This window comes from Varanus komodoensis, unplaced genomic scaffold (genome assembly GCF_004798865.1).
Source record: "Varanus komodoensis strain SLA01 unplaced genomic scaffold, ASM479886v1 scaffold70, whole genome shotgun sequence".
Lineage (NCBI taxonomy): Eukaryota > Metazoa > Chordata > Lepidosauria > Squamata > Varanidae > Varanus > Varanus komodoensis.
In genome coordinates this window covers 2736502-3024859 of record NW_025336348.1, presented here as the reverse complement: position 1 = coordinate 3024859, position 288358 = coordinate 2736502, and the positions used below count along the sequence as shown (strand labels likewise).

At 42.6% G+C, this 288358-nt stretch overlaps 1 protein-coding gene across 19 annotated transcripts; it reads left to right on the top strand.

The window, feature by feature from the left end:
- The first annotated feature begins 62049 nt into the window (after window positions 1–62049).
- Window positions 62050–272135, top strand: PLEKHA5 (pleckstrin homology domain containing A5). Of its 19 annotated transcripts, none has more exons than XM_044452171.1 (29): window positions 62050–62164; window positions 62426–62502; window positions 68675–68732; window positions 178401–178484; window positions 180119–180239; window positions 188922–189026; window positions 193887–193959; window positions 208869–208969; window positions 210466–210581; window positions 216892–217359; window positions 231162–231433; window positions 231521–231630; window positions 233965–234051; window positions 237041–237160; window positions 237964–238017; window positions 248993–249055; window positions 250085–250165; window positions 250301–250450; window positions 252046–252147; window positions 255925–256039; window positions 256233–256276; window positions 258020–258208; window positions 259100–259220; window positions 263862–263977; window positions 265445–265654; window positions 266208–266366; window positions 266952–267067; window positions 268860–269008; window positions 271261–272135. In XM_044452171.1, exons 1-29 carry the CDS (start codon window positions 62073–62075, stop codon window positions 271293–271295), a joined length of 3588 nt encoding a protein of 1195 aa, XP_044308106.1. In that variant the 5' UTR covers window positions 62050–62072; the 3' UTR covers window positions 271296–272135. The 19 variants fall into 19 exon arrangements, 17 of the variants coding, with proteins under 17 accessions (XP_044308106.1, XP_044308121.1, XP_044308104.1 ...); XM_044452186.1 differs by adding an exon at window positions 242261–242341 and having other exon boundaries at window positions 231162–231630; XM_044452169.1 differs by having other exon boundaries at window positions 231162–231630; window positions 233968–234051.
- The last annotated feature ends 16223 nt before the right edge of the window (window positions 272136–288358 follow it).

The following is a 288358-nucleotide window of genomic DNA, read 5'->3' as shown; positions in this document are numbered from 1 at the left end:
TCAATTATAGGTGTTTTGGCTAGGTACAGTAGAGTACTAGAACTGAAGGTAATGTTCCCTGAAGGTTTGCTGGAGAAGATAGACTTGAGGAGCAACTTGGATGAAATGCAGAGCAGAGTCATTTCAGAGAGCAAGAGACTTACTATTATTATTTTCTATATATAACCCACTTCTTCCCTCTAGCAAGGAATCTAAGGCAGCTTACAAGGCTCTCCTCTCAATTTTATCCTTGCAACCACCACCCTGTGAGGTAGTCTGGGCTGGGCTGAGAGTCTGTGACCAGCCCAAGTCACCCAGAAAGCTTCAAGGTTGAGCGGGAACTGGAACCTGGATCTCCCATGTCCCAGTCAGATACTGTAACCCAGGGGTCTTCAAACGACAGCCCACGGGCCTGATCCAGCCCGCCATGCTCATTTACCTGGCCCGCCTCAGAGCTTTTGGACTCACTCAGAGAAAATGATCTCCGAGCAAGTCCGAAAGCTCTGAGCTGGTGCAGATGTTCTTTGAAATTGAGCAGAGAGCCAGCGCACGGGGCTAATAGTAAAAGTTCAACTGCGTGAGTGCCGGCTCTTCCCCCCTCCACCCTATTGCATGCATATACAGAGCGGAAATACAGAGAGGGAGACAGAAGAGAAGAGAGCGGAAGAGAGACAGAGACAAAGACACTAAAAAAGGATTGAAAGTAAGAAAAATATAACTTTTTAAATCTATTTTTAATTATGTGAGCCGTGGCCTTGGAAAGAAGCCCTTACCTCCCTCCTCGCTCCCCCTCTCTGGGGGAACCGCTCCGCACTTGCCTCTCCAGCTTCCCACTCCCACTCCCGGAGCCGGGCGAGCGCCTGTGAGGGGACCTTCCTTCGGCTTGGAAGCGGGGCGGTGGCAAGGAAGGAGGAAGGCCTCGACCGAGGCAAGCGCATCCTCATGGCTCCCTCTTGTGTCATGCTCCCCCTTTTGGTGGGCGGCACGGCGTCATCTTGGGCCTCTGCTGCAGCCCAAGCGAGCAGAGCAAACATTTTTAATTTATTTTAATTTTAATTAATTTTAATTTATTTTACTTATAATTTTTCAAACTATAGTCAACAATCCGATGGACAGTGAACTGGCCCCCTGTTTAAAAAGTTTGAGGACCACTACACCACACAAGCTCCTTTGGACTTCTGAGTGTGGAGGCACTAGCTTTAAGAGTGAAACCAGTTAGGATAAGTACTACCAATTGAACCCAGTCCACATGGTAAGTTCTTTCTGCAAGTCCAATTCTCTGTGCAAGAATCACAGCAAAATTTAGCAATAAAACAAAACAGCCATATGATTCACCCACAGAGTACTTGCTCAATGTAACTGGAATTTCCATATGTGAAACAGAATTCACAGAGGCAGAATTACTGTAAGTTACATCAGATCAATAAATTTAGTTACTTCTTCAAGGCCATCAATTTGTGAACATAAAATTCTTAAATGTTCTTTCATTATCTGTATTTATTACCTTTAAGTAACCATTTTAACCCCAGTATTTAGAACAGGGCTATCTATTCAGAAGCTCAAGGTACAATTAATGTTATTTCTCCAAGAGTTCATTATTTTCTTTGGGATATGAATAAAGCAAAGGAATCAATATTTTAAATGAATGGTGATCCTGAACAGAGAAAGAGTTTAATTGAGAAGTGGTACCATCCAACAGCAAGTTTGCTACCTCGTCTGTGAACATTAAGCCTGAATTCGAGTTGGAAAGTGCTTGTTCGCCAAACAGAGGCAAACAAAGCCCGTATTTAAGGGCAATGAGATAACGAAAGAGGAATTATGGATGGCTCTGCTCACGCCTATTGATCTCCAAAGCAAGAAGAGAGCTCTGTTCACACAGATGCTCCGCAGGAGTTCCCACCCCTGGCTGTACCTGAGGAAGGATGACACACATTTAAGACCTTAATTTATCACCTCACGCTACTGCAAGATTTTAATCACAGTGCAGAGAGAGGGACCCAGTGAGCTGACTTCCGAGGAAATGACTGCAGTTTTATGGAGCAAGAGGTTTCCCAAGGCCAAGTCCTATCTTTCCCTGGGGAAATAAAAGCAAGGAAACATGTACAGTGTTTGTGCTGCTGTGTGATTCAGGACAGCCTGAATCATGGGGAACACAAGTACAACCTCAGTATTCTTCCTGGATGCATAACAGCCTGCACCAACGTGCTGTTCTTTGGATCAAGCACTTGTACTCTGCACTTGAGCAAAATAAATTATCCTAGACCAGCTTATCATCATCCATAAAAAGACCATTCCTTGCTCCCACGCCAGCTTACCATCTAAAAAGACATGACCCAAAAGGAAAAAGGATTGAGGGTAAGGAGGGGGAAGAGCAAATTCAGAAATGTGTTCTTAGTTATGCAGCTCCTGCAACAAGCTGGTGGACTGGCTTTGCTTCCCTCAGGGACACAGAAAGCAGGCCGATCTCGTGAGTGTGGTCAACATGGGCAGGCAGTGACACTTCGAGGCTCCAGGCAGGATTCTGTCTCCAATTCCTACCTGGAAATGCAAGGAGTCGGCCTGGAACCTTGGCCCTTTCTATGGCTCTCTTCTGCTGGTTGGCTTGGTGGAATAGCCGGTCAGGAGAGAGGAAAAACCCGAAGAAGTTGGCTCCTCAGAAGGCCTGAAGGAGTGGTCCTGCTTCCCCTTTCTCCTCAATGTCAGCATCAAGCCAAACGTTTGCTAGTGCTGTCCAGTACACATGAGGAGCTTCCATTCAGACCAGGAAAGGAGGATTTGCGTGTCCCAAACCGTGGAGAAACTGCTGGACGGGGACTCAGGAAATCCAGGCTCTGGTTCTCCCACACTGTGAAGCCCACTGGTGCCAGCTGGGATGCAAGTGGCAGCCATCCTCAACCAAAATGTCTGAGCCAGGAGCGATGGAGGTGAGAGAAGAACCAAAGCTTGCTCGAGCGAGGGCAAACACTTGGTGAGACAAACAGGGCTGGAGGCAAAGGCAAGAACATGCAAGGGTCAGATATCAACCAGGCAGGGCAGGACCAGAGGCAAAGCAGATTCAGCAACAGGTGAGAATCAAGACTCGAACGAAGGCATCACAGACGTGGATGCCAATCCCAAGTCCTCAACCAAAAGGAACTGCCATAAAGATGGAGTTGTTGAAACAAACCTGAGCAGGCCTGGGAAACATTTTATAAAGCTTACTGTCATTCTCAGCTAGTCTGCGTGATCAGACCAGCCCTAATCCTGCAAGCACCTACAGCTCCGATGCTAATCCTGCAAGTACTTCGACATGTAAGAAAAGCCGTGCTGTACCAGATCAAAGGCCCATCCAGTCTCGCACTTCATACATGCGGTGGCAAACCAGCTGCCCACAAGACCCCTCAAGCAAGGTGGGTGCAAGACCTCCTCCTGCCCCATTTCCTCAGCAACATGTGCGAGCAGGCAAGCCACCGCTGGTGAAGGAGGGCGCACAGAGCAGGCAAGGCTAGTAGCCCTGATAGCCGCCTCCTCCCTCATGGATCTGCCCAATCCCTTTTTAAAGCCATCCCGACTGGCAGCCGTTGCCCCTCCCCAGGGTAGCAAATTTAATCGGTTAACTGTACTTGCAAGGTACACTTGGCTCGCTTTTCTGTTGGGCCACTAGGAGGAGTTGCACGACCTTGCAAAGGCTGGCAGTGAGTGACTTTGGACTAGTCATGGACTTCGTGCAAGCCTACCGAACAGGGTTGTTGTGATACAAAAAGGCGAGGAGGATCCTATAAGCCATCTTGTGATCTTCGCAAGCAGAATATTAATGTATCAATAATAAGAATTATATACTAGAGTACAAGCCAAGGCTGTCTCTTTACTAGCTGATAAATCTCAGCTGAAAGTCAGTGTTGATTTCCTTCGGTGGGTACAGCGTGAGCAAGAACTTCTCTCACAGAACAGCAGTCAGAGGGCTTGTCCACCCAGCCCAGGGCTACCTACTCAGACTGGCAGCAGCTCTACAGGGTCTCAGGCACAGACGAGTCACCCTCATCACATCCAGCCTATGGCCCTTTAACCAGAGAGGCCTGAGACTACAGCTGCAATCCAGGTAGCCCTCTGAGGTCTGGGCTGGCCCCTCAGACTGCAGGCGGGGACTCTCCTCTGCCAAAACGAAGGGAAGGAATCCCTGTGCACAGAGACCTGGACTGTCAGGCATAAGGATTGTCGCCTAACACGCTGGCTTTCCCTCTGCACAGAACTGGGGTGAGTAGGAGAGGAATTCAAAGCTGCTACTCCCTGCAGGTGAAAGATGCCATTTGATCTCCCCTTTGAAACAGGCACAGGGACCCTTCCTTTGCTTGGTAGTCCTTTCCTCTAAACAGCAGTTTGCCCCAGAGGACGAAAGATAGAGATGCCACCATGGTATCTCTCTCCGTGCGATCCTTGCAGCAGGTGGGGGTGCTTTAGATAAGGAAAATGGCTGGCAGGAAAGAGCGAATCCTCCTCATCTGCCTCCCTTGCCCCTCCCCAGTGCTTTCAGGCTTTAAAAAAAATCCTTGCAGGTACTGAAATCCTGGATCCCTGTGGTCAGTGGCAGCAGGACTAGGGGCTCAGAGAGGAATAGAAGAATTTGCAAGATGCAAAGGCAAATGTGAAAGCATGCTGTGGTCCGGCATCAAGTGGAGTAAAACCAAGGGCCCAGGTGCAAAACACATGGAAGTCAAACACTGGCAAAGCAGAAAAGGGTCAGCAAGGGCAAGGAAGAGGTACCTGGCCAGGGCAGGGCAGGCCAAAAGCAAGACTAGAGCTAGAACCAAAACCCAGGTACAACCAGCCCTAAAAGCCGGCATTTCTGAATCAAGAGGAGCCCTTTGGGGGCTTCCAGCTGCGTCATTTGATTGCATAGGCCCCACCCCTGCAAGTATTTACAGGTGTGTTTCTGAGCCTGCCGGCACTTACAGGGTGAAGGGTGCTATTAGTTGGCAGGTGGAGCTACGTCCAGGGTTCAAATCTTGATACTCCTCCATTTTGTCTAGGCTGGCTTTTTGCTCTAGGCCCATCTGGCCAGGAATCTCTGCTCAGTCTGAGAAAGCCAGTGTGGTTTAGTGACTAAGAGCAGGATCCTAGGACTCAGATCCTGGTCCCCACTCAGCCATGGAGCCACCTGGGTGACTTCGGGCCAGTCACAGCCTCTCAGCCCCACCTACCTCACCGCGTTGTTGTGGCGAAGATAAGATTGAGAGGAGGAGGAAGAGAATTATGTACAGTGGCATGAGTTTCTTGAAATAAAAAATGCTGGGATTTAAATATAAGAAAGAAAGAAAATACCACTTGAAGTCTGCTTTATTTATTGCCAGATGCTTACTAAAGAGTGCTGAATGATTTGAATTTCAACAGAGTCCTGTGAGCTTCTCAGGCTTTTAGTCCCGCTCAAGTAAGATGGCAGGTGTGTGTGTGTTTTCTTTACTAAATACAATTTGTTTACTAAACTAAATTTCTGACTGTGTTTCTGAGCATCCTGCTAATATTTACCTTTATGGAGAAAGAAGATGGAAACGCCACCATTTGTAATCTTGATGAGCATGTTTTAATTTCCAATCTAGACACAATGATTAACACTTCCAATGAAGTTTCTCGTATAAATCATATCCTAATAAACTGACTGAGGGATAGCTTAGAAAGGCAAATTGCAAAGTACAAAATAATTACAAGCCTAAGTCGTTAACAAAATTCAATGAAGCACAATATGATGATATTCTCAACAACATTTGTCACACAAATTGCATCCTAAAGAATGCTGTATGGAAGCACTAAATGATTTAGTTTTGTAATAGCTGGGCTCCCATTAATCAATTTAATGCCCCTCCAGGCAGTCAAATGTTCATTCAGTTGCAGCCCGAAACTGGTCATGTTATTCTGCGTAGGAGCCAAACAGTATGGGAAAGGAATCGTGTGGTTGGGAGAAAAAGATGCTTTTAGGAAGTAATCAGTAGCATAAGTACAAGGGCTATTCAAGTGCTGTTGTTATATGCCATCAAGTCATCTCTAGATTCTGAATGAAAGCCCTCTAGATTGTCCTGACAATTTAGTTGTCCTAAATTCAAGACTGTGGCTTCCTTTCTGGAGTCAATCCAACTCTTGTTTGGTCTTCCTTTTCTTCTTCTTCCTTCAGCTTTCCCTAGCACGATTGTCTTCTCCACAGAGTCTTGCTTTCTCATGCTGTGTCCAAAGTATGTGTCAGAAAATCCCAGAATTTCAATTCGTGAGGGGGAAATAAAACTTGGGTTCATGGGAAAGATCAAGCATCCAGACCATCTGTGGCTTTATTGTTTGGCTCAGGTTCCCGCGGTAGACTCACGATAATGCATTACCGTGCAGGCAAAGGTAAACTCGCTGCAAAGTTTCAGTACAACTACAGGGTATTTTATACCCTCCTGGTCATGTACACAGGTACAGAGCAATTGATGACAGAATGCAGACATTACAATAAGATTCTGAGGTCATCACATACAGAACAGATAAAGGAAGATCAGCCAATCATACAGTGACAATGAGATTACAATAGTTCTAATTGCAGTGTATTGACTCTTTAGTTGAGTAACTTCAACCCATCTCCAGGTCTGCTTAGACATGTAAATTCAAGCTGCTGAGAAACTATTCATGAACTCATAAGCTCATCTAGACTCAGACCCTAAGTAATGCATTTGAAAGGCCAGGGCACATGAAGCCCTCTGGGCTAGCAAAAGATACTTCCTGGTAAACTGTGAATTCCAACAACGATTATATAATCATTGTGAAGGTATATAATTTATATTTGGACTAAATGGCCTGTCTTACAGTTAAAGGTGAGAGAAAGGAGCGGGGGAGGAATGCCATTTTAAACAGTAACTTAGCTTGGTTTGAGAAGGAGTACAGGATTGTTTCCACAATGCAAAGCACACAGAAGCAATGTTTTTCTGACAGGATTTATCCAAATTTTCCCAACATATGACAGCCTGGGTTTTGCCATGTTCACTTCTAGGGAGCCACTAGTTTGGCTTTACACGAGTAAAGATTCACAAAGATCCATTCACAATGGTATTCACAAAGATCCATTTCCTTCTGCTGAAGTGACCATTACTGCTGAAGACAGAGGAGGCATCGTAGCCTGGTCCCACAGCTCTGAGTGCTCCACCTTGGGTGACCCTTCCAGGAAGGGGAATCCGCCTGGCCTCCCGGTGGCGTGGCTGTCAGCCTCTCTGTCACCCCGAAAGCCCTCACCATGCTCAGGTGTGCATCCAAGAGGAGGGTGCAGGTGTTAAGTAGCAGCACATGGTGACGGAGATTGAGTTGTTCATTGTTGGCCCACCAAAGGCAGCGGAAGAGGTGGCGCAGCACCCGTTACACCAGAACAGTGTCTCTACCCACCACTCTTTGCTCATCAGTCCCTCCTACCTAAAGGGCTTTTAGCAGGGCTGTGAGTGACTTGTTTTATGTGCTGTTGTATTGGCAGGAAGTAATATTTATAAGTGCCCTTAAAGAGCAGAATAAAAGAGAGAGAAATGTGGGTCCTGCTTTGAAAATGTGTGCTTGAGCTGCACATCGATCGTCACTCCTCCACGCGCTGTTTTGCATTAACACCGATGCAGACATAAAGAATTGTAATTATCAAAAGACATGGATAACATTGCTCTGCAATGTGAAAAAATACTGTTTCTAAGGCAACTGTAACTGACTTTCAACAATCGTATCTATATTTAAATTAAATAAGATGATATGTGATCAGATGGCATAAGTGCAAATATTTAGGTATCAGAGGGATATATATATATATATGAAAGAATAAGTGGATGCCATTTCATTCTCCTGTCCACAAAGTAGGACACAGAGTTTGGTTTCTCTAGGGAAGGGAGAGCTCAAGAATTTTTACTGGGGTTTGTGAAAATCTGTTTGAGGGCACATTTTAGACTGTAGAGGAACAGCTGGGAACTGAGAGTCTGCAGAAGCACTGTCAGCCTCCAGATAAAATCAGGATAAATTTTAAATGGGGTTTGCAGCTCCTTTGTTCTGTATTCAGGAACTTCTGTCAGCCCAAGGACCAAACTCTGCTTTGGGCTAATACGGTGCTCTGGAAATGCCTGTTAAGTGTCTTTGCTTAAAGTTGACCACAGAAATGACCAGGTTGCAGCTCGTAGATTCCAGCAAGCCTGATTAGAAGAGAGTCACAGAGTCAAACACCAACATCCAGGCTCTGACAATATGTATCAGAGAATGGACAGGCAGAAAAAGCAAGTGCGATTTTAATTGCATTAGAGAAAAAGACATTTGACTGAACTACTGTTTGCGATCCTGTAATCTGGTTGACAGTTAAAATAGCTTTCTGAGAATCTCAGAACAAAACAGAATAAAATCCAATCCCACCAGGAGAGCAATAATTAGTGACATCGAAACATGTACTTTAAATAACCCTTCTAATTTGCTCTTTAGTTAGAATTCAGAAGCAGAGTTTCCGTGTGCTCCAGAAACACCTGGAGTCCTGCTTCCTGCTGAACCCCCATCCCTCTGGGGACATCCGAAACTCCTCCATTCCATAGGAGCCTCCCAGCTGAATAGCGTTTTTGACCACAACATAATAACACCTATAAATAATTTTAAATTCTCAAAGCACATTATAGGGCGTACCTTGCTGCAATCCCCACAAGGTGGGATGGGAGGGAGGATTGCTGAGACTGAGAGACTTCCATTTGCCTGGAATGCATATTCAGTTCCTGGAGAAGGTGGAATTTTCACCGTGGTGTCCTTAATGCATAGATATCTGTTTATTATTTATTTATTTATTAAAACATTTTTATGCCGCCCCATTCGCCGAAGCCTCGGGGCGGCTTACAACATAGATAAAACAAGTTAAAATCCATATAAAATAATCTTGATTAAAACTCACATTATAAAATAAGCCGCCCTGGCCAGATAAAATTCAATTGTATTTAGCATTTAAAATGTTGCTTAAATAAAAAGGTCTTAGCCTGGCGCCGAAAAACAAATAACGACGGCGCCAGGCGGACCTCTCTGGGGAGCGCATTCCATAACTTAGGCGCCACCGCTGAGAAAGCCCTTCTCCGAGTAACCACCCTCCTAATTTCTCTCACGGAGGGCTCCCGGAGAAGGGCCTCTCCCGCCGATCTCAGGGGGCGACTGGGCAAATATGGATGTAAGCGCTCCTTCAGGTAACCAGGACCCAAGCCGTTTAGGGCTTTATAGGTCATTAACAACACCTTGAATTGGGCCCGGACTTCAATGGGGAGCCAGTGAAGCTGACGGAGAACTGGCGTCATGTGAACATAACGTCCAGTCCCCGTCAGCAGCCTGGCAGCTCTATTCTGAACCAATTGAAGTATCCGGACCGTCTTCAAGGGTAGCCCCACGTAGAGCGCGTTACAGAAGTCAAGACGGGAAGTCACCAGCGCATGAGTCACTGTTGCAAGGCAGTCGTACTCCAGGTAGGGGCGCAGCTGATGAATCAGCCGAAGCTGGAGGAAAGCGCTCCTCGCCGCTGTTGTCACCTGAGCTTCAAGTGAAAGCTCCGGGTCGAGGAGCACTCCCAAGCTGCGGACCTTGTCCCTAGGAGGGAGTGCAACCCCATTCAGGACAAGGTTCAGGTCACCTTCTCCGAAGCCCGAACCGCCAACCAACAGGACCTCCGTCTTGTCTGGATTGAGCTTCAGTTTATTGGCCCTCATCCAGCCCATTACCTCGGCCAGGCACCGGTTCAGTACAGCCACTGCCTCACCTGGATTGGTGGAAAACGAGAGGTAGAGCTGGGTATCATCAGCATACTGATGGGTCCGCAGCCCACACCTCCTGATGACCTCTCCCAGCGGTTTCATGTAGATATTGAACAGTAAAGGGGACAAAATGGAACCCTGCGGTACCCCATGGCAAAGCTGCCATGGCGCAGAGCCATAGTCCCCCAACACCACCTTCTGGAATCGGTCGTTGAGATAGGAGCGGAACCACCGCAAAGCGGTGCCTCCGACCCCCAATCCCGCCAGCCTATCCAGAAGGATACCATGGTCGATGGTATCGAAAGCCGCTGAGAGGTCCAGGAGAACCAACAGGGACGCACTCCCCCTGTCCTTCTCCCTGCACAGGTCATCGTACAGGGCGACCAAGGCAGATTCAGTACCGTACCCGGGTCTGAAGCCGGACTGAGATGGGTCCAGATAATCAGTTTCATCCAAGAGTGCTTGGAGTTGTCCCGCCACCACTCGCTCTAACACCTTGCCCAGAAACGGGATGTTGGCCACTGGTCTATAGTTAGCGGCCATCCCTGGATCCAGTGACGCCTTCTTCAGGACCGGTCGGACTACCGCCTCCTTTAAAGGGGCAGGCACCCGACCCTCCCTCAGAGAAGCGTTAACCACTTCCAAGATCCAGGTTCCAATCCCGTGCTTGGAATCCTTTATTAACCAAGACGGGCAAGGGTCCAGAAGGCAAGTGGTAGGACGTACTCGTCCAAGCACCTTGTCCACATCATCGGGCCGCAATAACTGAAATTCATCCAATAATTTAGCTATAATTATAGCTCATTATAGCTGTTAGCTATAATGAGACATCAACAGATGCCATTCGGCTCCTATTGGAAGGCCAGAGATGCGAACATAGCCTGAAGGTGATGAGGAAAGAAAACATCCACCACAGTTGTGTAAATTCAATAAGTTACAGCTTCTTTTTTGACTTGGGAAGGGTAAAGGTTGATCTGCGCAAGTGGGAGAATGACGCATAGAACAGGGGAAACTTTCTCAGGGGAAAAGACACTAAATAAGTGCATAGTGTACTCCTCTGGGGCTGTATCACTTCAAAAAGCAAATAAGGAAGCAGCCCCTGAGAATATTTCCACACGTCAAAAAAAATCCCTCCCATGGAGTGCTAGCCCTTGGGTGGGAGATGTGTTTAAGCCGGGGTTTTGGTCTTAGTACTATTACACGCGTTTTCTATGGCCAAGGGATTTGTTTACATTGGGGGTCCTGGGAGGTGCAATCCCTCCCATAAGGACTGCTTTCCCTAAATCTGTAGAATGATCTTCACTAGGATTAAGCGTGCTCTCAAGCGGAAGTCCTTTCTGCTCAGGACCATCCAGCAGAAACTGCCGAAGGCTGAGAATGATCACCAAATGTCTGTTTCCTTGTTGACCTCCCACACAGCTATCCTGTAGCAGCAACGGGCTGGCAAGCTCACATTCCCACCCCTGTTCCAGCGCACGTCCCTCCAAGGGCATCTTGCTCTGACTCCATACCCAGCAACTCTCCCTGGGATGCCAAGAAACCGTGGCTGAACCACCAGCCATAGTTTGGTCTCCTTTGTTCTGTTCTGTTAACAAGATCAAATAGGAGAATGTGAGGACTGCAAATAAACCCCAGTTTCTCATGCTGTATTTCTCTAGATGAAAACCCTCCAGGTGCATTTGTAGACAGAAGCCGGCACGTCATTAGGGACCAGCGCAAGAGCTGCACCCTGCTGCTTTCTCTGGTCGACTGTAAGCAAAGGCACTTAACAGGCATTTCTAGAGCAAGAAGCACGCAGCGGCCTTGACACTCTCGCTTCATTAATAGTTGAAAAAAGACTAAAGAGATTATATCTTGCCTGAGCATGTGCAGAGGTAAACACAAAAAATGGCTCACACAAGTGTGGCTAATATAAATGAGCCTGGAGAATGCAGATGGAGAATTGAGCTTCCAGGCAGAATAATGATACTTCACATTTACTTCCAATGATTGCTCAGGTGATTGACTTGCATTATCTCAGGAAACCTCGTAACAATTTTGTAAGATAGATCAGTATTTGTTTGTTTGTTGAAATATTTAATCCCTGCCTCTGGATCAAAGATTCCCAAGGCAACCTCTGTGTCTCTCCTTTGTACCCCAGCACTGCAAAATGGGGAAGAAGAAGAAGAAATTACAGCTAGGCAATGCATGCCTAGTGCTTCCAATGCAGGGAATTACTACACAATTAATTGATTAAATAGATAAATCATGCCTCCATTATATATTGCTCAGGGCAATTTACAATAGATGCACTAAAATTTGTATAAACCTAGGAAACAAAATTTGAGCAAGCAAAAAACAAAGCAATAATATGTAATGGCATTTGAACTGATGAGCGATAAAATATCGCAGAACAATCATATATGATGGAATGAAGCATATGCCCTTCTCAAGCAAAATATGAAAGATACCACTTAGGGTGCTGATAATGGAAAGTCCCCGTACTGGGGGTACAACAGCAGTCCTGGACACAGCCCTTGGGTTTCTCGTCCTTTTCCAATCATGGCATGGGCTAGGGGAGGAATGCACTGTGTGCTGAGCCCAAGTGAGGGGATTCTCTTTCCCTGCTCTCAGAAGGCAGCAGAAATGCCAGGCAGACACTGGAGTCTTGCCGGTATCTGATGAAGGCAACGGCGCACACTTAAGACCTCAATTTATCACCTCATGCAACACTGATATTTTAATCTCGGGATGAAGGGTGGATGCAGTGAACTGAGCTCTGAGGAAATAACTAAAGCTTATTTATTATTCTAGAGTCCGAGGCTTAGTGCTCCTCAAGGAAGAAGAAAAATGCAACATGGGGGACAAAGGGCCCCATTTCAAGGCAGGGGTGTGCTCTGTGAGCTGTGTGAAGGCGCATTCATGCACACCCCGCCATGCACACCTTTTAAAGGGGAACGGCGTGTGTGAAAGTGCTACCTGCCTGACCTGGATCTGTTAATTTCTTCTTGATTAGGAATCCTGGGTAGCAGTTACCACAGTTTGGTTTCCTTATAAAGAAAAGATTATTGGATATTGTTGTTTTGCAAATATAAAAGCATATCATTTGTGGCAACAGACAGTATCTGACAAGGAACAAATCTACCAACACGTCATAAATCCCTTGGGAGGTCCCCGTAGGCGTTCTCAGTGCTTTGAGTTTTCTTTCTCTTCTCATACAGAAAGTGGTCACGCCAGCCTCCAAAAATACCTTAGGACCTGTAGTCGTCCAAAGACATGCAGTCATCCAAAATGAGCAAGGTAAATTTGAGATGGACAACAAAATCAGAGAAATAGCCTGATGAGGAACTGTTGGAATAATGGTGATTTCAGTGGCACTGATGGGATGAGCGTATGTTCCATGTGGCAAGAAAGCTGTGAACTTTCTAGATTGAGAGTCGGTGTTGTGTGGTGGTAAAAGTGTCGGATTGGAGACTTGGGAGATCTGGGTTCTAGTCCTCGCCCAGTCGTGAAGCTCAATGGGTGCCTTTGGGCCAGTCACTCACTCTCAGCCTGACCCTCTTCAGGGTTGTTGTGAGAACAAAATGGAGTAGAGGAGGACTAGATACGCTTCCCTGGGTTCCTTACAAGAGAAAAAAGGGTGGGAGATACATGTCATACAATAATAATAATAATAATAATAATAATAATAATAATAATAATAATAATAATAATAGATAGTTATAAATGCAATGTAGGAACATTAACTATGATAGATAGATAGATAGATAGATACTGTTTAAAGCCCGTTTCCTAGAACAGTAGATTGCAGAATCAATCAGAGGAAGCCATCACGCACTTGATCCTAAGTGACGCCCAGGGCTAGTGTGAGTATTGTCCAGCCAACTGGAAACAGTGAAAACGGTGCTATTAAATTTCCATGCCAGGTGAAAAGAGCGAGGGGAGTCCGACATGTTCACTTATGGCTTCCAGAGATGAAGCTTCTTTGAATGAGGGAATGACTAAACATGACATTGAAAGAGAAAGCCAAGAAGGAAAGATCTCTCTGTAAAGTTTGAAGGCCAGGCAACAAACAGGAGGGTAGGAAAACTCCACCAAGTTGCAGCCATGGAGTCATGCCCACTCCTATTGGCACCCAAGCCTCCTTTCCTCCCACTACTGGGTACTACGTCTGGATGGCCAAAAACATTTGTTTGAATAAAATACCTAGTGTGAGAGGCAGTGGCAGAATTCTCTGCTGTTGCATTCCATACTGCGCATTGTATGCGCATAGCTAAGCTGGAAGGCCAACATGCATTGAGGGCACAGAGCATGTGATGATGTCCTTGGGAGATTTCAGAGAATCTGAACGAATGATTCCAGCAGAAAATGGAGGGACTGGTTAGATATCTGCACCCGTTTTTTCAGAAAGCAAGACTGAGGAAATAGGGCGTATTAGTGATTATCAGAAAGGAGGTTCTAGCCCTTACTGACAAATTGAAAACAAACAACTTACTGGATCTCCATCTAATAATCCTTTAAGTGTGAAACTGCTGATCTTCCAACAATAGCAAGTCTCCAAGATCAGCCTCTTTGTACCGGAGCACTGGAAAATGACCCATATAATACTAAGTGATTGTATGACATGATATCCCTCTATAAGTACCTCAAAGGCTGTCACAAGGATGAAGGTCAAGATCTCTTCTTGCTGATGACAGAGTGTAGGACACGGAACAATCAATTCAAGTTGCGACAACCCAGATTCAGGCTGGGCATCTGGAAAAGCTTCCTCACTGTCAGAGCAATAGGGAAGTGGGATCAGCTGCCCGGAGAGGTGGTGGGCTCTCCCACAATAGAAAAATTCAAAAAGAAACTGGACAGTCACCTGAGTGAGATAGTGTAAATTGGTGTCCTGCAACAGCAGGGAGTTGGACTCAATGGCCTTCATGGTCCCTTCCAACTCTACTATTCTATGATTCTAAGTATCCCGAGGGGATGAGGAAAATTACAGGCTGGTTAGGTTAACATCTGTTCTGGAGAGACAGGTGGAAAGCATTATGGAAGTGAAATTATCTGGCATGCAGATGGCAAGCTAAAAAGGCACCCACATGGCTTCTGTAAGGATAAATATTTTTTAAACTCCTAATTTTTCATACATGAAGTCTTGTGCTGGCAGTGAGTGAACAGGAAAGGGGTCTTTGAGTCTTGGTGGATAATTTGACCCAGCATGTGGCTGCTTCAAAAAAGGCAAATTCTGTGCTGGATGAGTGGATGAATTTCAGTTATAAACCAGTAAATACAATGCAAAAATAATAAAACAGATCATTACAAGAAATACATAAAAGGATGGCACCAATAAAAGCAAGTAGTTGAAATATTTAGGTATGCAATCCGTAATTGTAGCAGAAGCATCTAAACTTTGAATTACTTTATTGCTGTTTATTGATACCTGCTAATATCGATTAATGTAGATTTATAGCAGCTGCACAAAAGCTTTCCACTTTTATAATTGGGGATCATTGGGAGAAGAAAGGAAAATAAAACTGCTAGTATCACAACAGCTTTTTACAAATCTGGTGTGACCACACAGAAATACTGTGTATAATTTTGATATGTGCACCTCAGAGAAGTTATGGTAGCACTAGAAAAAGTACAGAAAAAGGCAATGAAAAATTTCAAGGATTTGGTGCAACTCTCTTATGGAGAAAGAGAGAGTTTGGGTTCGGGGCTTTTTAGAGCATAAAATTATGCATCGTGTGGAGAAAAATAGGGAGGTTTTCCTTCCTTTTCCATGATACAAGAACCTGGCATCCTCCCATGAAGCTGAAAGGTGGAAAATTCAGGAGAAACTAATGGAAATATTGCATCACATAGTGCTTCTGTCATGAGCCCATTTCTCCCCGCACCCAACCCTCCCTTTTCTTCCCAGCAGGCCAGAAGGAAAACCCATAAAATCCAGTCCTTTATTGGAGCTTCACGTTTTTGTTTTTTTGTTTTTTTGCTATGGCGCAGGGTATTTCTATGGGAGCGGTTAATAAGTTGCACAAATCAAGTAATGATCTCTCAGATCTGTGAGAGTCGCTCCTGCCCATGTGAAGAGCTGACTCCAAAGTGGAACGGCCCCTTCCTCCCTTCCATTCCCCAGAGTCTAGACTCCCACGTCAGGGTGGTTCGTGCAGAATGTGGGCCGAAAGGCAGGGATGGCCAACATTACATTATTTGCCTGCCCATTTGGGTCGGGACCACCTCACTGGTTCTAGGAATTCTCCACTGTCCATTCTACAGTTTTCCCTACATGCCCAGGATGTTCTGGTTCTCAGTCACTGCCAGACTAAACTTGCTTGCTAACTCGGAGCCACCTGCCAACTCCTTCACCCCTGCTATATAAACTCTAACCCTGCTTATCTCACTTTCTGAATCTGGACTGTCTGTCTGCAAATGCTGCACTGGATGCAAAGACGGGGCCCCTTCTCCACAGCTTCGTTAATATAAAGCTTTGTTAATTTAAAGCCCCCCCCCCCTTTAAATGGACAGCTTAGAAGATTAGACAAATACATTGGCTACTGATGCTGAAGGTTCCTTGCTCTTTCCAGTATCAGAGGGGATGGCTCTGAGTACCACTTGCTGGGGAACCTGACCTGAGGTTCCAATACATTCATGTCCTGCCTGGGGGCTTCCCATTGGTAGTCAGCTGGCCAATGAACGCACAGACTGTTGAATTATTTGGGCTTGGATCTAATCCAGCCTCACCCATTTATGGTCCTGTGTCCTCGCCTGGCTCCATTGTGTGGTCTCCAGGCTCCCAGCTTTGATGGATGCATGCAGGTACCCGTTCCATTTTCCTTTACTTCTGCACTTGAGAGGCTATGAATAACAGATTCAAAAGAACGTCCTCATTACGTATATGAAACGTTGTTTTCTGGAGCATTCATTGTACATGGAGAGTGTTATGCAAGTGCCATGCCTGCACTGTCTGACGACAAAGGAGGCATTTGAAAGCACTTGGTTTGTGCTGCTACTGTTGTAGAACTTCTTGTTATTTTGGTTGGAGCATGTTGCACTGTCTCCCGATGTGCAGCCAGCCAAGTCAAAATGCAAATGCCTTTTTCAGTTTACACAAATCCAGATGCCTTGGGAGCTAACGGATCTGTGCCAGCCTTCAGTAACCATGAAATCTACTTAACTCAGTGCTGTCTTTTGCTCCGGAAGGGTTAAGGGAGAGGCTAGGCAGTGAAGCACATTAAAACACAAAAATAAGAAAAGGACTGGGACCCAATCCTGACTGGAGAGAAACACAGTGTTCAAGCAGCCCGAAGATGGGATGACAGAACAATCCTCCCCTGTGGTGATGTGTGAATCTTTTCCAGTGTCGCCTTGACAGTTCTAGCTGTCGGGATCCTTCAGGGCTAGCACTCAGATCTCTCAGCCCAGCATGGTAAGCCTTCACCTTGTGGCTTCTGGACACGTTTGGACTGCCACACCAAGACTTCCCAATCAATGGCCCTGTCGGATGGGAATTCGGGAAGCTGCAGTGCAAATGCCTCTGAAGGCCACCAGGTTGGGGAAGGCTGCCCTGCTTGACAAGGGACAGTCCTCTGTTTTAGTGGCAGGACAAGTTCAACCCTGCAGATGTTGAATTTCAACCTCCAGCAGACTCAGGAACCCCACCCAATGAGTCAGAGAAGATGTCCAACAAATTCCAGAGGGCTGAGTTCCATTTGAAGGGCTGTTAGAGCTGCAATTGCAGGGGACCCGTGGCCTTCATGTCCCCTTCCAACCCTACAGTTCTGTGATTCTCTGACAGTCCTTTATTTGGTGGTGTCTCTGTTTGATGAACTGTCTGGTTCAAGTCTGGCTTGAAGATTTAAAAAAAAAATCACAAATGTCATGATCTAAGCCCCCAGGAGAAGTCAGAAGTAGTGATTCAGAGGAAGCATTAGATTCCAAGGAGGAATTAGAACCCATTCCTGGTCCTTCACAAGTGGCCCTTCCATCTCAGATCCTGCACTGGTCTTTTCAAATCCTGATGCGCCATTCAAGGGAGTAGAGCTCCCAAAGCGATTCTCCTGACCTGGCTATAAAATTCTGCCAGTTGTTCTAGGCCAGCACTGGAGCAACCTATCTTAGGGCAGCTGTAGGAATGTTCTCCATAGTCCTAGACTTGAGTCCCAGATCTTGGGCCACTGAACATTCTATACAACTACACCCTTTCAGACAGTCAGTTCTGACAGCCTCACTGTCACAAGCACAACCTAGAGTGTATACTACGTGTGGGCTGCTGAACTGTGGGCTCTTGCTAAGGACAAACCCTGCACTTGGAGTGTTAACCCAGGAAGAGAACCTATAGTTTTTTGTTGAGATGTGAACTCTGGTTAACTTCATAGTTAACAGCCCATCCTTAAGCCATAATGCAGGGTTCGCATATAACTATAAGCAACAATTCAACCACAACCCACATTGGTTCCATGGCAAACCATCCTCAAGCTCTACTTCACATTGCAATTATGTACGTGTCAGGTAATACAGATATCTTAAAACTCATCCTTACAATATGTCCAGCAGTGGACAAATAGGCATAAAGAAGAGTCCTTTTCTAGGACATCCATCATCCAACAGCGCTACAGAGGTTCATAAAAGTGTTTGTTTGTTTGTTTGTTTGTTTTATTTAAACATTTTTGTATCCCGCCCTTTACAGTGTCTCAGGGCAGTGATACTGTAAGATGTGTGAGGAATTAGGATTCAAGATACACTACACTGTTTTGAAAAATGAATGGTGCAGTATTCCCAGCTGAACAACCCTGAGGACAACCCTCGGCATCCCTGTCTCTCGTGGGAATCACAGGAGGTCACAGACAGGCTGTCCTTATTGCATGCCTTTGGAAACAGCCACAACCAGCTTTGTGTAGTGCTAACTGCTTTGGCTGCTAACCTGCTCCTCCTCGTGTCTCAGCAGAAGACGATGAATGGAGACATTGTGGAGCAGAACTGCGGAGACAGCAGTGCTTGTCGGCGTTGATGCCCTGCAGTCCTCACAATAGCACTGACTGTCCGATCGGTTGGAGCTCTGAAAGGTTTCTCTGTTAGATCTGGAGGGCAGCAGCGACGGGGCCGGTTGTGAACGGGGTTTTCCTGTGTAATCTCTCCTGATTTGCAGCAGTAAGCTGGAAACGGAGCAACGGCAAGTGGAGGGAAGAGCTGTAAAAGCAGAGGGCTTCAGGGTTTGCTTTTACATCGAGGACAGCAAGCATTTTTAATGTTGAGGGCTGCATTCTCTCAGTGGAAATCCGACAGGGCCTGCTCAAGTGTTCTGTGCCAGGCCAAAGTGGGTGGGTGGAGCCAGCCTTTCTCTCTCTCTCTCTGATGGCAGGTTAAATAAATTTTGCTGCCTAAAACAGAGCAGTAAATCCTTCCCCACCCACCCCCACCCCCAGTAAAAGAACATAATGCACAAGGCCAGCCAAGTTATTTTGGCACTTGAGGAAGAAAATCTCACAAGTGCCTCTCTCCATCCCTGGCAGCAAAAATAGGGCATATATAAATTAAATTGCTGTGCCGCGGGGTAGGGAGAGCCGCCTTCTCTTGTTTTGATCCTGCCTTTTTCCCATCTGTCTCCCACAACCCCCGAGAGACACACAAGCTGGGTTCAGACAACAGGACAAGCCATGGTGGTTTTTTACCATTGTTAGACTGTTGTGTCGTCTGTACCCAGTTGTGGTATTTCAGAATGGTGTGTTTGGGCTTTAGAAAGCACAATAAGAAGCAACGCTTGTTTTATGGTTTCTCTGAATGTATGGTGCAGTACACAACTACCATAGAGTCTCTTGGAGAGACTGGCAACTGCAGGAGACAATCCAGCCATCCAGCCTCTATGTGCAGGCCAATGAGGGAAAAACAGGCAACACAGGCAGGTAGCAATGCACCTCGGCATTGAATTTCAGGTGTAGTCGCTGATGGGAGGACTGAGTAGAGAGGATGGGAACCATGATAACCTCGAAACCACGTGATCATCTGCCAGGTAGATTGTAGTTAAAAGAAAGTGACCTTATGGTAGCCATGCAGCATGTGAACCTTCTCTTTCTTCCTCTCCACCCAGCAGGTTGTTCGGGAACATGGAGATAACGCTCAGCAGAAGCCTAAACTAAGTGCTTGCTAAAGGCTTCTGAAATCAGTCCAAGGATCACATGAAACTGTGCCTAGAACTTGCCTACCCTTGTTTTATGGGCTGTAGAAACTACACTGAGGGTTTTTACCAAATGCGACTTGAATAAACAAAGGAGAAATTGCATCTATTACCTTTCTTGGCCCCAGGATACCTGCACAAGTGATTTGTGTAAATAGGGAATAAATGCAACACTGTGATAAAACTGAAGGATTCCAGTTCACAGTTGACTGGAGAGCAAATAACATTATCCAGTCCTGGAAATTTCTCATAAGCGTTATCCCATGTCTAAGCAGAGCCGTGCAAACTGGCTCAAGGCCCTGATTTATTGCAGCAACTGAGCTGCTCAGAAACACAAGCTACTGGTGGGAGAGGCTGCCACAGCTTTTGCTCACAGACACCTCCTTTTCTTCTTAGCAATCAGCTAGTCTTGCTGAGGCGAATGGAGAATGGGCACAAAAGGGTATTTTATATACTGATGAAGGAAGCGTGTGTGTGCATCCCTGTAATTATCTGAGGGCCAGTGCAGAAGACCACTTCTTATTTGCCAGCAGCAGTGCAACATGGCTGACTGAACGGATTTTGGCACATCAGGCTGGTTGGGTGTTTGGGTTTCCAGTTTGCTTTGGCAGTTTGGGAATAATTTCTTCCTGGAGAGACCCATCATTCCTGTTTCCTGCCTCTTGAGACTGAACTAGCCTTTCCTAACCTGGTGCCCTGCAGAACTTTTGGGCCACACTGCCCCATCATCCCTGTCCATGCTGGCTGAGACTTCTGGTTGTTGTCCCAAATATTGGGAGGGTCCCAGGCTGGGGAAAGCTGGGCTAAGCTATCCTCTTTTCCCATTATGGGTTTCCTTGCTGACTGTCCAGAAGACATGATCTAGAAAACAGAGACTTCACCCTGTGCCTGCAGAGGTCGGCTACGGATTGGTGATGACGACAGTCCCAGAATTCTGTCCTTTTGGATGTTCAGATCAGCTCTTAGCCACAGATCATGAAGAAAGAAAGTGCAAAAGCAGTTCCAAATAAAGCAACCTAAGCTATACGCTAGAGTGTTTTGTCCTCAAAAGGCCTTTGAAAAAGCCAAGTTTTTGCAGTCTGCAGCAAGGCAGGCACTGGTTGATGGGTGGCTTCCCTGCAGGAATCGGACATTATGCAAGCAAGTTCTGGTGACCAGGAAGGCTCGATCGCCACCCTCTGAAGTGTGGAGCCTGGAGGAAGGCACAGAAGAGCATCTCCTGTTGAGCTAAGCATGTGGGTATAGGGACATACGAAGGCAGCGATCCTGAAGGTGGCCATCCCATGTTTGGGCTCCACGTAGATCCCTGAGACCTCTTTTCAGCAAGAGGCTGCCCCTTCCTTCACACGTTCCCTCTATTTCTGGCATTCTGGCTCTGGGCTTATTGCTTATGTAACCAAAACTGCTCCATCCATGCACAAGAGGGAGATATTGACAGGCTTGGAAGACATCCCAGAGTTTGTAAAAGTACAAATATATTTTTAGACACACTCAAAAATCAGAACTCAAGGAGAGGGAAACTCAGAATTAGCTCAATGAGAGCCAAATGTCTTCCATGACGACAGGATGCTGATTGACAGTTGAGGATGAAGGAAAGGTAGCGGAGGGGAGCAATGGACAGCAGAAGTCCATGCGGCAACATCCGGGTCTGACCTGCTTCCTCGGCACTCCTTAAGGTCATGTCACAGGAGGCATTTTTTCTTCCCTAAGGCAATTGTCACATGGGAAAAGCACATTCCTGCATTCTGTGAGGTCAACACAAGGGTTAATTTGTTGCAAAGGTAGAACTTTAAAAGCTAATGCATGGCACTCGTGCAAGGCAGGGGGTCTCTGACTGCGCTTTCAGAGCATCAGGGGGTGCTGGCATGTGATGCGTCTTTCACAAGGTACTTCCAGCCCTGGCAGAACCTTTGACATGGTTGCCTAAAGTGTGTGTGTGTGTGTGTGTGTGTGTGAAGGAGGCTGGAAAGCTCCAGTGTTGTTTTCCACTCATCAAGAAGTTGGGCTGGGCTTAGAGGAACAGCTGAAAGAAAAATGAGTTTTTATGCCAAATTGTTTGAGGTTTATCCATCCCTAATAAACCCTCACTTCGGCATTTTGTTCATGCAAAGGTATGATGTCTCCTTTGCAAGTGGGATTGTGAAAACTGTCTCTTGGAAGCCACTTTATTTATGAGTTTCTCTCTCTCCCCATGCTCAGTTCTACTAGTGCTGTTTTGTGGGTTTGCCCCAGTCTTTATGTCCCTCCCACACACACAAAGTTTGTGCACTTCTGCAAACCTCTGGGTTCCACGGGCTTGCTCTGACAACCTGCCTCTTGTGTGCCAATGATCCTGCCTTAACTCCGTAAGGATCCACCCATGGAGAATTAGGTTTGCGTTTAGCATATATAATAATGTTTATTTACCTTAATGGGGGTTTCTAAGCATTAGCAAGCGTGCCAGATACGCTATTTAAATACTAACTATTATTAGCATCCTAGTAACCAGCAATCACATTTGATGTAACTCCACTGCACTTTCCTCACATTAAGCATGATAGACAGATGTTCCTATTAACATTCAGGTTCATGTGCCAGAGAACTGTAACCGACCTTGCCAAAGTATGAGCAACTGTTATGTTCAGTGTTATCCCTTTATCTCAGGCCATTTTGGAAACATTTCTCTCTTCTCCCACACACAACAGCCACTAAAACTTTCTAGTTAGGGTCCAGATTATGCCTTCCATCTTAACTGAAATTGCACTGCTTGCATTGCTATGCATTAAATTACAGGAGAACAAGCCCAGATATTCTGAGCACACACTCAATAAGGAACTACAGCCAGTCTTGTTTCTCTAAGGCCAATTGTTGGCTGTTCTCATTCACACGTCACTCATTATGACAAATCTTCAGAACTCTGATGCTCACAGCTAAAATAGACGTCAAGTGTGACGTGATACTTGGGCTCTACGTGCAGAACTTGGATGACTCAGTGTAACGATTAAGGGTGTAATCCAGTGGGCTTGCTTGTAGGCCTCTGATCATGAAGGATTACAGGTCTCCTGTGCAGGCTGCCTCCACACTCTGTTCATGCTGCAGAGCAGAGAGGGTCATCCAGCTGTGGCATCTCGGAGGGGAGAGAAGGAGGCAGGAGTGTGCCAGGAGATGTCAAATCCTGGAAGCACTGGGCTCCTCCCATGCCCACCCCATCAGAATGCTCCCAAGCCCCTTCTTTTTGCACTGGCTATGGGGAGGCAAGGGAGGGGAATCCAAGCATGGATCCTCAGAGCTGAGGTCAGAGCTCTTTTCCAGCTTTCAGTCTGGGAATCGGGAAAACCCCATGGCCTTCCAGACATTTGCTAGGCTAGGGGATTGTTCTGCAAATGTATTAAAGCCTTTTTATAAGGCTTAGTTTACATATGGAGCAAGGTGAGATGATAAAAGGCTACGGTGGTAGGACAGACTGCACCATTCTGTGGTCCCAAAGATCATACGCAGAATGCAGTGAGAAAAAGCTGGACTGGACCATTTCAGACTGCAGGTAGAATACTTGTCTTTCTAAAAGTATTTATTTGTTCTTAAAGTTACATCCTGTTTTTAATTATGCAAAACTCTTGCATCAGGCTCCTCCTGCTTCCCTCAGGCTTATCCCCCACAACAACAACTTCATGAGGTAGATTGAGCTAAGAGTCTGTGACTGGCCCAATGTCAGCCAGTCGGCTCCATGTCTAAGCAAGTACTAGAACCCAGAAGGCCCGAGTCCCAGTCCCACACTGCTGCCCACATCTTAAAATCTCCTGTCCGGATGTGCTATTTTGCTTTGTGTAGAGGGCTGTTTAGATGGCTACCATTCAAGAGTAGGACTTCTACCTAAAGGTTACAGTGGTGCAGCCCAGAATTCTGCAACCTAATTCTGCATCATGCAGCTCTTCAGAATAGAATCCTGAGCAGGCAGCCCCTTTTGGCAGCTGTGAGTTCCAGACAATGCTATTTCATTTCTGCTCTGATGTCTCATGGTCATTTTGTGGACATGGGAACATCACCTCCCTGTTGTTCATAAATATTTGCTCATTAACTGGCATTGAATGCTATCAACAGATTTTGAGTTATATGGACTGTACAGGAAGGGCATCACTGCCACTGATAACTGCAGTAGCTGCAGCCCCTGCCAAACTTAGAAGCTATTTTTTCTGTTGGGTAATATGGAGAGATTGACTTCCTTTGAGGCCAGCCTCAAAGTGTAATTTATTGAACCTCAGTGCCAGTGGAAACCACAAAACAAAGCCATATTTCTCTAGACATTCTGCTTGAAAAGAGTTGGTGTTCTGATGCTGTTTTCTAGATTGTTCCATTTTCAAATGTGCAACTTGAGTTGATACCAAACAAGTCTAGAGACGTTTCAAGCAGGAAATAATCAGAGGACTTGTCATGGACGGAAGAATCGGAAGTGACAGCACGTTCCAGGATGAGGCCCTCACTTGGTGTGCCATGGAGAAGAAATGGGGAGCCCAAAGAGGGAGCGGATGATGGATTGATTGATTTATAAAATTTGTATGCTGTCCAATTACTTGTGTCTCTGAACAGCTTACAGCATAAATAAATTGACAACCCACTCTGGCTGCAAGTTAATAAAAATACAACCATAAAATTCAATATTAAAACATATTAAAATATTGATTAAATAGAAAGGTCTTAACCTGGCACCGAAAAACATATAAGGACGGCGCCAGGTGGACCTCCCTGGGGAGCGCATTCCATAGTCGCGCTGGATTGGTTCAGGTGTGGACATGGGAGGGAGCGGAAGTAGGATTCCCTAGGACCACTCAACCACACGGAGTGGATCAGGGAGCACCAGGACCCGGCAACTGCCAAGAACTAGTTCAACTAGTTCAAGAGCTGCAACTAGTCCAGAATATCAGCAAAGCTGCCAAGGGGGCCTTTCTGAGCAGTTGCTAGAAGAGTTGCTAGTAAGCGACTTGCAGTGCTGTAGCACCCGCCCTCCTGGGACGCACTGGACAAGCTTCCACAGTTCTGTCACTTTCTTGAGTCCCGTCTCCTCCTACAAGCTTTGCCCAAACCCTGAGCCAGACAGTGGTGTCACTGCATTGCACGTAAGCACCGGTTCACAACTTATTATTATGCCAGTTTAGTCTGATGCTTCATTGCCATTTTGATGGCATGACATCACATATTCACGGCTTTAAAATGTTGCAGAAAGCAATATAAACTCAGATTAGCTAATTTAAAAAGTAGGAACTCCAGTGCAATACTTGTACAAGCAGAAAATCTGCAAGATGGCCAAGTTTCAATACACACTCCTCAGGACATTTTGCGTAAGAATTCCCAAAAATTGAAGTATTAATAAGAACCACTCCCATATTACTGTGCAGATGTGTAAGTCTGACAGATGCTGACTTGCAAAAGGTTGGTCCAAGTTTCTTAACCAAGATGTTAAAAAATAAACGAAACAAAACAAAACAAAACAAAAAAGAAGGTCCTATGTAGGATTGATTGTCCAAAAACAAAAGACATCTGGAGCCAAGCTCTTCAACCTATTGCACCATGCTTATGTAATTCAAAAAGTTAGCAGGTCACTATAAGACCATCTTAGAGATAATCTCTCTACTAGCTTATCCCAGTTAGACATTTGGGACATAATCCAGTAGACAATGTACTAAAAGAGGTGTCTCTCAGGTAGATTTGTGGATCTCCTCCCCTGCAATTAAATGGCCAATGTTAGAAGCCTCTTCCATGCAGCTCTGCATCCCCCGTGCTGAGCATGTCCACTTAACCAGGCTTGCGGGAATGGAGCCGCCCACCTTGCTCTGGAGTTCACTTCCCAAAGCCAGCTAGAGACAAACGACAGAGTCTGTGGTGTTTAAAGGGGATGTACAAGGGATGAAAGCGCACAAGCAGAGAGAAAGACGGAATGGAGCAGGCTGGAACATTTCAAAAGAAACTGAATTAATGTGAAGTGAAAGAATGAAACAAGCAAGCAAATGAAAAAGCATATATTTACAAGAGACTTTTCAGGAGGATTGAAAAATGTCAGATTAAATGCAAATATTATGTAAAATGCAATGACACACCACTATAAATTGAGATGGTTGTCTTATTTGTCAGAAGAACAAAAGCAGCAATAGGATATTTGTTTTTCTTGCCACTGCAAATCTTACTTGACAAATTTATTGATTCTTATTAATCAGCTGAGTTAATTAACAGTGGCGCCCCTGAGCACGTCAACACAGAATTAAGTCCCGTTGAGTTCAGTGACCCTCGCACCCAGATAAATGTGTTAAGAATTGTAGTCTTAGGTTTGCAGTCTTGGAAGCCCATTTAATTGAACAGAAGATGATAAATTGGTTCATGATTAACTGACTCCTTACAGCCTAGTTTTGCCTTGCTTTTTTCTCCCCTGTGCAATTAACGATATTATCTGGCTTATTTACTGGAGAGCTGGTGTTGCCTCCTAGTCCAAATCTCTGCCTCAGCCATGAAGTTCCAAAATGTCCTAATGCGATAAGCCAGAACTGGTTTGCCGTGGCTGAATGGCAAGCTGGTGCTGCTCCCTTCCAGCCTCCTCTGATCACGCCTTCCTCTGATGAGCAAGCAAAATGTAGCAGAAACGGGAAGCTTCACCTGTAGTCTGAAGACAGCTCCTGGTCTGTTATTCTCAAACAAGCCAGGTTCATAAGCCATTCTTTTAAGGACCCATTTTCAGGCCTTTACAAACTTTCCCACTTTCCAAATGTACTTAGAAACAGAGAAACAGAGCGAGTCAGAAGGGGTCTCCCAGGCCATGTAGTCTGACCCTCAGCTCCAGCTGGCTCTGCTCATGACATGCCCACCAGTTGCGTGTCCAGCCTATCCTTGAACACCCTCACCGTTGGGGCCTCAACCACCTCCCATGAAAGCCCATTCCATACCCTCGGGGTCCTAACTGTCAGGAAGTGCTTCCTGGCATCTACCCTAAATCATTATTTTTTTTGTTTTTATGTTTCATATTTTCAAGCAGATAATGCCAGTGGGCATTTTGCAGCAAGCCTTCCAAAGATGACTTGACTGGCACGGTCCCCAACCGTAAACTGCTACCATGGTGAAGCTGTTCACCCTTTCGCAGGAGCAAACTCAGGTGCTGAGTCGTGATTGCCGTGGAATCAAAAGGCACTATTGAGAAATGCGAGATTAAGCATCAAGTTACAGAAGGAAGGGGGAAATTGAGTGGTAAACAAGCAAACCAAAGCAAACCACTCCAAAAGAGCGTGAGCTTGCTGCATCCCATCGGGGTGAGGATGGGAAAGGTTGACTAGATTAGTGAAAAAAGGATAAAAAAGGTGAAAAAAGGAAAGGTGAAAGGAAAAAAGGCTGGCTACATTAGTGATACTCCATATGACCACCTTTTCTTGTAGTTCCAGCTTTATGATCTAGTTACGAATCTAGAGCGAGGAAAACAGGATGGCACGCTTTGCATCTGTGTGCTGTGCTGCTGTGTGTGTGTGTGTGTGTGTGTGTGGGTGACGTAATTTTTATTTATTCTCTTTTGCTTAAAAGCCCCTTTGGGGTCCATACATGTTCCTACGAAGAATCAGAGGGGTTTGCTCACTCCGATCTTCCTCCACCATATCTAGAAACAAAGATTTACGCCCTACTTCATGTCCAGAACGTCATACAGGGCTGCAGAGAAAACACCTGTCGTGTTCCCTGAGAATGTGGCCATGTGGCTTGTAGGGCTGAAGTACTCTTCCGAATATTTGTGTATTTTTAAGAATGGAAGTGGTTCCCCTAAGCTGCTGTCAAGGGTCTCTTTGATATTTTCAGGAGCAGAGGGTGTTTGGGAGTTTCTCAGAAGTATGCCAACCTCTTTTGGCTCAAACTTAGACTTAGGAAGCTCACTTTCCACTAACCTTTGAAAATTTGTACCTTCTGTGAGGACATTTGCAATTTATTTAATGTTATGTATGCATATACCTCTCAGGATTCAATCCTCATCTAGGTTTTGGACAGCAGGCAAATTAGGTGAATTTCAGTGGTCTAATAAAAACCAAAGTAGAACTCAATTGTTTTGGACTATAGTTCCCATCATCCCTGACCAGGATGGGGACTGGTGGTTGGGAATGATGATGATTCTAGACCACCTGTAGCCAAAGCTCTCTAAGCAGTTCCCAACATTTGAGTCACCCATCCAGATTTCAACCAGGTCCAACCCTGCTTAGCTTCCAAAATTGGGAAGGATCAGGCACTTCAGGCTATTAGGAAGCTGGAGTGAGAGATGGGAGCTGTCGTTCAGCGTCTCTGGAAGACACCTAGTTAGGTGAGGCCAGTCTACAACGAAGCAAACCCCAGACCAGGGAAACTTTAGGCTTACAGGACTTACTTTGTTTTCTGTACAAAACTTCAAGATACACCAGTTGGAGCCTCGTGGTGCGAGACTGTGGCTCTGAGCGCAAGTGGAGCCCACAGCAACGGAACACATTCTCAAGTCTTTTCACACAAAAATCCACACCTGGTTTTCCTCTACACATTCTTTTTCAGCCACTTGATCTGAAGCCCAGGGAGGTTTAGTTGTTTGTATTGTTGGACAGTTGGAAGTCAAAAACCCTTGCAGATCTACTGTGAATCGGCCGAAGATTACCAGTAAATCGCACTCTACCCTTTGCTCATCTGTCTGTAACAGAACCCTGTGGCAGCACATGCAAGGAGAACCCTGAACAAGACTTTCAGTGCAACTTGCCTGCCATGAAATAATTTTGCATTTAGGGACACTTCATCAGCTTTCAGGGAAGGTCAGGTTTGCCAGAATAATTTTCAAACACAGATGTGGGCCAAACTGGACGTGCATGTTTTTAAAAATGCTAAGGGCAGGCACTCAGGGGTGGAGACAGAGTATTCTGGGGATTGTAGCAGGTTTAACCTTTTCTTCCCTTGCTGCAGTTCTACATTCCTCTGAAGCCACTGTTTGCCCTGAAAGGCAAGCTTCTCTTAGCACATGCAACACCACATCAAATTCAGCCTTGCCCTCAGGAGCGTCCCAGGCATATGGCAGCCACAGGGTAATTCAGAAAGTCCTTGTGCAGTGCCCAGGAATTTCTGGTGTCCAGTTTTAACGACGTGCACTGTGCACAAAAGCACCATTTAAGTCCTTCAGCAAGCGTTCGTTTTACTCTGCGCTGAGGTTCTTTAAGGATGCAAGCTGCAGTGGAACACTGGCTTTGGTGCCAAGGCTTCTACCGGCTTCCAAGAAAACGCAGCACGCATGCGATTGTTTGGAAACAGCGCCTCTGTGCACAGCTGCCAATTCTGCTACGTGGGGCTGTCCAGTCTGCTGACTGTTATTGTCTGACAATCTCTCCTCACTCTTCCTTACAAGGAACCAACTCTGGAGGAGGCGTGGGCAGACATGTAGCAAATTTCCACAGTCCTTATCCAAACTGTGTCTCTATCTGCCAATTTGTCTGGGGTGAAGGTTGTCCTTTGAGTGTCACTTGCCGTGCAACTCCTAACAGATTTTAAAGATTATTGCATTTTGCAAAATTGAATTTTAACAGGCTCTTTGATGCTGCTGTCATTCTAAGAGGAAAGAGAGGCAGGAGGTGATGGGCATCTCCCTCCTAGCCTGCGGTTGTGCGTGTTTATTCAGAACTGTTGGTGACATCAGTGGGGCTTCCTCCAGCTAAGCCAACCTTGAAGCTTAAGCAAAGAACAGAAGGGATTGAACCTCCTTTATTGTTTTTTAATTACATGGAATAAATGTGGTCTGCAGTTGGATTGTATAAGAGGATTGCAAATACAAAGGAAGTTGGAAGGCTCCTTTTAATAATTTCATTTTTGGCAGATGCACCCCGTTCCAGAGTTATAAGTAAAATTGTATCCACCAAATTTTGCCTCTGGCATGATTATTCAAGGTACAGGAACCCCGTTCTCTTTTGTATCCACCATATCACATTATCTCAGTGCCACATGCCTGGAGAGACTGCCTTTCCTTCATTGGACCATCCCGATTCCAATGAGCTAACAGCATGGTCTTGGTGATGTAGCAAAGAAACACCAAGAGGTATCCTTCATGCTTTCAGTTGTGAAATTTTGTTCTCCCTTCGGACTGGTCCAAGCCCAGCATTAAATATTTTTCTGGCAAAATAGCAAAACTTTTCTCTCTGGACTACCATTTGCAGCTAGGATTAAGAATGTATGTGGAAACTTTAGTTCACTTTTGATGTAGCTTTCCTCTATGGGGATACCTACATTACAGAATGTATGTCAGTTTTATGCCACTTTAAGAATCTGTTCTCCCAAACATATTCCAGGAACTGAAGTGAGAGGTAGAAAATGTTCTGTTAGAGCTCCCTAGCTCTCTCACTTTAGGGACTCCCCAGTGTTTTCCGAGAATGCTGGATTTAAACCAATTTAAGTCTGCCAGGTAGAGATGTCTTTGGGGTTCTCTCCCTCTAGCACTTTTCTCTATATTTTTCCTTTCAGTTGCCACTTCTGGTGTTTATGGTAGATCCTTTCCTTGAGCCCGGCCAGGACTTCTGTATGCCAGGGGACTAAGCACAGAAAGCCCAGCTCAGAATCCACACTAGGCTGGCAAGTCAGCTTGTGTCGACGTGCAAAGAAGGGACAATAAAATAAAATCTGTGCCTTCTAAGCTGTTTATGAATCCAGATCCACTTTTCTAAGCGATCCAGGCCCATCCTTTACCTGGGAATGAATGGGAACTGTTCTGGGACCATGAAGCACTGGTGTTGTATAGCCATTCACACCAGCACAAATGCTCCTGTAAATAGAATTGCACATGGAAACATATTTTTCATAATATCATATATTACATGATAACATAGTATAATGTGTTTTATCGTTTACATTTCAGCACTACATAACCATATTTCTGAACTTCTCCTTTCTTCTCTTCTGCTGCCGGGTGCCTTAAAAGCAACATTTGGCAGGGGTTTTATGTATGCTGTTGTTTCTAAACCACGCACTAGCCAAAGATTTCCGAATTGTTACAACAGCTCACAATCAAATGCAGACAACAATAAAAGCATCATAAAGCTTTGCAATAAGATTTATGCTGTGTTAGAGTTCTGTGCCCTTTGCCAAGGCGGTTAAGCATCCAGAACCTTTTGATTGAGGCTGGTGCTGTTGGAAGTTTCATGCAAGCCGCACATGCATTTTGCCTGCATGGCTCCAGTCGCAGCTGCCAGGGTCAGAGCTGGGCCCATATCCATGGACAATGACCTCGCTCGCTCCGACTCCCCAGAGAGAGTTAGTCAAATATATTGATCTGCATTTATTTGCCTCCAGAGTGCTGACTAGTGCCATCTTAACTTCCTCCTCCTTACTCAGCTCCAGCCTGACCATGCGCTAAGCTTCACCTGCACAAGAACTGCACAAGGAGGCAGGCAGGGCCCTGGGAGGTCGTGGTCTGGAGGTCCTACGGTGCTCCTGCTCGGGTTCCCAGGGCCAGTCCCAGGACCCAGGCAGGACTGATTGATTGATTGCGCTTATATGTGGCACCCCTTAGGCAAAAAGCTCTCTGGGCAGCTTACATCATACGACAACAATGCGCCAGATTAAAACAATATTCTTCATTTATGTTAGAAACATAGAAACAGAGCGAGTCAGAACGGGTCTCCGGGCCATCTAGTCTGACCTCTGGCACCAGCCGGCTCCGCTCACGACATGCCCACCATGTGGACGTCCAGCCTATCCTTGAACACCCTCGCTGCTGGGGCCTGAACGACCTCCCGTGGAAGCCCATTCCACACCCTCGGGGTCCTGAGTGTCAGGAAGTGCTTCCTGGCATCCAAACGGAACCTTGGCTCCCTGAGCTTTGCTCCATTGGAGCGCGTTCTGCCTTCCTCTGCAGGGGAGAACAGGTCTCTCCCCACCTCCGTGTGACACCCCCTCACATACCTGTTCATACTATATGAATAGTATTTGTATAATAGGCCCCTTGATTTCTATAAGAAGCCTGCTCAGGGCATCCATCAGGGCTGCACTTGCTTTGTGGCCCTTGCTGAGAGAGTTGCAGAAAAGAGAAAAGCAGCCGCAATGCAACAGTGCAGTGGAGAGACCATGCTGGACGTGGGGGGGGGGGGAGAAAGGGAGCTGGGGGACAGAACCCGCTGACACTGCCTGATAGAAGGGGTGAGCCTGGGCAGCCAGGCAGGGTTGGGAGTGGCCCAATGAAATGAGAAGAGACAGAGGAAGAAAAGAGAGAGGAAGAGGAGAGACGGGAGGCAGTAGGAAGATGCAGGGGTGTGCTAAGTGGGGAGAGCAGATGAGAGCAATGGGGGCTCAGGGAAGGTGGGGGCAACTCCATAGTCACGGGGAGAACACCATGAGGAGATGCTTGTGTGTATGCTGGGTGGTGAATGAGAAAGTGTTCATTTTTGGGAAATAGAGGGAACTGAGTGATGGGTGGATAGATTTTGTATATTGGAAATGTGGGGTGAGAGAGTTTTTAGGGGAATAATCCTGAATAAGAGAGGAACTATGCTTTCAGAGGAGTGGGTTTGGCTTTTGCATCTTATCTCATCCACAATTTATTCAGGACCTTGCACAAGCGATTTGTTTGACCTCTCTGCGAAAAGGGTTCTGCTGGAGCAGAAAACTAAAAGTTGAAAGGAATAGGTTTGTGTTTGGTGGCTCAGACCTCACCACTGCCTTATATGCCAGTCCTTTGGACTCTCCAGTTTGCCTTTCCATGAGCTGGGTGACTTGTAACTCATTTATGAATTATTACACACACAGAGCAAGCATTTTGTTTTGGTATCCGAAAACACATGCTCAAAATTCCAAACATGCGGAAAAGAGCTGGAGGTGCCTGCAGGACCCAGAGGGCTACATTAAAAGGTTGGTGATCCCAGCATTAAACAACCTACTCGCCTCTTCTCCTGGCCTAAGAGAAACCTGCATTAAAAGCCCTGTGTGGGAGCTGTATGGAATCCTGCTAATTAAAGAGGTCGGTGGCCAACACCTTTCTTGATCCTGAATTTTCCACTTAGCACTCAACTGATGGCACAACAGGGACTATTGTTATGCTTCAAGGGAAGCCTCCTCATCTCCACAAATCAAGGATGAAGTCAGCCTAAATCCCATCTTTCAGAGATGCTTTGCAGTAGAAAAGAGTGCGCAAGGAAGCCAACCTTGAAGATTTCTGGGAGCTCACTGATGTGCAGCTTCCTTGGGAATTTGTCTTGTCTCATGTATATATCAATAAAGCATGCTAAAGTGAATGTTTTCGTGGTCTGAAGGAGGAGGAGGTAAGCTCACCCCAGAGTAACCACATTCAATGGCCTTTGCATTCTTTATCCAGGCTTTAGGAGCGGAAGAAACCTTGAGCCCCCTCAACTGGGGAATCTTCTCCCATCTGCTGGGAAATTGACAAGGCAGGTCTTCAGCTGCAACCTGGTCCCCCAAGTGCAATTTATTCCTGCCAATAAATAAGGAGAATGAGGAGAAAGGCGATGACACCGTATTTGCATTACCCCAGTTCCTGGCTTGCAATAAGATTGTGGTCGTCATGGCAATAATCTGACTCATTTTATCTCGGGCTGAAATTGGTCAGGGAGAATTTCCTGACCATTGGCAGCATATTTACTTAATGACTACGTATGGAGAGTGGTCTCTCTCTCTCTCCCCCTTGTCAGAATGGGGCCTGCAGCACTTTGTTTGTTTGTTCTAAACTGCTGAAAGCATAAGAGAAATGAAGAGAAGAGATCAAGGAACACCTTAGAAATGCAAATTGTTCATTCATCGTTCAAGACAGATTTAGCAGCAACTCAATTTAGCAGCAGTGCTGATTAAGGAAGGGATTTTCAACACTGCTTCTCCTGTGAATGGATGCTGACAGTTTTCTGCAATTTCCCCATTCGGAATGTCCAGTTTGGGTCTTTTTGTTAATGTTTCCATTTCAGTTGAATTCCTTTCTTCTTTTTTAATGTACAGATCATCTTTTAAGCAGATAGCACAGCTTAAAAAGGAACTGTCCCCCATCTCTGCCACGGAATTCCCCCTCCAGGCATCAGTTTCCTGCCAAGTGTGCCATCACTGTTCTGCTCTTGAGCGAGCCATCAGTGTGAGCATCACTGAAGTGTGTATATGTTGGTGAATGTTTGCACCTGCTTGCACACCTGGCCCTTGACTCCTGAGTTAGCATCACACGTGCCCCCCCGGGGCCAAAAACATTGTGCGCTGTGTTGAGCCGATAAGCCACTGAAGAGCATTGCACCCAGAGGATGGTGGATCTTCACTAGCACAGAATGGGGGTCTTTGCAGTGACGACCCTATCAAGGCATGCAGAAAAAGGCACCAGGTCATACTGAAAAGTCTGCAAGCAGAGGCTGCCCCGTGGATACAGGTTACTGCAAAGGAAAACTCTAGAGCAGCTCCCTATAAGGCACAGTGAAACCTGCTGGCTGCTTGGGTTCCCTGGGAGAGCCAGGAAGAGTCTCTTATCAAGCGGCAATGCTACCTTCTTCCCAGCTGCCTTGGTGGAGCCCGAGAACGGAACAAAGAGGCATAGAACACCATCCCATGCATTGAAAGTCCCACAAGGGTCATCCTCTTGTAGGGATTTTAACCTGCATCTGGCTGCCAGCGTGCTCAGTTCAGGATCCCTGGAGTCTTACACACATAAATTGGAGTGACGTAAACCTAGATGCGTTTGTCTGAAGTATTTTTGTCCCGCTCTGCCACCAAAGTAGGTTCCTCAGCGGCTCATCTACAACCGATAAAACCAGACATTCCTTGCCCTCGTGCTTAAAATCTAAAAGGAAGCCCAAAGGGAACAAACACAGAAGGAAGAGGAGATTGAGGAGGAGGAGACATAAAGCAGAGGTGGGCACCAGTTCTTCAAGAGAGGGGGAGCCCCCATGGCTTGCTCAGACTGGCTTGGAAGCAAACCGAACTATAAACTGTAAAGGCATTTCCCACCAATGACCCTTCGAGCATGGTCCCTGGGAATGTTTGGAGGACCAAGGAAAGACTGTGCAAGAAGTTTGGGCGACTGGCACAACAGGAAGCAAAAACACCTGGAATTTTTTTACAGCTTGCATTTTAACCTGAACTGGAAAGCAATGTGAGAAGTCCTGATTCCCACCTCTGGCTTTCTGTGAGGCAAACCTTACAGGTTTCAGGAACTAGAACAAGGCCCCAGACTGGGCAGGTTTCTCCAATAGCACCCCTCAATGTTGGTCCTCCTTGGAGCAGGCCCATTGAAATGGTTGTGGTGCACCTTGCACACCTTTTGTATGCCTCATGCACACAGAGCATTTTAAGAAATGCCGAATTAAGTCTCCACTCACCCTGGATTGGTCAGTTAAATGCACCAATTCCTAGGCATTTCTTTTGTTTCAAGAGGATAGCGAAGTAAATTACAATGAACAGACTGTTAATAGTCTGTTTAATTAAAAACAAGCTTTCTTTTTTATCCAAAACCACCTTTTCAGTCATCAGAAAACTTTACAAGAATAACCAGCAGTCCCAGCCATTTTTAACATCAAGATTTAGATGGGTTTGTGGCATTTTGACCCTTGGCACAAGCCAGAGGCTCCCCCACCCCAGTTCACGCTGTAGACGAGGCAACTTCTTCAAGGGCTGCTGTTTCCAGTATCCTAATGATATGAACTGTACTTCCTCCAGGGCGCAGCTATGGCTGAATGAATATTCGTGGTGCTGACACTCCGCGCAGCGTGATGAACACAAACAAGAGTTCCTCAAGAACTGCATGAGGCCAATTAGATTAAACTGTGGTGCACGCAGACCTGTGGCTTGCACTTCAGTCGATGTATCCTCACCACTTGTGGTTTGCTTCCAGACACACACACACAGCGTGCAACGTGATAAGTAGATGGTGCCTGCGGTTCTCAAAGCAAGGATCCTGGAGTAGTCTCCTGCTGACAGTCCCTGTGCAAAGGTTTGGAAGTGGCTGGGTACGGCCCAGCTGTTCAGTGTACCAAGATGTAGATTCGTAGTGCAGTGAAGAACCACTGTCTCTATATTTGCCTTTTGGGGGTGCCTTATTGAAATCGTGCTAGCGTGCATTGCTGGAACTGTTATTCCTCAGGATTCATCCTTCTGTGGTGATCTCTGGACATGATGGGTATAATCTGAAGGGGATGCTGTAAGTCTCTGGACCCAGAGGACTTGGGACATCCCAGGTAGGGCGTGGAGGGGCACAGAGGTGACTGGTACTTCCCACACCTTGCAAGAGAACTGGAAAGCTGATTTCCATCATCCAACTGTAGCTCTTTGGCTGGGGAGGGAAGGAGGCTGGAAGGCTGCCAGAATCCCTTGCTTCCTCCCCTCCTTGCTCCTGGTACACCCTCTTTACCCCTTCTCCAAAGTTGCTCTTCGAATCTCGGAGAAGCAGCCAGCATGACTCTTTCTATGCCAGCTGTCAGTGAGGAAGGCAGGTGAGAGCTCTTTTCAAACCTTGGATCAGGGCCACAGGATTGCTTTGGTTGGTAGCAGAGCCCCTCATTCATGGATTTGTAACATGGTGGTGGAAGATTGCTTTGCAAATACCCTGGAATGAAAGAGAATAAGTACATCCTAGATAAAATCAAGCCAGAGCTTTCCCTAGAAGCAAAAAAGACAAAACTGGGGCTGTCATACGTTGGACGCATCATGAAAAGGCAAGACTCCTGTAGAAGACAATCATGTTACAGGAAGTCTGAGGTAGAAGACAGAAGGGAAGACCAAATATAAGATAGACTGAATCCATAAAGGAAACCACAGCCCTGAACTTGGGAGCGCTGAACAGAACTGTTATAAGCAGCTGAGGAAGGCTGCCTTAAAGGTAATTTCCAGCCTTAATATTTAGGAGACCACTTCTGTATCCATTTTCACATTGTGCCATGTAGTTGGAAACATGCAACCAAAGCTAGAGCTGTTTTCTGTCTGTCCCGTGCACTCCACTGTGGGACTCAGCAAAATGCAAGCAGACTAGAACGTCCCTTTGGCAACTGCTTAGTACAGGTTCAAATGCCCCAAATGCAGACTAGAACTCTTTAATTGTGTTACGGTCGTGTCACTGAGTAGAAAAAAAGTCTGCAGTCATATTCTGGGAAAACATTCTGTATGAAAAAACTCAAATGTTTTCCCCAGCGTGTTCCTTTTATCCTTATATGTCTTGAACCTAATATGACTGTATTAAGCTTGTTGCATGATAAATTCACCTTGGAACAACTGCGAACATAACCCCTTTGCTGGTCATATAAATGCGCATAGCCACAGCATTTAAAATTTTTGCTTTTCTCTTTGAAATGCTAATTGAGTATATGCAAATTCCAATTCAGTGAAACTCACTGTCCTTATTTCTTAAAAATGTACCTGGAAATGTTCAGATACAATTAAGGGCAGACATTTTCTGCCCTTATTTAAAAGATCAAAGAAACTTGTCCTTAAAATCTGTGCCACAGGATGTAAATTAAATATTGATGTTGGGGGGAAAAGTACGGTAAATTAGATTGTAACCTAGGATGGCTTTCCTAATTCTGAAGCAGTATCTGAATGCACTATGGGAAATTATCAGATTGTGGCTCTTCTGATGTTGAACTGCAATTCCCACCATTCCTTGCCCCTGGTGATACTGACTAAGGATGATGTCACTTGTACTCCAATGGCAGCATGAGGCCCACAAGTCACCCAGCCCTGGAAATAATAAACTATTATGAATGTTTCAGGTTTACGTAGACACATGTAGAAGTGGCTGACATGGGGAAAATTTGAGATTTAGAGAGTGCCGAGGTCACTCTCACAAAATGGCTGCTATGGAGGCAGTATGGCTGATCACAAAACACGCATTTCCCAGAAGGCAGCTAGAAAAGCTAAAATTAAATTAATGGCTGCAAGAACCTAATATAAGGCAGAGATGGGGCGTGCGCTTCAAAGCACAACACCATTTCTTTACATCCAAATATAGATGGCGCTGAAGGGCAGCAAGCCAGTTCCACGGGGTTTTTTTTTTAAGTTTAAACTTTTCTAAGGTTTCCTTAAAGTTTAATTGAAAGAGAAGGTGTGGGGAGAGAGAGAGAGGAAGAAATAATAATAATAATAAAAAAATCAGGAGAGGCAGAGAATTGTCTGCAGACATACTGGTGTCCATGGCCCTCAGCTTGTGGTTACCGTTAATACTGATTACCGTTAATACTCCACTGCCAATGGCTCATTTCTTAACATGCCTAAATGTGTCTGAGCCAAAGTGGGAGGCAGGTGAACGGCAGGCTGCAATGGTGAAAGAGGGTGGCAGCTCCAGGGCTCTTCCAGGGACTGGGTGTCCCGTGAGCTCCCAGCCATGACAGGTCTTGCTGGGTCACTACATCCTGATATGGACAGCCAGCTGCTTCTGCAGGAGGGTCAGCTTGTGGCCACCTCAGTCCACGGTGGCAGCACGAATTGGAAGGACTTGACCAAAGGCCGTGGACTAGCCAGAGCAGTCAGGAACCAGGAGAGCCTCAGAATGTTCTCCACCCCCTACTGCCCCACTGCAAGAGTTACAGCAGGGTCTTTTCTACCATGGTGCCAACATCTGGAACACCTTCTCAAAGGAGGAGGCCTACCTGCTTCCATCTTCCTTTGCTTTCAGGTGGCAATGGAAACTGTTCTGTTTCAATGAGACTTGTTTGTTTGTTTGTTTATTTAGGGGACTTCTATGCCGCCCCATTCGCCGAAGCCTCGGGCTGGCTCACATCCCAAGGGACTTGGGCCCTTTTTACTGAAGCCTATTAACTGCCATGGTGCATTGCCTTGTTTTAAATTTATTGAAGTTTTGAAAATGTTCTCAGCCATGCCAATGTATTTTTTTAGGCAGAAATGTGTGCAAAAACTGGAACCCTTGGCAGTAAATAAATTTAAATGGCTCATAAAGTTTTGCATTGCCCAGTCCTAAATTAAAGGACTTGGGAGATGGGGGCAGAATCTTATTTAAAATGCAGAGTAATACAACTGGCATAAAGCCAGATCGTGTGTTGTGTTTCACTAGAGCTGGAACTCCTCAGATCAGGTTTAGGAATCCTGACAGCTGTGCAGGGACACAGCTGTTCCCCTTATAGCAGGATCTCATGTGTCAGTGGTAGTGTTAATTGGAAGCAAAGTCTCCCATGGTGGGGGGGGGGGGGAGACAGTGTGTCCTACTTTGCAGGGGACAGTCCTCTACTTGAAGGGAGGAGCAGTCTATGTTTGGTTTAAAGAAAAAGACATACGGGGAGCAAAGTCCTTCCGGTGGTCATCATTAATTAGCACTGGGCTTGCGAACTGGGCAGGCATGTGGGCACCATATACCCCACCATGCCTTAGGGGGTTTTTTTTTGGCAGGGGGGATCTGTATAAGAAATGGCACACACCACAGATGTGTTCCTAGGTGTGAAACCTCCACAAATTGTGCAGCATCGACACAGTGGCTAGGAAGTTTTTGTGAGTGGCAACCAGCCGAAGGCTTTTCTCCATACTGAAGCCTCGTGGGACATGACTGGAGCCCTTGGTAAGGCATGCCCCAAAGCAGATGGATCTGCCACCTACACGCCCTCCCTTCTCCCCCAGAGCATCAGGATTTTAGCAAAATGAAACCTAAGGAAGCCATTTGGAAAGAGAAGAACATTTGTATCTCCATCTGTAAGCTGGTAACAAAAATTTGTTCTGATTTCAGTTTTGGTAATGGGATCTGAGCAGTGGTGACTGCCAAAGAGAGCCTGGGGTTGTGGTGGACAGTGGTGTGAAAATGTTGGCTTCATGCGTATTTGCTGTGCAAAAGGTAAATTCCACGTTGAACTTCATTAGGGTTTAAATCTCCCAGGGCCCTGTGAGACACTGCCGCTAAGGAAGGATTTTGCCAAGCTTGACAAGTTCAGAAAAGGGTTGATGGCTGTGCGCCATCTCTAGTGTGAGAGGTAAAATTTGTCCAGGTGCACCAGGTGCTGGAGAACAGGGAGGGGGTGGAGGTGCTGCTGCACGCAGTTCCTGTGTATGTGTCTCGTGGCAACTGGTTGGCCCCTCTGTGAGTGGACTAGATGGTCTCTAGGCCTGACCAGGAATGTTCTGAAAATGTTGTTGTTAGTGAGCCTGCCTGGACAGAGCATTCTCCAACAGGGTACCACCACTAAAAAGGCCTCTCTTGAAGCCAGTTGCTGAGGAACATGGGTGATGGCAAGGGTGCTGTTGCACTGAAGTCCTCCTTATGGTTTTCCTGGGCCAGCTGTTTGGCCCACGTGTGAATGGAAAACTGGGTGAGATGGACCCTGGGTCTGATCCAGACTGGCTGTTCCTCTGTTCTTATGGGGAATGTCAGGGAGGAGGAGGAGGAGTCCAGCTCTGTAATGCTTGCCAGGTTTACCTTGCCTTGAGGTAGCAGGAGCTTCTGTTTGTGTGGTGGGTCACCTTTAAAACAGTTCTGAGGAGAGGAATAAAATGATGGAAGGGTCATGATAGCCGCCCGCACCATTACCTGAATACGCATGTATAGTTTTTGCTGCTTATTTAATGTGACAATAAGGTCAGAAAGTGTCAGATACATTTAACATGTGATACACAGCTCCACCAATCTGCCTGCATGTACCTCAGATGGCTTAATTGGAGAATATAACCAGAGAATGCAAGGAGAATTCTAAGCCCAATGTGATAATGACCTTGGTGGTTATGTAACTTTACTGCCCCCCGCACCTCTTCTGCAATATGAAGCATTGCCGTTCAGGGAGAGTTTTAGCACAAGTGCCACGACTGGCCAGATTTGGCTTGATCTCCAAGGCTGCTCCTTGAACGCCCAGTTTCCACCCAATCAAATACACACAAATTCAAGCTAAGCGGTCCGATGGATTGTACTTCCATTCATAACAGGTTCATCCAAAACTCAGAGGAGAGATTCTGGCTTGTATTTGTAGGGTTGCTGACTGCACAATTCCTTTTGGCTTGAGCAGGAATGGCATCAGGGATAAGCATGAAACTATCTCCCCGGCAAGATGTGCCGGGGATCCATTTTGTCATCCTTCGGCTCTGGCTTCAGATGTCCCACTAGGCCAAGATGTTTAAAGACATTCAAGGACCTTCAAGGGCTTGAGTGACTTATGCATCCCGGGTGTTTTATTACAGGTCTACTTTCTATTATAAGTTATTTTAACTCTTTAAAAACTGTTTTTACATGTGTATGTTTTGGAAATCGTTTATGGTATTTTATTGTGTTGTTTTAGGAACTGTTTTAAACTGCCCAAAGGACTCCAGTGACAGGGCAGTATAGAAATGAGATAAATACATGCAAATAAGGATAGGTATGTTGAACACCTGCTTAAGGTGCACACCCCAGCCAGGAGCCGCCGTTGCTCCAGCATGTTCAGCTGCCTCGCACTCTGGGCCTGACAAGCTGGGGTGAGAAGAGGAAGCAGGACTTCCTGCTGACAGGCTCTCTACCTACCTGGCGAACTAGCCTCTGGCAGCCATGATGAAGAGGAGGAGGAGGAGTAGCGGGAGCAGCTGGTGACCACACTGGTGAGTAGGCAAGACCACCTCAAACACCTGGCCTGGGAGCAGGGAATGGCTTCTTTGCTAGCTTTGATTCAGCCTCAATCCTTGCAGTCACGAAAGAGTCTTTTCTCCACTTCTTGCCTGCAGCTGAATTGCAGGCAGATAGCAGTGCTGTGGAGATGTATCAATAGCCCCGAGGCTAGAAATGGGAATGAACCATGGTGGGATGCGTTTGCTATAGGAACCATTTCTTCTTGGGTAGAGGCCATGGCCGACCAATGCTACAAAAGCCTATTTCCTCCCCCCGGCCCCGGCCTTTCTCTTTTACTCTACCTTTCATCACAGGTGTTCTTTCCTGGGTTCACCACTGAGAGAATTTAATTGACTGGATATTCCAAAACTGGAAAAAAAAGTTTTTCTTAAAATGCGGTAGCAAGACATCTCTGTTGGCCTTTTTGTTAAGAGAAAGCTTGCTGGGAGCCCATCCCTCCCATTGCTCCAGCAGAAGTAAACATGCAGAAGTGTTCCAGGGTTTTCTGCCAAGAAGCAGAAAGGCGCTGGGATAACAGACAGGTACCGTGTCCCGTGTTGCACGCCTGTAAAATGCTATTTCATTTTATTCATATCTAACGCTTTAGTCGTGGAGTGTGTATCCCACAATGTCAGCGTGCAGCTTCAAGTCCCTCCAAACCGGGAATTACATCCTCGCATCTTTTCCCTGAATTTTGAGACAACTGAATTGCCAGGGAGTACAAATGCAGGCAAACCTTCTCAGTGAACATGCTAATTTGGTTCATAGAATCATAGAACAGAAGAGTTGGAAGGGACCATGAAGGCTGTCAGTCCACCCCCCCCCCCCCGCTGTTGCAGGACACCACGTTACACCATCCCGCTCGGGTGGCTGTCCAGTTTCTTTTTGAATGTCTCCAGTGTGGGAGAGCCCAGCACCTCTCCAGGCAGCTGGTTCCCTGTTATATTGCTCTGACAGTGAGGAAGCTTTTCCTAATGTCCAGCCTGAACCTGGGTTGTTGCAACCTGAACTGATTATTCCATGTCCTACACTCTGGTATCAGCAAGAAGAGATTTTGACCTTCTTCTTTGTAACAGCCTTTGAGCTACTTATAGAGTTGTTTGTGTTCACAGCGTATTTATACTACCTGACAGTTATATCCCACCTTTTCTTCCTCTCACAAGAAACCAAGGTGGTTTCAGTTGTCCTCCTCCACTCCGTTTTATGTGAGAGAACTTAAACATGCCACCACTGACCTGCCGCCTAGACTACTGCAACCTGCCAAGAATTGTACCGCGTGATTCTCCAGGCTCCATGATGTCCAGGGCAATAGTCTCCAATGATCTTGCCGAAAGTTCTGTGCATGTTAATGTCTTCAGGTCTTCAGCACGTCCGTCCCCAGGGCTGCCACAGAGTATGAATGAGGATCATAACTGTATCAAAGCTTCCATAAGGTTATTGGGTTGTCCCTGAGGTGGGAGATGGACACTCCTGTGTCTTCCTAGGCATCTTCAACATGATCTCACCCCAACTGCATTCAGACCTTTGCATAACAAGATGGTATGGCAGGGAGATCTAGGTAGACACTGTTGGAAATAAAATGGGAGAGCAGAACTGGACTTAGACTCACTTCCCAGCTTGGGACAGGTATGGCTGACCAATGTCCCATGTGGCAAGCGTCTCTTCAGGAGCAGCCAATGACCCATTGGGTTGAAGTCAGTCTAGATCTTCCCTGGGAAGCTGCAGTGACATGCCATGCCACCTGGGGGCAGTGGTCAGCAGTACCAATACTCAAACTATATAGCACTTACCAGGACTATATAACTAAATCCCCAAGAACCAACTCTGGATACCTGTCCAATTATAACCAAATTCTGTAGCCTTCTAAAACAACCTCCCCTGACCTCCTGGAATTCTAGCACTCTTACGTCAACCATTGTGAATCTCATACAAGAAAGTAGGAACCCAAGTTGTAATTTGTCTGCATCTTCATGTAGCCAACATGCGTGAAGAACTCACAGGCTATCTGTGGCCCTTGGCCCACTTCCCTGTGGCCAGCCCATCCCTGAGGAAGATAGTCCTGCCTATCTTTCCCCACTGCCAGCTGATCGGCTCTCAGTCAAACCTTGGGGAAAACACACCTTTAACTATGATCTTCCCCTCAAAACCTGATGCATCCGAGTTCACTGACAGACATGTTGGTTGCACAGAGATTGCTGGAGGGCAGGGAAGTAAACTTTCATTCAGCTTGCAGATTCCCAGCGACAAGGAGGAGTGGGTGAGAAGGCTCTCTGTGGATCTTAATACTGCTAAAATGCCTGCCCCAAGCAGCTTTTAGTGGTGTACACACAGCTATCTTGGCTTCATGAGGAGCCAAGCAGGGAGGGCGAAGGGGTGGCGGCAGCAGAAGGAAGCCAAAGCCTCACCCGCTGGCTGGCTCCTACCACACTCACACTTGGGGGGCAGAAACATTGCATTCCCTGCACCCAAATGTGGGCTATCAAACATAAGAATCCCCATACATGCAGAACGCCGCACGCAGACTTGCAAGGAAGCTATTATCAGCCCACATCATCTTCGTGCTTGTAGGATAAGCATGCCTGTATTTGAGATCCTAGGAAATTTGTGCCTGACATTGGCTTCCAGGTAGGAATTTTGTCCACATGCACACAAAATGGTCTGCATTCACACCCTTCCAGGTGCAACCATGAAGCGGTCAATTCAGGCTTGGCAATAAATAAGCCACAATGGGTTTGTCTTTCTGCAAAGGAAATTTGTCAGCGCATTCAGTTATTTTTCTGGAAGTATTGATCTGGCCATATTTTCAGGGTTTTTGTCTTTTTCTATTAGTACACAGAAGAGAATCAAGGCACACCTTCTGTGGTGCTGTTTGGAGTCCCAGTATCTGAAGGCGGATTCCTAATTTACAGCACCAAAATCCATGGTGTTGGCTAATTACGGGCAGATGGCTCTATATTGCTGATATATTAATTTTAGTGTTGAGCCTCCTTATATAGCCTCAAGTGCCTGACCCTGCCTAATCTTAGAAGTTAAGCAGGGTCCATCCTGGTTAGTATTTGGATGGGTTACTCAAGTCCTTCATTGAGCAGGGAAGCTGGACCTGACGGCCTCCTTCCAACTGTAGAATTACATGAACAAGCAGCTATAAAGACCTGCTATAGGAAACAACCACAAGGTCTTTCCCCAGGTGTGTCCACATGCTCGGGAACAGCTTCCAGACTTTCCTTAACCAAAATTCCAAGGTTTACCTTAAAAAGAAACCTATAGCATGAGGAAATGGCCCTGACAGCTGGCAGAGCCAGTTGAAAATGTCTTACTTACTATGGCTGTGCAGGAACTTCCAATAAAAACTGCACACCACTTTGTTAGCACAATGAACAAATCAATTCTTATTGAGTTTACCAAAATGCAGTTAATGCAACAATTAAGGATGCACTGTCCTAGGTTGTCTTTACTTAGATATATTAAATGGCCTCAAACAATTTGTCACTCCCTTGGAGTTTCTTTCATTACAGGCTGCTTTCAGGTCAAGCCTTCTCTGTTTGTTTACATCAGGTAGAGTTTGTTGAACCTGTATTTTGCAGATATTTCTGCATCTTTCTGTTTGAGGCAAAGCAAAGCAGGCTTTTCTGGAAAGACCTGTGCTTTGAAGAGTGTCATGCTCGGCCTTGTTGGCTCTTTCCTCTCCCACACAGATCGTCTGCAAAGGAAAATATTCCTAAGATAATCTTATCATAGTACACTCACCTGAACATGTTCCAGGGCGTAAGCTATGCCAAACGCGAGCAGTGGGAATTCCACAACTGAACGTAAAGGTGAAGAATGATCATGTCTGTATATTTTTATTTATTTAAAGTTCTTATATGCCATCCCAGTACTAAAAGTCTCTGGACAGCTTACAGAAAACAAAAAACTGCCTTGTTACCAGGTAGGGCTTGCTCCAGCATCAGGATTCAAATCGTTTGTTTGTTTGTTTACTGCATTCTGTGTCAACAAATAGCCAAAGCTTTCCAGGCAAGTCATAACAGTGAAAATCATAACATTCAAAATTATAAAACACAATGCAAACTTTCTAAAACTTTAAAACTGCAATATAAAGCCAAGCTTTTAAAAGCCAGTGGAAATGTCCAGTTTTTAAACTGCAGTTACATATTTTAAACAACACAAACAGAAGGACTGCCATCAATAGGAGAATCGTGTCAATGCAAGGCTTCAAGCAGGTGGGCAGGGCATCCCACAGCTGGGTCTTCCCCCAGAACGGCCTCCTCCATCTTACTTCATTTGTCAGAAGCTCCTGGAAAAGCATGAACTTCGGCTCTTTGTAGTTATAAATGGGAAGCAATGGTCCCTGAACAGTGCAGAGGTCTGTGGGATTTCTTTGCGTGGGACAGACGGTCTTCTCTCTGCCTGGTCCATGTTGGCCACCCCGTTGATCTCTTGGAGCTTGGCTGAATATCTGCTTTGGCAAAGGTAACTCCTGTTGCTAGATGAAACCGTGCACATCGTATGGATGTCTGCCCTTGCTGGCTGGGGATGATGGGAGTTGTAGCCTGCAACTTTTGGAGGATGCCAGGCTAAGAGGCGAGTCCCATCTTGCGGTTACTTGCACCAAGGCAGCAATATGGGTATAACTTGTGCTGCTTGTTCTGATAATGCGACATGGATCTTGCCCAGCGATTGCAAATAGCTTGTCTCTTGCTTTGTATTTATTTTCTTTTTCGCTGGCAAGCATTCAACAGAGAGGGAGTCCAGACATCAGAAGCTGAATTTCGACATATAAACAAGATCCATATTAGAGATAACACAGCAGAGTCGGGAAGATGAGATTCCATAGTGCAGGCTTTCCCTTCACTGCATAATTAGGAGCTCTCATAAATATTACTACTACTTTTTCTGTGGGCAAACACAGGCACACCCAGCATATATCGCAAGAACAGAGCTTTAAATATATAGTTTAACCAGTAATGCAATCCTACACAAGCCCATTCAGAAGTCAGTCCCCAGACTTACTCCCGGGAAAGAGTACAAAACATTACAGCCTTAAAATAACAGTTCCCTTTTTTAATTTAAGCACTTTTATATTACAACATCTTGGATGGTTGTTATTTTTGGAAAATTTTGACATTCCTCTTATTAGCAAGAGCAAAAATTGAATGTTGTTTTTTTTAGCTTGAATTGTTGTACCACTTTGCAGACATCAGTCATGACCCAAGCATATTTTTTATTATTTGAAAAAAAATGTTTATAATCTCAGCTGTGACTAACAAAATCATGTTTTTAAAAAACCTTATAAATCTATGTGGACTGTTGCTGCTGCATTTTCCCTAACCAGATCGGCAATTATCCTGCCTAATCAAGGAAAATATCCCATGGATCCCTAAAGATGGGAAAGCTAAAAGAATTCTCAGGTGAGTTAGTCCTTTATCCCTCTGTGACTTTCCTTGTAGTAAAGGATGGCTTAGGATGGTGATGGCAAACCTCCCAGAGACCGAGTGCCCAAACTGCAACCCAAAACCCACTTATTTATCGCAAAGTGCCAACACTGCAATAAAACCTGAATACTGAGGTTTTAGTTTAGAAAAAACAAATCATGCATTAACATCTTTTGTCTTAAAAGAAAAACACAGTAACAGAGCTTTCAATGGTACAAACAGCTTTTTATTGAAAGGTAAAAGTTTGCTTTTGGCCTGCTCTGAAAGAGGCATCTGAGTGCATTTCCTACCTTGTGGGGGCTTCTGCTAAAATCACAGCCAGTCCAGGCGAATATATATATATCTTTGGCAGCGCACTGACCAGCCATGCGAAAGCTCGGACTAGCCATGGCTAATGAGTCCGGCTCGTGACATCATCGCCTGGCACTGTTACTCCTTTCCAAGCATGCGCATGGCCCCTCTGTGCGCTGTTGTCCGATGCTCGGCTGCTGGGGCGATGCTGGGGCCACTTGGCTCGCGTGCCGACAGAGAGGGCTCTGCGTGCCTGCTGCGGCACGTGTGCCACAGGCGCGCCCCCACTGGCGTAGGAGAAGTATGGCGAATGCAGCTTTTCCTTTCCTTACCCTTTAGATGCAGGTGTTCTCCCAGGTGTTCAACTAATGCCCCTTTCAATGTATCAGGCATTGTTGGCCCTTCAGATGCACAAAATCAGCTGAAAAAGAATCTCAAACTGCCTACGGATACAATTCTAGGTATGTTGGAAAAGAAAGAAAAGTCCTACAACTTCCCCTGCCAGACTACACTGAGCACAGCTTCTCAATCGCAGGAGGAATTGATTTCCCTAAATTCTGCACTAGTTATTTATTTATTTAAAATATTTCTATGCCACCCCATTCGCTGAAGCCTCGGGGCGGCTCACAACATAAAATTAAAATATACAACATTCAAATATACAACAAATTAACAATATAAAATCAGTCGCTCTGGCATATAAAATAAGTCGCCCTGGCAACTTATTAGTTAGGCCCCTTCTTGAGTGGTGTGTCCATTTCTGGGCATCACACTTCAAGTAGGATGTAGGCAAGGTTGAGGAGAGTGACAAGAATGATGCAGGGACTGGAAACAAAGCCCTGTGAGGAGAGATGGAGAGAACTGGGCATGTTTAGCCTGGAGAAGAGAAGACGGGGGTAGATAGGATCGCCCTCTACAAGTCCTTGGGAGGCTGTCACAGAGAGGAGGGCCAAGATCTCTTCTTGATCATCCCAGAGTGCAGGACATGGAATAATGGGCTCCAGTGACAGGCAGCCAGGTTCCAGCTGGACATCAGGAAGAACGTCTCGATCGTTCGAGCAGCATGGCCATGAAAGCAATTATTATGATTATTATTACATTTTTATACTGCCTATAGCCAAAGCTCTCTAGGCAGTTGACAGCAATAGTCATAGAATCATACACTCAAGTCACCCATCCCACTTCTGCCCAGGCCTGACCCTGCTTAGCTTCCAAGATTAGGCAGGATGTTGTGGGCTCTCGCACATGAGGCGCATTCAAGGGGCAGTTGGACAGGGATCCTGCACTGAGCAAGGGTTGGACTTGACAACCCTTCCAACTCTGCCCTTCTATGATTCTCTGAACTCACAGAAGGTCTGATTCAGCAGGACAATTTTAAGGTTGCTCCTCATGCCTCTTCATCCTGAAAATGGAATGGAATTGGAGGGTCCTGGACACCCTCCAGCCGCTCCACTAAAAGCATGCCAGGGCACGTGGGAGAGCAATGCCTTGGGCTCCTCACATTCTTCACAAACTGATGACTAGAGCATTTCCACACAGAAATTCAGCACTATCTTGCAAGACACTGAAGAGCGGTGGGGGTAGGAAGACACGGGGGCTGCTCTTTTCAGCCGCAGCCCTTAATCATATTCCGTTCTGCCCTAAGCGAGATTCCCCATGTTTGTTTTTCATTATGATTATCAATCTATATACACACAGACACAACCATATTTTTGTCAAGCATTTCAGAGTTAAAAATTCAAAGGGAAAACATGACCTTCAGAACAACAACGATAACAAGCGGCTAACTTTGCTAGAAACTAATAAAGAGACCGTTATACATCAAAGTATAGCTGTCCAATGTTGTTCTCGAAGGCTATAAAGAGATCACAGCCTTCCAGAACATGACATAGGACCAGCCGAATGCTGTATGGCTGGATTCATGTTAGCATGCAAGATGAACGGGAACTGAAGCTCGACAAAATGATCACAATCGTGTTATTTATGAAGGAACCAGTACAAACCAGGCACTAGAGAGCATGTTTTCCAAACTGGCAGAGGAAAAATTCTGCATGCATTCCTGGGGTTTGGCGCCTCTCCCATTTTCTCAGTGTAATTTCCACCTGTGCTGCTTAGCAGAGACTTGATTTTGAGGAAGTTTTTGCACAGGTGGAACTTTCTGCTATCCATCAAAAGGCACTGTATACCCAGCATAGCTATTCTGTCCCTCCCTCCTCAATGGATCCTCCCTGGTTAGAAGAAAGAGGGATGCAGGTGTGGGAAAGTACAGGAGGATTTCAGTGGAAGATGTCAACACCTGGACAACTCCCTCTCCCATCCAGTGGCATTGCTGTAAATCCGGACACACAAGCCTCCAAGAAGAGTCCAAAACCACAGGGTTCTGTCAGTGATGTTATATCAACAAACCAGTTTTCATCTCCATCAGAAGCAAGCTCTTTGTAAAGCGAATGAGTTCTCATCGCCCATTCAAGTGACTCCCAAAATACAGCCAGGGACAGTCTATTATTCTTGAGGAAAGATCACCCTTCCTGCATTTAGCTCGTGCGAAAACTGCATCTCAGGGAAGAGCGAGCAGGGAATTCTGAAGGAGGTGGTGGAAGATCTAACCAAAATGTGCTGCCTTCGTGGGGTCCCATCTGCATTACATCTCTGCTCTCACTCATACAATTCTGTCATGAGGCAGGCAAACTGCAAAATGCAACACTCCTCTGGAGATACCAACCTTTCCGTTAAGCAAAGCATTTACCCAGATTGGGAACCCTACAGAGGTGTAGGGACTTGTGGGTTTCCAAGGCTGATTTCTGCAACTTGCACTGAATTTCTTTCAAACTCAGCGGGCAGCAGAATATACTGCCTGTGCTGGGGAGTATGAAAGAAAGAACAGCAATCAATTGCAACTCTATTTTTAAGGTTGTTTTTATCTACTGTGATTTTGTGAGTTGCATTTGGTTAATGTTGCAGTGATGAATGTTTGGCATTGTTTTTGGTTTTGAAGCTTCCCTGAGGACTCTTTGCAGTAGAGGGGTAGAAATTGCAGAAGTACTCAGTCACGAGGTTCCATAAATTTTTAGGGGATTTGAGCAGCTGCACCTTTTTGCTTGTGGCGTCTGGTGAAGTTTCCTTTCTTATTCCACAATGATAAAAGGCACAGGAGTCCCAAACTCTTTTACCTGTGGTCACTCTCCAAATCAGATGGCCTGCCCAACCTGTTCTACCTGCTAAAAGGAATTGTCTGGGTGGAGTTTCTTTTGAACTGGAGCCAAGTTGCTGCTTTGGCAGGGATGGACTTGGAACCCAAAGTTGCTTTTTTGTGCTGTTTATGGCTCCCTTTTTCAAGGCTTAACTGCCCCTACATTTAGAATGAACTGTTTCAAGTCTTTCCTGATTCTTCAAATATCAATTAGATGCCTTTTGCAAATCAGTGTTTAAACCTGACATCACTGCTTTATGCAGCTAAATCACAAGATTCCCCGCACTGAGAATCAGAGTAAAATATATAAAAATTCTGCTTCTATTTAGGCATACATGTGCAGCCAATTTCATCCTGAAAGCTTCTGTTCCCTTTCTTGCCCTTCTCAACGCATGTATGTTGGATTTCAGTTCTTCTTCCCCCTGCTTCAAAGTATAACTAGCCTTGATAATAACAAAAGTAAAATAGGCCAGGCATTGTTGTTGGGTTTTTTGTAATCCTCAGAAATTTCAGTTATAGGAATGTGCTGTAGTGTGTTGGCCTAGAGATTTGGCTTCAAATGTTTCCACACCCCTGGATTCCTAGGGAGATTCTCTGCAACCTGGAGATTTCTCTCTGAACCTTTTAAAATATTTTAAAGATAATTTGTGGGAAGGGGTTAGTTGAAAAGCAATTTCCAGGAACCCACACCAAGCCCCATGCAGTGGTGCATCAAGGGCTGGACCTTGCAGGCACAATTCAGGGCTCTGACTACCCAAAGAATCAGTAGCTACCCAAAGAGTGGCAGGTGAAGCGGGCAGCAGAAGCAAGCTCCATTTTATCTCTGCAGTCATGACAAGGCTTAAGTGAGCTTAAAATCCCCAACTGCACATGCTCAGAGGTTAGGTTTGTATTTACATCCGGGCTGACATACTTCTTTGGCATTGTGAAAAGTATCAGGAAGGTATAGGCAGTTGTGAAGCCACAGAGTGATAGCTAGGCTGGAGAAGAGACATGACAGTCACGTGCTTTGCCGCTAAAGAAAATTAAACATGTGGACCCTGCCCAAAGTCCAGGGTGAAAAATTACCCAGCTGTACCATTGATCCGGTTGTAAAAGGGACTACTAGAATGGACTGAACTGGTTGGGCAGGTTTAGCTTGGCCACTGCTAGACCTGTGACTGGGTAGCCTTCCCCAAGAACGCGCTCGTTGTATCTAGGGCACAAAGAAAGAAAGGAGGCGTGTGGCAGGAAGTCAGTCTGGGCTGGAAAAGGACACGAGAGGGAGGAAGCGGCAGAAAACCCTCAAGCAGCACAGTCCTCTGGACAACTAATGGAGAGCAGAAAACCACTGGAGAGCAGTGCTGTGAACCCTCATTACGCCCAGCCTATGCATAAGGCTAAATAAACCATTTATCTGATAGTCCAGAGGGTGCTAATTAGGCCATAGAAGCAACAACAATAATCTTGTGGCAACCTAAGGACAAAACCATTTTTCCGGCGTGAGCATTTGCTGGCTAAAGGCATACAAACCGGGTCCCCAACCTCTTTCAGCCAGTGCAGCAAGAACATTTAGCCTGTTCCGAAAACCTCATTCCAAGCAAGGCTGGGGTCAGAGCCCCAGAACACAAAGCCACAGTTTTGAACCCAATAAAGGTCTTGTGGCAGAGCAGTGCTTCGATTTATAGGATGGCAGCCTCTCTGGGTTTTTAAAATGAGATTTGAGGGGGAGACTTAATAAAATTCAAGAGGGGCAGGGAGACTCAGAGGCACCAAGAGAGGTATCTGTGGATACGGTTACCAGACAGGAGACCCCAGGCATATATATCGATTTGAGGCTCTTCGTGCATCTGGTGGGCTGTAACTCTGCTCCCCAGAGAGGTCCGCCTGGGCTCCCCAGAGAGGTCCGCCTGGCCTCCCCAGAGAGGTCCGCCTGGCGCCGTCGTTGTTTTTTGGCGCCAGGCCAAGACCTTTTTATTTAAGCAGCATTTTAAATGTTAATATTATTGAATTTTATTTGGCCAGGGCGGCTTATTTTATTCTATTGTATATATTTTAATTGTTATTGTTTTAATTTATTGTGTATTTTATTAGATGTTGTAAGCCGCCCCGAGGCTTCGGCAAGGGGCGGCATAGAAATGTTTTAATAAATAAATAAATAAATAAAATAACCTTTGCATCGGAATAAGCCATCTGGGAGGGATGGCTTAGCCTGGATCCTGCCCGAGCAGGGGGCTGGGCCCCCTGGCTCCTTCCAGCTCTTCCATTCTGTGATTCTGAGAAATGGTACTCTAAGCTGCTGCAATGTTGTTATAGCACAGAAGTGTGATCAGTCTCCAGAGATCCCCTGCTAAGGGAACTGAAGCCAAACAGCCACTTGAACCCCTGAACCCTCTCCCTGCCTGGGAGTGGAGCACATGCCTTTAAGATGCTGCTGCTAAATCAGGACCGTGTCCACTTCTCCCACCCCTTCCCTCGCCATATCGCTTCCCACACACATCCTCACCACCTGTGTCTTCGTGCCCAGAGCCCAGCTTGCTCTAGCAGAGGGGCTGGGAAGGGGCACAGACCTGTGGCAAAGTGGGTAAGTTGGCAGCCTGGTGGCTAAAGGTAACAGAAGAATGTCCAGGCTGCAGACATTTGGCAACTGGTTGTTTCTTCTTGTACAGCAGCACACTTTCAGACAGAAATTCAGCAAAAGCAACTTTCCCAGTCCGTAGATCTCCATTCCAGGAAAAGCTTTGCCTGCCCAATTTATCCGTGCCATAGGGCACAAGAGCAGAGATTTTATTACTACATTAATCCTCTGCTTGTTTGCTTCTTGCAAGGGGTCCAAGGTGGCTGACATAATCCGTGTCCTCCTCAATTTATTTTTGCAAAACCTTGTGAAGGCGAGGGAGGAGACAGTCTGTGGCTGGCCCAGTCACCCAGAAGCCTTCATGGCCAGGAGGGGCCTAGAACCCAGATCTGGCAAGTCCCAGTCCAACATTCCAGCCACTACGTTACACCGGCTCCTGTTAGCAAGAGGTAGCAACAGTCAATTCACTTAACAGCACAGAGACGCGAGTACTGAATTTGTTGCTCTTTCTTTAGAGTGGGCTTAAAAAATAGAGACAACATCACCATACAAAGCCCATAACCATTTTCCACAGTGTTTTTTAAATGACCAAGTGGCCTTTTTCATTTGGTCGTGGTGGAATAAACAGCCAATGAGGCTCATGTTTCACTGAGGCACCTGACACACCATGTAATTGTTTTTCCAGTAAATTCTTAATACATTTTGCTTGGAACTGGGCTGCATACTTGCAGAAGGAAAAGCCATTTTCTTAAATAAAAAGATCGTGTGTGCGTGGCTGGGTGGGGAGGAAGCCTCTCCACGGTTATACTCCTATATGCAGTTACCTAAGAGTAAGCCACATTTGACGCGACGGGCCTGACTCTGAGTCGGCATGCACACCATCGCACTGTGAACCTCGCTTTGACCAGCTGTTGTCCGTTCCGTAGCCGCTCTGGGACGAAACAGCTCTTCTTCCCCGAATTGTGCAAAAGCAGTGATCTTACCAGCAAATAATTACCAGTTCTGGCTGCTGAGATGCAGGGAGGGATAGTCCAGATGTAAAGGGAGATTTGGGTTTCAGTGACAGAGGGAGGTACAGTGGCAGATTAAAATAATGACGGGTGGTATTGATCTGGGCAGAGATCAAACAGGTATTGCAGGCACCAAAGGAGATGGAAGAGGAAAGGGAGTGTGTGTGAAACACAGCGCGGAAACTTGGAGAAGTAGGGGGTTAGCAAGGCTTCTCTGGTATACAAACTTCATGCTGATGATGAGAGCCAATGCAGCCTGCTTTGGCAGACTCCTCCAACATTTCTCCTCTTGGTTTCTGAACTGTTTGAGGGTGGTGCTGGGGAAGCGGAGTTTCCTGGAATAATAATATGTATGGTGCACGGGTTGGAGCATTGGACTGGGGCTCAAGAGATCTGGGTTCTGGTCCTCTATGAAGACCACGGGATGAAAGGCCCAGTTGACTGCACAGAGCTGTTGTGATGATAAAATGGAAAGGAGAGGGATTATATAAGCTGTTTTGCCTTTCTTGCAAAAAGAAAAAATCAGACTATAAACACAACATGTAAACAAACGATTCCCTTCTGTCCTTCAACATATTTCTGTGTCACTGTACTGTCAGGTGTTTGAAATGCAGTATAAACATTCTTCAACCTGACCAGACCTAAGACCCATTTCTGATTGCAAAATGTACAACTTGGTTCTGCACTGCTCTGTTTCACTTCTTGTTTATGTGGCGGCAATGGGAGTGAGAATCCACACAAAAGCTCTTCTCTGGACACACATTTCCCCATTCATTGTGCTCCAATGCCTTCACTGGATGTGCAGTCTGCAAAATTAGCTAGCTGACTGGTTCAGTGTGCCGCCCCTCGCACTGGGGGAAATACTGTGGTTTAAAATGGCATGCGACTGCAGCTAGGGATGCATGGACTTAATTAAATCTGTCTTGTCTGCATTTTGTAGATCGTTAGATGCTTTTTGTTCTCTCTGCTCCTTGCCAGAATCAAATTTTGCATGATTTTGTTCATACACGCTTGGACAAATTTGCATGTGGGCAAATTCGTACTTTTGCAGATTTGCAAATCCCCCCTAATGCATCGTCATGCCCCAGTCTCTGGGGGAAAACTTGCATTTTTAGTCTATGTTCTTTGATTTTCATATTTTTGGATGGGTCCACTTGCATCAATTTATGGAAACTTTAACAAAATAGTCTGTGAGACTGCAGAATCTGTGTGACTCGGGAAAAGCTGGTTCACTATTGAATCCATGGATATGATTCACAGACAATGTAAACCTTTCTGAATGCGTTGCAGATTTCTGACATCCCCAGACCAGTGTAGCATTTTCCGTGACTGTGTTCCAGACCTTGCCCACCCACTAGGTCTGCCTGGGGATTGTTTGGTGCCCTGGATCTCTTGGGGCCAGAGGTGACCACCCTCTCTGCCCACACTGTGTAAACTGCCTGGAGCACTTCAGCTGTGGGCGATATATCAGTTGATTTAATTTCTATACCAACCCAAAAGCAAAGCTCTCTGGGAAATTCGTATTAAAAATAACAAAATACATCCTATTGAAAACATTAAAACATCATAAAAAGTTGACAATATAAAATTTAAAACCAAATTCATGCATGCACACAGAGACATATGTGTACATGCAACACACACACACAATCTCTTGAAGGAAAAACGGCGAAGAAATAATAAATAGTAATAGTAATAATACCCCTAGAAATGGCCTTAGGGTTAGAGGAAACTATTCCCTTGGGAAATGCACTTTTCAGCCAAATACTGTCCTGTTCTAGTGGTGGCATAATGCACCCTTCCCCAGCCTTTCAGAAGTGTTGGACTTAAGTTTCTATCATCTCCCAGCCAGCATTGCCAGGGGATGATGGGGGCTGTAGTGCAAGTCATCTGGAGGGCATCAGGTTGAGGTGGAGTTTCAGCCCTGGATTATGGAAAACTGGAAACACATCTCACCTGAACCTTCTTGGCACGTCACCATCTTTCTGGCTAACCTGGAACTTTGGGAAGCAAGTCTTCTTTATCCATCTGCTCCAGTCTGGCCAACTTTGACTCTCAGCAGCCCTCCAGGATCCCAGACAGCGGAATGACGACAACAGCTGATCCCCCTTTTGCAAGGAACCCAACAGTGGCTAACAAGTCCTCCTGCTTTTCATTTTATCCTCATCACTAGAACCTTGCAAGGTAAGTTTGGCTGAGAGCGAGGGACTGGCCCAAAGTCACCCTGAGAGCTTTCTGGCCGAGAGGACCTCTGGAACCCCAGTTCAGCAACGTAACCACTGTGCCAGAGTGGCTCTTAGCCTTTTATGAAGGTCTGTCATCATCACCTGCAGTGCTGGAGATGCCAGCCATCTGCTTGCAAAGCATGTGCTTACTCACTGAGTTATGTTGATGGAAGAATTCCTCACAGAACACTTAAGCTCCGGAGAAGACGTACAGAATACCACCTACCCCTTTCTTGCCGCTTGCTGCAGAGGCTGGCATGGAGGGGAGCGCGCTTGGCATGCAGGGCCCACCGAAAGCCGGACAAATAGATGGCGGGGAAGAGGAGGAGGAATGGCACAGCGGCAGCATTTCAGAACCTCACCTTAATGGTCTTACTTTAGTAGGAAAGTATTATTTCTACCCCTCCGGCTGCTGCCCGTACTTGAATGCTGCTTCTGTAGGTTAGAACAACGAAACAGCTAATTCTGATTTTTAAAAAAATAATTTGTGCATGTGCAGTTTTGCATTTGAAATTCACAGTGATAATATCACCTTGATCAGGACGACTAAATATGAGATGGAGGAATCCCATGCAGGGAGTTCACAGGCAGGGCTCTCAAGCACAGGACACTGTGGAAGGAATTGGTTTATTGGGTTGCCGTAAGTTGGACATGACTCGATGGCACATTACAAAAACAAAGGTGGCCATGGCATCGGGGAACCCTTGGCTTTGGGGCCCAAGGGGGATTGGCTCCTAGCTACACACCTGAGCAGAAAAGAAGGTGTGCTGTCCACAGGTGACATGACAGAGAGTGCTGGAGGCCCAAGCAAGGAAGGTTCTGCCCTACATCCCAAATTTAAAAGAAGCCTGAGCTGCTCCAGCATCCTTCACTAGTCGCAGAGCCCTTTTGATCATCCCACTGGATGGAACCCTGGACGCAAGTCCCAAGGCCTGTCTTGACAACACTACACATGCCCAAATTCCGTCTCACAATGGCCTGGAGCACAAAACCCAGAGAGAAGACCAAGTTTGAGGGGGACAGAGGAGGAGGCAGCATCCTTCTAACTGGAGGTGGGAGCAGGAAGGCAAGAAAGGAATTTGCAAGGAAGCTCATTCTCTGAGAGAGGAAAGGAACACATTTGTCCAACAGCCTTCAATGATGGGGAAGAAGAGAGAAAAGAGGTTAGTAAGAGCATGATACCAATGCAAATCAACTTCAGTGCGGTTTGTATGCAGTGAGCATGTTGGTCCAAGCCTCAGAGTAGGGTAACTTGCATATTTTGCACAGAGACTCATATAGGGAGCTCCTAGGCAAGGGCCCACCAATTAGCAGGCACACCCAGTCCTGCTTAGCTTTGGAGAGGAGCAAGAGAGCTACGTGGAGTTTCTTTCCAGCAGGTCAGGGCTCTTATAGATGCTTTCCCATCAACAAGTCAATCATTTATACATACTCATTCACCACCTTTGTATTCTTAATGTTAATGCCCCTCCTGCTCTTTTTTATATGACCTCTATGCAATTATTTCTTGTGCATAATATACAGGAGTCAGTTACACATTATAAAGAGCAAGGTCTTGTTGTACGAGCTGAAACTGACTGGTCCCAAGAGAGCTGGCAGCATCTCCTTGTCAGCTGGAAGGGCGTGCACGCACACGCACACTCACGCAAGATGATTAACTCTTTGGGTTTTCCTTTACTGCACAGAATTGACTGAAGTGAGGCATGCTTAGCTACACAAAAGATTGCCTGTGTAGTTGTCTTAGCTGAGCTGACGCAACAAGCAAGAGTATTCTGCAAGTTTTTCCTGCACTTTAATTCATGTCTGCTCCTAGGCAGTGGTCCCCCCCCCCCGTTTTTTTTTCTGACTCAGTGAGCACTTTCCCTGTTATGTGTTTCCACATCTGCAAGAACCTGGCCTTTCAAAAGAAAGGAGAGCATTTTAATGAACACCCATCTCCAGCTGCATTTGGCCTAGCTTTCTTTCTGCACAAATGCTGTTATGCTGTCTGGTGAAGGGCCTTGTTGAATTAGGTACCAATGATTACAATGTGGTGATAATCCCACAGATGGAAATGAGAAGGCCCCAAACAACTGACCTTGTGATGGGATCCTCCAAGCCAAGCCAAAAAGTTTAAAAAGTGCAATCAGAATCAGGTGCAAAGACCTTGTCCCAGCTGGAAGCAGATGAGATGATAGCGAAGCACTGCAGATCTTGCCTCGGGTCAGGAACAGTGAAGCTGCACAGCTGAGCCTGGTCTAAGTCCAATGTGCTATTGGGTCTGTGGAAGCCCATCCTGTGGGCAACCTTCTCACCCCACCACCGTGCATTGATTGCATGCACAGCCATACATGAGGGCTACGAACTGAAGAACAGGGGGTGCAAAGTGCCAAAGCTCACAACCCCAGTCAGGCTGCTAGACCAACAACCAGTGTGTGTTGTGCAAGAAGTGAGAGTGCTCCAATTCTGCATGCAGGGGAGGCTGTAGGGCCACAAAGGAACCGATGCTCCCTGCCGCAGAGTCTAAACTGACGTGCATGCAGGCAAATCAACATAGGCAAATCAGCACTGTTCGAAACAATCCCAGTGCTCTGGTTGCCAACTTGCCAAGGAAACCTGGGCTAGTCTGCTCTTTTAACTCCAGCAGCTGCTCCAGTTACAGGAAATAGCAGGTGAAACTTTTCCTGGCTTGGAGATAAATCATCTGCTAATTGCCCCAGATCAAATAGCTGTTCCAGGCCCAGCTGTAGGGGATTGTTCAGAAGCTGGCAGCCTTGCAGTGCCAGTCTGGGTACCCAGCAGGAGGTTCTTCTGTTCTTAATGGAATTTACTCCAAGTAAGCATTGAACAAAATGTGACTAAAGAGGCACAGGGGCAATGGTGGTCTCCTAAGTATTTTGAGATGTGCCTTTATTATGTTGACATTAAAATACTTTATGCAAAAAATACGCTTTGAAAAGTGTCAGCTCCTTAGCATCTCAATAGGCAGGCTAAAATATGCATGCATGTAAATGACATAGCACATTATTTTTTCTTTTTAAAAATTGCTGTCTGAGCCAAAGTACATTTAGAGGCAGGTCTCCTCAATTGTTTCCAGTTTACAACTCAATGCAAAATAAATAGGTTTGTTCTGAGGAGTCTTCCAACTAGGTAATGCTAAAGTTTGCAATTTTATGCACACTTAAGTGAAACCAATCACGGGACTTATTTCCAAAGAATTATGCATACAAGTGGGATGCATAACTGTGACCTTGGCTTCATGATGAATATAAAATGTGTTTGAAGTAACTGAGTTGTAATATGAAACAAAGACATTAAAAACCCCACCCTAAACCTGCCTATGAATAATGGCAAGGGTGAAGATAAGCTGCCTCTTTGTTTAGCTAGTCTGACCACGGGCTCACACACGTCAGGGTGTTCTGCAACTCTCCGAAGCTGGGAGGTGGCAGGCATCTGATCCAGAGCAACTCCCCTCCTGCACAAGACACAGACAGTTGATTTCAGCTGCCCATGCCTTTTCCCTCTACCTGTGAGGAAGAAGGAATGATGGGCTGCCAGAAATCCTCCTACGGCAGGTGCCTTGCTCCTCTTTGCCCGCTGAGAGCTGGCTGTGCCGTTGGTGGACAGGCAGCTCTCCGCAACCCAAGTCCCATCTCTGACTGAAGAACTTATTTCCAAGGACGCAGGTGGGACTCCACCTAGTCCATGGCTGTCAAGGAGGCATCCAGGAGCCGCAGGATTGCAACCTTGTCAGGACACGATGCATGAAAGCGGTGCAGTAACATGGCTGCTTAAAGCCTGACTTGGGAGACCTAAGGGGGGATTCCTGATCTGATCAGCAATCCATGTTGTAAGCTCTACATGGGGAACAACACTTGCATGCGCCTGTCCTGAAGGGGCTTCCTTTGGGTGCGTGCTAATATTTGCCTGTCCCGAGCATTCTTCTTTTTGTGTAGTGCATCTTAATCTATTCAGCTGGATTGTTTTACCTTCATTTGCCTCTAGCGAACTGCCTATGTGACCCCCCCCCCCCCCTGCAAACTCTGTTTTGTAACTGATAGATTATTAAAGCATCTTGTACAGACTCCATCTTGGTAGTCCCTTTGGGGGCTACCTACATGCTGCATGTATTTTTCTGTATGTCAGAATAAACTGTAAATGTTCTTTTGATTGGGCACCCCCAGTGGAATCTTTCTGGTTTTTTTCTCGACAGTCTTTTCTTTCTTGTTGCTGCCTTTCAAGAACTGTTGCATGCAGCAGTTTCCCATTCTTCTTTCATCATAAACTCCTGGATGGGTTACCATGTCCTACAACCTCCTTCTACCAACTTACACAAAGATTGTTTGGGGGGAGAAAGGCAAAAGCAAAAAAAAAAAAAAAACAAAAACAAAACTGGGAATACAGAAGCCATTTAACGATTACAAAATTCAAAGATAAAAGTTGGTAGTAATTCATAATTGTAACTTGGAAGGCACTGCAAGCTCGCTGGATGCAACAGGGAAGCCAAACATGCAAAAGCAAGTGTTTCTCGTACATACGTACACCCTGTGGGAGATACTTGCTCAGTTTGCAAACCCAGTTTGCTGCAGGGGGCAAAACTGAGTGAGGCTCACAATGAGATGCACCTTGTCCCTGAGCTGCCACTGTTTTCCCAGGGTGGTGAAAGTTGGACTTCGGACTCTATTCCCTCTCAAAGCAAAGCAGCTCCTACAGGGCTCACCTGGTTGACCCCAAGTGTGGAGTCTCTGCAGGAAGGAATTAATGGAGTGAATTCTCTAGGAATCCTTGATGGCAGAGGCAAAAACACCCCCTCCTTTAAACCTGTTGAAAGAAGACGCTAACTCTGACCCCTCCAGAAGTTGTGGACTACAACTCCCATCACTTATAGTTATTGTCCATACTAGCTGGAGCTGGTGCCCAAAATACTTGGAGGGTGGAAACAATAGACAAAATAACCTTATCCAGATGTTGACATCCCTCCTTACCTTGTATTTTATAGAAACTGAGCTGCAATCCTACACGCACGTATGTGAGACTGAGACGCACCGAACTCAGTGGGATTAAACGAGTATAGGATTGCACCGCCGGTACTCCTAAACTGCAGCCCTGTGCACACCGTTCTAGCACTACGCTGCACTGGATACCACGGGACTTACTCCAGAGTAAACTTGCGAGTCAACTGCACGAGCTCTTCTGCAAAGCTCTCTCCCTCAACCCCACCCGTCTGCGCCGGAGTCCCCCGGAAAATCCCCAGCGCGGCCGCTGTCGCCTCTCGCACGAGCAGGCTTCCCCCCGCGCAGAAACCGTGCTGCTAGCGCGCCGACACCGGGAGCGACGAGGCGTCTTCCTCGCGCCCCCGGCCCCCTCCGCGGCCGGGCGCGGGACTGCAGCATCCCGCGTGGCTCCCCGCCGCTGCCCAGCGACTTCCACCGAGGCCCCGGGGAAGGCGGGCGAAGCTCATTCCAATACGTTAATTCAGTTACAGTTTTCCACGGGCCATTGACTGGCGCCAATGCGCGTGCATGTTAGGAAAAAAGGGGGGGAAAGTAGGAGCCACTGGCCTTGGACGTACAGCACTGTTTGGGGCAGTAAAGTGGAAAACTGGAACGAATCCTTATTATTAATATTATTATTCACGATATAGCGTGACAAAATCGGAACTCTCCGCTTGCCTCCCCTTTCCAGGAGTTTTCGCCAATACACGAAACCCACTCCTGTTTGCCGCCGATAGGGGGCGCGCCGCTGTTTTTCTGGACCTCTCCGAGGGCGGAGCCTCGGAACGCTCGTTCACGCGAGCCAGAAACCTGGGGGCCACTGGCAGGCGGAGCTCGGCGGGGAGCTCGGCGCTGGTTGGCGGGCGCTGGGCTCGGTGGGCGGGGCGCCCCTTCCCACCCATTCCCTCAGCCGCCCAGGTGCTGCGGGTTCTCTTTCTCACTCCCGGGCGTTCTCGCTCCCTCCCCGGCGCGCGCGCTCCCGCGGGCGGCGACGCGCCTCCTCCTCCTCCTCCTCCCCCCGCCTCTCCCGGTCTCCCCCGTCGCGCGCCCGCGCGCTGCTTCTCGCCCGGGCTGCGCTCGGACATGGCGGCGGATCTGAGCGTGGAGCGGCTGCGCTCGCTGCCCGCCAGCTGGAGCTTCGGCATCAGCCGCGGCGGCCGCGTCTTCTTCATCAAGTAAGTCGCCGGGCTGCGGCGCGAGGGGCCCGGGGGCGGCGGCGGCGGCGGCGGGAGAAGCCCGGAGGCGAAGGAGCCGCCCCGGTCCTGCCCGGGGTGGGGACGGCGACGCTGCTGCTGCTGCTGCTGAGGCGAGCGGGGCGATTGCGGGGAGGGGGGCGGCGGCGCGCGGAGGGGTCCTCGGGTCGGGTCGGGTCGGGGTCAGCGCCGCGCAGCGCTCGCTCAGCCTCCCCGCTTCTCCTCTTGTTCTGCTCCCCACAGCGAGGAAGCGAAGAGCACGACTTGGCTGCACCCGCTGACGGGAGAGGCTGTGATCACCGGGCACCGCCACAGCCCAGGTAAGCGGCGCTTCCTCCTCCTCCTCCTCCTCCGTCTCCCCCGCCCCGCACTCCCGAATTCCCCGGGATGGAGAGCGCGGCGATCCTATTTGAGGCTGGGGCCGCGGGGGAGAATGAGTAATGTGGCTGCCTGCTTCCTCCTCCTCCTCCTCCTCTCTGCTCTGCTCCTACTTTCCTGCTACGCGCTGCTTCCCTTCTGCCTCCCTGCTTGACTCTGCCCCGTATTTTTCTGCTCCTTCTCCTTTGTCGCCTATTTACCAGCCCGATGCTTTCTCCCTTCTGCCCCACTGTTTCACGCTGCCCCCTACTTCCCTGCTTCGGGCTTCTTCCCCTCTGCCTGTCTACTTACCTGCTTCCCCACTTCTTCCCCCTGCCTCCTTATTTACCTACTTCAGACGTATTCCTCATGCCCCCCTACTTTCCTGCTGCTCCTCCCTGCCCCTCTTATTCTCTTTTGCTTCAGCCCCTCAGCTCTCCCCACTTTCCTACCTCTTGGCTCCCTCTTTCCCCCTTTCCCATCCTCTTTCCCCCTTGCCCTCCCCACCCTGCTGGTACTTTGCTTCTCCCTTTCTTGAAGCAGTGACCTCCCCTGCCCCACCCCCTGCTCTGTTTCTCCTTGGTGGACCTGAAAACCATAGTGAAGACTACCCATGGTCCTCCCCAACACAAGCCCCCCCCCCAACAAGTTGGGGAACTGCTTGTACAGCTGCTCCTCATTCCACCCTGGCTGCTGTAGCTGAGATGCCAAAGCAGCGTAGTTGTGCTTGTGTTCTGTTCGTGGTTTTACCACAGGCAACTCACTGGTCGGCCACTCTGAATTCTTTGTGCTACTAGAGGGATCCGTGGGCTGATCCAACATGGCTGTGATGACCTGAAATGTTCAGCTCTGCAACATCTTGTTCTTGTGGCCTCAGACCAGTCTTGGCCATCCTTGTTCCTGAGATTGTGCTGCATGTGTTAGCCCCACAACCTCACCCAGACTTCCTCGCCTCCTGTATCACCGTAATGCAGCCTGACTTCCTTGGGCCACTCACTGCTGGCCTCTTGCCTCCCCACTGTTTTATCTGCAGTTGGACAGAGGCACCTCCACAAATTACTTCTATTCTCCCATCCCCTTTTGGCTGGGACTGCTCTTTCTTCCTCCCACCAGCTGAAACTTACCCTCCCAGACTGTTATTCTGGCTTCTTGTTTGCACTTGATCCAGTTGACTCTGTCCTCCGTTTCATCCACTTTGTGCCCATGCTTTCTCTACTGCAGGATGACTCCTCTCTCCTTCAGACTCCCAGCTTGACCAGAAGTCCAACACTGATGACTCCCACTCTCCCCCCCCCCACAAAATCCTTCCTCACTTCTCTCTTTACTGAAGTGATTCATCAGTTTCCCTGTGGACCAACTAGCCATTGAAAAGCAATGTTTTCCTCTCTAATTCAACCCTGTCTGCAACTCCCTCTGCCCTTCAGTCTTTTTCATGCTCTGGGCCACTGGGATCATCAGCCTGCCCACTCCTTTCTCATACTCCCACCAATTCAGGACTTTCCAGTTGTTGGGCAACTGATCCTTTCCTTAGAGCATTTTTCTCTTCCCCTTTTTATACACAGACTCTTGAAGTTGCACAACAGGGTTTAAATCCCACTCTGGGATCCCTTACAATGACACAAAGGATGCTGTGGTTCCCTCTTCAGAATATATGCATCGATCTGATAGCACCTCTTCATCCTGTGCAGCATGGTCTTGGATCACACATGCTACTTTCTTTTGCACCCCTAAAATTGGGTGGCTTATGCAGCCCCAACAGCGTTGCATGTTTGACCATCCTTGTTGTATCTTTACCCTCCAAGTAAAAATTTCCTCACAGGTTCCTTTCATTTCAGCAGTCACATTTTCACACCATCTTTTAAGACCATGCCATAACACTTGGTGTCATTTGTTCTTTACCTCACTAGCCCCTAACTTAGGTAAACTTCTTTCCTGTGTAATATGTTTGTTAACTCTCTTAGACCAGGATCAGGAAACTTGTGTGCAACTAAGGTGTTTTGGCCTACAGCTCCCATCAGCTCTATGTGGACGGCATAGTCAGTGGTGAGAGGTGATGAGAGTTGTAGACCAGAACATCTGGAAGGTCACAACTTGCCCTCCCTTGTATTGGCTTTCCTTCTTTTTGCATCCATTTCTAGTGTCCATTCCAATATATGCAATCTGATTTCCTTATTAACTCAAGCAGCACCTTTTTCATTTGCTTCTGAACTGCCAGCTCTCCTTTCCTGTTTCAGCCCTTTCTAGTTAATTGGCTACACACAATCTGTTCGGTAGTAGATTTTAACCAGTGTATTTTTGTCTCCCTCATTGGAAAGTCTGAAAGTCTGTAATCATGTTCCTGTTTTCTCTTACACTGCAGCTTCTCTATCACTATCTCTCCATTTGCCTAGTTCATCCATGACTGTTTTCTTAACAACTGTATTTCTTTCCAAAATCTAGTTTTTACTTCAGTGAGTTGCAGAGATTTCTGCAGTCCTTTCAGTACCTGGCTGTATCTCACTCATCCTAAAGCTTGCAGGCCAACATCTTTGAAAAGTTCTGTCCTGCCCTGCCACACGAATCTCCTCCTCCTCCTTTGTGTTGCCCATGTCTATGCACAACTAGTTAAAACCAAACAGACCTGTATAAGGGGGCAATCCTATACAAATTCAGACAAAAAAGGTAACTACCAACATGCCCCAGACAGCACAGTATTATTTTCATGTTTATGTTGCCCAGTAGTGGTAGCTCTTTGCGCCATTCACAGTAGCTCTCAAAACGCAATACAGCAAGCATTGTATAGAAACAGCAAAAATATACAAATATACAAAAATTAGAAAGCAGTCTAACAGCCAAAGCAGTACCTATATAAAGAGACTTATTCAAAGCACCTGACACAAATGCCTCGTCACACCATCGAACACCTTTAAGTACCATGAAATGCCTTGGAGAAGAGGGCAGTCTGAACCTGGGCCTGAAAAGAGGACAGAGTTGACACCAGCAGCTTCAATGGAGGGATCATTCTATAAATGGGCTGCCTCTGAGAAGCCCCTTTTCTTGTTGCCACCCTCCAAACCTTCCTTGGAGGTGGCACTTAGAGAAAGGCTTCATAGAATGACTGTAGTGTTTGGGTATATGCAGTTTGGGATAAAGATGCCTGAGCCTTAGGATCAGCCTTTGAGGCCCGGCTCAGAAACCTACTGTCAAGATCCATATGAGGCACCAGAGACAGGGTCTTTTCAGTAGTTGCCCTGAACTTCTGGAAATCTGTGTTTTAAGTTTCAAAGAGGTCCTAGAGTTGCATGTCTTACCTTTACTGAGCATCCCCTAGATTACAAACTGAAACCATGGCAGTGGGGAATTGTGTATCTTCACAAATGATAGCAGAAGGGGCTATTCAGTATAAGCCTGTGACAGTCACCCAATCTTACATTCAAGGTCTAGATAATGTTGGGTTCAGGAGTCTCATGCGAGGCACAATTGCATTTAACTGGTGGTAGTAAGTTGCACTTGACACACCTTTAAAATGTGTTATTTGCCATTTTAGATGGGATATTTGTTCATGTTTCCGGTTGTCTTGTGGATTTATTATGTCTACCTTCATTATACCTAAAATGCGGTTTTGTGATGTGGCCTGCAGTGCTTGCATTCCTTTCTCTGTATTCTTTTGTAGACCCTCAGTGTGTGTGCTTATAAAGCTTTCTCTCTGAGCTAAACATGAAATCACTTCTCATATCTTTTCAGCATCATAATCTCTAGATCTTGGCGGCTGCTTTTAGAAACTCATAGATCACAGTTAAGTGTGTTCATTCAGAATCCTTCCCCCTCAATCAAGGATAAGTGAGGGGGTGTGGGGATGCTGGTGGTTGGATGAATTGGGAAGAGAGGGGAAGAACTTGAGGAATGACTGGGAAGAGGAGAGGTAGAATCAGCCCTTCTTTTTGCTGTTTCTTCGTTCCAGAAAAACAATCAGTTTCCAGCAAAGGAGACTAAGTGGGAAAATGATATAAAGAAAACTTTCTGGAAATGTAAACTGGCTGCTGGCACAGTATGCTAGTTGCCAGTGCCAGGGGAGGTGAATATTTAGCAATGCAATTGTTTGTTTTCATTTGTGCAAATGATTGTAGGGAGGAAGGAAAGGGGCAGTCCAGGGACAGTTGCATGGGTTAGGATGACATCTCCATTCTGTTCGCTTGCTTCTTGTTTAGACAGTTCATCAATTTTGAAATTTCTGTGTAAGCTGGGAGTAGTTTGAGAGAAGAGCTTCTTGTGTTTTGTTTATCTTGCTTCCTGGTCATGCTTTTAGGGAATGATATGGAGTAGTTTACAGTCAGATGTGTTTTAAAGTCAGGAACCTGAGCTGCTGCTTAATTGAAGGGAGTTTCTTACATAATTACAGCTTGTCCTAACTGGGAAGTCCAGCCGGAAAGGGTCAGGGTCAGCTGTGCAGTGAGTGATTTGGCTGTTGTATGCTGTTGCCTTCCACGCATGGAATTATTCTTAAATTGGCACCTATTTTTCTGCTGGATCTAAGCTTCTTTCTAGTCATATTTTAAATGTATTTTAACCTTTTTACCCTACATATCAAGGTTATCCTTTGAACAATTGCCAGTTGTGCCAAAAGACCCTTTTATTGTTTTTTTAATGATATTTTAGGTAATGAACCAAGCTTGTTTTTGGACTAATGGAGTTTCTTCATAGTGTTGGCATGGTGAATTCTGAATAGGCTTATGATAATATTTGGATAACTGATCATACTAATACACCAACCAGATCTGCTATTCTTTTTTCTTACATGGGAATAAGTGTGGAACGCTCTTTTACTCTGGGTTGTGTAATATTCCCAGCTGTAATCTTGGACATTATTATATTTATCTGGGCAAAGTAACTCTAAATTGATTCACTATTTGCCTATGATATGTATGCAGCGCACAAGTTTGCTTTATCTGTTGAAATGCCTCATATTACCATGAAATACATTTCCAGAAGGCTGTGTCCCTTATAAATGTTTCGGTTACCACACTGTTTTTTTTATCAGATATTATGTACCCATGCTCAAAAACACAGGTGTTAGGTATCAAAAAAACAAAACCAGATGTATCCATGCAGCAAAGAAGAGCACACTGTGCTAAGTGAATGCAATGCTTATTATTAGAAACACATAGTTTTAATTGTCCAACTTTTTTCTGTGGGGATATTACCTTTTTCTAGCAGAAGAGGAGAGAGTCTTTGATTTTGATTCTTCGTAAAAAGTGTCATAAGTTACTCATTGTGCCACTGTTGACTAAAACACCAGATATCACTTTTCCCACCTCTAGATCGGTAGTGTAGATTGAATCTCCAGTATCGGCTTGTCTATGAATCCTTGCATCTATGAAGACATGGCAAGACGATGTAGCAGTGATGTCATAAGAAATAGTCTCTTAAGCAGCTGCCATTTTTGATGTATGTGTCTAAACAGATTGCTTTGTTTTCCCAGAGTGACTTATTTGGTTGTCTTATGACTGACACAGTAGTTCAGTACAGTCTAAAACAGTGTTTATTTAAAGCACTTATGTCTTGTGGTACTGATGCTGGAAGCAGTTTTTGAGGTTTTCCATATGGTATTACAGCAACATGTAACCTTATTCATTATTATATTCGTTTCTTGTCTTTTTTCCTCTTATGAGGAACCCAGGGCAGCTTTCATACCCTCACCATTTTTCCCTTGCCAGAAACCTGCAAGGTAGGTGAAGCTGAGAGAGGCATTGACTGGCCCTAAGTCACTCTGTGAGCTTCATGGCCAGGTGGGAACTGGAACCCAGATCTCCTGAGTTCCAGTTGGACACTGAGCATTGCAGCAGACTGGCAGAATATATAACAGATATATTCAGGAATGTTGTCTAACTTAGCAATATTAAATGCATTTACTAAGATGTGTTGTACTGAACTCATTAGATGTAAGAATTTAAGGATTTTAGGACTTGTGTGTATATGTGTGTCTTGCACCATGTACTTCTTAGTGGTTCTTCTGCTCATGATTGTAAGGATCTTGACCTGTGTCAGTTTTAGAACTGAAAATATTGCTTCCTTTTTAATATATTGTGAAGTAAAATGCACTAAAACTGGTATTAATGTTTGGTGTAGTGAACTGGTGCTCATTTGTTTTTTACCTAGATCTACCCACAGGCTGGGAGGAAGCCTATACTTTCGAAGGTGCAAGATACTACATAAAGTAAGTAGAACCAGCAAACCTTCCCCTGCAGCTGGTGGCTATTGTCACACATCTGGTCTTGTGGCGATTTACATTATACATAATGGCGCCAGGAACACGTGGCGCTGATCTGTGGAATGGGATTTGTGAACAAAGTGCTACAATTGCGGGGGTGGCTCCAAAGAAGGCAGTGTTGTCTTTGAGACATTGTGTGTTGTTGATACGGCAGTTTTCTGTGAGGTAGACCAGATGAGGAAATGCCACCTGGTCCAAGGCCACTTAGGCATACAATGTTTGTAAAGCTTTGTGCCAGCTATTGAATGGGAATTTAATCTTGGGGTTTCCACATCAAAACTCTGTACTTGTTCCTGGTCTACATTTATCCACTACACCTTCTATTTTATGTGTTTTTGTATATGACCAAGTGCACTGTTTACAAACAGGATACATAAATGCTTATGTTCACATTGTTGTGTTCTGTGTTATATGCTGAGAGACCTGGAATGTTCTAAATGAAAGTTGTAAAGCAAAATGAAGATGTTGAATGACTGAGAAGATAGGCTGGTTGTGCGTGTACTTTGTGTATTTGATTGTGGGGTGCTTCAGTAACTGGGATCCTCTAAATTGCATTGAAAAATACTCGTTTTTTGTCAGACTCGGAGAGGCTTCCACTCATAGATGGGTGAGAGTATTGTATCAAGAAAAATGAAATCAAATGCAAATACGGCCTGTGGAAGCACAGGCATCATTTTGAACTACTTGCTGATAACTTGTGAAGGGTTTCCTTCCAGTAAATGTTGTGTGGATTCAGGACATAGACCCAATTTGAGTTAAGAAACTACGGCTTGTTTGTGAATATACATGGGTTGTTTGCCTGCTTGTGCTTTCCTGAGCAACTCAGGAATTCCCTGTCCTTGGCTGGTGATGTTGTTGCTTTTGAATCTGGAAGCTCTGGGTTGTTCAACAGCTATGCAGCCAGAGTCCATGGTTTGTATTTGGGTTAACTCTGGTTTGTTTAACACCTGTACCACACAGAGCTTCCGACTTCAAATGCGGCAAAGCATTTCTGGGCTGTTAAGGAAAGTAGAAGTGATGAGTCTGTAAGGGGGCAGCATGCTCACTCGCTCCCATACAGCCACAAATAATTATGGGTTAAGCAATCAATAGTTAGCCCTTCCATACAAGGTTGTTGCATTGTCCATTATGTGCTTAAGTTGTGTGTCTTAGGGCAGAGTTGTGTGCATATTTAGATTGGAAAAAACCTTGCAGCTGATTGGGACATATTGATGAGTATAAGCCTTCTTTCTGTCTAAACTTGATTGGTCCTTTAGTCCAGTTGTTTTGACGGTAGGTGTAGCTGCTGCAACTCTTCTTTGGGCTGGTGAACATTTAACAATATGTGCCCACCACCTTCCACTTTTGAGCAAATAACTACCATTCTAGAACCTTGCTGTATGCCTCACGAACGGATTTCTGTGTGGTTTTTTGTTTGGTACTTGGTACTGTAAGAGCAAATCCATTAAAGGTGACTCAGAAGGGATGGGCTGTAGCTCAGTTTTTAGAGCTCATAGTTTGGCTGCAAAAGGTCACAAGGTCATTCCCTGAAAACTTCGAGGAGGACTGGGAAGGTCTTCCTTCTGATAGCCTGGAGAGTCAGTTCAGTGTAGACACTACCTAGCTAGTTAAATTAACGGTCTGCCTCTGTATAAAGCAGCTTCCTGTGTTCTTATTCATTTAAAGCATTTTTACCCCATGTTTTGGCCAGAAAAGCTCCCAAAGTAGCTTATGTAAGATCAATTTTTAAAAAGGCAGTCACTGCCTGCAGGCTTACAGTTTAAATGAGAAGGCAAAAGGAAGTGTGTAGTTAAGGTTTTGGCAGAGACTTTTAGGTAAGACTCTGTAAATGTCCAGCATTTGTATAAAAGCTTGCTTGGCTTATTTTATTTGCAAAGGCTTGGCTGTGTTGTAGACAACATATGCAGTGTAGTCCCACTGATGGCATTAGAATTGTGCTATGATTGTGTGGTCAATTAATTGTCTGCTAAGACTGTAATCCTAGGTATACATGCATTTGATTCCACTGAAATTAATGGGGCTTATCTTGGAAGCATGCTTGTAGGTTTGGGGTTTTGGATCTAGGGATATAATTTTATCAAAGCGTTTCACATTTTCCTGAAAGTTAGATGTTCCAGTAAGCTAAAAAACATACTTAAGTGCTTACTAATTTCTGCTTTGTAGATTGTAGCTTGCCACAGGGTGACAAGAAAATGATGCTTTTCCAAGCCACCTCCAAACATAGTTTAAAGGTCTTTAAATGATAAGATACAGGCTAACATTTTTTAAAGTAGTTTACTCTGGATGAAGTCCTTTCACTTAGATTTTAGCAGGAGCTTGAGTTGGCAACAGGTGAGCAGTTTTTCAAGGATGCTTAACCAATCTGAGCCTGCAGATTGGTAAATACACATTTACCTGGAAGCAAACTCCACTGAACACAGCAGGGCTCTCTCTGTAGATATTCGCAGTTTTGTGTTGTGAGTTGCAGACTGCATCCCGCCTTCACCGTAGTTTTGATCTGATAGTAATATCCCTGTTTCAGGCAAGGCTTATATGATTTGACCTGCTTTCGCACAGTTCCTGTGCATGGTACAGAGGTTTCATATCACCAGAATTGTTCTCCATGAAGAATCTTGGGAATATTGCAGTTTCATGAGTAGAACTGATGTTCTTTTTCTAAAATGGTTTGGAACTGCTTGTGTTATCAAAATAGGGCCATTTATATATTTAAAAGGATGATTTTCTGAATCAACTGTTAGAATTGGGAAAAAATCTACCTTCTGATAAAATGTTGAGATCTGTCATGACTGCTTTTTCGTATAGAAATGTTTGCTTAAAACAAAAACACTTTATTTAGTGATGGGATATCAGAGCGTAAAACAGAGAAATGAGAAATTCTGAAGTCAGTAACATACCATAAAGTTCTTTATGCTGCCTGTGCTAAAAAGAACAAATTTAAATCACTCCATCTTACAGCTTTGTGGCACGTTGAGTACAGAATGCTATCAGGACTGAAAGACATGTTGCAGATAGTACTTGAGCATCAAATTGTTCTGTTGTCATTGAAATAATTATGTAAATATTGTGCCAAAGCTCAGAAAGCATATGCTCTCCTTCCTCTACCACATTCTTGGCATAATACGGACTATAATGTTGCAAGAGACTGGCTTAAAGATACACACATTTTGGGGGATGCATTGAGCTTGCATTATATGCTTGCTGCATATATAGAAGCAGTACTGTGTTACGTTAGCCTGGAAGGCCATCTGCTTTGGTCAGTGCCACATTCTTCATAGGTAGGTGGAAGAATGTCCTAAAAGATGGATGTCGCAATGCTGTCTTGACAAGAATTCCCCATATTCCCTAATAACTGGGAATTGATTTTGGCTCTGCAGCATGACTAGTCTATTTATTTATTGCCTTTCTTTACTACCCAATAACCAGGACAGATCCATAACAACACAACAACCCTAGGAGCTGACAAGAAGCGACTGATGTTTTTTAATAGATTTCACAGACCCAGACTCCAACATTTTATTTATTTATTTTTAAATACCCCCTTCCCCCCCTACACTTCCCCATGCCCAGGAATTTTGGTCTCATAGGCCTATACTGAAGCCAGAAGGAAAACACTAGCTTCATTGGTCCTGGGTTCAGTCTAAGAAGCTATTCATGCAGACTCACCCATGTGATTCACCTGCCCTGATAGAACAGGAACTCTTCTGGATTACAGTTTAGGATGCATGTAAAATAATCAATTATTTGTTTGTGGCGAAGCTGTAAAATAGGCACCACTGTTCTTATTTGCATCAGCATTTTTAGATTCGGGCAACAGTCCTCAAGCCCTTTTAATTGATGTAAGAATAGTGACAAAATAAATTTCGCATGAGCATACACTCTTAACTGGATATGGCTATTACAGTGTGGATTAGTTCAATCGGTCAGCCTTATTCAACAATAATGCGTGTTCATGCTCATGCATATGTATAAGGTCTGATGTCATGTGACTTTTGGCATGTAATTTCAATAGTAATAATTAAGGTCACACGGTTCTCAGGCATTTCCTGAAACCCGGCAACCCTACATTGTTCAAAAGAATGTGCAGGTGGGCTGAGCCCGAGGAGGGTACTAAATATCTTGTGGGAAACTGGAAACAAGATATAGTACATGAGTGAGAATATTGTTCAACTGTGCTTCCCAGCCATTCTTTCCTCTTTTAGGTTCCTGGCCAGAGGGAAGCTGGAGAAGGTTGGTTGTTATAACTGAGAGATAACAATAATAAATTACAAGAGGGCATCTCTTTCATTTACTGCCTGGATGACTTCGCTTTTCCCATCGTCAACAGAAAATGATGAGCAGTTTTTTAAATTAATCACATAAATAATTTAGTTTTACTAAGCCCCTTAAAAATATACAAATTGTGCATGTGTATGCTATTCTCCTTATTAGGATTATAATTAAAAATAATATGCCTCTGCAGTCTACAGCCTTTTTATTAATAATCAATAATTGGATGAATGTGAGTTAAAATTGTGGAGAGTGAAGCTATCGGTGGTTATGAGTTATGGCGGCATGGACTTCCAGTATGGAGCGGTGTTCTTCTCTATGCCAGTTGCTGGGAATATGAGTGGGAGGTGCTGTTGTACCATAACTTGCTTGCAGGCTCCCATGCAAAACAGGCTGCTAGACTAGATCGACCTTAGCCTAATTCAGTGTGGCTCTTAGGTTCTTACACAATTGCCTTTTCTTCCAAGAATTCCCCTTTTATCCTCTGGTATTGTAGTTGCATTGGAGGGCAGGATGCCAATGTGTATGGGCAGAAAATGTGATTTCAGATAGGTGATAGGATTAGACTAAATGTAATTTTCCTTTCAGTGCAGTATGTTGTCCTCATGTATGTTTGAAATCTTTTTTTTTTTGAAAAATGCTTCTTTGTGATGTCTCTAATATACACATGGAATGCTGTATGGCTATATTGCTGAGATATGCATTGTACTTTTATGCTATGATGCAATAGAAAGGCTGGGTAATTGAGATAATTAATTTCAGTTGTTGAAATTGACTTGGTTAAGAGAATATATATAATTATGCATATTTAGGGAATGGGGCAATTTTTATCCATATTATCTGTTTTCTTATTTGTGTTGTTTCTGTGCTAATTTCAAATGAGGGGTGAATTCTGAAGCATAGACTGGTAAATAGAGTTCTGTTTGTTTTGGGAAATAAGGTATTGTCTGAAGGTTGTGATAGCATTTTGTGTTTAATAAGCTTAGAGAGGATTTCAGATTCTATTGTAATTTGGATTAGTAGAAGAGAAATACTGCAGTTCAGTAGTAAGGGTTAAAAGAAAAAATCTTTTGTGAAACCTTAAAGACTTATTAGTTACATCTGTATAGGTATTTTTAGTATTAGGGAGCTAAATGCTTTTATTTACTGGATACTTTTAAAAACCCTTAGATAAACACATGTTCCTTGTAAGCAAATAGAAGTTTAAAAAGAATGTTAGTGTTGAGCTCTTGACATTTTGTATTACTCTGTTAGCTTTAAATAGGAAATAATAGAAGACTTGAAAATGTTGGCTGCATAGATGTATCTTATAGAGTATATATTTTTCAAGTTGACTCTTATTTTTCATTGTCAAAACCCAGTTTTGGGAACATGACATTTGTGTTTATGATACCATTATTTGTGTAATTTCAGCCTGAACTATGATCGCTGTCAGAGCATGCTCCGAAATCTCAAGTATGGTGTGTATGTATGTGGTGATTCCCCCACCCCCCCGATTGTGTTACACGACTCTCTTTCTTAAACAAACCTTTCTTTCTAAGAGAAGAAAACACAGCTCCTCAGATGTGGCCATGAAGATGGAAGAGGCTGCAGATGGGAAAGAGAAATAGGAAGGCACCAGAAAAAATGGATCTTCTCCATCTTTACTACCACCTGTTGCTTGGTGTAGAAGAGTAACCATAGTGCAGGTGAATGATTTGCTGCTTGAGCTGTACTGAGTGAAAGTCGCTCTGTCCATCAGGTCGAAGGGGAAGAGTCCGGTTCAAATCACTTCTTAGCATTGGCCTCCTTTGGTGATCTTGTACTAGTCATAATCCGCCAACCTGATCTGTCGCAGGCTTATTTTGAGGAAAGGAGGTTGCTTTGCATTCGGCCGCCATGCCCTTGTTATAGTGGTGGGATAAATATGCTAAGACATTTACTTCCAGATATTTGCCGTTATGGTATTGTGTGGCTGCAATTGAAACAGGACTTTTGTAGTGAAAACCCAAGTTGACATGGATTATAAGACAGTTTCACTCTTTATCTTTTTATTCTCACATTACTGTCCTTTTCCTTCCTTAGAACTTGAAGTCCGTATTGAAAACATTGCATTGTTGAACTTCTCTTTGACATTTTAAAATAATTAGTTCCTTCCACTTAGAATAACATTGAAAAGGGTTAGCTGAAGCTGTGACAGTATTTCTTATATTGACTTGGAACTTGAAGTGACTCAATAGCTGAAGCGCAGGACTTTGATTTAGTAACCAGGGCTGCAGTTTCCGTTGAATATGTAAAGCTGCTGGCTTGTCCCTCAAATCCATGTTTGTATTCAAGGAAATGAACTGTCTTGCTTAAATTGTGTGTACACTAAGACATCAGAATTTGAAAGCTGGTAATTAACCTGTATCTGTGGAGATTGGATTCAACCAGATGCTGAAGCAGGTGGCACTAGAGTCAATGTGGCATCACCCCACACTGATGTTTCCTTTTAACTTGTGTGTGTTTGGGTTGCTTTTCTTCAACCTTTAATTGCCCAAACAAGTGCACAGGCAACCTTCCTTTGTATTCTGCTGCCTTTGGCAGTGGCATATGTAGTTCTCCAAAGGGTGACAAGCTCAGGGGTTTTAAGTGTTGGTTGGCTGGCACTTTGAAAAGATGGTATAAACATGAGTTGTTGTCCCAATTGTTGGCATGTGACAGTTTGGTTGCTCTGCTCTAGTGAAGCAAGACAGACCTGTTCCAAGAAGAAATGATGGTAGATTGAATTCCTGTATAGAAATAGGTAAAATTGACAGGTGAACACTGTTGAAGGATATTGTTGCTTTGTGCTGTCAAGTTGTCTCCAACTTAGAGCGATCCTATGAATGAAAGCCCTCCAAAATGTTCTATCTCTGACTTCCCTGCTTAGCTTTTCAGTGTTGAAGGGTAGGGACGGTTTATTACGTTGTATTTGCATCCTGCCTTTTTCCCTCTTGTGAGGAATCCAAGGCGGTTTACAAGGTTCCCCTCTGTCACATTTTTATCCTCGCAGCAACATATAGATTCGGCTGTGGATGAGTAATTGGCCCACTGTTGCCCAGCGAGTTTCATGGCTAAGTAGGACTAGAGCCAGGGTCTCCCAGGTCCCCAGTCCAATGTTCTAACACCATGCTGCCCTGTTCTAACAGGCTTTATAGTTGGAGAGCTTGCATAGATAGGATAAAGAGGCAAAGGCTAATGCTTATTAGCTTAACCCTGGATTCCTTTAATCTATTCTAGACAGTCCCGGGCTTTGTTTTTCTTTAACAGTGACCTGACTTTATTAGCTAAAGTCATTTTATGTAAAAGTTAACTTGAAGTAGGGTCAAATGTAAAAGTACAATTACAATATATCAAATATAAGAGCAATACGATTTCTGTTGAGGATAGCAATTCTCTGTAAGGAAATGTAAAAAGAATCTTGTACACCAAAATAATTGGAAAGGGACAATTTTAAAAACCCCGTGTACACCACTATTTAGTATTTGCCTGGTTTATGGAATTTGCTGTAGGAAAAGGCACCAGAGATTAGCTTCAGTTTCCCCACATTTACCCATCTTCTTCCTTTCTTGCCTCTACTGTTGGTTGTTTCATTTGTGAAATAAGTTGCTAATTAAAACAAGTTCACAGCTTTTATCTTCGCAGGATAGACACTTCCTTGAGAACATTTTAATTAAGGACTCTTTTGGACAAGTCCTGCTACTTTGCTAAGTGGAACACCTGAGACAATAAGGCAACTATCTTCATTGGGGTCTTTAAGAACTGTATACTAATATATGAGTTAATTTACTTGGCCACATCAGAGTACACATTCTTTCTACATTGCCCAAAAGGTCCCTTCCGAAAGTCTAAACAGTGCCTGTACCTAAACGGTCTATGTGTAAAAATCTTTCTTAATACTGTCAACAATCTTAGGATGTTTTCATGCACTTGCTTAAGACCACATTCTATGATACCCTGCTTGCGGTTGCTCTTAATGTGTGAGAGAAAATAGGGCAATTTAAACATTCAGTGTAAGTTGTATTCAAGGTAGGTGTTTCATCTTACTGCAGGGTTTTCTTGAATTTTTGATTCCTGGGAAGATTTTTTCCATGACTAAATTTGCAAGTACACTTCACCCTTACACTCAACTTTCTTGATCTGTTCCCAGAACAATGGCCATACATTTTTCTTATATCTGAAGAACAGCTTAGTTAACGTGGTCTTACCTCACTGTCCACATTGCACAAATGTTCACAGTTGTCGCATACCCTTTGGTAGGGTATCCCTCTGTGTCCTTGCCCTTTCTCTTAGGAGGATACCGCTGCTCATATAGGGGCAGAAGTAATGGTGGGTGGGATGATGATCACTGTAGCCTGTTGCCACCCTTCTCCAACCTGCATGGAGTAGTCTCATGGTAAACGGCTTGGGAATCACTGACTTAATTGATCTGGATTGGATGACTTTTGCATATCCAGCCCCCACTCAAGGGTTGTGTTGGGTGAACCTGGTGATTGTGGGTTATATGAGGGGTAAACAAACCTTATATAACCTACACTGGCTTAGTTCTCACAAGACAGCACCTGAATGGGGGTGGATATAAACAATACCAGTTGCACACACTGTAACCTGTCATAGGCTGTTGTGTCATGCACTCAGGCCCATAAAGGAAGTACTAAACCTGTCTTTGCAGTTGCCTTGTGTCAGAAGCTGGAGAACTCTAGCTCTCCTTGCTTCCTGAGGTTCTGTGCTTAATACTACTTCGGGGAAATATTTTACACAGAGAATATGCTTTCTGTGACCTTTAGTTTATAAAAAGTAGTAAAATACCTGGTGTAATCATCCATAATATGAAAGCTAAATTCTACTCTGTATAGCCAATTAAATTAATTTAAAGCTGCTTAATGTTATGAGACTAAAATTAAATTGGATTAATTGAGAAGATGCTTAATACACTGAAGCCAATTAATAATCTCACTTAATTTTTAAATTGCTCCCTACTTTTTCCAAAGCTGATGTTTCATTCCCAGCCTTAATTTTAATTGTTTATTAAATTTCTAGTAGGAGCAGATGAGTTAAGTGCAGCTCTTGTTCTGGAGCTGTCTCTAGGAAGTGGTTTCATACTTCTTGAATGTTGGTCTGACACTTATGGCAAAAAGAAGCAAGTGCCGCAGCCACAGATTAACATGGCTGGATGAATAGCATACAGCAGGAGCGGAACGATAATAAAAACAGGGTGGACCAGCAAGGCGCAACACACTCGTGTGGTGAAAGCCTTCAGGGGCCAAGCACACCTAACTGTGCAAAAATTGCACGCGGCATGAAAGTGTGGGGGGGTTGAGAGAGTCTTGAAGCTTAAACCAAACTGGTATGATACCAACTTAGCTGTGCAGCTGTCATCACATACAGACAGATGATGCTTTCTTGCAGAACTGTCAAATGTGTTCCTTCCAGCACTTTTACCACTAATCTCACACCGTTCTGGCATGGTTGAAAAAACTCATGAATTAATCTACCTTACACAGATGGTCTATATTTAAAGCTATCTTGTAAGAGAGCAACGTTTTTAAAAAGAACCATAGTCTTCTTGAAATAACTCTTCCAGTAGAGTCTCTTCTATTGGAAACTCTAAGTTTAGATCTGCCATGGTGAGCAAAGTACAGTTTACTCTCAAGTGGACTTTATTTTGTCCTGTTTCAAGTTATATGATGTATAATCATTTTTACATATTTTACATTGAAAGAAAAATTACTGATGCCCCCAGATGACATTCTTTATCTTACGGGAGGTCTTTCATCAGCTTTTCCAAAAAGTATTTTAGAAATACATGTCTGGAAAAGCATTCAGAATTGGTTGCTGAAGGGAATTCAGGTAATAAAAGGCGGAGAGAGTAGGCTTCCTATTGTCACGTGAACTGTTTCTGTGTGCTTAGATGGCAACCAGCCTTATCATTCCAATTTCCAGCTTACATGCTAATATGTTTCTCCCCTTCTTCCTTCAAGTAAGGGACCTTCCTCATATCTATAAAGAAAATCAATTCCAATGGGAAGTTGCTGCTGCTTTCCAGATGAAAATAACTTGATTGTTTTTCAGTGTGAAATGAAGAATTGCTAATAGGAAAGAAGGCTCCAATTTAGGCAGTGGCTTCCTGTTTACTACTTGAGTAGATCCTATGCTTAGCTTTAAACAGTCGAAATATTGGAAATTCTGTGTCAGTCGCTGTTACAGTTTGTAGCCTTTTCAGAGGAGCAAGCAGTATGCTGAGTTTTATCTGGTATCTGCCTTTGGGGATTTAAAATTCCATTTTTCTGTCTTCAGGCGACTTCTTGCATTTTACCTTTGGACATCTGCAGCGTTTCTAATCTCATAGTTGTTTTAACCATCTGCATGGCAAGAGGTTTTTTGTTGGCATGTGAATTGGTTCGGGTTCCATTCTTTTGGAACCACATTGTGGTATAAAACACAGTGGTGTAAGTCTATGCTACAGGGTAACATAAGGAAATACACTGTCTTAGATTTCGGTGCCTCTCCTACCTACCACTGTGAAGAGCAGTGTATCGGCATGACAAAATTTGCTGCTTTAAAGAGCTCTCAAAAGAAAACATAGTAAATCCAGGAACCTGCCAAATGCAATGTTTTATATACTTTGCTTTTTTATAATAGAAGTAATTATCTCCAGTCTCATTGGATGATTAATATCTCATAGCCAACTTTGTGTATGCATACAGGAAAAAGCCTCGGGAACATACGTTGTGACAGTTAAAATAATGAGCTGGTGATATTTAATATTCTCTCCTTTCTCAACCTTAAGTTGAAGCAGCATAACTTACCACAAGTTCCTTGTTTATGTTTGGCAGAGTCCTCCAGCCTTATAATGTAGAATAAGCTGATAATATTCCCAGTCCACTGTTAGGAAAGCTAACTTCAACTGAATAATGTCTCAGTACTACTTGAGCATCAGGATTGTGCTAGAGACAATGCAGTAGGCGCTGCTGAAAGCAGGGGTGGATATTGTCAAAGCTGCATGTGCACAGGGCAGGCGAGTCAAGCCACACAAGAATTAAAACTGAAGAATAACCCTAGTTCTTCCTGTCCAAAATCTAAGCATGCAAGGAATTCCATATCCTTGGAGAACTGAGTGGAGATGGCAAAAACATCCTAAGTGTGAGGAGTCTTCCGGTTTATCCTTAGTGAAAGAGAATGGATAATACTTAGATGGTCTTGTATAGCAGAGTATGAGGGGAAATTGGTTCATTTCTTTCATTTTATGCGTCACATCCTATGTTGAATTTTCAAATATTTGAAATTTGAACATTGCACAAATTTAGATTAAATCTGTTTCTAAAACAAAGAATTAATGACACCTTGCCACCAGTGTAGTTTTAACAAAGTTTTAACCCTGTTTCATGTTCCCTCCCTCCCTCCCTGTGTGTGTGTGTGTGTGTGTGCGCGCGCGCACACGTGCGCACTGCTGCTGTGTACCATCAAGGTGTCTCTGACCCATGGTGACTTGTAAATGAAAGGCCTCCAGAATGTTGTCCTAAATTTAAGACTGGCTTCTTTTGTGGAGTTAACCCATCCCTTCTCTGGGCTCCCTTTTCTTCCTCTTCCTTCAACTTTCCCTGGCATGATTGTCTTCTCCACAGAGTCTTGTCTTCTCACGATGTGTCCAAAGTATGACAGCCTCAGTTTTGTAATTTTGCTTTTAGGGAAAGTTCTGGCCTGATTTGATCTAGAACCCCTTGTTCTTCTTTCTATCAGTTCAGGGTAGTTACAAAGTACAAAGTTACAAAGTAGTTCTGTAATTCTTCAGTAGTCATTTCTGTAGGGTTTTTAAAATAGTATTGTATACCTCTTTGGAAACCAATCCTGTCTGAAAATTATGTTCTCAAGGCAATGTAGGCTTCAGTTCAGCTCCTGAAGCAATTAGTAGTGCAAAGTTTCAATCTTCAAACATGTGAAATAAAATAAGAATGCACCTGGAAAACTCAACAAGAAAACACCCAAATCTGGGATTTAGGGACAGGGATTCTAGATTTCATTTTCTTGGCAGATCAAGGCCCGGGAATCTCTTTTCAGAAATGGTCCACTGGATTCAGAAATATTTGTGGTTTGCAGATAACTATGCTACCACTTACACTGGGAAGGTCACCCTTGAAAGACGATTCATGGGCAGGGTTGACCAGCAAGTGAAGGGAAGGAATCATACTGGCTAAGCATGGCAATCAACTGTCTTGGAGTTGTATAGGCTTTTTTGAAGGTATCGTATTTAAGTTTGAAGGTTAGCTCTATTACATTATATGGTTAGATAAAATGTAAAGCCCAAGTTTTTTTTAGTGCATCCAAATAAAATTGAATCTATTTGAGAATAAAAATCCTTATGTATAAAAGACTGTATGTTTGTTTATGAGATGTATAATCCCTATATGCGTACTTTAAAATGTCTCTCAGTGGTTAACACAATATGTAATATGCATTAAAATACATAAAATTGCTAGAACATTGAAATAAGAAATGAATAACACATTAAAATTTATTTAAAACCAAATACAACATGAAACAATTATGGTGTTGTATTTAAAACCAATTACAACACCGTAATTACAAAAGCACTTTCGCTCAGGTAATGTTTGGGCAAAAGAAATAGATCCTAGTTGGCCACTAAAGCAGGACAACTGGGTACTTCTCAAACGCCAGGGGGAGATCCACTGCATTGAAGGCCTTCTTAGCTCCACAGCTTATCGCTTGCTTATGTACAGTTTAGTGCATGTGCATGAAAGAGAGGGAGCTTTCTATCAAAGTATATATGTAAAAGCAAAGCGATACACCAAAACGTGAAAATGTTCTTTTTGAGCTACATGCCTCTGCCCTTACACCTGTTCTTGACAGTGCTTCAGTTTGGAGTCTTCTGTTTTAATTATATTCTAAGTTGTCTTGAGTAGGCCAGGTATAAATTGGCCAAGATTAGTGAACGAACTTAAAAATTGGAAGATCATAAAAGCAAGCTTGTATGCCTTGCATAATAAAAGTACACAGAGGGACTGATTGGTGAATCTACTGCTTTACTGGGAATTTGTTTTGCTTAATGCCGCTTCTGAAATATCAAATTTGATCCAGCCATTAGAAAGTTATTTCAACATATAAAAAGCTGTTAAAATTTTGCCCAAGTGGGATATTACAGAACTAGAACAAAACAGGATTTGAGGGAAAATAAGTTTTTGGTTACTTCCTCTAAGCGCTCATTACAATTGCTCTGAATTGTAACATACACTTTCAAAAGAGGATCCCTGAGAGAAATAATTTTAAAAAGCACTAAGATGGGCCTTTCATATATTTGAGAGATGGTTTGAGGATTTTCTGGCAATATCCCAGATTATAGTTGATTGAAATGATAAGAGATATCAAGAAAATTATTTCAATTGCTTGGCTAAAATATATTTTTTGTTTTGATTTTAGGTAACACATTGAGAAGTAAAGTGTGAGTTGTGCGAACCTGATTTTATTTTAGCGATATGTTTATTACCACACTATATCACTTTTCCGTTTATTCAGATTCATAACGTTCTTGAAATTGCTGCTTCTACCTATAATAACAAATTTATGGTCATCTCTTTTTAAGACAGTCTTGTCTTTTGACTGAAGCATCTTCTAATACACAGAAATGTCACATGCAATGCAATTGTGTAAACCATCTACATTTGTTTCTTCCTCGTATGGTACATTCATTGCAAGTCAAATATGGAACAGTTCTCTCATATGAATAAATTATTTTAGTTTGTGGATTGGTAAGTATTTAAGGATATAGGAATATACATACATATATATAGGGGGGGCAATGCTGGCCCATTCGTACCTCACATTCATTTTTTTTGTTTTTTAACTGTGGGCTCTTGTCAAGAAGGTTATCTGATTGCTTTCACTGCAAGTAAGAGTAGTTAAACATTGCAATCTTCAGTGTTGCAGGTGAAGCTGTAAACCATGGGTCCTCAAACTATGGCCTGCGGGACGGATCCGGCCCGTGCACACGCTTGCTGCGTGGGCAGGGAGGTGGTGGCTCACTTGGAGATGGTTTCTGAGCGAGCAAGCCGCCACCGCTGCCTGCCTCCTGTACGTGCGTGCTTATCGCTGCCTCTGTCGCGCTCACCCATAGATGGTTTTGGACTCGCTGAGAGATCTCTGAGCGAGCAAACCACCACTGTGCGTTCCCAATGCTGCCTCGTGTGTGCTCGACGGTACCTCACCGGCCTGTGCCCCCAGGCACTCCCACCTCTCACCGGTCTGTGACTGCAGCCTTTCAACTGGCCCCCTCTTCAAAAAGTTTGAGGACCCCTGCTCTACATGAAATTGAAACAGTCTCATTCTAAGCTGTTGCTATCAGTGGCTTCTTCAACTTTACTATAATTATAATAGACTCCTAAAATTGGAATGTTTGCCCAAAATGAAACATGCTTTTCCACCCTTCGCATGTCATGTCATCTCTTGATTTGGTGTATGTATTTCCAAACATTGGCCAGTTTCTTTTGGTATTGCTGGAGGGGTATGTTTGACAGCATCTCAGACTGCAGTTTTGGAGCAAATCCCTGAACATGTGCAACATTTGAACATGAATTTTCAGCATGAAATTTTAAGTGCGTGGCTTGTGTTCTAGTGCTATGCTAACATCACGTACTTTTCTGCCTTTGAATCTTGGGTCGAGCGGGATTGCTGCAGCAGGAATGGAATGGGAAAAAAAATCTTCCCATTACTTAATAAACATTTTACTTCCTTCTTTACCAGTAAATGAAGCTAAACTTAGATTCCCCAAATCAGTTGTTTATCTTGGCCACATGGTAAAGAATTTGCGACAAAAGTTCACTGTGTGATTCAGATGCAGTGACTGCTGGAGAAATTGGTTTTGCAAGCTTCTGCAAGCTTTTGAAACCTAGAAGACATCCTCGTCACGTACAGTGTTCTGTACCCCTGGATGCTGTAAGATCCTCAGCTGTTACTTGAGGAGCTTCCTGAATAGCTCCGCAAGTAAACTTGCAGAGGAGGTCCCCACTCCATCTCATTGTCTTTTATCACAGACCTTGAGTAAAGCTCTTTTGTTCATTGCCTTTTCTTCTTCTAGAAGACTGCAGCAACAATAGGAGGAGCTTTAACATATTTTATAGCTTCTTTTGCTTGTCTACAGACCTTTTGGATGGCGTCCAGTTTCATGATGTGATTAAGAAGCAAGTTTAGCCCATGACATGTACATCCTATTGCAGTAATATGTGGATACTTCCCTGTTGTGATCTCCCAGAGTGCTTTCATATTACTTGCATTGTCAGGCAGCAAAGCAAATGCGTTACCATACCCAGACTTCGGTAGGACTTCTCATATTTTCAGCTGACATGCTATGCAGTATGACTGTTCTCTCCTGTTTCAACACTTCTCTGAAAAGCTGGCTGAGGTGTTTGATTTCTTTCCCCGTCACATTTGTACATCCATTTGTAAGTACCATAAGATATAGTGCTTTCTGGGTTTTTCTTGCACAGATTGCCTTATTGTGATAATGGCAATACCCCCTGGAGGCAGAAATGCATCTTGCTCTTGCATTTAAGAGTTATGGTCTCAATTTATAGCCTAGGACTTGCTTGTCCTCCATGCACAAGAACTGTAATGATCTGATATTATACTTAGTCTTGCATAAACATGTGTAGGTTTGAGGAAACATTTTGGTGGGAATAGTTATATGAATACTTCCTTTGGGACTTTTTGTTCATCTTTCTGAAAGAAAGGATTCTACAATCTATTTTTTTTTCTTTTTGGGCAGGGAGGAATACTTGGGAATAAAGCAGAGAAATCACTTCTTCCGCTAATATTCCGCAGTGCTTCTTTGGGTCTTTACATATCTGCTTTTCCAGCAAATCTAAGGGAGGAACAGTGGCTTTGGGGATAGTGCAGGGAAAGAAACCTCCTGGCAGGCCACTTACAAGGTAGGACTTGGGCCTTCACTTCCATCCATTTAGTGCCTTTTGTCAAAACTAGCTGCCAGTTGAAGGGTAGAAATGCCTAAAATAGCTGATGTTTACAGTTGTCATTTTTATTTTTATCTTCCTATTTCTCTGAAGAGTTTACACTAGTGGATTATTGAAGCATCCATGGTAATGGACAAAGATAATACAGGTAGTCCCTGGGTTATGAACAACCCGTACTGATAATTGCATGGACTGCAATGCTATATGAATAACTCTAGGGAAAAGCTGTGATATCTCTAGGGAACTACATGGTGTGTTTGGCAATGTGTCGTCAGTGGTGGTCTAGATACACTAGTCACAACTTTTTCTTTCGGGTGTGGGTTCATGTGTACCCAAGCCAGAGCGTTTTCCTGGCACTTGCAGGGCATCAGGGATCAAGCAGGACCATGGCAAAATAGTTTCTGGAAGGGCAGAAGCAGAAGTGCCCAGATGGCTTCTTCCTGTTCCTCTGTTCTTGTTTTAAAGCTTGAAATCATGTATTAACTTCCTAATCCATGTAGTAACATTTTGTTTTTGGTTTTGTTTTGTTTGGAACTGTGGTGTTTTATTATTCCTATGGTTTATTGTAAATTAGCAGAGCAACTCAGAAATATATTCAGAAAATGAAAAAACATACAGTATTTTAAAGTGCTCAAAACACTTCATATTCATGATCTTCTTATAATCTATGCAAGAATGAAAGTGACCTACGTTAACTCTGTAAGACACTGTTTTGAAAGAGTGTTCTAAATTGTTTTAAGAACTGTTTCTTTCATTTGTTTTTTCAGTAATGTACGCCTGCACACATGCATTCAGATTCTCTCTCTCTTTCTTTCTCTTTTCAGTATCTGTAGTTACTTTATCATTGCTATATTATTATAATTATTACAATGATGTATTGTGTTTAAGATATTTTAGTAAATACAGAAGTGTTTCTTAAGTGCTTTATATGCATAGGCAAGTAGTGTGTGTGTGTATAAACCAAAACCAAACATTGGGCTTATTCATGTGATTCTGCTTACACACAAATTCGACTTAAGTATGTTCTCAGGATCATGACTTGTCCACAGCCTCGGGACTTATCTGCATTGCTTGGTCAAGACCACCAGGGAGTTTTCATTGTTGAGAAGGTTTTGAACTTACATCTCTCACCTCTCCAAGCCAAGAAGAAGAACCAAGGAGTTTTTGGCTGGAAAAAGGCATGCCCTTTTATAGTCTACTGGCAACATATAAATGGCAGAAATGCTGTTGGATGATATGATGTGGGGTGGGAACTTTTATTTAAGCAATATAGTTTCTATGACAAGAAAATATAATATTTCCATGTATCTTCACAGCTAGTATAATTTAATCTTTTCCCCTTTCAGCTGTCTTAAATTTGCATCTTTCATCATGTATTTTAATATTCTTGCAGCTTCAGTGGGGGAGTTGGGCTTTACCAGCTTTATTGTCTTTTGTTTCTTTCATTGTCATCAGTCACAACAGCAATAACAACAAAAAGTGTTTCACATTTTACTATAACTTTAACTTTGCCATTTTAATAAGTGGCCATGGCTGGTAGTAAATGTTCATTATCAGAGTAAAGGTCATACAGCAACATAGCGTACTAATGTCTAGCACTGCACAATCCTTGCTTGAACGTTGGAATCTAAAAGGGCAAGCTGTGAGAATCGCTGTGATTGGTAGGAGACTTTAAGTGGTATCCAATATGGGTTACTTATTAAAGAAAGGAAGTTCAGAGACTTAGGCGTGTGCATAAAAGGAATTTTCCTTGGCTTTGCGCTTCAGAAGACTATATAAAAGTATATTTGTAAAGCATCTAATTGAAATGATAATACTCAGACCCTTGTGCCCAGAAGTTTAATTTTGAGCTAATGGTCAAACATGTTTGGCATGGACAGAATTTGCCCCATTACTAGATTGGATTTCTAGAAAACCTTATCCTATAGCTCAGCATGGATAATGGCTACACAGAGTACTCTGCCCTAGCTTTTTATTTATTTAGTAGATTTGTATCCCACCTTTTTTCTGACAAAGAGCTCAAAGTGGCATCCATAATTCTCCTCTTGTGGCTCTCAGCTTTATCCCAACAACAATGTGAGGTAGGTTGAGTTGAGAATCTGTGACTGCCCCAAAGTCACCCAGTTGCCTCCATGGCTGAGTGAAACTTACAAGGGAGGACCCCAGCCTAGCATATGATGTGGAGATGCTAGAATGGGTGCAGGAGTTTTATAAGCATAATAAAGAAGCAAAGTACGGACATGAAGTTAAAAAACAGGTAAAACAGCACTAGGAGATTATTTTATTAAGCTTTTAAACCACCCTTCTGGAATTCTCTCCCCAAAGAAATAGGCCTGGTGCTGGCGCTAAACATCTTTCAGCACCAGACTAAAACTTTGTTTCCCAGTATTTTAAGTGTTAAATGATGCATTTAACACACATTCTCACACACACACAAACACACAGAGTTGTTTTTATGTACCTGTCAGGTCACTGTTTGTTTATTTAAGTCATTATTTATTTAATTGTTTGTATATGCTTGCTTTATTTTTGTTTTTATTTATTGTTGTTGGTTGGTTCATGTGCTGGACTGCTGGAATGTATTGTTATTGAAATATTACTATTTGATTATTTTATTGTATTTTTAATCTAATCTTATTTTGTAAATCATTCTGAGAGCCAGAATGACTATAGAGGAAGGTATATAAAAGCTTGTAGAAATAAATAATATAATTCAGGGCAGTGTACGTTATAAGGGGAAAAAGCCAAAGCGATAATTAAATTTGTGCTATAAAACTGAGAGGCATAACTCTTCCTGTGAACAATATTTATTTAAATTAATAAACTATGGAAATAACTTTAAATGCCTGTGTGAATAAAAAGTTCTTTTACATGTTTATGTAATAGCATGTAATGTGGAATATTATCAAATAAAAGTATTTGTTTCAAAATGTGGATGGAGAAATTTGCATCACATTCCGTCAAATTATATTCTTTCCTTTTTTGGAACCTGTTCCTATTCTCATTGCCACTTGCCTTTAAATTGAAAATTCCATGCTTAGAAACAGTGCTAGAATGCCTATATTCATTTGCTTGTTGGTGTCCAGTGGAGGCATTTTTTTAGTATGCCAGGACAGTTTGAGAGACTTTCACAAGATATGTGTTCTTCATAAATCCATATAGTTTTTCATTCACTGTTGAAGGATTTGCTCATTTATTTAAAAAAATAAGATGTTTTATTCTGTAGGGTTGTGTTGCTTTCCAGAAACTCAGGTCCCTCCCTAACCCCTAAGCCTATGCTTAAAAACTAGAAATTGGTTACTACGGTGGTAAAATGAAGCAAGGGCAGTGAAGGCGGGGATAGACAACGGACGATTTCGGTTGCACACATTTGGGCTTCGTTACAGCATGGCAGTGGGGGGAGCCAGAGAGTTCTGATGAAGCCTTTAAGGGGAAAAGAGGTCTTGTAAACCAGCTCAGTTAAGGTGCCATTCCCATTTGGGTGTCCCTCTGTAGCTTCAATTGAGGTCTAATGGATTTTGATTAACTTGATTGATTAACATTTATGTTAATTTATCAGTTAATCTAATTGATTAACATTTATGTTAAGGAGTATATGTTGCTCAAGCTCTGTGCCCTTTTTTCTGTCTTATGGATGATGTTATGTCCATGTGGATATGGATGTGTTTCCAGGCCTGGAGTATACTAACAGTGTAGCATATTGGACTCAGTCCAAGCGGGGTGTGTCCTTTCTGGTGGAGAATCCTGCAGCGTGTGCTGTACCTCTCCTTCTCATGGTTCCTGGTAGTGTATGATCTTCCCAATGCATATGTCTATATCTTAATAATAGACATATTTATGGTGTGTGCATGCGCACATGCTTATTTATTTGATTTCTATGCAACCCATTAGTCCAGACGATACTCTGGGTAGTTTACATAATCAAAACACACAAACAAAACAATACATTAAAATCAAAAATAAGTAATACAGCAATACTAAAAGAGCAATAGGCCCACAAAGAGCCCACAACAGTAGCACTCAAATTAATTAAAGGTGCACCAGCAATAAATTACAGTAAAATGTAATATAAATAAGATAGTAATTATCTAAAATTAAAATTATGGACTATTAAAATATGGGGTGAATGAAAAGGCTTTTGCCTCGCTCTGGAAGGAATAAAGAGGGGTCAGTAACTCGTACACAATTGAGCTTTAAAAGAAAATAAAAAGCTATTCTTTGTGACTATAAAACAAACTTCCACAACACCTAGTCACAATCTTCATGCCTTCTGCTGATTTTGTGTAGTCAGTTGAACGGATGCTAATGGATAATTTTTTTCATTGTGATAGAGTAGTACTTATCAGCAGATTTTTCAAGCAGCTCCACTGGATTACTGGATGTGTCTCCGCACTTCAGTGCCACTTTCCAAATAAACTATGAAAAGCATCAAAACAAACAAACAATGCTGGTTTAAAAAATTTTCCCAGCTGGATTTTGAGACTGCTTACATTTAAGCAGCGGTATTCATTTCCTGGTGTTCCAGAGGCAGGGTGTGCATGGCTTTCACACACTTGTGGAGAAAAAAAAAACGACAATGTGAGAACATCTTGAAAGATATTGTTCTGATTGGTTAAAAACAATAGCAAAGAGATGATCAATTTCTTGCAAATTGCACTGAGATCAAGTAAAAGTACCTTGATGTCAGTTTTTATAACAATACAAAGTTTATGTAGGGGAAGTTGGTTTACCAGAAATGTTTCCCATTGGCAAATGAATAGGGATATTCAACCTTAAACTTCCCAGCATTCTTTCCTTGAATAAGTATGTGTATATTATGTCAACATAGTATAGCAACATACAGGTACTATGTAGACATTCAGTCAGGTTTTCAAAAATGGGTAATGCTGCGTAGGATTTTTTGTTCTCAATATGAAATGCAGGAATCCTATAAGAGCAACTGAGAAATCATTAGCTGGCTAAGTGAGGGCATAGTGAAAATAGCTAAACGCCCAAGTCTGAGATGTGCTTCCTCCTTCCAAGTGTTCTTTTTAAGTGTTGGTGTTTTCCAAAAGTTCTTTAAACCTGTGATTGAAAATCTGTTCACTTCTCAATTGCTCAGCGTTCAGGCGGTTGTAATGTCAATTTCAGATGTTCTCTAGTTGCCATCAAATCTTCCAACCCAGACAAGACTTGAATTTCTAATGTAAAGAAACAAAGAGTAAAGAGTGAGAAAAGGCAAAATAGAGGGCTTTTAAGGTATTACAGAAAGAAAGCTCAAAAAGAAAGCCCAAAAGGGCAGAAATATAAATTATTTCACATTATGAGTCACCTTTCAGAGTTTTAATTGACAGATTGGAACTTCAAGGATTGGAACTGCATGAGTAATCAAAGTATATGTAGCTAAGATTTAAAATGAAGATTTTGAATGCTTGCGGTTATTAGAGATCCCATGGTGTACTCTGCAAGATTAGCAAAGTTAATTCCTGTATCCTAGCCAGATTCCTGTAATAGGTAATTACAGTCTCGCTACCTTAAACTCACTTGCAGTTTTTATTAGAGCAGAGTGCCTTATATTCAAGTAGCTATAGAATATCACTTAGCAGTTGAAAGGCATAACTTGTAGAAGTAGGAGAAAATATTGTTTGAAATATAGTTCCGGATTTTTTCTCATGTATGTAGCCTCCTTATTGATTGTCCAGGATTAAATGGTTTTCATTTAGTGTTATGGAACCATGATTCTAAAAGACTTCTGCACGACTAATGCTTGTTGCTGATACTGATGCCTTGAGGCCTTCTGATTTTTGAGGACTGGACCATTTTGCTTGGTTCTTTCTTCATAAATCTCATGAAATCAAGACCTTGGGACAATTAAAACCAAGGAGCCATTTCTACAAGATTTGTTAGAAATGTTTGCTATTATCATAAGCAGAGCTCTTTGACCATTTTTAAGTCACACTTTTTTAGACAAAACTGTTTTAATTTAAGAGGTACAATGTTTGAAAAAGCCTCACTTAAATATGACAGTAATTTGATGTGTGCAGCATAATTAAACCAGACATAAAATCTCTGACAGCTTTAAGATTTAACTCTTTAGAAGTAAGATTTAGATCTTTTAAAGTAAGATATCATAATAAGAGAGTTGACATTTATCAGTAAGATCTGGTGGCCTTTACTTTGTTTAACTTTCATTGCTTCTTTTTCTTTTGTGCTTTCTTATTGAGGCTGAAAGTAACCACCAACCAATGCAAATATTGCAAAAATTATCACTGTATAATATGTAACTATGGGAATGTCCCCCACAAGCATGAAAATGTTGAGCTCCCCTCCCTAGGCTTGGTTGCACAGTAAGAAGACTACCTGATATAACCCATCATTCTGTTACAGTGCCACTTTCAAGATGGTCAGAGTTGTGACTGTGACCTCAGTTAATTTCTGCTCAGAGTAGCTTTGAGTCACCCTTGAAATACACAGGAAGGCAGATCCTTTTAGACCTTCACTTACAGACCAGCTGTCTGAGAGCAGTGGTGACCCCTTGACCTGTTTGAAAGGCAGTATTCATTGCTATTTTCACAGGAAAGGGCATTGACCAGTGTTGATGATTTACTGCTTTTGGTTTTTGGCTATGACTTAAAGCTGCAAGACTCTGGCTTTGCCACGGTTTGCTTTGGTGTACTTCACAGGTGCTGGCACTTCAGATTACTGCATCATGGCAGAGGCTGGCTTGTCATTGGCGGTAATTTGCTGCTGATAGTCCTGCTAACTTCATATTTTTTTGACAGTGCTGTTCCCCCTTTGTTTCACTCATATTCAGAGGCATCATTATTGTGTGAAGTTGAAAAGAGGAGTGAGGAGCTAGCCTGTAACCATTATTTGATTATGATTGCTACTAGTACAATTATACCCTGCCTTTTTTTCCTCTTTCAAGGCACCCAGTGTGACATTACACAGCCTTCCTCCTTTCCGTTTATTCTCACAACAAACCTGGAATAGAAGTTGGGCTGAGAGTCTGTGAGCATCCCAAAGTCACCCAATGAGCTTCATGGCGAAGGGGGGATTAATACCCAGGTCTTCCAAGTCCCCATAGAACACTCACAGCATTATGCCACACTGGATAACAAAAATGTATTTTTTTCAGGGGTGGGGCAAGTAGGGAAACCGATTGGAAGACTAATTGCAGCATCATTTTGGGGGAAATCAGTGGAGAATATTGAAGTAGAGTTGAAAAATGACTGGTTTGCCATGTGTTAAATAGCTGTTAAATTGAAGGGGCAAATACAGAATAATATGTTGGGATCCATATCTCATATCTGCCTGGTGAGCTATCCAGAGTTACAGAGAAGGCACACATCTAGTAGGGTACTGTTTCAGCAGTAGCCAACCTAATGCCCCTTGAGATCTTCCGATTAGGATATAATGTATTAGAATTTTCAGGCTCGTTTGTAATTCCTGTTTGCTTGTATTCTGAGAAAGACTGCTCCCTGAATTATTGAGTAAAATTTAGTGATACACTATTGATCTCTTCAAATGAGTAAAAGCTTTCTAGAAAAGTTTTTACATGCTTAATTCCTTGATCATATAATGTGTGTCAACTCACGTCACTACCACTTATATTTTAGGGTGGCGCCTAAGTTATGGAATGCGCTCTCCAGAGAGGTCCGCCTGGCGCCGTCGTTATTTGTTTTTCGGCGCCAGGTGAAGACCTTTTTATTTAAGCGGCATTTTAACTGTTAATATTACTGGATTTTATCTGGCCAGGGCGGCTTATTTTATATTGGTATCTTTGTATTTTTAATTTAATGTTTATATTTTTTTAATTTAATATTATAATTATTTTTAACTTATTGTTGTAAGCCGCCCCAAGGCTTTGGCGAATGGGGCGGCATAATAAATAAATAAATTTAATAAATAAATAAATATAATAATAAATAAATCAAGAGGCAGCTGTTGCAGACCAGGTCTTTGGAGTTTCCCTTCCCTATAGGCGATGCTAAGGGAATAATGTTAGAGAAGAAGTGGGCCACTCCATTTCCAGCAATGCTGAAAATTACCTGTGCTACATAAACACCATTTACTTTATAAATGCCATAGTATAGTTGAAACTTTTAATTTGGTTTAATGTTTATCCAGACTTTGCTTGAAAGTAAGTCCCAATTATTATTGTGTGCAAGCAAACTTATGTTTTGGCATGTCAGTGACACATGGGTATAGGGTAATCATTTTATTTGTAATTTTCCTTGAACCAACAGGGAAGAAATAGTTCTAACATCAAAATTGTTTCCTCTTCATTGGATTTTTACCACCGAGTTGAAGAAAATACTCTAAAATGACATGTTACATTCTTTTAATTGCTTCAAAGTGTGAAAGAAGGTTTAGAAACTATGTAGGAAGTGAAATCAGCATTTTTCATAGGAAATGAGTGACAGCTTAAAACTCCACTCAGAGCCCGAAAGTAACTTGAAATAAGCTGTTTTTGTTGCTGGAATTGTGCTGCTTAAACTGCTATGTATAAGATTTAAGGGAGTTTATAGTGAAATAATAATTGACTGTACTGTGAAGAAAATGACTGTTCACATTTCTTTAAACTTAAAGAAATTTTGTTACATATCATCTTCTGGCTGTCAAACCAGGCTTTCTTCATGGCAAGCACTAGGAGCTTGTTTCCAAAAGTCATTGCATATGGTAAATGCTTAGGCTTCCCTTGATTGGAGCCTGAAGCTCTGCAGGAATTGGAGTTCAACTGTCTCCACATTGCAGGATTTAATTCTTTCTTCCGTCACCGCTCTTCTCTATGAACAGCAAAAGAGGCCCAATTCATTAAATCATTTTTTTAAATTCCAGAAAAATAGCCATGCTAGTTTGTGCTAGAAGATCAGTTGCTTGGTAACTTGGGCTGCTTATTTTTGGCCTAAGGCTTTGTAAGTAACTGTATTTATTGGATGCCTAAAGTGAACTGAAATACAAGAAAAAAAGCTCCACAGCCAGCAACTTTTCTGCTGTGGCAATATTGTTGTTGAGCTCTGCCGGATTTGCCGTCCTGCCATTGCTCTTTCTTACGGTGTTGATACATAGCGAGAAGGACAGCGATTGGAACAGTAGTTTCAAAACTAAAACTCTTATTTTAGCAAAACTTGTATCTGGGACAGTGTGGGTTCTCACATTGTAAAAGTAATCTGCCATCTGATTAGGCTTTATATGTGGTATTTAGAAGTGATCTTGTCCCAGACTTGCTTTCAAGTCCATGGGATTGCAAGAGTAAGGTTGTAACAGCAGTGCCTGAAGCCATGTCCTTAAGAAGAGCCTTCGGATCAAAGGGGGCCTTGGCTTTTGGAGAGAGGAGTACGCAGGGAGTTTGGTCTCAGGCAGTGATGGCAAGCTAGTCTAGGGAGGAGTGTGTTGATCAGGCCGGAGGAAGTGGTCAGTAATGGCAAGCATGGTTCCCTGATTTGCAGGACAGAGCAACCCACAGTAGGTCGCTGGCTGTATTTGTTTCAGGGTGACTTGCTGTGATGGCTTTCTCAGCCTGGTTGGTAAACCATACATAGGCTGCCTTGAGAATCTGTGCTGGCCTTCCGCAGTCTTGTGCCTTCCAGAGGATGGACAGGTTGTGCCACAGAAGCTCCTGGGATACGTGCTGGGAAGGATGGGAAGGCAAAGGGCAAGTGCCTGATTGTCTGCTGGGGCAGTGTAGCTTAGTGTGAGCTATTAACCTGCCCACCATGGCTTGTCTTCCGCATGGCTTATTGTGCCATTCAGATCGGCTCAGGGAACTGCTGGGAAACCTGGAATTTAGCATTATGGGGTTTTCCCCATTTCCCCCCTCCTGGGTTAGGATAGAGCATGTTGCGGAGAGCCAAAGAAGGGCCCAGGGAAGTCAGTTCGGCTCTATATGAGTCACTATGTGGCACGTGTGTAAGATGGAGAGGCCAGTAGACAGAATTAATGCTTCAAGTGTGTTGTATGATTTGGTATTCAAGGTTTTGAGGAACAGATATGAATGCATGCAGGGGTCTGGAGCCTTTTAGCTCTTGGCCTTTTGAAGGTTTTTGTTTGACTTCTAAATTTAGAAATTTTAGTGATCTCTCTAGTCACCTCTGAACTGAAGGGCTTGAAACATTTGTGTTTCCACTTTTGAAGAGGCACTGAAGGACACAAAACAAATGTAAATTCCATTTAGTTTTTGCTCTGTCCTTTTTTTATTTTGACACGAAGGCAGAGAGAGAAACTGCTTGATGAGCAGCCAGTTCTGCCTGATGTAATAACTCCTTTAAGCGATTTTGTGATTGACATCTTCATATTGAGATATTTGTGGAGAAACAGTATCTAATAACCTGTCCATTGGATTAAAGCTGAAGAACTAAACTTTGGTTTCAGGGATATTTTCTACACATCATTTTCACAGTGACTGGATTTAAAGTGTTTCCCTGTGAATTTTGTTTGTTGTGTTCTCAGTTAAATTAGATCTCGTGCTATTCTGAAATTTTATGATGTGAAATTTCAAATTGAAGTTTATTGGGCAATATTTTAAAACTGATTTACTGGATGAGCCAGCTAGACCAGGGTTAGGGTTACTGTTTTCCAGATTTTTCGTATGGGTGCTTACGTATTGCTGCCATCTTACTTGGTTATCCACACTTGCCTATTCCGTTTTATTATTTTTCTGTTCTCCATTGAACATAATTGCCATACTGGATCATGCCCAAGGCCTATCTAGCTTATCACTCTGTAAACGCAGGGGCCAACCAGCTTCCTGTAGAAGCTCAGAGTCGGGCATGAGAGCAATGGCGCTCTCCCAACTATGCTTTCCAGCCACTGGTATGCAGCGGTGTGCTGCCTCTGAACCTGTAGGCGGTGCACAGCCATCACAACTAGCAGTGATTGATAGCTTTTGCTCGTCTTATCCTCCCTGCATCTCTATTCAATTTTAAGCTGCTAACAATAGAATACATGCAGTATAGTAGAAAATAACTTTTTCAGGTAAAGCTATAGAGAAAACCAGCTGAACTGAGGAGTAAATGGCTAAAAGGATCTTAATTTGAAGTGATGTTTTTCAACAAAGGAAAATGTCAGAAGGAAACAAAAAGTCATGTTGTGTCATTGCTAATGACATTGCCCTATCTGAAGCAAAGTAATTCTTTCATCAAGTCATGCCTTGATTGCAGTTCTGGACATGGAAAAAAAAACCCTGATGATGTTACCCATTAATTCTAGCTTTTGATCCTTAAAACATAGGCTTCACTTATCTCATTAAACCTTCTATCCTTTATTTTCTGGCCTCCTTTATTAAAGCTTTCAAACTCTGTGTGGAACTACTAGTTCATGTTGTGTCATCACTTAAGGTAGTTAATTATTCCTTTTTTAATATTGCTTGGCTGAGTCAGGGAACTTGTCAGTAGCACATTAGATTTGAATCCAGATGTTATTCTTTGTGCTTTGTGTACAGAAATATACATAGGAAGAGAAAAAGGAAGAGGTTATATGCCTCTAAATGGTAAAGCGCCAGATAGATTTTCTTCAAGGACACTGGGGGAAAAAATATAAACAATTCAGGCCACGTGGTAGGACGAACAGAATTCAGTGGGAGTGGGTGACGGCACCATCTGCTCTCACTTTTACCAAACTAACCAGGAGAGTTCAGCTGAAATCTTCCTTGCAATGAAAAGGCGTGTATGTAGTCAGTGCAGAAGGGAAGGCCTCTGAGGCCACTCTTAGCAGAAGGCAGATTATTTTGTGTGCAAGAAGTCTGCAAAGCAGCGGACAGCTATACCCACCATTGACTTCACCCAGTGAACCTGTGTGAGCACAATCTTATGTCAGAATTATTTTTCATTCAAAGGACAGCTGATTTATCCTTGGCTTGCCTTGTGCTCTGTGATGGCTTTGTGATTAGCAATGATGTGAAGTTGCTAATCACTATACCTGGCAGATTCTGAGACATGCTTTGTATATTCCACAGGTAATCTATTTTAAAGCATGTTACCATAGTCATCACCTTTCTTACGGTATGGGAATGAAAATACATTGATGGAATTTGTGCACTGAATTAATGTGGACTAATTCTTTCCTAATAATCCAAGTAGTTTAGTCTATAGCCACTGCCAACTGAGCTTCCGTGAATATTTGTGTCTTTGTTTTGAGAAATTATTAATCCATTAATCTTTACTATTTGAATCAGAAAAAAATCCCTAAAAGCTGCATAATTGGGGAAATCCTCTCACCCTATTAGAATCAGTGTTACGCACACATGCATGGGTGCCTGCATACACGTGTGGTGTGTTGTGACTGCATCCTTCTTGGGTAGAGCATGAGATAGAATGTCTTCAAGAAAAGTAGCCCAAATGCAGTCCATTTAGGGAAAGTATCCAAGCAGGAAGAATCCTAGACCGGGGGGAGGAATCTTATCTGAGCAAAGCAGATCAAAATTTAGTAGAACCCAGGAAATAGGCCCAGTGATAAAAGAGGGACTGGGGAAGCCAAATCCATCCTCTAATTGGAACTAGCATCCTTTACAAGGATATTCATGGTGGAATGGGTTCCCATTGGAATTTATAAAACAAAGTGTTATGTGTTTGAAATACTTGCTGGGTATAGCGGAAAGCCACACAGAATAATAGACAAGTCCATACATTCCTTTAATGTGCATTTACTGTGCTCCTTAGACCTAATTTTAAAGATGTTCATTGTCATTGTCAATCTTCTTTGTGATCTCATAAATCAGCTTACTTAAATCTGGGTTAATCATTTGAGATATATCTGTAGGGACAGATATTCCCAAATAAGTAATGAACTCTCAGCATATTCTGAACTGCCAGTTAATTAGCACATGGTTGCATATAGTATTTCCATCAAGTTCAGACTTTGACCAGTTACTAGAATAGCCAAATAAAGGTAATTGGCACTCCTGGCTATATTATGAATCACATTCCAAAGAATTTGAAAAGTCGCAAACTACCAAACTCATCACACATCCTTGGTGGATCACCTTGCATGTTTTCCTTCACAGGGAGATCTGTGCATTTATTCCTGTAGTTTGCTTTCCCATTCTTTAATCGTATTCTGATTGATAAAAGGACTTGTTATCTTTTTATTTAATTACTTTTCTGTTCTGGGAGGCATTTCACCTGCTGGGTTGAGGATTGTTTTGGGGCTAGCTTCCTTGTTTTGTTTTAAATACTGCTTTTATATGCTGCACTAGTCTGTTTTTATTTTTGATTGCTTTTGTTACTGTTTTGGTAATCTTTACAATGCTGTAAGACCCTTCATTGCTTCATTGTAGTTTTGCTTCAACAGGGTACCACATACAGCTTACTGGAAACTGTGAAATATTTGAATCGATTGCTTTTTTTTTTAAGCCATTGTAATCTGTTTAACTCTGTCAACTTCCTCACTTTTTGGGCAAGTTGTGTCACGTTAGAAGCCTAATGATGAAAGAGGAGCCAATCAGTCTCTTGTTTCAACCTTACATGTGTTGTATGTGCCCTTTTCTTCCATGACAAAATTGTGTGCAACTTTGAGTACCCCTTCCTTCTTTTGGCAGTTGGCCCCATCTGCTTTCACATGGTTCACTGCTTGTTGGTAGCAAGAAAATTCAAGTTGGAAACAAATTTGTGGGTTCCCCTGGAATAAGATTATCTCAGGTGCAGATTCTTAGGCAGGCAATTGTTCCTTTGCCATTTGAAAAGAAGGCCTGTGGAAAGACATTCAAGTCTGGTAAGAGAAAATAACCAAAGTTAGTTGTGTCTAGCTAACTTTCTCAGGTTTGTCTGAGTCACTGTAGTTTGGAGAGGCTTTTTCACATCTATGCATTCAGGTTATGTGTTACATTTCTAGTTTATGCATTGTTTGAAGTTGCAGTACTTGCAGGCTGGCAATAAGGATTTCTTAAGTAATTCATTTTAGCATGAATTATGTATGAAGAACATGCATTCAGACTGAATGGTGGAATAGCAGTTTTTTCACAAGCAGTAGCATTCCATAATTGCATGGATGTTTAGCTTGGGTATAGTATCACAGCATTTGAATGGAGAACCCTGCATTAACAGCTACCATGACAGAAACCGAGCCAGTGCAGCTTTGTCCTCAGTACATTTCCATTCAGGCAAAACAGTTCACCTATTGAACATGTGTAGTTTTGTTAAATAGTCATGTCACAAGGAAAGAGGAAGATTATTTCAGAAATTTAGATTCCAGCATCATGTTTCTTAATTTTTACATTTTTTTATTTTTTCCAGCTCCTTTTTAATTAAAATTAGATGACTTGTCATGACATGTATTCTGTTGTGTTGGAACAGCATTGGGCCATGCTGCCTCTTAAGGCTCCTCAGAAAAATTCATATAGCTTATCTCTTTCCTGGAACCACTACCACATTTTTACAAGTCTTTTCTCATGGAAACTTTAAAAACAGTTTCTTAGCTGCAACACTGCTGTCTTTTTTTTTTTTTTTTTTTTTTTGCAGAAAGTAAGTGGAGAGATAAGACAAAACTTGGGTGCTGCATTACAGGAGAGCGGCAGTTGGGATACCTGTGGGCTGAGAATTTCTGATCTGCATCCGATTGGCTTTCAGTTAAATGAATGAGGCACCTAATTTTCTGTGCTGGCTTAATTCCTCATGTACTTTTGAAAAATCAAGATAACATTGTGATCCATGTTTGTGTTCACTCTCGCAAGCTCTCCCTCCCATCAAAGGACTCAAATTTACTCTTGCCATACACAATCTTTTATGAATGGATTTGCATGTTTGTTTCGCTGTTGTGTTTCTCTGCATGCACATTTAAATTGAACAGAAAAATCTGCCTACCACTGAAAAGAATGTGGGAAGTTCCTCGCATGGCACTTTATGGCTGTGAGATCCTCACGGTGCTTTGATTTATATTTGAACTGAGGAACTCCACCCCAAACAGCAAAGGTTAACTTCTATCATTTGAGTGAGGTTTCTGAAGTATTGATTAAGCAAGGAGAAGTACTGTATCTTGGGGTTCTATTGCTTTTGGTTATCACAGGAAGAGGGAGGAAACAGCAGGGTGTCTTCCCTTACCAACAATAATATATTGTTTGCTCTAAGAAAAAGACTTTGTGAATGTTGACTTACTACAAGGGAAAGCTATTTGGTCTTGGTGCAGGTTTTTATAGCTATTGACAACAGAGTCAGGAAGCTATGAAAACTGATTGCTAACTTTGCTTATTAAAGTCTTTTACTCCAATTTGTTTTTATTTAAGTTACATGCAATGAATGCTTAATTTAGAGAGAGATTAGTGTTTCTCAATTATTGTCAAGGTACATGACTGTTGCTACATTTTATTGGTAACTTGCAGTAATTATTCCTTTATATTAAGAAAAATAGAAGCATGAAGTTGTTAATTACCTAAAGCTACAAAAGTATCATAACATGAATTAGGAAGTATTCATGTTTATATTATAGTGTTACTGAAATTGCATTTAGGGACATTGCATTTATTTTGCTTTTTATTTTGTAAAAAAATATCCATTTCTTGCTTTATTCATTTAAAACCAAAAGAAGTGAGCCGCACTTTAAACCATTGAGATGCCGTGATTAAAATGCATGATTAAAGTGCAGTGGGGACCAGGTGCCATCTCCATAATTGGCCACTGGGTGTGGCTTGTCCAAAGTTGGAAGGCATAGCTTGTTAGAGGAGGGAACAACCCTCCAATAACCCTACAACAGCCCATGGGGAAATTTGTGGCAAGTCATTGGATGGCTGTAAAAGTGTGTTCATAGCCAAATAATAGCTAGCCTCTCTTTGTCATTACAGCCAACTTTCCTGGCCCACAATCTTTAGCATCTGTAGAGGAGGAGAGGAAGAGTTAGAGAGAAAGAGGCTTTCAAAAATATCTTCAAACTTTAGTGCAAATAAGAAAACATTCCTTTTCCCTCCATGTCTTCTTATGAGTGCCAAAAGGCTTGTGAAGGAGTGGAGTTTTACTTTTTCTTTGTTGAGTGGAGGTTGGGTAAAGAACAGTGAGACTCTGTCCCCTTGCTTATCTTGCCTACAAATCTGCTTAGGAGGTTGGATTAGTACAAGCAGCAGATTTCTTGCTGTTTCTTCATTTCCCAGGTCTGTGCACAAGTAGGAGCCTATTAGAGGCTGCCAGAAGATTTCCTTGCCCTAGGGCCTGGAGTGCTCTTCCCTAGTGAGTTGGTGAATGGATTTGTGGATGTTTGCTCATAGCCAGGGGTTTGCAGACTGTAAGTGAAGCTTATTCCCAGTGCTTTGAGTGCAGTGATGAAGTGTTTTGTTGGATAGAGTTGTGCGTGGCTGTTGGGATGAGAGGATGTAAGTCATTCTGGGCCCGTGAAGCTGTAATGCTTACTTCCTTGGCATTAACTATGAAATATCGAAGAACCATAAATACAGTTCCCCCCCTTCCCATGGACTTCTGAGCCTTTGGGATAGAGAATATTTCTTGTTTCCTTCTGCAACCATAAGGACTAAAATCTGAAGAAAGGACTGTCGAAAGTCTCATTCTAGTAAAACAAGCAGAAACACAGACCTGTGGGGCACCCTGTGAATCACCCTGGAGTGTGTGTTCTGCAGACACACAGGATGACTGCCATACACTGTGTGAGTTACGCAGTTCAGCCGGTGCTGCAGTTGAAAAGGGACAAAGGTGAATTTTCTTCCTTGTGGGTTTATTTATCTATTGTGCAAACTGTGTAATGACAGCTATATAGTAGCCAACTTGTAATTTTATCCTGGGAGACTGAGATTTAAGATGCTTTGGCTAGTTGCTCCTGTAATATATGGGAAATGATAAAGAATTTGCCAGGCATATACTGAGGCGCATACTTTGATTGCAAATATGAACCAACTGCACACTCAGGATAGATATGATTTGGGCATAGGATATATTACAGGTGTGGCCAAACTTGCTCAATGGAAGAGCCATATATGCTAAAAGTCAGGCGTTTGAGAGCTGCAGGTGGGCACCTGCAGGAGGTAATGTCAGGTGTCGAGAGGATGCCTATGGGCATCTGTAGTGGCAAGCTGCAAAATGAACTCAAACAGCCACATGTGCCTCCTGAGCCTCAATTTGGCCACCTCTGATATGTTACGTGTGATAAGTTCTAAGGACACACAAGCTTCAGTTTGGGTTATTTTGGATTAAATTGCTTTGGCTCTACATGTGGGAAGAAAGCAAGTTGAAGTTCAAAATAATTTTACCAGTTTTTCTGTCCACTGATTCTTTTTTTTTTTAATGAACGTTTTGGAAATTATTTATGTTGACAAATGCAGAAGGCCGGACAATCATTGTTTAGATAATATGGATTGGTAGAATGAGTTGCTGTGCTTCCCAGTTTGTACAGCATTCTTAAACTTTCTTGATTCTGTTGTCATTTTGGTGAAATTCTAAACAGCACCTGAAATTCATGCCAGTATTAGGGGGAATCTCTGTAAAAGAAGCACTGGATTTGTCACCTTTGCTCTTCTAATTTTAAGATGCAGTCGCCATATCATTTATTTAAGTATTTATTAATAATGCTTAGATGCAGCTTAATATAATAAAAGCCTTACCCTTTGCTAGCCATTGGTTGTATTTATTTAGATGTGTAACCTAGCCTGTTTTGAAGGATCAGGGTAAGTAACAGAAATGAAGTTGAGGGACAGCTCCTGCTATCTGGTATCTCAGTTTCCTGTTACAGTAATGCATTCTCTTTCTAATGAACCCAAGCTTATTTAGCCCACAACGAGCTGGCTCCCTACTGATTGGTCTACAGCAGGATTAAGTAGAAACAGAACTCTGGCTTTTAAAAAAGTAAACATTGAAAAATTGGTTTGGGAAACTGCAGCGTATCCTCCTCTGGTTACAACCCATTTCTTGAAAAGTCCCGGCATGAAAAGTCCCGGCATATATGCAGTATGGTTGTGTCCATAGTAACTGGAATACTGCTATATAGAGAAGGGTATTGTAAACCATAGGATAAATAATTTACTAAGACTCCCGCTTCTTTTAGCAAAGGTCTTGTTCTTAAATAACAGAGTTGCCCTACGCACAGAGGGTTTTAAAAAATCTGGGGCGGGGGGAGAATAAGCACAGTCAAGCACAGTTGAACCCTGTTTAAAGTGCTGGAGTCTTAATATTTATACACCAGTCTTGCTACAAGCTCATAGGGTTTCAACATTTTATATATTCAGTTGACATAAGATATCTGCAGTTTTTGCAAACTTGCTTTAGCAAGGCCTATGTTAAATAGGTCTACTTTTTTGTACCTTTTAGGATATGTATGATGGATTTAAAGACTTTTTGAAATGGTCTTTTTATGGGTTTCAGTTTAATTTATGCATTCGTATTTTCTGAATCTCGACATTCTGACCTCTTTAATACAAGAAATCATAATTTAAAAGCTGTAAGACTATTTAAGTGGTCAGTGCTAACATTCTGCTTAACTTTTAACAATGCTTCCCTTTCTCAAGTTTGGCAGGAAATATTTCCACCCTCAAAGTTAGACTGGATTTGTTTTAGATAAGAAAATCTGGCAAATAGAGGTCAATTTTGTCCTCTCTTTTTGAGATAGCTACCTGATTTCTTCATTAGTGTCCACTAATAAAATGAAAACTTACATATGGAAGGAGACAATTTTTTGTGGAACGTGGCCTCTTTATAGGCTAATACAAGCATCGGCTTGGAAAATGGACTGGATGGCTACCTAAGTTTTAGCACAATCTGAACATATCAGATCCTGTTAACCATTTTTCTTCTCTAGTTTGGGTTAACTGAAGCTTTTTGACTCTTTTGAATGACAGCAATTCAAATTAGAAGTTACCACCAGGGCATAGATAAGCGCAGTTAGACACGCTCTCTCTCTCTCCCCGCCCCCCTTCCCCAGATAAGGTTTTTGGTTATCAGCCTAAGCTGACTAAGTTGACTGGCTACCACCACACGTGTTAGCACATTGCCCTGGAAGCAGTTTACATTTTCTGGGTACAGGTTAGGATTCTTCTAGTTAGCTTCATTCTCTCCTCCCCTTCATTGTTTTTAATGCTCTTTTTTCCACAGTCAGACTTGGCACATGCAGAGACTTAGAGAGGGAGCTTATCACTTACACACAGTGACTCAAAGTAATATTTTTCTGGCTTTCTGGGGAATATACAGGATCCTCTTTTCTTGCCTATGGGCGACCCTTTTGAATGGTAAGAGCTCACTGTTGGGTATTTCTTATCAAAGAAACCTGGTCACATCCAGGTTTTTCTTCATTTCCAGGTCATCTCTTCTCTGTGTCTCCCCCTTCTCCTCTTTATCTTCAGCATGCTTCATATACTTTATCTGTACTGGTGTGGAATATTGTAATCAGTGCAAGGGAACAGATTCATCAACTCTTTGAAACAATTACTTCCTTGAGAAGCTTAGGAGAATAAAATCGCTTTGAAGTTGATATGGCACTCTTAGATATGAGTCCCCCACATGGAACTGTAATACCTTATTACTCCGTGTTCATTGCTTCATGTATTCTTATTACCGCTGGCCCTTGCTGCTTGTTTTTATAAATCATTATTCTCTCCAGAGTGGCGAATATGTTTGAATCCCATCAAAAACCTCTGTCTATATAATTTATATTATTTATTCTGTAATAAGGTTTAAATTGTTTCTTTGGAGCTAAAGCATATAGTATGGAAATGTGACGATAACTGCAGTCATCGCTGAAAGTTTCACTTACTTATGTTTGGAATGGCTTCATTTCCAAATTTAAAATATTAATCCAGTATTAATTTGGAAAATAATTTCAAGAAAACTGCAGCTTGAAAGAGATTTACTCAGCTGTTGTCAATCACGTAGAGTTTTTGCTGTTTCATAGTAATCGCTCATTATTTTCTAAAACCTTTGGCTCACCCAGTGCTTGCTCATGAGCAGAGCAAGATCACAGCTGCTGGACTGTTCTAGGTAATGGTTGAACAGCCTGTGCTGCTTCATCTGCACAGTGGTTCCAAGTACTGAGCTATATGAACTGGTATAAATTTGGCTGCCAACCTCAACTGTACTTAAAAATATACCTGCTGAATGCAAATGTCTTCGAAGAGGGTTTACACTGCTTGTTTCTGAAGCTGAAAAGAAGCTTTGCTTTGTTTTCAATTACTCAGATTCCTTTCTAGGACAAGGAAATCCACTGTCTGTTTTGGAAGTGACCAGCTATTCAGTGAAAAACTGCTAAAATCTCTTGGGACAGGGTCCAATTTAATAAAATATTAATAAAACATGGTACAATCAGTTGTGACCTCAAGGACCACAACTATTTTGCATTAAATGCATTCATGCAACATAAATTTCCTGCCGTTTTTATTATCATAGTGGATGCCATGCTACAGTTGGCAGACGTTACTTTCAGGAACTTTCTCAGGACTTTATGAAACTTGTTGCTGGCCTCTAACAACTAAGCAAGCAATAAATATTTTTTCCTTTTTAAATGAACCACTTAATTTGCAAAAGAGTGTTGGGCACACTGTAAGCAGTACATTGAATGAACTAGTGCAACATGGCAGCCCACTTTGTCAAACAATTATGCAAAGGTTGTGGGATAGCCCATGGTGTGCTTGACAGATGTTCAGGCTCATTGTGACTTGCCCCCCCCCCCCCCCGGTCAGATCTCATGCTTTTATCCCAGACAACTTGACAACTGAAGGCACAGACCTATCTGAGGATCATGATATACCTTCTGTCTTACCAAAATGCATTCCCTAAACCCAATCTTCCATTTGGCACTTTTTCCGGAGTTGCAGCACCTTCTTTTGTCTACCACTGGAATCTGCTGAAGAGTCTTTCTTTCCTCCTTTTGAAAAAAGCACAAAGATATTGGAAACTGTTGACACACTAATAACAGTTATAGCTCAAAGAACTGTGTGTGATATGCTGACATCCACTATTTTAACAGAGTTCAACTAAGGTTGGGGTGCCTTTATTGTTTCAGTGGAGGGCATTACTTATTAGATCTCTCTCCTACTTGCTAGGACTAATCACTTGAAGAATATTTATTACAACTTTAAAACAGTTCTTACAAGCTTGCAAGTGGATTTGCAGTTGGTTCTCATTTGCTATTACAAATGAACTTTTGAAATTTCCTCCTCATTTCATGCCTACTCTTGCTATCCTATTTTAGTAATGTGTGCACCCTGCCATGGGCAGGCCTCTTTTCTTTTCTCTCACAAACTTAAATGAAAATTTAAAAGCACGGTTCTTTATGAAAACTTGACTGGTTACAGAGCAGTATAGCTCAGGGTAACATTCTCTGTGGCCTTGGGAGAAGCATCTGCCCATGCAAAGAATTAAGTCCAAACCAAAACTTTGCCTTCTTCCCTCCTTTTTAGGAAGATTGATCACTCAGAGCAGTTCTTGCTGCTTGTAGGATAGGTGGCAGGATGCCAGACACGTCTTGCTTGCCTGCTTGCTTCACCTGGCATCTCCTGACCGGGTCAGAGGACTCTCGCTGCCTCCTCCCTGCCTCCAGCCTGAAAAGCCCTCCTCCCTTACGAAGGTGGGCTGGTTCTTACGCACAGGCACAGCCCGAGAAACCTCATTAAATAACTTTAAAACTGCAAAGTCCTCCATGCCCTTGTTCTTCAGATGAATCCAGAGAGAGGCCTCCTCTGTACATACCCTTCCCTTCAACTCAATTGTTTTTATCTCTTTGTTCCTCAAATACAACCATGGAAAGGATTTGTGAGCTTTCCCTAGGGATGATAGGCTGTCCCTTGCAAAAGTTCAACTGAAGTTGAGTGGAACAGGAGTCAGAATGCTCCCTCCCATGCAAACCATATAACCTATACCTTCCCAGGACATGCACCATTTGGCTGGTGGGAGGCTGTGCCCTTGCATCAGTTTTTTTCTGCTGATTTTTTGGTTGGCGACAGAGGATACTTCAGGTCCATATATATTTTTTTCCTCTCTTGAGGGCCACCAGTCTGCAGATCATATGCAGCTATTTTCTGTTATACTTAAGAAAATTCAGGTGCTTCTCCTGACTGGAAGGAGACTTGCTGAACTAATTTCTTAGAATCTCTGTTGGCGAAGTAAATTGATAATCTTAGGTTTCTGTGTGTGCATGATCCTTTGTTTTGAGCCATGCTTGTTCTGATAAAATACCTAGTCTTAAGCAATTGTTCACCAAAGTTAATAAATGTAATTGCACATTTTTCATGTAAGCTTAAGTTTTTTTCCAGCAGAAGAAATTGAACTGGAAATTCAGTAATTTTAGAGTCTTGCAAGATTTGAAAGTCTGCGTTCTTGCTCAAGCAGCAGGTTAACTTATCTAATAGCACTTGGAGGTCCATAAAAAGATGTTTGCCAAAAAGTGGTTTGGGTAGATTAATCAGTGCTTGATTTACTTGTCCAAAATAAAGCTAAATATGTCAACTTAGCAAGAGAGTTTTTTGCATATATAGTTTGTCCTGTTGCCCTACTAAAATAGTCTTTGTGACAAGGGCAGCTTTCATGGCTGCTGAAGTTAGCAGGGAGGTTCCAAGATGCCTGTGTGCTGGTTTCCCACTTTCTCTCCGTAGCACATTAGTACTGTTATTCAGTTTCAGCCTTCACTTAACTACTGCCGGCTTTCCTGAAATTTCCCAGGATCTGTTGCTGTGTCAGGAGGTGGGTTTTTCTCACCTCCCTTACCTATTTCTGTCTTTTCTGATCTTTCCTTCTTCTTCCACAGCAGGTTGAGCTATGCTGTTCTCTAGTTCCCATTGAGCCAGAACCTTGTTAAATGCAGCCCTTGATCCCAAATAGACATGGAGTGAAGGTACCGAGGGAGAGCTTGGGCGTAGGGAAGCGTGTAGGCTAGGCAAGGAACTAGACTGCAGTAGAGATGAATCTTCTGGGTTGGAGTAAGCCTAGAAAAAGTAGCTAATGTTGCTGTGGATTGCCTGGTTCTTTAAAAAAAATGCTTCATCATTCATTCATTTATAAAATTTGTATGCCGTCCATTACTTGCATCTCTGGACAGCTAAAGCATCTGGCAGGGATGCTTTAGCCTGGGATCCCACATTGAGCAGGGAGCTGGACATGATGACCTTTCCCCTTGATGTCAGAAGCCCCAAACCTATTTTGGCTTGTGCAAGTCTTTCACCATGTCTTGCTAAAAATGATAGGGATGGGGATTGTATTCTATTAAGTTCTTGTGGATCACAGTAAAGTGATGGGCTTGCATAGTTACATCAATATTCACCCATTTAATGACTTGGAAGTTTCTGGGGAAGACAGTTGGTGCCCCCTGTGGGGATTCAGTATTGGGGCAACTGGCTTCTCCAGTTTTCAGCTTCCTTCTCATTTTCTCTTCTCTTGCCTTCCAGATCCTGTTAATGTTTTATTTAGTATGTGAAAGAAGAGACCACTAAACTATATTGCCCATCCTATGTAGCTATATATGCTTGTTCTGTCTCCAAATTCTTTTCCCTTGATCCCTTCAATGTTGTATAATGCAGTACTACAGTGGTATTACTGCAAACCAGCAAACAGTAATGCATAAGTGGCTAGAAGTGTCTGTTCTAGAGGTGACCCAATGATGGCGCAACAGCAAGTGAAGACTGGAGTGGCCAAAGATGCTAAATACAGTATTCGTAATACTGGGAATGACACTTGAAATTGAAAAGTAAGCGGGATTGATAATCTGGTAAAACTGACATGCATTGCGTTTCTCATTCCCTCCCTTTTTTGTGAGGAAGAGACTTACTTTCAAGGGTACTTGATTTAAATTGAGGCAATTTAAAGTGAATGAAAAAGCCCAGTTTAAAGTACTGATTTAAATTAGGTATCCTATCTTGAAATGTGTGGATTTCTTTAAGGATGTGTGCTAGCTGGTTGCTATAGACATTATATGCATTTTCCTGCAAGTGAATATGCTCTTATTTTTACTATTCAAAAGTCTGGAAAAAGATACAAGTCATGCTTTCAAAATCTTTTGAACAGGCAGTATGTTACAAGTAGCAGATTAGTGGAGGAACAAAGGGAGAAAAGGGACTGACCGGATGTTGTAGTCCTGATGTCTGTGTGGTCAGACCTGCAGGCATTCAACTTGGGCTCTGACAGATGATGTGATGGTGTTGAGTTTCAGTGTTCCTAGGACCACAGGAACCAAGGACGTTGCAGACAATTGTTTATCCTCCATTTTTGAAAATATGAAATCCAACTGAAAATGCAGGTCTTCATCCTGGCCAAGCCACCCCCTCCAGCCCGTTTTTGTGTGCTCTGGTGATCTCTGAGTTGGCCTAAGAAAGGTATTTATATTTGATGGATTTTGGGTTTGTTTTTATGGCCAACATGGCTGCCTTTATTTCTTGTTCTATTGGAGACTTTCTCTTTTTGCAGGAAGAAATCATCCATTAACCACAAACATACAAATGTCAGGTTAACTGGTACATTAATAGACACACAAAGTTGTATCTATTAACCACAGCAAGTATTGCAAATTGTGCTATGTTAGGCACCCCAAAAGGAGACTTTCTCTCTGCAAATGGTATACATTTCTTAAAATTCCTTTTTATATTTTAATAACAAAAATGCCTTGTGTATTTTGCAGCATGGAATACTGTTGATGCAATTTATGCTATTGGATGTTCTTGGAGATCATTATGTACATCCTGGTCATTGAAGACTAGGTGCGTTATGCTAGTCTTCAATTTGGGAAGCATTGGTGGAACGGTTGTTGGAATATGATCCCACAACAATAATGCTTTTCTTATGTTGCTAGTTACTACCCAGCCAAAATCCAATTGTGTCAAAGCTGGAAATGAATTCCAGCTCAAGGGCTTCTTTCTTTTATTTGCTGAAGTACAAGGAGAATAAAAAGCTCTCACTGAGATTTACCATTTTTACCATTTGATCTATCCCTTTATTCTCTTTTGTGGACTGTGTGATTTGGTCAAGGAAAATGGTGGAACGCATTGCTGGCATGCCATGGTGTCCAGCTCATAGTTGCTTTATCATGTCAGGACAGCAAAACTGCAGTCTGAACTGGTTTGGCTTCAAGTTAATGGTGGGGTGCACGTAATTGAATTCCCACTTGAATTTGTTTTCTGCTTTCCTTGGGTTCCAGTTAAGGTTTTTCTGATTTATCGCTGGAAATGTGGCACTTGGGTACTGAAGCTGAGGAATTATTCCAGGTCAGCCATGAATATGTTGGCATACCATATGTCGTCATGTTAATTTCATTATGCAGTCTTTAAATAGTGTCTTAGTTGTAACGATGCCTTAAGCAATAAAGAGATAATATGACATAGTTCTGCTGTATCTGGTTTAGAAATGCTACACTGGTTCCGCTTTGGATAACAAAGTTCATTGGTTGTGGAACAGTAACTTTGCATTCAGTTGCTACCCCTTTCTGGTGATTTACAGTATTGTATTTTCTGAATATTCATTAATACAGTTGCTAGCCATCTGAGACTAACTTCAGTTTGTGCAAAGTTCTCTAAAAGCAATTTCTCTCCATTAAAAGGAAGGATAAGAGTAATTGAAGTATCAGCAGCATGGTGATCGCTTTCCACAGCAAAGAATTGCCTGGACAGGGGCCCAGTGCAGCAAACCTCACATTTAAAAACACATCTGCTATTGCTTCTGTGTAGACTTTTATTCTACACCATTTGAGTTTCAGCAATCATGAACTCAATATGGTTCACTAGGCAGCTGTTGGATGCAAACAAAAGGCTTTATGTTTCTTTCTTTCTCTTTTTTTTAGAACTGCTCAAAGGTTTCACTAGTAACTGGTTGTTCAACCCACTAATGTGCCCGTCTACTGAATCTGCAGTGTGCATGTAGAAACAAGCTGCACTGAGTATATTATTTATTTTATTTATTTATTAAAACATTTTTATGCCACCCCAGCTATCCTTTGAATACTTAGTTAATTTGCGTTAACAAATACTAGCATTTCAGGTTGATCAGTTATGATTGCAGTTGGGAGCTTAGCCTGGTTTAGAGTTTAGTACTACTTAACTCGAGGCCAACTGTGAAATGCTTGTTCCCAGTGTCAGCTTGGTCCCATTCTAATAGCACAGAGCCACTTGGTTTAAAATTAACCAACCCTGAAAAGAGCCACACATCACATGGGGTGGGCAAGAGAAGTCCACATGCTATAATAGATCTTGATTTAAGAGCAAGATCCCCAAATATGTTGTCCTGAGAGTCTTCAGTAATTGTATAATCAGGCTATATGCAAACACTGTATCAGCATCCTTTTCTTTTCATAGGATTTGAAGTCAGTTTTTGGCAGTGTTCAATAACAAGAGTTTGTTACAATTAATTAAAAGATTTATAAATTACCTATTTAGGTTAAACCCTTCCAAGGTGGTGTACAACAAAACTTTAAACCATGAGAACAGTAAAACTGTTATAACAATAAAGCAGTTATAAATTCAGAATTAACAATTAGAACCAAATAACTCCATCTATGCCATGGTATACAGTAAAGGCCAAAGTAAATGTTTAGGGTCTGCTTGAAGGCCTGTAACCATAGGTGCTGATTGACATGATCTGGAGCAGAATTTACAAACGGGCTACCACTGAGAAGCCCCGACCCTTCAAGCCCAACAGCCTAATTGCTTTGACAAGCAGACATAAAAACATGGCTCCTGAGTTGACCTGCAGGAGTAGGTCAGGTGCATTGGTCCTAGCAGTCCTTCAGGTTACCTGGACCAAGGCCATTTAGCATCCCTCCCACCGACCTGGTTCCTTCCAGTATTTTGAACTTCAGCTCCCACCAGCGTCAAGAATGATCAAGAATTCTGGGAACTTTCATTCAAACTTTCTGGAGGACACCAACTTGGAGGAGGCTAGTTTAATCTTTCTAGACCAGTATCGGCACTTCATTTGTGCTAAGGAATGCACTGCAGCTCGTATAGCTTGCTTGCATGCGTGCGTGCGTTCGTTTTTATACATACATACATACATACATACAACTTATATGCTGCCCCATTGCATGAGCCTTAGGGTGGTTTACAAGCATAAAATCCAGCATAAAATCCAAAAAAAAAATCATCGAATAATTAAAATACATAAAATTAAATAGTGGACACAGCCTGGTCAATTTAAAATCAACAAATAAACCATTAACAGTTAAAATAGCATTTAAAAAAAAGGTCTTGGCCTGGTGCCAAAAAACAATAAGGATGGCACCAGGCGGACCTTTCTGGGGAGCGCATTCCATAGGTTGGGCGCCACTGCAGAGAAAGCCCTCCTCCGAGTACTTACCCTCCTAATATCCTTTATGGAGGGTTCCCGGAGAAGGGCCTCTGGCGCCGATCTCAGGGGGCGGGAGGGCATATATGGACGCAGGCGCTCCTTTAGGTAACCAGGGCCTAAGCCGTTCAGGGCTTTGTAGGTGATAACCAGCACCTTGAATTGGGCCCAGACTTCAATGGGGAGCCAGTGGAGCTGACGGAGAACTGGGGTTATATGAGAACAACGCCCAGTCCCCGTCAGCAGCCTGGCAGCTCTATTTTGCACCAATTGAAGTATCCAAACTGTCTTCAAGGGCAGTTCCACGTAGAGCGCGTTGCAGAAGCCTAATCAGGAAGTGACCAATGCATGTGTCACTGTTGCCAGGCAGTCGTTCTCCAGGTAGGGACTCAGCTGATGGATCAGCTGAAGCTGAAGGAAAGCACTCCTTGCCACTGCTGTCACTTGAGCTTCCAACGATAGCTGCGGACCCTGTCCTTAAGAGGGAGTGCCACCCCTTTCAGGACAAGGTCAAAGTCCCCCATCCCAAAGCCTGATCCACCTACCAACAGGACCTCCGTCTTGTCAGGATTGAGCTTCAGTTTATTGGCCCTCATCCAGCCCATTACCTCGGCCAGGCACCGGTTCAGTACAGCCACTGCCTCACCTGGATTGGTGGAAAACGAGAGGTAGAGCTGGGAATCATTAGCGTACTGATGATTCCGCAGCCTACACCTCCTGATTTCATGTGGATGTTAAATAGCATGGGGGACAAGATGGAACCCTGTGGAACTTCATGGCATAGCTGCCATGGCCCAGAGCCATAGTCCCCCAGCACCACGTTCTGGAATCAGCCATTGAGATAGGAGCGGAACCACTGCCAAGCAGTGCCCCCAACTCCCAATCCTGCTAGCCTATCCAGAAGGATACCATGGCCGATGGTATCGAAAGCTGCTGAGAGGTCCAGGAGAACCAACAGGGACGCACTCCCCCTGTCTTTCTCCCTGCACAGGTCATCGTACAGGGCGACCAAGGCAGATTCAGTACCATACCCGGGTCTGAAGCCGGACTGAAATGGGTCCAGATAATCAGTTTCCTCCAAGAGTGCTTGGAGTTGTCCCGCCACCACCCCCTCTAACATCTTGCCCAGAAATGGGATGTTGGCCACTGGTCTATAATTGTAGCCACCTCTGGATCCAGGGATGCCTTCTTTAGGACAGGCCGGACTACCGCCTCCTTTAAAGGGGCAGGTACCCAGCCATCCCTTAGAGAGGCGTTGACAACCTCCAGGATCCAGGTCCCTATCCCGTCCTTGGCTGTCTTGAGTAGCCAAGATGGGCAAGGGTCCAATAAGCAGGTGGTGGAACGTACTTGTGCAAGCACCTTGTCCACATCATCAGGCCGCAATAACTGAAATTCATCCATCAATTGTGGACCAGACAGCAACATTAGCTCCTCCCCTGAAGGCTCTGAGTCACTAGTGGAGTTCAGCTCGTGACGAATCTGAGCATTAGTGTCAAATAGTCCAACAACTTCACACCTCCCAGTCCTTGTGCAGCTGTATTGTAATATCTGCTTAGGGCCAGTTGTAAATTGAATGGCAGATATTTGAATTGGGATGTGTTGGTTGGTATTTTTACTTTTAACCAATTGCAACAACTCCATAGTAAGCTTTTCATAAGTACAATATTTGTATCCATTTCAAAGGTGTTTCCCTCATGAAGAAGTCACTAATAGAAATATTCCTTCAATGGTCATTTATACTGGCTTTTCCCATAACTGACTTGTTAGTATCTAAAACAGGGCTATAATGGCTCCTCTTTTCCATTCTGTGGGATAATTTATAAACTGCCCTAGGTTCTAGTCCCCATGAAACTCACTAGGTGAATTTGGCCCAATCACTCCTCTCTCTCAGCCTAACCTACCTTACAGAGTAATTGTTGTTAGGATAAAATGTAGCTTTTCAAGCTGCCTTGGTTTCCTCACAAGAGGAAAAAAGGCAGGACATAAATCCAGTGTAGCAGTAGTAGTAATAAATATGATAATAAGTTATAACTTCCAGGACAGATGGCAGCAGAACGAGTTAATGTTTTCTGGTGGCAGCCTCTACCAACATGTTTTCCAAGTCTATCCAACAGTTACTGCTCAGCAAAGCTTTCTTTAACCTTTCTGTTGTCACAGTGAGGTAAGGATGACTAGATTTGGGCCTTGTGCCTGTGTTCGTAACAAGTGATCATTCACAAATAAAAGTTGGGATTCTGATTACTTGGTGGAAACATTAATATTAGAGGATTTTGGTGCACCTAATTTTTATATAGAGCTTCCTCTCTGAGAGTCAAAATGATGCAAAACCCCCAACCTTCCTATGGATCATTGGTTTGAATTTTTCTTTCGAATAAGCAAAAAATTAGGGTTCATGTGGTCTCTGTGCATTGCACTTACAAGTTCGGTGCCTGCACAGAAGCTTACTTGAAATATTTTAGCGCTGAAAGGTTTGGACAGGAAGGCTTGCCCATGTCAACATGCATACTAGGCATGTGTCAGTCCACTGCAGAATAAGCACCGGGAGGAATGTTCTCTGATCTTTCCGAAATCTGAGGAGATTGAGCTGAATTGGTGGTATCTAATCCCTTGTTTATCTGTTTCCTTCTCCTCCGAGTTTCTTCAAGGATTTCTCCTTCCTGCAACTCTTAATAGGAGAGGACATTAAATGTAACTTCTCTGTCCATTGACATGTACTTGAATTTGAACTGCTGTTTTAAGAGTGCACGGTTTGTTTGCTTTTCATTTTCGTACAACTATAATGAATTCCTTACTTATTTTCTCAGTGTATGAGACAGGCCTCCCTCAGAAGGCACATATGAAAGATGGATTTGTTTGACCTGTTTCTCATCTCTCTGCTAAGGCCAAAAGTGATACTTTCTGTTGAATGCCACAGTTTCTCTGTGTTCTGATCTGAAGTTTGAGGCAAATGTTTACAATTTTATGCTGATGGCTCACAGAAGAATCTGATATAGTTGATCGATGGTGCTAATTGTGCATGATAACTGCAGTTCAAACAGAGAAAATATTATTTTGTTCGTTGTTGCCAATTTCTGATGTCGCATGCTGCTTGTCTTGCGTGGAAGAATTCTGTGCTCCCTTAAGAGAAGCGGTCTGGGATTGCAGTTCAAACATAATGAATGAGACCTGCAAGTGTATGACATCATTTACATGAATTGAAAGTTAATGTCAGCATCCGGGGTGTGGGCGGCTGACACAGGCACCAGGACTAGACAAGCAGGCTAGAGTCCAAGGACTAATTCAAATCTTAGCCAACAGTTCAAGGTCAGGGCCAGGAGTAGAAGAATAAAATACGTCCAGTCCAAGAGACACAAGCATGGTCATGCAAGCCAGACAGGAGCAGGTACCTGAGTGCTGGAGCAGAAGCAGGAGCCAGGAAAGCAGGTGGGGTCCAGGAGCAGGGTTCAAGAATTCAGGTCACAACAGAGAAGGAACACTGCAACAAAGCTAAAGTTCATCCTTACTAAGACAGCTTCTGGAGGGAAGAGCAAGTTCTTATATAGCTCTTCCTCCAGGGCTCCCAGGCGGTGCCCATGAGAGCCCCTTCAGCAGCAGTGGATTGGGGAGAGTAATCCTGCAACTGCTAGGCCTGCTATGCTGGTACTTGGCCAGCAGATGGAGCCCTGAAGCGGCTGCAGATCCTGACAGTGCTGAATGTAGGAATGACCTCTTGTATTTTGGCTTTGAATCGAATACTGTCGTGGTGGTGTGTTATTACGCACCTGCTGTTGCTGCTGCTCATTATTATGAAGAATGTACCAAATCAACATCATCCTGTTGGATTCCTTTTAAGATCTTCTGGAACCCTATTTTGAGCTTTAGGGAACATGGCCTAGAGCAGGGGTCTTAAACTCAACTTACCTGGGGGCCGCTGGAAGTAGAGTCTGGGGGAGGCTGGGCCGCATCATGTCTTCCACCTCCGCAGTGGTGGGGGGCCGCTCATCCTGCGTTGCTCCCGGAGGCTGGCCCGGGCGCCGCTGGTGCTTTGAAGGCCGCAGGCCCCTCTGCCGTGCCCCACCCGTCCCGGCGCGCAGCTTAGATGGAACATTGCGCCCAGGGTAACAACTCACGCAGGTGCGTGTGAGAAAAACGCGGGCCGCACTATCACTAAACTTTGATATCAAGTCGGGGCCACAAAATATCGGTCCGCGGGCCGCGAGTTTGAGACCCCTGGCCTAGAGTTAAGCAATGGGCAAATGCTTATATGTAGATTAGTATTCAGGAAGCACTGCAAGTCATATTAATTCATTAATTTAACAGCAAAATTTACACATCATTTTCATCTGATGAAGCAAAACTTGATGTATTCTGCAAAAGAATAAAAGCAAACCAGCCACCCAGAAATGCACACACAGCAAAGTATCATGTGCTTAGTTCAGGTAGCTTGTAGCTGGGGGAAGGCCAGAGCAAAAAGGCCTATGCTGATCATGATGAAAATCCTTGTGTTCACACACATGTATATGTTTGCATTCATGCACATGTAGCGAATGTACATGAGTTCTTTGCATAGGAAAGTTGGCAGATGACATGGCCTGGGACAGGGTAGCCCAGACCGTTTCTCTAAGTGTTCCTCCATAGCCATAATCCAGTTTGACTTCCTTATCTTTGCAAATTCTTTCTGGTTTTCACTTCACTTCATTTCATTTCTACTTTGTGATGCTTTCCGGCTCTCTGAGCAATGTACTGCAGGGAGTGTTATGACCAGCAGGGGTCACACAGTTCGAAGCATATTGATTGGAACTCCTTCAGGCCAGGTATATGTATAACGCTACTCCAATTTGAATCAGCTTCTTGTTTGTGTCTTAGTACTGTAAATGCATGCAGGTGGAACAGACTCTAAATTGGTTCATTTTGGGAGAACTGGGGAACTTGTCTTGAATCAGCGGTATTCAGTGCTTGTGAAAAATTTAAGCATCACAAAACTAGCTTTAAAATCCTTCCAAATGCAACTCCAGTTTTCTGTACAGAGACCCCTGTGTAACATTTATCCTTGGTTATCTGCATAGTTGACTTCAGAAGTCTCTGGAGAACTACATGTTTGGATGACTGTTTTTGGATTTACAGATTGATAATAACTTTTGCGTACCCAGAGGTACAAGCTATGAAGTTGTGATATACAAAAACAGTAGAGGTCATCACTGGAATAGTTTATTATAAGTATCAAATGCAGATGGAAACTTTTGATCTGCAATTCTGCAGTTTCAGGAAGAGCCCACAGTTCTTTCTGTAGTACAGCATTTAATTTGATTTGTACAGATGAGTCTCAACCTGTGTTTATTTATTAATTAGATTTTTATCCCACCCCATTAGCCATAAGGCTCCCTGGGCAGGTTACAAAGTTAAAATATAGACAATTAAAATATAATTAAAATTAAAAATAAAATAACAATAGAATTTAACAATCGAACAGACAAGCCACACCTTTATAAAATTTCACACAGCCCTAATTTATCCAAGAACAATATAAAAGGCACAGCAGTAAATTATAACCAATTCTAAGGTGTTAAAACCATTAAAATCATTCCAACAGTTAAAATATTGGAAAAATAGAAGGTCTTCCCCTGGCACTAGAAAGAGTACAAGCAGGGCACCAGGGCCCTGGGGAGCTGGTTCCAAAGTTGGGGTGCCCCTGTTGAAAAGGTCCTTTTCTTTCCAGTCACCCTCCTTATTCCCTGAGGGCCTCTGATGATGATCTGAGGATCCAAGGAGGCACGCGTTTTTTAAAAAACCTAACAACTTAGTGCTAATTTAAAGCGTGCAAATAAATCATGCTTTTTCAGTCTCTAGTTACACTTGTTCCATGTTAACATTGTAAAAGAGCAGACATTAAGCTCCTAACAAACCTGAATTAGGCCAACTAACTGCTACTGTTAGCATCATTGATCAGGCCAAAACTTACGGTTTCCATGCAAATGCATTTATTTTTCTGACCTCTTTATTCAACACACAGAATCTGGCATTTTATAGTAGTGCTAGTGATGAAAAAAGATGTTCCATGTGATGGTCCTTGATGGCAACCCACCTGTCTAGCCTTAGAATTTCCATTTTACTGCTTTGTGGACAGAGAATAACAGCTTATATACTCAGTCAGAATTCATAATTTATCTATGATTATCCCTATCTATACAGACACAGAATTTCATAATTTTTCAGCCACATACCTCTGCTAGCAGACACAGGTATAATTCAAAGGTCAGTGTTTTTATTTGGCGAAGAGCTGCAAGGTCTACGATGCAGAGAAAACCGTGGTGCACCTTGCGTTGACAGGAATAGTTTATCTTGCAAAGAGTTGCATTAAAAGCTGCCCATGTTTCTAAACATATCAACTTATTTTGGATTATTATGAGCTCAGGTTAGCTCACAGAAGCAGAAGGATGTCATTTTAAGGTAACATACCATAAACAGCTATGCCCTGAGAATGACTAGATAGAAAGTACTACGTCAACATTAATTCCAGACTGTTTTCATGCCCAGTTCAGAGTGCGGGCATTAATTCTCAAAGATCCAGGCAGCTTGGCAACAGGTTGCCAAGAAGATAGTCTCAACTATAACTGAGATTTCTAAGACCACCTTGAGAGGCCCTTGCAGGTGATGCAAGGCGTCTTCTAAGAAGAGGGGCTTTCCAATGGTAGCATCCCGAAGGAATCTCCGTCCTAGAGAAGCTTTCCTAGCGCCTTCATCGTTTTATTTCATCCTCCCAGACATTTGTTGTTCTTAAGTGTGCTGTGTGTATCCTGTATTTTTTGGGCTGGTTTTATATTGCAGTTCCTAACTTTTAGAAGTTTTCTGTCATGTTTTGTCATGTCGTTGTGTATCGCTTTACCTTTTGAGAGCAGTACAGAGAGTTTTGGCTTTGGACGGAATGGAAATGTGATAAATAAGGCACTTGTTTTTCCAGTGGTAAAATGACTGTTTTTCCACTGGAAGCTACTTAGGCTCTCGCCACTGCCGACAAGGTTGCTTGAGGAGCTTTCCTCACCACGAGGCGCCTCTCGTCACCCCACCTTCAGCCTAGCGGCAGGGCTGTGCCCCAGACTGAGCTGCAGGCATCTGCACTGCAACCGCCTGTGCGCACGCTCTCTCGGGTAGTTCCAACTCAGCAGGCAGCACAAGTCCTACAAGCTCACCTGGTCCTGGATTAGGATAGAACTGTTTGCAGCCCATGAAAGAGAAGAAACACGCTGCCCTGCTCAGCCTCCAAGGGAATCCCCATGCATTGGATTTCCCCTCAACACCTGCACAGTGCGTGGCTACCGCTCACCAGGTGGCAGTGTGCCTTGGCCTCTGAGCAATTCCCCCCCAGCTGCAGTCCCTGCTTTCTCTTACAGCCCCCTTGCAGTGGAGGAATGGCAGCCTTCCCGTTCTCCCCCCCCCCAGGCCACCTCTGGTAGCCCAGATACCAGCATCCGCCTCCCCACTGAAGCCGTCCGTAAGGCCAAACTAGAGGACCTTTGCTGAAAGTGGGCAGCTACTGCAAAAAGTGAGAGAAGACACCTCACTTGGGACGCCTTGGAGTCATTCATACGTGGCCCCTGGGTCTTGCCGTGGAACACCTGACTTACGGAACCATGTACTACATTCAGCCTTGCGTGATTCTCCCCACATTCTTCACAAGGTGCCTTTTGTTTTGGAAGCATATGTGCTCTTACATAGGTATTTGTTTACTACTCTAGTTGATAGGAATTCGAGCCACGCACGTTGCAACTGTGTTCTGCTAGCATGATAGAAGATTGCTGGGATTCAGAGGCAAAGTAGGTGAGGAATTAAGAGTTGGCATTGGCACAGTGACTTTTCATTCTTCACTGAAAGTGCCTCCTGATGAGTTTTTTCGGCAGATGAAATTTTAGGAGAAAAACATGTGGCATGGCTATAGCTTCCAAACTGGTAAATATTGTCGACATAGGTCCTCACTGCATACTGGTATATAAATGTGAGTTTTTTGTATGGGTGTAAATTAAAAGAAATGCCTAAGGTCAGGCAAGGCAATTTCTCATGGAAAATGTTATACTCTGTTACAGATATTGCAAGATGTTTTTTTCCTAAATCAATCGGTAAGGCCTCTGCTTTCTTTCAAGATACTCAGAAATGGTGGGAAAAGATTGCTAACTAGCAAACAATATGCATACTTTATTTTCTTGACTGATGTGCTGTGTGGTTTTAATCTTTTTCCTGGGTGTTTGTATCCAAGTGCAAAGTAATGAATGGGAATGCACCCCGAGCGATAAAGCATATTGAAATATCTTTAATAACAACAAAATTGCCACTTTGATTTATTTCTTCCTATTATCTTTCAGCATTTTTATGGACAAAATTGGAAAGAAACAGTCTTTGCTGTTAATCTGTTGTGGGTTTTGTATAATCGAGTGTCATGCCAATAAATGTTAAGATGTCTTAGATGGAGAGGGTAAGATTAACTACAAATATGTCACTGCTGAGATTTGCTTTGGACGGTCTGTTCCTTGGGCCCAAAAGATCTGAGTTGCTGAATTCTGTCTTTTAAATCACCATGTGTTTGGTGTTTTAAATTTCTTTCTCTGGAATAGGTCAAAACACAATAATCAAGGGCAGTCTCATTCTCAGATCCTTTTACAGACCCAGCAGGGAGTCAGGGCCCCCCATCAGTCATTCTGCAGAGTGAGTCACTTTCTGAATCCAAACACAAGAAACGCAGAGCTATTCATCCAAACAGCGATAAGAGGGCAGATGTCCACAGCCACAAAAGGAGCCAGCTGTTTGAAACTTCCTATTAGCTAACAAAGATCTTTTGCAACATGGCTGGCTGAGAGAGTGGTCAAAAGGAGTGGTCCTTTTTGGAATGAATAACACTGCTTTCAACTGTTATTTCAGAAAATGATAAACTTGGTTTGCAGAAAACCAACACGTGAGCAGTTCTTAATATGTTTAGCAAGTTTTCAATAAGAACCTTAGTTGAGACAGGCACTAATATGGTTCCACTGATCGTATAGTATGTGATCAATATGGAATGTGGCTGTGAATATGCATGATTTGAGAACATACCTGGCTCATACGGATGTCTGCATTATCCATTTTTGGGGGATATGGTCAAAGGCAGGTACAGAACAGTGTCTGACCTTGTCTCCTTTTTTAGAGTTCCACTTCGTGTAGTGTTTTGGTAAAATTGTTGAGGTGCTGCCTCGCTCAATATGTTTGTTGCAAAATGCCTAAAACAGGGATTCCATTAATTAAAATGTGTCTGTCTACAACAGGATCAACCTGTGAGTATGGCCCAAAGCTGTCATTTTGTCCTTCAAGTATTATAATCCATGTGCCCTTATTGTAGATTTGACTCTTGTGCACATGATAACAAAAATGCACCAGAGAAACAATGGGATACGCACAGCCCTCTTACATTTTTTCATGAATAAAACAAAAGAAGGTCCACCAAAAGAATTTTTGGCTTAGAATCCAGCTATGAGCAATATTCATAATGTGGAAATCAGCTTCCCATTAGATTCCTTAACCACACGAAGGAAACCAATATAAGCATGTCTATCTAGACACCTTTCTTATTAATCTTGAGCCTGCATTTTGCACCTTAAGGGTTTCTTAAGGGCTGGTTGAATCTTAAGGGCTGTCTTGGACTGGCTGATTACAAGTAGGATGGCTTTCTTATGTCATTCCCTTTTGGATGCATGGCTTTTAGATTTCGTTTGTTATGTTGCCTTTCGGACTGCTTGGGAATTACACATATTCCAGAACCTGCTCCGGTAGTTTTCAGTGCTCATTTACATCCTAACATAACTTTAATTTAGGGAGTGTGTTTGAAAAATAAGCTGTCTCCCCTAAACACGTACTACAAATAATTCCTAACTCAGACTGAAACAGAACACTGCTTAAAAGGATATGCAAAGAAGAGGGTTGAAATGCTAGAAGAGTGTGCAGGAAAAAGTCATTTGTTGATCTGCACATGGGGACTAATGATGCAGGAAAGCAGATTCCTGTCTAAAGTTGCTGCTTTTCAACTGACAGGAGGTGTTTGTTTGCGTTGCTTTTTTGTAAGTATACATGAGTTATGGTTCCATAGCCGGCACTGCAAACTATTTGCATTTACTGAGTGCAGAGGGTGCACATGGAAGGTCTGGAATAAAGTTCTACCTCTGCTCGTGTCCCTTAGAGAAGATCCAAACACTTCCTCCCCACCCTTTTTCTGTCTCTAAAAGTGGAATGCTCTGCCAAGTGTTTCCTGAGAAAACAGTCTAGTGTATTAAGACTTTTTTGTCTGATTTTTGTTTTGTTTTGGGGTTTTTTTGCACTTTTCCAATGCTCAGTGGCAGTATGAAGTATATTTCATACTTCAAAGTTGTTTTGAAGTATGAAATACATCATTTCTAAAAAGCTAGAGTGTTCTGTATGCTGAAGGTTTATTTTTTAAATACTGGTAGCCCAGCTTGTTTTTAATTGCAACTGTTGGAGCAGAACAATGAAGACAATGAAATGTTGTTTATTGCTCTGTAATATGTCTGGGCAGTAGCACTGAAAAATCTTGATGTTACCACCCCCTGGTGGCCATCCGTGGTTTTGAATTCTCCACTGTGTCATATTACATGCACTGTGTCATATTACATGCACTTTTTACATTGCACAACTTACAATTGCTTGCTGGAACTCAGAAAAGATCTCTACAAATTTGCTTTAGTAATTTCTGCGCTGATTAATATGGAATGTACCTAAAAAGGAGGCACATTCTGAGGTTATGGATAAGAAAATCAGCTTTGTAAAACTGCAGAAATTCTTCTGGCCAGTTGAGGGCGCCACATTCTTTTCTCTAAATTTGGAAGTCTCCAAGAGGCATTCTCTGCTTCTTCAGTTTGCCTTGTGAACAGCATTGGGAAGACTTTATTGCCTTGCTTTCCTTCAACATGTACTAACACAAAATAACTTCATGAGTTTGCAGCTTATACAGGGAGCTTCATACAGGAAATAATTTTATAGCTTGAATATCTCTTAAATTTTCCACACACATAGTCATGTTTTGCAGATTATATCTATGACTTGCATTTGTGGGGGGAATATATTTTGAATGAAATCTGTAACCTTAAACTCAGATAATAGACTGGAAGCTACTAAGAAATTGTTACAAAATGTGATTATGTCTTTTCCTAATTTTTATTTGCTTATACAGCAAGTTACAATATTGCTGTGAGAGTTGAAATCCGGCATTTAAAAGTAGTGATTTATATAACTGGAATGAACTAATTAACTATTCAGTATGTTTGAATCCCCAATATATCTATCTGTTGCAAGACAAGACTGGTTTCCCAACAGCTCCTTCACAGATATTATAACAGTATTCCCAAAACTTCCTTTCCAGTTTTGGCAAGACACAAGGATTGGAAATTCGTTTCACCATCATATATTCACCTTCAGCTCACTTTTGAGGAAACACTCAAGTATTGTTCATGTCAAAGATCTCTTTCATTCTGGCTTCAGGCTTTGATATTGGCCATGGCAACCTTCTGAATTATGTTTCTGGAATGGGTCTTGGAGACACTTCTTTGGGGACCTTTGTTCAAAGCCACGGTCATTGCCCTGTGATGTTCCTCGAGATTCTGTTTTGTCTTCCAAGTAATTTAACACATACATAAAAACGGCTGGGAGAGGTATCTCAAGATCTGAAGAAGCTCCCTCTCTGTTGCCCTTCTACCAGCAAGCAAAGACATACAAAAAACTGTTGGTGTATAAACTAGTCTGCTTTTGAAGGGGATTAAACTGGTTGGGTCCAGGATATGACCCTTTACTATTTTTAAAATGTGTGCTTTTCTAATTAGTGCTAAATGTTCCTTAAAATTTATTTTCTTGCATCACTTAGACATTTGGATTTTTGGAAGCTAAAATGTTCCAGTGTTCTACGAATGGCAAGGCTATGCCACAATTAGAAATGGTCCAGTGCTTGTTCAGATTTTATAAAACAGTAACGAAGTGTGTGGTAGTGGGATATATATTTGCATGTATTAAATGCCTGTTCCATCTGAATGTGCTTTCTAGACACCTCTATAAAATTGTGTCTCGTCTCAAGACACACATTATCAAGGAACCTTTTAACTTCGGATGTTTGGTAAGAAAGGACCCAGTGATTCTCTTGCTCCCCCTTTCTCTCGCCCGCTCCCCCTTTCTCTTTCTTCTTCAGTAACAAGGGAATTTATTAAACACACTCAGTGTAATCAACTTGGAAATTAACTCAGTAGAGTTTTCATGGCAGATGTTTAAAACTTGCTGAGAAGTGCAGCTCTACAGAGGGAAGAAGATGGGTGGGGATACTAACTGGATTCTGGACATTAGCAAGAGCTAGGCCACAGAAATGCATGCAATGTCTGGAGTAGCTGGGCTGGGCTCCCGAGTCCATGGAGGCTGGTGATAAACCAACAGGAAGTCCTGACACTTGGAGGAAAGCGGGGGAAAGGTTCAGAGCGAGGTTTGCATCATCGATGAGGAAAGGAGGAATTCCTCAGAGGCTTGTCCTAGCAGCAAGCAGTGCAATAAGGCTACTCTTGGTAGACAGCTGCTGTAGCAAAAGGGGATGCTGCCTGTGTGCCAGAGGAGCATCTTTACCAATGGTAAACCAAGATGGCACTGTTGTGATTTCAGTTTTTTGGGGTGGCGGGGTTCTTAGTGGCTGCAGCAGCGTTCGACCATCCCTTTGGATGGCAAGGGACTTGAGAGATTTTAGCACTGGAGTTCTGCACAGTTTCAGTTACAGCTTCCCTAGAGCAGACAGGCGTGACCTTGCAAAAAATCAGAGGAGGCCAGGGAATGCTTCTTGGGGGATCTCAAGAGCCATGCTGAGTTTAAACAACAGGGTTATGATACCTCTAGGATCAAACTATCAGGAGTGAGAAGTTCTGGGTCTTGCATGCTTTGGGAGGTCACTGTGAACTAACATACACACGCATAATTACATTAGCCTTTGCCCATCAAATTGCTAGTGAATGTTTGCAATTTTGATTAAAATTTTGATTTTGGCATATGTGACCTGCAAAAAGTGTTTTGCTGTTACTTTTCTGTCTCCTGTCTTGCTAGGCTCAAAACAGGTTCTCAGCTCCCTGATTGCCAACTATTACTGGAGTCTGCCGTCATGCTGAGCGGCCTGTTAATGTACCTGATTTGATTCTACCCACTGAAGCTATATTTTAAATAATAGTTGTATGCAAATAACCCAGTTATTCATGAATGCTGTTATAGAAGAGAAAGCGGTGGATGCTATATAATAAAATTAGGATTAGGAGTGTTGAATTCAGTATGGCCTGAGTATACAGACAGTCCCCAAGTTATGAGCATCCGATTTAAGAGCAACCCACACTTACAAATGAACTGCCATAAAGCCTATTAATATATATACAAATCCTGCAGGAAATCATCATCTCCATAGAGAGGGGGGCTCCAAATCAGCACGAGGGAGGGAGGGAGGGAGGGACATGTTAGAGAGGGAGGCCTCCAAAGCTTGCCTTTCTGCCTCTCCCATCCAGAAGGGAAATCCCTCCAACATTTTCCTTCCCCTCATTGGGTCTAGAGGGTCTCCCAGCCCTCTGCAACAGATTTGGAGAGCACATGGGGCTGCAGGAGGAAGGAGGTACCATCTTTTTCCAAATTCTACTGAATATACTTCTATCCATGGAAAACCATACATGGATTCCTCTGTGACTTAAAGATGCATATTAGTTGGGCAGTTCTGTATCCAAGGCAAAATGAATTTTTACATGGTGTAAACAGGAAGCTGCCAAACACAGGGGAAAGTGGTGTTTAGACTGCTTAATTTTGTTGGGCATTATTAGAGCAAGGCCTGTACCAGTAATCGCAGATTAACATACTATGCTTCTACAGCCGGTCATCAGAGGAAGCAAATTGGGTTGTCTCGTTTCCAAGATGTGTAAATCCTGTTGCCAGGATAGTTCTGGCTCTCTTGTGTGAAGAAATTTGGCAAGCTATCAGGAAGAGGATGTGCACCTGATTGCTGTAATTCCACATTAATAACAGCAGATGCCTGCCTTGGTGAGCAGATGGCGCTATTATACTGTTGGAACAATCTCTTGCTGGCTGCCCAACTCTGTAATGTGGAAGGTAACTTTTAACTTTCTGAAAGTCTTGGCAGTGCTGCCCTGTGATCAAAGAGCAGTGATGCTGCACCCTCAGAAAATACATTGCGTAACTGTATTTTCTGTGCAAAATGTTCTGTATGTAAGATATATTTGCAGTGTATTCTCTCACCAGCAGTAGGTAACTTCTTTGCCTCATCTCCACACTTAGGCCTTTTGTACAAAATTATTAATTGATGATGCAATATCCCTTTTGAGAGAGGATTGAGCTATTCATTCTTACCCAATAACTGAAGCATGATGAAATTAGAGATTATTATTGAATTCCTATTATTGATTGGGGCTTATTTTTCCCCCAGAATCAGATCAAATGAACATACACTCTTAGATAAGACTAAGAGAAAACATTGGTGAAATAATGGTACGTGAATTAATGGTAAAGCAAGATAGCCATTCATATCAGGCCTGAACATGTAATATTACTTATTATCATTATCATTATGTGGGTTTGTTATAGGTTTATTATTGTTGTTGTTGGTTTTTTATTGGTTCTATTCCATTTGTTTATTGTGGCATGAGGAACTCCCCCACTTGCCCACAAACACTGAATACAGGCCAAAAATATTCAGCAATCCAAGCAATGTTGTAACATAAAATCCCACCCATGTGCTCACAATATATTATAACTTGCAGGGAGACACATGAGGTAGAATTCTCTAACCCTGCTCACATGCTGCCTGAAAGTCTCCCAGCGAGGAGGGACTGCTGCCTGGATCTCCTATGTCCCAGTTCAGCATTCAAACCACTGTGCCACACTGCCTTATTCAAATGACCCTCCACTTGCCTAGTTTTGTATGATGTGTGTGCTGGCGTAAGAAAAACAAAATCTCTTGTTAGGACCTGCTTCCTGTTTGTGCTGATTATTACACAAGAATTCCCTGTTTCCCTACCTTGTGCTTATAGCATTTAAGCTCTGGATCCCTGATTTTGCCTTTGGCTGTAGCGCATTTTGACAGAGAGCCTGATGCTTGAAGGAGCTTGTGCAACGAAAGCCCCATCTATCATGTTGTACAAGCTTAGAAGCAAATGGTAAGCACGCCTATTAGAATGATTACCTGCTTAGATAGCAAGCATGTTCTGCTTATGCTTGAAATCTCTTAAATCACACCTTCCATTATTACCTTTTTCAAACTTGCTGCATTTTGCTAGGACTTTTTGATTGTTTAAGCTGGTAGTGTAGGTTACAGATGCATTTTCTAGCCATGAGGCAGGAGGAGAAAAAATGTCAGGCTCTGAATCCGGGACAGTGCTCTCCCTGGCAATGAGTTTGGCCCTGCAAGTGCCCCAGGACACCTGAATGTACTTGCAAGGATCGAGGCCTGTGTAACTGCGCAGTGCTGCTGGGAACTCTGGAAAGCTGTCTAGACTTTGTGGCAGCTGCACCGTGTTTGTGATCCTGCTTCCTGCCTTGTTTCCTGTCAGCTCCAGCCTGACCCTGCCAGGCCAAGTACCTTTTCCTTGCCCTCTTTGACCTTGTCTTGCTGGCATCTGGCCTTAGCTTACCTCTGCAGCTTGCCTTCATCTCTGGTACTGGCCGTGTCTTGGCAGTCACTGACCTTGCTTCTTCCTGACTTTGCCATTGCCTCTAATCCTCCTGCATTTTGCTGAGACTTTGCCCCCAGCATCCCTGGTCCAGCCAGAGACGTAACCAAAAAAAATCCGGACCTATCAGGGGTCACTGAGCTATTTAGGTCAATCTGGGCCGATAAGATTTTATTAAGGTTTTTGCATCAGGACAAGCACCTCTTCAGCCATGCTGTTCAGAGAAAATAATTACAAAATATTAAAGATTTTACATGCTTAGATTGGGTATCTAGGGGAGTTGCGTGCCTTTAGCATGAAAAGGGGAAGCCATGCTGTGCAGGATAGCAAGATCAGGTGAGTGATCAGGTCACACAGCTTGAGATGGGCTAATCATACCTGTTACATGTAATTTCTCACACCTGAGTCAGGTACACCTGTGATATATCTGACTAGGAAAAAACATTACAGCTATGCAAGTACTCTTCAACTAGATACAGAATTACAGATCTTACCAAATTCTTCTGAATATCAAGAAATATGAGAATAGGTTGGTGATGAGCCCTGTTTTATCCAAGAAGATATATTTATTGCTGAAACAATATTGGATTTACAAATGTATATCATGATGAAGGAAATCACAAGCATCCCTAAATGCAGGAATGTTATAATTCCTAAAGTTATAGCATAAATCAGGGCAAACATACCCTCAGGAAAAGTAAAGTTCAAGTTCTTCTCAATCTAACAATCAATATCAACATTTCATATTTGCCCTAAATAGCAAACAGAGGTAGCAGAGTTAGCATAAGCATATTTGGCAGGCTTTTCATTCTCCCAGGATTTCTCTGCTCAACCAGGTCAGAAACTTACTATTTATAACAATCCGCCTAATGTTAGCTCTGGTTTCTCACCTTAACTAACACACATACAGCTTTACTGAAATGCAAATTTCAGACTTGGTCACAGATTCTCTATCTAGGCTGGTCCCTGTCACACAGGAATTGTGTTCAGAAACACAGTAGTAAAGTCTCCTCTTGGTTTTAAAGAGCTTTCTGCTTCCAGGAATTAAGCATCCTTCCTGTGGTGTTGGGAGTAAGAAGGATAGCTGCTTCGGACTGCTCAAGGACTGCTGGTTGAGATTAATCAGAATTGGAGTCGGAATGTGAAGCAGATCAAAGGGGAGTCGAGGAGGATGGGCCGTGCCAAGACACTGAGATGAGAAGGCGGATGGGCTTATCTCAAGGCCGGACGCCTCAAGGGAGCAAGCAGTTCCTCTGAATATTGATATGCCATGTCCAAGAATTTGTTTTTAATTCATTTCATTGTTTTGTAGTGTATTTAATATTGTTATAGGTTTTAATCTGCAAACTGCCCAAAGAGCCCCGTGGGGTGGTTTACAAATGCAATAAATAAACAAGCACGCACACAGCAGGTGGGAGGGAACCCTGAACACGGGGGTCTCTCAGATTCAGACCAGGCAGCCTTGGCTCTTGACCCCATGATGAGGCATCAGCAGAGGGAGACGATCCAATTAGAGGACCGGCATGCAGAGGGGGAGGCATGTTCGCTTTCAGAAGGCCCCTCCTGGAGGAGTAGGGCCCAGGCACACCCATTAGTAGAATTCCTGGGCATGATTACTAGATTGGATTCAACAATCCACTCTGTGCATGCTCAGAGAATTGTTCTGAGTGCTTTGTTCTTTTGGGTCAATAAAGAATGAATGCTTTGCATGGAAGACTTGGCTTTTGAGTGCTTGGAGGAGGAACCTTAGCTTGCGACATGTGGCAAGATCCCTTACTTGAGTTCCAAGAACATTTTTTTGTCTTTAAAGCTACCTCATAGCATGTATCACTCTTGCAAATTGTATGTCTTTGTCAAAAGGAAGCCCCTGTTAAACCCTGTGAGAAAACCCATCTTAAAGTGAAGCAGTCGAAACTGTTTGTCCCCACAAATGCAGTGTGTTTTCCATTTTGCCAAGCACATAGAGCCTCAGGAAAGGTGCAGGGCTTTGGGAACTCAAGGCTAAGAACAGAGCGTGCATGCACACACGCACACACGCACACACGCGCACACACACATGCACACACACACACACACACACACACACACACACACAACCACCACAGACATCTAGAGGATATTGTCACCAAGGGGGTGATACCCATGTCACCCACCTTCTCAGGCAAAGTCCAATTGTCTCACTTGCTGGTTTCCTTTTTCTCATATATTTAAATAATTCTTTATTTTGGCCCAACATGCCCCTCAGAATGCTTTTTTTGGTATCTCCTAGTGTCTGCTGGCATGTTTTGTTCCTTTTCAGGCTTCTTCACTGGGCAGGACTTCAGTTTTCTGAAGGAAGCCTCCTCCTCCTCTCCCCGCATTTTCCCATTAGCTTCCTTAACTCCTCATTAAGCATGCTAGTGACTTCTTGGTGCTGCCTTCCTGGCATCTGCCATGCATTCTAGCTGAGCATCTATTATTGTGATTTTGAGTAACTTCCAAGTATTTTGGAGCAGTAACCCTCTGAACATTCATTTTCATTTCCTTTTTACCAGTTTTATTATTTTAGAGAAGTTTCCTCTCTAGACCACTTTGGACTTCTTTGGTAGATAGTCACTGGTGTATGTATTAAATCTAACAGCACTTTTGTCACAGTTTTTAAGCGATTTAGTCACACACATGTATCTTGTACGCAATCTTGCACAGGACCACTTAAGATTAAATCAAAGGATGCCTGTCCTGATTAGATCCACGTTCAGCTCTTCTGGGGCATTGAGACGTTTCATCTCCTTTGTTGTAATTGGAACATAGATTTATCCAGTCATTGTAAAGGTAATATTGGGGTAATCGAAGCCACTTACTACTTACTACTACAGTAGTAAGTCACTTACCACTTATAGCTACACTGTGTTTGGAAGCTTCCCTGATTTTATTTTCTATCTCAGTATCATTTCATTCTGTGTCTTCTGAGACCAGAGGTGGCGTTTAATGTGGAGGAACTGCCTGATGATGCCCTCTTCGACAGGCAGTGACAGCTCTTCCATTATTCTCTTCCCTGCTCTTCCAGTGGAGCTTCTGTCTAGAAATAGCTGCAGTTCACTTGTTCTATCAGGTTTCTCTTAACATCCATAAAAGAGATACTCCAGCTCTCCCATTTTAGCAAAGAAACACCTACACATGTTGTCCTTCTCCCTGTGTCTCTGGCATTTACATTTTCTGATTTTCTTCTATGGGCTTTTTGCCTCTGCGACTGGCTGTCATTTTTAACAAGTCCTTGTGACTTATTTCTACCCTCTCCCATTTGGCCATGTCAAAATAGATAGTCCAGATAGGGGCTTCTAATTAATAATGAATGTTCAGACAAAATTGGAGTCTGCGGGGGCTGCCAACTCCTGTTAGTTCCACAAATTTTGGTTGGTTTTGGTTGCCAAGACACTGCCGTTCCCTTGTCCCTGATTTGGTGCTGTGTATCTTCATAAGGGATAACAACTTCTCAAGTTCCAAATTTGATGTGGGAATCAAGAACGCCAGGCCACCCTAGTGCAACTAGAGTCCAAGTTCCTCTCTAGCTACATAATCTAAAGAGAAACCAGGTTCAATATCCTCTAGTTTTAACCCCCTTAAAAAGAAAGTTCAGTCAGAATTTATGAGTGCAATTTTTCGTATGCCTAGCTGCATTTCTAATGCTGGTATGCACCTAGAATTTGGACTGATTAAAACAGAGGCTAGGGTAAGCCTCTCCTCCATTAGGTTCTGGCTCAGGTTAAACTATTGCCCCCCAGGACTCGCTTCTTTAATTCTTCAGGACTGTTTTCAATCATCTTGGGTATCTGGAGTCCTCCTAAAACTCACATCTCTAGGACTCTCACCATGACTCTTTCAGTGATGGGACTAGATCGGGCAGTAGCAATTACTAAGCAGAGTGTTAGATAGTGAGTGGCAATGGGACATCCAGAGAGTTGCAGATTTTCTGGCCCCGGAGAACAGCAGATACATTGCTCCCAAAGCACCCTATGGATCCCTCTTGGCGCCTCCTGCTCTTCAAAGGGCCTTCTCTAGCAAGATGGCGAGTACTCTTCTTTGTGGTCTTGGAGGGGAAATATTGTAAGACGCCAGTGGTGGAGAGGGTTTGCCCTTGTGGTGCCGGAGTGCCTGAAACAATTGGACACATTATTTTTTACTGCCGGTTTTATCTAGAAATATGGACCAAGCTTATTTTCCACCTGTTTAGAAGCTGGCCAGGAAGAACTCAAGGACAATCTGATCACTGACCGTAATAAACTGCTAGGCTAGTTTCTCTCTTGCTATAAAGTTGGAGGACTGTTGTAGTCCTCTGTGGCCCAGACATGCTCAGAGTATATTAGCAGCCTAGTGCCTAGATGGCTAGCCTCACGTTCTCTTTCCTGAGCCAGAGAATGCCCCCAGTACCAAAGCGGTCAGCCCCAGCCATAATTTCCTGGAGCACCTGAGTGCTGGCCTTGAGCTAGCTGACTGGTGCACCGTGCTGAATTGTCCAAGCTAGAGCTGATGTTTGAAGAGGTGGGAATTGTTTTTGGTGGGCAGGCACTCCTAAATGCCGCCTCTGCTTAGCACCAAAGAGGTCAGCCGCAGTGGTGGCGATTTCACTCATACATCACAGGATAACATGGGGACAATATGCAGTCCCCTCCCCAGCTCCAAGCTGGGGAATTAATCCTGAGAATCCCATAGTTGCTTTTGTTAGCTGGCAGTATATCATGAACCCTGGCAAAAAATAGCAAGCAGAATTTTTAAGCACTTTTTCAAGCCAGTCCATGTAATAATTTTGATAGCGGTGAATTAATTTTTAACTAGATTTTTGTTTACACATTCCCTAATTAGTAATACATTTCCTGTTATTTTCAGCTCCTTCGATAGGAGGGAACTTGCATTTTTGCTTTACATCTTGAACATTCTGCTTGTGGCATTACTAAACATTTCCATGCTTCTCTCATGAACTTAGTATCATGGAATCATAGAGTAGTAGAGCTGGAGGGAGCAGAGGGCCATCGGGTCCAACCTCTGTTTAATGCAGGGCTCCAAGTTAAACCGTCTTTCTCAGATGGCTATCTAGTTGCATCTTGAATGCCTCCAGTGTGGGAGAGCCCACAACCTCCCTAGCTCATTGGCTCCACTGAAATAATACTCTGTGCAACGGGCTTAATAGAATCACTTTCTTGAGTGTAAGACGTTTGCTTGGGCAGTCAAGCAATGCAGAACTGCTGGCATTCAATCCTGGAATGTGGATGCTTGCATGTGATTATTTCTCCCCTTCCTCCTGGAAACAAAAGGGAGATGGCTATATCCATTGCATCCATATTAACCATCTCCAGTCATAAGGCTACATGCCAGACCGTCTCCTCCTTTGTGGCATTGATAGGAAATATTCCCATGTTCTTCCTCCAGAATGGAGTTCTAGCTTGCTGGGTCCATTTCAAAGGACGTGCTTCTCCTGGCCAGTTTTCTCCTCCCCAATCCCCTTTCCTGGGATGAACAAGAAAAGCAGGATTTGTCTGTGCTGCAGTCGCCCGAGAAACTGGGGTGAAGCTGGTTCCTCATGTTTGAAAGCAGCTCCTACCTGTGTTCCTTGGATAAGGACCAGAGGAACAAAAGACTTGGGTGAGTGAACTGAAGAGTGAGCCAGTGCCCCCCCCCCACATACTTTGCAAAGTTGCTAATATTCTATTGTCACTAAACCCATTGTTGGACCTACTTTATCAATGTGCTTTTATCTGTTGACACATACATTTACAAATGTTTGCCCATTTCTCTTTATCATCCCTTGTGTACTTTCTGACATTCTAGGTCGTAAGCCTTCAGCTAGGAACTTTTTAAAGGTTGCCATTTAAAAATCAGGTAGGAGTTGAGGGTCAAATGGTGGTAAATTACATGTTTTTTCTGACCTGTCAAAGAAGCATCACTTAGTTATCCAATCTACTATTGAAATCTGGGTTTATGTTTCAGTAAAATACCATAAACTGATGCTTGCAAGCAAGGTTCACTTAATTTAAAGTGGGGGGTCGAGGTCATCAGAGAAGAGAAAATCAGTATTTCATGGTGGTTCCAATTTGCTTGTTGCAGTCAGTGATTTTTAGGTTTGATTTACAACCCTGCGTTGGCTTGGAAATCACATACAGAGATGTCTTGCATTGGACGGTTTTTTCCAGAATGGACTGAGAGCATGCTCATAATGAATATTTTCCCTGAGACTGCAGTTGCTTTCAGTTCTGTCAGTGGAACAGTTGTTAAAATGGGGAGGAAAAGAGCACAGCATGTCCTTTTGTCACTGTAATATTTGAGAGTACAAGATTTATTGGTAGAAACTGAAGGCTCAAGTTGAAGATAAGCCTCATTTTGGAGGGAGCACGTTTTCAGCAGCAAGCTGTTCTTGGTGAGTTAATAAGGATTGTGTTTTCCTCTCCCTTGTGCCAAATGCTTGGAGATAGCTTCATTTCTCTTTTAGCTCCAGCTTCAGTATTCCTCTCTTCTCCACTTAGTTTTAAAAAAAACAACACCCTAGAATCATCTTGTGTAAATCACGCTTTTTATTGGCGGTAGCAAGATAATTTAGTTTCTGAGTATGGACATTACTGGCAAAGTTGAGTAAAGTAAAGCAGCATGCTTTTTACAAATGATCTAGATACAGTGGATTACTTTAGCTGAGCAAACATTAAATAATCCGAGGCTTATTTTCCATTTTATGAGGCGCACATGCTTAATTTTCCTGAGTAATATATGCTAATGATGCCTTGTTTGGAGACTTGCAAAATTCTGCACTGGGTGTGGTTTAAAATTGCTTCACTAGAAACTATACTATATTGTTAAACAATTATATACATAGATCAGGTCTCATTCATTGTTTATATATTTTCTGTTGAAAGCAGTTCTGTTATACTGAATCCTGACATGCCCAGCTAAATAAAACAGAAGACAGTACTTTGTTCCAGCAGAAACAATATTTGGAAAAAATTGTGAGTGAAACAGGAAATGCATGAAAATATATTTGCCTAATGTGAACATTAAAGTTAGGGAATACTTCATCTACTCCAGGGGTTTAACTATACTCTGTGTGAAGAAGGCCTTCCTTTTATCTGTCTGAAACCTTCCCACCCATCAGCTTCATGGGACAATCCCTTTGGGTTTGAGTGTTATGGAAGGGGGAGAACAATGCCTCCTCCTTTACTTTTCCACACCATGCATTATTTTAAACACCTCTAATATAATGGGTGGCATGTCAGCCATCACATTCCAGCAGTAGATGGATTTGCGTGCTTTTCATTTACTCCCGCAGCCTTCTCCTTTCTTCTTCTCCCTCTCAGGCAGCCTAATTGTAAAAACAAGTCATGGTGGTGTATCAGACCCTGAATAGGATAGGCCTTGCTTAGCATAGGCAAAGTGCTGCACTCTAGTTACCTTGTTTAACTTAATAATATTCTGGGAGAGATGGACAAAGGACAGGCATGCCGCTGTCCTCTGTTTTCAAATAATCATAGGAGAGTTGGAAGGGGCCAGAAGGCCATTGGGTCCATCCCCTGCTGTTGCAGGACACTAATTTACACCACCCCATTCAAATGACTGTCCAGATGCTTTTTGAATGTCTCCAGCGAGGGAGAGCCCACAACTTTCCCAAGAAATAGGTTCCATTGTTGAACTGCTGTTTTGGGAGAATGCACCTAATCGGGCCAGCTAATGAGCTTATGCTTTGTTGTCTGCTTAACTTAATTAGCTTATGATAGTGTATCCTGTCATTTTGGCACATGAAGTGGGAATAAGACTCTTAAGTTATGGGGATTTCAACTGGCACTGATGGGAAACTAAAGGGGATGTGTCTTGTGGCCTACTATGGAGGATGGGGAATTTCCACTGCTTAGGTGGTGGACACATGGGTAACATCTGTCACCTGTTTTGAGAATATCAGTGCCAATGCTGACAATTGACATTAAGAAGCTTTCACAGTATGCTTGGATGTATAATTACCGAACCTATACAAGCTGGCCATTTCTTTTGTATGCTGTGCAGACCCCAACATTCTCAAGGGGGCTTCACGGACCGTCCGTTCCAGCTGATTGAAGCCTGCCTGGCAGGCTGAGTGTTGTAAGTGACTCGCTGCTAAACCCTTGAAAAGCTAGCTTGCAATTCGCCTGTAGCAACAATAAAGTCTTCTTGTAAGCAAACCTCAGTCTATCATATCGATTCCTGGAGCCCATGGCTGGGGCACCACAGGTGGGTAAAGCAGGCTGGGTTTGGATGACACCACAGCCAAGCATAGCTACTTACCAAAGATGGGTTTGTCTTGTCATCCGAACCAGGACTTGGTGTTAAAATAAATGACCAAAACACAAGAATTACCAGAACATATCTCTTCTGACAAAACTGTGACAAGTTAAACTTAAATAGAAATGCTGAAAATCCAGAGGATTGTTTTCCACACCTGTGATGCTATTTTTAGATTTGTTTCCATGTCAGAAAAGCCAGTTTTAATAATCACATCAGGAAGGTATGTTAACCAGTGTTTGGAAACTTAATGCATGTAAAGGCCAAGATGTTCTGAATGTTCTTGTGTAAAAAAAAATATGAGCAAGCCTGAATATATAAAAAGCTATTCCTGACACTAGAAGGCTCATCATATAAGCAATTTTATTTTATTTTTTATTGTAGTGTATATACAGCATGCTCTCCAGCGCAAATACTTATATGAAACACATGCAGTTCCACTTGCTGATTAATCTGGAACACTCTCTACAGGAGGCCACATTTGCTAGGAATTTATTTATATATTCTGTAGAGAGAGACTTGCTGATTTTGTTCAGTGAAGTTTTCAGGAAAAGGGCTAGGCTTGCAGATATGCACAGATCTGCAACAATTTTTTCCCACCCTTGGCCCTATGATGTTTAAAATCTTTGTGCTTTTGTAGTGTATAGATGCAGAGATTTGCCTAATATGAGAAGTGAGATGGCCAAACATGAACAAGTCAGTGAGAAAGCACGCATACCGAGGATAGTTCTTTCTCTCTGCAGTAAAGATCGTGCAGAAAGTCTGAGGTGCATTCTCTGGCTGCCTTGCCAGCTAAAGGGATGACGGTTAATGTCGCTGCTGGGACAGACCTCTCTTAGACCTTGGAGAATTGCTGTCAGCTAGACAGGACTGGTTTTTGAACAGGAGCTGTCTTTGCCATGAGACAAGCGGCTTTTCAGAAGGAGGGTTTTTTTTTTTTTTTAATGCACCTTGCGGTATGTGAGAGAACTGTTAAGAGAAAAAGGCAAACATGCATCCTATTCTGTCAAAGCCGTAGCTGAAGAAGCTCTCTGAATATTGACTATGGTAAAATTGTGTATTTCTTAAAACTCTACAATAATTCTACAGTATAGAGGCTTCGGCGAATGGGGCGGCATAAAAATGTTTTAATAAATAAATAAATAAATAAATAAATAAATAAATAGGCACTTGGAGAGGATTGTGGAAAAATCTATTGCAACATTTTCAAAGCCTATTGCAATGTTAAAGTGGAAAATCACTCATTCATATCCCACCTTTTTTATGTCCAGGCACTCAATGCAACTTACATAATTCTCCTCTTCCTCCTGATCTGATCTCCATAACAACCCTGTGAATAGCTTAGACTGAGAATCATTGTTCCAAAGTCACCCAGTGAGCTTCGCGGCCAAGTCGAAATTCAAACCAAGATCTCCTGGATCCCAGTCCAACACTCTGACCACTGCATTACACTGGCTCTTTCCTCATAATACCATGTGGATAGCTTGATCATGAGCAGACCAAAGGTTTTTTCCTAATTTATTCTTTAGTCAGCATTCATACTCTGTTTAAGGGAATCTGGATGGCTACATAAGGGGCTCCAGTTCTTACGCTCTTGTAATACAGCAAAAGAGGGTCTCCACTTTGTATGGAACATCACAGAACACGTACTTGAGCCAGTGGTTTTGTCAGTGTCCTCTCAAGAACCAGCTGCTAACCTTGAACCCACTATGACAAACGGGGTTTCGCCAAATAAAGGGCTCGTTTCTCTATAGTGAAGGGCTTGCCCCAGTTCAGATGACCAGCAAGTTTAATAGCTTGTGTAGGGAAGAAGCCTGCCTGTCACACATTTCTCAGCCTCTGTGCTCAGAGAGATTCCTCTGGTTGCAAAGAAGAGACAGAGGCATGGGAGGGCGAGGACTTGGCAGCTTCAAGTGAAGATTCTTGGGCAAAGCGTGGGAGCCAGCCCGCCTCGGAAAAGGAGAGCTGGAGGGGAGGTATTGCAGAGGGAGTTCCTTGACAACTCAGGAGATGACAGGAAGCCAGCAGACATTCCAGCTGTCTAGCCTGCCAGCAGCAGGAGCCGCCCTGGGGTGCGGGGAGTCAGAGGTTTTGCCAAAGGAAAGGGGAGAAGTTCCTGGTTGGATTCATCTCTTCGTGTGGGCAGATGCCTCTTCCTCATCTGAAAGAGGTTGCAGCTCTGATTTCTACTGTGCTGTGACCAGTTCGGTTTCAATAAAAGACCTGCATTTCTAAAGTTTCTTTTTGAGTCCAAGGAAAGCGGGGAATTACCTGCTCATAACAGCTCTGAATGCCACCAGTGGCATTCAGCTGATGCTTGGTAAATTGGAAATGCAGGCAAACACGGAGGGCCACACTCATGCATATTACAATATGGCATATGCTAGTGCCGCAGGAATCATCTAAGTATGTTTCCTCGTTCTCTGTACTGCAGCAATATCTAAGCATATGCTTTGCAGGATATCAAAGGCTTTGTTATAGAGTCGCAGATTTCTGAAACTTGTAAGTGGAGAAAGAAAGCGATATTCTTGCTAAACTGATGCAGTTGAAAATATGCATTTCACTATTTGGAAGCATTTTGTTTATTTATTTATATACTGTCCAATAGTCAAAGGGGTCTAGGTGGTTTACAGCTTTCATAAAAACAGTGTAATAAAATACCACAAACTTTTACTAAAATGCAAATATTAGAAAAATAAATCTACTAAAGCAGAGCAGTCAGATATGAGACATCACTGCTACTTGCAAAAAGATAAATGAATGAAGAGCAACAGTTGAGGGAACCATCAAGGATGTATTGATATTTGTGGGTGTATACTATTCTGTGAAAGGATTGTTATACTCTGCAATGCTTTATAATATATTAATTCTTGCTGCCATAAAATCCATAATCTGTACATTGTGCTTATTGAATGTATGTAGCCATTTTCCAAGAAGCAGTACAAGAAGTAAAAAATGTATGTTAAAAAGTATTTAACATGAATTATGTTTAGCGTGCCTTCTATTTCCATGAGATTTGTGCTCTGTTCCTTGGGCAAGGTCTTTGCTTTGTGTTTGTGATACTAAGTGCACTATCAGCCCTGAACATAATGGAGTGCAATTAAATGCATATAGATTAATAAGATTAAAAGATGCCATTCTGAATCAGCTCATTTATTCATCAAATCTAGTATCTTGCCTTTGGCAGAAGCAAATAAGTAAAGCTTCAAAGGAAGGCAAAAACTCCCTCCTTAATGCACCTGGCTGGTTGTGCAATTATCTACATTTTGCCCAAATGCTGAGTTTATAAAAATAACTTTTACAGTTCAAAAGGTTCATAGTAGACTTCCTGAATACCATTGATTTTTAATTGGGCTTATCTCAATGTAAGATGCAAGTGCCAGTAGCACAAAAAAACAAACAAACAAATGAAACTGGAACCTAACGCTTTCGTTAAAATGGTAAATATAACTTGGATTCTGCAATATCTCTTTGCTCCTGGCTGCTAGTGCGAATGCTTCCAGTCAAAAAAAATGTGATGAGGAAGCTTCCTCTATTGTATAAATGTCTGTGCTGTATGCTGAAGTTTTGGCCAACAAAGACCCCTTCTTGGACTACTCATGATGTCATTTATGCTTTACGGTTGTGGAAGTTCAACATTCAAACCTAGAGAAGAAAGGCTGTAAGTTTGCAACACTAAACCATAGTTTATCACAGTGAATCTACACACAGATCAAGGCTGTATTCTCACTCCATTTATTTTATATTTCTATATTAATGATGTAGTTTCTTTTGTTCACAGTCAAAAATATATGCCAAAGATCCTGGACAGATCAGTTAATATCCTTTTCTATAGTGATGATATATTCTTATTGTTTACTACCCAGATAAGCTGCATACATTACTGAGAAAGTTCAGTGCCTACTGTCTGGAAAATGACTTGGTAATTAACATAATGACATAAAAATGGTGTTGGCAAGAAAAAAAGAAAGGCAGAAGTGGTTTTTAGGTATCTGGGGCTTTGCCAATAATAGCAAAACTGAAAGTGCCCAGAATAATGCCTTAGGTTCAACCTTAGGTATGTCAAGATCAATGGAAATGTGTGTAATTAGAAGCAAATTTGGAATAGAAGCAATCTCAGTCCTGACTAATCTTAGGATACTGGTGTAAGAGAGATCAAATGAGTGACTCCAGGATCACTTAGAAAGGCCTGAATGAGCAAATGGCCAATGTCTTGGGAAAATCCTGGTTTTATAATTTTTCAAAATTCTTGTCAAATTACATTTTTACTTTGGAGCTCTAAGTACTTCCAGTATTGATATAAGAAATGCTTTCAAACAAAGATTACACTATAGTACAGGTCAACATGGTGGCCCTGTCAAACACAAAGTCTATAAAATGGCTGGCAAGGTTTAAAACTCAAATTCAGGAAGAAAATGACCTCTCCTTCCCAATGGAAAGAGATCAGGGGTCAGCCTTCATCGATTTGCAATTAAAACAGATAGATACTATGATACAGCAAGGCAGTGTCAGGATCTGGACTGCTCTAGTGGCCAGAACCAGAACAAACACCACAGTATTTGCAGGATTGGTGCAACGCCCTGCTGGAGTCTACTGAGCACTGGCTGGAAGCCCTGGGGAAAGAGCTGTATAGGAGCAAGCTCTTTGCTCCAGAAGTGGCCTCCCCAACACAAGTCCTTCTGTTACCTGCAGTGCCTTCACCTTTCCTGTGCTTGGTTCCTGCATCTTCCTGTATATGCTCCTCTGTCATACTGCCTCAGCATCACAGTTTTTCCTGTTCGCTGTAGTGCCTGCTCCTTGCCAGACCTATATCCTGCCTTGCTGTCTCACCTCGGCAACATGGTGGTTCTTGCTGGCTGATCGTGCTCCTTGGCAGACCCTTGCCTTTTGACCTGTTGTATCCTGCCTTGCTGTGCTGCCTCAGGTTTGCCTGCTCGCTGTGCTTCGCCTCCTGCATCTTGCCTGACCCTTGCCGTGTATCTTGCCTTGCCGTTCATCCTTCCCAGTTAGCCTGCCTCAGTGTACTTGCACCATGGTTCGTCATCCTGTGCTTGAGTCTTGGCTCGCCCGTGACTGTGTCCATGTCTTGCCCTGATACGCACTCCTCATTCCTGACCTCAGACTCCTGTGTGACTACTGCCTGAATTTGCCAGTAAACCTTGCTTTTGGACTTGGGATTCTTACATTGCCTGGAGTTCTGTGGTGCTTGTCTCCTTGCCTCTGTCTTGTCTCTGGCTGCCCGTGTCCTAGACCCTGATGAGTAGATTCCAGGCTACCCCAGTGCAAGATAGGTGGTGCATTGAAGTGGAAGATCTGGACCATTATTTATCAGAATGCAGGAAACACCACTTGTCTTGGTTTCTTGACCATCTAAGAAAAGGAGCAGCTGAAGGCATGTTGAAATTTTTTCTTACAGTGATTTCATCAGCTTGTGACTTAGGGTTGTCCTTTTTGCAGTTAAGGCAGCCAGTTTAAAGAGACAAAATATTGGGCAGGAATTGTCTGATTGAATGAGCTATTAACAGTTAAGTGGAATAGGTTTTTTTCCCTTAAAAAAAAACATACATAGGGTTTTAGTAGGCTTGCAAAACCTATTTTGTCAAACAGTTTTTTTTAAATCTCTTTTAAATACTATTCAATTATTACCTCACCTTTAGATCTTCATATATTTCTTTATGTAACTACTGTCTATTTTGTGTGTGTGTGAGTTTATCGTGCTTGATACAGTCTGAAGACTGCAATAGATTTTTGCTGATTGACAGTGAATCTAAGGGTGTTGCATACTTCCTAATCCTTTGGGCAGCTGTCAAGAAGGAGTTAAGAAGTGTTTATTTTAGATAGAACTGCCATGTTGTGGGTTTCTGGCGAGACTGTGGTTAATTTTAATTATGGCTAGTGTGCACATGCCAGTTTCAAACCATGATGGATGTAACTGGCTTATTTCTATTAACCATAGTTACCATTAACTACAGCTTAGGGTTCATACAGTTTGCTGACTGTGCTTAAGCAGCTCTAAACCATGCCAGTGAAGGAGTGTGCTGCTGGTACCATGCAGCCTTGTTCTAGTAATGCTAAACCATAGTTTAGGGTTGCATCAGGACACAGCCAGTGAGAAATGATCAGGCTTAGGTTTGGCTCAAGTGTTCCAGTCTCACACAAAATATGTAGACCGGTAACTGTCTAGAAGAACTAATATGCAGGCTGATTGAAAACCTATTTTAGGAAAATCTGAAGGAAACACACATTAAAAATCTGATCATGTTGCCTACTCATAAGATCTGCAAAAAAGAACGGGACTGCCTTTTTTGTACAGAGTACAACAGTAAGCTGCTATCAGTTTCTTTTTGGAGGAGTTTAAAAGTTATAATATTTATATCCCACATTTTTTGTCTTTTCAGGGAATTCAAAACAGCTTACATAATTCTCCTCTTCCTCTTAGTCTTATCCTCACCACAACAACCCTGTGAGGTAGCTTAGGCTGAGAGTCTGTGACTGGCCCAAAACACCCAGCGACCTCCATGGCTTAGTGTGGACTAGAACCCAGATGATTGCTGATTGGTGCCCAACAGATACAATCTCTTCTTGTCTTTGATGTGTGTTGTGGGGTATTAAGCTAAGTGATTAGGTTCCATGTTAGCTTTCTCTATATGTCTAATGTGCATTTTAAATTTTGCTATCAGTTTCTGAAGTAGTCTGTTCCAAAATGACTGGTTTACAAGAAAGATGCATGTTTCCCTTAGTTTGACAATGTTGTTCCCCTTTCAGTGTTTGCAACTATTTGTAAATAGGGCTTACCTCCCCCGCCCCCAGCTATGTTTGTTATCTTTATGTAAGACTTTACAAGCATGAATTCCTTGTGCTTACATTTACATCTTTGCTTTTATGAATATTTCATGTAACTAGAGATTAGCTTTTATAGGCAGAATTGTTAGCAATGACTGTTAAAACCTGGTTCTTTGCATATAAGTCTTTCAACTTTCAAGGGTTAAATTTAATCCTAGGCCTGAGCAAAAGTTGGATATTACAGTAAAGGCAGTTGTATAAGTTCTAGAAAGCAATAAAGAGAGAGAATACATTTACAATGGTTTATTTTATTTCATAGAGGGGTTCAAGAGCTTCCTTACATTTGAAATAAAACTGGTGACCTCTTGCTAACACAATAGTTTGCTACAGCAAATTGTTTCCTGTGCTTTAATTTCTTTTAGTATTCTTATTGAGTGAGGAATTGGAGCAGGTTCACAGATAGTACTTTAATTAGCAGAATATATCTTTTGCCTCTGAGCTGTTTGTTGAAACAACAGTGTGGTGAAGGTAACCATTTCACGGCAAAGCAACAAAGAGTCCTTCAGCACCGTTATTTGTTTACTTCCAAGATTTATATACTGCTCTGAATTCTGCTATGGAGATTTTGGAGCAGTGAACAATAAAAGATGAAGCAGGTGAAAAGACATTACAATAAAACACCATGTTACAACAAAATCAATAAAACCATGCCAAGAGTCTTATTGCAGTTTGAAAGGAAAAAAAATTAGACTATGAGTGTTCATGTGAAGAGCCCACTTCATCAGAGACAGGAAGTGTTGTCCTTGGTAGGGATGGGCAAAATTGTGACACAATTTTGGGCTACAACTTCCATCAGTCCTGGCCAGCACAGTCAATGGGAATGGTGGCCTTCCAGATATTGGAGCCTCCACCCCCTGAATTATTCAAAAGCAAATTAGCAGTGTTTCTTTCAGGCTCCTGTTTCATTTGGGATAACCAAAACTGAGAGTCATCAGTTTGATAAGATACCTGAATTCAAAGAAACCTGGATGATGAGGATTAAATCAGAGTCTGTTGCAGTAGCTAATTCTTGGATGTTACTTTAAGACTGAATGTGCTTATTTCTGTCTAAATGCCAGCATGCGTTGTTACCACTAGAATATTTTTACCTCCAGCACTGAGAACAGATGCTTGCGTTCTTTCCAGCTAAATTAAAAGCATTTCTGGAATAAATTGATTGCACAGAGGCAGGTCCATTTAGAAGATAAGAGTCTATTACTATCAGATATTACTTTGTCCTGTTAGTAGGTATCTGTGTTGTAAATCTAAATGGGATTACGTTTTGGCTCCACTGATTTCAGCTCAGAAGCTTCACAGTAGATCTACTTTGAATATGAGCACAGTAGATGTTCAGCAGACTTGCTTTTACATTAGAATTATGGCCTCATGCATTTGTTGGCGCACGTGCTCAAAGAATTAGTTTTGGAAAGTGCTACTGATCCTCCTAGCTTTTGTGGCAAAGAAAGCTCTAGCTCTGACTCTTTTTTCTTTTCTTTTCTTTTCTTTTTTTTCCTTTTTGATTCTTGCTGAAATGAGTATTACAGCACCACACGATCAAAGACCAAGTCTCAAGACAGGGCAGGGATGGGAGTGAAACAAAAGTACAGAAAGAGAAAGCATCTACCCCACAAAAAATATTATGCTCCAAATAATGTATTGTAAATAATGTACTATATACAAAAAGACATCAAAAATCATCACTACACTTCATTATCGGTGTCAAATAAAATGCCAGTATCCCTTATCATAGGCCAATTAACTTTATGTATTGTTATGAATTGAAAGTTCTGTTAATCCTTGGATAAAAGAGATCCTCACAGAATAAAATACAATGAAAGTACAGGATGGGCTGCTTCAGAAGCTAATGATGGAACAAGTGCTGGGGGCATAGGATCAGTCTTTTGACACAATCTGTTCAGTATCTTTTCACTAATTGTATTTATTCTGCTGAAGGCCTTTTTCACCCAGGGATTCAGAGAGTTGCCAAATTCACAACAATTCATGTACTTAAGCAGTTTTCATGTTGAATTTCCCATCTGGGATGGGCCTATGTTTCTGTATTCAGTGGTTGGAGTACTGCAGGGCTGTGGGGGAGACAGGTAAACTTCATAACAGCAAAAAAAAAAAAAAAAAAAAATCTATGATTCACTCTGCGGGCTACAGTTTTGCACTGTGAATCAGGGAAAATGTCAAATTTAGCTTGAGGACCAAGTAGATACGAGTTCTTTGACACTAGAGTTTTTCATCACCTTTGTCCATGCCCTACAGGATTCTGCAGGGTGCCAGTGACAGCAGCAGGAATGCAGCCTTCATGGCATTGGGTGGACGCAGTGAGGGTCTTGGTTGCCTGTAGAGGTGGCCATCCCTGCTCTAAACTGGGATCTGCTGGGACAAGTTTCAAGGATAATCATAAAAAATGGTGTACTGTGCATGAGTCACAAGTCAAATAAAGTGTGCTCTTTCCTAAAGAGCTTTTGAAAGCTTTTTAGGGCTTAGCCTCAGCTGTAAATAAATAAATAAAATATAGTTTTATACCCAACTGCTTAGCAACCGCGTTAATGTTAATGTTGTGTCCCCTAGGCGTCCCCTCCCAAACGAGACAAGCACTTCAGCAATTATTAAAAGAGTCTCTATTCTGTACAGGAACAACGTATTCACAAGCCTTGAAACACACATTCCAGACCCCTCACTCTGCCCCTCTTCACCCAAAGCTTTGTTTATAAACCCCTCGGGGCCGGTCTCTGTGAGCGGGCACACTGACGCTCTTCCCATGGAGCCCCTAATTGGTCCAGCTGGGGAGTGTATCAATGGGCCCTCGCATCCACAGCTCCTGGGCTATCATGTTCTTCTCTGGAGAACCCCTCCCCACTCTGTTCTCTGCTGGGAAGGGGAGGGGGCTCAGTGGTTGTCCTTCAACTGCTTTGATCCAGAGTTGGCTTGGGCTGGCTCACCAGGAGAGTTTGGGCACACCTCCCATATCAGAGTGAGAACTCTGAGCCACGGCTGGTTCAGCTCTCCACTCCCCCCCCCCCCGAGTCTAAGCCACCATTCCCACCAAAGCCCTCCACCTCTCATGCACGCCTGAGAATCAGAACATGCACACTCGGCGGTTAGCCTTCTATTTGGTTTCCCCTCTGCCTCCAAAAGTTTGTTAGACTAGTGTTAAAGTAGGAGGTCAATTTAGGCAACCACAAACTTGTAGGCAAAAAGAAGAAAAAAGCAGCAAAACTCCAAACAGGTCAAAGCTGACTGACATCCCACTCCATTAGGAAGGCTTTTTGCACAATTTGGCTGTAAATGTCAAATAAATGCCCTTCCATCAAGGTTTCACTCACTGTTGGAGCTTCCTGTTGACAAGGACTTTTCCCTTCAGAGCTGGTACTGACGTTTGCATTACTTGGCACCTGCGTCTTTGCTGTTTTTGTATGTTGCTTACAGTTGTGCCTCTGTGATGGATTAGAACTAGAGTGAGGGGGAAGTGGCAGGTGGGGGGAGAAGAACAAGTTTGCCAATATGACTAAATGGAAAGGCAGTGCAGGATTCTTCCAGAGTTTGGGGCTTGGGCGGGTGGGGGGAGGTGCTGCTTTCTATTGCAAGCCTATATCGAATTGCTGTGAGGAGTGTTACATTCCATATTTTACCTGTGGCTCCAAGTAGCCCTAGGGCATGATCCATCCACACACAAAATAACAGGCTATTTCAGAGCACTTTTTTTCCTGCTTCACTAACGGTCCCCAGCGGAGTCTCATTGCTGGGTATTAAAGTTGGCCAATTCTACTAGCTGTTCAGAATACCTGAGCGTGGAAAAGAACTCTTTCTGTCATTAATTACTTAGAAGTGCTTTGAAAACCTAAATTTATCCACTGCTTCCAGAGATGGTGCTTGTGGTAAGCCATCTCATGGCAAAGATGATCACGTTAGAGAGTATTCCTTTGGCCTCTAGACAGCATCTGATGAGCCATATGATATTTCAGATTCCCAGATAAGACTCTAACTTCAGACCTGGGGATCAGGGGTCTGTCCTCCTTCCCTTATAGCTGGCATCAAAAGAATTGCACTGGCTGTTTTCCAAGGTTGGGAAAGTAACCTTGGAGAGGCAGAAAAGAAGGTGCTCTTGTGGTCCGGGAGGAGAGGAGATTGTGGAGGCCATAAGGTATCCTGATGCCTCTCCAGTCTCCCTCCTTCCCCCTCTGGAAAACCCCAGCCAGATAAGGGGTGGGAGGAAACACACCAAATCAACCCCACCCTCCCACTTGTGTATGATGGCCATGACCCTTTGAATCCAGGACTGAATTGTCATTGCAAAGGAATTGTGCCCTTAATTGCATGAACGCTATGTTTTAGGATTCCATATTGTAATGTCCTGTCTGTGTTTGACTGGAACATTACATTTTGGTTTGTCACTGCCAAAACTAACAACCCTCGCCTTCCCCCAGGTTTGTGCACACCTGTGCCCCTCTCTGGCTCAGCCACATACAGTTCCAATTAATCACAATTAGAACATCTTCAAATCTCTAAATGGGGATTGATATAGGGTGAATGAAAACAAGTGAGCTTCATTAACTATGGTTTGAAGTTGGCTCAAACTTCATGTTAGTTCAGATTAACCACAGTTGGCCAGGTTCAGAAAACGCAGCAAGTTCTGAATGAAGGTAAAGCTTCTAGACGCTTTCAACTTTGCTGGTGAAAGAAATAAATCAGCGGATTCTTGTAATTCTGAACTACAGCTTAGTATTGTCTCCAAGCTAGTTCAGTAAGGTGCATTGTCCTGGGGCACAGGAGTATAAAGACACCTCAGAGCTGGGATTCCAAACGTGGAGCCCCTGCATTGGCTGCCATTTGTAAGTTAGAAGTTGCCCTTGTCTTTACTGTATGCACAAAGGCCTCCATGCTTGGAGGTTTGCATACAGTGAGGACAAAGGGTACAATAAATTCATAAAAAGTAAGATTTCATTGCAAAAATGTAGAAACATTTCTGCACAGATTTTCAATGCCTGTAAATGCTTGTGTTGACTTTGATTTTCTCTCCTCCTTGTACTCTTCTTCCAGCTTTATATCTCTCAGTATGTTGTAGAGATTAACACTTAGATGACCTTATATGGTGCCTACTTGAAGTAGGTTTAATTTCATAAGGGGCAATGCACTTTTCCTTCCATCTTAATCCCACAGAATGAGCTGCACTACATGGACATAATTCTGCCTTGCAAAAAGTTATTTTTAATAATGTAGCCTTTGAAATCTTCATCAAACTCTCTAAGCTCAGTGCATTTTAATAATTATTTAGCATGTGATGGAGATTTGCTAAGGATATAATGAGGCATTTGTATATTTTATTTAATATAAATAGTGCAACCAGGAATGGGCAAACTTATCTTCTTGCTGTCCCCTGTTTTGTCTTTCAAAAATAAAAAAATACTGTAGTATTAGCAGTGGCAACAGGAAGTCTCAGGCTTTTCAGACCACCTCACCTCTAGAAAGTAAGAAGGAAGTGGCCCTTGAGCTGCTGATCTAGCTCTTAAGTGATGTGGCTCATGTGAAGGCCATCCCTGACAATTTCCAATATGAGTGTGACCTTCCAGACCAGGATCTGTGTTAGGATGAGCGGAAATGCCTTGAGTCTTCCCAGCGATATTGTTAATTTATCCAGTCACACACGGATCCACACCACAAAACAGTACACCAACACACCAGCTTCCATCATCTTAATATATCTAGCTTGCACATCAGTGTTTAAAAGAACATGAGAACTTAAGAGCCATGCTGGATCAGACCAAAAGATCCATCGGATTTAAGTATTCTGTTCAAATAAAAAAAGGTAAAGGTTTCCCCTTGACGTTATGTCCAGTCATGCCTGACTCCAGGGGGTGGTGCTCATCTTCATTTCCTGGCCGAGGGAGCCAGCGTTTGTCCGCAGACAGTCTCCCTGGTCATGTGGCCGGCATGACTAAACACCGAAGTGCACGGAACGCTTTTACCTGCCCACCGAAGTGGTACCTTTTTATCTACTTGCATTTGCATGGTTGGCAGGAGCTGGGACGGAGCAACAGGAACTTACTCAGTTGTGCAGATTCGAACCGGCGACCTTTCGATCAACCAGCCCAGCAGCACAGCGGTTTAAACCACTACACCACCTGCAGTCTCTTCTGTTCAAGTAGTGGTCAATTATTTCCCTAGGGGAAACTCACAAGCAGAATGTGTGTACATCCTGCCCATGTCACGTGCTGCCACATCTGGTGTACATAGGCACATTGCCTCTGGTCTGAGAAGCTGCATACAGCCATTGGAAGTTGTAGCCGTTGTTAGCCTTCCCCTCCATGAATTTGCCCATTCCCCTTGTCCAAAGCGGTGCTCAGCACTGCATGTTGTAGAACTGAATTCCATGGCTCAACTATGCGGTTCTTCCTGTGGTCTGTTCTCCATCTCCCACCAATCAGCTTCTTGGGGTGACCCAAGTACTAGAATACAGTGTTCTAGTGTTAAGAGAAAGAAAAAAGTCTCCTTATGCACTTTCTCCACACCTTGTATAATTTCATACATTGCTATCACATCTCCTAACAGTTGCCTTTTTTCGAAGATGAATAATCCCAGCTGTTGTAATATTTCCTCATAAGAGAGTTGCTCCAGCTCCTTATCATTTTAGTTGCCCTTTTCTGCCTTTTTACAACTCCGCAATATAATGATTTAGGTCCAGTAACCAGAACTGTGCACAGTATTTCTAATTTGTGAAAGGAGAATATAAGATTGTCACTTGTATTTTCAATTCAGTTCCTAATCATGTTAAGATGGAGCAGCTTCCACTTGGTTGACACTTTAATTCACTTGTCCACCACGAACCTATGATCTTTTTCTTGATCAGTCACCGCTAGCTGACCTCCCATCAGCTTATGAAGCTGGGATTTCTTGCCTCACTTTACACTTGTTTACATTGAACTGCATTTCCCATTTTGATGCCTGTTATCCCAGTTTGAGGAGATGGTTTGGTGGCCATTCGAATCCTTTTTTGTTTTAACCATCCTAAATAATTTGTTGTTCTCAACAGCCTTCGCACTGCTCACTCCTTACGCTTGATCATTTATGAATATATTAGAAAGCATAGGCCCTAATAAGATTCCTATGTGACTCCACTGTTTACATCCATTCACTTGGAGAAGTTACCATTTATTCCTACTCTCTGTTTTCTGTTCTTTAACTAGTTATTAATCCTTAAGAGGATCTCTCTTCTTATTCCATCACAGCTAAGTTTGCTCAGGAGCCTCTGGTGAAAGACTCAGGAGTCTTTTGGAAGTCCAGGTAAACAGTGCCCACTGCATCACCCCATCCATGTGCTTATTGACACGCAAAGACTTCAAACAGGTTACTGAGACAGGACATACCTTTCCTTTTTCAGCAGGGCATGTCCTTCTACACGGTTAGTAATGTTATCTTTAGCAATGCTTTTGACCAGTTTACCCAGAAAAGATGCTACTTTAATTGGTTTGTAATTACCCCTGAATTCCTTTCAAAAAATTGTACTGTTTTGGCCATTCTGCAGTCCTCTGGTACAAAGGTGATTTTTAGGGACATGTTACATATTCTTTTTAGAAGATCAACGGGTTTGTTTTTGAATTCTGTAAGAATTCTAGGATGAGTACTGTCTGAAGCTGGTGATCTGTTTGCTTTTAGTTTACCAGTAAGGCTGAGAGTTTCATCTTTCATCATCACTGTTTGGCTCAGTTTCTCAGAACTGAAAACATTGGCTCAGGCACAAGTATCTCATATCTTCTGCAGTGAACAGATGAAAAGAATTCAGGTTCTCTACGGTCTCACCTTCCTTAAGTACACCTTAACTCCAGTGGTCCAACTGCCTCCCGAGTTGGCGTCACACTTCTGATGTATTTTAAAGAATCCCTTATTGTTGACCTTGACATTGTTAGCAATATGCTCCTCAAAATGCCTTTGGGCAAGCTTGTGATCCCTTTTGTTTTCCTCCTATAGTCAAGACTTCCATTTTCCAAAGAAAGCTTTCTTTCCTTTCATTTCATAGCTTCCTTGACATTGCTCCTTTATCATGATGGTGACCTCTTGGACACCTCTGCTAACCTGTGACATGCACTCCAGCTGAACTTCTATTGTTGTTGTTTTGAGTAACCTCTTTTGAAGGGATGTAGCTCTCTTGCCTCCCTTTCTACTTTTTTTTCCTCTCCTTTTTGAGACATTTCCTCACATGTGACTGTGTTGAGCTTCCTTGGCAATTTTACACAAACACAGGCACACTGATCTTATTGTGGTCAGTGTTTCAAATTGGTTCAACAACATTTAGGTCCTGGGTGACACCACTTCAGATTAGATCCTTGGTTGCCTCCTTCTGGCCAGTTCCATGGCCAACTGTTCTATTGGAGAATCATTTAGGGCATAGAGAAATGTAACCTTTACTCCGATTGAAACATACTTTTATTCAGTCCTTGATTGTGTTTTCCATCTCAGGGTGATCCTGAGGGCTCTGGTCTGTGGAACAAAGGCATGTTTCTAATTGTAAATTAAGTTTGGAACTTAGTATAGTTTCCCTCGGCGCTTCTGTGGAAGAGTCTGGCCCTTTTAGGTTTTCTGGTCTGCTCAACACCATAACCTCTTTGACATACTGTATGCCATTCCTGATCTTTCTTACAGAGTTAAATCCAGAGGTGACCATATCCCATTGGTTCTCTCCAGTCTATGCCCACTTTATCTACTTCCTCTTAAACCAGGCTCTCCAGATCTCCTGTTCTGGCTTGGCAGTTTCTAGTTTTGTAATGATCATGGCTTGAATAATTAGGAAATTTTAATGTGCTAAGCAGTAGTTTGATTTTTCAACCGATACAGATTAAAAAGCTTGATTTTCATTCACTTCTTGCTCTACTTGCAGTGTATGTTTTGAGCATCATGTACAGTGACATGTTTAAATTTGGTCTTTGAGAGTTTCAGGCATTTGTGCATAAATCTTGGGGCAGCTGTTTCAGTCAGAATCGTGCTAGCTAAGTTGAACTTGAGTGGCCCCATTTTCCTTCAGAGGAGCAATCCAGCCACATACGAAAAGGCCCATTTATTTCTAGACAGCTAATTATTGGGATGAAGCTTTGTGTGATCCATTCCTACTTTTATGTAGAACAGAATGAGTTCCCTGTTCAGTAATGATCTCTCAGAACTGTAACCCTATAGAGTAGCAAAAGATTCTAATTAGATGACATTATTTCCTGAAAGCTGGCTCATAAAGAAACTTTTCACCACAAGGGGGAGCAGAGGTTGCTAACGGTCTCCTTACTTTCTCTCCATTCAAACCCTTCGTATGGCTACAAGCAATTAATAGAGCTATTGTATATTTTGCTCCTGTTGACGTTCCTGTTTGAAAACCCCATTTTGTGGTGAATAAAACTCTAAAGAACATCGATTAAATTTCATGATTGCTTTTTTTGGAGGCGACAGCACATTCCATATTTATAGTTGGATCAAGGGACATGAAGTGCATGTTAACAAAGCGAGATAGAAAATGCTGAAACTTATATTCATTTGAGAAGCTGTGAGTGGCTGTGGAGGCCTAAAGCCATTCTCTTAGTCTTTCACCAAGTAGCCTTATAGTTAATCAAAGGTAGCTTTCTTGTGATTAGTAATACTGTAAATATTTAGGCTGTTTTTGGTTTCTTTTCTTTTACCTGCACTTAAGCAAATGTGGCAATGTATACTAAGAATAAATCAGATTTTAGATGAGCAAGAAAAGAAATAAGGATCTGAGTAAAATGTTACTCTATAGTCTTCAAAAAGCTGAAAGTTTTCCCTTAAAGAAAAAGAAATCAGAATCTACGGGACTGCTGATGAATGTTAGGCATTCTGACTTGACTTCTTTAAAGCAAGAGTGCAGAGCCTTATACTTGGTGGCCAAATTGGACCATTCTGGAAGCCCAATCCCTGATAGGCATACCCCTTCCTTTATTCCAACTCCCTTTTCCTAGGAAAGTGGGACTTTTAAAAATGGAATCTGGCCTTCTGGCTGAAAGGCTTTCAACACTCCTTCTCTAAACTTTAGGCTCTAAATCTAATGATGGGAACGGCCCAATTCAGCCAACTTTATAAGGACTCTCCAGCTTGCTGCAGCATTGAACCCATTTTGTTAAGCTTAGAGCCAGTCATGTTCTGTGATTACATGAATTTATCCATGTACACTCACTATTTCTTCAGCTGTGTTGTAAGCCCATGAGAGGGCGTGACATACCAGTAGAAATCAGGATTCATGAATTCCCAAACAGTGGATGATAACACCATTGAGTTGGTTGCAGTTGAGTGACTGTTGCAAATACTCGGGCCGGAGTTGAAGGGATACTGGAAAAACATGTACAAGGATGGGTAAAAGGAAGGAGGATTAGTGGCGCTCGTGGTAGAACCAGGGAGAATCTCACTGGTGGTGAAGGAACACAATGGTTGTGAGAGGCAGTTTGGTGTAGGTATGGGGGGTACTGGATCTGCAAAATCATTGAGTAGGAGCTTGGTGTGGTCAGGAAAGGTTCAAGAAATGCTTGTCTTACTCCAGTTCTGCTTTTTATCTTTTTGTGCTTTAATGGTGGGCTTAAAGGTCCTATGTAGACATAATGCTGGCTGACCTCAGACATTGGTAAGCTTTGGTTCTTGCCTGGCCGATGCCATCATCATTCTTAACTAGAATTAAGGTCAGTGAGGGAAATGTAGCTTTGTGTGTGCCATCTGTACTCTTCCCGTGCCATTTGTTTTGCCACACCGGCTTTTCTCCACCTTGAAAGTAACAAAGCTGGCTTACAAAGGCTAGAACATTTTGTGAAGAAGGCATATTTCTTCCCTCCTTTACAAAGCACATTCTGTCTTCAGAATAGTAGAGCAGGGTGGACTGCCAAAAACGATGGAAAATAAAGCCCTCTCTGCTTACCTGACAAATATACCTACTCTCTCTCCATTGGAATGAGGAGGCAGTTCGTCCGATTTACATCTTAATCACCCTGCAAAAGTCATGTTCATACTTGATTTTCAGAAGTAATGAGACAGAAGTAGACTTAAAAACACACAGGAAAAACATATTCTTTGAAGGATTGACCTGTGAAATGCATTGGATCTAATCCATCTAAAACCGGGCAGAACAACTGTGTTTTGGTGTGATAAATGCTATACTTTTGGAAGGTTTCACTGAGGTGGGAGACCTTAAGGAATTGGTGTCTTATTTTCCTCAAGCAAGTACGGGCTTTCGTGTTCGTTAATGCACAGAGCACAAGACCTCAATCACTGTGCTCTTGCTTTAGTTTCTGGGGACTAAAACATCACCAACTCTGAGTAATCTGACAGTCTAAAATCCAACTTAGAGAGACTGAGGAAAATAAAATAATCTGTTATTTAGATGATGTTCCAAGGGAGCTATGTTAAAGCTAATTAGAATCTTTGATGTTGGGGAAAGAAAGGAGGGATCTTTTTGTTCTCCCTGGGTTTGTGTGTTTGTCTGTATGCATGTGTTCATAAATGCCTCTGTTATACAACAGTGGTTCACTTGAGAGAAGAGTGTTGATGATTCTGAGCTTCGGTAATGTTTCAGAAGCTGTGTGACATCACTCCAGTATCGGTTTTCCAGCCCAGCTAGCAACTCTCGCAGCCAGGATGCTTTTGCTTAGTGTCAGGGCTGTGCACAGCTCATTGGGAAACAGCTTCAAGACAAAAGGGTAGTGCCTCATCTCTTTCCAAGTGCTGTCTGCATTGAGGCTTTGGTGAAGAATGAATTTATCTGAAGGCTGGTAAGTCATTGTGCATTTTCTTTAGCAAGAAGATTCTTCTTGCTTTCTGGGGTAAACAAAGCCACTTTTTAGACATGCACACATTTAATGTGCCTTGGCTTTAGATGAGATTTGGGGAAAGACCCTACGGTGTTTTGTTTGTTCTTTAGTTTTACTTGATGATTAGCAGTTGTTGCCAATTGCACATAGCTTGGAGGTTTTTATTACAACAATATTTCTGTGTGCTTTCAAAAGAATAATTCATTAGTTGCATACCAAATTTTCATGCTGCACATTTTTAAAAAATGCAATGGCTCAGAGGTAATCAACTTTAGGAACAGTATTCTCACCTTTTCCTTTCCTGCTCTCCAGATGGATAGACAGACATGGGTGTGAAAACACTGACAAGTGCCATGGAAATTATTAATGGGGGCTTTAATTTTCTGTAAATTGTTAAATTACAGCTTTTTTTTCTATATTGGGGAAGTAAAATTGAAAATGGGAGGATTCCCTAGCACTTCATGACCAGAAGGGATGATATAGTGCTGTACATTATGAAGGCATTGTTGAAATGAATTGATTTTGTGAACATTACTGAAAAGCAGAGTATGCCTAGCCATTATTCAACTGGAGAAAGAAAATGGTTGTCATTGCTAATATCAGTTCTGAATGAAAGCATACAGCTGAAGAATTGGAGAAGTGAAGATTCTTCAGTCCCCCCAGCCACCAAAAGACAAACTTGGCCATGGCTAGGTAACCCATCAGAGATGTTTGCTAAAGCTATTTTTACAACTTCTAGTGGGCTATACTTTTTCTCTCCTCTTTTCCTACTTTTAAAGAATTGGTTAGAATCTCTTCAAAATAGTTAACCTTTGTTTTTGACCTTCAGTTCTAAATAATAATAGTAGTAGTAGTATGATCTCCAACCTAGTCCAATTACATAACAATGGTTAATGTAGCGTTTTGCTTTGTTTTTACATAGTAAAAATCATCATGCAAGCCATATTTTGCATATGAAAGTTGAAGATGTTCTTCTAGTTTAATATTGCCATAAAGTGAACATTCATTCATTCATTCATTCATTCATTCATTTATTTAGAAGGCTTCTATGCCACCCCGTAATTTATCAGGTTTGCAGATATGCATGTATGAACTCCTTATTCCATTTATAAACTCACTGCTTCCATCTCACTGAAATGTTATATATTTGACTCAAGAAGAACCTTGTGGGAAGAGCTGTTTTTACTTACAATTACTGGAGCAGTTATTAATTTAAAACCTTCCCATGTCAAAGCTGGCTTGTGCGGATAAAGGTCTACATATAAATATCACCTATATTGAAAGCTTTGGCTTTATTACAATAAAAAGATATCAGGACCTCAGAAATAAATACAATACTAAGTCCATGTAAGCCAATATTTCTGGGATTCCTATATCATAAACCTCCTAATTTGAGCAAATGATAGATATTTCTGGCAGCAGAGATGGGGGCTGGAATTCAGATGGGCTGACTCAGTCTATTTTATATTGAAGTGTTCTTTGCTTTCAGAGCTAGAACTGAGTCACTCCAAGGTTGCTGTTCTTTGGAACTGTGACATTGATTTCTGTTTTGTTTTGTACTTGTCAGTTCAGAATTTAATATTTCAAAATCTTCGGTAGCCTTTTTTCTTTACAGACAACAGTAGAGAATATTATTTGTGAAAATGTGTAATTGATTTAAGTTTTAAAATGCACCAAGATTAAGTTTACTGTTGTCAGCCTTTTTGTAAGCAGCAGCAGCAGCAGCACTGTTGTTGTATGTTGAAATGGTCTTGCATCGTGCTTAGCCTTATACTGAATTTATGGATTATTTTAGCATAAGCCCTCTAAAATAAAGATTTCCTTTGGGTATTTTGGTATCTGTGATACCCAACTACTGTGGATTAAGAATGAAATGTTTTTGTGGGAATAAGTGGAATTCAGTAGAGATTTGGAAACCATGGAGGTTAGTTTTATACTTCAAATGGCTGAAAGGTATGGTGGTTGGGATGCAAAACATTATCTTGTATGAGCAGAAGACATTTATACAAGGTGGACTTTGGATTTTTCTACTTATCCTCTTGCACAACATCCCATACCGTTCTGAGGAATCAACCTTTAGGAGCAACTTTTGAGAGAGCATGAAGAGGTGAACTAAGATTTGAGATGTAGGGAAACAAAAGTACGGTTGTGCAAGAGACCTTGCCTTTCTCTGGATCTGTCCCACTAGGTTATTGATTATAAATTCTGTTTAGTTTAAGCTGCACACACACACAAGTTTCCCTTGTTTTGAGAAGCTTGCAATAGCTGCTCCCTCCAGCAATGGCTGCTTCCTGTGTGGAGTATATGCTTGATGATAGTCCGTGCTTGGCCCTGCATCTGTTCCTGTCCTGTTGGCCTTTTGCCTCAGTCCCTCTTTCCTGCTGCCATCTGCATGTAGATTATGTGCCGTTCAAAACAGAGACGTGGTTCTTGCTTGTAGCACTGTGTATATTGATGGCCCTGTTACATTTAGCAGTTGAGGCCACATCACACAACTAACTACTGTCAGGTTGGAATCCCACAACTCAGAGGATAGTATCAATTACTGTGTATGTTGCGCAGGATAAACCCAGAATAACCAGATCAGTAATCTCACTGATCAGTCAAACAGTGAGGTTGTATTGTGCACAGCTGTCAAAGCTCTCGGAGCAATTTACAACTGTTTGTGAATCTTAGCCTTTGGACTTACTCAGATGATGGTTACTTACTGCAGATTGTAGCAGCCATCCCTTCTATGATGTGGGTTCGCCTGCCTCATTCCACACGAGGCAGAAGATGTTTACCTCAAAGTTTTGCTCTGATTCTGTCAGATTAAGAGCACCAGTGGAACCTTCTGATCCAGAACAAAGGTCCATCAGGCTCAGTATGTTTTTCCCGTAGTAGATATGCAGATGCTTCTGGAACACCACAAGCAGGACACATGTAAAATCACCTTCCTGCATTAAGATTTTAGTGGACTTTTCATGACAGGATTTCCGAAAAGAAACTGAATATGATGATACAAGCTGTGATTTGAGTTTGTGTCAGAGTATTTTCATGTCCATGTTACTTTGTATGACAGCCACATACTTGAAAACACATGTTCTGCTATGCTAAAATGGGTGTAATTGCTATCCGTGGGAACTTTGTAGGAACTTGCTGTAGCATGAACAAGACTGAACTAGCCAATAGTTAATCGAGTGGTGAACATTTAATGCAATTCTAACAGAGTGGAGGATGGTATAGAAATATTTTAAATCAATGTGCTTCCTTCCTGTCCAATATAGAAATATGCCCAGATTGTAGAAAATGCAGGAATGCAATCTGAACTTATTTGCATTTCTAACTAGTGTTACTAAGGTTTAACTGATCATTTTTAAAATACCATTTAAAAGAACATGCTGTGCTTTCCATGATCATTCCAACTGGGTCTTTCTTTTCAGTGAGCAAGAGTGTATGTTCAACTTGAGACTTACAGAACTGTAGATTCAATAACCTGAACCTACAGTGCATTTGGGAGTTACCATGCTATAGAAACTAGGATGTGAAGATACAGCTGGAGTCTGGCTTTCTTGTGCTTGCTGGGACTTCCTCGTGCTCAGCCCTGGCCAGCATATAAGACAAGCTAAGATCGAGTCCATGAAGAACGCAATTAATTGTGCAAAGTAGGCAAAGTCCCAAGTCAAATCTGTGGAAGCAGGACTTAGATTCAAACTGGCCTCATGCATGGTAGATGCAAGCTGGCCTCATGGATTCATTTGGACTAGCTTTCTGCCAGCCGCCCACACAAACATTCAGGGCAGAGAAAAAACCAGGTTGGAGTCCAGGGAGATGAGCCAAATCTGATGAATTTCCAGCCCCAGAGCAGATTCCTCACATATTGCAAGTGCAAGCCCAACACTTCGCAACCCGTGCTTGCCAGGTATGCAGAACAGAGCAACCTAAGGGTGGGATATCGATTCAAAATGGTGGCCACACACACACTGCAGCCTCCCTGTACTGGAATGCCATGTTGTGTGTGCAGTCTCTTGTGGATTGTGACTTCACCATTTAAGGATACAACTTCCAACACAAAAAGTGTTCAAAATGTCAAAAGAAATTACAGTCATAATAGACTTACACATATTTACATTTCTTTCTGGATGCAAAGCCAAACAGAAATGCATGTTTTATGTAATACACATATTTTTAAAATTGTGTGTGCTCCATTACATTTCATAGCTTTATGCAGCAGCTGGGTTCAAAGGCTTGTCTCTTACATTCATATTCTGCCCTTCAATGAATGAGCTAAGAGTTCAACTGCATAGTTATGTAGTAGGGTCATGTTACTACTATGCGCCTGGGAGCCAGTGTGGTGCAATAGAGCATGGGAGTGGGACTCAGGCGATCTGGGTTCTAGTCCCTGCTCGGCCATGGAGCCAATTGGGTGACTTTGGGCCAGTCACAGGCTCTCAGTCCAACCTACTTCACTGGGTTCTTCTTGTTGTGAGGATAAGATTGAGAGAAGGAGGGGGTAAATTATGTAAGCCACTTTGAGCTCTTTGTAAGAAAAAAGGTGGGATATAAATCTAATAAATAAAAACAGGCATTAGCAGTGATGGCAACAATGACATTGATGCAAGAAAGGGATAACTACATTATGGGATGGATGGGAAAGTTGGTTAAATTGATCCCTGGGAATGTGGACTGCATTACATCCACTTTTTGCCCCCTATCAAATTAGTGCAGTTTCTCTGGCCAGTACCCTAGGATGCTTCCTGACAGACAGTTCCTGTTGACACCTATTAAAAAAATATTGTGCATCTGTGTTTTCCTGTGGAAAAAGCAAAAGAGGAAATAACTGGTGAAAAACAGGATCAGGCCTATGCAGTCTGGTCTCCTCCCTACCCCACACCCTGAATTTTAATGAATGATATGGGGTGATTTCACAATAAAAGTATAGTCTAGGACCCCCCCCCCCCCAGTGCCTATTGTGAGTGGATAAGGATAGCCAGTCGTCTGCCACCATCATCTGCCAATTATGTGGTGAACCAGTCGTTTCCCTTCCTGCTCTCCAGTAATTTTGTTTCCATTGATAAACTATTAGTTTTTTTTTTAATCATCTGCACGCATCACAGATAGTGAAATTGATCAGTCACCACCTGGAGGTGATACTGTGTCAATGCTAATAATGTAGATGCTGTTGAAACACCTGTGCTTTGAATGTCATGGCTGAGAGAGGTGTTGGCACCTTCCAAGGGCTTACAATCCATGCTGCCAGGTATTGTGGAAAGTGCCCATTTCTTTATGCTTTTCACTGCCCACTTGAAAATGACTATTTTCATTCAAGGTTGGCCCATTAGAAGGAAGGGTAGAATTGCTGATTTTGGCAGTTGGTAAATGTTGCAGGGAATTGCGCAATCCTGAGCTGGCCTGCTGAGCATGGCACAAAGGCGATTCTGATCCCAAGTCTGTCTGACCTGGGTAGAGAGGCAGTGTGGAGTAGTGGTTAAGAACTGCGACTCAGATAGTGTGGGTCCGAGTCCCCATGTAACCATGGCGCCCACTTTGGTGACTTTGGGCCAGTCGCAGCCTCTCAGCCTAACCTACCTCACAGGGCTGCTGCTGTGAGGATAAGATTGAGGGGAGGAGGAGGACGATGTAAGTTGCCTTAAGTTCCTTGAAAAGAAAAGGACAGGATATAAATATAATAAATAAGCACATCCATTGGACAGCTCAAGCTGAAACCCTGTCCTTTTTATATCCTCTTTCTGCAGGGTTGCAGGTGTGAATGTTTCCAGTGAGTGGGCAAGGGGGTGGCTCCCGGAGTACGCAGCAAGCTTCAGTTCTGTCTGATGAGACAAGCTCAGTGATGGTGCCGTTCCCTTGCTCCCAAGGCACAGTGGGCTTCCTGCGCTATGTGAACTGCATGGTGCTGTGGAACACCCCTGCCTGGCAATGGGAGTCTGCTTTGCTGAGCTATCCAGCATTTAGGCAAAAGCAAAGACGCTCTTCTGATTTTTACTGCAGCTCACATAGCTGTCCAGTTAGCAGTTCTTCCATGAGCATGTCAAATTTGACAATATTACGTGGGTTCTGCAACTGACGACCCTCCTGTATTGCTTAACAAGTTTTGAGCCACAAGCAGTGACTAACAACATCAGACCTGGTGTAGTGTCAACATCCACATCTTTGTCATCCCCTTATCTGTCTACTAGGAGCAGTGAAAACCGTGGGATAAACCTTCATTCTTTGAAAGGCCCACACATACATTTTCTACCATCAAACTGCAGAAGTGTAAGCCAAGCCTGACCTAAGATTATGAGAAAACTACAAATGCTTGGTAAGAATGGCTAATTAAGGGTTCATATTAAAAACAGACCAGAAAAGAAGATAGAGTCTAGGCAAGTATAGAATCCCAGACTTTTGAAAACTATACCTATTCATTGCAAATTGCCTTTACTATCTGAATATAACTATATGGACCCATGAGAGAGATTATGAGTTACTATTGCTGCTAAGTTTTTGATTCATGTTTTATGCTTTACAAGAACAGATTTCAGTCATCAGTGCCAAGTATCAGTGCTGAAGAACTGAAATTAAGCTTCCTCGCTTAGCTCTCTGAAGAGGGTGCTTCACATGTGCTGTAGGAGGGCTCCTGAGTGTGTGAACGTAGTCTAGTGGCAAGGAAAAACGAGTAATGTAACATATGGCAAGATGCAATTAATTCGAAATGTTATATGCAAATGACTAACAACTTGGGTTTCAGTAAAAGAGCCAATTTTTGTAGAGACTGGTAGCATTCACTTTCTGGATCAGTTTTCTCTGCACTACCCATACAGAGGATATTAGAGGAAGAATAAACATGCCCACTGGATCGGTACTGGGCCATGTAAAAATTTAGGGACATCTTTGCAAAGAGGATGCTGCTCTTGGCCACCTCTGTTGTTCTGTGTCCTGCATCCCAGATGCTGTTGTGCCTAATGATACAAGTTTATGGGAAAACCCAGGTAGAAGCTTAGGCTAGGAGTTCCGTGATCATGGGTGGGTTTTCAGTGTCTTGCCCAGGTCTTTGACTCCCTGTATGACTGGCAGAGGCAAAACATATTATGCAACACCAAATATTTATTTATTTATTTATTTATTAAAACATTTTTATGCCGCCCCATTCGCCGAAGCCTCGGGGCGGCTTACAACATGTGCACGCCTGCATAATTTATGGACCTCTCAGAATTTTGTTTTTGTTTTTTCCGGTTCTGAATATATACCACCCTGGCTCAAAATGCTTACTCAGCTTATTCACAGGACCAGTTGAAAATTTCTGAGTCAGCTCTATATGCTGATAACTTCAAAAGTATTTTTGTTTCACGTACTGTGTTTTTTTCTCCAGGAATACAGATAATAGAGTGGTGTGCAGGGTGGACTGGATTTCAAAAGTACTGCCAATAGTAGTTAAGTTTAAATTAAAATAGCTGTTCCAAATCGTAATAATAACTGACAATTTTAAACTTGTTAGTCGTTTGTCATTCTTTTTAATGCACAGCAGCTGCACCTCTTATCAAACTGGACAATTTAAAATAAACTGTTTTTATGGACAGTTCTTTATCTATAGAAGAAATGAGATAGCATTTTAGGTAGAATCACTTTATTCCTAGTAACACATTGCCCAGTAGAGAATTGGTAACTATGCTAAAATCAAGCTAATGCATTGTATGTGATGCTTAATAGAACTGTTTGTTGTTAACTGTCGGTTTAAGATTAGCTTTTAAAATTCTGATTGTTTATTTATCTGTTTACCTTTTATTAAATCTAAAAATGAAATCTGAATTTAATGGAAACATAATAAAGTCTACATTGGGTTAACTTAGTTTAGAATGACTAAACTTGTAGTCATTCAGATGATGGTGGATTCCCAACTCTCATCATACCCTTTTCCAAATGTGTTTTTCCAGACACATGTAAAAACTTGTGCATGTTCTCGAGGAACTTGTTTGACTTTGGCAATAGGAAGTCTGGAAACTGACAAGGTATGTGGCAAGTGTGAGAGAGGAAGGATTAAACAATTGGAAATTCAATTTACATCATTGACTCTAATTTGCCTTTTCCTTGGTGACTTCAAATCAGTATTTTAAATAGCATTGATTTAAAGTGTATGATCCGCTTGCCTGTCATCAGCCAGTGCTTCTCTTTAGTAATGATTTGTCCATTTTGTATGCTATGGGAAATGTAATGCAAATACCTGGGCTTGTTATTCAGGTTAGAGACTGAAACATGACATGGCAACCCATTGTGGTTAACTAACTAATGTTGGAGGGGGTTGAGAAGAACATGTGTAGCTATGAAATCTGTGTACCTCTGTCCAAAACAAACAGAGCTGATTAAACCTATGAAAAGCTCTGTTTTAAAAGGAAACCAGAGTTTTGACAGCATGCAAAAGTAATGTATCCCATATATGGAATGTGCTGTACTTTCCCACCTTCTAGTAAAAGGGTGGAAAAGCTAGAGGTCATGACAAAGAGCCAAAAAATACTGGAGGATCTACCATGAAGGTGGCAATCTGTTTATCATCCCCTTACAGGAATGAGGCTCTTTTGTGGCTTTGCTTCCTCTTGGCAGTTGTCCGTTTGACAGCCATCAAAGGAACAAATGAACTTACTTGCTGGCTTGCTTGGCCAATATCCATAGCTGGTACCTACTGTACTTTGACTGGAGACAAATGACCACGTCACTGAGCAGGAAAGTCTTCTCATTTCATTTATCCAGAAGTGTTTATCTGTGTGTTTGTGCAAGACTGAAAAATTACGGAAACATTTCCGCTCCTTTGGAGTGCAAAATTATTCTCATGTTGAAGGGGGTGAACCAGTGACGGGCACTCCAGTGTGCTGCTTCCTCTGGCCGGAGATTGCAAAAAGGGGGCAATAAAAAGGAAGGGTGAAGGAAGGAAAAGAAACACATACAGCAAGTAAAGAAGAGCGTGTAACCAGAGCTGGGAAATAAGACAAGGTGGCTTCAGCCATCGTCTCTAGGGGCACCGGGTGGAGGATCTGCGGGGGAAAAGGAGGGGAGCAAACTTGGTGAGCCTGAAAGCCTTTCCGATGTACTACAGGTTGTTCCACGGACAACTTACATACCGCTGTGTAGCTCATTAGCAGAGTGGGTTGTTCTGTCATGCTGTTGCAATTATTGTGCTTTTCCATCTCCATGTACGCACATGCATATTTTGCAATGTAATGAATTTCATAATTGCTATCTACAGTGCTAGCACCCATGTTGGTAAATAAATGGAATACATTCCTATTTTTTTAAAAAGCAGCAGCAACTAGGAATTGAATGCTATAGTTAAATGCCTACACAAGTGGGAAGCTATGAATATGTGGAGCTGAGAAAACATGGAGCAGCCACAAATCAGTTACTTCTAGCAAAAACGGCAAAACTCCATCTCAGTTTGTTTGGTGGTAGAGGAACATTTCCACCAAATGCTCTTCATTTATTACTGTACATCACTGGTGCAAATAGTTCCAGTTAATGCAAATTGCTTTCTCCTTCCGCTTTCTCTGCACCAGTTTGGGGACTTGGGGAGAAAGCTGACATTTGAGCTTGTGTCTTATTGACTATAGTATTTTACCAGGGGAATAAGAGTCTGATGTATTTCATAAAAAGTCATCCAATGTCTCAGTAGTGCTCTGAACTAGTACTAAAAACTTGGATAGACGTTGTAAATTTAAAACAAACATTTATGGTAAGATGTTGTTAAATGTTCCATAAAAATGATTAATGACATGTTAACTAAATGACCTTTCTGTAATAAGCAACTCTTAACCAGCTTGCTTTGACAAATAAGTAATTTAAACCTGAGTGGACTGAAGTGATACAAAATGGTTAGTAATCAATCCTTCACCTGGCTTATGTAACCTTTCTTTCATTTTTTCTACTAGTTGACTCGCTTTGTTACTTGTTCTATCCAATCAGGCAAAATAAAACTAAATACTGCCTTACCATGTAAGAGAATTTTAGCAGTTTAACCATTGACTTGGTTCATCATAAACCTGTGTATCTATTGATTAGTTTTTCCATCAGACCAAACAGGATGTGACACAGGAGATCTGCGATGGCTTCTCCTACTCCTTGCAGTTTTCGCACAGCAGACACTGCTAATTTAGGCAAGTAAATAGCAGCAAGGGAGGTGCGGCACCCCTGGAGCAGTGGTTCAGGCACGGAATGGCTTTTATCCCCTTTTTGATCATATCTTCCTCACTAAACATGGAGAGCAAACCTGCTTTCTGGGCTTTTAAAATAATTAGCTAGGATTTAACTCACAATGGATGTATTTAGTCATCTGTGCTAAATGTGCAAATATCCTAGCCATGTTTGTTTTCTGTAAGAGTATGAAGTATGTCTATCAGGCATAAAGAAATTATGTTTATAAATAGCACTGCTGACCAATACACTCTGCAGTGACTTTAGTATCATTAAACGGTCACTCTTTTAGTATTTCAGCTTTGCACAAATTATTTGACTTCACTGCGTCTTATATGCATGAACTATGAAATGGCTCACCCACTGATGATGTCGAGCCTGATTAGGCAGGGCGTGTTAAATGACTTGAAACTGTAAACACATTAAATCTAGCCAGTGATCTTTCTCAATTGTCCCATGGCTTTCAGGCAAAGGTATTCTAGCTGTCTTACCTATTCATCTGTCCTTGCTTCCTCAGGATACCTGTCTGTCATAAATGAAGAGGCTTTTTGCCAATAAGCAAACATCAGCACCTTTCTTATAAAGTTGCATTTGGTAATGAACCACTGCTATGCAACAGGCCTTGTCAATAAAAAGGCTAAAAAACATGATTTCTTAGGAAATTAATGTCTTGTGCTCACTCTTACAATTCAGTGACACATTAGGAGTGTTTGCATGGCATTTTTTGGATTTTTAAAAATGTTCTTAACATAAACAAGTAGGGGGGAGGGGGAGAGAGAGAGAGAGAATATATGCATGACATGTTAACATGGAGTTTTGTTTTACCCATGCACAGTCAGGCACAGCAGAGGGTTCTGGCTGCCCTCCTCCCTCTGTTTCCTGCCCTGGTTCTCCCACAGTATCCCAGGGGACATTGTGGGAGTACTGAGGAGAGCAAGACAACAGTGGCCAAAACTTTTGGCACTTCCAGAAATGGTTGTTCGTTTCCTTTCCTGTTGCTCCAAGTGTTGCTGTCAGAGTGGGGTTGCTTATGAGCAATCCCACCCTCCTGGCATCAGTAGACGTTCTAGGTTGGAGAACCTGCAGTGGGGACGGCGAGAAGGGAAGGACCACTCTGCACCAGGCTCAGAACCCCACTGCTGGGCTCCCTGCTGCTCGGGTGCGACATGCCATAGCCAAGCGACGGGGAGATGGCCTGTAGCTCTTGGCCAGTTGTTTGCTGTCATGCACCACGGGCAAGCCCCAGGGGCCGGGGGCATGTTCAGCTGGGTCAGTAGCAGTCCTGCCTCTCCTTCCCTGGGCTTGGATGTGTGGCAGCCAGCCAGCTTCTGCTGCATGGCCCTTCCCAGTCCCAGCTGGTGCTCAGGAAGGTGGTGCGGGGAGGCACAACCATACCTTCTGTCTCTTTCTTGGAAAGAAGGTGCCACGCAGATGCTTCCCACCCTGCTTCCCCCTTTCTGCTGCTGGGGAGAAGAGGGAGCAGGGCTGAGGATGCCAAGGCATTCTGCTCTTTTTCCTCTAGAGATGGGCAGGGTCGAATCCATACCCCATCTCAAGTCCTGCCCAGGGCTTGGAAAGGGGCCATGGGCGATCACCAGAACTGCTGCTTGTCTTGCATGCCTTCCCCTTGGAAAGGAGGGGGCAGATGGGGCAGACAAAGGCAGAGACACTTCCCACTGCAGTTTCCCCATTCCTCACTGAGGAAGGCAAGCAAAGCAGCTCCTTCCCTCCTGTAGATACAGCTGCTTGCCCTCCCTTCCTCACAAAGAAGCGAGACCAAGTGGCTGCTTCTACCTCTGCTCGCTACCTAGGGACTAGGGAGCTGCAGCACTGCAGAATCCAGTGGCTTCCCTTAGGCTCCTGCCAATATGAACAGTCCTGCTCTCTCTCCTGCATTGGCAGGATCCCAGATGACACGGATGACCATTTCCTTATTTTATTTATTAGATTTATATCCCGCTTTTTAAAAAAGAACTCAAAGCAGCTCACATCAATTGCCCTCCTTCTCTCAATCTTATTCCTGCAGCAACAACCCTGTGAGGTAGGTCAGTCTGAGAGTCTGTGACTGGCCGAAAGGCACACACTTGGCTCCATGGCAGAGCCGGGACTAGAACCCAGATCGCCTGAGGCCCAGTTTTGCACACTTCAGCACTATGCCACACTGGCACTCTGCTTTGCCAGCTGTCATCAGCCTTAAATACTTGTGGCCTTGTGTGGATTGTATTTACCTCTCCTATAATGGTACTTTGTTGGGTCCCTTTGTATATATGTGTGTTTTTTTTGTTTCTAAAAGATATGTCAATGCTTGCTTATTCCCTGGGCCCTAAGTGCTTACCTGACTAAAAAGCAGTCACTTTACCCTTGAAAAAGTCTTTGGAAAGACATGATCTATGGAACCTCCCAAGGAAAGTTAATTTTAGCACAGGAAGGCAAGCACTGTGTGTGTCTTTTCTGTCCAGATTTACTGTATCTGTAGCATGGAGGGTGTGCTTGATCCTTGCACACAAGGAAGCATCAGAAAGAGACATTTTGATGTGGGGCCCCAATTTTGTAGGCCTTGATGAGAGAAAACCACCAGCTTGTATTGTACCAGGATGACTAGAAGGAAGTAGCTACAAATGCTGGAATATATTACATGCTTTTATCTGGAAAAAAATCAGGCCACTTCTGAATTGCCTTTTTACTTAAAGTATTGCCTCTAAAAATTAATGTAATTCCTATCTCATAGATGAATAAAACAGTGCAACATTTTCACTTAGGCTGAGAAAATGTGACCTTCTGTGACTAACATATTGCTGCTGATAGAAAGTGGATGAGTCTGTATTAATGCCGGCAGATTTTCAAGTAATTAACAAACTGTTGCATTTCTAGCAAATACTCCTCTAATGAGAGACAGAATACACTATTTCTTATTTGCATCTTGCCTGAATAAGCAGGGAAGTTATCCATCAGATCTTCTCATAGGAAACATGGAAAATAAAATAGACTGTATTTTTGTTTTATATTGTTGTCTAATTATGTTAAAGAATATTTTCATTGATGCATGATGTTCTAATGTTTAGACAGTGAGAGAGACATTGAACATTGGAAAACAACTTCCCCTTAATATAAAGTGTATAAAGAAAGCACAGATTAAGAGAAACAATTGGGAAATGTAACTTTTCAGTGTATAAATGATATTTCTTTAAATTCTACTGTGAAACCATACCAGCAATGTTCTTTGATAAAGTGGACATCATTAATAGGCTAGGAAAAATATTCTTAAGATGTGATCTTACCCTTGTATAGACAGAACAAGTCCTATCATATCTGACTGGGTGTTGGAGACTGTTTTCTGTCTGGACATGCATAGCTTTTCAGTATTTCAGGAAAAAAATATTAAGTGGATGTATTGCTCATATTTCCATAGCTGGCAGTAAGATTATTAGGAACAAGTTTGTAAAATTTACCAATCCATTTATTATTTCTGGTAAATGATTTTGTTTTGGTTGTATTTAGAACTGTGGTGCACAACGTAAATGTAAATCACAGATTCAAAGCCCGGTGCTTTCATAGTTAACTCCCCCAACTTGAACTATTCAGTGTTCTTGCCAAACATTACTAAACCGCTGTTCTGTGCCACTTCCAGTGCGGATGGATTTTAGTGGGAAGTGAGGGGATTTGTGTAAGCACCATATGTTCTCTTACAACAGTTATTATCCTTTGGTTTCATTCTGAGAACAAGGCAAAGCATGAAATTATTAGAGTTTGGAACAATGCATCGCATGTATCAGTGAGCCAAATAAAACTACCATTAGGAGTCAAAACTCAGTCTTCTTGACTCCCCCAAAAGCAAACTTTAGAAACCTTTCTAATTAAAAGGCGGTAATTCAGCTGTGTAGTAGTAGAGGAGAATCTTGGTTATTCAAACAGGTCAAATGGTGCTTAACCTTTGGAATAGCAACGAGTTTACCATTTGCTACTCTGCTAGGCTGCTGGATACTGTTTTTGTGAGTTATTTTCTGCTTGAAGCCTTAACAAGACTGTAAATTTTGAAAAGTGATTTGTGTGCTGCTTGTTTTCAAAGATGTTCAGGAGATTAAAACAGCCGAATAACAGTGTGCCAGTAAACTTGCAAAGTCGGGGGGGGGGGGGGGGAGATACTGTCACATTTCATCATAAGATTTCTTTGAGAAGGTACTCCATAACACTGACACATTCTGAGATGTATATATATTTGTGTGTGTGTGTGTTTTCTTCCGGTTGCCTCTGAAATATTTCCAGCCTTGTGAATTATTGCTGATGTGGCTAGGCTTCCCATCCCTTCCATGCAGCATTGCTGAACAATCTTCATATAATTAAAATGCAGTCACAAGATTGGTGGGGGGGGGGAGACATCTGACATACTTTGAGCTGTGAATTGTCAACCAGTAGAGAATGCCTGTTGCATTAAAATGGTTAGGAAAGTAGATCACTTTACATTGAGCCAACAACTGATTCTGTGCTCTAACACAGAGGCAAGAAACCAGTTTTAGGTAGGAGTCTGTATTGCCCCCCCCCAACCCCTCCAATCTTTACTGCTGCAAGAAGCCTTTTGCAGAGTGGAAGGTACTGTAATTCGCAACCCTTGGATTCTAGCCACTTTTCTGAGTTGGACTTGCTATGGGAAATGCTTGAAAAGAGAGAGAGCCTCATGTGGAAGCACACGGACTTTGGAGTAATACAGAGTGCTTCATTGAACAGAATGGATGGCAACATTATTCACTGCCAAAGCAAATTGTTTTTGTCAACTGGAGCTGCTGGCTTCAGAGAGCTCTCAGTATTTCAGTAGGAAAAGGCCTCAGGACAACCATTCCAAATTTAGGCTCCTCCAGGCAGTTTGGTCTCATGTGGCTATAGTCCAAAACACTTGAGGGGATCCAGATTGGAGAAGGCTGCCTTTGCCACTAGCAGGGTTACCTTTTGTTTTAATGATCATTAGCCTAACTTTAGCCCCCATGGCACATGTGTCACCATTTCTATCAAATTAAAATTATCGGATAAGCTTGGTTAACTTAATTGGCTTAATGAAACAACTGTTCTTGGTTTGAACTAAATGATAGCTCTAAAGCTCAGAAAATTGCAATCAAAAAGATCATTAGACAATTCCCAATGTTTACCCATGCCTAATTGTTTAGGGAGCTGGGAATATGAAGTGTTGACACGGCTTTATCTTGTATCTTTGACAAGCACAATGACAGTTCTGTCACACTCTTATTTGCTTTTTCTGGAGTCATCACTTTACTTGCAGCCTTCTGAGTTATCTAAATAAAGAGTGGCTATTTCTGCAGTGCCAAAACCTGTCACAAAAACCTTCCATGAGTCAGAGCAGCTTCCACATGATCCGTAGTATGTGCTTTACAGCAGGAGAGGGCAGTCCTCATGGTGCACGGTAAATGAAAATATGTGGTGGTCTCATTCCCTCCTCTTGAAGGTTCTGCTGTAAAATAGTATTGTTTTGAAACACACATGAACAGACACCCTACTTCCTGAGGAAACCTATTTCCTGGTCATGTTCAGACAGCCTGAGAACCCACCCTGTGATTAAGCTATGCACCATGTGCCCTTCCCTCCCTGCCGTGACAAGAGCCCTTTTGTGGTCGATGCAGTTCTTTTGTTGCCCTTTCCCCACTTCTGTTCTTTCTCTAGCGTTTGCTTTGTGCGGTCTCCAAAGTTGCCAACAGCATTTTCAAAGTGCCCAGTGGCTGTCACTGGTCCATCCTACTTTTCCACCTGAGAGTTGTACAGATTTTCCTTTTAAAAAAATTGTTGGAAGTTCAGAGTTGCACAGGGTTGGATAGCCCCAGCTGTCCTAAAGGTTCGGCTTGCCTCATCAATGCATGGGAAGGTATCCCTGCACCGGAGGCATCATCTGTGGACATTGCCAGAGCAAAGCTACAAGTAGGCCAATTTGTTGCTTTGCTTCTTTATTGACAGCTATCAAATGGTGAATTGTTGAGTCAGAAGTAAAGCCACAAGGTGATCTTAGCTCATGCAATGGGGTAGTGATTGACAGCTGTCAAAACTCATAAAGCCGTAAATTGTGAAGCTTGGACTTTTCTACTTGGCCAAAAACCTAGAATCACATTGAGAAGATGGATGACACTGAGAACAGTCAGATCTAAACAAAACACTAGAGGAAGTCCCAGGAAAGACCATGATCTACTCTTGACCCCTTTTGCAGGTTTGCTGCTCACTTGACAGCTTGCTGTTTGACAATTGTCAAATAAGAATCAAAACAAATTAACCTATTTGTGACCTTACTTTGTTAATGCACATGGATGGCTCTTCCTGTACTTTAGTAGGAGACACCATCTAGGGCAGGAATGTCCATTTGAGATAGCTGGCGTTGCACACTTGCACTGAACTATTGACTCTATATGGATTGCACAAATCTCAGACACTTGTTAAAAAATGTGTGACTCACCAGTGACAGCCACTGTAATGTGCTGCCTGGGTACTCTGAAGAGGCTCTCGCAGGTGTCTCTTCTGAGAAAAGCAGTTTCTAAAAATAGGGTAAACAACCACAGCAACTGCAAAAGGAGCACCAGTGAGCAAAGGGGAGACCGAGTCAGGGACAGTCATTCCACAGTGATGCTTGGGCCCTTGGTGGAGCAGCTGGTAGTAGCAGTGGCCTGGCCTAAAATGTGCTGGGCAAGCTATACAGAATTTTCTTTTCCAAGAGCTTGCTTATACTTTCCATGCCTTAGTTGCTTTCCAAACTATTATAATTACTCCTTGGTAGCTGTAACCCTAATTGTAAATAATATGGTAATTCACTAGAAACATTTAAGTGCTCTCTAGGACATACCTGATATCATGCAGAAAAAAGTCAATTCAGAAAAACTATTGACTTCCAGATAGGTGTTGCAAACATGCAACATTTGGTAACTGGATGAATAGTAGTAGAACAGCATACGTACCGAGGCAGTTTTTTCAAGTCAAATTTCTAGATGGTAGCAGGGGTGTGTATACCATTTTCTGGACTGGTTGTTGAAACTCTTATTGAACTAATCTGGATGACAGATTTTTCCAGGGTTCCGGAGTACAAGACCTGTACACGAAGGGCCTCAGAACTGGAGCACCATTTGTTATGTTAGCAAAGTCCCTCTTTTCCTTTCCTCCTCCAGTTTGCCCTTGCTTGTTGCTAGTGTATACGGATGCTGACTCAGGGCAAAGGTCCCTGGATGTGCACACAGCGTACTTTCACAATACTCCCTCAGTTTTGCGAAACCAAGGCTCTGTATCAGCACATCAAGAAAGCGATTGGGTGGCATGTTGGCACATCGAGTCCAGTTCCTGATACGCCTTAACTCCATTGTTTTGTTAAGGATTAGGTTGCCCAAACTCTGACTTTCAGGGCTTAAATTAAGGACTTAACATTAAGCATCTGACAAACTGGTCCCTTTTATAAAGAAAAGGCCAACCTACATTAACTGGCAAACTGCCACCCCTCGAGATCAGGTTCCTCTACACTCTGCAGAAAAATGGGTAACAATTATCATGAGTGTGCAAATTGTGTGGGAGCAGGAGAGATGATTAATGTGGATTTCAAATCCTGATGTTTAACAGCTAAAATGAGTACCTTTGTGTGAGAATTCAATTACTTTGGTGTTCATTATAACATTCTTTTGTTACCTTTCTAGTTAAGTATTCTGATCGTGGAGCACGATCGTTATCTGTGTTCCAGGAGAACCTTTTCTGCACAAAGCTTTCAAACTGTTTTCTTAAATAGATTAATTGGGGAAAGTTCATATATTCAGATGTATGAAAAGCCTTATGCTTGCAATCTGGAATGACATTCTTTTGGAAAATGGAAGCAGTTTGGTGCAGCCTCAGACCACATCCTTGCTAGTAGTAGATAGGAATATATTTTTATTACATTTTCCCCATATTTAAGCACTATTTTATTAGCTTGTATGCAATGTATTTGCCTCATTGAAAAGGAAAAATTAGGACAGGGTACAAAAACAACAAGAAATATTGCTGACATTTTGCTCCATAAGAAGTGGAAAAGTTCTATATGCCAGAATTGGGTTGTGTTGGCTTCACTTGCCTCGGCCCTTAATTTGAGACCTCACATTCTTCATGTATTTGTAAAATATAGGAGAGCTGCATTTGCTTGTGTCTTCATAGATGAGCTTACTGTAAAACAATGAAATAACTTTTTGTGTTATTTGGAGAAATGTAGAATTGAGTAAATGGGAAGGAAAACATAAATATGTATTAAAGATATTCCAGGATAAATAAAAATGGCACGCTAGAATGACCCTTGTCTGCCTAATGAAGATTGTTGGTTGTCCAAAACTCAAAAATCTTTGAAATAGGCTATAATAACCCATAATAACCAAATGGGTTATTATGAATATCTTTGTATCAAAATCAGTTTTTGGCATTTCACAGCACTCAAGCGAGCAAGAAACAACCCTTGTTGGGTTCCGCAGGTGATGAGGCATGGCTGTGAAGGCAGGAAGATGCACAGTGGTTGGAACATTGGATTGAGGCTTGGAAGATCCAGGTTACAGTTTCCACACTGCCACAACTCTCTGTGCATGACTCTGGGCATCCACTGACTCTCTCTCTCTCTAACCTTTCTCACAGGGTTGTGGTGAGAGTAATATGGAGAAGAGGAGGACTTATGTAAGCTGCCTAGGGTTCCTTGCAGAGAAAACTATGGGATACCAGTATAACAAATATCACTGCAGAATAGACAATTTGTGGAATTGGCTACCTCGAGATAACAGTGATGGCTAGCAAAGATGGCTTTAAAGGGGAATTACATTCATGAGGAAAAGATCTGTCTGTGGCTATAAGTCATGGTGATCCTGAATCTCCATGTTCAGAGGCAGTGTGCCACTGAATATCAGGTGCTGGAGAACATGAACTTGGGAATACTGAGAACAAACACTCTTTCCTGATCCTGACTATCGCAGGCATGTTGAATCCCATCAGAGCATGTACAAAGTGTTTCTGCCCAAATATTATGCTTAGTCTATATTAGCAGCTGTGTGGAGTCACTTGTACACAGATGACTCTGCAAAGAATTTGTACTGTAAAATGTAAGATTGGGTCCAAAGCATACAACTGGGAACATGGAAGAGGATATACGATGCAAACTGTTGGTTGGCTTCTGGTTAGCACTTGTCTCAGCTAAAGGTGTCCCCTGAGTGTGTGTGAAGGCCACCACTTATTTATTGATTTGGGGAAGGAATGTCTGCATACGAATGAAATACCTTGTGGAATTGTGAATTTGGGGCTCTGAGTTAGCAAATTTTGAGAGCTCACCTGTTTTTCAGTGCTACACAGTACCAAACACTTCTTTGTGGTAGAATAATCAGAGCAAAAAACATGAAGGTTCATAGCAGATCTTTTTTTTTTGAGGGGGGGGCTCTATATCCATCTGTCTCTGAGGCGTTTTAATTCTGCATGTTAAAGTTATTGCTTAAGGGATTTAGCCCAGAGAATGGAAACCTTAAGTAAGTTAAAAACTGACAGCTTTCATATAATTAAAATGATATAAAGAAGTGAGAGAATGTATGTTTACTACTTTGGGAGAGGACAGTTGAGACTAGCTTCACATTCCAGGCAGGTAGATTTAATTAACCTACGAGGGAACCTTCTAGAATTATGTATTGTGCAGTGGAGCATGGAATCAGGCAGCAGGTGGGCAGACAAACATGCTGTCTAGGAAGGCTTTTGAATTACTTTTCTTACAGAGCTTCAGTGAAGTCTGTCCAGAATAACATGGTGTAACAGAAGATGGAATTACAGTTCTAAGTTGTGGTGCAAATGTGACATGAATGTATTAAAACACAGTGGTAATGGTCAATTAGTGACAATTGCATAGCCCTACAGTAAAGTTCTTGTGGGTCACTGGGGCACTGATTACTCAGATACAGACCGGCGGGGGGGGGGGGGATATTGATTTCACCAGTGTACAAAAGATTCTAGATATAATCAAATGTGTTTATTCTCTGAAGGATCAGCATGCAAATAGCATGTATTAATTTCATGCATATTATGCCATGTGCTAATTTTAATCACCTGGAGTTGCCAGTTGTTCTGTATTTGGTTTTGATTTTGTAATTTGTGCTGTTTGTCTGTTCTTGTTCACTTTTTATTCTGTCAGCTGCCCAGAGAGCCCTATGAGCCACAGGCGATATACACATGTAATAAATAAATAAAGGCATGCTCAACTAGGTGTAGTAATAGTCTGCTACAAATATATACTGAAGTCATGGAAGCAGTATGACTTTTAGGGAACTGGAATAACTGTATAAGTGTCTGGGTGTAAAAGCAACTTCACTAAAAGATCATCAAATCAAAGACGATACATTAGCAGATGCTCTTGAAATGCTCTTGGATTTCATGCATGAGAAACTTTGCATCTGAGTGTCACATTGAAGCAAGACTTGTACACAACCATCCTGTACATAATACTCAGACGTTCTGCTCAGTTCGGTGGGTTTGCTCACAAGTGATTGTGCATTGGATCCCACACTTAAATTACTAGACTTGTTCGTTACAGGCAGTGGCTATTTTCTGTAAGTTAGTAAAGTGCAGCTTTCCTTCATAACCATTGATTAAGCGCTCTATTGGGTGTGCAGCAACTCTACCCATTTCATGTTGTGAACATTATCTTACTGTGCAGAGTGAGGAAACTTTCTGTGCTTTTACAGTGGGCCTCTGGAAACTGGCCTGAATACACGAACAAGTCACTCTCTCCTCAGTGTCCCTTTTTGTTTCTTTTCTTCTTTTCTATGTTTAAAGCTTTTCTTGCATTACGTAAGGTGCCTTGCAAGATAAGTTAAGGATAAAATTGCAAATAAAATAGGTATTTATTGTATTTATACTATGCCTTTTTTACCTGCAAGGACCTCAGGGTAGCTTACATAGTCGTCGTCCTCCTCTCCGTTTTATCTTCACATCAGCCCTGTAAGGTAGGCTAGGGTTAGAGTCAGTGACTGCCCCAATGTCACTGGTGAGCTTCCAGCTGAGTAGCGAGTAGAACCCACATCTCCTGTTTTGTACTCCAAGTTTGTGAACCGCAAAACTGGATTTTCCATCACAGGTGGCACTTTCACCAATCAGAAAAATAGATCACGCTACTAATGAGAGAAAGATTCCTGCCAGCCTGGAAAGCAGGTATATCTGGAGAGTGGAATAATCTGACCAGAAATAAAGGGATGGTGGGGGGGAGTTGAAGAGAGAAGGGCGTAGCTACTTGCCACCGGCATTCTGCCACATGCAACCCTCCAAGAGATGTATCCCCACTGCTGTCTTAAAAAAAAAAGACAGGTGTATGGAAACAGTAGCCCTCCCTCTCCTGCTAAAGCACATTGGAGTTACAAATCTGAAATCAATGAAAATCAAGACTCATATATATGTGTTCAGAAAGCACCCATAGAATAAAGTGCTATAATGCTGTGTCTGCTCAAGTCAGATTGGTTGTGCCCTTAATGAAAAAGTAAGGCAATACCTTGGGAACTGGAGATTTGATCAGTTTTAATCCTACAATGGATTTTTAAAATAATGTTGCCCCCAAGATTTCAAGTACATGTGAAGGGAACATACTATATAGAGGTAGTTTCTCCAAATAAACTAGGAGGCATTAAACTCTTCTGTATAACCAAGTTCTGTATTAGAACTTGTTTGCTTTTGTTTATATTGCTAAAGTGTTTTTTTTCTAAAATCACAAATCAAATATTGCCCTTCTGCACAAAAAGTACAGGCTCTACAAAAGACTGAAAGTTCACCTCTTCTCAGTACGTATGTGTGGTATCTATCATGCTTTCTGCGGAAGAATGAAGCTTTCAATTTTGTAGTGTGTGTCTTTGTGTGGAAGAGGACTTATGATTAGAGCATGACTGTGTGAAATTGAAAAGCGATTAAGATCTAAGAATGTTAACAAAAGCACCAACCAAGGAATAGTTAGGATTATCTTGCTGAAGTTAAAAACTCCAGAGAGTTTTGAAGGTGAGCAACATTTCAGATGGAGGTTTTATTTCAGGGACTCTGAGGCCAGATAGTATGGCAGAAAGTTGGTGAAGTGCACTTAAAGATTCACACAGAACAGTAACCCAGAATTTTATTTTTATAATCCTGTTACCATGAGAAATCCAGGATTCTTTCTTGGGTCTTCTTGCCAAGAGCTAAACAAGCCGGGAACACTCTGCTCCTTGGTGCATTAGTACTGTACACAAACCAGGAACTGTCCTTGTCTTGCTTCCTAACCCCTCACCCATCGAGAGACACAGGCTAGGTTCAGATGTAGCACTGACCAAGCTAGGGAAGAGAGTGCGTCTGGCTTGTTCAGCCACTCCCACTGGCAGAAGTGGCCAAGTTGGAGCACTTGAGCTGTGCACACTAATACTGTGATATATTCATGGTAACTCACACTAACACTGTGATATGTTCATGGTAACTCGGGATTTTTTTAATGGGTTACCAATGTGTGTATATCAGACCAAAAGGTCATGTTAGGTCCCCCCCCCAAGATTGCTTTCTGTTTGAACAGGGATGGGTTCAAGTTTCAAAAAGGGTCATGTAATGCAAAGACTTTTAAAATAGATTAATGGCTAATGATCTATTCATTAAAGCAAAATCTATTTAGTAAAACAAAAATGGAAACAGCCTCTTAATTCTTCCAGACGTTCACATGCATTATCAGTAATCCTTCCAAAAACCTTGGAAGGTGGGCCCTATTGCTGGTATGAGGACTGAGAGAGAGTGTGACCCAAATTCACTGTGAGCCTATTTGAATTAGGGCATCTTACTCATTATATCCTAGAGTTGGAAGCAGCAGTAAGACCATTAGCTCCCAACCACCATTCAAGCTCTTTTGGCTGTTCAGAACTTGTTTCTAGTGCCCGTGTATTATTGCTTTCTCCCTTTTTTGTGCATATATATATATACACACACTCACTTGCAGAATGTATGTAAGTGAATATGAAGTAGGTTTTCTACCACATACCTGTGGAGGGCATGTGTTGTTCAGCAATATGGGCATCTTGTTCAGTCTGTGCCAGAACAAAGTACAAACCGAGGGGGTTAGTTCAGTCCACATTCCTTTATGTCTCTGTATGTTACTTATTGTGTGAACTGTAAGAATTTGCTTTGGTAACTATTGCACACGCCAGTGATTATAATCAACCATGGGTTAATACATTAGCCCCTGCAGTGTTTTAAAAAATAAACCTTAAACTGTATATCCAGGCTTAATGTGGATAGAGAGGGAATGTTTAGCACAAATGTTCTTTGATAAGCTCTAAAGGATTTCCGAACACTGGAGTTTAAAATATCTTGCCACAGGAACCTGTAGTTTCTGTTACTGTGAGAAACGGCACGTATGCACTAATTAAGGCCCTAACGAATTTACCTACTTGCTTCAAAGCGTTCAGTTGTGCATAGAAAAGGAGTAGGTGGTTATATACATCTTTTATTTGTCTCCCTACAGTCATAATGAACGAAAAGTGACCTGCAAGCATCCGGTCACTGGGCAGCCATCACAAGACAACTGCATTTTTGTTGTGAATGAACAGTAAGTAATAGTTTTGCTAACTGAATACAGGGTTTAATAGGGTGGGGGACTGATAAGCTGAGCTTTTAGATATTGTCAGTTCACTGGCCAATTGCTCTCAGATTATCTGACTGCAGTTAAATATTCCTTGTAGCTAAGGTTACCATTACGTAGAGAAGTCTACATTTTAATTTACATCATGGTTTGGTCTCATAGCGAATGCAAGAGTTTGAATTTCTTACTTCTCCTGCTTTCAAGCAGCAGTTCACACATGTGTATGTACACACTGGTTCATAAATCACTTATGGACTAACTGGAACCTACTGGAGAAGAGCATTCAGGGAGGAGGCTAAATTTCCACGGAATTTCCTGCCCAACATTATGCTCTTTTTGGTTCCTGCTGAGGATCTGATCCTTCTTGTTGAACACCCCTCAATTTAACGTTACCTAGTTCTTAATGTATTGTTTTCATTCTTTTATCTGAGATTTTTACCGTTCACCACTCAGAGCTACAAGCATGGCAAATAAGCAAGAAATACTGCTGCTGGAAATCTCATGAATGACAGAATCTACTTACCCGTAGTGGCTGAAAAACAATCTAGCCCAAAGTTTCTGAATTCTCCAGCATATCAAAATGCTGTTACTCTTGTACCTGGTTATTCAAAAGAGCATCCTGATAATCGATCTCATTGCACCATGTTATGGCAGCTTCTCCATCCCCCAGTGTGTGCTTTGTCCCCATGTTACTGTTGCCTCAGCCTGTTATTCTGCCCCTATTTGCTCTATTCATTAGTCTAAAGCTGTAGGTTTTCTCCCTACCATTCCACTTACATATCAGTCCATGTTCTTACTCTTGGAACCCATGTCCCGCATAGTCATATTCAAAGACCAGCTGGTTTTGCCACAATCCAAGTTTACTCCCTTGGCTTGACTTTCCTCTGTCTTTTCTAGATTCACAACCACACCATATACATTAGGCTTACTCAACTTCCTGTATCCCCTGCTTTTGCTTTCATTCAAGAAATTCAAATCTTGAAGGAAAGCAAAACGGTTGCCTTCATCCTCTAGTAGTTTTCCCAGCATCAACAAAAGTTTTTGCTGCCGAAAGCAAAACTTGAGACATAGAAGTTGGCCGTTCAATAAATAAAGGAAGTGTAGGAATTTTGTCAAACACTTGATTGCTTTAGACATGTCTGCTGGTTTCATCAATTCCAGAGGCGTAGAAGTTGTGGGAACCAATTGGTATCCATCTTTTCCTTGGGTTTTCTGAGCAGGTAAGTTGCAAAATGGTCAGTTGTTCTACTAAAACAGGTGTTTGTGTGTGTGGCATTTGCTTGCGTATGCAGTCAGAAGCGTGTGCATACTAGATTTATAGATGTTGCTAAGCCCTTTCTTTTTCAGCACCGCATACCTGAGAAAGTGGTGTTGAAAGTGGGGAAAATGTTTAGGTGGAAGATATTTTGCATGATCTGTTGAGAACGCTCTGATAGAGGTTTTTATGAGTATTCACAGTTAGTATTCACAAAATCTGAGTCCGTTGGTCCTGGGATATTGGGCAAGTAGCACACACCTTGTGCAAGAACAGCTAACGAGCCTTTTTATTCCAACTCTGCCTACACGACAGGTGCCAGTGTTACTGCATATTGTTTTTTCAGGACTGCGGCAACTATGACATCTGAAGAAAAGAAAGAGCGGCCCATAAACATGATAAGTGAAGCTGCACACTATAATTTGACATCAGATTATGCTGCACATCCAATGAGTCCTCTGGGCAGAGTAAGTTATTATAGCCAACATACATTATTTATTAGTACAAAATTATTCAGCTAGTCAGTGCAATAGGACACTGAGGCACAATTCCAAAGACATGTTGATGCCCTATATCTCACTTTAGAAATGAACAAAGTTTGTATACCAGCTTTTAAGACACATCTGTGCTTTTTAAAATATGTAATTTTGAAGTGTATGTCACCTTTAAAAAGGTATAAACCCTCTGAAAGCCATTTCTAAATTAAAATACAATGACAAGACCCTTAAGAAACTAATGGAAGCCAGCAATATCAACTAAAATCTAAAATACTTGTCCAGAATAGAATTTGTCCCCAAGGGCAAGAGCAGAGCTGAGTAAGCTGTCTACATAATTTATAAAGGCATCCATTGGCGTGGCTCTTAAAGGTGGAGCTAGGGCCACATGCTGTCTGTAAAAGGATAAACGTGGACTTTAGCTGTATGAATCTGTAGACAAAGGGAACAGTTGCTCAGAACGTCTGCAATAGGGGTCTACAAATTAGGGTAGGGCTTGGTGGCTAAAAGTTAGTATCTGCTAGCCACCCGCAAAGTCTAGTTGCACCATGATAGGTTCAGCAATATTGTATGTGTTTATCCACACATACATTGTGAGATCTCATACATTGTGAGATGATGTTCTGCAACTCAGGGTTTGTGTTGGTTGAAAACAATCTTTAATGTTAACCAGGAATTTGTTTCACAGATTTTGACAGTTTCCCCACCCATTTACTATTCTCAAACCTGTTGGCATGTAAGCTCCTTAAGTTAGGTACCTTAGCATAAGGATTTGTTTCATCCTTCAGCACATGATGTGACACTAACACAAACAGCTGCCACTTTGCTCTTAATGCATAGAGAGAAATCCCAAATTTGGCAAGATGCAACACTGATTTAAAGGAATTGTCAGGGGTTGCTAATGCTTCCACATGCTCCTAACACTGTGTATAAACGTTGTTGTTGTTAGTTGCAAAGTCGTGTCTGACCCATTGCGACCCCATGGACAATATTCCTCCAGGCCCTCCTGTTCTCCACCATCTCCCGGAGTCCACTTAAGCTCATGCCAACTGCTTCAGTGACTCCATCCAGCCACCTCATCCTCTGCCGTCCCCTTCTTCTTTTGCCATCTATTGTTCCCAGCATCAGGCTCTTCTCCAGGGAGTCCTTCCTTCTCATTAGGTGGCGAAAATATTTGACTTTCATCTTCAGTAGTTGGCCTTCTAAGGAGCAGTCAGGGTTGATCTCTAGGACTGACTGGTTTGATCGCCTTGTGGTCCAAGCAGGAGTCTCCTCCAGCACCACAATTCAAAGGCCTCAGTCCTTCGGCACTCAGCCTTCCTTATGGTCCAGCTTTCACAGCCATACATTGCAACTGGGAAAACCATAGCCTTGACTATACGCACTTTTGTCGGCAGGGTGATGTCTCTGCTTTTTTTTTTTTTTTTCTTGACTGCAGTCCCCATCTGCAGTGATCTTGGAGCCCAGGAAAATAAAATCTGTCACTACCTCCATTTCTTCCCCCATCTATTTGCCAGGAAGTGAGAGGACCGGATGCCATGATCTTAGGTTTCTTAATGTTGAGTTTTAAGCCAACTTTTGCTCTGTACTCCTTCACCCGCATCAAGAGGCTCTTCACTGCCTGATTTCCAGCTGTTCACAAATTCATACTCTGATTCCAAAACTGTGATCCTGTGCATTCTTACTAGGGTGTAACCTCTGCTGAACTTAGTGATCTTATTTCTGAGTTAACATGCATTGGTTCAACTGATGATACTCCATGAGGACTTGCATAAGGAAGACTTTTCTGCCAGTCAGCTCTCATTTATCTGTCAGCCAAAACAATATTGCGACTGCTAGTCTTCAGGGGGAGCCCCGTCAAAGAAAGGAATGATGTTCCCAGCTTTTGCTTGTTTTATTCCCGCCCACCACACGCACACGCACACACACACTTTTCCTCCTCTAACTGTGAGCTTTTCAGGAGTTCATACTAGTAGCCTGAGATGTTGAAACTGAGTGAAACGGAAAGAAAGGATCTAGGAGCGCCTACCATTTCCTCCTTTTTTGCACCTGCTGCAGAACAGGCCTCAACTGTCTTTGTGTTCTTCTAATACAGCCATCTAGGCATTCCCTGTCTTGGGACGTTTCATCCTTCATATTACACTCTATTGACACGGAAGAGTCACTTTAATGGATGAAAATGTCCACATGAGAACGATTAATACTTTTATTAAGCTTACAACGAGGCGTGTGCTTGCTGATCTTTCAGCACATGCATTTTTCTCTGAGCCAAATTAGAGTCTTAGTCATTAATTGTTCCCATGTGATACTTTGGCACAAATAAGTAACTCTCAGAAGAGTTCTTAAGACTTTAAACACATGCTTCTGGAGATCCCCAGAATTTGTAGGTCTGTCTGCTTTTATATCTTATTTCCAGTTCCTCCAGCTAGTACAGAATGGAGGAAGGTAAAGGATTGTGGTCTGCTTTCTTGGGCAGCCATAACGTAGCTCCATCTCACTGCTGTCCTGTATTCTTCTGCTGCTTTATAAGGCTCTGCGCATCTCTGGTGACACTTCTGATTGATGAGACAGGTTGGTTCATTTCTACCCACACATGCAAGGGAAGAAAGAAAGAGAGGAAGTTAGAACCTCCATTGTCTTGTTAGAAGCAACATTAAGATGCTTGCAGATAAATGTGCCTTTCACCCCTCTAAAACATGTCAAAGTACTTTTATCCCCTGTGTGTGTGATGAAATTGCAGAAAGCTACATTCTACCTATGACTGTCCATCAAAAGAACGAGTGCTTATTTCATGTATCTTGGCCTCTCCGAATATAACGAATTAGGCAAAATGCACCTTCTCCCATCTGCTGCTGCCTAACTGTTAAGTTGCTATTTGGAGGCTTTTCTCTGGCTGCAAGGTCTGACCAGTGGCTCCCAGGGAAAGAGCTTTCTGTCTGGTGGCCACCTTTCTATGCAATTCCCTTCGTAAAGAAACCCACTTGGTGTCTTCAGTATAGGACCATCTTCTTCTGGCAGGCATTTAATATATAATAGTATCAGTATCAGTTATTCAGTATCAGTCTTCAGTATCAGTTCTAATGGTGACTCTTTAATATTTTGAATAGCTTATCAAAAACAGGGAACAAACTCTTTCCAGATGTTTTTCCCAGGAGTTACAAGAAAGTCTCAGATTTCTGATGCATAGTCTGTTCATTTGATATTTGACAGTAAACCATGGCTGAAGTCTAGACATTTTTCCAGCTAAAAAAGAACCACATGGATGATTTTTGAAACCTTGCAGTTGTTCATAATAAACTTGGTCTGATTAGTATTTTCACCTTGCCTACTTACATGATGAATGTTAAGGCCCATAACAGTAGTGACATACAGTTAAGTAGGTCAAGCATAAAATGCAACCTAGATCTAAAGTGCAACCAAGTGGGAATAGTTTTCATTAGTTCATCAGAATCTAAATGTTCTCCTGTTGATGAGAGATGGCAACGATAGTAATTAAACAAAGAATAACGGGAGGGAATGCATAACATACAGCGTTACAGCATTGACTCTATTAGCCTCTGTATGGTATTAGTTGGAATGTTTATGGAAATAATGGTTTATGAAAATAACATCTAGGGAAATTATTCTGACCACTGTACCAGGATGTGTACAAATGAAATACAGCAAGATTAGTAGAAGGGGTAGTAGCCTTTTGCAGGGCACACTGCTCAAGCAGCAGGACTTTGGCAGTTCTGAAAATAACCTGAAATGACCAGAAAGGTGTGTTTCTGGAACAGGGCAGGTCAGGAGAACCTGCAGAAGTGAGCTTTGTTCACCTGCCCCAGTACAGGATTGAGCTTTTCACTTCTTTGGTCTTATTTGTAGAAGTTACAGAACTAAACCCTGTTGCATTGACCATGGATTCTGTGGTCACAACAGAACCAGAAGAAATTAAGCAGACCTACTTGATACTGTTCCTAGTTTGCCATCTCAGCAATGCTCCTCTCTAGTTCTTTAGTAAGAAATGTCAGTAGGGTGTGTCAACTTTTGTGGAGTGCCCCATAGGCCGCCCTATTTTATAGAGTCAGCCAGTGGTTGTCTTGCAGTTGCCCCACACCATATGGGCCTTCATGAGCATCTTCACCCCACCCTGGGGGCTAGCTATGTGGTACAGTGTAGTGGAGGAGGTGTGTTTGTGCTATTTCAGTGTCAGCCCAGGTTAAATACATGAATCAGCTGATGCATCCTGCATGTCCTTAGGAGAAGTATGTCTTAGAGATCTTTTTGCTTGGCGTTTTCACCTCCTTTCTGATCAGCTGTAAAGTATCCCTGTGTGGCCTTCATTGGCAGCACTGGCTTTTTCCTAGCCTGACTCAAGCCGGTCATCCAGGATTGGAAATTCTTTCTTTCTCACTTCCCAGTTTCTTCGAGGTTCCCATACATTCTTTCAGCCAGGCACATACACAACCCAAAGCCAACTTTATGCCATTATGTGTCAGCTGACATGGTCACATGACATACTTCTGTCACATGACCACGGGCTGAAGCATCTCAGTAAGAGCTTCCATGCAACTGTGTCACACCTGATATTGGCAGGATGGCTTCTGAATTGTGGAAAGCTTTTTTCATCAAGGCACATAAAAAGGAGAAGCAGATCATGGCAGAGAAATGGTGCCTTACAGGACACCAAATCTTGCCTTACAGGACAATGCACAGCCAGATGGACCTGCTCTCCCCTTTCTCATGCTTTCCAAAAGAGAGGCTGTCTTTTCTAGCAGCATACAGCTTTCCTCCTCCTTTCAATGTGTATTTAGCTATGAGTATGGGAAGGATCCACAGTGTTTTCCTAAAACTATTCCTCCTAGTGTGGAAACATTATTGTAGGGAGCTATTGAATATTTGAGTAATTTTGCACTTAAAATAGACATAATAAAATGCTAAAAGGTGTTAAAGAAGAATGAAAACAAAACTGACATGTTTTTAAGCTTGGCAGGTCTTCTTAAAATATTCCTTTCTTTTCAACACTGAAGAAAGACTAGATTTTATTTTCTCTCCCCGCGTCTCTCCCTCCCTCTCAGTTTTAGAGCAGTGCCTAAAGTATATGTAATATTAAACTTACCGTATGCTATCTCTAAAGAAAATACATTTAAATTTTTTCATACATTGAAACAGATGGAAAGCTTACAGTGCATAGGGGTTACTTTTACTTTTAAAAGTCTAGTTTCTTCAGCATCTTAGGGATAGCCTCTTTTTTGTCATAAATTGGTAGAACTCTTGTGTTTCTGGATTAAAGATACTTGCATGTAAAGATTAACAGAATGTAATGAATAGAGCTTATTGGACAGAAATCTGTGAGAAGAGAGCCCCTTCTCGGACATTATTAAGGAACTTGTCATGTTTCCTACACCACAATAGAAAGCTTATCTGCCTCACATTTAATTTAGGCATTAATGTCTCCATGGTTGAATGTCCACCCGATATACTGAGGGATAAACTTAAAGAAACCAAGAGGAAATACCGTAGAAGTATGAATATGCCTTGCAGAAATTTTTGGCAGACTGTAGGCATTTTTAAGTATTGCTACTAGCTCTTTTAACCTCAATGAAAAAAAGATTTTAAGCTACGGAAAAATCTTCATCTGCAAGCCACATAATTGTTTGCAGATTCAGAAGCCCATCACTATGTTGATTCATATTGCAGAAAAAACATCTTTTGAGAAAAATAGCTTAAACCAGAATCCCCATTCTGTGGACCTTAAATTTAGCTCATGAAGTGTAAGCTGCATTTGTACTTCTGGACGATGTGACTTCTCCTTAAAACATGAAGCGCTCTAATATCATTTTTAAAGAAATACATGTTCTAAGTACAGTATATGTAGATTAGCTTTAAGTAAGACACTGGTTAGAAAATACTGGGACAAATTGCACATCATGATAAGCCACCAGGGGTTAATTATCCTGCAGGACCCCCAGGTGCATGCTGGCTGACATTTTGGCTATACAAGCCACAACAGCAGTACACTACAGCTTGTTGTGTGGTGCAGACTTGGGTGTTGTGGGAAGTTTGCATGCAAGAACGAGGTGTAACACACCCTGCCGTGGTCTGTATGTTCAAAATGGCAGGCAGCATATATCTCAGAGCTCTGGGGTTGATCAACCTTTGAAGGCATCTCATGAAGTGGGACCAGACATAATACTGTATTATTTCAAGCTTTTAAAATGCACCTTGCTTGGTGTAGCTGGGACTTGCATGATGCAACATAAGGAGGTTCCTTGCCGGTTTCTTAGAATTAGGAGACAGTTGCTAGTATATTGATTAATTAACCGTAATAGTTATTCACAACCGTTAGTGAAATATATAGTGACTAAAACGAGCCATGTGGAGTTCCTTGCACAAAAGTGAACAGATGCATATTTAAAGACGCCCAGCAGATGTTGGGATGTCAGGTTCATTTATTATGTATTCATCCATTTTTAAATGCCTCAGCAGTCTCTCTTGCATTAGAAAGACAATGGGGTGCCACCATTGTTTTTGTACCCTTTCCCACTTCGTGTGCAGGCTCTTTCATTTGTATCACTTTTACTTTAAGACCTGCTGCAAAGCATTGCCAGTCAACACGAATGGATCCTTTGTCACAGACCTATTTGCAACAGTTAGAGAAACAAATAGGGTTCAGTGGTTCAGAATGGAACATCATCTTCCTGTAGAGTTATGAGAATGCAAAATATGAAGCATGGAGGTTATAGAGTGGTTCAAATGTTAGCACTTAACACAAAGTCAAACCACTAAGGTTCTGGAATGTGTAAAATAATGGTCAAGTTCCAACTTGAATAATTATAACAAATTTTAACCAGAACTCTGAACTTTTCCAGGAGTTGGGTGCTTTTTAGATTAAAATATTGAGCTAAGAATTTCTATGTCATTTCTAACCGGATACATATTTCATATACAGTTTCAACTTCTTTGTGTCTGTTCAGATGTTTCCCTCTGTGACAGACCCTGAATAATAACCACAGGAAAAGTACATCTCAAGCTCAGCTCATTCCATTCTGCTCCTCTTACTGTGTCACGTGCATGGTGACAAATTATGGAATGCACACCACTTCTGCTTTCTGTCAGTAGTTAGTGTGAACTCAGCTCACTTACCTAAACAGGGCAGTATAAACCTAAACAATTCTGCAGTTCAGCAGACCATCAATTAAGTTTCATTCATCATACTCCAGCTTCCAGTCAGGCTGATTGGAGGTTATTTTCTGAAACCAGAAGGGGATTGCAGGCCATGCTTGCTCCCACAAACCCTTAGTTAAACAATCCACAATTTGCCACCATAGCTTGTGAATCAGGTCACTGTCAAAGGCAAGTGAGCAGTGAAATTGGCATTCTTCCAGTTACTTAGAACCCATTAAGGTTTCACTCTTGCATGGAGAGTCTTTGGGAAGGGAGAAAGCTCAAAGCCCATGCCCAGTTTCAAGTAACAAATGAGCCCATGTAAGTTTGGTTCAGTTGCTTTGCTCTCAAATGAAACAGTTCTTAACTATCCTCAGAAAAATGCCTTTTTCCATGCTTATGAAAATAAGCTGTCAGAGTTTGCTTTTAAGCTTCTGATTTTATATTGTTTCTGACCTGCAGTACCAGTTCATATAAGCTGAGTATTTTTTATTTATTTCCTTGTTTTGAAGAACATTCTACCATGGAATAAATACTCAAGTGTCTTTTGAAGCCCATTTCTCTATATATGTTTAAAAAAGGCACACTTGCCAACGGGATTGTGCTCTTCTAGGCATTCCCTAGCAAACATCTAATAAAATGCAAATTCATTTTATTACCTGTGTAGCTAACAGCACATTATGTATTTTGCTGCTAGGGCACCATGAGAGTAATTGTACATCACCTTTGAGTGTGGGCCTGTGTGTTATCTTCAGTAGTTCTACATATCCCCACTTATTTTTCTCCTTTTAAATCAGTCCAAACAACTACAGTTGGTTACTATCAAGTAAATACCAGAATGAAGCCATCTTAACCCCTTATGATCTCTACCATTCTGCACTGGGCAGAAGTGAATTTAACAGATGGTTTTCTCTGTGTTAAGAGCTGCATTATAATTTGACAAAAGCCTCCTGATCACCTACCATCTCCATCTTGAACTTGCAACATGCATACAACGGAGTTGCTGTGCTCACTCAGGAAAACAATGTACAAGTCCCAAAGCCTAGCTAGACTGCAGTTGCCATAATCCAGGTGATGCATAAATCTCTTAGTTACTTCAGCCCAACCCTTTTGTGGTTTAGTACCATCCAAAAAAAAAAAAAAAAAACCGTTGCGCTGACATGTTTCAGCTCTTTTTTCAATTTTCTTGTTAGGAGCTTTAATACTTCATGTTCCGACCCCTTTAAAAAGTGGTACCTTATCTGTATAATATCTTATTAAGCCTCAGTTTAAAATGTTTGGATTGAGATATGCCTTGGAAGTTGTTTCTCTCCTTCCACAGAAAATGCCTAAGTCAGAAAAACTTGCAAGGAAATTATATAATTACCTATAAAGAGAATAACTCCCTGTCTTAAATTCTGTAGGAGTATGTGTGTTGGGGACCAGCTTTCCCTCTCTGAAGGTAGCCCTGCTCTGTGCATTTTCTCCACACCAGTGTTGCATGTGCTAATCTTTTTTTTCTGTTTTCAGACATCACGTTCTTCAAAGAAAGTTCATAATTTTGGGAAGAGGTCAAATTCCATAAAAAGGAACCCCAATGCTCCTGTTGTTAGACGAGGCTGGCTTTATAAACAGGTATGGCCTGTCTCTGTTGCTGAATATCATACGTACAGCAACCTTATCTGAAATGCTGTGCTGAAATTATGAAAGAGGCAAGCCTTTCGTAATGCACAAATTGCTGCTTTTATTATCCTTCACTGTTGTGACGGGGAAGTATGGTGGAAACATGCTAATAGCATTTTCAAGAGAATCCAGTACTGCAAATCAGTGATTTTGCTTTCTGGATATCTTAAAGAGATGGGTGAGTTACAGTTATATATGATCATTGTTTTGTAAAGCATTTAATTACTAGTGCAAATCGCCTGTGCATTTTATTATTGACTTTATTCTACAAAATCAAATGGCTGTTTGGAGATTTTCTTTGAATCTTGTATGCTAGAGCTTTGGTAGTTTATGCTAAGCCTTTCTTATATATAAATGCAGCATATATAATTGCTATAATTTATCCTTGCAATTAGAAATGCAAAAACCTAGAGCATAGTTCTTTTCTGTCCCCTCCCCTTCCATTTTGCATGCTTGGCGAAAAGAAATAATTGCTATCCTAAAGTGAATATACAGCTTGAGATAAAGTAGTAATTTTTCAGTTCCATATGTCTGTGTAAGCATTAATCACGCTACTTGGCATATGTGAGCCAGCTCTTTGGCATTCTAAAGTTGTGCAGTTTAGTAAGAAAAACCTGTGCAGGCATTCTTCGCTCCATATAATTAATACCACATGGAGATATATTGGGGCCACGTGTGCCGGCCCCACCCGCCTCCAGTCCACACATGGTGGGGCGGTGCTTGTCCGTAGAGGGGAAAGCTGCCGAGCACATAGAGCCTTTCACGGTGCAGTATGGATTTCCGGTCATGGAAGCTGTTGGGAGCGAGAGAGATGGCTGCTTTGGGCCCTCGTTCTCAAGGGCTGCTGGCTGATCTCCAGAAGAATCGGAATAGGAAGCAGGAAAGATGCAGAAGGAGACCTGAGAATGTGGGCCAAGCCGAGGCACGTAGATGAGAGAAGCGGAGGTGCTTATCTCAAGGCCAGGCTTCCCAGGTGGGGGGTCCCTGGGAATAACCAAGGTGTACAGCTGGTAGGAGGGAACCCGGAGCAGGGGAGTTTCACAGACACAGATGGGGCTGCCCCAGCTCTTGACCCCATGGCCTGGAGGGTCAAGAGGAGGGTGGCCCAGTTAGAAGATCAGTGCACAGAGAAGAGGCATGCTCACCTTAAGAAGCCCTCCCAAGGGATGAGGCTTAGGCATGCTCATAAGGAGAATTCCTGGAGGTGATTACTTAATTGAGTTCAGCAGATCTCTCTGTGCATGTTGAGGGATTCATTCTGGGCGTTCTGTGCTTTCGGTCAATAAGGAATGCCTTGCAAGGAAAACTGTGGCTTTTGAATGCACAAAGGAGAAACCCCGGCTCACGACAGGCAGGCTGCATGGATTCGTCAGGTTTTCCTTCTATAGGCAGGTTCCCATTGTATGCACAGCGTGGCACTGAGGCTGCCAGGCATGTGATGGTGGGACCAGCCTGCATGTCCCCAGTTCCACCGCATGTGATAAATCCCTTGTAGAAAAGGAGTTTACTGGAGGGTTTGAACATGCAGTTTATTGGATCAGTCACGATATAAAATGTGGGGGAGACTGTACAGCATTTACCTGGTCATCATTTATGGTAGGCCTATAGCATCTGGAATAAAGCAAGATTCTCTAGACTCTGTGGATTTCTGATAAAATAAAGTATGCCTGCTTGTAAGTAATTGAAGTGGTTGATATGTCACCACAAATGATAATCCCACAGACAAACAGGAGTTGAAATGTGGTTTCTTGAGAGCTGTCAAAATCTGTCAAAACAACAGTGACAGGGCAGGTATTATTTATAGCGATGTACTTGCTGGCACAACGTCTCCTTTATTGTGTTTGCTTGGCCAGCTAATGTGTCTTTGCAGGAGCAAAGGTCGCCTTTGGAAAGCCGAGCACCCTTGCCAGATCGTAACTACTTGCCTATGACTGGCAGGCATTTGTCACTTCAGTAGGTTACTTCTCAATTCAGCACTCTAGGGGCATCGTCAAATGCTAATTCAGGTGCTTTCCACTTTCTTTCTAAGCTTTAGATATCCACATGTAGGTTGCTTGGTTTGAACCACGATATCAGAAATTTTCTGAACATGCAAAACTATCACGGTAAACTCACTAGCTTTGCATCTGCAGTTTCCCAAAAGGACTGTGCCATGTTCTGTGCTCAGTCTTTGTGGACCAAAGGACAGATGACTCTTTTTCAGGCTTGTTCTTTGTCTGGCCAAGGAAAACCCACCTATAAAAACAGGTACCATATGGCAGAAGTGGAGAAAGACTGGTATATTATCTGAGTCAAATTCTTCTATTTATCCCTTCATAAAAGTAGAGCACTCTATATAATTATTATGTTAGCTATTGTAAATGTATAACTATTTACGTATTTTAATGACCAAAGTTATTAGCAAGCTAAAATGTTTCTCCATAATTCAGCTGTTACTTCCAAATATGAAATATGACAAAATTATATATTTGGTAGTCTTGTCTTTTAGAAATTGTTGACAAAATCTTAATCACCTTGTGTTTGCTTTCACAATTACAGTGTTGTGAGTTATGATCTTGACTTTGTCAATGGCTTTCTTGCAGTCATTATGGTTAGTTGGGATTCCCAAGCAATAGGATGCCCAAGCCCATGATGGAGGGTGGGCATGAGGGGTCCACAAGTTCTGACATTCGTTGTCGGTATGATTCAGGAGGCAGAACTAGGAATGGAGCCTCTGGCATCACATGGCTTCAAGCAAGGTTGACAGTACAGTGCTTGTTGGACCAGTGATCACACCTGGGGCAAAGACAGATACATGCATGTGTTGACATGTATCAATAAGAACATGTACGGATGCATGCAACTTTAGGAGTATCCACATGTTGTTCCATAGTTCTTTCAGCTGTAGCTTCTAGCCATCTGTTTTGACCCTTTGGATAAATGGGAGAGCAGATTGAAGTGGAACTAAATGGAGACCCATTTAGCATTCTCAATTTTAGTAACCATTAAATGCTTAAGAATTTAGCACATTTGCTTAGATTATTGAAATAAGGTTCTTTGTCAATTCAGAAACTGATACAATTAGCATTTAGAGATACAGAGCTACAAAATTCCTTTGTAAAAGTAGAACAGATAAATATTTGTTTTGCCACCTGGGGTGCACATCTTAAAAACAAGAAAGGCAACACATCTGCTGAGTGATCTTAACAAAATAATTATCAGCTGCCCTTTTCTATTCAGAGATGTGGCATTCATTATTCTGTGACTCCTGGATATCATCTCAAGCTTGTTCACCAGGAGAATACTTAAAATTCACTAATACCCTTTCTTCTTTCAGCAGATTAACATTTATTAGAGGGTGCTGGTGCTAGCCATTTATTCTGAGGAATGAATTGCAAATAGGTTGCAGACATAAAGACAAATAAGATTGCTTCAGCAATACTGTTTTTATATTGGAGGCATTTGCTTGATGGTAAATGGTATGGTCGGTAACAGACTCTCCTGCAAAAAGAAGGCTTGTGTAACTCCTTCAAATGATCTTGCCTTCTCCCCACTTGATCCTTCTTTATAGTTTCCCTTTCCTCCAAGAAACTCAGTTGGCATATGGGAATCCTTTCCTCTGTCTTATCCTCAGAAGAACCCTTTGGATGCATTGAGGTGGGAGAAGGAGAGTATAACCAGCCCAGGCTCACCCAGTGAACTTCATGAATGGGTGAGGGTTTTAACCTGGGACTCCTCAGTCCTCATCAAACAGTCCAGCTCTTACATCACACGAGCAGTCATATGAATATATGAAACTGCCTTAATCAGCCATTGATTCAGCTAGCCCTGTACTGTCATAGGAACCTAGGATGCGTCCTTGTATCCACACCAGGCTGCCTTTCTCTTCGAAGAATTTTAACTCTACTCTTCAATTAGAGAAATCTCCTGTACCAATAAAAAAGACCACCCGTGCTCTTAGGCTTACAGCTGAAAAAGTCATACCACAGAAAGGAAACGGGGTTGGCAGGGAAGAAGAAAAAAGCAAACTCAGCCACTAGTTCTTAGTTGGAAGGGTAGTAGCCAAATATCGCTGGTCACTCTCCTGCAGCTTTCTGGAATGCCTGCTGCCAGATGATTACCAAGCTGCTGGTTTCTCTGTTCCTGTTGGAGCAGCTGAATGTAGGCCAGCGGAAAGAGCCCGGCTTCTCAGCAGAGCTTGTGGTGATTCCATCGCTCATCTCTTTCCTCTTGTGCTGCAGCTTAATAAAATGGCTGCTGCCAACTGACAGGCTGTAGACCCAGTGTAGTCAACTGCCTGGCAGAGATCTTTGGTGTGTCAGGCAGATGTCTTTCCCTTCATCTGATCCTCCTAGCTGGAGATGCGAGAGACCAAGTTGGTAACTTGCATGGTTCTGCCACTGAACCCTGATCCCATCCCAGTACTCTCTGCTCTGACAAGAGCTGAGAGATCCTGTGATTTTCCACATGCAAAGCCGTACCCTTACCCACTCTAAAGTCTCAGGGAATCCGCTTCAAGACCCCATCTCCCATTGTTAGGCACTGCTGGACTTGAATTAGGAGTCTTCCTCTGTCCATAGAGTGTGCAATTTTTGAAAGAGCCGGGCCTTCTAGAGTTCTCAGTCTGTGGGGTTTCTGGTAGCAAGTACATGAAACTTCCTCACTCAAAAATTAGAGTAATTTTGAAAGCACCTGCAGCTTGTTCACACCAGAGGCAAATTCCACCCTAAAAGCCGCAAAGGGGAGTCATGGATTCCTATATTTACAGTTTCATTATACACTTAAGCCTTCACATCACCAATACCTATGTATTATATATTTTATTTCATGCAGGATAGCACTGGCATGAAGCTCTGGAAGAAGCGATGGTTTGTTCTTTCTGATCTGTGTCTCTTCTACTATCGAGGTAAGTTTTCAAAAACATAATCTAAGTATTAAAGGCTAAACTACCCTTTCCAAGAACGTGTGTGTGTCTATAAATCAAAATGTTGAACCAAATAGTGGTCGTTCTGCCTTCCTACTGATAGAAGCAACTTGATGGGTGAATTTGCTTTGTTTGATAAAGACTCAGCCCCAACCAGTTCTGTTATGCCCACTGAGTCTTTCTCTGCTCCCCCACCTGCCCATCCTGCATCACAAGCTGCTTTAAATGAATTGCTGCTTCAAAATCTGTATGCAGCATTGCAATGCGTGCATACACTGCTGGCCTAAAATAGAGATGATCCCAATGGTTTTGGATCCATTTGGGAAATGGCTCTGGGTACCAGCACAAAACGCCTCATCAGTGGATCATCACTTTGGCATTCACCTCTTATTTAGCAAAAACTTCGGTATCTGTTTGGCACCGAATTGACTGTAATAAGGGATTCTTCAATTTTGCTAATCGCTGGTGGTGCAATAAAGCAAATGCTTTTCAGAAAAACACATGTTTTGTCAAGGCCTCTTTTGGGGAAAGGTTTTTAAACAGATGAATATTGTATGGAATGGCCTTTAATATTCACTGATGTACATGCTCTTCTAAATTATTCAGTAGCTTCATGGAAATTAACAAATGGTCAGTGTAAATTGATTCTCTCTGACATTTTGATAGCAAAAAAGGCTGGTATTACAACATTGGAAGGTTAAACACGTACCTGCTATAATGCATCGGACTGCGAACCTTATGGCGTTTTCACCATACATCCATTTGATGGGTGGCCTTTAGGCACTACCTTCAAATGGATATGTATTTGGGTATTTAGTCTACTTTTGTTGAAGCTTATGTATGAATGCAAGGATGTTGGATGCATTTCAAACCAATCTTTGAATATGTATTTTTTAGAAATGTAAAAATTCAGGTGTCCTTGGACACCGCACTCAGGAGTACTCTACAGGTACCACTGGGGTTGGATCTTCATGTATACCTTTCTGTGCAGCTTCCTGAACTGCAGCTCAAACCAGTGTTTATTCTCTTTTTTCACTATTGACATGAGTTAGTCTCCAATGTTGATTCCTAATATTTTATCTATTTGCTGACATTTTTCCTTGCAATTTTAGCTGGTAGATGATATTTCCAATATAAAATAGTGCAGTGACCATTTGGAAGTTGAATAAAATGAACCTAAACATGGAAACAGGTTCCCAGTAACACTGAAGAATGGGAAGTATAGTTAAACATGTTCAACTCTTTGGGAGACTTATCAGAAGACAGAAGAAAGGCTAAGTTGGGGTCACCATTTCTAAAATAGTTGTGAGTTCATGGGGATTTTTACAGCTGCAGACTATTCTGTATTCTGAGTTCCGCTATAGGAGAAAAGTATTAAAAGCATATACTGATCTTATTTGCATGATGCAAGAATTCATCTTGAGTAGCTAGTCATAGTGGGCTGTTGTGTTACTTGAACCCAGATCAATTCCCCCAAGGTGGCTTATTTTTTTAAAAGTTAATAGCTGAAAAAAATAACAAGTTGAAACTTAGCAATTTATTTAACTTTTAAGTAATTCATTAGCTAGTTGATTCCCATAAGTGTTAATGCATTAAGGGGTAAGAATTGCTTCCTCAGCTGATTCTTGCCAAAGTTGAAACCATCTAGAATCTTCCTTATTTCTCAAGATTGTAATGTGTTTCTAGAAATCATAATACTTAAACATTATATTGCACTCTTTCATTTTATGCCATATTATCGAATCTTTTTGAACATGGTGCACCAACATTTCAAAATTGCCCTGGTAGACAGAAAATAGAGAAACCTCTGAACTCAGGTGTTTACATTAGGCAGTGTCCAAGAATACGGTCCACTTGCACTATGGATGTACTAGCATAAACAACTTAAAGCGGTATGCCAGTAGTGTAAGCTGATGCAGAGGGTTTCCCTGGTCAGGTGAGCTTACATGGATGGTTTTCTGCTAGGGATCACTTAGGTTAATAGAACACGAACAGCATAACTGAATGCTGCCCATTATTTTTACACAAATTTACTAGCTACTGCGTTCATGTTCAGTCTCTAGTATATATACCATTAAACAATAGCTAGCCAAAAACGTGTGATGTAAGAGTACATTTATCTGAGATGGAAAGACTCATTTAAATGGGGCCGAAAGAACATTAATTAGCCATTCTCCATTCATTGATGATGTGGGAAGAAGAGTAGGAAGACAGATAAGGAGCACCGGTATCAAATTTGGTGTTTTTCCTATTAATTTGTATTAATTCAAAATGCCTACCCTATATTTCTGCCTAAAGAGGCATTTAGCTGGTCACAGGTGATCAAAGCAAAAAATGGGCAGTGGGGAAGGAACACAAATATGTAATGTAAAAGCAAGCAGGTAATGGCTGAGTTCACACAACACAACCCCAATTTCAGTGTTTGAGTATGAGTTGCATGTGGGTTGTCATTGAACCATAGACTGTTGTGTTGTTATGTTGTGTAAACCCAACCACGGTTTGTTAGCACTGCTGGATTCACAAAATCCCCAGTTCAGTGGCAACCCGCATTCAACCTATACTCAGCCTTAAGTGAGAATTGTCATGATGTTTGAACCTAACACATATCAACTAAATAATGGTGTTGGAGTAAACATAGAACCCCAAATTCCTCAAAAGGTCAAGAATTTAGCTCAGGACAGTCAACAGGCTGATTTCCTATTGAAATAAAAATATCTTCATTCTGAAGCAAAATAACATCAGGAGGAGATACTTTTCAGGTTTGGGTGCTGGAGATGAAAGCGAGAACTGTTCCAGACACTGATAGGAGTTGTGAATTCAACATTTCCAGCATAACCATAGCAACAGTTTTATAGGGAGTTAATTCCTCTTTGAAAAACTTCCCTCACATTTGGAGGTTTATCAAGGTAATTTTAAGTATCAAAGTTCTTATGTTGTAATCACCTTACAAATTCACAACTATTATGTTCAGAAAGATTATAGACTGCTAGAAAAACCAAGCTGCTGCTGAGTCAAAATTAGTGTAACTGTAATACTGTAATTTTAGCCATGGAGACTTTGGTTGAGCTAAAATTATATTATAATAAGGGAGGTGGCCGGACTGTTGGTTGGTTTTCTTCCATATAGGAAAAGTCAATTCAGCTGTTTTTCCCCAAACATGCATCTCCTTCATTCAAGACAGTCGTTTTTGTTTTCTTGGGAAGCATTGTTTGCACTCAGAATAATAATCATAACCAAGTTCAAAAGTTCTGTTTATCTTTGTTGCTATTTTTCTGCTGTTTTCCACTTAATGAAATCATTGGTTTTAGGCTAGATAAGAAATATAAAAGCTGACTTACTTAGAATGCATTAATAAATAAACCAAAGCTATTTTTATATCTCTCCCCTGGGAAGCAATTGAAGCAGATGGAGTTAGATAATCAGATGTTCTAATAATCATTTGCAACCATTAGAAATGTTTCTTGGAATGTGCCAAAATATATTAACCCTCACCTGTTAGAATGTGAAATTTTTAAAACCTTGGCTTGTATACACTGCGTCTTTCTGACACCATTGGTAAACTGCTGTGTAGGCTTATATGGTAGAATTCAGTGGATGCTCTGCATCAGAGGCTGGAAAGTAAATACAATTTTGCTACATGCTATTTATTTACAAAATTCTCCAGTTGTGATTTGGGTCACGTTCGCTCAGTACCTAAGACATAAGTTCTGCTTTACAGAGATCTGAAGGCATCTTCTATTCAAAGGGTTGCCCAGCCCAAGTCTGTTTTGGAGACAAACAAGTATAAGAAGTGAGAGCTGCAGCCTTGAATTTGCCTGCCAGCTGTTAGCAATTGGACAGCAGGCTGAATGGGTCACCTTGTCACCGTCCTTTTCCCACTGTAATGAGATGTATCTTTATTTGACTTACAGTATTCTGAATTTGCATATACGCTTAACATGTAAATTTGTCCTTTCTCTTGGTAGTATGTAAGTGGCCACCTTAAACTTCCCAATCATCTCTGGTTTAGGTGGGATTTTTATTTGAGGATGTGGATCTGTACTCACCCTCTAGGCACAAAGTACACTGAGAGCAACTATGCTGTACCCCCCCCCCTTCCACATTACCTTGGATTTAAAGGGTGCATTTGTCCTTGACCTTTCTTTCCCATAAACTTGGTCCTTGGGTCTTCACTTTACATCTTAAAATGCTCCAAGTCCTCCTACCACTTTCTTTCATGATACCCAAAATGAATTTGTCCTTGCTGTATCTTCTTCCCTTGCATCCTCATCCACATTCAGCTTCTGGATATACATGTGTAGCTATGGAGGTCTAAAGAGGCCATTATAGCCAGGGGTATGGGTACAATGCTAGATTTATACGCTGTACTCTGAACAAAGTGAGGAAAAGCTACTTGTAAAATGCATAAATTATCTCCAACATTCCATGAAAGAGCAAAGGCATCAGGTTCATTTGTGTGGTTTATGGTCAGCCTGGAGTGGACCACATAGCCAGCCATCCCCATTTCTTCTTATCCAAATTTAAGGGACAAAAACCTCCCTTTGGTAAGCACTGGGATCTCTGCTCACTTAAAAGGCCAGGTCACCTGACCCTGACATTTCAATGCAGATGACCTGTGCCTACATAGTTAGAATCTTCCAGTATCCATCTCAGAGCTGGGGATGAACTGTTACTGGACCGCCAACAGATAAAATCGAGAGATTCTTCTGACATCTCCGCTGGGGCAGGGGGACCAGGGAGGATAGATTCCAGCAGGAAAGGAAGTGAATAAGAGGGACTTTCTCTTCCAGCAAAAGTGCCAGGAACAAGTCTCCTAGGAAGTAAGGCAACTTGAGCCAGGCACATGGAGAGAAGGTTATTCTGGTATAGGCACCCAGGTGTCATATTCCCAGAAGTGGAGGGAGTGGAGACGTAGCCTTGCCTACTGTACTACCAGACATTCAGCAAACACGACTTTACATTTTGAGCAGCCATAGGTGTGCCTAGGGGAATAACTATTGAAATTGCACATATTTGGGCCACAAGCTCCCTTTCTCTCAAAATAATGAGCCAGTGATGGTCACTCCAAAGTTCTGGTTACGTTCCAGTGGAATGACCATACCTGGTAGTGATAGAGGGAAGGTCACCAAGGGTGGCAAGGTGTGGGTTTGCTGCTACTCTTGCCAAACTGCTTGCTCACTGCTTCCCGCATCCCGCAGTGGCATCTGTCTCCTGGGTGCAGATGAATTGACGGTCCTTCATGGGTTCAAGAGCCCCAAACAAAGCTGGGGGTTATTAAAGTGACCTGTTCACCAAAATCAGGCCACTTTGTGGAAACCTGTCTGGATTTGGCCAGCACAGCATTGCACCATGACTAGTTATTTATTTATAACATTTTTATGCCGCACCCATCGTAGAAGCCTCGGGGCGGCTTACAAAGAGAATAAATAAACATAGAATAGAATAGCATTTAAAATTTGGAGTATCTTGGCCATAATTTAACCAATAAATAAAAACAACCAATTAACAATTAAAATATCATTTAAATAAAAAGGTCTTGGCCTGGTGCCGAAAAACAAATAAGGACGGCGCCAGGCGGACCTCTCTGGGGAGCGTATTCCATAGGTGGGGCGCCACCGCAGAGAAGGCCCTCCTCCGGGTACTCACCCTCCTAAGATCCTTCACAGAGGGCTCCCGGAGAAGGGCCTCATCTGCCGATCTGAGGGGGCGGGAGGGCATATATGGATGCAAGCGCTCCTTTAGATAACCAGGTCCCAAGCTGTTGAGGGCTTTATAGATGATAACACCTTGAATTGGGCCCGGACTTCAATGGGGAGCCAGTGAAGCTGACAGAAAACTGGGGTTATATGAGAACAACGCCCAGTCCCCGTCAGCAACCTGGCAGCTCTATTTTGCACCAATTGAAGTATCCGGACCGTCTTCAAGGGCAGCCCCACGTAGAGTGTGTTACAGAAATCTAATCAGGAAGTTACCAAAGCATGTGTCACAGTTGCCAGGCAGTCGTTCTCCAGGTAGGGACGCAGCTGATGGATCAGCTGAAGCTGAAGGAAAGCACTCCTTGCCACCGCTGTCACCTGAGCTTTCAGGGACAGCTCTGGGTCGAGGAGCACTCCCAAGCTGCGGACCTTGTCCCTAAGAGGGAGTGCAACCCCATTCAGGACAAGGTCCAGGTCCCCCATCCCGAAGCCCGACCCGCCTACCAACAGGACCTCCGTCTTGTCTGGATTGAGCCTCAGTTACCCTGACTAGGTTTGCCTTGTTGGGTGAACCCAGTCACTGCAGTCAGGCAAGCGTTCTTGTGTTTCCCTAGTGACAGGGACCAGGTGTCTTTAACCTAAATCAAGACGAAAGCACACACACTCTCTGGCTCCTGCGCCTCTGCGGCATTCCAAAGCTGTGCTGGGAACGTTACTGGCAGCTTCTCATGCCGTGGCTCCTGGAACCAAGCTGGATTCTGAAGCCAATATGTCAGAGTAATGCCAGTTCAATACATAATGTGCAGGATACATACATACGAGGGACCCAGCATTTCTGCAGCTCTGCAGTAATGATTCGATTGGTGCCCTCAGTTTCTGCTACTATAACTCCAAAGCATCGGCAATGAAAATTCAGGTTCTTGTATACTTTAGAATCGGTTTTAATGCGGCATAGCTTATCCCAGTGTCTGTCCATTTATTGTTCATGTTTGAGCATTATCTTTAGTATCTGTACAGCCCCTGTCCGTGTACATTTTACTTTTCGAGGAATGAGGAGGCAAACCTCTGCCCCAAACTGCTGTAAAAAAGAGACACAAGGGTGACATTAGAGGAACCATTTCAGTCACAGTAGAATAACAAATATATACGTTTGTAACTACAGTGGTCACTTTAGAGTTAGCTTTTGGGTAGGAGCATAGGAAAAGCTCTGCTGGATCCAACCAAAGGTCCATCTAGTCCAGCACTATGTACACACGGTGGTAAAGCAGGTTGCTTTTCTTATGTTAGAAGTATTTTAAATAGCATCCTTCACCTATGCAGAAGAAATAGGTGAAAGTTAGATTTTTAAACTACGTCTTACAAAAGAAACCAGCTCTTATTGAAGGGAAAAACATTTTCCAAAAGGCTTTGGGAAACAATAAAAGGTTTTATCCATAGATACCTGAAACTCCCTTTTGAGTCTCTGAGCTAAGATTTGAACACCAGATTTCCTGGTGTACAGCTCATGCTCTTAAGCACCACACCAGTGCATTAGAAGGCAGCACATATCCCATCCTGTGTCATGGAGCTGTGCATATCAGCACCAGCATGCTGTGCCTCAGTCCCAAACCCAGTCCAAACACGCGCACTCAAAAGCTTTCATTATATATGATTCAAGCAATTTTGTGATTCCTGCTGGAGGCTCACGATTCTGATGTTGACAAAGCTTTGCTTTTCAGCATTCTTTGCATTGCTTCTGCTAGAAGGTGAAGATCAATTTCATCTTTGTTCCAAACATAAGGCATTCTAAATGAATGAGCATTCCAGTTGAAGGCCTGGAATAAAAGATTCTTCTTGTTTAGTTCTGTCCTGTTCATATTTTTGTGCAAATAAAAATACATAACAGGAAGCAGAGAAATCTGTAGATACAACTTCTATAAAGGGGACTTTTCAAAAGACAGTGGTAGTATAAATAAATTCAGTTTAAATGTAGTTGTATATGCCTCTGCTCGGAAAAACCTGTGTCTGTAATTAACAATAAATCAGTGAGAGGTATCCCAAAACATTCTCAGCATGTGGAAGAGGGACTTGCTATAGTGTACCCAGGAATGTAGTGGGACATTTTAGGCTGTGTGGTTTGTCACCATCTAGTGATGTGATGATTCTCCCTGAATCCATTTCTCATGCGCTCATCGGACGTCTTTCCTGCACTCAGCCCTGGCCTGGAGTGTGAGTCAAGCCAACATTAAGTCAGGAGGCCCTCTCTTTGTGCTCAGTTATTCTCTTGCTACACATGCAAAGTCTGCTAGTCACGTATGCAGAGACAGAACTCCACTGGCATGCAAGCCAGCCCTGTGGACCCATTGGACTTGCTTCCTGACAAACACCCATGCGAGCACTCGGCACAAGCTGGGCTTAGGGCAGAGTGAAAGCGGGCTGGTAGCCAGGAAGCCAAGCCAAGAAAATTCAACCAATTCCTACTCCCGAACCAGATTCCTCCCATATCACTATCTGCATCTGTTTGATTGTCATCTTCTTGGTCCTCTGGCTGGAATGCACAGCCCAATTATTCTTCCTATATGGAGGAGGCTGGGGCATTAAGACAGAAACACACACAGACGCCTGGGCAGTGCACACTCCATTGAAGAATGCTTGAGCCCCAGCAGAATCTGCCGTGAGACCCACTGGATGGAGGATTGTAATTTACACCCTGTATAAGCAGGAGGAATGTGAAGGTCGCAATAATATTGCATTTAGATCACCAGTTCAGTGTTCATTCTGTCAGTAATTGTTATGACAATTTTGTAAACTATGTCAGTATTTCCATATTGCATATTAAAGGCTGGAAAAGTAGCTTTTTGTTTAAAAAAATGACAACTCTTGTCACTCGGCTACTGTACTAGGCCGTTGGGTGCTTCTAGAAGATCTGAATTAAAACAAAAACATTATCGCCCATGTGGTTTGGCTGATTTGTCTATCTGCTGATGTGAGGATTAAGCACTGGGTTACAAAATTATGCAGTCCAACCATGGTCCCTTAGGATCAATACCAAGTATGCATTGCAGGTATTTTTGCTGCATGTGCTCTTGTGACTACCATGACATCCCAAGAGAAGATACATTCTATGAACATGCTAGGATATAAGCCAAGAAACCAGAATTAGTTGTCAGTCTTCCGAAGGCATCCAGCTTATGCTGAGACATGTGTCCACCTACCCAGTAAAGTAGGAATCGAATCAGCCTTTGTATGACACATTGGTGGGTTGATGGCCTGTGGAACATTCCTTTACTTCTTTGCGGCCCTACCTGTGGTGTGCTGAACGTTGGTAGCAAGTGCAACTCAATGGATGTCTGACTGATGGTGTTTCCAAGATGCTAACACTCACAAGGGGGTCGCTATGTTGAAGTAACTCACGAGATGCACTGCTTCTACGGTTGAGTGGTAACCATTAGTTCCACATAAAATAGTTGCAGCTGAATGACATGCAAGGCTTTTAGTAGTTTAAAGTATTTTGGGTTTGATGCGAGTTTATTATTTGAAGTTAAATTTCCCTCCTGAGATTTCCCTCAATATGCCCGAGGTAAATTAATAATGAAGAAGAGATGCATATTAGCTCATGCATCAGTGTACAAATTATAGCTCGACAAAATTTGTGCTCAAGATTGCTTTGTAGTGTGCACTGAATAAGCAGTGTGGGATGTAGTTGAGGCAAGAGTTTACATGGCTTGACAAACATCCATTCTTGGATTGGTCTGTGACATTGGTTTGTCGCAGATGCTAATATTTCTTCCTGCATTGCTCACATCTCAGGCTTGAAGATGTGCATTCCGTCGCCATATCTGCTGAATGAATTCCCTTCTCCCTTCCTGTTCTGGCCTAACCATGGCTATGTATTACATGGATAGCAATGTTAACCATTGTTAACACTAGCCATGGTTCTTTTTGTAAACCAGAAATGTAGACACAGCTTCAAAAATGTGACACAGCTTTAGGCTATTGTTTCAGCATTAAGTATGGTTTGCATTTGTATACACATAGCACAACATGACAAGCTGCTGTTGGTTTGTTGTGACCTTTGAACAACAGTGTTGTACATTTGTTTTTTTAGAAAGCAGGGACAGACAATATGGTATGTTGTATTGTTTCTTGGTACCACAATGGCTTGTTGAGTTGGCCAAACCCGGAAAATACAACTGATCCTGGTACCAAGACCAGCACCATAGACCATCTTGGCAAGAGCGGGCTGGTGAGATTCTTCCCAGAAAGCACTGCTGAGAGCTGCCATTTTGCTCAGTCGTCAGAGGTGTCCCCACCCCACCCACCTCCTGCCCTAAAGTTCTTCCTTGGGGCAGGAGCAGGAAAGGAGCTCGCTTGATTCCAGGGTGAGCATCAGCTGAGTAGTGGCACCCGGTTGAGGGCTTAGTAGATTCCCCCTCTGCTGCTTCTCTGGTGCATGAGCAGGAGTGGTAAGAATGAGCTGGGCAGCAGGATCCAGCTAGGGGCTTCATGCCTCAGCAGATTCCCCCTCTACCCACATTTCCACTCTAGCTTGCCAGAGAGGCATCCACAACCTGGCGCCCTTTTCATGGCTGCTTGTAGAAAGATGCTACCGTCAACCGGTACTGCTGAGCTTCCATTCGCTTGCATATGCAAGAGGCTTCCCTCTGCTGTGTACTGGAGTGCAGGGAAGGAGCACAGCAATGTCTGCAGCACTGCCTAGCAGATTTCTGCCCCCACCCCCACCTGGATTCGACCCTCCCCCTCCTGCTCCAACAGTCTCCGCTTGGGCACAAAGCAAGGGTGCCAGAATAGCACCATGTTCTCTCTGCTGCGCTTCAGGGAAAGAGCCCCATTTGCCTTGACAGCCGTGGCCCACCAGGCGTGGCTGTCCAAGAGAGTAGCCCCATGCCTCCTCGCAGTGTCTCCTGGGAAACCACCTGCAGGACCGAGAAGAAAAGAGCTGGGAAGAGGGGTGAGTTACCGCCATGAGCTGGGTCATCTGTCCGGCACGTCCATGCAAAGAACTGCCAAGTGTGGGAACCACATAGGATTGCTTGTTGTGACGTGGGAATGCACCCATTACATAGCAACAACTGGCTTTAATAGTAGAACATATGTGTGGCCTTTCAAATGTCCCAGGTTCAATCTTTAGCATTTCCAGGTAGCCCCACAAAAGACTCTAAGAATTCTTGAGATCTTTTGCCAGTCAGCGTAGACAATATGAGTTAGATCAACTGGTTATCTGACTCAGCATAACACAGCTTCTTACTTTCTAAACTAGTAGCAGTCCTAAACTCGTGGCCTTCCAAACGTTTTGGTCTACAACTCAATCAGCCCCAGCCAACCTAACCAGTGTTGAAGAAGCTGGGAGTTGTAGGGCTCTTACCTAGACCAGAGGTAGACTTTATTGTACTTTATATACATTATGTACACAATGTACTTTAAAGACATACATTTGGATTCCCCAGCCCTTTTTTGGGAATAAAAATCCAGCACATCTGGAGATGTGCTTTTTCCCAGCCTCTTATCTAAACCACACTTAACATCAGTAATGGAAAGTGAGCTCATTTCAGAAAAGGAAGAGAAAACTCAGATGGCAATGAATGGGTTGTGTCCAGTCTAACTTGAGTTCCAGGCATTTCAGTGGATTTACTCAATGTACGGCTAGCAGTGGACGCAACACATTATGTCTGCACTGGACCTTTGTCATTGGTGGTCTTTGATTATGAGTATACTCGTGTCAGGTCCTGAACTCAGAATCCTTCATAGAATCATAGAATAGCAGAGTTGGAAGGGGTCAAGAAGGCCATAAGGTCCAACCCCTGCTCAGTGCAGGAGACAAAGTTAAACCATCTCACTCAGATGGCTGCCCAGTTTCACCTTGAATGTCTCCAGTGTGGGGGAGCCCGCCACCTCTCCAGGCAGCTGGTTCCACTGTTGTATTGCTCGGACAGCAAGGAAGCTGTTCCTGATGTCCAGCCTTAATCTGGGTTGTCACAACTTGAATTGATTATTCCGTTTCCTGCACTCTGGTATCAGTGAGAAGAGATCTTCACCTTCCTTGGGTTGATAGTTCTACCTACATTCAATGTTTCTTACTGGTCCAGCACATCCTTGAATGTGTGTTGTGTGTGCACATTCTGGCAAGCTTCCCATGCACACACAAGAAGCTGACCATTCTGGCTGGACTGACTGGCTCCGGGTACCCATCTGTGCCTGCTAGGGAAGAGATGAGTTCAAGGGCAGCTGAGAGGGCCCAGTCAACCTGCCCATGGGAAGGAAGAAGAGCAACATCATCCTGAGGGGCGAGAGAGAGAGATGGGGAGTCTTATTGGACGGAGAGCTCCAGGGTCCTGAAGAGGTGGACCCGATAGCCTGTCGTCACAGTCGGAGGGTGGCCCTATCGGGATCCGAGAGGGAGGAGCGGAGACATGCCCAGTTGCACAGTGCTCCTCCCCGCAGGACAGGTGCAGAAGGAGCCATCAGCAAAGCTTTGAGTGAAGAGGGCTAGAGAGGGTTCGACATTTTGCTTTGTGTATGCTCAGAGACTTGCATGTAAAATAAAGACATTTAACAAGATGCACTGGTAAGACTGTTCCTGCTGGGATGGAGCACTCAGCTCGCAGCAATTTGGAACCTGCAGTGATGATGTTGACAGTGTAATAAAGATAACCATGCACATGTTGCACACACACGCTGTCTCTCCCACCCGTGCTCCCAGATTCCCTTAAGAACATGGCAGTGAACACTTGATCTTCAGATAACAAAGAAATCAAATTGCTTGTCTTCAGATATGCTCAAACTGCTGTGCGAAAGAAACTCATCAAAGGCATTTGGGGAAGAAAGTGGAACAATAGCAAAACCCCTCCAGCATTGTTTGCTCCTATATCTTATATGATGCTTGGACATCACATTTTCCCTCATGGGCACTCGTGTACTGAAATGCCCACATAAATTACCAGTTTTGCCCCCAAAAGTGTACTTGGTTAAGAATGGTTTACGCTTTATGTATTTCAGAAGATTTATGTTTAGGCATTAACGGCTGGCCCTTTTATGATAGCCTGCCTTGCAGGCTGCAAGCTCACTTTGGAAAAACAACATCATTTTACTTCTTAGTTGCCTTTAAAGGCCGACACCAGAAACACTACCTGAATGTTCAACATTCTGCAGTCATACGTGGTAGGTTTTGCTTTGGGCTTGGCATTCATTGTGTGTCAGGGATAGCAGCGTTCACACTGGGTCTTTGGCAGGCACACGAGCTGCAAATTGGGTGTTTGCTTTCATCTATTACAGAGCCCCTCTACTGAAGAGGCATCATTAGCCCCTCCACCTTATTGCTGCCTTACGGCAGTGTTAAAGCAGGATTAAAATCCTCTCCTCCATTCCAGTGATTAACTGTAATATCCAGTTTTAGTTCAGCGAGTCAAGGGACAGTTAAATCTTTCATAATATTTATTTAGTAAAATATATTGGACAAGGAGAAATATTTATAATACCCTTGCACTCTGCAGAGATACGTCTCTCAGGGTTGGCAGGAGGAGAGCCATTGGCAGTCAAAGCTCGCCAGGCCCGTTACTCTGAGATGTTCTCGGAGGTCATTGGCAAGGGACAGACGGATGCTGAGGGCAGCGCAGGAATGGCGGGGGCCAGGGACTTGCAGGGGTGCTTCTTGCTGATTTCCCATGCTTGCTTTCAGATTTGCACTGCCTCTGGAATACATAATGCCCTTCAAATGTAATTCAGCGGCATAAGACCAGTCTCTTATTTTTCTTTGCACAAACTATCTGGATTTCCAGCCCTAGCCAGAATCTACATTTGAAGGAAGGATCTTGGAAGGGGATCGAAGAATGATGGGCTTCCTTACCCATCCTTGGCCAAGTCCTATTTTTGCAGCAATTAGCGTCGTCTCACCCAGGCCTTGCCTCATTGAATAGTATTTATTGAATATGTATTGATGATGTTTATGCATTACTTGTCCTTTGAAACAAATCCTAAAGCTGATCCTCATGCCCGCAACATGCCACTCCTGTACCATCTGCATTGCCTACCAGTTGAGGTCCAGGCCCAGTGCCTGTCTTGACATATAAAGCCCTGAATGGCTTGAGGCCAGAATACCTAAAGGACCACCTCCTCCCATGTGTTTCTACCTGGTCCTTAAGATCTGAGTCGCAGGCCCTTCTCAAAGAGCCATCCCCCTCCCCTCTTTGGGGGATGGTAAATAGCAGGGCCTTCTCAGTGGTTGCACCTCACTGCTGGAATAGGTTCCCCAAGAATGTCTGCCTGGCACCATTGGTACTAGCATTTTGGCGCCAGGCAAAGACTGTTTTATTTTCCAGGTATTTTAGTAATTGGTTTTTGTGGTTATATATATATTTTGTGAAATGTTAATGTTTTAAGCTGCTGTACTCTGCTCATATTGTCGTACTGTAGTGTTTTATGGAGCTATTCTTTTTATTGTTGGTTTTAATGAAATATACTCCACCCAGAGAGCCCTAACAGGGCTATAGGCATGGTCTATACATTTAATAAATACATAAAATAATAAAGCATTTTCCAAAGGAAGGAATAAAAACAAATACAGCAAACCAAAAAGGCGACATGCATGCACCCACGGAATTGTCCTGTGATGACGGCACGCAGGTAGCTCATGGTTGGAGGAAAACCAAAGCAAACAAGATACATTTTTAGTAAATGCTGAAGACTCACCAGCATTCGAGCCCAACATATTTCAGAGGGGAAATCATTCCACAAGCATCACTTCAGAGAGGACACCACTCTGTTTGGCTGCTAAATGGACATCTGTATGTCACAGCATAGGCAAACCCATTCCCTACCACCTGAGTTTAGAGCCCTGGGAGGTTGGTACAGAAGAACCATCCTCTGTTGGCAGCTGGTGGATAAAATGGTCCTGCTTGGAAGGCTTTGGGTTCTCTGTTTCTTTCTTATTAACATTATTAAATTTATTGCCCACTTTTCTGGCAAAAGTGGTATCCAAGTGGCCAGTTTTGATCCCTTACTTAGAGACATGGTTGAGTGTGTTTTCAAAAAATGTGGACATTTGTTACTAAAATAAAAAGTAGTGAAGTTTGTCCTGATTTTTTCTTGCAAAGAATTTGAAGTTGCTGGGGATCCTTGAATACGAATGTATAATCATAGTGGTATATTCCATCAGCAGTTGTTTGCCACTTTAATCAACTATCTTTACATCCTTCCTAGATGAAAAAGAAGAAGGAATATTGGGGAGCATACTTCTTCCCAGCTTTCAGATATCCATGCTTTCTTCCGAGGATCACATCAACCGGAAATATGCTTTTAAGGTGAGGATATGATCCTCTGGCCTGTAGTTGGTCAAGAAGCAGTGAACTTTGCAGGGCAGGAAAACACTGTCTCAGAGACGTTTGTTTTAAACAAGAAAGGTCTTGTTTCCTTGGCTCGAGCAGATTTTTCATTGCATTTTGACATTGCAAATTTGTGATTTGGTCTGTTGTGGAAATCAAGGCGGTGTCTATACATACGCACATGTTGGTAACTTCAAAGAGGAATCCACCTTTGTGAGCCCTGCAACAGGAGTCAGCAAAGTTGGGTTGCCACTGCACGGCCCCAGGCTCAGAAGAGACCATCCCTGCCAGCCCCTAAACCAAACTCCTCTTTACTTGCTTCTGCCAGTGTCTGTCCCCTGGAAAATGGAGCTGGCCAGATCCAAACGCCTGACTTGGATGGGGCTCTTCTGAGAGCCAGGCATTGTGAACACGAGAGTTGTCCCCAGAGATCTCCGGAGCCACGCATGGTCTCCCATGACAATTCTCCCCAAGAGTATCAATCAGGCATTTGGTGGCAGATGTCAGCAATGTCAGCAGATGCGTTGGGTGGATGGGGCGAATGGGCAGCAGTGAGTGGGAGGTACCCAGAAGTGTAGCATAATCTCTGCACCTTTGCCCAGAAGTAGTATGACATTTGACTGTTCTCTTTGATGGCCTCCTCCTCGCTCTCTTTCTCCCTCTGATCCCTGGGATTTATTAAATTCTCCCTGGAGCCTATCAAATGCTTAGGGTAAGGAAGGAAGCTATTAGACTCACCTTTTCCCTGGATCAGGGCCTCTCCACCACCTCAAATATAGTTGGGGAAATGCCCACTATGATTCTGTTTATGAAATAGAAAAGTTTTATCTTTTTTTTTTTTTTTTTTTTGGCCTTTGCACTGGCAAAAAATAATTTGATAACATGAACAAGAATGATTTAATTGTTCTTTTAAATTTAGCCTTTTAATCATACTATCCATTTTGCGATATTTCCTTTAATGTACACATAATCAATTAAAGCTTTTCCTCTGTTAAACATTAACTTTTATTTTGTTTCTTGGATTTGAACGTCTTTGGGCTGTTCTTGACGATGCGTAAGCTAAACCACACTGCAAATTTTAATGGGTGAGTATATATTTTACAACTTGCAATTCTGTCTTGAAATATCTGAGCAAAAATGTTTGTATAATCTGTGTATTCCAGATGCCTGTAGCGAGTTTTTATTCTACAATTCATAGCTATCACTTAAAAGAGAAGCAGGTGCACTGAGAAATAACAAGGCATACAAATTTAATATTGATGTGTTTTCCTCAGTGTAATTGCCACAAAAGATGAGCATGTTGATGAATAACATTGTATTAGTTACCGTGTGATGAGTTTCTAGAGGTAACCTGCCTAAATCTTGCAGCCAATGAATTACTGATTAAGGAAACAAGTAACATTATTTGATCTTCCCTGCTCTCTTACAGACTGTTGTAACTTCCGCCCAAAAATGACCATGTCATTTCCAATCAGGCAGCTCATCCAAATATGAGGACCTATTATTTCTGCACAGATACAGGGAAGGAAATGGAGTTATGGATGAAAGCCATGATAGATGCAGCTCTTGTACAGACAGAGCCTGTGAAAAGGTAATGTAGGTTGACAGCCCCATAGAATTTGGTCTGTTTACAGCACCAGACTTAATGTAATTGTCTTGAGTGAATACAGTTTGAAATATGAGTTACGGCAACTTTGATAGATACCACTTAGATTTACCAAACAGCATGTCTTTTTGGGAAGTAATGTTGAAACTAAAATTCTCTGTTGAGGTTTAGTTATTTTCCAGGGTCTTGTATTGGTTTAGGACTTTTGTTCAGAAGTATTTTGCTGGGGTTGAGAGACAAAGATGCAGTTTTGCAGCTTGTGCAACTAGGGTTTGATCCAGCTTTGTCAATGATTTATAGGCATGCTATCCTGATCGTAATGACCTTTTTGCCCCATTGTAGTGTGGTTTTATATGGCAGTGATGTCTTACAATAAACTCTACAGACCTAAGGTGACTAACTAGCACTTTAAAACTCATCGGTATATAATATTGTTCCGTATGGGCATGTTGTGAATCACAGAATAATAGAATAGTAGAGTTGGAAGGAGCCATGAAGGCCATCAGGTCCAACCCTCTGCTGTTACAGGACACCAGTTTACACCATCCCACTCTGATGACTGTGAAAAAGGAGAGCAAGACTTTTTAAAATAAATATTATAGGAATATCTGGACTGATGTCCTCAACCTATAGCGTGTGAAATAGAGTGGCCTTTGGTTTTACTTGAAAAGGGTTGAACCAGATTGTCCAGTCTCTAGACTTCCTCATCGCCTCAAGACAAATAACAGTAAACTAAACCAAGAAAATAGTCCATTAAAACTGTACTCAGTTTCAGTATATCCAGATTAAAAATACTCTCATGTTCTAAAGATGGAAAGTCAAGTACCTCTCTTCCTAAGTTAACCAAGCTTTAAACCTTGGACTTCGTGGAGGAATGTAGGAATACCTTGCTAGTAGAATGCATTCTTTGGACGAGTTATGCTGCTACTTTGGCTCTTGGTTCTACAGTTTACAAGGATCTTAGTTTGCTCCTCACTGCAGCCTATTGGTCATGTTTGTAATGTTTTAGGAAAAGACTAAACCAATTTTTGCTTCTGGATGGCAAGAAATAGACTGTATCTGGAGTAAAAAGAGCAGAAGAAAGATTCTCCCCAAGAGTTCTTCCCTGCTCACATTTACTGAACTATTGTATTTGTAACGGTTGAAGTAGACTGTTCTTCCCTAGTCAGGTCTTCATCATACTGAGCATTGGGCATCATGAAATCATTGCATTCTATTGACTGTATCTGTTTGGAGCAATCTTGAATGAGTCACACTTAAAGATGGTGCCAGGGAAATGGTGGGAGGGAAGACTCTTTGTCTTGCCTCTCCTCTTGCCATAACTTTTTCATACCCAAAAATTAAAAATTACTGGTAAAGTCTTTAAAAACAAGGTTTATAGTAAACCAGTCATTTAAGACATTGGGCTTGTTTGCCTTTTCTGAGTCTTTGTGTTTTCATATATAATAGCATAGCTTCTTTTCTGGGTTTCCAATCTGAAGTAATGAATATGCATATTGCACATTTTATTGAAGGTCTCTTGCCTTGGGGACTTAATTGTAAGTACTCTAACATAATGATGTCTGGTGGTGTTTGGTTGTTGGGTTTTTTATTTTTTGGTTAAAAGTAGGCTAGGTTTAATAATGTCCTGAGGGGTCTATTGAGAATAATTAATCCTAACTGTTAGAAATAAGCAAAAGCCCATTTAAACTTGTCACTCAAGCAGTGAAACAAGCTCTCATATGGTTGCATTACTGATTGTAGCCCTGTCCTAATTTAGGTAATTCCAAATAAAATGCCAGCATTATAAAACATCTTAGAATGCAATTCTTTTCTTGTTAAGGAGGAAAAGGTAAAATTTTACATCCCCACAGTCACGTTTAGTTTTATGCTGAGAAATCCAACAGTGATGTCAAGTATTCCATTTAACTATATGCAATTTAATCCAAGCATTTGCAGGTGCAAGTTTCATGAATCAAAATTGTATAATCATTCTGTTTGCATTACATATGAGTAGATGATTGAGCACTGCCTTACACCAACAATAACACTGATTTAGGGCACAATCCTATTAGTCAGAAAAATCTCCTGTAAGTCTTGCATTCCTCAGGCATTGTGGCTGGCTGAGGAACACTCGGAGTTGCAGGAGGTTTTTCTGTGTAAGCCGACATAGGATTATTCCCTTACATTTTTTGGAAAAAGATTCATGGCTATTCCAAATTGACCCCATACTAAATCGTGTGTGTGTATAATCCAACATTTGTGGTAATACTCCAAGATAATGCATGCTCTGCAACAGCTAATGGAATAAAATTATTTGTGATTTAAATGGAGAATAAGGGGGTAAGGTGCATTAGTATCTATTTTGGGATCTTAAAGGTAGTTGAAGAAATCAACAGGATAGCAGTGCAAAGGCCTAAAGCTGAGAGACTGCATGGTCGTTGTAACAGCAGGTAAAAGTAAAAATAATATTAGTTTTAAATTTGATTGAACAAAGAAGACATTGTTAGGAAAAGGAATTTTGAAAAACAGTCTAGGCAAGTAGCTTTCAGACTCAGTTCTGGGATCCTGGGGTTCCTTAATGAGAAGACCTCTAACAGCGGCAATTTTTCATGAAAAATAGTTTTTCTTCCATTACTGATCTTCCCCCATATCTTGTAGCGCTGAGAAGGTTTCGGCTATGTTCCAGGTCAGACTCCAGCAGAACAAGACAGCCAGCTCATGTCCAAGCAGCTTGTGCAATGTGTCAGAATTCATAGTAATATGAACTCCCCGAAATATCTGGCATTACTCTGGCTTGTTTCCCCAGATTACCCTAAACTCACAGAATAGTAGAAACTGATTCCACTCCTACAAGCCTGAACAGAATCCAACATCTCTTCATAAAAAGAACCAAAACTGTTTCAGTACCATAATGAAAGCTCTTAGGAAAGATACGACGGATAGCTGCAAACCACAAACTTCAGGGCTTTTAACATAAGAAGCCACCCCTCAGTGTGCGTGGTGTATATAATCAAAAAGGGTAATTTAAAATCTGTCTAAATAGACATTTTTGGAAATGCTTATGAATTTCTACTCTGTCAAACATTTCAAATGTAGTAAGGAAGAAAAAAGATTCCATGTCAGTCAGAATCCACAATATCTGATAAGGCAATATGAATGCACATGTGACATTTCTCTGCTAAGGTTTAGATTAAAAAATGAGCTTACATCCCAGCTGGTTAAAGTAAGTTTAGGTATGAGGAGGACAGCTGTGGAATAAATAGAATTTACTGTATTGAGTTGGTGAAATCTCAGAATTCAACCTTTATGGACCTTGCTGGTTACACAGAGGTGCTCTGTAGATTAGAAACTGGGAAGACTTCCCTGAAGACAGAAATGTTTTCTCATGTTATGACCTTTCCAAAAACAGTATATTGAGCAGTACAGAAATGTAATGAGTGAATAAAGATTGAAAACCATTGGTTGGATTAGATTTTAAGCTGTAGTGTCAGATGAGAAAAGGCAAAACTTTGAAGAATTGGCAAGGCCTACTTAACAGAAGATAAAGATCAGTGGGACATCACCAAGAGAATGGTATTTCTGGTGGTAACTGGATTGTAGGATGATGGGGAAATGTTGTAGCAGAAAGAGAAGTGGCTTCATACCCAAGTTTCAGTTCGGAAAGTTACTGAAGCATCCAGGGAAGACTCTTTGCTTTATTAAAAAAAATAGCTGTTAGCATAAAGATAGTTGCTGTATCTTGGGCACAAATGAGAATTTAGGGGCAGTTGACAGAGTCTGAGACCTGGGGGTTCCAACAGGGATTGAGGAAGATGAATCGTCAAAAGTGACAGAACAATTATCAAAGAAAAAAGGAGGACCCAGAGAGAGCAGTGGCATATATTCCAAGTGGAAGGAGTAAAAAAGGAAATAATGGTAAAAATGGATGGAGCAAGGACTTGGTCCTTGGAAAAACCAACTTTTTAGTGGAGTAAGCTAACCTTAAAAACTTGAGACTCGGAAGGTAAGGAAGTGGCTCAGTTATGGAGGTGAGGCAAAATGGAATGAGTATATTGAGTATAGAATTCTTTCTGAAGAACAGGTTAGTTTATTAGATTATTAGACAGTTACTCAGAAGTCAAAATAGACTATTTTTGAAAGCAAAGGGGGAAAGGAGCTGGATCCTTCAATGTGTGGGTGAAGGAAATGGAACACGGTTATAAGTCAGCAATTGAAGAGAATATGGGGTTAATGTAGTGGAGAAGTACAATCAGAAGAGGAAAATGAAAAAAGTGGGATATGGCAGAGAAAAAAATCTGGAAATTTTAATAAAAGTGGTTGATCTGTCAACATTTGAATTTCTTGTGGGTAAATATGCTAACAGTGCAGCTGTTACTGTTTCTGAAAGGATACAATTATCTTACACCACAGTTCAAGTCAGCAGATATTTCTCCTGCTGTAATTACAGAAGCCACAAGTGTTTTCCAAACAGTGAATAATAAATGACACAAAAACTCATCAAATGAAGCAAATTGATGATATCAGTGACCATGTGAAGTTTAAAATAGAATAATGTTCTCCTTTATACACTCAAAAGGTTGGCACAGAGAATCTTTGAGCTAAATAGCTCTTTGTATTGCTCCATCACAAACTACTTTGGCTTGAAATCAGTCAGAATTTCAGAGACTTTAATAGCTAAAAAGGAGTCACATCATGTCCATTTCCAACGTCATGCAGTCTGCAGAAATTGCCATGAACTTTTTTCTCCCCACACCACATTTACCAGATTAAATAGAGGGGAGCATTCCTATTTTTTTCTTAGTAACATGGAAGATAGAGTTTCAATATTAGTTGTCTCCTCTAGTGAATTTTCTCCAAAAGAGTGCTGTGCTCATCTTAACGTCTGTTGCTGGAATTGAAATGTTTGGGGGGGGGGGGGTTATCAGTCTAATTTTAAGCTATGCTAGGAATGCTGTAAAGTTGAAAGTGCCAGGTATTGATATGGAGAATAAGACAGAAGATATTTCACCAGCTGAAAATTCTCCTTTTTGTGCATATTTTAAGCATGAAGAGTAAAATCCATTGGATAGAATTTTGGGGCCCTCCTCAGCCAGTTTTGAAAACTCTGCTGATGATGTGGGTGGCCTGCATGCCTCCATCCTTGTGCATCCTGTTTGCAATGCACCAACACACGAACAACCCAAAGTTGTATAGCCTTAGATTGCACCATTAGTTCACTGATTTCAGGTGGGCCTGTGAGCTTCGATGTGCTGATGCTTCAGACAGGATCTTCCTCCTGTGTTACTGTGTCAAGAGTAGCATCCCTTAAAACAGGCCATGGGGGGTACTGATGGCTCCACCACAGGCAATTTCTTGCAGTCCTGACATCCTCAAGTGTGTTTCAAAGTGCATGGGCTTCCCCAGAATCTGGAACCCTGATTGTTTTAGGAAATTCCGCATGCATAGACTTCTATGCAAGTTCCCCCAAACTCAGACATCTACACCCAATGCATGGGTGTGAAGAACACAAAATAGGGGAAATGCCTATTTGCTGAGGGTGAGGCCTGCAGTCTAACCTCACTCCTCTTCAGGCATTGACTTTTCACACAGGTAATATGTCAAAGAGGGCTGAGCACACTGTAGAAATGAACTGCTGCTGCCTAGAAATCCAGCAAGCACAGAGGTCAGATAGGAGGTCGATAGAAGATAAAGCTGGTAGGTGCATGCTTGCTCCCCAATATGTACAGGCAAGGGCCAAGTTTCTGCGACTGTGTTGTGCCCATCACCATGCCTGTCCTCACCGCAGCTTAAGCCATGGAGGGGTGCACTGCATGCCAGCAGGGTTTGCATATTCACCAAGAGACCAGGGTAGAATAACCCTTGCATAACCCACAGTCTCTGGGTTCATGTGACACAACAAGCAGTTGAATATTCAGAATGGCCATTAGCATGTACCTCACCTCCCTGTGGCTTAAATAGGTCAAAGTGGGGTGTTTTATCATGCAAACTGCCCCATATATTAATTAGTTTAGGAAATAAGTTTGTCTAAAGCAGCCTTCTCTTTCACCACTTAGTTGTCACAATTCAAAGAGCAGCCAAGCGGGAAGATCACACTGTGTGCCCTTTCTGTTTGGATGTAATTACATCAGTCTGGGGTCAAGATTAAGCACGGTCGAACTTCCCAGGGCCTGTGCTTCATATGGTTGCATAGCTTGCAAGCTCTGTGTGAATCGCAAGGCTGAAGAAATGGCGTGATATTAAACAGGTGAAATTGTACTGTTTCAGCATATTTCTAGTGATGTTGTTTTCCGGTATATGTTTCTTCCTTTTTTAGAGCAGACAAGATAACTGCTGAAAACACATCACCTCGTGAAGTGAATAACATTGCAAACCATCGGGTGCTAATTAAACCAGAGGTGCAGAATAATCAGAGGAACAAAGAAGTGAGTAAAATGGAAGACAAAAAGGCCTTGGAAGCAGAAAAATATGGATTTCAAAAAGTTGGCCGTGATAATAGACCCTTAACAAAAATCAACAGTGTAAAACTGAATTCGTTGGGCTCAGAGTATGCGAGTTTGCCAGCAAGCACAGTTCCATCAGGACACTACAGGTCCATTCATTTAAATGGGTCAGAGAAAGCTGTCAACCTTATTCTCAGGGACTCTGGAGATGGAACACATCACAATGCCATTCATTCACACATAGAAGCGGAACGTGTTATACAGAGAACTAATTCAATGCTGCAGTTGGAACAGTGGATTAAAATACAGAGAGGAAAGGGACAAGATGAAGAAACAAGAGGGTGAGTGATTTTGCAATTATTTGATAGTCCTGACATCTTAATCTTAATGTGTCTTGTGGTTTATACTGCCATGAAATCTTAATTAAGGCTCCAAAGGGCCCTTGGAACTGTTATAAATTACTTTGGTTTCTAAAATGCAGGATTCAGACAGACTTTGGAATACCTGCCCAGTTTTAAATTTATTCTGATTTATACTGCTTCCTATACCAAATAGGCAGGGGCTTTTAGTAACAGTTGTATTTGAAGAGAGAGATTGTTGCCTGTCCTAGAAAAACTGTTCCCAGTTTATGTGGTGCTTCATCCAGTTCTCCATTCTAGATTGTTACTTTTTAATTAAGAGGCTAAGGTGGATTGTAAATCCAGCCTTCTGACAGCCTCCTTAATTGCAACTACAAGTCCAGTATTGTGCCGTTCTACTAGCAGAGCCCAAGCCATCAGATCTTCATGATTAAGCTGGGAGTTAAGTTTGGATATCTCTGTATGCTTTCATGTGGAATTTAGAAGTGTATAGCTTTGTTGCAAACAAGTCACTTGCCTCTTTCAGTTCAGCAAAGCACTATTTCTAAATGGCGAATAGCTTTCCTGATATTTTTGCAACAGAAAATGCTAGAATATCTCTGCAGGATATTTAAGGCAGAATGTTACACTGAATAACACTGTGATCAGTTTTGGATTATATACTGATGGTGGATTATTTAAAACAGACCATGTGTTATGCAAGGGTTCAACCCACTGTAGGGCTGTCATGGCATGCAAACAGACTCAGTAGTTTCCTTCTGAATTACTATCTCTACTGTGGAATAAACCCTTTTCCACTAGTTCTTTCTGTATGTGCAATTCCAGAAATAAATACACAAAACTATGAAGATACTAGCATTGTGTTTCCAGGGCTTATTCAGGGAGCTTTAAATTCTTTCTGTGAATGATTGACACTGTTCAGTCCAGTGGGTATAAGAAATAGTGGTTCTGCATGACAAGAGACGAAAGGGCATTACTTCAGAATCTTGGGTACAACTCTAAATAGGAAAGCTTAATGTATCCTGCTTAGTTGTTATTACGCATAGCCTTCTCTAGTTCATTTTAAACAAAGAGTTCATAGATTATGTCACTATGAGAATGAGAATTAATTTGAATCATTATTTAAATCAGCAAGAGAACGATGCCAGCTTAATTCAAGTGTCTAATCACTATATATTTATATAAGCAGGAGTGCTAATCTGATCCAAAACCATGTTAATTTTGCACTCTTTAATTCTTCCAGTCAGGCGCTTCTTTTTGTTGCCATTTTGCACACGTTCCTCTTGTATACCTATACAGATAATAGGACTGATCTCGTGACATGAGGCTGCTAGCCATGCACAGCTGCCGTTCTGATGTATGCAAGGAGTATCCTGTTGCATGGCCCAACAAGAATGGGTTATGCGAGGGTTGTCCAAACACAGTACCATTTTTATCAAACATTACCATTAAGCCCTTTCTTCTGATCATCATCAGTGCCATTTTGTGAAATTACCTATTGGGAAATTGGACAGTTTTGCTCATTTCTGTTTTATTCTGCCTTGTCCTTGCTCCACTCTCACAAAAACCATGCAACAGAGCAACAGCTTCTTTGCTGAGCTCACTATGACGTTGTATTTGTTCAGTGCAGCAAGCTAGTTCTTAGATTTACTAGGTAAATTAGAATGGGTGGAAATGAAATGCTTTATTTGATAGGTAAAATGTAAGTATTCACATTTAAAAAATGATTAGCCATGCTTAAACTCAATATATCTGCTAAAGGAGTTGATTCAGTTTATAGGTTAACAATTAGGGCCCATATACCTGCGTATGTTCAGCTTTAATATTGACATCGATATTACACAAGAAAGACTTAGTGCATACTTTTAAAAAATGGAAAATCCAACCTAAATTTTTAAAAATGTAATTTAAAGTTCCAGTTACTAAAAATAATTATTTTTCTTAACCCTGCAGCAATTTATCCATTCTGTAATGACCTTGATATTAATAAGCTTTAATTGGTGCCAAGTGCAGAAGAGAGCTGATATTGATTTGTATTAGTTGCTTTTGGGGATCTGTCCTTGCTTTGGCTTGGATTTAGCTTCTTCATGTCCAATTTTTGACATACTGTTTTTGCTCTTGAAATTAGTGATGGGAGCCCATTCATCCTAAAGTTACTCAGAGATTTCTTGCAATGAGTTGACTCGCTCGTACCAGCTTTTTTCATTGTTTTCTTCATGCAGCAAGAGCTTTGTACAATGTACTGTTTTTTACACTGTATCTGTTCTTCTTTCTCTTTGGATTTACTATGTCAGAGGTTCTTCCCAGTTTTAGCAGCCAATGTAGTGGGTTTCTGATGTATGTGCTATGCATGGCGAAGTCTGTGTGCAGGCATTCGTATGCAGGCATATAAAGAAAAGATGATAAAGGTATTTCAAAAAGTGACTTCCCTTATTCCCTTTTGATCTTAATTTATTACATTTATAAGCTACCTTTTCACTCCAGCAAGGAATCCAAAGTAGCTTTAACAATTAGTTCTTAAAGAAGCATCCATTGAAAATCAGGATCTGCTGAGAAAGATGACTAACATCTATCTAAAACTTGCACTAAGAAATTAAATCCTGAGGGGCAAAAGGGAGAGGGGAGAGGCCAGCTGCTAGGGAACACAAATAGGGGCCGCTGTTGCGTTCACATCCTGCCTGCTGGTTGCCCACAGGCATCTAGGTAGCAACCGGTGGGCTAGATGGGCCCTCAGCCTGATCTTTTGTTCATATATTGTAAGTCGCCTAGGAAGGCCTCGGCAGTTACAGTGGCCTATAAATATGTGTAGAAGTAAATATATCTATTCCCCTTCCTTCCCTTTACAGAAATTATTTATTTATTTATTTATTTATTTATTTATTACATGGATCTATACCCAGTCCTATCGCTTCAAGCACTCAGGACAGCTTACAAAATATCTAAAAATACAATAACTTTTGTATTGTAAAAATACAATAAATTACAATGGTGCAGGCATGTGTCTCACTCTTTCAGGACACGAAATATAGTGAGCTTTAACCTGGTTTGAAGGACAGCTTTGTATGCAATTTGAAACTATGGCTAGCACGCTCATCAGTGCAGAACGCCACACTGCGGTTAGCCCTGAAACAGGAAGGAGGAAAATTTATTCATTTAAAATTTTCGTATGCCATCCCCTTGCTATATAGCCTCGGGACGGCTCACACAAATAAATAAATATAATACAAATACAGATAAACCCCAGGAACACCCTGGGAAAAAATCCATGTGTGAGAGGGGAAGAGGGAGTGTATGAGACCAGAACACCACCCCGGTCTCTGAACTGTAAATATGTGATCTGTGTTAGATTGGACAGCTTATGGTACATTATGGAACACATCAAGGAAAATTTGGTTTGTGCATTCCCATGGAGAAGGAGGTGGGAAGTGTTATATCTTTAATTTTATCACATTACGTTTGCATTAAATGATTGTGCTTTCAATTTGAGCAGGCATGAGAACTGTGAATCTATCCCATTTGAATTCTTCTTTAGCTTTTGTCACAGCATTATTACATTGGCTGTATTCCAAAGCACACTCATTCCATTGTTGGAGTTTCATAATGGCAAAAGCTGTTAGCGTAATTGGCAGGATCCAAATTCTCTTGATCATGGAGAAACATCTTGTTAGTTAAATATGGATGAAATTGTTAACAGAGGCCATATACGTAGAAATGGTGGCTTTGCTTAAAGCTAATTTGTAAAAGAGAAAAGAGAACAGGATTTATGTCATTGTTTACTGCTTTGGGATAAAGGTACTTTTTCTCCTTGTATAGTACCAGTATATTAAACTTTTAAGTATAGTACCGAAGGCAATGTAGTAAAAAGATGTCAATTTCAGAGACAGCAACATAATATAAATAGTGAAAAAGAGATAGGAGGGACCAGTTGTCCCCCACCCCCACACTAAGCCTCATCATCTGCTTGCCTGCAATGATTAGCAGTTGCTCCCAGGCAAGTAGCAGATATCTTATTCCACAAATAAATAAATAAAATAAAATGTAGCAGTGTTTACTCTGCCTCCCCATAGCCTCAAGCCATTTTGCAAAATTCAAAACAAGTCTTTAAAACACTTCCTTTTTAGAGGCTGGAGGCTCTCCATTATAGCAAGCACTCTGCTGGTAATCAGCGTTTCCCCTGTGTACCTCTGAGAATTGAGACTCAGTTCAGCCACACCATTTCCCACCCACTGATAACTTATCCCACTCATCTCTGCCTTCCCTCCCTCTATAGTCAGCGGCTCACTGTGGCTAAATCATGAGCATGGCATTCTACGAACCCGAACTGGCTAAAGAAAAGGTGGAGGGAGAAGGACATAGGAAACAACCTACGTGCAACCTACTTGCGAGAAAGAATAAGGGAGAAAGGAAGAACCAACAAGGCAAAGAGCCTCTGCTCCGCTCGGTTGTTTTCTTCTGCACATTGCAGGGTTTTCAGTGTGACCAGAATGGAAGCTTAGACTCTATCTATGACTGTAGCAGTTTTCTGGTAGACAGTACAATATGGCCTAGATGACTCCATGGTGTAAAATCTCTCTCTGCCCGTCTCCCCTGAGCGTAGCAGGGGCAGGTGGAGAAACATCAAGAAGGCATAAATGAAGGGAGAACTCACAGGGACATTGGAGCAAGGAAATTCATGTACCCAAAATACCCCATCTTCTGATTTGTGACTCAAGTCAGTCTATTTGAGGTGTAAATTTTGTGCCATAATGACGAAAAGAATAGAGCGCTGGCGCCAGGCAAACCTCCCTGGGGAGCGCATTCTTGGATGTGGATCAAGCCTGTGGACAGCCATGAATTATCTGAGCTGTGCTTCCCTCACCTCCCTAGCCCTCTCCCTCTGCCCGTCTCTACCCTCCTTGGGGCCTCCATGGATCCCTCCCCCCCACACTCGGTGGCATATTGTTTCTCACGGTTGTTTGATTGTGGCTCCCTGATTGCAGGCCTAGATTTATGGCTGTGCATCCTCCGATAGATCAGACACACTGAGCCTCACCAACACATCCTCTGCATTTCTCCATATTTCCCCTTCCTTGTCCGCAACATTTCCTAGAGTGGAGGCTGCCAGCAGAACTGTCTTTCCTTTTACATGCTTGAGTAGGCCTTATCATGGGGAAGCGTGGCAGCTTAGAATTTGGGCATCAGCCTCCAGTGATTATCAGAACAGGAGTGGGATTAATGATGGCCCCTGGAGCAGTAGATCAGGAAGCAGGGTGTCCTTACCCTTCCATTTGAGTCATACTGCCTTTCACTTTGCATGTGGGCAATTGTGAGCATTATAGGACATTTTTACCTCTGCTATTTGTACCTCCGGCTTTCTTCCAAGGACTGTGTTGCTCACTGCTGACTTTTCCTACACATACATATGTATGCATCATCATAGGATCACCCTGCTGAGACCAGGCATGCCTCTGATCTTCTTCCGTACAGAAAGATACAAAGTGGTTCTTCCTTGCTTTCAAATAACTCCATGAAACAGCTGAAAAATAGGGGCTGTTTTTGATTTTATTATGGTTAAATTGATGGTTCCATTTGAATTCTTCCCAGCTCTGTAGCAACAGGATTTTTGATTTGCTTGTTTAAGAACTATTTTGATATTTAAGTTACAGTCCTGTGCCTGTGTGCCTATTCTTTGAGGGTCAGCTAATTTTCACAGTTCACTATGCATGTGTTAGCTTATTTGTTAAAACCCGGGATGAACAGATTGTGTTACATCCATTCTGCCTGCATTTGACGGATTGTCGAGGCACCTTCTGTTCTATTGTCCACTTCTTGTGAGAATTCAATATTTTTCAATTACGCAAACTTGTGTTCACCCACAATTGCACAAATATGAATATCTGAAAATGTATATATTCCCCCATTTACATTTTCACACTTTAGCCTTGGAGGAAGTGTGCATTTTTCCAAAGCTCCCCACCCGCAATATCTAGATTTGTATAACCTTTAAGGATGTCACGTAACTGGTCCATAAGGCCATGAAATCCATGCATCTAAGGAAAAGCTGGTCCACTGTGGATTCCATCAGTTGGATTCAATGAAATCCAAACTCATTTGAATACATTGCAGATTTCTCTGACACCCCTGATTAAACCATGCTGTAACTACAAGATTTTTACAGGATTCAGTCAATAAGAATTAGTTTCATATTTAGGGTCTTTGGAAACAGGGCTGGCATCAAGGATTGTGGTTGCTGAGCAGGGAAGGAGGGGAGCCACCATATTGCTTCTTCCCATACGCCTCACTCTGGCCCAGATAATGGCATGCTTTGAAGGACAAGCAGTCGACTTGTCTGCCTGCTCGTTGGCTTTTGCCTGGCCTGATGATAACAGTGATGATGAAAAGGAGGGGGTATTTATTTATTTAGAAGATTTCTATGCCGCCCCATTCGCCGAAGCCTCGGGGTGGCTCACACACATAAATAACTTCAATTAAAATACTATAAATTAACAGTATAAAGTAAGTCGCCCTGGCCAAAGAATAAAATAAATACTATTAACAGTTAAAATGACATTTGAATAAAAAGGTCTTCGCCTGGCGCCGAGAAACAAATAACGATGGCGCCAGACAGACCTCTCTGGGGAGCGCATTCCATAGATTGGGCGCCACCGCAGAGAAAGCCCTCCTCCGAGTACCTACCCTCCTAATTTCCTTCACGGAGGGTTCCCAGAGAAGGGCCTCTCCTGCAGACCTCAAGGGGCGGGTGGGCATATATGGACATAAGCGCTCCTTCAGGACCTAACCAGGACCCAAGCCGTTTAGGGCTTTATAGGTCATCACCAACACCTTGAATTGGGCCCGGACTTCAGTGGGAAGCCAGTGAAGCTGACGGAGGACTGGTAGGACCCAGCAAAAATGTGAGTGTGAAGGTAGAGTCAGCAAGAGGGTGGGATAGGCATCAAAAGTATCTTGACGAGGGTGTCACACAGATGGCACTGTTAGTCCTCCCTTGCACATCAGATGGGATAACGATCATGAAGGGAAACTACAAGGTATGTAAAAAATTGGGGAGCGGGTGTTTCAGAAGCACTGAGGACTGAAAATAGAAAATTTGTTTTTTTAATTCACTTTTTGTTGTCACTTTCACCAAATGTGCTGTCAATTTCACCAAAACAAAATGAAACAAACATGCACAAAAAAAAGAGAAACAAGGTGGGGGTGGAGACCCTGAAATTATTCAATACTGCTGTGTAAACATCCAAATAAGAGCATAAATCCGAATGTATCAATTATGCATAAACTTTAGCAAAGGCGGACCAAATATCCATATACATGTCCCTTGGAGAGTTGCATCTCTATGTCATCCAGTCAAATATTGAAAGCATGTTTAGGTCTTCAATCCATTGCATTATAGAAGGTGAGTTTTTATCTTTCTGATGTTGCAGTATCAGTCTTTTAACCGTCAAAAGGGCATGGAAAATCCATTTATGTTGTTGTTGTTGTTGTTATTATTATTATTATAACATTTCTATGCCTCCCCTTGCCGAAGCCTCGTGGCGGCTTACAACACAATAAAATACATTGAAATAGAATAGAACATAATAAATTACCATTATATACAAAAATACAAAAAATACATTGAGTTACAAACATAATAATATAAAATTAAAATTATCAGTATAAAATAAGTAAATAAATAATATAGGAGGAGAGAAGAGAAGGAAGAAGAAGTTGCCCTGGCCAGATCATATATTTTAACAATTAAAATGATGTTTAAATAAAAGGTCTTTACCTGGCGCCGAAAAACCAGTAACAACAGTGCCAGGCGGACCTCTTTGGGGAGTGAATTCCATAGGTTGGGCGCCACCGCAGAGAAAGCCCTCCTCCGAGTACTTACTCTCCTAATTTCTTTCATGGAGGGTACCTGGAGAAGGGACTCTCCCGCAGATCTCAAAGGGCGGTTGGGCATATACGGACGTAAGCGCTCGTTCAGGTAGCCAGGACCCAAGCCGTTTAGGTCTTTATAGGTCATAATCAACACCTTGAATTGGGCCCGGGCTTCAATGGGCAGCTTTAATTTCCAGGAAACAGGTAAGTAATCTAAAAGTATGTGTACATCTGAAAATATCAAAGAATATTCTCATTCAATGTTTATCAGAATTACACTTTCCATCCAAAAAGAGGAAATGGCTGGATGTTGCCAAAGATTGATTTAAAGAAGCCTTGGCAGTATTACACCTCCAGTATTTGATTGACCTGATAAACCTTTATTAACTAACATTGTGGCATAAATGTAGGGTAGAATTTTGTGGCATAAGACATAATCTAAGATCCATTGAAGCTTTGGCTATCAACTCGAAAGCAGGATTCCACTTCTGGAATGGAATAGGACTTTCCAGTCCTCTATTCCATTCCTCCTTTAGACCCAATGTTTCATATTTATTCACTGATAATAAATATTTATAGACATAGATTATGACTGGATGTAACTGGCCAGCCTCCGTAAGCATTTCTGATGACTGAAGGGACATTGAGACTAAAAATGCTGCAGAGCCAAACCTGGATTCTAGCAAATGTAATTATTGGTATTGCCGTTGAGCTACCGCAGACAAATCATACTGGCATACAAATCAGAAAATGACAGACTTCCCCATCTTCCCCCATTAATTGATTCAAAATAAAACAAAAAGCAAGTTGTCCATCCAGGTTTACTACAAGGGACTTTTTAACCATTTTTTTATATTTGGATTTTGGTATAAGGTCAATTTAGCATGAGAAAAAAAGAGTCGAACTATAATTGACATGTTAGTCTGCTGCTACTACCCCAGAAGTAGGAGAGACCCTATTTTTTCAAATGGCAGGAATCTAATGCCAACTACATGCTCAGAGGGTCAAGACAAAATTGACATGGTAAAAAATATAATCTGAGCAGAATAGACCAAAAATTAGGCTAGGTCAGCAAAGAAGCCTAATCCAGCTTCCCTAAGAGAAACCCTAGAAAAGTTTCAAAGATACTTGTAGCAGAGGGAAACCCTAGAAAAGTTTATAAAACAAAGATTTAAGTTTTTTAAAATATTTCCCAGGTATAAATAAAGAATCCCATGTAACACATAAACAATCTAGGTATGGAATTAATCTTTTGATCCTGATTTTATAATATAGGAGTAAAAATCAATTAGGTAGAAAGGGTTTTATACCATTCAATTGAAAACCTGTCCGGGTGATTCGTTGCTACTGAAGTTCCTAATTTCCATCATAATTTACTCTGCAAATACATGAAAACAAATGAATCTATATCCTACTCCAATTAGATCCCTGTTGTTTAGATCAGAATAAACCTTAACAATTGTAAATGTACTTCTATAGGGGAGGTCTTTAAAATGCTGTCATTTTATCTTTAATCAAACAAGTTATATTTCAGTGTTTCTGTTGTTCAAGACAGTGTGTCAAAATTTTACTGGAATGTTCCCTGTTCTCTCAATAACTGAATTTCTTCTGCTGGGAAAGAATATTATTCCACTTATGCTTAATGTTTGGTAACATTTGATAGAGCTGATCCCATGGTGAAATTGCAAACTGGGTTATAAGCCCTTTCTCTCAACTCTTCATTTAACAATGTTTGTTGCATTTTTTTATTCTTTTACAAAATGTAAGTAATGATTTGACCCCATAAAAGCTTTGCTGGCCTCTTGCTCAGGGGTACAAGAATCTATAGTGCCTGCATTGTTAAAAAAAAAAACTAAGAAAGCTCAGCAAAAATCCAATTTTTAAACCCCTCATCACTAAGAACCAAGCAGTAAAGCACCAAAGACCTGCAGGCCAAGGCAAATCTGAACATTAAAACTCCAAACAGACCAAGACATGCTGTGGGATTACCAATATTTCAATATTACATGTTTTAATTTGATTTATCAGCAATGTAGAGGCCAAAAAATAATCTAATCAAAGGCATTTCTGATGTACTGGAGAAATAAATGTATAATTACACTCACTAGGATGTAAAATGCCCCAAGCATCCAGCAAATCAAATTCAAACATAAAGGACCAGAGAGTAAGCCTCACCAGTATTTGGGGCTTGGAGGGGGGCAATACTCTGATCCAACTCAGGATGTAAAATCTCATTTAATCCCCCCACACATCCATCAAGCAATCACAGACAGTATCAATAAACCTGCCAAAACAATCATGAAACATAGTTACATACACAGTTCCCCAATGCCCTGCTTTCAAACTTATGGTGGCAGAGCTGTGCTGGATTTCGCAGCCTGTCCGCTATCACGTCTAATTTGGTCAAAACAAACCAATGAACAAGCAAACCTTGTGCCATGTTGTGATGAAAAGCACAAGTTGCAAGAGGAGGAACCACTCTTTCACATTTTGCTTCACTCATGAACTCTCAAAATAATGTTAGGTAAGGTACCATCTGTTAATCAAATCGCCAACCTGTGATCCAGGGAAGATAACACTGTCCAACTTCAGTCTGAAGGAATGCTTATTTTATTTTATTATATTATATTATCTAGACTCAAATCCAAGATGATGAAATGTAGAAGTCCCTACTTTGCCATTCTTTCTTTGGGTACTCTTGGACAATTTTGGTTCCTCATCTAGGGTTGGATGAATGGAATGTGTTTAATCCATGTTGCGTCCATTTGCACACGCATTGTGTGACTGTCCTGAGACTTTCTGCAATAGGACAGGATAGAAAGGCTTTAAATAAATAAATTCTTTACCAGTTCTGCCCTATCCTTCCAAGCCCTAGCCTTAACCCTTACACTGTCCTGTTTCCATACTGATCTTTACATAAAACCTAAACATTTGAAACAGCTCCTTTCAAATCATTCAAAGAATACATTGTGTTCATATTTCCTTTCTTTTACACTTGCAAGCTGCTTGGGTGAGTTAACAAATGCATGAGTGCTATGAAAATACTTGTGAAAATGTTTTCCAAGAAGTGGCTGCACAGGTGGATCTAATTCCTTACTAAATCACTCTTCATGGGAAAAATGATTTCCCACACAGTTGATCCAAGAGGTGACAGTTTATTATGGGTATGGCCACTTCCTGGAGCATTTTCACAAATATTTTGAATCTACATTGCATTCGCCTTTCTGCCTTCCATCTGTCCATCCATCCATCCGTCCTTCCTTCCTTCCTTTCTTGGCAGTCATGAGGCCACTGGAAAAGCAAATAGTGGAACAATGCAGTGGAAACATTTGTAGGGTGCAATTGTAGTCTGCAAAGTAAAAATCAAATCTGGGGAACAAGAGTTATTTAATCACAATTACAAGGCTTGGGACCACAGTACCTCTTAGAATGCTTCTTCCAGCCCATATGCATTAATCATGATGGTGACTTTACCACTATTTTTCCCAACTAAAAGTAAGAAGCAGCCAACAGTATCAATTATCACCTGATGAACTAGGAAAATAAGTATTGCTTGTGGAATAAAATCATAACCACCTTGAACCATGGTGATGTATCTGTTATGTAAACCTGCCCAACCCAGTCTTTTCTTAAGGAATCATCAAGGTTCAACATGTGGATTTCTTGTAGAAAATCAACCCCAGCATAAAGCTTTTTTTGTTAGAAAGCGTTCTCTTCTGCTGATTTAAATTCCTTAGCCCCTTGACATTGCATGAAATCAAATGAAACATTGAAAACAATGTAACATGATTATAGCCCTCCATACATACAAATCTTATTAATTTTACCTAGTTTATCTGCCCTAGAATGGTACAACATATTACTACAATACATTCCAGAGCACAACTCTCTATACCACTCAAACTAATTCCGTTATGTTAAACCCCACTAGGTCTAAAGAATCAGAAAGTATTAAAACAGTTGAAAATAAAAAGCCTAATAAAATAATGAAAAGCAAGTAACTCAAATAGTACTCACATCCTGTGTCCAATATAAAACACCAATAAATAAATCAATAAAATAAAATAAAACCCAACCCAACCCATAATGCTCTGGTAATCTGTGTGTCAGGACCACTGAAATGCATTCTATATGGGGCTTCCCTTGAAGAAGCCTTAGAAGCTTAAGTTGTAGAAGCCAGATTAATAACTGGAACCTGTCGGTCCAAACACAAAAGACTAGTCCTGGCTCACTTCCATTGTTTACTTGTAAATTTCAGGCCCAACTGAAGGTGCTACTTTTAACCTGTAAAGCCTTACATGGCTTGGGACCACAATACCTGTCAGAGCACCTCTCACAGCCGTAATCCACTCAGACGCTATATATAACCACTGGAGCCTTCCTATGAGTGCTAACTCAAAGGGAGGCTTGGAGAGTGACAGGTAGGATGGCTTTCTTTGTGGTGTCTCCCCCCCCCCCCATCTGGAAAAACCTTCCCACTGTGGCCTGTCAGGCACCAAACTTGTCATCTTTTTGACAGCTCTTTATACCTATGTCTTTAAAAATTTACTTGGCTACCCAGGGCTTGAGTGGATTGCTCATCCCAGGTGTTTCTATAGGGGCATTTTCACTGTGTGCCTTACCTGTTTAAAACATGTTAATATTTCCTTGATTTTATGATATATTTATTGCATTTTATTGCATTGTTTTTATGGATCGTTGTAAAGTGCCCAGAGAGTTTCAGCTATGGCATGGAACAGAAACAAAACAAATAACTCAAAACTAAACAAAAATAGAGTATAAGAAAAGAAACACTACAACTTCATGTTTTGTGTGCTGGTCTCCTCCTCTCTAGCCCTTCCTGCCCATAAAAGAAATAAAAAGCAAAGGTGCAAAAGGGAAAAGTGTATTTTGAAAAGAAATGATGGCATCAATAATAGTAGAGATTTGCCCCTCTGCTCACATAATGCACCTTTTAAATCTGTGGTTCAGATTCAGAATTAGAAGAATATTTAGCGGAAATGCCAAGGCCACCTAACCTGGGGAAGAACTGGGCCAAGGAGAACCAGCCATTTTCAAGTTCCATCGGAAATTCGGTTCAGCATTCTGAAGTGGGTGGGGGTGAAGTGAACTTCATCAGTCCAGTTGGATGGCATCGGTAAATGGGCAGACCAGTTGAGGAGTCCCAGACGTTCTTGGTGACTGGCCCATAAGCAACAAGAACTGCCTTTAAGGGGAAGAAGAGAGGGAGGAGAGACAGGCAGTTTTGTTTTCCTAAAAGCCAGTGTGTTAGCTTCACTTGTGTCTGTATTGACTTCTGTAATACTTTGTATTTGGTATTACAAAGCCAGCCTGTCTGGCCAGCTTTAACTTGATGACAACTTAATTTAAAAGGCTTATATCCTTGGAAGGGTGAGGGACAGAAGACTGTCAAGCAATGATGCTGATGATAATGGTGGTGATACCCTGATTTTAGCAAGGTTTTAGCAATGCTGTTTCTATATTTTAGCTACCTTGGGAATATGATTTCTAAAAGAAATGCATAGACAAACAGCATCTTCATAATGTGTGGTGTTCAGCTTCCATAAATCATATTTCATCAATCTTAAAGCAGCTGCTCTCTCGGAAAGTTCATTTTTTAATCTTAAAATGTGATGCTTGCTCCCTCCTGCAAAGTGTACAGATTTGTGTATAGATTTTTATTGTAGCCCCACACACGTTTCATCATGATGCCATTCACAGACTGGTAGCAACAGGTAGGGCCTTAGGAGAAGAGCATTCCTGCCTCTGCCCAGTATTATTGCTTGTATTTTGAGGACAAAAACTAGGTATGTTGTACTGAAGTAAAAAAAAATATTTGTAACCTGAAGAGGAAACATAAGTGCTGCTCATTTTCATGGCTAGTTATATTTTGAATTACTGAAAGAGAGTTCTTGTTTCAGCATAATTTCATACCAAACCTTACCAAGAAACATGCCAAGCCATCGAGCCCAAGTTGCACCTCGGTACCCGGAAGGCTATCGAACCCTCCCAAGGAACACCAAAACCAGGCCAGGGAGCATCTGCAGCGTGACCCCTTCCATTTACGACAAGACCCTTGGATCGCTGCCCGCTGAGGACAAAAGGCGATCTATGCGCGACGACACCATGTGGCAACTCTATGAATGGCAACAGCGGCAGTTTTACAATAAGCAAACCACTCTGACTAGACACGGTACTTTAAGTAGTCCCAAAACCATGATTAATATATCTGATCAAGCGATGCATTTGATTCCCACATCACCTTCCCATGGTTCAATAGCAGGTTTCCAAGGATACTCCCCCCAGAGGAACTACAGGTCGGAAGTGTCGTCGCCGGTGCAAAGAGGAGATGCTACCATCGACCGCAGACACAGGCCGCATCATGCAAAGGTGAGAATTTGGTTTCCTAAAGTTACTCCAGGGCCTTTTGCAGCAATGAAATGTTCAGTGTAACTTGGATCTAGTCTTACGATAGTGTGTTGATACCATGCAGCTCACAAAAGAAATAACAAATATAATGCAGCCACTTCAGAAGAGCCACCTAGAGAGCTCTGACTTGTACATCCAGGCAGCACAAAGAACCAGTCCTTAACTGACTGAGCACAGGTGCTTCATGCAGTATATTTTCAGGAACTGCTCTCGCCCCTGGAGCAGTAGTGCTGGTTTTCTTATCCATCTCTTTCCTTCCTGCAGATGCAGCATCCCCTCTTAGCTGCTCTTACACTCTTAATCCCATAGACGCTCAAGGATGCCACAACACTCTTAGCCAGAATTGCTTCTCTGGTTCCCCATTCTAAACCTCTGCAGTATTGCACTGCGCTAATGCGCCATGTTAATATGTCCTTGGCAGAGATATAACCTGTGATTTCCAAATTACAGTACATGCTATTTGTATCTAATCCCTTTCCTCCCAGAAGCTCATTATTGTTGTGAACAGGTCTCTCTCTTCTCTTCTCTTCTCTCCACTCCAGCAGACTCAGATGAAACTTCAGAAGCACAGTCTTTTATTAAAGTTAATAGGTTACAAACCAGTGTAAATCAAAGCCAAGTCCCTCTTTGCGATGTGAGAAGTATCTGCCCCTGCAAAGAGTTGTATCCAAACTGAAACGACCCTCCTTTCTTCCTTTCCAAAACAATTGGGACTCTACCGTCACGAGGGCTCCTGCTGCTTAAGGGCTGGACAATGGGAGTGCCAGACGCATCATAACCGGGCCACTCATTTTGGTAGCCTCGAAACTGCAAAGGCATCTGCCCAAATTTGCCCTTCCTTAGAACTGAATGAATCTCTCAGAGCAGACTAATGTGCAACCATGATCCCATTTCATCCTTACTGCTGGCCATGTACCGCTGGGGGTCATGAGGAAGGGAGAAGGAATCAAGTCACTATCTATTTATTTATATACCACTTTTTCCACAACGCATGGCGTGCAAGACAATTCACAGAACAAATACAATTGTCATAATTATAGCATTACCTTAATTACAGTGCATTTAAAACACCAACATTTAAAATAAGCATAAAGCATACCAGGAAGTCTGTTGTTACTTCTGCTAATTTCATTTCTATACCACCCAAGCCCTCTGGGTGGTTCACAACAATTCGTAAAAGTACAAGCCACAATGACTTTTTTAACAATATACAAAATGTAAAGCAATTTAAGAGCTATTTTAATACCAAACTAGACCTGTTTTAGTCCATTAAAGGTGTTTTTAACCTGGTGCCAAAAAGATGACAGAGTTGGTGCCGGGCTGTATAGGTTAAAACCAGCGATTCATGGGAGGTTTGGTAGCATACAAACAGCCAGTGGACACAGGCCAGAACTAGTTGTGCATGTTCTGACCCACTGGTTCCACTTATTAGATTGGCTGCCACATTTTACACAAGTTGCACTATTTTCAAGGGCAGCCCCAAATAGGGTGCATTGCAGGAATCCAAGTTAGAGGCTAGAAGCACTTAGATTACTGGAACCAGAGCATTCCTGTCCAGATAGTGGGCTAGCTGAGCTACCAGCCAAACCTGGTAGAAGGCATTCCAGAATTAGATCCAGAAGGAGCTCCAGGCTGCAACCCTGTGTCTTCAAGATGAATACGACCCCATGAGAACAGGAAGCAGTGACTTCCACGTGAGCACACTCGGCTGATCTGGGTTCCCCCTGCTCAGCCCACACCCAGATCCCAGCCCTCCATAGTTCAGTACTGAACTTACCTGCTTGTTAGCAGAGTGTCTTTGCGAAGGAAGCAGCTCCATCTGGCTGCTTCTTTTATATCCCTCATGTATTATTTACTGCTATAAAATGAAGCACTCAGTTGGGGCCTTAATAGCATGAGTCATGTGATTGTGATTTTATTACCTTATTTAAAGATAAGGGTTGTTATGTTCCTTTATGTTATATGTTGATTTTTCATTTCTTGGTACCTTGAGTTCCTAATAGAATTAAGTTTCCAGCATGAATGAATGAATGAATGAATGAACCTTATTACTTAGAGTGCTTTCTAGGCCTCTGGATTTTCTGACATTTGCAACGTTTGAGATGAAAGTTCTGCTGTTTCAGTGTATTTGAACTGACAAGTTATTAACTAGCACCTTCACTTTGGATACCTTTCATAAACCCTAAGTTGACTTGGAAAATCATATTTAAAATATCACACTTAACCTTTGGTTCTAAAAGCTTTGACAGGCATCCTGAATTATAGAGAACTTTTTGTTGTTTTTTCCCCCCATAGCAGCATGTCTTTGTGCCTGACAGAAGGTCGATGCCAGCAGGTCTGAATGTACAGCCTATTACTCCCCAGAGCTTGCAAGGCAAAACCGTGAGTGGCATTTTTATATTTAGCCCATCATTTTTTATTTAAGAACAACCCATAAAATACAACATGCAGCACAATGGCTATTCTGATTGCAGAACATGTATTAAATGCTTTTTCCATTTTTGCTTATTTCAATAAATAAAGAGTTTCCTTTCAACAGGTCGAACCTAGTTAGAGGTATTAAATTTTGCAAGGGTACTCCGCTGCTTTTTATTTTTATCTTTTTAGTTTAAATGTCATTGTACCTTATAGTTTCATTCAGGAAATAATTGGGTTTTGACCCATGTTAAGTATTTTACCTTGGACAACAGCAAAATACCTTTAAGATTTTACTGTTGCTCATTTCACAGATTGACCCATCATTAGGTTAATTCAATTGTGGAGGGAAAATACCAATTACTGGAGCTTTTCATTACTACAGAGCGGAAGTCATAGCTCGAAAATTGGCGCTGTAGGCAGTTTGTTATACATTGTGGTACCTTATGAAAAGAAACTATCTACCAGCTAATTGCACATTTTTATTCACATCATTAAAAGGATTTTACTGTTCAGTACCTATGATTTAATTCATGGATTACAGATCTGAACAAACTTTTTTGAAACGTTCTTAGCTCAGCCATGGCTACTTTTATTAATTGTAACTGTAATCTCTTCTGGGCCATGTTTTTCTATTGATTCCTGAATAATGTTTGTCCGCATGATACACCAGTTAAAGGGGGGGATTTAAGTGAGTTATTGTGAAACTTGGTAGTGCTGAAAGATACGAAAATGCTTGGCTCCCTCTGCTGGACTGTGTTAAGCATAGCCTCAGTTGCTAAAACCATTTATTTTCGCTAAGGAATTTATTCAGTTGTGTGTTTTTATTATGAAATCCAGCAACTTGTGGCTCACCGAAGAAACAAAAAACAAAACCATTAAAACCCCTATTCCAAAGCTTAGTAGAGCAGTGATTGTATATATGTCTTCATTCACCTGGGCTGCCTGTTTTTTGTATATTGAAAAGTTTATCATGTGCGAATACTGAGTCATCAGGAGAAGTCTTGGGTGTATTACAGATCACAGAGGCCCTACATATGTCAAGCTACACAGTCAGAGCACCTGTGTCTACATCAGAGGTGCATCACAGAAAAGTTATTTTATGTGCCATGGTAGCTGTAGTTAATGGGAAGCTTTTGATAGACGTACCAGCAGCTCAGCTTATAGGAAGTGCTAGAATCTAAGAATGTAATAGTAAATATGCATTAGGCATATAAAGGGAGCCATTGAAATGGAGAATTCCATTGTAAAGGCACTCTTAGCAAACAGGTAAATTCAGTATTGCACTGTGGGAACATGGGATCCAGGTGCAGATGGAACAGGGGGAACTAAAGAAAACAAATACAACAAGAGATAAGTTATTTCCTCACTGGACCGAGGAAATGAAAGATGCCGTGCATTGTGAGAAGGAGCCAAGTATAAGATTTGGGTGAGAGGAAGCAGTGAAAAGCTAGAATGGTTCACAGCAGTAGATACTGGTGGGAACAAAGGGAAGATTCTAATTGGTCCTTTACTCCAAGTCTTTGCATAGGATCCTTTTGAAATGGCCATAATGTCAGAAACACATGATTTATTGAAGAGCATTCGCTCTATGTGTAGTGAAGCCACTGTTTCAAAAAGCAGAAGAACCACTATCCATGTGATTGCAGGTTTCTGGGCCAGAGACATGGCACTCCCCCAGATTATGTTTCCACTTACGCTCTTGGCGTCAATTATTTCATCCTTGATTTTCAAGCAACAAGACCTTCCTTTTGTATCTTCAAGTTAATTAAAATGATTGATTGGTCAAACAAAAATCTTCTGAGGTATGTTTGGGGAAATGACCTTCAAAAAGACCTAGCTGTTTCCAAAGAGGAAAAAGTAGAAAGTTGTTTATGCAATCTATCAAATTGTACAGTGTGTTTTTACACTGCTTGCTGTTTGTACAAGGTTTTGCTTTTAAAAAATATAGCAGTCTTTGCCACTTCTTTCACCAGACTTTGAATACATTGCCCAGATGCTATCGTTTGTTTCTGCAGCTTCCAATTCCTTGATGTATTTATTTACAGTATTTGTACTGCTCCGTATTTAGGCAGATTCTGGAGTGATGGTCGTAAAAAGCTAAAACAGATTAAAGGATAAAAGCAATGCATTAAATAAAAGGAATATTATGGAATGAAGATGTTTTCCGTATTGCTGCCTGCCTGATTTCCAGAGGCAGGGAATTCTAGAGCAAGGGGGCTATCCACACCAAAGGCTCTTCTCCTGGTGGACTCCAGTTAGGCCATGGATCCATATGTAACCACTAGTAGAATGACCTCAATTGCCTGAGTAGGTTGGTATGACACACAAAACCTACCAAGCAAATTTGGTATGTACCGCCTCTATAAACTCTTCGTAAGTGCCTGCTTGTTTCCTAACCACCATGTTACTGGCCTGTGGCTACATTTGCACACCGTGGTTTAAGTGCGATGCACAAATGTTGCAATGAGCCACACAACTATGGTAAACAGTAGCTGTGGTTAGTTTCAATCCAGACAGCTTCAGAAAGCACGATTTGAGGTTGACTGACTTGAAATAAGCAAAGTTCGTGTGAATTATAGTTTGTCAGTTTTTTAAGCAACAGCAGAATTATCCAGACTACTTTTTCTGGGCATATGGAAAAAGGGGAGGAACATGAAAGTCCAAGATTCACCGCAGATTGTTCCTCCTTATCTGTGTAGTATTCAGTGATCGTTTGGCGTGACACCAGATTTTAAAGTCATGCCATCTGAGTTTCAGAAGCTTCTCAGGGTTAAGATTCTTCTTATCACTTAGTTTTAGTGAGACTTTTGGCAAGGTGTTACTTACTTCAAAGGGTTTAATGCAGTTTGGATGCAGTCAGCATGATCAAAAGAGTATATGAATCTGAAGTTTTGTTCGGGACAAGGCTTAACCTATTTTCTACTCTTTGGCTTCTCACACGATACTCCTTCAGCCAGAGGAGCTCACGCTGCTGCTTATAAAGCTGAGAAGGCAGCAAGCTGAACTGAGTAGTATCCGGGAACACACATTAGCCCAACTCATGCAACTAAAACTTGAGGCCAGCAGTCCAAAGGTCAGCTATGAAGTGATGTTCATCATGTGCCATCTTCACTAATCCTTAGCCATTCATTAATCCAAGCTTGCATTGTGCCATTGGTGCCACCTTTCTCTAATGTAGATCCTTTCTAGAGTGTCATTCTTGTTGGGCATCTGTAGAAGTCTGCTATCAACCCTTTGAGTCCTGATGTGGATGTTGAATGCATTACAATCAAAACAGAAATAGAAATGCATTCTGATAAGTTGCTTTATAATTGAATCCAAAATTTGCAAGTGAGATTACACATGAATCTGAAGCCAAAGAAGATATCCACTGTGATAAATATGATCTACCATGGCAATTTCATTCTGTTTTCTCCTCACTGAAATGTTTTGGAAATGGTATTTAGAAGCAGGAAAAGTACATGCGCATCAAAGGGTTTATAGTTATTCATGTAAATTCAACATGACCATGAGGGTTTATCTTCATTTCATTTTAATGTTAAGATACAGTTTTTGTAGCTAACTTTACTAAATCAGCAATCACAAACTAATGCTTTATTAAACAGACATATCTTTGGTTATATTTTCACTTTCTTCTATTACTGAAATACTGATTTGCTCTTCAAAGTGCTAATTTAAATTCTAAGAACAAAATTTAAGGTAGTTTTCTCTTAGATTCTGTGCTTTGTGGCAGCTTTTTGTTGAAGAAATATGCAAATATGAACGAAAAATGGTTGCAGTTAGAACTTGTCATTCTTTTTCATTTCCAACTGACTGTCTCACATCTTCATGTCTGTCCCTTTCTTCCCTTCTTCCTCTTTGAATGCTGGTTGCTAGAATGAGATTCTTTCTCACCACCTTCAAAGGAATGCCATATATTTGGATCATCAGGTGGGGTTCATAGCTTACTCTTGTACCTTTTATGTCTAGTGATATCTTGACTCTGTTGTTCAAACTTTTTGATGGTGGTATCCCACTCAAGGTTCACAGGGCAGGCGGCAGCAGTGTTCCCCCCTAGGGTAAATAGAACAATTTTAGTTGCCAAGAAGACATGCCTTATTTCCATCAACTGGCTTACTAAACAGAGTATAACATTCATGATTCAATATTTGATTAGAGTCACTCATTTACATGAACACTTTAAATGTGGAATGCAAGCTGATTTTTTAAAGAATACTACTTAAATAGACTACAATTTTCATCCCAGTAATTTTTCCACATCTCTACATTCTAAATAAATGCTAACATTTAACTTAAGGCATAAGCTATACTTCCCGTATTCATTGTTTTTAACAAAAAAAAAAATCCCTGAAAGAAAACATTCACAGAATTAAACAAAAAATTGAATATCTAGCCATTATCTTTTGCACCTATGCAGTGGCTAGCACAGGAGTTGCGTTCTTTCTTGACTTACTCTGCTTCTTTATCTGGATCCTGAATGAGCACGTATTTGCGTTGACATGCCACTGATGGTACAGTCCATCGTAGCTGCACAGAGGGAAGGTCCAACACCAAGACGTATTAGATCCCCATGTAAATAGTAAGCACGGCCAATTTAGCGATCCACTGCGCAGGCCCAACTCCAGGTATTTTGGCAGCCCATTGGATACGCCAGCACCCATCCTTTTCTCCCTTTTCCCAGCAAGTGCCCCCTCTCTCCTTGTCTTTCACATCTTCAGCCGCCGCCGCCACAGCACAGTCATTTCTGCTCCGCTCCACACTCCCCTGCAGTGTGGGACCATCCCCTGCGTCCAGCTCTGTGCCCCACTTGGGAGGGGAGCTGGCTTAAAGCAAGGCAATCTGGTTGAAGTGACCCTGGAGATGACCTTTGGCATGGCAGCACTGGTGAACTTCTGGGCCACCTTACCCAGAGAACCTCCCTTCCTGCATGGCATTTGGCCAGGTGGGCTCTTTGGGAAGCTGCACTGACCACTTTCTCCTGCATCCTTTGAAGCAGCCAGTGGGGCTTCCCCGAAAGCCTGCCACCTGCTCTTTTCCGTGGTCTCTGTGCAATCGCACATATGGGCTTTGCCGCACAGCACAGGGCCTGGATCAGAGGGGAAATACTTCCATAGCTAAGCAATCACAGAGTGGGCGAGAGCCCCATCCCGCCCCTTCTGGAAGTCTGGGTAAAAGCGGGATTGCTCAGTTCCTTTTCGACTGCTCACCTGATGCCTAGCTCTGAGCTAGGCTGGATATTAGGCCGGCAACACTCCAGTGAACAATGCTGAGTAGATCTCCCGGTGTGGAGAGCAACTAGTGCCAGGCAGACCAGCATCTTGCTCTGAAAACCCCTAAGGGTTCAGCGCTGGCCCGCCACTTCAGCAAGCAGGGCAGATTACCCTCCCAGCAGTAGGGGGACTTATGGCTGTGGCCCTCTGAGCACTGGTAGGAAGGAAGAGAAGCCAGAGTACCTTTGTCGCTAATTTCACCACCATGTGTCTGCATCTGCCACCTTCGGGGGGTCCTTTGGCTCCCCCAGAATTCTGCACCTGGGGCAGCTTGAACCCCCTTTAAGGCTTAGCTCATTCCTGTGACCTGGGCAGTGCTTGTAGGTTCAGATTTCTCAGAACCCGCCAAGACATGGAAATTAGGCCCATTAAATCACACATTAATTTGGCCTGCCATTGCAGGGGAAGGCGAAGCGTCCTTGTCCGTTCTGTGTTTCTATTGGAATGCCCACTGTGTTTTCAATTTGAGCAAACAGTATTTATTTTAACTTATTTTGGTCTTCCGTGGAGCTTTAGCAGCTATACTGCACACACAATTCTGGTGCAAACTGGTGCTACAATCCTCAAATTTTCCCAGTAATTCTCTGTAGAATTATCTCTTTGAATCAGTACTGGAATTGTTAAAACAAAGAACACTAAATCCTTAAGACTGCAGTTGTCTTTCTGTCTCTGCTTGACAGCTAGAATCTTAATAGCATAGAGTTCAATAGAATAGCCCCCGGCTAGGGAAATGATTAACAGTTTTTCTAAGAGCTAATCTCTCTCCACTTCTGCTAATCAAAAAAGAAAACAAAGGCAAATTCACTGGAATGAATGAAATCTCAGGTACTGTACTGAATGTTCAACACTTTATTTCAGAAAAACCCTGTGAGTTATAATTGACTCCAGCTAATTTTGGTGAGCAACACAGCTCTGTTCTCCAGGAGCTTATATTTATGCTGTCCCGAGGCCCATAAGATGCTTAACCTGCTTTGGAAGCAGTGCCCAAGAATTTCAATGGGACATGCAAGAGAAATGCCTGCTGTTGGAAAAAGCAGACACACACACACTCTCCCGTGTTCCCCACTCATGATTAATGGGTGCCTCCATCACATTCAGGTGGAAAATGAGCTCCAGATGTGGAGCCTGGCAGAGTGGCAGATCCACTGCAGCTTTGCTGGCTGGGCTGCAGAAATAGTAGGCTTTCTTCCTCTCCAGTCCCCATTATCTTGTACCACTTTTTGAGAGCTCGAGGTTATATCTGGAGAGGCGATGTGGTGTGGTGTTGAGAGTGCTGGACTGGGCCTCCACAAGTCTGGGTCCCAGTGCTTACTGGGTAAGTTTGGGCCAGTTGCTGACTCCCAGCCGCACCATAGGACTGTTGGGAGGAGACTGTGTGAGCTGCCTTGGGTTCCTTGCAGGAAAAAAGTTGGTGTGTATATATAATAAAATAAATATATTACCCAGTGGCAATAACTAATTGCCTTCTAAGTCAGTAGAATACTCAGTCCCATTGTTAAGAGCAACCCACAAACTGCTCGCCATCGTAAGTCTAAATGTCAGTTGTCATATTTCTTGGATCTTATTTAAATGCACACAGCATACGCTGAAATCTGTGCAACACACATCCGATCCCCAGTGCAGACAGACCTGGAGCATCTCGCTAATGAAATCTGCACTGGCAAAGAAAAAAGGATTTGCTACTGAAAATCAGCTGCGAACCACTGCGAGGCACTGCGTAGGCCAAATGCAGCTTGCTTTCAAACTAAATTGGAGCAGTGTGGTGTTCTGTGGGGATTTGCCAACAAAAACGGCAGCAAGTCAAGGCTCTCGGAGCAGGAGCATGGTCTGTGACGGAGAAGGAAGTGTCTGGGGACAACTATTGCTCTCTAACCCCCTGAAGTCTGTCCCCTCTGCTATAAAGGCTCCATTCTCCAAGCATTCATCCTTCTTCCATTTCAGTCGGGCTTATAAGCTCTACTTGAAAGAATGGGTGGTGTTCAGAAACTGTTTGGTCCCTACTTCCTGATCTATTACTGACTTATTTTGATTGATATTGTTCTAAATACTGTCTTACGAGCAGTTAATGCAAATAATTGTGATGCAGTCCTGAGAATGTATATAATTGGAAATGTGAAAAAATGGACATTTGAGTCAAGTAGCTGTAATGACTGTATGTTTGCTTCCCCCAAAAACCCCACTGCTCTTAATGAAGTTGTGCTGTTACGTCGAGAAGCAATAAGTATTTCTAAAATTACTGGCAATTGAACATTCATACATACCGTGCATACAGTGAAATATGATCCTTGATAGCCTGGATTAGGATCCTGGTTATGGAGTCCTTTTTTCTTTTCCTTTTTGCTAACTATAGATTGACCCAATGCAAATTTTCAGGAAAAGCTAGACACTTTTCATAAAACAATTACTGTGCTGAAGGGAACAAATAATGGACTGAACTCAATCACCAATCCATTATCCATTCTTTAGGGCTTGTACTGACAGTTGAAAGTCTTAGACCTCACAGTTTGCCCATTCTTTATAATGTGAAGCTACTCTTAGCACTGTTCAGGTGTTGCAATTCTAGCCATATAAGATGTGTTATTAAAACTATCACTTGCTCCAACTTACCAGTTTGTTAATGATGTTGCAGAGCTTCTTAGAGAAACTTATACATCCTTCTCAGTGACAAGAATTGTTTAAAATCTTATAGGAGGTATAGAAGATTCTAACTATTATTCATAGTTGCTCTAGTTTGGCCTTAGCAGATTTTTCAAATGTACAGTTTTGCTGTTCATGAGAGGAAATATGAACTGCTGCACTAATAGAAAACAATTAAAGTAGAGGCTATATTTACAGTGTCATCTTTCAAATCTAGCCGTGCTGTAAACTGATGTTTGCTGTATGCTCCTCCTGATTTGAAATAGATGAAAGAGAATGAACCTTTAATCATCATGGTTCACACTATGATTGAGAACTCCGCGCCAAGACCACAACTGTACCATCAAGTAAGGTCTTGGATAGTGAATGAAATTGCTTTATATCATTGCAAAAATTTCCCTCAGTGAGTTTTTGGTTGTCCCTTCCAGTTTACCCATGACATCGGTGTTCCTCCTATTTGTTTTGGAAAGCCACAAGTCATCCGTGCTTCTAAAACGTTGCAATATCGCTAGCATGGCTTCGCTGAACGTACTTGTCATTGAGTATTGAGTGAACTCCTTTGGATAACTCTTTCTGTTTCAGAATATTTGGCAAATTGCTGTTTTCCGCAGGTTAATCCAATAAATTCATAATAATGCCAACAAGCTTCCAACATTTGTTGTAGCATGGATCTATTCAATTTGCTTTATTTTCTTTCTCTTTTTTTTCCTTTGAAGGAACGTCTTCATTTTGGTTTAATGCAAATGCAAAAGCATGCCAGCAGTGTTTACCTTATCATTTCTGGCAGCTTCTCATTTTAGGAATGAATTTACTAATTGTTGTAGGTTCCTGGACAGTCGCTTTTTGCCCTTGGGAGTTAAAAAGGATCAAAATAACTTTGATCTGGGGGCTGTAGCTCCTAAGGGCAGTGTGTTCAGAAAGTCACAGCAAACAAACTCCGTCTTGAGTCATGATTAAAATATACAGAGGGGAAATGTGCTGAATGGAAATATAACAACATGTCTGTTAGAAACCCATCAGTATAATAACATCATATGGGTGTCAAAAGATTTCATTGTGCACCAAATAAAATGTTTGGCATTATGGGTGTCCCGCCATCCCAGTTTCTTTCATTCTTTTTTCAACTAATGGCATTGTTTCTTTACAGCTTAGGAACGTTGGAGCACTCTGGCTCCTAGGCCAAAGTGAGTCTCATAACTTGAGATTGGACCCACGTGTATGGCCCTTGCTGCTTGTCCCTGGAGGCTCTTAGTTTTACTTTAACAGCTGCATGATACAGAGAACCTGGGCAGATGCAGCTTCTGTCGCTGTCGCTGTGATGGGAGACCTGCAGCTGCCAAGCGTCTGTCCACTCAGCAGCTGCTAAAGGTGCCAGTGCCCTCTTGGGAACAAGCTCGGCAACCTTGCCAACGTGAGCAAAAAAATTTCACAGCTTCAGGGAACAGTGCAATGCCTCCTGCGAGCAGTAATCCTGTGATGAAATCCTTTCTGTGCTATTACAATTTTGCTCAAACATGTGCTTTGTTAGCTGTTTGGTTAACATGTTTTCTCCCCTGCTTCCTACTGTGAATTTTTATTCACATAAATTTTAGGAACTCTGCAATGTTATTCAAATGGAGAAAACATGTTATCTTCACTAGCTGCTACTTGGCTGAAACTAGCCGCATGTGTGCCCACTTTTAATTTGCCAGAATAAAATATCTAAGGAAGGTTCTGAAGGTTGGAACAAAAAAAAAAAAAAAAGACTTTTAGGCACAGGTAGTTTTAGTGTTTCCGTTAGCTGCCTAATTATTTGATTTTGCCTTTTGTTAGATTGGAAGGAACAAAATTATTATATTGTTTTGCACTGAGTTAGCTCCATTTTTGATTGCTTGACCCTGGGAGGACATGTTTATCCTGGATGCTTGGTACCTCCTGAGAAAGCCTTTGAGGCTGAATGGAATTGAGAGAGCAGGTGGGAAGTGTTGTTTTCACAGCTTTTTCTCTGGTGTTTTAAAGAAGAGAGTTTGAAGAAATAGACTTCCACCACACTAGATGTATTACTCTCAAGTCTATAAATTGGAATATGCCGTTGATAACCTTTGTCGTGCATCCTGCACTAATTCACTGGGCACAAATTCTGAAAAATCTTCATGGGATTTAAAATACTTGAACTGATGTAAACCACTCAGAGAGCTTCTGCTTTTGGGTGGTCCAAAAAATGAGCCAATACTCTGAACAATTCGCAAGAATAAGTAAAGGAAGAAGCGGCAACTGAAATGCAAAGTGAGTTGGTGGCTTTGTGCCAGAAGAGTTAGTGCCTAAACTTCTTTTTCTGAGTGAATCTTTTGTTTGCATCCTTGTCATAGTTTTTAGTCCACGTTCAACTCACTCCTCACAAGGCAGAGCTTCCTGTGGCTTTTAAGTTTCTGAGCCAAATGAGTTAAATGATCCTCAGAACATTGTCCATAATCTCATGAGGCTTCCTTACTTGAGTTGCGTTGCATGTTATTGGATTGCTAGTTGCTTAAAGTGTTCTGTGGGTTGCACAACACAAATAACTTATTTTTAAATTTGGTAACAGGCCGCAGCTTACCACATGGTGGACGCGTATAATGTGTGGAAGCCCCAGCCTGATGGTGAGCCAGACGTTACCAGTATTGTACTCCCACCACTGCTTGGAAATCCAGGGAACCGGGGAGGCGCATGGTAGCACCCTGCTCTCTGCATGGCTGGAACATACAGAGGACCACTCCCCGTGCAGTCAGAGCCACTGCATGGGATACTTTAAGTGGCTACCATGGGAAGCACCCGTCACTTTCCATCCTTTGTAGATCTAAATCAAAGAAGCATTATAGCTGCATTGGAAGCATTTATCTGGGTGCAAAGTATTTGTGTCAAAGCTGCTTTCCACTGGCAGGAGTAGAAAAATTCAGCATTGGCAACTCTTGGTTCTTCAGATTTTTTAAAAAATCCTACAACTCCCATAATCCTTCGCCACTGGTTATGCTGGTCCAAACAGCTGAAGGGTCTCATGTTGATCACCCTCGCTCTGAAAGGCAAGGTCCCACTTTTCTAGTAGTATCCAATTTTCATTTCACCTTCAGGAGCAAGCATATTTTCAGGCTGAGATAGAAAGTAAAAGGTGGTAGGAGATGCCACCGGCTACCCTTTTCAGATCTCTGAGATTGCCAAAATCTGCACCACCCTCAAGGTGTCAGTAGTGATGGATCTGGCTTTTCATTGAAATTTATATGCACATGTAGCTGTGAGTGTTACAAAAAAGTCAAACCTCATGCATGTGCAGCATCTCTTTGATGGCACATCAGGTTTTGTGTTGGCATCTCATTAGTGCCTCTCCAAGTTGCCAAAATATTTTTGATACTCTCAGGCTTTGTGTTGTGTGACTTCTGAAATCACAACGAGCTCAGTCATCCAGGTCTGCATGTACAAGGCCTTGCGCTCATGCAAGGACTGCTTCAGACTTACAGCAGTGGAGTTTGCTACTATATGTTTACATAAATATTGACGTGTCTTCTGGAGTTTCTAAGGAAGGTTTCTGTGCAAGTTGCAGCTCAGTGAAAGAACACCTGCTTTGCATTCAAAATGTCCTGCATTCAATCCCAGCCCCCCCAAAGAAAGTTTAGGAAAGACCACTTCTGCATGCCTCAAGAGCTGCTGCCAGTCAAAATAGTTATTGAGCTAGATGGACTGGCTTGTAACAAGCCAAGCCTTTAAAATATGCAACCCACCCTTCAGATAGAGGATATTCAGGGTTCTCCTCAGATGGAAAGCCTGGAATTAAAATGCACTAGAAATTTTGGGACACTAGGTGGCACTGTCTCTTGAGTCAGTACCTCGCTCTTCAGCAAATGCTGTTTTCTCCAAGGAGCCCTATGGATAAAAGCGTAGTGATGGCTTTTGGCTAGATTCGGCTATGGATTTTCTTCAATATCTTTCTCCTAGCCCTTCTGTCAGTCATAATGGTGATGCTTGGAGCTGCAGCTTTGTGTAGGACAAGCATTCCGTTAACAATAAGGTGCACCAGCCAGATATTTTGGGCTTCTATGGTCAAGGGTGTGTGCTCTATGCTGTATGAACTGTGGGTAGCCCTACTCATAAAATGCATCAGCGAAAGAGATCAATATGTGCAGGTTGCCATTCTGGAAAATGTGTCTGCCATTACCCATCTTCTAAATGAAGAACCATGACAACCTTCACAGCCATACCAGGGTTCCCTGAAAAAGAGTTTGCAAATAACTGGGATTGAAAGCTGTTGCTTGCTTCTGTAGTCTTCCATCGACTAAATGCCTCTGAGGTCCATGGAACTGGAACAAACGGTAGCCTCACGCAGTTCTATATGTACAGAATGGAATCTGTCGTTCTAGTTAATGATGCAGTTCCATGTAACATCATTCTGTGTGGCTTGCTGCTTTGGTGCAACTACGAGGGTAGAGAGGAACACATGCAAATGTAAGGCTCCCCCTGTTGTGAGGCGATCCTATGCAGAATCATTGTTAAGTCTGAGGTTCTATTACCGAAAAATATGTGGTTGAGTAAAGCACATTGCTCATTCTTGCGCATTTTAAATGCCACTTAAGCTGACTATTTCCTTTCTAAAAATACTGCTGGTATTACCCAGATTATCATCTTCCAAGGAATCTGGGTGATAACCAGCAGTATTTTTAGAAAGGAAATAGTTTTCGCCTTTAAAAAACTAGACCACTGGTAAAGTTCTCAGAAACTGGAAGCCAAAATATCTTAAGAAATGTACATATCCACTTTTTAATTCTTGCAAATGAATGCATATTTCTCATCCTATTCCTGTTGTGAGCTTGGCCAGATACTGATTGGCCATGTTTGAGCATATCTATATATTTATTTGTCATAAAAAATATTTCCATTCTTCAATTCTTTCTCCTGTCAAGATCAAATCTGTAGTACATATTCAAGTGGGTTTAAAAACGAGAATGCCCTGTTAGGTACTAAACATCATACTAAATTAAAACCTATAATCTTCATGACACACTACAGTGCTGTGGCTTTTTCATCCCCTGGTACCCATTCCATTAAACGTTCATTTCAAAGCAAGACTACTTCTATGGCTTCAATACCCTGTGCATACTCTCAGATTGTCACCCAGTGCATTTGCATGAGGATATGCCTTGAAATGAAACACTTTGAAAGCCTTTGGAGGATCTGTTCTGTGGTTGGAATGCTTGTATGGCTAAACCCTTGCCCTTGTCTTTGCATTTGTAGTTGTCCTTTAAAAACAGAAATAAGGCTTAACATGTTGTACTGTGTAGAAGAAATATTGCGCATACATGTGACCATAGAGAGGGTGATTAATGTATAGGCACTGAATAAGTACGCTGTCATGTAAACGAGGTAGACATGTTTCTTACACTGGCCCAATACAGATTTAACAATTGGGATCAAGTTGTGCTTTTGCCGGTTTCATCTCCTTCTCTCTCCCACCTTCCAGATCTGCTTTTAAAACAACTTATGTAAACATGCTGTAATATTGATGCCTCCATTGGCACTCGTCATTATTGGTGGTTAACCAGTTTGCTACTTCACTAGAGTTTGCAAACTTGACTTCAAACGTTGGTTTTTGACGTCGGTGGCCTGGACAGTCCTTTAACTATTAAACACTGTTGCTGCTGATGCACAGACATAGTTGTGGGTCAGTAATGCAGGGCAGGGGAGAAGCAGTGAGGAGTGCATGAGCCTGCAGCATGTTCCCAATCCTCTAATGATCCTTAGGAGATTGGGGATGCTACATCTGTGCTTGGCCAGTATCCCATCCATTAATACATTGCAAAAATGCATTTGCTGAAACGGAACAAAAAGTTTTGTGGTACCCAAAAGACTATAAAATTGGCTGTTCTTCAAAGTGCAACAATACTCATTTTCATACCCCATTGGAAATAGTTTGAATGAATGTTCATTTCGTTATGTTCTGTCATTTGTATATGTATCTTGCTAATAGGCTGTCTAAAAGCTAGAGGTGGAACTAAATTAATGTGTTGACTGCCTTCACAACTCCAGTTTGATTGTGTTCCCCGCCATTCTGTTTAGCAGTTTATAATCTTGGAGGAAGGAGGTACGATCAATAATAGTGGAACTATATACAGGAGAACCAGGCTGGGAAATCTCATGTACTTAAAGTTTCTGCTGGTGCTTAGAAATTTGGATGATTTTTCCCAGCCCACATTTAAACCCCAATTATGCAAACTTCCACTATCTGAATTGGTTGTAACTCCTCCAGCAAGCACCTCTGTGTAACCCTATGCAGATATGACTTCCTTTATCCAGTTTTTTAAATTTGTGGAAATATTATAGATCCACCCAGCATTTGGATAAAGGTTGAGCTATTCCTGTTGTGTTGAAAGCCTTATTTAAAACAAAGCTGAGAGGAGCGCAATGCAGTAGTGAAACTGCATGCCAAAAGCAGTGTACTTATGGTTTCGAGTGTTGTAAGTCTCAACAGATAATGTTCTTTTTTGTAAATCTCAAGTAACTCTTCTTGAGTTTTTAAGAGATTAAAATAAAGGCAGAATGGGGCTCCGTATTAGAATTCACCCATAGAAATTGATTCATTGTTATAATTTTGTAATGCCAAATTGTTGGTATCAGCAAAGCTGATATAGGCACCCTTCTTGTATGTTTGATGTGGTTCTTGCCCATTTGGATTATTACCTAAACTAAATTTATGTCATTTTTATTAATTCTGAAAGTCCCAAGTAGAACATGATTCCAGTCTCAGCTTTGGTTAACTTTATAGCAAGAATAAATAGTTCTGATGTATCGTCCCCTTTCTGACAATCCATATTTGGCATTCCATCATAAACGGAGATTTACGTAGTGTATGCTGATTAAACGCATTCAAGCATATTAGGTGCTTAACATTTCAATTTGAAGTAATGTATGCTTAATTAAATGTTAACTTTAGACTGCAAACTGTTTTGCATGATTTTAGTGAAGTTATTTGATGGCAGTGTTCTTCCTTATTGTAGCTGTCACAAGACGAATGTAGGGGTAATCTATACAAATACCGATCGGAAGAACTGGATATTGACGTAAGTAACGTGAACATTCTGTATGCTGAATTGAAATGTTTTTAAACTGGCTTGTTTGATGCACGGAAAAGTAGTCCAAGATGACATAGTCTGTCCCATCTCTGAAGCAAAGCTGAAATACAATTTGAACTGGTGTTTAAAGACTGGAGAAATTGTGTAATGTTAGCTGCAGCCACCCTTGAGAGCTCAGAAACCTTTGAACCCTACTTTTCAAAACAGAACACAAAAAGAGTAGCTGTTCTAAGAGGACATTTGACGTGTCTGTATGGCCAGAGACCTGAAATGGACTCTTGTTTGTACAAAGTAGCCTGCGTGATAATTGTCTGTGAGCGTAATCCATGTGACGATCCACAACTGGGAGTAATGACATCAGTTTCATTATTTTTCAGAAGTTCCATTATAAATTCAGCAGCATTATCATTTCCCTACCCCATTGCACATCTTCTCCAATCCAGAATAGGATTGTGAGTGTTATGATGTGTGCACAACAAAGAGAGCACAGTCCATATGACACAAATTGCCCCCTCTCTTGGCTCCTCCAAAAAGACATCCCCTCCTACTTCATTCACCAGCCAACCCATGCAAGCCTGTTGCAAGTTCCACCATTTGTGTAACCTGCTGTGTGGTCCTCTGCTGAGCATAACTTAGTGTTCTGCAGTACCAGGTGTCCCTGCATCTCCCTGTGCGCAGAAGCCACTCCTATCACAGAACATGCTGCACAAACGCCATAGATTTCCTGTAGTGCACGTACAACATTCCCAGACTTGAAACATCTCCTTGAATGTACGCAGACCTCCACTGGCCCAGAACAGTTACATACATGGATTTCGAAGCAGAATATCCTACTCTGGTTCATATACCCATTTTAGTGTATAATAAATGATCAAAGCAATGAATTGAGGCTACCAATACATGTTTTCTTATTTCCATTTTTCTTGTGGGTCTGTAGAAACTGGCCATGCATCAGTTGTCAGCGTGCAACGCAACTAGTGGCACTAATTATTCTCATCGCCTTCTCTTCCACACTAGACTAAGCTTAGCCGATTATGTGAGCAAGACAAAGTGGTGCAAGCCCTTGAAGAGAAGCTTCAACAGCTGCACAAGGAAAAAGTAGGATAATTATATTTATTACCCCAAATGGATGTTATTTTGCACGCTTTATTATCAGAACACTGATAAGTGAAGTAAAAAGAAAATCAGTCCAGTGATGCAGAACATTAAAAATTATTCTTTTTATTACCGCAGTACACGCTTGAACAAGCTTTGCTATCAGCCAGTCAAGAGATAGAAATGAATGCAGAAAATCCAGCTGCCATACAAAATGTCATCTTACAGAGAGATGATTTACAGAATGGCCTCCTCAGCACTTGTCGGGAGGTGTCTCGAGCTACTGCAGTAAGTAATGCGATTTTTTTCAGGTGGGAAAGCTCGGCGGTGTGTTAAGTGACGGTTCTTTGTGTAGGTGCTTTTTTTTAATTGGCCGTCTATGGATTTGTTCTTTATCACGATCTAGCAAACATTAATTTGTCTTGATTTACCCATCCTCAGATGTATGTGTGTTCATTTTGGTACATCAGAAGAAAAGAATGCCTTTATGTCAGCAATTAGTTAACAAGGGTAGAGGTATGTGCAAACAGATCAAGCTTTTGTCTGCGTTTACGTAAGGCTGAGGATTATCAGTCTAAAGTGGGGTGGGCAGATTCATCACGGAGATGGGGGGCCATTTCCGTATAACCACTGCATCCTGTCAGGGGCCACAGTATTGCGATCACCAGTGGCAGCCTGTGGAATTCTCTTGGCTGCAAAAGAATTGGACACTTCAGGGCATTAAATAGGTCAACTTTGGCTTGCTCTCAAGTTAAATTTGACCTTTTTTTACTACTCCATAGAAGCTGTACAGAGGATGATTATTCTGTGTTTTTTATTATTACTGCTACTACTATATTTTCCTTGTTAATTGTGGCTATTATCTTTGAAATTCCCCTTGCCGGAGCAAGCATGAGCCATGTTTGTCTACAGCCCAATATATCCAAGGAGGAGGACCGCAAGAGGGGAAGCCTGTATAAGAATAGTATTTCACTTGAAGTGAGCTGGGCTCTTTGGCATTAATCTGGGAAGATAACATACATAAATGAGCAGTTTTCATCCATCCTCAGCAACATTGTTAGGCTTCAATTGGGATCAGTGTACATTTATCATGTATTTTTGCCTTTTTTATGTTTTAGCTTTACTGTGCACTACTTTTTCTTGACCTGTATATGTCTACCACTTCTCTGGGTTGTTCTTATGAGTCTTAAATGCTTACATCCTTTAAGTTACAAAGCTATTTCATGAAAGTTTAAGGTACACCTTCTTAGTGGGATTTGTAAACTGGAGATGTTGAAAGGTTTGCTATTAGACGAGTAAGGCCATTTATGCATTTCCCCTTGCCGGAGCAAGCATGAGCCATGTTTGACTACAGCCCACTATATCCAAGGAGGAGGACCGCAAGAGGGGAAGCCTGTAGGGTCTGCAGCTCACCCCCATCATGCCACAGGCTCCTGCCTGAAATACTCCGCTTTCATTTAATAGCAGGGTGAGGAGGAGATACGCAGAATTGTACACAAACCTGCTCAAGCTTTCCCACGGTCTGGCAGGTCAATATTGTGGCACTGGAATGGTTGAAGAGCACATGGCACTTCTGTCAATAAGATGCATCTTTATAAGAGTAGAATTACTTAAGCGAAGAACTAAACCTATATTCTACCTTTTTATATTTATATCTTAAGATGTTATTTCTGCAACCACCCTATTTGGACCCAGCCCAATAATATGTCTTGCAACAGAGCCTGCCTGGATCTATTAAATGCTACTGAAATATAGTCACAAATCAGATGATGGGTTTATTGTTTGTAATCATGTGTGATCCCAGACTTACAATTTGTACATTTAACAGTGGGACAAACCATCAAAACTAATAAAAGTATTTTTCTGTACTTATGTCTTTTCAGGAGCTTGAGAGAGCTTGGCGAGAATATGATAAACTGGAATATGATGTAACAGTCACAAAGAACCACATGCAGGAGCAGCTGGAGCGACTGGGGGAAGTTCAGGTACAACCAGAACTTCACTTACTCTCATAGCAATTTCTGTCAAATGAAAAATGTACCAGTTTTCTTTTTTTCTAGTATTTGTGCTGGCCACCAAAATAACAGATTTTTGGGTGGCCTATAGATAAGATCTGATTATACACATGATGTGTAAAGAGTTTGCTGGGGACAGGGGTTCTATAAAATCTATGTGACCCTTAACGAGATTATCTGGATCCATTTCTGTTGGGGTTCAGGCCAGATCTGGCATAGAAGCCGCTCTGGTTGCTCTGTGTGATGGCGCATTCTTCAGGAGAAATGGGAAGTGTTACCCTGGTGCTACTCCTGGTGCTCTCAACAGCTGTCAGTACTATCCACCAGAGTATCCTTCTTGGGCAGCTGTCTGTACTGGGAGGGTGTCTGGACTGTGTCACCTAATCTTGGAAGCTAAGCAGGGTCAGGTCTGGTTGAACTCTTGATGGGTGACTTACAAGTTGTGAACCAGCCAGAGAGCTTCGGCTACAAGCAGTATAGAAATGTTGTGCTGTTGTTGTTGTATTAATAATAATGATGATAAGCAATCGAGGGATTATTTTTGTCTGTAGTTTTCACAGGTCAATAATAGGGACTTGCTTTAATTGCTTAAATTGTTAAAATTTGGTTTAAAATCTTTATTTTTATTTATATTTAGTTAGTTAGCACTTTTCTAGACTGTCTCATAGCCACATGGCTCTCTTGACAGTTTACATATTAAAAACCAACAACATAAAACTTCATACATAAACAATGAAAACTACAGTATCAATAAATGATAAAAATAAGGTAACATCACTTCCATAGCAGGAACACTAAGTAATAGTTTAACAACCGATTTGGAGAAATCTTAAAACATCACAATTGCAAATACCAAAATTTACTTTAAAATACCAATTAAAATGTTTCTTAAATAAAAATGTCAAATCTGATAATGTTTTAATTGTTATGTATATTTTACATTGTAATGTATTATATTTTAGCAATTGATTGTACACTGCCCAAACAGCTTTGATCATTGGGCAGTATAGACAGAACAGCAGCAGCAGCGTAAAGCAAACTTCTGTCTTGCCTGCTGTTTAAACCCTCAATATCAGCAGCATCACTGCGATCATGGACCTCGTGCACATTTCTACAGGAGGTGCATCTGCCAATGTGCTGTCCCCCTTTTTCCCTCTTTTATCACAGAAGTAGATGAACCAGTAAGAACAATAGTACATAAATCTGCTTGCAGTCACATACAGCCTCATATGCAATATCATAAAAAGTCATTGGTTCATTAGGAAACATTGAAGCAATACAGAAGAATCGTCACATTATAGTTTGTTTTCCAGTATTAATTGAAAGCGTTTCATTTTTTCATAAACTTAGTATTCCTGCAGTCTTACCTGCCATGCTTAATATATGCTTTGCCTGCAATCATTGTGAGTTTTTCCATTTCTCAGCAGTTACCAACTTTGCTGCTGCTGACCACTTAGAGCTCTTTGGTTAATGTATTTTTGATCCTTGAAAGTGAAGATATCCTAACAACATGGTTTTGGGGTCTACGGTTAATTTATAACCTGTTACTCTAGTTGGTTCTCTTTACTTGGGCAGTGTCCTGTAAACGGCTTATGCCTGTGCCAACTCTCCCCCAGATTTGCCTTCTTTATTCTCTAAGGGAGATTTAGTGCTTCCCGCAAGAACACAAAATGTGTGTAAGTGCTTCACACCAGGAAGCAGGTTGGTAAAGCTCCCCTGCCTCCTTCCAGAAACAAGTGTTCCCTCTCATTGGGGAGCTTCCAATAGGAAGCTTGAAATATCCCTTGTGCAAGAGGTGGGGCCTGCATGTGCACTGGAATCAGTGAGACTCGCTTCTTGCAGCTTGGGATTGGGGGGTGTATAAATTCCCCATTGCTGTTAAGAGTTTTCATGGCAAGGATACTGGAGTGGGTTGCCATTTCCTCCTCCAGTGGATCAGCTTTTGTCAGAGCTCTCTGCTATGGCCTGTCTTGGGTGTCCCTGCACGGCATAGCTCATAGCTTCACTGAGGTACACAAGCCCCTTCTCCACAGCAAGGCAGTGATCCATGAAGGGGCGAGGCATCCTGCCACAGCCCCATTTGACAAAGATTAACCAATACAAGTAACTGGGGTTTCTGCTACTTGGGAGGCTGGGTGATAGGGGATGCAGAAAATCTCAGTTAAATCTTTAGTAAAGGCAGAATCTGCTGCAGAAATTCATCAAGCCTAGGAGAGCAATGCGGTCCCTTAGTTTTCCTTGCATTTCAACACAAGCAGATCTGCCTAAATTTGGTTACCAAAACAAGCAACCAGATCTTTGTAAAATGTAATGTGCCAACACTGTACGCATTTCTTCATTTTGCCCTTACACTAGAATATTTATCTAAGGATGCTAGATTTTTTAAAAAAATTGTGGAAATATTAAATGTGGAATCCTGCTTTGCTTTTCACATGCCCATTATCCCCGCCAACAAACAGATTTTGTGGGGGACGGTTCTGTGCCATCAAGTCATGGTGACCCCATGAATGGAAGCCCTCCAAAATGTCCTTTCCGTGGCAGCTCCATTCAGCTCTTCAGGTTCAGGCTGTGGCTTCTTTGATGGATCCAATCCATCTCATATTTGGCCTTCCCTAATAGTCTTCTGGGGATGCGGTGGCACAGTGGGCTAAACTGCTGTGCTGCTGGGCTGGTTGATTGAAAGGTTGCCGGTTCAAATCTGCCATACGGGGTGAGTTCCCATTGCTCCGTCCCAGCTCCTGCCAACCTTGCAGTTCAAAAGCATGCAAATGCAAGTAGATGAAAAGGTACCACTTCGGTGGGCAGGTAACAGCGTTCCGGGCACTTCGGTGTTTAGTCATGCCGGCCCCATGACCACGGAGACTGTCTGCGGACAAGCGCTGGCTCCCTCGGCTAGGAAACGGAGATGAGCACCACCCCCGAGAGTCAGGCATGACTGGGCTTTAATTTCATGGGGAAACCTTTACCTTAATAGTCTTCTGCCTTCAATTTTCCCTAGCATGGTTGTCTTCTTCAGGGAGTTTTGCCTTCTCATGATGTGCCCAAATAGGACAGTTCTGTCATTTTTGCCTCTAAGGAAATTCTGGCTTGGCTTGGTCTAGGACCCCCTTGCTTGCCTCCTCTCAGTCCAGGGTATTTACAGAGCTCTCCTCCAGCGCCATGTTTTGAACACCTCCATTTTCTTCCTGTCAGTTTTCTTCACTGCCCAGCTTTCACACCCATACAGAGTGATGGGAATACAATAGTGTGGGTGGTCTGGGGGTAGATAGAAGCAAATAACTCAAGGCAGCCCATGTCATGTGGGCAGCAAAGACACCTTTGGATTGCTCTGGGAGAAGCCTTCAAACTCAAGAAAATATAAATGTGCAATACCCTTTTCAGAAAGGCTCACCTGGAACTGACTTTGTGTTCTTGGAACCAAATGAAGATCTTTTCATTTTCCCAGGTTTCTGTCCTTCCATTCTGCTTTTTATGATTACAGTATGTTTTTGGATCTCCAGACTGCTTCTAACTTCTGTTTTTTTTTTTTTAAGTTGGTATATACTGTTTAGAACTTTTAAAAATTTTATATTACATTGTGTTTTTTTGGTTTTAATTTTTGTAAGCCACCCAGATGAGCAGTGTAGATATTTAATCAACCAATCAGTCATCATGTTTGCATGATAATAACTAAAGGTAATGCGCCCTTGAATAGCTTTTAAAAAAAAAAATACATTCCTTGTCAATGCTAACATTTGTCTTTGGTAGAGCGAGTCAGCTGGCATACAACGTGCTCAAATCCAGAAGGAGCTCTGGCGAATTCAGGATGTCATGGAAGGTTTGAGTAAACATAAGCAGCAAAGAAACAGCACTGCAGAGGCAGGTAAATTCGTGTGTTGACCTCCTTAGAAACTGGGGCGGGATGCTCATTCTAGCTCGATTGAATATCATTTGTTTTCACAGAGATGGAAAAGGAGATAGGTGAGCTGTTAATCATTGTGAAGCTATGCATTAATACCAGCATTCTAACTCATTCAGTTAATTCAAATAAATAATTCCTATTTATTTCCAAATAGGTATCATAGCATCAAAGGCTTTTTCGGCTAAGTATAAAAATGAGGTACGTTTTTAGGTTTTTTTAAAGAATCAGTATAAGCTCTTTCTGATCAGTGTTCCTATTTGTCAGTCTTGTTTTTAAGTTTTATTTTTATTTAGTATATTTAAATAAATTATTGTAATAAATTGTTTTCTTCTGAAGCATTAACTGCTCGAATTACAATTTTGTGTATGCTTTGTGGGTTCTTAAACTGATCAGTTCATATATCTCTTCCCGTTTAACTCCTTTTATCCAGGCTCTTTCCCCAGCCAATGCAAATTGTGCTTCTTTCCCCTGCACCACACACATTTTATACAGCAAGAAATGCTGCTTTGTGTGTGTTGTTGCCTGTGGCCGCAATTGAGTAAGAACTGAGCACCCTGAACTTCAGGCTGAAACCACTTGGAGTTGGGGATGCTCAGTATCTCTCCCCCTGAGCCTGTAATAACACCTGGAAATGGTGGCTTTAAAGGGACACTGTCAGCTGCACGTGGGAGGCAGTATGTAAAGAAACTGGATAGAAGTTTAATTTCTAAGGAAGCTGTTATTTGTTTATTCATTCATTCATTCAGGAGACTTCTATGCCGCCCCATTCGCCGAAGCCTCAGGGTGGCTCACATCCATAAAAAAGCTTCCATAGAATAATATAAATTAACAGTATAAATTAAGTCACCCTGGCCAAAGAATAAAATGAATAAATACTATTAACAATTAATATGACAGTTGAATAAAAAGGTCTTTGCCTGGCGCCGAAAAACAAATAACAACAGCGCCAGGTGGACCTCTCTGGGGAGCGCATTCCATAGATTGGGCGCCACCGCAGAGAAAGCCCTCCTCCGGGTACTCACCCTCCTAATATCATTCACAGAGTGTTCCCGGAGAAGGGCATCCGTTGCTGATCTCAAGGAGCAGGAGGGCATATATGGGTGCCAGCGTTCCTTTAGATATCCAAGTCCCAAGCCGTTTAGGGCTTTATAGGTCATAACCAACACCTTGAATTGGGCCCGGACTTCAGTCGGGAGCCAGTGAAGCTGACGGAGGACTGGAGTCATGTGAACATAACACCCAGTCCCCATCAGCAGCCTGGCAGCTCTATTTTGAACGAATTGAAGTATTCGGACCATCTTCAAGGGTAGCCCCACATAGCACGCATTACAGAAGTCAAGTTGGGAAGTCACCAATGCGTGTGTCACTGTCGCCAGGCAGTCGTACTCCAGGTAGGGGCGCAGCTGATAGATCAGCTGAAGCTGAAAGAAAGCGCTCCTCACCACCGCTGTCACCTGAGCTTCCAGTGAAAGCTCTGGGTCGAGGAGCACTCGCAAGCTGCGAACCTTGTCCCTAAGAGGGAGTGCAACATGTTATGTGTTTTAATGTTTTGAGAAAGACTGGGCAAATGGATTGGTATTATAAAAATGATATGTGGAGTAATGCAGGAGATCCTGAACTCTAGGGAAAGTAGCAAAGGAAAGAGTCATTCTCTTAAGTTGACCCAGTTCCTTTATTTGCTTTGGGATGGGTGTGGACTGATGTGTACGTTTTTGAATGACGGTCAGACGATGCCTCTGGTGAAAAGAAAACGAATTTGTATCTCTTTCATCCTTGTGTGCAGTAATGATGTGGTAATGATTTTCAGTCTGTCCCTCTCGCTACAGCAGTGTCCCTTTAACTCCAAACTGTAATCTAACTGCTGTGAAATATTTGAAAGAAGTTATAACGCTTGTGCCAGATGAACACATCTAAATAAGGTGACTGTTCTGCAATCTCTAGGAAGAGGAAGTAGTCCCACCTCGTCCTCCACTCCCTCGGTCCTATGACTTTACAGAGCATCCTCCCATAATACCCCCTCTGCCCAGTGATAGCAGCTCCTTGCTCTGTTATAGCAGGGGCCCAGTACATCTCCCTGAAGAACGGAAGATTCACCAAGTTCAAGGATACCAAAGAAATGGCGCTCACTGTGTAAGTGGCCGCAACCGCCACATCATTCATCAAGTATTTCCCCTCCTGCCTTTCCCCACTCCCAACCCATACAGCTGCCATCTTCCTAGGACCTTTGGCTGTCTTTCTCTTGTGGCATTTCACTTTTTTAAGTTTAATTGTGTTATTTCTAGCTGCATTATTCATGTCCACTGCTTCTCCTTTCATCAGTTTTCTTTCAGTTCTCATGGACCCATGGCTCAGATGCTTTGTTCCCCAAGTCTCTGGTCCCACGTCCGGAACCAGAGTTTTGCTATGTTCCATCGGGGTGGGGTTTTTTTAACACATGTTGTGGCACAATCTGCATCATCCATCTTTGCTGTTTATCCAGAACCAACAATGTATATGGCATTTTGTCAAATTAAGTAATCTAAGACAAGTTTGATCCAGCTAAGTAATCCTCACAATTCAGAAGGGGGTCAGAGGGGACACATTTATCAATTTTTCTAAATGATAAAATAGGATTTTTTAAAACCCTGTTTGTTAGGCTTTCCTATGAAACCTGAAAGTTGTAAAAATAGTTTTTGGAGGATGATTTGCCATGCAAGTCACGAATAATATACAGTACATTTCCCCTACACTGTTCATTTCTTCTAACCAACCCTGGAGTAGAGTTTCAGCGTATGAAGATGAGCGGTGGGGGGGGGGTGGATTTTCTGTATTAAATTTCAGAAGGATTACTTCCATTTTGGACTTTTATCAGAAAAGTCTTTTTGGCTAAGAAAAGAGACCTACTAGAAATACATCTACACAAATTCAGGCAAACTTCAAAGTTTTTCTGAGCCTTTAAAATAAGGGCAGTCATTTTGTTGTTCTGTTCTTGTTTATCTCATGAGAAGATTTCATGCATGTTTTGCTGTGGTTGACTTTCAGGGTCCAGATTACCGGCTTTATAAAAGTGAGCCTGAGCTAACAACTGTGGCAGAAGTTGATGAGTCAAATGGAGAAGAAAGGGCAGAGCCAGTTTCTGAATCCGAAACTTCTGCAACCAAAGGTTGGTAAGCTATTTTTTCCCTACAGAACAGTTGTTTTTTATTTCTACTGACAGTGAATATGAAATTCCATAATCTCTCTGAAGAAACAGCATAAATCATTACAAATTTACAAATAAAATCACTTTTTCTTATCATAAAGGAGACAGCTAATGCAATAAAATTAAGTTTAATTATATGACTAGAGAAGGCTTTCAGTCAGTTGAAATAACAACAAAATCAGAATCAAAGGTAATACTGAGATTCAACCCTGAAATCCATATTGACGCTGTGTCTAATCACATTTCTCATGTTCTACACATGCTGCTTCTTCAAACAATTGCTCATTTTCTGTCCTTGCCCTTGAACACTTAGTCTTTGTTCAGCCAGATTCCTGCATTATTTTACTAGACTATCCTTGAAGGCAATTCCACAGAACTTCCAGATATGTCCAAGGACAGGAAAGCAGTGTGTTTCTTAAAAGGAAGATGAGAAATAGAATTTGAATATTGTCAAGTTGTTTATGACTTTTAGGTAATATTTTTTAGCCTGGAACTACTGTCGTACTCTTTCCCCATCCCAACTCCTTTCTGGTCCATTAAATTATAATTGTGCAGGTGGGCACCTAGTTTGAATTCACACAACATCTAAATGTTGGTATCCCTATTTGATTTATGCTCAGTATAATCCCATTCATCCCTTCAGGAGTGAGGGTGGAGGAATCCTTACCTGCTGCAGGTTTTACCATGGGTATCCTGATCTACAGTATATGCTTTGTCCTTGGTAAAAGACACTGAATAAAATTTTAATTCTAAGAGGTCGCTTCTGTTGCTTACTTGTGACAATGACTTTGGCAGCCAAATTAATAGATGTGTGAAGTGTAATTTTGGGAATGCACTGCATGATCCCGGAAGTCCTTTCTTAGCAACAGTGGCAAAGCGCTGGCGGTGATCCAGTTCCTATCTTATGCCAATGTCTCAGGGCAAGAAATAGATGTACAGATATATAAAACTTTGCTCCAGCTGCAAAATAGCACTGTAGAGGATGTTTGAACATCAGACAGCCAGGTGCTCACAGCCATCTCTTCTCACCGAAGCGGAATTTCCTGCTTGAGGTTCTGCCCTTCTGGTGGTAGTTGAGCCACTGCTGCCACGTTAGGTGTTCTGTGGGATCTCTCTTGAGCGCAACTCAGGTGTAGGTCAGCCAAGCAAGTCACGTGCCATGCCACTCAAAGCAAAATTGTCCCCTATGGCGTGGTCTCTCCTCTGTGGAGAAACTCTCCTTAAGGAGATTTTTTGCCACAGTGTTGAAATCCTGAGGACACTTTAAAGTATGGTGATAATTATCCAACATTTACTGGGTGGGAAAGAAGAGCCAGAATTGTTTCCCACCTTGACAACCTACAAGAAGCTTAACATGTATGAGCTGGGCCTAGGTCAAGTTTATGTACCCAGTCCATTTCTCTCCTCTTCCTTTTGTTCTGGGGGTGCTGTTTTTGCCCTTCGCTTCCTGTTTGTCAGTGGCTCTTTGCCTCTTTTTTCGTAAGAAGAGCCAGGCTGGGTTATACCGAAGACCAGCATGTTGGCCAACCTGCAGGTGCACAAAACCTACAGTGGAACATGACTGTAAATTGTTCCTTCTCCCTTGTCTTCCTCGCAACTGGTACTCAGAGGCAAAAGCCCCTCCTACAGTGGAGGGTGCATAATGCCTTTCGTGAATTAACCAACCCAAACCTAACTACAGTTTAGCTAAACAATGTGTGAAGAAGTACTTTCTTTAATCTGTTTTATATGTTCAGCATTCAGCCTCATGGGATGACTTTCAGTTCAAATAGTATGAATGAGGGGGAAGCTTTTTCATAACTGTCAAAGACCCCAAATATTGTACTTTTCCTCATAGGAGAATTAGGTATTTTGGGTTTGGTTTTCAGATCCCTTTTTGAGGCATAGTAATCCAAACTGTAGTAGTATTCTAATTGTACTCACACCATGGATTTGTACAAGGGGAGGATAAGAATGATGGTTTTATGTTTTAATTTTCAACAGCAGTCACATACTTCCTTGGACAGTCATTGCCAGCACAAATCCCACAAACATATATGTAAAGTCAGGATTTGTAGCCCAGTGTGCACCGCATTATACTGTTCTGAATTGCCTCTGCCATATTTAATGTCCAACTGAAGTACACATAAGCTGAATAGTCTGCACTTCATGAAAGAAGATAAAGTATCAGTTAAAGTTTGGAAAGAATTTCTTGCTGTAAGGGCAGCTCAGCTCAGCTTAGCTCAGCTCAGCTAAGCTAGAGAAGGTTAAACCAAAACTTAAAACTCAACAGCAACCAGAGATGCTAAGCAGCTAAGATGTCCTGTCTCAGAGCAGGGGATTGGACTGTTATTTTTCTACATGGGATGAGAAAGTGATCTAGTAAAAGGCATCACGTCATATAATCTGGTGTGACACCCTTAAGAACCGCAGTTGATAGCAATCCTTTAAGGAACATGGAATCCATTGTGTTCATCTTGCTCATGTCACAGCTTTACATACTTCTGGCCTAGGGGGATGTGGTCAGATAAGGCAGATGTGTGCAGCGTCTTTCAACAATCTAATAAACCAGAATTGATGCTTTAATAAGATGATTGTCCTTGCATGTGCTTGTGATAGAGGAAGCCATGAGCTTGAAGGCACACAGTAAATCCTATTAACTTAGTTTGAGAGATTTAGGTGCTTAGGTAGGCAAGGTTAACCTGTGTGTTTGTTCTGCTAATCGCATTCAGAGTAGCAACAGTGATCAACAAATTATGCACATATGCTTTGGTGGAGCTGTCAGAAGCATTGTGCAAGAAGCCCAGGAGATGCCAGACACAAAGCACTTCCTACATTTCCTTTTTGACTGTTGTTTGATAATTTATTTCCATCAGCATGCAGAGGAAGTTTTAACACATTATTCTTCCCGAAAGTAAAGAGGGGGGAAAAACCATTTAGGAATGCCTATAATATAATCATCTTCTCTTATTATAGTTTTTTAAATAAGGAATTGGCTCCTCGACAATGACAAACAAAGGCAGGCCATCCACCCCGCTTGACAGAAACTTGAGAGATGGTTTTATGTGGCAGTTGCTTATAGTAATGCACCATCTGCCAGCTGGAGTGACACATTTTTTCATCCCAAACTCTGCAAAGCAAAAGAATGAAATTGATTTTTAAGAGTCCAGCTATAATGTGTTGGCCCCTGGACTACTCTGAGAGCAAACAGAGCAGACTCGGCATGATTTTAATTGCACTTGGCGTGCCTGGACCCAGGTGAATAGCTTGAAGATGCATTTTAAATTCTTTAAGAGAAAGCAAACAAAATGGCAAGGCTTTGGATCGTGGGCAGTAGGTTCTGTTACAAAAAACAAAAACTGTTTTAAGCATAAAGTTTAAATATTTTAACTCTCTTTCTTTTCCTCTCCCAATAGTGTTTGGGTGGCTGCTCATTTTTCTCCAAGCTTTCTGGACTCAAACGTCCTGCCTGAATCAGCCCAGTTGTTAAACCCCATCCACAGCTTAGTTTAACACACTGTAGCCCAGTTCAGCATTTTGCTCCATTTGACTGTAAAGATGGCTTTACCATGTTTGTTTCCTCAATTAATGGGTGTACATTTAAAATTCTAAGTCTGTGTGTACATGAGTACTTGGGTCTCTTGCCAGTACTCCTATTGTCATGGTTAAAAGGCCCCTTAACAAATTGTGTATCTTGAGAAGCTGTTCAAATTTGTGCATGTGTCTTGAATAGTTCCTCTGATATCCCTATGTATATAGTTTTAGGGTTTGTGCCAGCTTGCCAAAGGTCTCAAAATAGCTCATAACAATGATAATACAACCAACTATTAACATTAAAAGTTCCAAAATCACATGAAACAGATGTTGGGGAAAAAAGCAAGCAATAAAAGCAATTTCATTCTCAGAAAATAATTATCCAAAAACATGACAGAAAAATCAGCTGCTATTGATTCCTGTCCTGTTTGTTGTTTTGTGTTGCAATGCATTTATTCTTTTAAATGATGTTATTGCATTTTATATTTTTAAACTGTTGTATAGCACCTTAGTCTTTTAACTGTTTACAGTCTGCCTAGAGAACATTAGTTATTGGACAGATTAAAACAATGAATAAATTAAATGAATAGATGTAAATCCATGCAAATTCCCAAACCAAGATGTTTGTATAGTGTTAGTGCTTTGATTATGCAATCCATGATCCTGCAGTTTCAGCAACTGAAACTGATGGTAGCAAATCCAGTACCATCTCTCCTTCCTCTTGCACCTTGTGATCTACTGCTGGCAAAACACAGGCTGAATGGAAGCATGAGTTACAGAAGGTATGAGCAATGCGGGGGCAGAATGCTCTGTGTCTTAGGTTCCTTGGCATCGAAACCTGTGTACTTGTCCATGGATCCAGTAAGAATAGCACCAGCGCCCTGAAGCAGCATTTTCAGTGGAGGCCTGTCAAGTCAGAATCACTGCTTCTCAGTCAGCTCTCGTTATAAGATAAGATTAGTTTCAGTGTAATGCATTATCACATCCTGGGCATGAGCACTCATTTTCGATGGGTGTTGTCGTTTATCACATTAACCACTACATGTTGCATTATGACTTCATAGTACACCTTTGCCTCTGTTTTCATAGGTTCACATTTTCCCATTGGAGTTGTACCTCCCAGAACAAAATCACCAACTCCAGAATCTTCAACAATAGCTTCCTATGTGACTTTAAGGAAAATCAAGAAGATAGATCTAAGAACGGTATTTAAAATCATTGTGTTGTCTTTGTGGCTCGCTTTGATGCATGGCATCTCAGCTCAGGGGAACACACCTGTGCAGCATTGTAACAACTGTTTTGCCAGCAAATGCACCCTCTGCCTAGTAAGAGCATCAGGCAAATAAATGCTTCTGAGGCACAAAATTTAACAGGAGTGAGATGACAGGAACGGGGAGACCTAGAAGCAACTCCATTCAGAAAAAGAACAGCTCCTGGGCTGCCCACCATCAGGCATGGACATGGTGTTTTTCATAATGCTGCACAAGCAGTTGCACTTTGTGTAGTATGGACCCGAAAATATCTAATCGGAGTCCCTTCCCGTGCCTCCTAGCAGGTTTATCATACATTCAAATGAGCTTCAAACTTCACAGAAAAGATGCATCTGACCGAGGTTGAGCAACCAAAAGCCAGCACCCTTTTCCACCCCAGCCGCACCCACAACAGCATCAGTCACCACAGTCAGAATGCACAATATTCCGCATGGCTTAGAATCCTAGAGTATAGAGGAGGCAATCAGGTCCAACCTCCTGCTCAGTGCAGGGCTCCCAGTTGATGCATCCCTCTCAGGTGGCTGCCCGGTCGCATCTTGAATGCCTCTAGTGTGGGAGAGACCACAGCCTCCCAGGGTGACTCGTTCCCCTGTTGTACTGCTCTAACAGTCAGGAATTTTTTCCTGATATGTAGCCAGCATCCGGCTTCTTGTAACTTATGCCAGTTGTTCCATGTCCTACACTGTGGGATGAGCAGGAAGAGATCCCGTCTTTCCTCTTTGTGACAGCCTTTCAAGTTCCTGTACTTTTCTCACTGCAACCTTCCCTTCTCAAGGCTAAATATGCCCAGTTCTTTCAGTCTCTCCTCAGAGGGGTTTATTTCCAGTCGTCTTAAACTCGGGTAACCAGAACCAGGTGAGGCCTAACCAGTGCTGAGTAAAGAGTAACTAGTACTCCACATGATTTGGAAGATATAGTTCTATTAATACATCCTAATAATAGAATAGAACTTCTAAGTTCTTGAAACAGAACTTTTCCTAATGGGATCATATCTGGTAGGATTTGGATAAAAACTAAATTTTCAGACAAAGTTCGTGTTTTCATCACATCAGTGCACCCATTCTGTGCATCATTAGGTAACTGAAGAAAGAAATCAATCTGACCTCGCAGCAATCAAGTTCCAGTTCTCCAAGGTTTTCAGTAAGCATTTTACACAGTGCGCTGTGAGGAATGATCATGGGATTTCTCTCGGAGCAGATTATTACATAAATGAAAGTCTTTGGGCCTTCAACTGCTTAGTCTTGCCCTCTGAGTAGTTAGCCTTTTGCTTCATATTGTACCAGCTTCTCGGTTTCGGGAACAGAGCATGCCTTTGCAACAGCAGCATAGAAGTCTTCCCTTCAAGCATCGCTTCCTGTTTGGAAATCCTTGTTTTCACAATGCACCATCTTTCCTTTCAAGGAAAGGCCGAGAAGTGCAGTGGAACAGTTATGCTTGGCAGAAAGTACTCGCCCCCGAATGACTGTGGAGGAGCAGATGGAAAGAATAAAGAGGCACCAGCAGGCTTGCCTGAGAGAGAAGAAGAAAGGCCTGAATATTATTGGCATCTCAGATCTAACCCCTTCACAAAGCCCATCCCTTGTCAGAGAGAACCCTTTTAAGTTGTCCCAGGTAAGCCACCTATTTTCTTGCATTCACTAGCATAGCTCTTTGCAGGCACCAGTTAATTCAGGCTGTTGACTGGCGGCTGTCTCCTGCCTGAGCAGAAGTGTGAGCACAGAGTTCTTTGTGGCCAGTGGAGGCCTAGTTGGTGGAGCTTTCTTTCCAGCAGAGGCAAGAAAAATGTTGGCTTGAAGTGGAATCAGAACATAGAAAGCCAAGCCGTTGGTGTTGTGATTAGCCTCCATTGATCTTTGAAGATGATTGTAAGACCATGGACTCCTCATGGGCTTAGAGCAATCTGCCTGCTCCCCAAAAAAGATAAGCATCTTCCCCATCTATCCCACTTTTTTGAAGGGACATAATTTAGCATAATTCATTTGTCTGACCACAAGAAAGATTCCCAGACTCGCAGGTGTACATCTGAAGTGACAATCCATATTCATGTTTCTCTTGATTGTTTTCCCCTGGGATATTGACCTATAACCTAGATGACCTGCATCTGTCTTCATAGTGATACTGCCAGTTGCCTCTCTTATTTATAATAATTAACTATTTTCTGCAGAACCAAAAGAAGGATGATTTTGTATGCATTACCAAGGAATTAGAATATGCCATCAGAGTGAATGATGTGGGCGAAAGCCATCAAAATTGCGCAGAAGACACACCTTGGCTGAAAGAAAATGATAATGCAAATGAACATAATGCTAGTTCTCTTAAACAGGTATGACTTTATATTTAGTATAGGAAATATATGCACACACACTTATAACTTGCTTAGTTAACTATGCAATTTGCACACAATTTCAGGAATCCTTGAACTTTCCTGTATTTTTAGAGTTCCTAAGAGAGCAAGCTTTCATTATCTTCACAAAGTATCATTTGCTTTAATATAGACGAATGGACTGTTATTGGAAGACAATTCAACATTCAAAGGGAACAAAACAGGAAGAGAGAAGAAAGAAAGGAATTCTCAAGTGTGCACAAAAGCACTTCCGTAATAAGCTTTTGAGTGCCCATTAAAAAGAGAGATGCTTCAAAACATCCTGGGCCAATAAATTATGTTTGCGCACTGTTAAGTTTTCATCTCCTCCTTTTTTCCTTGATGCCAGTTTCTTGCCTCTTCTGGTTTCCCCTCAATTAGCTGGACTCATTCTTAATGAGCCTGGCCCAAAAACTGCACTGACTTAAGTGGTGAATTGAGTTACTGATAATTAGGCAACTGTTGATTTCCAAAACAAAAATGTTCTCAATTATGTGCCATACATCATTAACGGTTATTGTCACATAGTCTTTTACCCTCTTCCAGCTACCAAAAAGTGAAAGCCAGCTGTCCTCAGATGTCTTAATGCCAAAGGACGGGAATCTTGGACAGGCACCTGAACAGCCTAAAGAAGTAGAAAAGACAGAAGCTGCTGGCATCAGGTAAAAGAAAACTTTGCAATTCATTAGGAGGAACAAGCGGTTCCCTAGATCCCTGCTCAGATCTTTAAAAGGCTCAAAAATTAGATGCAGTATCCTTGCTTACCAACTAGTGCCTTGAACTAGATTCAGCTGGGAGCCCAGCTGTGTCCCTGGCTGGACAGGTATCTCCTGGCATCAGTAATCTTCCCTCGAGTACTTGCTAATCTAGGCTACTGCAATGTACTGTGTGTGGGGCTGCCCTTAAAGACCACTCAGAATCTTCCGTTTGTGCAAGATGTGGGAACTCAGTTAATAACCAAACTTAGTCAGAAGGGCCAAACTTAAAACTCCAATTCTGGCCCATTTGTCTTTACTGCCTCTTAACGTTTCCAGGCCCAGTTCAAAGTGCTGGTTTTAACCTGTAAAGCCCTGCAGAGCTTATGACCACAATATTCGATGGAATGCCTCTCCCAGCTGCGACCTGCACAGGCACTTCGATCCAGATTGGGGGCTTCCTTCAGTTGCTACCTTTAAGGGAGACTTGGGCAGTGACAAGGAGGAGAGCCTCAGTGGTGGCCCCGCAGCTGTGGAACAGACTCCCCATTGAGCCTGGCCTAGCACCAACCCTGCTATCCTTTCAGTGCCACGTTAAGACTGTCCTCTGTGACGGGGCATTTAATCAGCCCCAAAAGTAGACTGGGATATTATGCCTGCGGTCTAGCAGGTGTTGTGTTCTAATTTGTGCTTATCATTTCGGTCTTTAGATCTAGTGTTCAAAATGTATATGATAAATTTATGGTGTTTAATAGCTATTTGAATTTTTACATTACATTCTTATGTATTTTCTGTGCTGTTATAACCCACCCAGCATCCTTTGGTCCCTGGGTGGTATGCAAATCAAATGATTTAATTAATTCCTGTGAATCCCACCCGTCAGGCATAGTTAAGTCCCAGATGTCTGGAGGGCTCCTAGCTGGGAAAGGCTGGTCAATCGGCATGTCATTAGCAGAGCCAGGGGGTCAGACTAGATGGCCCGGGATGCCCCTTCTGACTTGCTCTGTTTCTAATTCCTATGTGAGCCTCCCCTTGCCTTAAGGTCCTCTACAAAGGCCTCCGAACTAGAGAAGTAGGGTTGTCATCTGCAAGGCACAGAGCTTTGCAGTGTCCATACCCACATTACGGAATGGCCTTCCAATGCGCGTTATTTATTATTGACTTTCTAATGCTTATCAAAAGTGTCCTTCAGAAGCCCATGGTGCTCTACCACTGGCATCTGTTTTATTTTCCACTTGTTTGCTGCTGCATTTGCTTTAGCCTATAAGTTTTGTTATGTTGTTGCTTTAGTCTGATTATAAGCCACTTGGCGGTCTAGAAGGGTGAAAAGGCAGGCTTCGAAATGATTATAAATAAATGGTTGCTCACACTGTTCATTCCTCACCCATCTCACCTGCGTGAACAGATATGCACAGGGGCACGTGCCTAATGTTACTCGCCAGGAATTATTTATCCTTTAATTCTTCTTAAGCACTCTGCTTTGATCATGCTCAGGAAGGATAAAGTGGGCAACATCCTTTTAAGCTGATTTATTTGGACTCCTGAAGGCTTTCTAATGTAAAAACATGACGTGGGAAGCCATTTTTAATGCCCCTTTTCTCCCCAAAAAGCACATGTTTCAAGATTGAGTTCCACGATCTTGCAATCCTGCAGACATCGCAGTTAGTATGTATTTCGGGATTGTTTTGAAGCAGTGTACAATATCAGCTAGCCTAATCAAAAATGAGAGGAGACTTTAAACAAAGATCTTTCCCCCCAGTCTAAAGGATGAGGCCCCGGTTGAAAACCACAAACCTGAGAGCAGCACAGAAGAAAGTGACGAAACCAGCATTCAGGAGCAGCGAGAGGGGGCTGCTGCTTCCTTCGAGACGCCAGCACAGACTTCAAGAGGAAATTCAGCAGCAACAGGTTTGATTCAGCGCACACAGGCTGTTAAAGCAAGTCGTGGCAGCAAGTCCCACAGTTACACTTCTAAATAAAAATGCAACGCATGGGTTTAAATGAATGTGATTCTGGGTAGGAAGCAGGGGCACCCCTGGACATTTCCAGCCCAGATTGCTGGTTTCATAAACACTCCCCAGAGCATTAATTAAAGACCTTTGCAGTGGCCTAGGATAACACCCAGAAGGCTTGCTGGAATGTTTCTTCAAGCATCAGTGTTCGGGTTTTGACCAGGTAACAGCACCTGGAGGAACCCAGGTCAGGAAAAACTGCTGTCATTCTAGCTTATTGTGTAGATGCAGAAAATGCCACATGTCCATCCAGGCCCTTCACATCCCCCGACCTGCCCTCACCCCAGTTAACCATAGCCAGACCTTCTTTCGCCATGCCTGTGTCTGTGGTTATTGCTGATCCAGCGGCCACTGCAAAGCCTGGCTGGCTAGCTCAATATGGTCCAATACTGGCAAAATACTGTATACTACAAAGTGTCCTTGTACTTAAAAGGCAGATATTTTAAAAAGAAACTTGTATTGATGAGTGATTACATTTCCAGTAGCACTGGAAGAAGATCTTGCAGTTAGATCCAGGTGTGCTTGGACAAGACACTCTCCGTCTTGCTGTTCAGGGAAGCCTTGTGTGAAGGACGGACTTGCATGTGCAACTTTTATTTATTTATTTTATTTATTTAAACAACTTATATGCCGCCCCATCGCATGAGCCTCGGGGCGGCTTACAATCATTAAAATTGCATATAAAATACAAAAAAATCATACATAAATACAAAAGATGAATAGAATAGAACTTTGCCACCATTGCAATAGTAAATGCAATGCATGTACTCGTTTTGGATTTTTGGATTTCAGCTCTGATCAAGCATTGCCAGTCCCAGGCTATGGAATGCTGGAGAACGCCATTCTGCTAGGGTATCTCAGCATTCTGTATTGGGACCAGTGCCGTTCCTGAGCTGAAGTCAGGGCTGATCAGAGAAGCAGCCGTATTTGTGGATGCTGCTTACAGTAGGGCAAAGATTTGTTAGGAAAGTGGCTGAAAATACAGTGGTCCATAACAGAATGATTTTTCCTACCATTTTATTGTGTGGCTGAGTTTGGGATCCTGTGTTCCTTTCATCCCATTTTGAAATGGATTTTGTTGAACTTGAAAAAGTGCAGAAAAATGGAGCTGCAAAGGGTTATCATGGCTTCCTTGCAAGGAAAGTCAAAGCATTTTGGGGCTGCTTAGTTGAGAAGAGGAAAGGAAAGAGCAGAAGAGGGGCAGAGAAACATGATCACATTTTATAAATGTTCTTGCATGGGTACAGAGGAGCTCGATAGAAATGGTTTCCTCTCTTGATGCTTGGATTTTCCAGGTTATCAAGTGAAACTGATCTGCAGTAGATTCAGAGTAGGCCAGAGAGTACTTCACAAAATGCATCATAAATTTATGCAATTTATCAAAATGTAGAAATGTTGCTTTAAAGGGAAATTTAGACAAGTTCCTAGAGGCAAATTTTGATAGCAGAAGGCCACCAAGGAAGCAAATTGCTGAATTAGGAAGCTCTCGGGTGAAGTCAGCCGGGCTGCTCTTACCTTACATTGACCTCAGACCATAAGTGTGAGCTGACAGGACTGACACTAACTTGCTGAATAATTAGTCATTCCCTAGCCTAGCTTTTTCAGCTTATCCTGGTTTTTGATGCATAGGAAGATTGAGGGAAGGGTTGTGTTGTGCTGTATTGAGTACTATTCCATCAGGTGAGCCTCCCTCCGCAGTCTGAAGTGGTACAGCCCCAGCACAGCTTAGCCACCAGAGGAAAGTAGGTTTGAGGTGCCAGGCAGATCCAACACAGAGGATTCCAAACTTCATCCTTGAACTTGGAAGCTGAGGGCAGGGCCTCCTATCTTTCTCATCATTTTACAGGAAATAACTCTCATTCGAGTGAGTGTGGTTTTCTTCAAATGACTTGTAGCTTGACTACATGATCTGGTTTGAAGTGCTGAACCTTTGTGTGTGATTTTTATCACTAATTTCAGTGTTGTGGCTCTTTTCATATCCTCTTTTCCCCACAGCTGGGAAAGCCCCTCCTTTTTCCCAGCATCCCTCGCTGGATAATCAGAGCTCAGGGAAGTTCAGCTTCTTATCTCTGCCCTGTTACAAAGAAAGATGTTTCTCTACCAGTGCTTTGCTTGGGAAAACAGACATCTCCATCTTATCTTTTTCAGCTGTCCCAGCTTCTGCTGAAACGATTCATGGCTGACTAACAAAATGCACCTGTGAAAATAAGAAGATACTGTACAGTCAATTTTATGAAATCTATGAAATTCATAGTTCTGATGCTTTGACCATAGAGCATTTTTATCACTTCATGGAAAATGTTTGTTCCAAGAGAGCTTTAAATACCCCTCCCATGGTACCCTCAACCACTTGAAGGTTCTTCTGACACCGGCCTCCTGCTGCTGTGAACTCCATCCATATAACCAAGAGTCCCTTTTTAACGTGCGGTCTACAATCGGAACCTTCACTAGCGGGTTTCCCCTGGTGTAAGGGTTTTAATTATGGATTCAATTACGTTTGTTTCCTCTTTAGCCTTCTTCATTGATTACTTTTACAGATCACCACTTAAAACCTCATTTCTCCTTTTAAAAATGGATCATGTATTGCTTTCACCTTTTGATTTGTAAATGTTCTAGTCTCTATTTAAGCTGTGCCATTTTTTAAATTCTTGCTGGGTTAAAGGTGTGCCCTGTTTCTGCTTTGTAATTATTTCTCAGCCAAGTTGCAATGTCAGTTACTTCCATACTGTTGTCAACATAGACATGGATGTCAGTGTTTACTTTTTTGCTTTAAAAATGAAGGGATGGGGGTCTCGAGGCACCAGGCTCTTCCTCTGTTGGAGCAGGGCATGTACAGCAATAAGCAAGTATTCAGCTCCCAGTTAAGTTTGTGTACAAATGTAATTATGTTCATTGTGTATATATTATACAATGAGCACAACCAATGTAAGTATAAGAACCCACTTCCTATTGTTCAAATGCAAATGTTCATATCTCATTTCTTTTATATCATGTTATAAATAAATGTTGATGTTCTTAAGGAATTGTGTCAGTATTATTTCCTCCAGCAAGGAAAGCCTGAACTGGTACAAGGAACTGAAACATTTTATGCATTTCATAAAGCTCAAAAGAAGGCAGCATAAATTGGAGTGCACATTCTTCTGAGAATCTGGAATCATGAACAAGAGATCAGGACCTGGAATCACAAAGTTCCTACATCCCCTTTGTGATAAAATCACAGCTTTCTGCTTAAGCTGGATCATAGGAAGGTTGCTACAGATTTGTGGTTGACATTTAAATTGATAATTTGATTATGATATGCCTGCACTTCAAGATCAAGCTTTGTCAAGTTCACAAATACATAGTACACATGGCATTCTTATTCTTCCCTTTTCACATTCTAATGCGCATTAAAACTGTAAATGTTGGTCTTTCTGCAAAGAGGTTTTAATTACAGTCATTGTTAGCTCAGTCTATCTTAATTGCCTGATTTACTGTTTTGCCTTTAGCAAGAATGGGAGAATGTCTTTACAAAAGCAGTTTTGAGTACATCAGAGCACAGAAAGGTTTATTTTCCATAGTTGAATATTTTAGGGCCATCAGAACATAGAACATAGCTCAGATTGGAAGGTCAGAGGTTCAAGGAATGTTAAGATGTTTGTCAAAGGCAAAAGACTGATTAATGACATGGAAATGCTTGATCCAAGGCTAACGGGGACTGAACATTCTTAAGGAAGGCCAACTATCTCTTCCTGCTTGTAGAAGTAGCTTTCTGGCTGAACACTGGCGGTTTCCCTGAGGCTGCCCAGTCTGTTAAGGTGAGGCTAGCCTTTGACTTTGCCAGAGGCCTTCGTTGCATTTCAAAGAGGTTGGAGCAGTCCAAACTCGGGAAAACAATCAGTGATCCGGCAAGCTTGACAGCATAGTAACATAATTAAACAAGAGTATTCTGGAGAAAATTAATGTGTCCCCACAAACCCATCTTTTACCCTGCACAGAGAGAATATAAGGATGACATGCGCCTTACCCAAGCTCTATGGATGATACAAATCAAAGTAAGTGTGGTTAGAATTGTCACTTTTCAATGCATGTTGCAGAGCTTACCTGTACTGAGTGACCATCTTTCTGAAAATCGGTGCTGTCTCCAAACAACACAAAGGTGTGTGGGAGTAGCCATTCTGTTCTGTTTTTTTTACTTTAATAATCCATTTTTCACTCTTCTGGCATCTATGTGAAAGAGGTCCATTTTTATTATTTAAAAACAGCATTAATACTGAATGAGAATAGTGAATTATTTAAATGGAATTATCTTGCAATGTCAGGAAAAACTGCAGATCAAATCCATATTCCATTTCTAATTTATCCTAATTTTAAAAATTACTGAAATGTCATCGCTGAATTGCTAGGATAGAGCACCACCTGGTCAAATGCAGAGCACTTTCAGATATGCACTTTAATGTACCCATTCGACTGGAATGTTGCCCTTAATATCTTCCATGTTGAAATAAGTACTCAAAGGAATACTTCGTACATGGAAATGATATTGAAATTATTCTACTCAGATGTCTCATTGGCTTCTCTCCTCATTCAAGTGCCCTTCTGGGCACTTCACGTAAGAATCTCTCTCTGAATTTGCTTGCGTCCCTGTTGCTTCCCTATAGTCACCTTGCATCGTGTGTATTGAATCATAAGGCTCTGGGCAGGAGCTGTGCATTTAAGCTCTTCTAAAGTGGCTAGTAATTTTAGGTGTGTTGTGTACAGCAATTTAGCCCTAAAACCATAGTGAAGCTGAAAGACAAATGTAGGCCAACGGAGGCTTTCTAATTCCTGGCTGAAAAGGTGTGCAAGTGGAAATTTAATGATTAACCAACTTGCATTCTTTTTTTAATACGTTTTATTTGAAATTATAATCCTAAAAAACAAAACAAAAAACTACAAACAACATGCATCATCAAAAACATCGAGCCCACTGGGTCAGCTCCCACACCCTTCTTTTTCCATTTATGATCAATTTAAAAACTTATTTAAATCTATGCGAAGTCCCATTTCTCTAGCCAATTAAAAAAATCCCAAGTTTGATAGAAGTCAGTATCTTCTTCCTCCTTCAATGATAAAGTCAATCTATCCATTTCTGCACAATCCAGGATCTTTTTTAGAATCAGTTCATCGGTGGGTAGTTCTTCACTTTTCCAGTGTTGAGCGAATGCAATCCTCGCTGCAGTGATTACATGCAAAATCAAATACATTTCTTGTTTGCTAGTGTCCTCCGGTATAATACCTAGTAAAAAAACTTCAGGTTTAAAAGCTAAGGAACAAACTTACATTCTTAACCACCATGTTCTTAAGAATTCTGCGATCAGAAAAAATGGTATTAAATGAGTCATTTCTGAATTCTTCGAGAAGTGGGAACATCCGCATGAAGAAGTGAAGGCTAGTATTAGATATACTAATACCAGTCTCAGCTCTCCACATGCCAGTCCTTAATGTAGCTGAAACAGCATCCTCAATGCATGACAGAAAGTATCAACAGACCCAAGAAAATTCCAGAATTGCAGTAACAAGAATGAAACCTGACGGGGAAATCCAGGTGGTCTTCCTGGACTTAGGCCATCAATGCAAAGAAGACAACTATTACCTGAATGAATTAAGTGTAGCCATTGTTTCGCTTTTTGAAAGACCAAGGACAGGTTTAGCACACACACTGTGAGCCGCCAGCAATCTTGGCTTCTACAAGTATGCTGCTCTTCATCCCACATTGAGGCTGCTTTTCACATTTGCAATGGTCTATGGTGAAAAATAGCGAGCCACCTCTCCTGCACATAAGCTGTTACCTCCTTTTGTTTTGCTCTGTCAAAATTTCCCTCCTTCACATATTCTTGAACATACTTAATGACTGCTGAGTTGGGCCTTCAAAAACAAGAAAAAGCAAAAACACCTGACTTGTGAAATTTCCCCATCTGTGAATGGCAAGTGTAGGGGGCCCTTTAGGAACTGATTGACTGCTTTATTGGTTTGTGCATACCATGCTTACAAGGAGAAGGCAGTATTCTTTTCCAAAGAAGCAACCCGTTGGGATTGTGAGACGCTCACTCTACAGATGTTCATGCCCTTCAAAATCAATTACGTCTCCTTCCATATGGAGCCATTGTTCTGAGAAGGCTTGCGAACACACTCCTTTCATATCCCTCACGCAAGCAAGCAGGCCCACCCCTTCAAAAGGAAAATTCCGTATGTGCACTGAGCTTGTTCCACTCCGTAATATTTTACTTACAGGGAACAAAAATGTTCTGCATTGGCAAGTCATTCTTGAATGTGAGTGATATTTAGTCCACAGGTACCTGGCACCCTGGGTCTAACTAAGCTTTGTAGCGTGTTGACAGGATCACACAGATGTTACGTATTTCTAGGGTTAGTACGTCTGATTTAAATTAAGTACATGATACTTTGTTTTAGGTGGTGCACAGAAAGCTCTCCCATAGAAGAGACACCCGCTGTGTTCATTTTCTCACCCAGAATGGAATCCTCCACCTGAGAGGAGACTTGCCATCTACCACTTTAGAAGCGCTTGCCCCCTTTTTTGATCTACCAACTGACCAATAATAAAACTAGTCTTCCCCGACTTGGCATCCTCCACACCCGTTGGCCTAGGAGCCCTGCCATTCCTAGCCATTGTGGCTGGACAGATCTGGAAAGCAGGCTGGGGGAGGCTGCTTCAAGAGTGGCAGCTCTGGCTGTGCCCTTTTTCCTTCTCGGATCTCTCAGGCCGGCAGACAAGGACTTGCCCCATGGCATCCTCATGGAAGGGAGGCAGTGCATGGTACTGGCTAATGTGTCAACATCAGAGCTCAGCTCTTTGTTGCTTGGATAACTGCTGTTTTGCTGTTCCAAATCGGTGCTTGGGCATGGTGGTGGACTCAAGGAGGACTCAAGAACTGAGGCTCGCTCCAGACGAGACAGAGGTACTCTTACCAGGTGGCTCATCTGCCCAAGTGATGCCAAACCTGTTCTGGAGGGGATTGTACTCCCTCTAAAGGATCAGGGTTGTGGTTTGGAGAACCTCTCAGATCCAGCAGTGTTACTAGAGCGCAGGCAAACTTGGTGATGTGGACGACCCAATATGCAGTTTAGGCTAATACACCAGCCACGTCCAAATCTGAACAGAAATAGCCTAGCCACGGTCATCCACGCTCTGCAGGCCTCTCATCTGGATTATTTTCATCTATTCTATCTGGGGCTGTGTTTGAAAATGTTCCAGAAATGTCAGCTAGTCTGAAAAAGAGCAGCGAGATGGTTAACGGATTGGCCAGCATTATTATACTAGGCCAACTGCACTGTCTGGCACTAACTTTCTGAGCCCAATTCAAAATGCTGGTTTCGGGATTCAAAGCTCTAAACTGTTTGGAGGCAACCTACTGGAAGGCTTGTCTGCTACCTGCACAGGTCCCAGGATCGCCCACAGCCGTCCCTCTCCAGGAGCCCCCACAAAGGGAGTGAGGTGGGTGGGTAGTAAGAGCTACCCTGGTTGTGGCTTTCCAGAGAGGTTCCTCTGGGTGCCCCAATTTGCTGTTTGTCACCAGGTTGAAACTTTCTTCGGTTCCTAGGCATCCGTGACTATATTTTATTTTTCCCGATTTCCACACTGGTTCTTTCTTCTTTTTCTTAAAATAATATACTGTGGTTTAAATTAGTTTATGATTAAACTGTAGTTTAAACTAGTTTATCATTTTGTATTTTACGGTTTTAATTGTCATGAACTACCCAGAGAGTTTCAAGTACTGAGCAATATAGAAATATAATAAAACCCAGTTCGCTGATTGGGGTGTATTTGGCATGGCAGAAGCAGAGTGCTTTTGTATGGCTCTGATCCAAATTCGAAGGAGCACACCCACCATTTACACTGGGAGGAAAGTGTTACAGGTCTTAATTCCCAACCCAGCCCATAGTTCCAGTCTAGGTGAGGCCCCGTAAACCAATTACCTGACATTGGCCTTGGAAGCACGGAAGCCCAGACCAACCACATACATCTAGCTTGGCCATGGGTTGGGGCAAGCTGCGTTCTCCACCCTCTGCCCCAGCCGGGAAGGTCACTGAGCCTTTCCTGATCCGCCTGCTCAACCTCACAGGCTTCTGAGAACGAAAGAAAGGCCGTGCATGCAACCAGGAGAGGAAGGCGCCTTCTTCCCAGCGGCTCAGAGAGGTCCTGGCTGAGTGCACCTTTGCATGTGCATTAGGCCAAGGCCATTGCTCAAGGGAGAGCAGTGCTTTCTGTGTGAAGTGTCCCAGGGTCCAGCCCTTCAGTGTCCTGCTAGGGGACAAAAGACCCTTGCCAGAACCCCTGGAGAGCCCCTACTAGCCAGAACTAGGTGGCCCTTTTTGCCCCAGAGCAACAGGCAGTAGGTGGGTGGGGCCCACGTGGCGAGGGGCAGGGCTGAAGCTGGCAGTGGGCGGGGCCTAATTTGGGGGTGGGTCCAGAGGTGCAGCCTGCCCACTCTTCACACTCACCACACCGCCTTTCCCTGCCCTTCACACTCAAGCTCTCCTGCACGTCGGAGGACACCATCCACACTGCCCTGGCACCCAAACGCTATTCTAACTGTCCCGCCAGGAGCCCAGCAAATGAAGGATGGGCATTCAGGGGGGGCAGCTTTCCAGCCGAGGAGCAAACCTTTCCTGAATGGCTCCATAGAGAGGAGCCATCATGACTGGACCCTGCCCTGACCAGGCGTGGAGGAGGCTTCCTGGCAACAGCCGCACGTTTCCCCTCTGCAGTGGGAAGTCTACAGACTGGCTGCACGGGTGAATCATGCTGGGTCTGAACACTGGCTCATCTCCACCTGCTCAGCCACCTCTGCGGCTCCTCAAGGGCTCAGGAGCTATTATTTGTGAGAAGCGCTTTTAGAAGAGAAGCCTGGACTGGGGCCGAAACCCCAACACAAAGCCTGCACTCGGCCGCCAAACTCGGATTCCCTGCTTGCCGGCTCCTTGCATCCCGTGCAGGAAAATCTGGGTCACTTCAGTCCATCAGCAGTTTGAGACCATAATGCTAATATGTAAATTGCCTTCCCCAATCTGGCATCCAGCAAACAACCAACTCCCCTCGTTCCCAGCCAACATGCAGGACACTGGATTGACCCAAATCAGGAGCGTTTGACCCTCGTGCAGCAAAAGGGCTGAATTTCATTTCAGAGAAATGCCCGGGTAAAGTGCACAGTGGAGCAGCCAGCAGATCTGAGTCAACAGCTGAGCCTTCCGAGAGGCGCTTCCACCTTTGGGAAAGGGGAAACCCTGCGAAATGATTCCAAGTGGGTCCTTCGGTCTTTCACTGCAGGCACTGCCCTCCCCAACGGCTGCATTTCTCATCCAGTTCTGCATCCCTGAGCTAAGTAGCAGAGCAAAGCATTCCTCCTATACAGCCCTGCTATACACTGAATTAAAAACACAGAGAGCCGAACAAGACAAAGTGAGTCTGCCGTCCTGTGCCCCTCTTATTTGGAAGGAGTGCAAAGGACTCATTTCTCTGCAGAGGTAGGCCTGCCCATTGAGAAAAAGAAGGGGCGTGTGCTGGAAACTAACTCCCAGATAAACCATGGAATTAACCGGGTGAGGAAACGGCCCTCACTGAGCGAATTAGACCGCAGTTCCCTACAGAAACTCTGCCGGCTGCTACTCAGACAGGCGTTGCAATGCTGCGTTTCCCTTCAAAGCTGCAAAACCTGGCCTTCCATTCCGGGGGGGGGGGGGGCTGTGGAGGCAGCAGAGCTGAAGTGGAGCTGGTGCTCTACATTACTTCTCCAGGAAGTTGTGCCTCTGGATTGGTTTCATTCTCCTGGAAGCTGCTGCTTCCGTCCCCCCCCCCAAAAAAAACAACAACAACTAAGAGTGTTGCTTGGTGGAGAGGGGGTGGCTTGGTAAATTATTGCCTGATTCCAGCACGGGGAAGTTTGAGCTCGATGTCGGAAGGGAAAGCTGTAAAACTCTGGATGAGTGGTTAGGGAGTGAAGAGTGGGTTTGCGTGTGTGGGTGGGTGTCTCTAAGAAGTCCAAGCTAAAGGGGCCCTGAGGTTTTGAACGGCCCCTGCTTGCGGCAGCTGCTTTCCCCAGTTTGCCTCGCTCCCCAACAGCTTTTGTCCTCCCGCTGTTTACTATTGTGCAGGCAGCTTGAGAAGTGAAAGCTGCTACCGCGCGTCACCTTGCAGAGGAACGGAGCTTGGCTCCCAGGAGCAGCCACGGCAACAGCCCGGGGAAGGAGGCACAATGGAGATCCGGGCTGACTGTGAAGCAGCTGACAAAAGACATTGTGTTTGTCACTGGGTCCCAAAATACAGTGTTCAGGACATGGGCTGGGAACGCAGGGGGACTCGCATCCCCACAGTTTGCCAAGCGTGGCCCCTCCACCTGCAGGAAGGTTTCCTTTTCGCCCCCAAGATAAGCTTCATCCAAATTTGCAAGGCCAGTTCAAAGCAGGAAAGGGGAGCGGAAAGTGACCAGTTTCACTCAGGCAGACCCGAGGCATCCCTATCTCCCCAAGGGATGGAATTTAGGGATTCCCCCAGCTGTAATTACCTTGGGGATTCAGTGTTCCTCCGTTTATTCGGGTTGAACTCGCACCAATACAATAGAAGAAAACTAAATTTTGTAATTGCACTCATCTGTATAATGGGTGCATTTTTCCTAGCCAGGTCAAAAAATGCACCTATTTCACAAATGGTTAATTCCTCGTCAGTATGCTGCATCCAGGCATGTTATATGTTTTGTGACTTGATAGTGCATTTGGCTCACATGCTATAGTCAATATTTCTAGTTATGGCTTGTGGGTGTGCACATTGGGCTTGTCTGGATTAAGGTCGTAGGTTGATAGCAGTGACTTTGTAAAATCAACCTTCCCTTGCAGGCAGAATTCCAGCACTGAGTGTCCCTGCGTACCTTCCTAGGAAAGGTGTCCTGTCGCTCCAAGGTGAACGAAATACAGGTGCGGTGGTGTGGTGAAGCAGTCTGCTCTTACACACACACACTCATACACACACACTCCTCAAGGAATGAGAAGTTTTAGTAGCACAGAGCTTAGCAGGTCTCATTTCCTTTGGCAAGAGGTCCCAGAGAGGTCAGTTGAGGGCAACTTTCACACTCTGAGAGATGTCCCAAAATGCAATACTCCGTCATTGGATTCTAGGAAGAGTTGACCCCTAAAATACTTCAAAGGCAATTCAGCCATCTTTTCCAACTCTGCCATCTTTCAAATCTCTCTCTCCCTCTCTCCCTCTCCCTCTCCCTCTCCCTCCCTCTCTCTCTCTCTCTCTCTCTCTCTCTCTCTCTCACACACACACACACACACACACACACACACACACACACACACAGGCTGGGTTTGCATGATCCAGCCACCACATGATGCCTGTTGGTTGGTTGCTACATCATACAAAGCCATCTGTGGTTACCCATTATTAGTTCTTATCATGGCTGGCAGCAACAGGAAGAACTAGTGGTTTGTTTAGGCTTTGTCTGACCCCAGTGCGTTGCCGTGTTGTCCAAACTCAGGTGACACGACCCATCAAGCACCAAGACACACAACCAGTGAGCTGCCTGACAGAAGCGGGACAACCCGCTTGCCACTTCTGCTGGGTGACTGGGCGCGAGTGTGGCTGGCAATTGCCCGAGAGCTCCCCAGCAGCACCGGGGGGGGGGCAGCTGCCAGAGGCTCCCCTTGCTGCCCGCAACAGCGGCCACCCGAAAGCCGAAAGGGAGCACACACTGCTTCCTTGAGCAGAGGAGGCCGGCCTGCAAGCGCCAGTTGCTGAGGAGGTTTTTGAAATGGTGCATGGTGTGGAAACAGTGGAGGAGGAGACATTTTCTCCCTCTCCCTTAACATTTGATCCCAAAGGGGTCACCCCATGAGGCTGGTGAGTGGGAGCTTTAGGACAGACAAAGGGAAGGACTTGGTCACACGGCATACAGGTAAACAGTGGAATTCGCTGCCACGGGAAGCGGTGGTGGCTGTACGAGGCGCCTGGACAGATGCCTGCCCCGGGTTGCACATGAGGGAGCCAGCCCTCGTTGCAAGTGCGCACGCGTGTTTGTTCCCTGAAGCACAAGGGAGGCATGTCCCGGGCTTGGCCGAACAGGGCGCAGAGGGCTGGTCGCTGCAGGGAGGCTGCAGCCGGCCTCCTGTACCTTGTTCTGACTGAGACAGGGTGACTCTGTTATGCTTAAGAGAACAAGCCCTGTTTGAGCAAGGAGGACAACTCCAAATAATTTCCCCCAAAGCTGTTCCCAGTGGGTAAAATTGTCGTTAGCTGAAGTGCAGTGAGTTAGACCTCCAGTGTTGACCAGAACAATGTGTGGGAACTGACCACTGCTTCTTGTAGGTGGGAGCACCCATGCGATGCAGGAGAAAATGGTCCCTATTTATTAACTAAATTTATTTCCCCCTTTTTTTCCTTTTAAGGAACTCAAGGCAGCTTTCATAATTCATGTGCTCTCAGTCTTATCCCCACAACAACAACCCTGTGAGGTAGGTTGGGTTGAGAGGCTGTGACTGGCTTGAAGCCACCCAGTTGGCTCCATGGCTGAGTGGGGACTCCAACCCAGGTCACCCAAGTCCCAGTGCTCTTAACCACTCCACCACGCTATCTCTTTAATTTGTGGGTGAATAAAATAAAATAAAATAAAATAGTAGGCAAGCCAGGGCAGTTAGGAAGGGCAGCTCAGGCCTGCCCCTTTAGCAGATTGCAAAAGTCACCTTTCCTGGTAGCTTATGTTTTGGAGGGGGAAGTTAAGGGTCAGCCATGAACGGCTGAAATCGGCTTGCATTAATTCTGTCAGAGAGAAAGGGCTCACCACATCTGGAGTGCCCACTGGAATATTGCCAGGAGGAGAGCACCCATGAGAAGCCCAGTATGTCCTCTTGGTTGCTTTGTGGGTTTAACCAAGGAACTGTTACCAGAGGAGGAAAAAGTCAAGGACAAAAGACCAAGCCCTCACCTGGGCCCCCAGCAGTCTCTGGTCATCTGCTTAAACATTCTTAAGCAGCATCTCCTTCAGCATTATTCCTGGGAGCTATCAACTCATCTCCCTAACAAAAGAAAGGTTGATTAGCTTGATTAACCTGTCCAAGGGTCAGGGCAAGTCCCTCTCAGGCAGCCTGTAGTGTAATCCATGTACAAGAAACCCCATTCCCAGCAGGCTAAGGAGTTACCCAGCCCTACCTGCCATCTCCAGAATGGGAAGTCCAGACAAGTTTCCAGCACTCCAGAAACATCCACTCTGGCCAGAACCTGATGGCAGCAAATAAATCTAGACTGACTGACAGTCTCACTGTCTTCCCATCAGGCCATGAACACGAATCCGGAAAGGCCAGGTTCTGACTGGACGGTCCCTGAAGTCATGCTGGAGCGCCACTGCAGGAGTGCCAGAGAAGGACTTGAGCTGTGGGCTGCATAATCCTAGCTCAGAAAGGCCCTGATCCTGCTTCCGGTTCTTTAGGGAAGAATGGCTGAACCAAGGAGGCAAGCTGGGGTGGGGAAATGAGCACACCGGGTCAGCAGGGAAGCCTGACTGGGTAGCAGAAGCACCAAGAGGGAGCATTGGAAGCTCACCTGCCATGGCCAGAATTTGGATCTTGCCCAAGCCAAGACGCCCCCGGCCTCACCTGGAAGCATATATGGCCAGCCTGTGGGGAGAACCAGTGGGTCGCTGGCCCTGCCCCACCTTCCTGGAGTGATGCGCTCGGGTGCAACATGCACCAAGGCAAAAGATCTGCTGGCTGATCCTGTCGTTTTGCTCACCGTACCTGGATTCAGTCCGCTTTCAGAGTGTGTTGGTTTTAAATATCTTGTGGTTTGTCAGGAACAGTAAATATAGATGGGCTCATTTCCAGCACTTTGCTGTTGTGTATTGATAGGGATGAAAGGTTGATTTGAAACAAGGAAAAAGGAAGAGTAAAGGAAGGGGAACAAGGACAATTCACTAGCCTAAAGCGGGGGCGGGGGGGGGGGGCTGAGATCAGATAGCAGAGTGTGAGAAAATTGGCATGTAGACAAGATAGCAGGAAACTTGCTGAATGAATGATCTCATGACTTTCAGCAAGCACACCCTGCATAGGAAATGAGCTCATTATAATTCACCTGGGAGGGGAGAACAGGTATCGGGGCACAAGATAGGTGGATGGGAAAGATTTGGAACCTCCCAGTACCCTGACCAATGGGGCAAAAGAGGAGGGAGAGGCGGGGGGGGGGGCAAGGCATAAAAATGAGATGTGAACATGTGCTGAGTGGAGCTGGAAGAAGGGAAGGGAAGCATTCTGTGCCCTTTGTTGCAATACGAACTCTCTAACATGTCCAGCAAAACCTTGGATTGCGAGTAACTTGGTCTGCGAGTGTTTTGCAAGACGAGCAAAAAGTTTTTCTAGATTTTAACTTGCTAAATGAGCGACGTCTTGCAGTACGAGTGTCACGCACGCTTCGCCTGCCGAGTGTCAGGTCACAACACACTGCTGGCGCCTCTCGCTCTCCCTGCGGGGGTGAGTACAGCATTGTCTCCCCCCGCAGCACGCCCACGATCATGCCCACCTCCCCCCCCAGCACGCCCATGATCGCACCCGTCCCCGTCCCCGAGTGTGCCCACTTCAAATTTTTATGATTAAAAAAAAAGTTACAGAACGTATCAACGTTATTTACATTGAACCTGATGGGGAAATTCACTGTGATATGCAAGTGCTTTGGATTACAAGCATGTTTCCGGAACGAATTATGCTCGCAATCCAAGGTTTTACTGTATTCTACAGTTTTTCATAGTGGAGGAGGAGACACACAACACTGTCTGACTAGTGCAGGGCAAGAAACCCATAAATGTCAGCTACAAAACTGGATGATAAACCCTTTAAGAATAAAATGTTGCCATCGCAGCCAGTTGTGCACTAGAAGTAAGAAAACAGAGTTTAAACCACAGAGACAAAATGGTTTCAGGGAAGGATATTTTAAAATGGATTTGGGAAAGAGGCAATTTGCAGTTAAAAAAAAAAAATTAAAAACTGCTTTTACTTCACGCAAGGAAATACATGAATTTTTATTTCGAAAACAAACCTTTTCAAAGTATTTGGAAAACAACAACGAGAATTCTTCTGATGGAATCGGATTCAATTCTACTCAGAAGTAAACAGGACTTACTCTCAGCTGTGTGTAGGTGTGCAGACTAAAGATGGGAAATAGAACTTTAGATGGAAAATGGTCTTAAATTAAATTTGGGGGATGCTGGGAGTGATACTTTTCAAACTTCCTAGGATTGCACCTTTCATGCCATTGTGAAGATGGATGTACAGAAAAATGATATAATGTGTGTAGTTTTCCCAGAGGTGGCCTGCTCTCTCTTTTTGCATGTGCATACACGCATCTCTTTGCAATGGTTTGTGTATCATCTCAGCTCACAGTAGTTTCCCTTTTTCTCAAGACAAGCTCAATTTGTTCTTGGGAGCTTCAAGATATTTGGGTAGAGTCTCAAGGTGCTTCTGTTGTAGTGATTAGTGTGTAAATCCACTACTGCTCCTCCTCTTGGATATAGTCCAAACCAATCATGAATTTGGCAGGCTAATGTGCGTGGACAGAATCAAGCTGGCGTGATGGACAGGGTCACTGGAAGTTCAGGGCTGCTGAGAAGGGCCAATTTCTAATGCTTGGGAAGAAGTCTGACCCAGTAAAGTCAGTGTAGGGGATTCAGTTAACTATTAGGGGTAACAGAAAGAACCACATGTGGTAAAGACAATCCTAAAAGATTCTGCATATAGGGTGTTTCATTGTCAAGGGCCGTCCAGTCATCTCTGACTTAGGGCGACCCTATGGAGACCCTCCAAGCGTCCTATTGAGGACACCCCTGTTCAGTTCGTCTAAGTTCAAGACCGGGCTCATGGATGGAGCCCACCCCTCTCTTATTTGGCCTTCCTTTCTTCTTCTGCCTTCGACTTTCTTCAGCATGCTTGTCCTCTCCAGTGAGACGTTTATGGTGTGCAATGGTCTATTTGAGCGAGAGTGAGCGTGCAGCGCAAAAGAACTGCATTGGCTGTTACAGAATTCTAGAGGTGGGAGGGACATGGGGGATCCACCTCGTCCAGCCCCAGGGACAGTGGGCGCCACAGAAACCGGGAAGTGATGAGAGGGCATGGTGGGCATGTCGTGAGTGGAGCTGGCTGGAGCCAGGGGCCAGACGAGATGGCCAGGGAGGCCCCTTCTGACTCGCTCTGTTTCTGTTTCTCTGTTGGAAAACCTCAGGTTCCGATTTTGAACAATTCAATCAAGGAAAATGAAAGGGAGCACAAACAATGCAAACAGACTAACACGAATGCACCCCTCCCCCCACCAAAAAAACCCTTTTGAGGAGCATGCCACTAATAAAATCAAAGCCAACAACAGATGATTCTTCCTTCCTGCTCTTTCCCTTCCTGATTTTTCCTCCAGTTGGGGGCATTCTGCCTCTGACCCTAAAGGCACCATATTGCCACCACAACCAGGACCAGTAGCGAATCAGCCAGGAGATTTATTTATTTTATTTATTTAAAACATTCCTATGCCACCCCCATCGCAACAAAGCCTCAGGGCGACTCACAAAGCATACATACATAAATAATAATAACAATTAAAAAAATGTTTAAAAAACCCCCGGTGCATTCTCTGCTAAAAATTTTAAAATCCTAATTAATTCAATAATTTAACAATTAAAATAAGTTTTAAATAAAAAGGTCTTAGCCTGGCACCGAAAAACAAATAACGACGGTGCCAGGTGGACCTCTCTGGGGAGCACATTCCATAGATGGGGTGCCACCGCAGAGAAGGCCCTCCTCCGGGTACTTATCCTCCTAATATCATTCACAGAGTGTTCCCGGAGAAGGGCATTCGTTGCTGATCTCAAGGGGTGGGAGGGCATATATGGGTACAAGCGTTCCTTTAGATATCCAGGTCCCAAGCCGTTTAGGGCTTTATAAGTCATAACCAACACCTTGAATTGGGCCCAGACTTCAATCGGGAGCCAGTGGAGCTGACGGAGAACTGGGGTTATATGAGAACAACGCCCAGTCCCCGTCAGCAACCTAGCAGCTCTATTTTGCACCAATTGAAGTATCCGGACCGTCTTCAAGGGCAGCCCCATGTAGAGCACGTTACAGCAATCTAATCGGGAAGTCACCAGCGCGTGTGTCACTGTCGCCAGGCAGTCGTTCTCCAGGAAGGAACGCAGCTGATGTATCAGCCGAAGCTGAAGGAAGGCGCTCCTCGCCACCGCTTGTGCTTGTGGAGAGAGCATACCTGGAGCAGCAGAGTCCCATTAAGGTCAATGGGATTACTCTCCAATAAGACTGTCATCCCACACTGACTTACCTGGAAGTAACCTCCATGAATGCAGTGGGACTTCCTGCTGAGTCGGCTTCATAACTTGTCTAACCTTCCTTTAAAGCCATTCAGACTGGTGACTGCCACCCTATTTGCAACAGGGATCCAGCTCCATCAGGCTGCCCTGCATGCTTCCCGTCTACCAACAGTTTGTACCAGCTGTTCCGCTTTGCAGCTGCCATTGCTGGACTTTTGCTCAAGCAAAGAATCATTTTCTAGTTGTGTTTTATTAAAAACACACACATCAGCTTTTCAGGGCTGCAGCTGCACCGTTTCCATCAGCTCCCTTAGACCAAGGAAGTCGGTTGCATGCTATGAACTTGGAAAGGATTTGTGGCACAAGCTATGCTTTTGCTGAGCAGTATACGTGTGTTCCTGTGTAACCAGGAAAGCGCTTCTAATGCCCTCTTCCCCCTCCTAAGCAGGGATGTGAGGTTTCTGCTGTTTATACGCCATTACTATATTTCAGAATGTTTCGCGTAGCTGCATTCTCATGATGAGGCATGGGATATTCAACAAGTAGGAGACTCGTGATGGCTCCGAGACTCGCTGGCTGTGAGCCGCCGCCTTGACCAGAGGGGACACGCCTGCATGCAGCTGCTTGCCAAGGAGCTTGGGCAAGTGAAACACTCATACCTCTCCTGCTTGAGGGACCCTGTGGACAGCTGGTTTGCCACAGTGCTGGACTGAATGGACCGTTCATCTGATTCAGCATGGCTTTTCTTGTGTTCTTCCATTCATCTGATTCAGCATGGCTTTTCTTGTGTTCTTCCAGTCATCTGATTCAGCATGGCTTTTCTTGTGTTCTTCCATTCATCTGATTCAGCATGGCTTTTCTTGTGTTCTTAAGTGTCCTTCAACAGATACTTTTCTGCTCAGGATCGGGAAACATTTGCTTTACCTTTTGTATCTCGTTTCTTGATTTTAAGATAGGGAAATGAATTTGGAGACCCCGGGCTTCGGGGTGAGAAAATTCACAAGTAGTTTACCATAGCGTTCTTCTGCACAGTACTAATGAGTTAGTTTGAGCTGCTGCCTCTGAAAGCTTCTCTGCCAGTGTTGCCTTCTACTACACTGCTGCCAGGAGCTTCTGTGCCTCTACCACCACTAGCGATTTCTGTTCCCGTCTGCTGATGTAGCTGTTGCCCCACGAAATGGGTGGATGCCTCTTAGAATGCTATCACAGCTTTGACCATCAGCCTTGGGTGACACCTCTAGAAGACCAGGCGGGTGGGACACTTCCCTCCTGGAAGTGCGGTTGGTTCTATGGCACTCTCAACCCCCTCACCATGTTAAGGTGTGCATCCAAGAGGGGGTGATGGGGTTACTCACAAGTAAATATGCATGGCTGAATCTTTATGACAAAAAGATCCATCCAACTTTGGATATGCAAACAGGGCCTTCCCAAAGGATCTTTTCTACTCAGGCTAGACAGATCTTCTCCCTGAGGGCATTCTTTTCAGAGAAGCTGAATATGGGATTTTCCAGAGGGATGGCCCTACTAGTCCATAGCAGAAAAAACAATAATGAGTCCTGTGGTACTTTACAGGTTTATTCTGGCATAAACTTCCATACTATTGTATTCCCAATCACCCTGTAAGGACATGAAAGGCAGACAGTGAAGAAAGCTGACAGAAAGAAAATTGATGCATTTGAAATATAGTGCTGGAGGAGAGCTTTGCGTATACCCTGGACTGACAGAAAGACGAAAAAGGGGGGCCTAGATCAAATCAAGCCGAGTTGTCCCTTGAAGCAAAAATGACAAGACTGAGGCTGTCATATTTTAGACAACGCTCCCTGGAGAAGACCATCATGCTAGGGAGAGTCAAAGGCAGAAGAAGAAAAGGAAGACCAAACAGGAGATGGATGTCCTTCATAAAGGAAGTCACAGCCCTGAAT

Excerpts from the sequence above, each read along its gene's own strand:
- PLEKHA5 (XM_044452186.1), top strand. The coding sequence starts at position 62,073 with ATGGCGGCGGATCTGAGCGTGGAGCGGCTGCGCTCGCTGCCCGCCAGC. Across the intron at positions 258,209-259,099 it reads AAAGAAATGGCGCTCACTGT|GGTCCAGATTACCGGCTTTA; the intron begins GTAAGTGGCCGC and ends GTTGACTTTCAG. Across the intron at positions 265,655-266,207 it reads ACCCTTTTAAGTTGTCCCAG|AACCAAAAGAAGGATGATTT; the intron begins GTAAGCCACCTA and ends TATTTTCTGCAG.